The sequence below is a fragment of the Lepidochelys olivacea genome (assembly GCF_965140295.1).
Source record: "Lepidochelys olivacea isolate rLepOli2 genome assembly, chromosome: 1".
In the NCBI taxonomy this organism is placed as follows: Eukaryota; Metazoa; Chordata; order Testudines; family Cheloniidae; genus Lepidochelys; species Lepidochelys olivacea.
Genome location: NC_140411.1, coordinates 158,667,673 through 158,956,030, shown reverse-complemented (window position 1 = coordinate 158,956,030; position 288,358 = coordinate 158,667,673). Strand labels below are relative to the sequence as shown.

General features: G+C 43.4%; 4 protein-coding genes across 5 annotated transcripts; 2 read left to right on the top strand and 2 right to left on the bottom strand.

Annotated features, from left to right (window-relative positions):
* Positions 1-28,250: 28,250 nt before the first annotated feature.
* HSF2BP (heat shock transcription factor 2 binding protein) lies at positions 28,251-88,200 on the bottom strand. 2 transcript variants are annotated; one of them, XM_084640981.1, is made up of 8 exons: positions 88,018-88,200; positions 83,492-83,642; positions 75,057-75,160; positions 65,171-65,320; positions 63,149-63,287; positions 56,731-56,848; positions 47,646-47,749; positions 28,251-32,014 (listed from the first exon to the last, which is right to left on the bottom strand). In XM_084640981.1, exons 1-8 carry the CDS (start codon positions 88,051-88,053, stop codon positions 31,806-31,808), a joined length of 1,011 nt encoding a protein of 336 aa, XP_084497107.1. In that variant the 5' UTR covers positions 88,054-88,200; the 3' UTR covers positions 28,251-31,805. The 2 variants fall into 2 exon arrangements, with proteins under 2 accessions (XP_084497107.1, XP_084497108.1); XM_084640982.1 differs by lacking the exon at positions 28,251-32,014 and adding an exon at positions 45,512-45,642.
* Positions 88,201-92,151: 3,951 nt separating this feature from the next.
* On the top strand, positions 92,152-124,999 carry RRP1B (ribosomal RNA processing 1B). The gene is made up of 16 exons (XM_084640967.1): positions 92,152-92,539; positions 98,081-98,163; positions 99,687-99,744; positions 100,581-100,666; positions 102,401-102,462; positions 105,309-105,438; positions 107,039-107,103; positions 107,658-107,821; positions 110,089-110,180; positions 111,479-111,576; positions 112,315-112,334; positions 112,830-112,958; positions 113,996-114,735; positions 117,787-117,933; positions 119,294-119,360; positions 121,612-124,999. Exons 1-16 carry the CDS (start codon positions 92,314-92,316, stop codon positions 121,797-121,799), a joined length of 2,355 nt encoding a protein of 784 aa, XP_084497093.1. The 5' UTR covers positions 92,152-92,313; the 3' UTR covers positions 121,800-124,999.
* Positions 125,000-148,483: 23,484 nt separating this feature from the next.
* On the bottom strand, positions 148,484-153,959 carry LOC311518582 (uncharacterized protein; the record flags this gene model as incomplete). The annotated part of the gene is made up of 3 exons (XM_084624505.1): positions 153,492-153,959; positions 152,237-152,336; positions 148,484-148,573 (listed from the first exon to the last, which is right to left on the bottom strand). Exons 1-3 carry the CDS (start codon positions 153,941-153,943, stop codon positions 148,484-148,486), a joined length of 642 nt encoding a protein of 213 aa, XP_084480631.1. The 5' UTR covers positions 153,944-153,959.
* Positions 153,960-165,307: 11,348 nt separating this feature from the next.
* PDXK (pyridoxal kinase) lies at positions 165,308-264,953 on the top strand. The gene is made up of 11 exons (XM_084616657.1): positions 165,308-165,601; positions 205,972-206,026; positions 235,233-235,337; positions 239,904-239,987; positions 243,884-243,930; positions 246,303-246,388; positions 247,245-247,290; positions 251,357-251,468; positions 252,497-252,633; positions 253,382-253,448; positions 254,281-264,953. The coding sequence occupies exons 1-11, from the start codon at positions 165,506-165,508 to the stop codon at positions 254,391-254,393; spliced, it is 948 nt and encodes a 315-aa protein (XP_084472783.1). The 5' UTR covers positions 165,308-165,505; the 3' UTR covers positions 254,394-264,953.
* Positions 264,954-288,358: the final 23,405 nt, after the last annotated feature.

The following is a 288,358-nucleotide window of genomic DNA, read 5'->3' as shown; positions in this document are numbered from 1 at the left end:
CAGTATTCTTGCCAGTAAGTTAAAGAAGTATGGGCTGGATGAATGGATGATAAGGTGGATAGAAAGTTGACTAGATTGTTGGGCTCAACAGGTAGTGATCAATGGCTCCATGTCTAGTTGGCAGCTGGTATCAAGTGGAGTGCCCCAAGGGTCAGTCCTCATGCCAGTTTTGTTCAATACCTTCATTAATGATCTGGAGGATGGTGTGGATTGCACCCTCAGGAAGTTTGCAGATGACACGAAACTGGGAGGAGAGGTAGGTAGGCTGGAGGGTAGGGATAGGATACAGAGGGTCCTAGACAAATTAGAGGATTGGGCCAAAAGAAATCTGATGAGGTTCAACAAGCACAAATGCAGAGTCCTGCACTTAGGACAGAAGAATCCCATGCACCGCTACAGACTAGGGACCGAATGGCTCGGCAGCAGTTCTGCAGAAAAGCACCAAGGGATTACAGTGGATGAAAAGCTGGATATGAGTCAACAGTGTGCCATTGTTGCCAAGAAGGCCAATGGCATTTTGGGCTGTATATGTAGGGGCATTGCCAGCAGATCGAGGGATGTGATCGTTCCCCTCTATTTGTCATTGGTGAGGTCTCATCTGGAGTACTGTGTCCAGTTTTGGGTACCACACTACAAGAAGGATGTGGAAAAATTGGAAATTGTCCAGCGGAGGGCAACAAAAATGATTAGGGGACTGGAACACATGACTTATGAGGAGAGGCTGAGGGAATTGTTTAGTCTGCGGAAGAGAAGAATGAGGGGGGATTTGATAGCTGCTTTCAACTACCTGAAAGGGGGTTCCAAAGAGGATGGATCTAGACTGTTCTCAGTGGTACCAGATGACAGAACGAGGAGTAATGGTGTCAAGTTGCTGTGGGGAAGGTTTAGGTTGGATATTAGGAAAAACTTTTTCACTAGGAGGGTGTTGAAACACTGGAATGCGTTACCTCGGGAGGTGGTGGAATCTCCTTCCTTAGAAGTTTTTAAGGTCAGGCTTGACAAAGCCCTGGCTGGGATGATTTAGTTGGGGATTGGTCCTGCTTTGAGCAGGGGGTTGGACTAGACGATCTCCTGCGGTCCCTTCCAGCCCTGATATTCTATGATTCTAAGGTGAGCTATTACCAGCAGGAGAGCAGGGGGCGAGGGGGGACCTTTTGTAGTGATAATCAAGGTGGGCCATTTCCAGGCAGTCTGAGGAACAGTGGGGGGAGGGGAGGGAAATAAACATGGGGAAATAGTTTTACATTGCAGCTGAGATAGCACCAGTGTGGGCATGGGTCAAAATTGCAACTTCAGAATGCAACTCGACATGATTAGCAGGGGCACACAGATCCATTTGGCCTTAACCCGGTTCTCCCCACCAGTTCAATTAGGAATGGTTCAATTCTCTAATATGTGCCTGGCTTAATAGTGCCCAGGGCTTTGCTTTCCTTGCTCATTTTAAACTTGGCAACCCCATGCCAGGAGCTCCAAATATCTACAAAATAATAATCATAGTTTCTGGTAATTGCATCCTTAAATGGCAGAAAAGCAAGTGATTCTTTTCTTAAAGCTAACATAATATCCCCCATTGAAAATTCAAAGAGGCAGACCCAAACAACTCCAAACGCAAGTGGGGGCCAGAAGAGGAGATCATTTCACTGAAATGGTGAAAACACATTTAACAAACCAGCCTAGTGCTAGGTTTCAGAGTAGCAGCCATGTTAGTCTGTATTCGCAAAAAGAAAAGGAGTACTTGTGGCACCTTAGAGACTAACCAATTTATTTGAGCATGAGCTTTCGTGAGCTACAGCTCACTTCATCGGATGCATGCAGTGGAGTATACAGTGGGGATGTTTTTATACACACAGACCATGAAAAAATGGGTGTTTATCACTACAAAAGGTTTTCTCTCCCCCCACCCCACTCTCCTGCTGGTAACAGCTTATCTAAAGCCATCACTCTCCTTACAATGTGCTGGCACTTTGACTCCAGGCTGACCCCAACAAGGAGGCTGCTGCAGCTTTTGTGGCTGCTTTCAGCTCTACTTTAGTGCTGACCAAAAAAAATCTGTTATAAGTCATGCAATGAGCTGAGCAGAAGCATGGGGTCTGAAGAAGAATTTTAAAGACAGGAAGCAGCATTTATATGGTAGAAAAGCATCTAATAATAAGCACTCATTGCCCCTGCATGCATAGAAATACCAAGGGCAAACTATGACTCTATGCATTTTGAAGTGACTCATTTTCCCTCAAAGTTGAAGAGAGTGTTGAAGATCTATATTTTTCAGAGTGATTCACCCAGAATGGCCACTGGGTTACTGGCTGAGATGAACTACTAAGCTGAGGGATGAAAGCTAATGTAAGGGCCAAGGGACTTGGAATGTACCAGCTATTTGCAGGATAGCTATTGCAGACATTAGCACTCAGTTGTCACTAGTAAATCTTAAATTGCTTTGACAGGTGGCAGATTGGGAGCTGTGAATGGCTATGTCTTTCAGGGAAGAGTTTCATTTCTTGGCAAGTGGGACAGAGTCTAGGGAACAGGCCATATTTTATTGATTTTTAATTTTTTTTTAAATCAAGCATACTTTTTATGGATGAGTTAACTGACTTTGAACTCTTGCGCGGGTGAGTTAGCCCAATTCAGTAGGAACCTGGATTTGTGCTGGAAATGGCCCAACTTGATTATCATACACATTGTAAGGAGAGTGATTACTTTAGATAAGCTATTACCAGAAGGAGAGTGGGGTGGGAGGAGGTATTGTTTCATGGTCTCTGTGTATATAATGTCTTCTGCAGTTTCCACAGTATGCATCCGATGAAGTGAGCTGTTGCTCACGACAGCTTATGCTCAAATAAATTGGTTAGTCTCTAAGGTGCCACAAGTACTCCTTTCCTATTGTCAGGATTCTGTCTCCAGACTAAGAAAAGAAGTTCCAGATACTTACCCACACACTTTAACAACACAGGAGAACTTGATAGCTCAAGACATGGGTGATAGAATGTGGAATCTCCCCTTTCTCAGCTCAAATCACTCCCAGAACAATTTGTAACCAAATGTTGACGCATAAACTGGCTATTTGATGACCCCTATAAACTGAGTTGTTGGCTTCAACATAGTTCCCAGCAGACAGGTGTCCACATCATAACTGGCACAGAATTGCACTCTCAGCAGAAAGCACAAAGACTGGGTGCAAATGGTGTCTAAGCTCGCTTTAGAAGTAGTCAACCACACAAGCACAGCGCTTGGGACAGTGCGGGGAAGCTTTCATTTCCAGTACCTGTGCTGCATCTAGAAGGTGAGGGAGGCAGTGACAGTAAGGTGGGGTTGCATAAGTGATCACCTGGAGTCAAAGTGCCGGCACATTGTAAGGAGAGTGATCACTATAGGATGGTTCTGAATCATTTAAAAGGTCCCTCTCTCCCACTCCCCATTATAGAAATAAATACCAGCATCATGTCAGAAGCGAGTATGGAGGAGGGATTTGAAAGAGAAGAGAACAGATTAACTCTCTAGTTTCAGTCTCCCATAAAAATTGTTTTAAAGCAGTTTGACTAATGAGGGCCCATTTCTCTGGCTCTGTTTCTGAATCTTCATTCAGGATGGGGTTCAGTTTAGTTGATGTCACCAGGGAGAGCTTGTCTTCAAGAGGAACCTACTCCCTGGCTTCCATAAAGGGCACACTTAGAGTCATAGTTTACAACTGTGAATACCAGCAATGCAACATATAACTGGTAAAATCAGCGTACAAAGCAATCCTTTGGTAACTTGGAAATTATTTCCCATTTAGGCTCAGATCCTACAATCAGCTGCCTGCAGCTGAACCCCTGAACCACGCACGAGCACCAGTGAAGTTAGTGGAGCTCTCTGAAGGTGTGTGTGTCCACCTGAAAGGATCCAATTGCAGGAGGGGGAGCCTCATTTCTTCGGCATGAAGAAAATTCTGCCAGTGAATTGGCTGATATAATTATTACTAATTTGTGTACATTCCTGCCAGAGGTAGCCACAGCAACTTTCTGTACATTTTACAGAGATGTTCATCATGGGTGTCCCATTGTGGTATAGCTCTTGCTGTGTAGTCATACGAAGAAATGAAAATTAAGACAAACCAATTTAAATCTAACTTTTTATAAAGAAGTGCGTGCTCCCCTGACTGAGCTCTTGTAACATCGGAAGGCCAGCAGAAAACTGTTCTTTAACAAACAACCCCCTCACCCACCACCCTGGATGAAATCTTGTGGCTAAAGTGGAGGGATGGGAGTTAGGAGACCTGGAGTCTAGTCCCAGTCCTGCCAAAGATATTCTGTGTGACCTTAGATAAATGATTTAACCGTTCCTTTGAGCCATATCCTCTCACTTCACCACAGAGGCTGAGAAGCCACAGGAATCCCTGTGGTTTCTCCATCTCTAGAAAAGGAATAATAATTCTAACCTGACAGCTAGCAGTGGATGAATTATTTGCAGCAATGTTTTTCTGCTTGCAAACTATTCACAAGAATACCTAGATAGTTACAAATCTATTCATTATCAATCATTATTTGATACATGCCTTACATGAACGTATTTCATCCTATGGATTGTTGGCAAACTATTCACTATGACAACTGCTTGAAGCATTTACACTGTACAAGTAGTCAATTAAGTCACGATACTGTTTCTGCTCCCTGACAAGACGATGTCTAAGTCCACAAAGAACTTTCAAGATGACCACATCAACATAGCTGACACAATTTCATATTTGCACAACTGTTCACAATACTTTCCTTTTAGCAAACTAATAAGCAAAATTTTGCTCACATAAATGGTTGTGAAAAGTAACCAAAGGAGCTGTGTTTATCTAAATAAATGTTCATGGATGCTTTTGTGCGGCATTCAAGCACCCGGGGGGTTGGTCTGGTGGTAAAGACGTTGGTTGGGGACTCAGGCAAACTAGGTTCAATTCCTGTTGTAACACAGCCTTCCTCTGTGACCTCAGACAGGTCATTTAACTTTTCTGTGCCTTGATTCCCCATTTGTAAAATGGAAATAACACCGACCTACCTCACAGAGGTACTGAGAGGATCAATATATTAATGATTGTGAAGGGCTCAGATACTACAATGAAGGAAAACCAGTATCTAGATAAGGTAAGGCTGGAGACTTTACCACATCTGTTTCTAAAAGAACTTGGCATGCCCTGTTACATAATGCAGAGGTACAGTTTCTCTGCTGAAACAGTAATAGCTGATACCCGAAGAAGATAAATTCCTGCAAGGGCAATTTTGATCAGTAAAATGCATTTTAACTTTATTTTAAAGATACTTTTTTAAATTATTGCATAACAGGCATGGTTCTCTATAACAAGAATAACTAAGAACATTTATATGAAATGGCAAACATATATATTGAAAATATAGGTGAAATAAAAACTGAAGGCAAATTGTCTAAAACCAGCATGGTCTGGCTCTGAGAACTGTTACAGCTGTATCTGAGAACTTTCATTTGTTACTTGCAATAAATAGCCTTTCCTTCTAAAACACCTCTTTGTGGGAGAGATTAGCAGTACAAGTGCAGCATATTTTTGCTGTGTAGAAGTTGCTTATTTTAGAATAACAGACGTCACACATTGGCCCTACGTAGAGCACTCCTTGGAAGAGGACCACGGATCCACTTAACACAAAAGTGCAATCATGAAGCCCATTGAAACTGAAGTCTCTTTACAGTGCAAAGACTGAAGGCGTTTCTCATTTGTGTAAAGCTAGACAATTGCTCCACTCACACACACACACAAAATGATTACATGTTGGCTATGCATGAGGAAAAGCTCATTAATCACACCATAGAGCATAAAGAAAAGGAGTACTTGTGGCACCTTAGAGACTAACCAATTTATCTGAGCATAAGCTTTCGTGAACTACAGCTCACTTCATCAGATGCATGCAGTGGAAAATACAGTCGGGAGATTTTATATACACAGAGAACATGAAACAATGGGTGTTACCGTACACACTGTAACAAGAGTGATCAGGTAAGGTGAGCTATTACCAGCAGGAGATAATCAAGGTGGGCCATTTCCAGCAATTCACAAGAACGTCTGAGGAACAGCGGGGGCGGGGAATAAACATGGGGAAATAGATTTACTTTGTGTAATGACACATCCACTCTCAGTCTTTATTCAAGCCTAAATTAATTGTATCCAATTTGCAAATTAATTCCAATTCAGCAGTCTCTCGTTGGAGTCTGTTTTTGAAGTTTTTTTGTTGCAGAATTGCCACTTTTAGGTCTGTAATCGAGTGACCAGAGAGATTGAAGTGTTCTCCAACTGGTTTTTGAATGTTATAATTCTTGACGTCTGATTTGTGTCCATTTATTCTTTTATGTAGAGACTGTCCAATTTGGCTAATGTACATGGCAGAGGGGCATTGCTGGCACATGATGGCATATATCACATTGGTAGATGTGCAGGTGAACGAGCCTCTGATAGTGTGGCTGATGTGATTAGGCCCTATGATGGTGTTCCCTGAATAGATATGTGGACACAGTTGGCCACGGGCTTTGCTGCAAGGATAGGTTCCTGGGTTAGTGTTTTTGGTGTGTGGTGTGTGGTTGCTGGCGAGTATTTGCTTCAGGTTGGGGGGCTGTCTGTAAGCAAGGACTGGCCTGTTTCCCAAGATCTGTGAGAGCGATGGGTCGTCCTTCAGGATAGGTTGTAGATCCTTGATGATGCGTTGGAGAGGTTTTAGTTGGGGGCTGAAGGGGATGGCTAGTGGCGTTCTGTTATTTTCTTTTTTGGGCCTGTCCTGTAGTAGGTAACTTCTGGGTACTCTTCTGGTTCTGTCAATCTGTTTCTTCACTTCAGCAGGTGGGTACCGTAGTTGTAAGAAGCTTGACAGAGATCTTGTAGGTGTTTATCTCTGTCTGAGGGGTTGGAGCAAATGCAGTTGTATCATAGAATCATAGAATATCAGGGTTGGAAGGGACCCCAGAAGGTCATCTAGTCCAACCCCCTGCTCGAAGCAGGACCAATTCCCAGTATCGTAGAGCTTGGCTGTAGACAATGGATCCTGTGGTGTGGTCCTTGGATGAAAGATGGAGGCATGTAGGTAAGCATAGCGGTCAGTAGGTTTCCGATATAGGGTGGTGTTTATGTGACCGTCGCTTATTATCTTATGGTCAAATAGATTTGTTAGTCTCTACGGTGCCACAAGTACTCCTTTTCTTTTTGTGGATACAGACTAACACGGCTGCTACTCTGAAACTTATCATAGAGCATGAACATTTCAAGGTGAAATACCGGTGCTGGGAAGAACTTCAGTGTTTTATGAAGTAAAGTAGTCTGAGTGAATAGGAATTACCTGCAAACCCCTAGAGGCATACATTGGGAGGTTAAATACAAATGTAGGCCATATTTTTCTCTTTAGAAAAGTGGAGTCCTGATAACAAATTTAGACACATTGGCACTGAGTCTCCTCTCCTTAAACCAATTTTATGGCTGTGTAATGCCAGTGAAATCAGTGAAGTGACACCAGTTTTACATGATATGAGGAACCAGGTCCAGATTCTACAAATGGATATTCACACTGACATTTCCTGAAACTCTCTTTAATGCCATTTTTATAGCATTTATATATTAGAAGACTATAGAGAAATGTAGTATCAGGAAAAGGCTATGATCTGACCAAACCAGCCCAGCTTTGTTTGTTTGGTTTATGGTATTTATTCCCACCTTTTGGTCTTTGCACTGTAAGTCTTCTGTTCTTCTCTAGGAAAACAAAATCTTTAGGCCTCAGAGTCAGACATAGGGAGTCAAATACTTCCTCCGATTATTTCTTCAATATATTGACAATGAAACAGTTGTGCCTAAGATCACTACTGACTTGTCATTTGCTAGGGGCCAGATCCTCAGCTGGTGTCCATCAGTGAAGTCCTGTTGAAGTCAATGGTGCTATGCTGATGTACACCAGCTGAGGATCTGGCCCCTAAGGTTTAATGTTCATCATTTCATTTCTAAAATGCTCACTGGTATAAACATTTCTCTATCAAGCTCACTGAGTCCTTTAATAATTTTGAGAAAACTTTTAGGTCTTCTTTGCCAGTGAAAACATGGCCAAGGACACACCCTCAATCTGTCCTTATCATTTATTTACAACCTTCAGACCGGTTACTCACTTTTCTATTGTCTTTCCAAGGATGTGGCAGCAGTACTTTGTACTTTTACAGAATCTCCCACATCTGAGGAGCTCAGAATGGTTTGCAAACATGTGCTCAACCTCACTGCAACACCCTGGGAGGTTCCATTCTAAAGCATGTATATTTAGGATTCCTTTCAGTCATCATAACCAAAGAATGGACTTGTGGTTACAGCACTAGCTGGGAACACCCAAGGTATGGATGTGATTTCCAATTCTGCCACAGACTCTCTGTGCTGTGTTGGGCATGTCACTTAACTTCTCTGTGACTCCTTTCTCCATCTGCGAAATTTGACATAACACTTGCTGTCTTCCACCCTTTGTCTTGTCTATGTAGGCTGTGAACTCTTCAGGGCAGGGTCTATTCTTTACTATAGATACAGGCAGTACCTAAGACGATGGGACCCCAACTATGGTTACAGAAGGGAACAACTGCTTAATTGTACAGCAACATTACATGACACCTACACATACCTACCTCCTCTGGTACAGAAACCACAGAGCACAAACCAATGTTCCTCTGAGCCCCATGACATTCTGCTGTGCTTATTATCATGAAATATGTTTGCTATGGTGGCCAATGCACAGTTCCACACTTCCCTTCAGTCAGGCATGCCTCCTGATTTCCCATGGAGCCCTCAATGCTCATTGTTTGTGTGGAGGGGCTGTCAGCAGCCGCAGGTGGGTAAGTGTTGGGGGGAGGGGATGGGGGCAGGGGCTTGGGTTCAGTAGCTGCTTCTCTTCTGCATAGCCTCATCATTCTCCACTGCTTGACCCTTGTTGAGTCATTTCTGCTGTTCCAAGTGAGGGGAAAATGCTACCAGTGGTGTGAGTGGAGAATTTTGAGTCGGTGGCATTTTATACTCACTATTCACAGATATAAATCACTACCCAAAAAACAAGGCAATGGAGAATCAGGCCCTAGATGCACTTCTATTTTAAGCATGCATTTGCTGCCACCTATGACATACAGTGGAGGGAAGCACAGGGCCACAGGTTTGTTTGCAGATTCATTTGTTTTATTCACCACTCTAACTGGATTATACTAGAGAAAGGCCCAGGTCTTGTATCTGACTTGCCTGCCACAAAATGCCCTTACTGTCATTCCCTGGCCCAGAAACTGCACTGCCATTGCCAAAGGTCAGTGGGAGCTGAGGGAGTTCAAGACCCTCCCATGAGGCATTCAACACCTCACAGGATCAGGTCCTATGTGCAGCAACAACTGCAACAGTAAATGGATTGAGAACCAACGTACAAGGCCACTTCTGTAGCTGGTGTAAATCAGGGTGCTCCACTCACATCAACGGAGATACACTGATTCGCTCCAGCTGAGAATCTGGACGACAGGCTCTAAGGCTGGGAGTTGTATAAATACCGGAAATAACTATGCAAAGCATTTGGGCAATTCATATGCGCTCAGTAGGGGTGTGTTTTGCGAAGCCTCCTGTTACATCAAAGATCAATTCCAGGATAGCTGTGACGTGTACATATTGCTGGTGGTTCTAAATCATCCTGCTTTAGGTCAGCAGCTGAGTCAAATGTCAGGCAGCTGTCACATAATTAGATGTCTCTTCTGGATGAAGATGTTTTAATTTTAGCAATCTCACATACTTTGGGCATGCTTGCTCTTGGATCTGTGCTGCCAAGGTTAGAAATGGGTGTTTTCTGGCTGAACAGCTGTGGGTATCCAATCTGGTGAGGGCTCCTTTGCTTTGGATATAACCATAACTCGCTCAACTTCACCTTCAGGACAGTGGCAGATACACCCTCACACAGGGTGACAGTGAGTCACCTGCCTCGTTTGTTTTGCCTTGGCTTGAATGAACTGCCTGGTTCTCTATAAAACAGCCAAGAAGGGAGATTAACCGCAATTACGATGCTCCCCTGTTCAGCTCAATGGCAATGCAATGAGCGAGAGAGTACACGGTGCATGGAGTGTTCAGCTGTTAACCTAAACCAGGAAGATTTAGATCTGCTGATAACATGTACACAGTCAGTCTGCCACACAATGCGGCTGACTTCTATATTCTGCAGTGAACAGCAATGGAGAAAATGTGACTCTGGCATCACAGGATTACAGGGCCAGAAAAGGAAAGAGGGAGACAAGCAGAGACATGTTGGAAACAAAACAAGGAAAAAGTTGGCTGAGTATATTTACTTATTTAAACAGCTAACAGTAGGCGCCTAATCTGGGATGCTTCACAGGGCACCCAGGGCTCCGAGTCACCTTGTGCCACCTGCCTCCAGTGTAGGGCGTCTTCCCTATGCCAGCTGGATATTAGCTCCCTAACACAGCCAGCCTGTCAGCCACTCAAGCACTCTTCTCTGGGCTCTACCAGGCTTGCCCTTGCCTCGCAGGTTGGCAATGGATGCGCCCCAACCCCCAAGTCCTGGCAAAGTAGGGATGCCCTGGGCCTGACCACTGGATGTCCACAGAAAATCTAGAGCCTCGGTTCCCAGAGGAACAGCGTACCCCAGTTTACCAGCTTTCCCTTAGCCCACCACTCCTATATCACACACAGCATTTGAGTTCAATTCTAATAAAACAAAAGGATAATTTATTTAAAAAGAAATAGAGATTAAAATAGAAACAAGCATGAGTGACGAAACAAGTGGTTACACACAAAAGAAAATCATAAAATGTGAACTGGGGCCTACACTCATTAATAGTGACCTTTCCTAGCTAATAAAGCAGATTCTCAACCCACAGTTCAGACTTTTGCTGGCCTCAAGGAGCTAGGACCCAGTCTTTCATGAAGTACCCCTCCCCCCCATCAAGGTACCTCCTCAGTGAGTGGATTCAGAGTGTCTTTCTCCACCCTGTGATGTCCTGAATTAGTCTTTTGTCTTTATTCACAGACAGGGTGCTCCCCTCACTGTCCCATCACTCCTTTACAGTTTGTCTTTGATGGTTGTCCATTGACTTTTCTGGATTGGTGCAAAAGGGAGGGGTGGGGGTCAACTGAGAAATACATTACATAGTCAGTTAGCCAGGGAAGGGTGACAACTCCCTCCTGCTTGGATGGGTCATCACCAAAACATATGATTCCCTGATTACTCAAATTCACTCCAAGACCATAAGAACGTAATTTTCAATATAGTTACATTATTCCTTAAATACCAACCTTGCACACATCTCACAATGATTATGAGTATCAACAAGCTACAAGATTTCATTAGAGCCTTCACATACTACCCTTTATGGATAAGTACCATCAAAGCAGTCTATTAGGTGTAGTGAGTTTGTCAGGTCCGGGACAGGAGTTGCTTGTAAAGAAGAGTGAAACCTTTGCCAGTTGGCCCCAGTGGTCCTCTGTGTCACACCTTCTTGTTTGTTTTATTAATAGTTTGCACCTATGGCACTTTTCAAGGATCTCAAAGCACTGTACAAACATCCCAATATGCGTGTTAAGTAGGGAAGTATTATCCCTCGGCACCAGGGAGCTAAGCACACGTAGCTCCAGATGAAATCAATGGGAGCGCCAAATGCTCAGCAACTCTGCAAATCAGACCCCCACATGTTTTGAACTGGGCTCCCACAAACTGAGGGACCCAGAACTAACAGACACTTATTAGAACTTTGGCCTAAATGACTTTCCCATGGTCACACAGTGAGTCAGTGGCAGAGTTGGGGAACAGAATCCAGGAGTTCAAGTGCTCCACCACTTTCCCCAACCACTAGACAACAGCCCTGTCTGCACAGAGCATGACATTACCCTTAAACTTGATAATGCAAGTGATAACATACAGCTCACTATTACATCAAGGTATTTTGGCTCATTTGCCTGGAGATGTATACATGCTGTACATTTTTAACATTGTACTGGAAACATTTGCCATGAAATGCAATAAAATACAACAAGTGCTTAGCACTGATGCCCAAAGAGATTCAAATGGGTTTTGCAGACAAGTAAGAGGGAGAGCATCTCTCTTTGCCCTCACAATAAGCCTTAGGTTCACTAGAATTCTATCGTATAGATCGCAGAACTAAGCAGGATGTCCTGTTCATAAATCAAATCCCAGCAGGGGTTTCCCTCAACAGGAGTTTTCCCTTCCTGAACTAGACTTTCGGGAAATTAGCATCTTAGGCCCCAACCCTGCAAACCCTTACATACATGCTTCACTTTACTCACATGAATAGTCCCACCATTAAAGCTAAGTCTTTGTGAAAAAGTTGGCAGGATCAGGGCCTATGGCTAGAAAAATACACTGTAAAACAGAACGTAATATTTCTTTCTAGAGCTACATAGTTCTAACCAAATATCTGTATTTTTCCCTAGGATCTCATAATGGTACACACCCACCAATTGACATTTTGATCAGCTGTTCTGGCAGCCTAACTCTGTACAAGTTATGGGATGCACGTTATGGAGTACATCACATAACACTTAGGAGTGTCACATTTCCCTCCCACACTATTATTCAAGCAGAAAATAGCTGATGGGGAGGGTATTTCCTGGCAACCATCCGGAGAAATTGAGGTCTTTGCTTTAGGCCCATCATTCAGCCAGACATTTTTGCCAGGAAATGACCTCCCCTCCTTTTTGGTATATTGCTGTTATAAATCCTGAAACTGACTGACTTATTTTATTTCTTTTGGTTTATAAAATACTTTAGGCCTAAATTTATATTCTCTCCTTGTATCAGTTTCTAAATGTTCAAAAGTGATGAGTGATTTTAGGGGCTCAGGTTGAGATACCGTAAGCAGCCTGATTTCCAAAGGGCAGATATTCTGCAATTCTGGAATATCAGGTCCCTTTAAGATGGGTGCCATCAAATTGTCAATATTTCTACAGCTAAAAATCAAATTTGTATTTCCCCCTCCCGCAAGACTGGCTAAAACCATGGGTGGGCAAATTAATTTAAATTGATTAAATGGACATGACCAAAGCTACTGGACATCATCCCAAAGGAAATAAAAAGTATGTATCACTTCTTAAAGTCTTGTGCTGGTTAGCTGAGCTATAGGACTAATTATGAAAATGTCTGACATTATAATGAATGAAAGAGACAACCAAAAACCACTTTGTAAATATGCAATCACCCCAGTCAAAAACAAGACCTCTCCATCAGATCCGAAATATACTGTAGTTAAAAATTCTCTCTAAAATAAAGATTCTCTCTTTAGCCAAAGGGAACAAACATCTTTTAAACAAATAAATAGAGCTGTACTAATAACAACTGTTTTGATTTGCTGGCTGTCATAAATATAAAGGGAAGGGTAAACCCCTTTAAAATCCCTCCTGGCCAGAGGAAAAATCCTCTCACCTGTAAAGAAGCTAAAGGTAACCTCATTGGCACCTGACCAAAATGACCAATGAGGAGACAAGATACTTTCAAAAGCTGGGAGGAAGGAGAAAAACAAAGGGTCTGGTCTGTCTGTATGCTGCTTTTGCCGGGGATAGAACAGGAATGGAGTCTTAGAACTTTTAGCAAGTAATCTAGCTAGGTATGTGTTAGATTATGATTTCTTTAAATGGCTGAGAAAAGAGTTGTGCTGAATAGAATGACTATTCCTGTCTATGTGTCTTTTTTGTAACTTAAGGTTTTGCCTAGAGGGATTCTCTATGTTTTGAATCTAATTACCCTGTAAGGTATCTACTATCCTGATTTTACAGAGGTGATCCCTTTACTTCTATTAAAAGTCTTCTTGTAAGAAAACTGAATGCTTTTTCATTGTTCTAAGATCAAAGGGTTTGGGTCTGTGGTCACCTATGCAAATTGGTGAGGATTTTTACCAAACCTTCCCCAGGAAGTGGGGTGCAAGGGTTGGGAGGATTTTGGGGGAAAGATGTGTCCAAACTACGTTTCCCAGTAAACCCAGTTAAAGTTTGGTGCTGGCAGTGGAAATCCAGGGGCAAAGGATAAAATTAATTTGTACCTTGGGGAAGTTTTAACCTAAACTGGTGAAAGTAAGCTTAGGAGGTTTTCATGAAGGTCCCCACATCTGTACCCTAGAGTTCAGAGTGGGGAAGGAACCTTGACACTGGCCATTCCAAAAAAAAAATTGCTTCGGGTCAAAACAGAAGCAAACATTTCTGGCAAATCAAAAAGTTGAAAAAAAAATTGTCAAAATGAAAATGGTCAAATTAAATGTTTTGTTTAGATCTTCAACATGTTTTCAATTTATTCAATAATGTTAAAGGAAATTTTGAACTGAAAATTTGAAATGTTTTGGTTAGAAATGTCAAATCAAAGTATTTCTGAGTTTTTAGGAATTTTTTTCCTACACAACAATTTGGCAAAACTGAAAATTCATGAAATGTTTTAGCATCGCTGAATCTGCATTTTTGACAAAAAGGGTTTTGGTCCAAAAAAATTTGCTCAGCTTTATAAATAAACTTAGAAGTAAAAGAAATGCTCATACTTTCTGGGAGCATCATCATCTCACGTTTGGCAAATTCAAGATGCAGTGATTGGGGCTTCTCAATGCTGGAATACATCAAGCTCCTAAGGTGCCAGAAGCATGCCAGCTGTACCACGACTATGTGGCAAGCACTGTAGGTGTTTCAGCAGATAGGCCTTGTAGTCATTAGCCCTGGTGGATCCTATTAATCACTCGAACACATGGCTAAGGGAAAGGGTATTTTACTAGACCTGGCAGGAGAAGGGAAAGATTGCACATACCCAAGGTACAGTGGCTTAAAAGTTACAGTTCAAAGTAACAGCAGTTCTTGTTTGGGTCGCTGGGGCAGTCCTGTCAAGAGTAATGGCTCTCCAGGCCTAGTGCCTGGGGTGCCATCTTCATTCCAGCCTCTAGTCACACAAATAGGAATTTGCAGGTTTCCAGGCTGAGCTCAGTTAGTGCCTCATTGGGGCCCCTCTGTCCTGGTTCCCTGTCCAGCCACTGCTGCTCCCTGTCTCACACAGCCCTGCACCCATCTGTAATGTCCAGCATTCACAGCCTGTTCCACACGCAGCTCTGTGTACAGTTTCTGGGGGTTCCTCTCTGCATCCAGCTTCTCTACAACTCCTGGCTAGCCATGCAGCCACTGCTTCCTAACAGAGCCTGCCTGGCCACTTCCTGAATCAGGACCCTTCTCATTATGACCTGGCATTACCCATTACCTGGTGTGGGGAGAGGGGCTTAGCAGATCCATCACACTTGTAACCTAAGTATGACAAAAGTGCTTGTGCAGTGTTTGTGGATCTGTCACTAGCCTGGTGTTTCTGTACCATATGATAGAATGGAATGGCTATTTCAGCCAAGAGGTCTATCTGGGTAGAGGAGCATACCTGCCTAGAAAAGAAGGAGGTGGTCTTTTTTTAATAGTTGGCTAAATGGTGTTTTTTCCACACCCCTGACCAATGTAGCTATGCTGCTATAACCTTTCAGTGTGGACCAGGCCTAAAGTGTGAATTAAACTGAATAATTAAATGGGTATAGTCCCCCCATGTGGGTATTCCTGTTCCAGTCAAGGGTAGCTTTTTCCGGTTTAGCTTAAACTGCTTCTAACACGACATCGCCTAAAGGACTTATCCAGAATAAGAATGTGGTATTCCTCACAATAGCAGAGTTCTGATTGTAACCTTTTTAAGCTTTAATACAAATATAACAATGAATTTTGTTTTGAAACAAAAAATTCAAAGACATTTCATTCAGAAAATATTGAAACGGGATGTTTCAGCATCATCAAATGGTTTCATTTTGGTTTTTTTATTAAATGAAATAGCATTGAAATCAACATATTTTTCAAAAACTTTTTCATTTTGACCAAAGTAATTTTTTTGTCAAAAAATATTTTCACAAAAATTTCTGACTCACTCACTGCTCCCTTTGCTTTTGAAGACCTTGCCTCAAGTCTGGTTATACTGGTGGGGCTGCCTCTGCTCACTGATACTGGGAGATGAATAACTATCCCACTCACCCAAGCTTTTGCTGTTGCATTTGGGAGCTACGGGCAAACTCCCATTTGTCCTAAAAGTGAAATCACTATTATCGGAGCTCAGCAGCAGGAGAACCTGAAGTCTTTAGTTCTGCCTTATCTATGTCTGCAGTCAGTGTGTTTAAGGACGTTTGGGAATAAGTCAAGCAGAAGCGTGTGTAGAGCAGGGGAGTGGAAAGGAAGCGAAGCAGTGAAGATAAACAGCAGTGTTTTACTTTCTTCATTTCCAACAGAACGACATTTTCAAGCTGGAGAATGCAGGTAAACAAATATGACATTTACAGATTGTTTTCTCTCATTAGTTGTTTGTTATGGTCCAAGTTAATGTCCTTAAAATCACTTCCTCTGATGGCACTAGTACAATATAACTTCTGAAAGTACAAATTTGTAATGAACTATCAAGCTTGGACAGGTGCATTAGAGATTAAGAGACTAACCATAGTCCCATTAAGATCAATGGCAGCGGTTCTCAAACTGTGGGTTGGGACCCCAAAGTGGATCGCAACCCCATTTTAATGGGGTCTCCAGGCTGGCGTTAGACTGGCTGGGGCCCGGGGCCAAAGCGGAAGCCTGAGTCCCGCCGCCCGAGACCCAAGCCCCACTGCCAAGGGTGGCGGGACTTAGGCTATAGGCCCCCTGCCTAGGGAAGAAGCCCTGGGGCTTTGGCCCCCCTGCCAAGGGTGGTGAGGCTTGGGCTTTGGCCCCCACCCAGGGCAGCGGGGCTCGGGCAGGCTCAGGCTTCCGTTCCCCTTCTTGGGGCCGAGTAGCAATTTTAGTTGTCAGAAGGGGGTTGCGGTGCAATAAAGTTTGAGAACCCCTGATCTATGGCAAAGCTCCCAGTAGGAGCCAAGATCAGACTTTTACAGTGTTTTTGCAAGCATCAGTATTACTGAAGAGACTCCTTGCCTGGGAGTCTCAAGAATTCTAGGCTTAATGTTGAATCGCAACTGCTACTTTCTGCAGTAGTGCTGTGAGATGGCAGTTACTGGGATTTCCCATTCATCAGCAAATACATGGAGCCAATACTAATTCTGTAGGAGCAAAGATCAGGGGCAAGTATGCACTGATGTACTGGAGGGTAGTACTGAAGCTTTACAATTCTATATGACCTACAGGAAAGGAGCATCTTTCCCCACAAGCATCCCCAACCCATTTCATGGGGATGTGTTTTTGTCCAGAGGAGGAAATGTTAAACAAACATATACAGTACCTTGTAAAATATTACCACAGTCATAAAGCCTTGTTCCAAGATCAACAAGGTTTTAGATTATTTGTAAGAAGTTTGCCAGTCACATTAACTTGAAAATGTGCAAGTCAAGTTTACTTTGTGCCCTCTGTTGGAGAACTATCCTTTCTACCCTTCTGCGTGTTCATAAGTACACCACATGGCATTCTGCGATCATGATTCCTAGGTCAGTGAGGGAAATGGAAAAAGCACTAGTTTCAGAAAAATTAAAGAAAGCAATCCAGTTTGCTCCAATTTTACACACAAATTGGACTTACTAAGGGGGGTCTTAGTTCCTAGAACCCATTACATGTCATAGAGCATTATATTCTGAAATTAACTATGCTCAGCTAGCTCGCTTTAATATTTAAAAATAATAGAAGAGTCAAACGGAAGTAGTGACGTGACTGGCTCCGAGGGAGCAAGCACATGCAGCCCCAGGGTGACATCTGTATCCAGTTGGCTGGGTACCTTTCATAGCATTTGTTGATTAAGTTTGCTCTGCACAATTTGGCCTTGCCCAGAAAAGCTGGTTAAACCCCAGTATATCATAGCACACAATGGGTCAAATCACCATTGTTATTGAGTTTCCTCATAGAATGGGGTGTTCACTTAAAAACCTTCAGGTCAATAAATAACTGACACTGACTGCATCTCCTGCATAGGCATTTTTGGTTAACAGAGCTTAAAATTCGAACAGATACTGCTCTTGACCACAGAAAGAAGCGTTTTAGGTCATATATGACTTAACTTGATACTGTAATGTCACCGTTAAACAGAGACATTTAAACGGTCATATCTCCCTGTGCCCAATGGATAATCTGGTTCTGGTTTATTCCATTTTGTTCTCTATGCAGTTATTTGCTCCTGTTCCACATTAACATTTCATGGACATAGTAGTTAAGCAATACACATCAACAACCAGTCAGCATTTCTGATTGTAGGACTTACCATACTGGATCAGACGTATGGTCAAGCTAGTATAGTATCCTGTCGCCAACAGTGGCCAGTACCAGTGGCTACAAGAAACGCTGAAATAAGCAACTAAGAAATAAGCTACAATTAATGGAAGTTTCTTCCAACCCCTGTTCCCCAGGTATGGGGCAGTTTACACGTTCTGGGGAAGGAGGGTTTATATCCTTCCCAAATTTTGTGGATTTTTAAAAATCCTATCTTATATAACTGTTAATTTCTATTTATCCATATCTAGAGTGACCATATTTCCTTATGCTGAACACAGGACACCTGGTAAAATTACTCATATTCAATCAAGTTCAATGGCAATCAGTCAGAACTATGCAATACAAACGTTCAAATTACCATCAAGTTAACTGAGCCTGTTAAAAAGAAATACTGCATAGTTGGATTCTTTTTATTTACCTTCTTATCTTTAAGGTTCCACAGGGAGGGGTGACACCCCTACTACCCCCCCTCCATTCCCGTACACGTCTCTCACACAGTGCAGGTGACCGACTGACCTGACCCTCCCTACCCAGTGCTCTCCGCCCTCCGGGCCTGGCTGGGCCCCCGGGACGGACCCGCCTCTTTTGGTACCTGGCACCACAGCTTCCCAAGGCAACAGGTGGAGGGGGAGGGGGCACATAGGGACACTTGCCCCTCCTCCCCAGATTTCTGCCAGGGTTCACACCAGAATGTGGCCAGCAGCAGCCTTGCAGCACTGTGTGGGAGGGAAAGGAGCTGCTTCCAGCCACAGGGGAAGAGGTGGGGAAGGGATGACCTGGCCCATGTCTCTGCTGCTGGCCACCAACATCATCCAGCCGCCTCCGGCTACAGCACGGGCAGGAAGGGGTTAAGCCCTAAGGATGCACTGTGCACCAGGGCCCAAGGAACTTGACTGCAGGGGCTTCAGCAAACCCAGCTAGAGAGCTGGCTCAGCAGGGGAGAATACCTAGGGGACAGAGCAGCCCCGGGGTCCCTGGGGGCAGGACCGGGGGGGGGGGCAGGTGAAGAAGGTGCTAAACCCCTGCCCCAGGGGCTGCTGTGGAGCCTGCAGGTTGAGGTGTGAACAGGCTGGAACTTGCTTTCCTCCCCTCCCGCACCATTCCAGAGCTTAGCTGAGGGGCGGAGAGGCTTCCCCATGCCAGCGCTGTGCGGGGCTTTGGCACACACAGGGCTTGGCTCCTCCTGGCCAGCGGCCTGGTCCGGAGGGTCTTGGGCTTTCCTGGGTTGCCAGCCCAGCTAGAAGCAGTGGGGGAAGGAAGGAGCCTGCCAGCCATACTGTTGGTGAGCTGAGCGCTCTGACCAGGGGCTGATTCTCCACACAGCACTGGGAGCGGGACATGCTCCACTGGGGGGATATCAAGGAGCAGCAGGGCTGGGGAGGGGGGCAGCAAAGGGGCAAAGCAGAGAGAGGACAGCGAGAGGGGGCGCACGTAAAGGGCCGATGGCTGGGCAGCAGAGGCGACGTAACCAGCCGCTGCCTGCCTGCGCTCACCAGCCACAGTAGCACGCAACCAGTGCTGGCCAGAAATGGGATGTGAGGGGCGCCCTGCTGGCTGAGAGCTGGCACATGGTTGGGGCTGCACTGGTGGACCAGCAGGGGGGAGCACCTGGCCCCGTGCACTGTATCTTTGCCCCACCACCAGCCTTGCACACCAACCCCCATTGTTGGCTACTGGACCCCCCTACTCACTGCTGGTGGACGGGTGGCTGGCGAGCAGGGATCCAGCCAGGAGCAGGACATGCCAGTACTGATAGGGGTGGAGGGCAAGGACAGAAAATACAGGACAATTTGCCTGTTTTTAAGAAAAAGCCAGGACACCTGCAGGATGGCTTAAAAACAGGACATCTGGTCACCCTCGACATATCAATGTCCAATCTTTTTTGAGGTCTGCTACACTCTTGGCCTCAATCATATCTTGTGGCAGTGAGTTCCACAGACCAACGGTACATTTTCTGTGTTTTAAAAAAATGCCTATAATGGTTTTAAATGTAATCTCTTACGATACCTATTTTCTAAAAACTTCCACAAGTTAGTTGACAACAAAAACTCCATTAATATTAACATGGGTGGCTTTGTGCTCTACTCATTAGTGCACGGGCCTGGGAGTCTGAATTCATGCATTCTAGTCCCCTCTGTGCCAGTGATTGTTGGACAACCTATGTGCTTCCGTTTACCATCTGTAAAATGGGAATAAATAATTATAGGGTTGGTCACCACCTGTCAGATTCGAAAAACTACAGCAACATTGGCTTCTCTAGATCATGACTGTTAAATGTCATGTGGCATATCCAGCTCACTTCACTAGAAGAAGAGTTTTTAAGCAGACTGTAACAGGGCATAGCAGTGCCCCCTTTGCTCCGGCCTCTGCTCTAAAAACCACTCAGAGACCTCCTGACTCAGCGATCACCAGTGCAGTTTATTTACAGCGTGTAATCTCACCATACACAGCATGGGGGTTTCCATCTGAAGAACTTCCCAGCCTCTACAGCCAGGAGAGACCACCACCTACTCTCCCTCCACTCCCTGGTTTTCCCCCTTTCTCTCTGTCCCCTTGGCTTCCTTCCCCTGAAGCTTTTATGCAGCCCAGGCTAATCAAGCTGGCAGCTGTTTCCCCTTTTGCCAGTCAGGCACAGGTTTCTCTAGGCAGCTCCAATCTACCTCCCTTCATTGGACCTGGTGTGACAGGGGGCTGGCTCAGATGTTCCGGCCCACCACCCTGTCACACACACAACTAGTAAAATTTGGCCCCAAATTTAGTTCTTCTATTTTAAAAAAAACTATAAACCCTAAGACCAACAGAAACATTTCAATGAAGATTTTGGGCTGATCAGCTGGCAAGGAAGACCTTTACATCAGATTTTTTGTGGAGGAAGAAGACGCAAGACTTGGTAGCAGCCTGGAGATATAGGGAAAAGGAGAGAGAAAATCATAGAATCGTAGGACTGGAAGGGACCTTGAAAGGTCTTCTAGTCCAGTCCCCTGCACTCATGGCCGGACTAAGTATTATCTAGACCATCCCTGACAGGTGTTTGTCTAACCTGCTTTTAAAAACCTCCAACAATGGCAACACCACAAGCTCCTTAGGCAATTTCATGCCAGTGCTTAACTACCCTGAGTAGGATTGAAATTAGGCAGAACAAGTTTGCCCATCACTTTTTTCATTCGCTTTTCTATACTGTGGTGAAGGCAGTGTCTACTGAGCTGAAAAGCATCAACATTTATATCGGGGTAGCGACTGCCCCATTTGGCACTGTCAATAGCTTTCATTATTTCTCATTTGCATTGCACTCGGTCCCAACTAAGCTCAGGGCCCCGTTGAGCGAGGCACTGTGGAAGAATGACTCTGCCCTGACAAGACAGACAGGGTTGCAGAAAGGAAGTATTATTATCCACATTATATAAACAGAGAACTGAGGAACAGAGACTAAGTGACTTGCCCATGGTCACATAGGAAGTCTGTGGCAGAGCAGGGAACTGAATACCACTCCAGCACCGCAACGATAAAACTATATTTCTTCTCTAGGTGGATGGGCTTCAGGAGTAGTCCCCAATTCAGTGTTTCCACTAATTTTTCCCATGTATGTGTGGAATGAATTTTGTTATGTGCACCAATATGAAGGTGATGTGTGGCAGGGGTGGGGCTGAGGGGTTTGGAGTGTGGGAGGGGACTCAGGGTTGGGGCAGAGGGTTGGGATGGGGGGATGGAAATGAGGGCTCCAGCTGTGGGGGCAGGCTCTGGGCTAGGGATGAGGGGTTTGGGGTGCAGGCTGCCCTGGGGCCGCAGTGGGGAGAGAGGACTGCCCCCCAGCCCTCTCTCACCTCAGCAGCACCTTGGCTGAGGGGGGAGAGGTGCCCTTCCCTGGCTGCAGCAGCTCTGGAGCTGGGGGAAGAGCGTTCTCCCTGCCTCTCTCCGGCTGCAGCAGGTCCAGGGCTGGGGCTGTGGGAGAGGCACCTTCGCATCTCCCCTCCACAGCCCTGAGCGCAGCCATGCAGCTTAGACAGAACTTAGGTCCCCATTCAATTCTTGGCCAGAAGGCTCAGAAGCTGCAACACCAGACCTTGAGTAGGGTGGAGGAACAGATGATCTATTAGTAGGGAAGCTGAGAACCCTCTCATCTCCTCCAAAAAAAAAATCAAATACTGGATTTAAAAAAAACACTTCAATGGTTAAAACACAAATCTTACAGTTCGTTTAGTAAAGTTAAATTTTCTGATTGTTAATGCAGAGCTGATAATTGTTTTACAGCCTCTTACTTTGGCCCTTTATAATGAATGACAACATAAAAAATGAGATCAGTTTTCAGCAATGGCCACCACCAGCAGCAGCCTCCTGCTCTAAAATATCCATTAACAATTGAAAATGCCTGTTACAATTAAAAAGCCATTATAAATCCATTTTAAAGCATTTTCTCCCTTTCCACATCCTGAAAAACATTTATCACCATGTGGCATTTCAGTGAGCAAAAGGCTCACAATCTGCTCCAAGTCAGAGGGGCTTTGCTGTACAGGACCTGTGAAGTAAAACTATTCATTAATTGGCTCCTCCTGGTGGGTAATTTTAATGTGGGTTTCATTATGCTCTCATGTTCTTAGTCTAACCTTGAATGCTTCCCCCTCCCTAAACCAGTTACAGTAGATCTATTGTTTTTAGCAGCTCAGCTTTCCAGCTGACTTTAAGATTTCTGATCCCTAGATGAGGCCTCATATTTGATTGCATTCAGGCTTGCTGTTGCTGCTTATATAACTACTCTTGCACCTTTTGGTCTCCTGCCATTCAGAGCCACTGCATCAAGGCTGCTGAGAGGGAACCTCCTTTCCTCCTGCTTCCTTAACCAAGATCTGTCTGCTGCTAGATTAGATGCCTGGGCACTGGAGACACTGGCTGTGTCAGACATGCAATCTCTTAAGGTTTCCGGGGCAGTCTTACATATTGTCAGCATTGTTAGAGTTGAATAGCTTGACGGCTGATCAGGGCAGCACAGGACATAATTTCTAGAGAGACTTCCTGTGAAGGCTTCCTTACTGGAATGGGAACGTCTCACTTTTCCTCTGCTGTTCTTATTTCAGAAAGATTAAATTTCTGCTGTGGCAGAGCAGTAATCGTGTTCATGATTATTACTCTGCCAGAATAAACGTTACTGCTGGAATGAAGGAATGGAAGCAGTATATACAGGATGAGTAGCAATCATTACTGGTAATTTCTTATTAGATTAATAACATACGTGGATAGAGATTTTGTGATTCTTTGTGGTGTACACAGTATGGAGTGTCCAATGTGTTTTCCCAAATGCCAGCTGTGGCCAATCAGATCTTGAAATGCTGTGCACAGTTACAAGAACAAGTAAATATTAGGACTGTAAGGGGGTTTACTGCTATTTCAAAATGTCTACACATCTATATGCAAATGAAATTCAGCCTTGGGCTCTTTGCCAGTTGTCAATATGCCACGCTGGTGTTGCAATGTGTTCATGTGCCTGTGATAGGATGAGGAAAATTTACAGGGCTAGTTATCCTAAGGTTTCACATTTTCCATCAAACTATGAATTGCATTTCACTCTGTGGTTCATGACACTCAGGAGTTATCCCAATGGACTCATCCTTATTTACTGGTCTCTGTCAATCTCCACTGGCTCACATTTGTCTATTTAGCACAACCTTGTAGCCAATCAGCACTCAGCTATTGTCTGCACCAGAAAGTGTCACAGGTTTAACTTAAAACCTGTTTTTACAGCTGACACAAACCCATCTGCGGACACTTTTTTCAGTTTAAAATTGGCTGATTAGCTTAAACCAGTTCCTAGTCAACTAAAGCTGAACCAAAATAAAACCTATCTGAAGGAAACATGTTCACCAACTCTTTTGCCCAGTTTAAAAATCACACCTTAAGTTATACCGGTGCAATCTACTGGCAGTGAAGCCCTGAGTAATCTTTGAGTTCTCATTCTCTATATTAATCTTCATATTGTTTTATTACTGGTGCTGCTTATACAACTTGTCAGTGGGCATTGCCCTGTAAAGCACACTTCGTCCATTGCAGGGACAATTGTAAGGAGCATTTACTTACATTTTGGCCAGGTCTGATTTCACTCTTGTTGTTGTTCTGTTATACACACAGTCTCTGCTGTTTCCTTGTGTGTGATCAGAGAACTCATGTCATTTTATCATTCACTTTACACTCAACTTTCTAACAGCAGGCTCTAGCCTAGCATTTGTATCAGTGCATGAATACTCCCTCTCTTACAGCTTTGTTGTATGAGCTTTGATAACCATTAACGTACTATAGGTGAGCAATGCTTGGCTTTAAAAGCTTCAGTCATTCAGGTCACAGTTTAAAGGACTTCTTCATCGAATAACTTCCCTGATGCTTCCTGCAAGCTCTGTCTGCACTGGAGCTTAGAGGAAGATTCATGTCATGGCTCCACTGAAGTTAATTTACATCAGCAGGGGAGCTGCCGCTAGAGTCAAGTTTTAAATGAGCTGGGAATGCAGATACCAACATAGTTAGAACTTGGTTTGTGGCAACTTGCAACAGAGGCCTTAATAATTCTGTTACAATCATATTCTAACCCTTCTGGGGACCTGGGGCACCAACACATCTACATTCTATAGCCTTGTCTGCATCAGATAGTTTTCAGAGTAGCAGCCGTGTTGGTCTGTATCCGCAAAAAGAAAAGGAGTACTTGTGGCACCTTAGAGACTAACGAATTTTTTAGAGCATAAGCTTTCGTGAGCTACAGCTCGCTTCTGTAATGGTATCTTTTTGGTTTTTTTCCAGCAGAAACTGCCTTGACTCCACCAACATTTTGTCTCTTTTTGGTTTGTCTCACACTTTAAATCAGAATAATTACAACTCTTTGGAAGTGACTTAGCTCTGTTTCAGCAGGACTTCTATAGGTAAAAGGTATAGGTAAAGGTAACTATCTCCATGTTGGCATAACTAGACCGCTATAGTTAGTTCTTCCACTGGTATCATACAGTGCATACAGTGCATTGCTTCACACCTGGAATGGCTTGTCTGGTTACCTATGTGCATTCTAGGGTCTACTGGACTGGATAGCAGAGACGTTGGGCACAGGCACCATCTCCAGCTGTTCATAACACTCTGACAGTCCCTCCATCTCTGCCTGCCATGCATCAGTGAGGTCCTCGCCCTTGGTTTTAACAAATGTTTTGCAAAACTCAGCAAGCTACCTCGGGGATGCCTCAAGTTATGTCATCAGACACGTCCACCTTCCTAACAGTCTTCCAGATGTACACTCCACAGATTTTACTATAGTTAAACAGCACCTTCAAAGGCTTCCTAAGCCCTGGAAGCACAGGGTAAGCTGGGTCTCCCAGGATGACAGTTAGCATTTTAACACCGTTAATGCCCATGGTGACTACCAGGAGCAAAAATTTAACTTTTCATTGCATTAAATAAGAGTGAGTTTCAAAAGATTCTGGCTTAATGGACATTTCCAGGCCACTCCACACTGACAGTGATCTTGCCATGGTGATCAGACCTTCCAAGACCATGCACAAATATCCTTTTCTCTTGAACCCTGAGACCTGGTTTAGGGTGCAAAAAATAGGTCCCATCACTGGTCCTTGTATAATTTGGGAACCCCAAACATTCAAAGGCATCAGTTGTTCTCTGTGCATTGCCAAGCTTTTTGACCCAGGGCAGCAGCTCATGTACCTTCATCACAACTGAATGGTAGTACTGAGGGGTGGTGAGCTTTGCTACAAACCTCTTCATAAGGAGGGGAGCGCTCATGTAGGGCCCAGCACTGCAGCTCTGCACAGAGTTCCAGGAAGATGGCCTTCTGCATCCAGATTTTCCAGCCACTGCTGGTCATCCCAGGTGTGCAACGCTATCCTTTCCTACCATTCGGTGCTGATCAGGCCCAGGAGCATAACTCCACCCAGTGCAGCTGGTCAAGGAATTTGTCAAGGAGTGCCTACCTGGGTCCTTCTACTTCCTCCTCTAAAAGTAGCTGTGTGGAATCACACTGGTGATGTGATCTGCAAATCTTCCCCGGCTGCATGACTGCCAGTAAGTTACTCACCCGTTTTGTGTTAATAAACAGGATCACTGTGCTTCCTCCATGCTGCATGACAGCAGTTTGAAAATGGCTCTTGTTAATGAAAACAAGATGAAGCATAGAATATTGCAGGAGGGATCACAGGAGCTTGACCCCTGAGTCCCACAATTCTGATACATATCCCACAGTCTACTACAAAAGCCAACTGTAATGCATAATGCTTAGTGACATTACTTTGCACCTTGGGATACTCACCCAGAGTACTGCCTGCTTATATCAAAATAGTGCCAAATTGTGTGGACATAATGCTTCACAAATGAAGTAGTTTAAAGCAGTGTAGAGAAAGTACTGTGTATTCCTACTTCAGTTTAATTATATCAGTATAATTATACAGACATAAGTTATGCCAGTACAATTTTTTCATGTAGACAAGGCTTAAGGCCCTGTCTACACTATGGGCGTTTTCCAAATATTTCCCACTGCTGCTGAATCTGCCATAAGCATGTTCACGACACTTGCTCTAAACAGGCTTCTATGGCATAGTGTCGAATGCCAGCAGCCCATAGAGATTAGGGCTCCTGGGTAAAATTTTCAAAAGCCTCTGAGGAGTAAGAGCCTAAATCCCATTCACCTTCACTTTTGAAAATGGTACTTGGGTTCCTAAGTCACATAAGGCTGTTTTGAAAATTTTATCCCCCAGTATTGCTAAAACCAGTGCAGCCAAATTGGTACTGGCAATCATAGGATATTTTTACAAAATTTCCTAACTCCAGACAGGCGCTAACAGGGCTTTGTGTCCGTGTAGATGGAATTCATTCTCTCAACGGCTGATCTAGGTAAGCTGATCCTCCTACCTTCCAATCTTCCTGGTGGCAAATGATTAGCTAGTGCTCTACACCATGTCTTCCCAGTACTCTTCTCTATCTGCATCAGCGGTCCCAGAGCCCGCTGCTGCCTGTGTAACATCAAGTACCCAAGTCCTGGCTACGAACTAGTCAGTAGCACATGCCCATTGTCTAGACTCTTCTCCTGTGAGTTAGCTCTTTTGCTGTTATTTCATGAAGTGGAGAGATCATCCACATGGTGAAAGTCCAAGATGAACACTCTCATCAGCAGGGTCCATGAATCAACAGCAGTTCTCTTGTCCACAGAGCTTGCAGCTTGCTCTTCCCTCTGACTTCAGCCTTCCCCTGCTTCTATGGAAGCTCTCCAGTTCTTCAGCCCCAGTTGTATGCCAGAATGAATAAAAACATATAATCCTTAAAGATCAGGTGGGAGAATGCCTTATACAATCCAATTACTGGAAACATGCTTTGGTGAACCTGTCTTTTCCACAGAGTTCTGTGTGAACTTCGATTTTATTCCTGTCAATTTGGAAAATAAAAAAATAGAGACTTTTCCACAGAAGTGTCTGAGGGTTGACAAGACTTCAGTTGCCACGTGCATGGTACACACCTCTTCAAGGAAGCAAAGTTCAATTTTAATTGCACACTGTGATCTGTGAGGTAAATAGGGATTTTATAGAGGGATTTTTATAACAGATTTTTTACTTTTTGGCTCATGTTAAGCGTAAGGACCAAATTCTGCTTTCATTTACACTGGTGTAAATCCAGTCACTCCATCACTTTCCTCAATGCAAATACCATACTAGTTCTCCTCTTGATGGTAACTCTGATTAACACTGATGGGAGTTGACAGTATGCAACAAGAGAAGTGGCTTCAATGGTGTTGTTCTGGATTTACATGAGTGTTAGTGAAAGCATACTTAGGCCCTATGTAAATTAATGTTTTGGAGGAGAAAAGGTAAAGTGAGTGATCATTTGCCATTAGAAAAAAACCCCAACTTTTCAAACTGTTACACAAAGCACAACATACATTTCCAAAACATTTATTTAACTTTGCTTTTAAACAACTAAAATCTCCAACAGCCTGAAGTTTCAGAATAGAGGAAAGGTTTACAAGAAAATAAAACCAGAGATTTATAATGCATAACTTGACAGATCTTTAATTACAGTAGCACTAAAAGATGTTGCTATTATATAATATGAACTATATTATCATCTATGTTCCTCTTTTTAAATTAAGAAAAAAATGGCACACACTTCAAAGTCCTTTGAGTAACATCCATTTATTTCAATAAAGCCAGCTTCTTTCCCTTATTTATAAACTCCCTAAAATGTATAATTTTTTGGGGGGGTGGGGGAGGCACAATAATCTAACTACTTAATTTCCAGTACTGGTCACATGGAGATGAATCAAGGCACTAAATAAAGGCTATTCACTACAAAAACATTCAATTCAGTGCAGGTGTAGCTGACACAGTGCTTCAAATGATGAGCTCCCATCTTTAGTAACACTAGATAAGATAAACTGTTTGCCCTATTTTATTACTAGTGAAATGGACATCAAAACCGAAAACAACTAGAACTAGGGTGTGTCAGATGATCTGTGTTTGGAAGTCATCAGACTTTACTCCCACTACAAAAGGTTCTATTAAATGTAACCAGTAACAGATTGCTTCCAGGTCTCAGCAATCTGGAGAAGGAGGTTGACTCCTGGGCCTACTGAATCTGGGATACAGGAAGAAAAAGACAGCAACAAGATATAAAGCTATTGATAAGCACTACAGCTAGTAAGGTGCTATTTATTGCACCACAATATTTACAGAGTGAAGGCTTCCATGAAAAACAAATTTTAAAACCGGTTCCTCTGACTTCAAAATAGTTCAGTCCTTTTGACTCTTTGAAACTTTTTTGTGTGAACTGAAAAAAGCAATATACTGAACTATCATTTCCTTTGCACCAACAAAACCCAAACAAAATACCTTTTCTTTTGCATAAAACCAAGTAATGAACAACAACTTCACTAAGAACTGTAATAAACAGGTTGAACGCTTCAATAAAAACAACTTGTTTAAAAACGTAATAGCGATCTTAAAACGTTATCTGTTTTATCACTGTTTCTGGAGTTTTTCATAATTCAAGTGTTTCAGAAGATTCAGTGAGTTTTACAGAGCCAGCTATACTTTTACTTATTTATTAAAATAGCATAATTAAACTTTTAAAACTAAACGGGTATTTCCTCAAAGTTGGTGGCTCCATAGCATTACGTCTGACTATGAGGGACCATAGCCCCAGCAAGTTAAATCTTGGAGAAAAGGAGCTGGGAGATGTACTGATGCTCACTATCAGATTAACTGCTTAATTTCCAGTACTGGTCACATGGAGATGAATCAAGGCACTAAATGAAGACTGTTCACTACAAAAACATTCAATTCAGTGCAGGTGTAACTGACACAGTGCTTCAAATGGTGAGCTCCCAGCTTTAGTAACACTAGGTACCATAAGATAAAGATAAAGTTGTAAGGTTTTTACCAAAGCCTCCAATGTGGATGGAAGTGCTGTGCGTGCCTATGTGCACACACTCACACACACTTTTTTTTTCTGTTGCTTACTGGCTTCCAATGGTTTGATTAAAAACGTTAATGGGAGAACACCCCTCAGTTGATAAGTACAGTATCTGATTAGACTTTGTTTTTTGCCTTTTACTATACTTTAAAATGAAACACTTTCTTGAGTTGATAGTCCAGGAAATTACAGGCTATCACCATTTTGATTTCATCATGGGATGGGGTTTGGTCAAGGTAAGAAAACAAATCCAAAGAAAATGTATTTTAATACTTATGAGATTTTACTCTAACATCTACACATAGTGAGTATTGTATATTCTTGGATCAGAAATAGTATGACTCCCACTAAGTGCTCCTGGCATCTCTTTCTTTTACCCACCCCTATCTAACCTCATTTGTGGTATCAGTCTCATATTTTGTGATAACCCTTTGATTTATGGCCTGTATTCTGGGAAGTTTATATATTGTATTTTTTTCATTCAGTGCTAATTAGGATCAATTGAATTTTTTAGTATATTGGCAAATTTCTGCAATGAGGAGCTTTACATCCATTTCTACTAAATTTTCTAGCATTGAATATTTGTAGCATTGTGCGAAACCCCTTTTCACGGCAGCTCGTGCAACTGTGTCTTTATCTAATGCATTTTACAGTTCCTCAGCTGTAAAACGACCCATTAGCCATAATAGCTAAGTAAGGGACAAAATGCATTTATTCTAACGACTCCACCCTAAGCAGAACAACTTTGTATATATATTAAAAAGTAGCTGCTACCGGATTCTTTTTATGTATTTGACTGGACTTGCACTTGATTTCATGTAACCAATTATGTGGCAATGTGTCATCAATGAGTTCAGTGGCACTGAGGCCCCACTTTAGCAAATCACTTAAATGTGTGCTTAACTTTTAGCCTGTGCTTAAATCCCAAATCAAAGTTAAGCCTATGTTGAGTGCTTTGCTGAACAGGGATGGAACTTCTAAGCTTGTCATTGGTTTTTGTCTTGTGCTATTTGAATAACAAAAAAATGCTGCCGCATGATGCAGATGCAAGACACAACAACAAAACTGGCTAAAATTGATTTCAGAAGATTGTGTTCTGAGTCTTCTGCACAGACAATGGGCTTCACTGGTGAAGAACCATAACACCAGTGGGTAAAAGGAAGTTGTTGTTTCTATAAAAGTATATCTTCTCTGTCACTGTCTCCAACATTGTCACATTGCAAGCTATGTTACAAACACAAGAAAACTGGAAATGACAGCGTTATTACAGACATAAATCACAGCATTACAAAGTATATAATATAGCTGGTTTGGGGGTTTTTTAATTGAGGAAAGCAAGCTTAGCCCTAATAAATAATGAGAATTTCAAATAAATACACCAGTGCTCATGACAGAGCAGTAATTAATTTTAGCCTCTTTGGCTATGGAACTAGGTATACTGAGACCACAGCAATCTTTTCCCTTCTGCAGGGCCTATGGGAAGCTCAGTGGCTATTATTCACGGCAGCTGCAAACTCAGTTCTCTAGCACCTCCACTGAATTTGAATGAAAAATTCTAAAGCAGAATCTAATACACTCCACACAACTCCAATTGTCGTTGATTAGAAAGGACAGAGAAAAGAAATAGTAATAAAAATGAAATTTCTTATGTCTTCTGAAACACTAGAGTTATAAAAAGCATCAAAGTTTACTTTTAGCATACTAATTATTAGAGATGGGCTGAACGGGACCAGAAAGGTTGGGGCTATCCTTGAAAATAAAGATATAGTTCAGATGATTATTTTATTCCCGATGTATCACCAACGGGTCAGATGGTTTGGATCACTTTTGAAACACGTTACCAACAAAACCCTATGAAATAAATTAAACCTGTCATTCTTCTGGGAGCTCTTCTAGGATTATGTTCAGGCACCTAACAAACACCACATGCTTTTTTTCCAAATATTATTTGGATTGGGTTATCTGGCTTCAGGCAGGGATTCTGATACAAGTAACTAGACAGATTGAAATGATTCAATCCAAGTCCATCTCTCCTAATTACTCAATATGTATATTTTTAATCTGCAATAATATTTTGCATACCCTTGCAGCATAAAAATATGGGGAAAAAGTAAACAATTGATGTCATAATACTCCAGTGACTATGTCTCTACACTTCACACTCCAGGATTTTGAGGTCTTCAAGCAGTTCTTGCGCCAGTGTTTGCAGCTCTGCGTTGCGGCTCTTTGACAGTGCTATGATACGTTGAAATGGCAAGGTGTCACGCATCTCAGGTGCTGACTTTGCTAAAACTTCTGGCTCTAGAATCACAGACTGGAGAAGCCGTAGAACATGCAGACACACTTCTGTATCTGGGTCTAGAAGTGAGGAAGAAAAGATTCCAGCTACTTGGTACATGCACCCTTATATGCCAGGACTAACATTATAGCTCTACATCACCATCCCTCATGGACCCTGGGTAAAGAGAGAGTGGCTAAAGTTCTGCTATTCTCAGCTGCTGAAATGGCTCTTTGGGGCTGGCTGGCCCCAGAATCTGAGAAGATATATAAGTGGCTTAAAACCACCACTGCTCTCCTCCTCAGTTTCCTGTGCTAAGCACTTGTTGCAGGGACCTGGTAATCAGGAATATGTTGTTCCCTTCTTCTTTACTCCAAATGTAGCAAATCCCACAGATATGTGGATTTATCAACAACTTTGTCAGTAGCCAAGATTTACAGTTTGCTGCAGTTTCACTTAGAACAGGATAAACTATGTCCCATTACTGTTTAGTCTGTTTTAAAACATTCATTCTGCAATTCTTATAAGGCTTTTCTTTATCTATATAAGGTTCAGATTCCATTTAAGCTCAATAAAACCTCAACTTTAATCAAATACACTTGGTAATAATATGCCAGTCCTCCAAATGCTAAAAATGCAGTTGACACAAACTGAAGTATTGGGTACATTTGATTTTATGGTAGTGGGACAAAACTGGTTTAACTGCTTAGGAACATGTCAGAAAAACATGCCTAGGAAGAGGTACAATTAATTTTGATTTCCATTGTTAAAGGAACAGGATGCACTTATTAATATTGAAATATTAGGAGTGATTCTATTTTAATTATACCCAACAGTCTGTTGGGGGGCTGTTTGTGCCTTTGCTAGATACATCCAGTAGGCGACTCCTTTTATGTTTATATTCTCTAGTTTGCATATTCCAAACTTGTATTTCTAACGTATTTGGTAGCTAAAATATCTATTTATTTGTATCATATGCTGTGCACTTCTACGGTGTCTGTCACTGTCATACCTAGATTTCAGTAAAGCCTTTGACAGAGTGTTGTACGAAAATGTTGAAAAAATTAACTGAAATTAGTTTGCATACCAGCATTGCCATGGGGACTGAAGTCTTGCAGTAGGACCACAAATCAAGTGCGGTGATAAATCACAATGCCCTGAGCTGGAAGGAGGTGTCAAGTGGGCTAAAGCAAGGTTCTCTTATTAGTCAGCTTACTTAACACATTTATTAATGATCTGAAATCACGGTAAGCAGAACGCTAATTAAATTCACATACATTAAATTGGGAGGTGTTGAAAACACCCAACAGGATAAGGAAACAGAACAGGGCCTAGAAAGGTGAGAAATATAGTCAAGAAATGACAAAAGATTTGTCCAGATGGGGAATTGTATGAAACAGTTCAGCAGAGCAGGCATTAAGCACTGGTGACTTCTTCCAATTTTACCAATATGTTAGTTCAGGGGTCGGCAACCTATGGCACGCATGCCAAAGACGGTACGCAAGCCGATTTTTAATGGCACGCTGCTGCCTGCCAGGTTCCAGGCGCTGGCTCCGCTCAGCCTGCTGCTGAACCCAGGCCGGCAGCGGGCTGAGGGGGGCCGGTGGCCAGGACTCCGGCAGGCAGCAGCATGCCATTAAAAATCCTGCCCGCCCCGGCCCGCTCTTCTCCCCACCACCCGCGGGGCAGGGTGAAGAAGCTTGGTCCTGCCGGCTACTGCTGCAAGGCAGGCAAGGTCCCCGCTCCCCCGCCTCTTCCCCCAGGGTGCTGGGTTCCTGCCCCTCCTCCTCTCTCTCCCTGCCACCGATCAGCTGATGGCCCTTGCGAGGGAGGGGGAGAAGCCCAGCCGCAGTGCACTCCCTGCTCTGGGGAGGAGGCGGAGAAGAGGTGGGGATGGGGCTGTGATGACGGGGGATGGAATCAGGGCATATCCCCCTCCAGCTCCCTGCCGTGAGCTGCTCTGGGCAGGGGACTGGGAGCACCCCCACGACCCTAGTCCATGCCCCCAGCCCTCTGTCCTGACCCCTGCACCCCCCCACACACTCCCAGCCTTCTGCCTGGACCCCTGCACCCCCCACACAAACTCCCAGCCCTCTGCCTGGACCCCTGCACCTCCCACACACCCCAGCCTCCTGCACTGACCCCTGCACCCCCCCACAACCCCAGCCCCGACTCCAGCCCTTCCTCCACATACCCAGCCCCGCCATGCCCTGACTTTTGCACCCCCCACATTCCCACCCCCACCCTGAGCACCAAACAGGAGCCCCTGCACCCTCCTGCCCACATTTCCACCTGCACCCCTCGCACCAAATGGGAGCTGCCCAGGTAAGCACTCCACACCCAAACCTCCTGCCCCAACCCTGAGCCCCCTCCCTCATTCTCGCTCCTGGCCAGACCCTACACTCCAACCCCCAGCCTGCTCCTTCACCCCCAGCCCTGTGCTCAGTGCACTCCCACCCTCAGCTCAGTGCAGAGAGAGAGAGGAAGAGAATGGGCTAGAACCAGGGAGAAGGTAGGTACCCACTCTATGTGGGCAGGGCCAGGATCCCAGACCGGCAGCAGGCCGAGTGGCAGCGGGCTGAGGCGCTCAGCCCACTGCTGGTCTGGGGTCCCGGCCGCCGGCCCTGCTCAGCCCACTGCCGGTCTGGGGTTCTGGTTGCCAGCCCCTTGCCAGCTGGGGTCCTGGCCACAGGCCCCGCTTAGCCTGCTGCCGGCCTAAGTGAACAGAACCCCAGGCCGGCAACGGGCTGAGTTGGCTGGTGGCGTAAGATCAGCATTTTAATTTAATTTTAAATGAAGCTTCTTAAACATTTTGAAAACCTTGTTTACTTTACATACGACAATAGTTTAGTTATATGATGTATAGACTTATAGAAAGAGACCTTCTAAAAAATGTTAAAATGTATTACTGGCACGCAAAACCTTAAATTCAAGTGAATAAATGAAGACTCGGCACACCACTGTTCATCACACGTTCTTGTCAACTGCTGGAAATGGCCCACCTTGATTATCACTACAAAAGGTTTTTTTTCTCTCCTGCTGGTAATAGCTCACCTTACCCGATCACTCGTGCTACAGTGTGTATGGTAACACCCACTGTTTCATGCTCTCTGTGTATATAAAATCTCCCCACTGTATTTTCCACTGCATGCATCCGATGAAATGAGCTGTAGCCCACGAAAGCTTATGCTTAAATAAATTTGTTAGTCTCTAAGGTGCCACAAGTCCTCCTTTTCTTATTAATTGCATTGGGGCTGTCATGGAGAAAGGTCCTGTGCACTGAGAGTAAGGATAGCAAAATATGGTCCAGTGAGGAGGAAAAGAAGCTTACTGAAATGAACTGGATATAGTTAGTCACACCCCTCTTGTGTTTCATCTATAAAACAAGTCTACTACTTTTAGTACCTCACAGAAGAGTTGTGAGGCTTAGTATATATAAGTTGCTTTTAAATCCTTGATAAAAGGTGCTATGTTAGCAATACTATATGTATTTACATTAGTATTATCTGCAAACATTAGAAGTGTGTAAATACTAAGGAAGAGAGGAATTGCCTGAGGGGGTATAACACTATGCAGCAAAGGTAAGGGAAATTATATTTAGCTGCACAATAGGAAAATTTTCCAGTGAAATCTACTGGATTCTGGGAAGAGTCTCCAATGGCAGTCAGACTCCCTATTGGTTGAATCACTTGAATGAAGACTATATTAGGCACTTGGTAAATATAATGCTGCATCACAAGAGGTATGGATAAGATGAACTCCTCTCTGATTTCTATTGTTCTACATGTATTCCAAGATACTTAGAATTACACAAATGGATACATGTTAAAACACATACACCTTATCATGACTGTGTATGGTTTTGGAAATCTGTTTGTTAGGGACAATTATATTTTTGTAATTTTCTACTTGGATTTTAAATCATACTCAAACAGCCCTTTTTTGATCTCCCCAGTTTCATTAAGGATTTCTCTTTTAAAAGAAAATAAATTTTAGCAGCGAACAGACAAAAGGAAAAGTAAGTATGGCAGGAATCTTCATTACTCAGCATTATCTTTATTACAATAGCTTCCAGATTTAAAGGAGTACTTGTGGCACCTTAGAGTCTAACCAATTTATCTGAGCATAAGCTTTCGTGAGCTACAGCTCACTTCATCGGATGCATACTGTGGAAAGTGTAGAAGATCTTTTTATATACACACAAAGCATGAAAAAATATATAAAAAGATATTCTACACTTTCCACAGTATGCATCCGATGAAGTGAGCTGTAGCTCACGAAAGCTTATGCTCAAATAAATTGGTTAGTCTCTAAGGTGCCACAAGTACTCCTTTTCTTTTTGCGAATACAGACTAACACGGCTGTTACTCTGAAACCTTCCAGATGTAGTCATTTCTATACTAGTTGAGTGATTTTATTTACACAAAGCCAAAAAAAGCCTTAGCTGTAATCATATCACTGCATCACATCCTCCCAACAACTGGCGCATACATTTCTTAGCTAACATATTCAAGTCTAATCATTAAAAATGTGAAAAAATGTGGCTGCTTGTCTTGGTCTTGAACAGTATGTGTAATATAAGCCTACCACAATTATAACATACTGATGCGATTTTAACAAGGTACTGAAACTGTTTAACTTTGCTGACGTTTTGTTAACTGCTAACGAGGTACTGTCTGTTGTCACTGGCACTCAGTCACTGACAAAAACAGCTGATAAAGCAGGCAGATTTTACAGTCACATCTGTCATTAGGAGTGTGCTCTCAGATGAACTATTCCCTACAGCAGGGTTTAAGTAATTGCATTACATCAATGCGAAACAGCTTATCTACAATTGGCTCTGTGCATGGTGTGAATCTGATGTACATGTGCCTATGACATTTCCTGGCCAACCTGGATGCAATATTTATTGCTAGCAAATGATTTGCAATAGAGTTTAAGGCTCTGCCTACACCAGGACAATATTACAAAAGTTTCACACCTTGGCTAACACTACTTCAGCACCACCAGAGTTAGCAATCCTGGGAGATCTAGTGTGGAGGGGCCACCAGCTGCTGCCCCCATTTTAAGCACTCTCTCACTACCCATGCTCACACTAGGTCTAACTGATGGTGAGGCAAGCTGATAGCAATATAAGGAGCTTTTGTACAGGTGGGCTAATGCCTGTAGACCTGAACCAGTGTCAGCAATAGCAGAGAGATTTTGAAAAATTTCCCTACTGTTGATAGGGCCAAAGACATAAGAGGTGACATAATAAACAAAGTATCTGCGGTGGGGAAAATGCTAACAAAGAAAGCATTTACAAAGAATGAGCTCTGCTGCAGCAAGTCCTAATATTGAAAGTCTGCTTTTTCTGCATACCATACCCTTTTATATTCTCTTTTTTTCACACCAGTTCCTGTATAACTGGTGTCAGTTCAATCTTCCCTTTTGTCAGGGGACTGTTCTCATTGCTATCTGAGGAGATCAGCCAGTCAGCAATCCCATCTGTTAGGGCCAAAACTAGTTTCCACATGTGTAAATCCATTAAAGCCAACAGTGCTACTCTAGATTCACATCAGAGCTGAGAATTTGGCCCATCTCCTCCACAACATGCCTGATTACTCACTGGACATGGAAGTGAGGGTCCAGAGGTCTTTCACACGGCAAAGTGATGCACTGTGCATGTACCTCTTAGCTGCACAAATAGCTAATTATTTCTTATACTGATGGTCCACTGAAACACTAAAATATATTTATCAGATTAAGTTTAGAACCTTTAAGATTTCTTACAAATAAAGACAAATATAAATTTTCTGTGCTATTCATGAGAGACTTGATTTGGAGGAATTTGTTTTTAGGCAAGAAGATGAAGACTCAGGCATTAAATGAGTGCTGAGATGAATATGGTCCTGAAGTGGTTAAGGGCACTCTTCTGAAAACTGATTTCAAAGTCTGAAGAATTTGAACTGTTTGAGAGTTGGCTAGTGTGAGAATTAGAGAATCTAAGAATTAGAGGATTTGATTAATAAGACATTGGGCTAATAGAAAGCCAAGATGACTTCTAAAAGAGGTGCTACCATGAGAAGGACCTGGATCTTCAAAAAATTCTGAGACACACAGACAATCCAAACAGAAAAACTATATACTGGAAATGTTTAGGATCAGTCATGAAAAGCAAATATTGAAGGTGGCAGGGAGTATTAGGAAAGTGAAGGTATGTTTCACTGAGAAATACAGAGTAGAGATAGTCATTTGCTGAAACTTCTTGGATCAACAATAAGAGTTTTCAAATAGAACTATGACAGTTTCAGGAGAAAAACTGAGAGACGAGCGATCTAAGAACACTCGAGCTTCCTGCCCTCCTTTGTTTTATGAAATACCTGAGTAATTTCCCTAGAACTGAGGGGAATATGGCACAGTGATAATCCCTCCAATTTCTGTAACACCTCTGAGTTCAAATTCAACAGCACCAATCTTTTGGCAGGTTTCAGAGTAGCAGCCGTGTTAGTCTGTTAAAGCTTATGCTCTAATAAATTGGTTAGTCTCTAAGGTGCCACAAGTCCTCCTCTTTTCTTTTTGCGAATCTTTTGGCAGTGATCAAAAAAAAAAAAAAAAGAAAAGTTGCCATAAAGTAAGAGATAATAATGAAGGGGAATACCAGAGTGTGATGGAGAAGTTGCCCCTCTCTGGTATGTAAAGGGTTTTAAAGCAAACCTAGGGAGGCTGTGCAGGAGGCAGCCAATAAGAAAAAGGCTTTAGTGCCAGCCAATTAGGGGAAGGTTTATTGGAGGAGCCAATCACAGCCAGGCTGGCCCATATAACAAGGGGCTGCTGAGCAGAGGAGGAGGCAATCACTCCGGGGGGGGGGGGGGAGGAGGACGAGGGCCGCCGCCGCCACCACCGACAGACAGACAGACAGACAGACAGACCAGTGCTGGGCAGGGTCAGTAGAGTATGAGAAAGCTCCAGGCTGACAGCTGCCAAACTGAGGCCCTGATACAAGGGCAGAGGAGGTGCTGGGGCTGTGGGGAAGTAGCCCAGGGAAGGAGACGGCACAGTTGGAGGAGGGGTAGTACCTGGCTGTTGGCTATAGGGTCCCTGGGTTGGAGCCTGGAGTAGGGGGTGGGCCTGGACTCCCCTCTCCTTTGCCCCCACTGGCCACTGAGGGAAGTGGCCCATGCACTGACTGCAGTCTGCCACTGAGATGAGTGGCTAGAACCTGGACTGCAGATTGCCACTGAGGCAAGTGGTTAGACTGAGGATTGTTGGTCCCCCAGAAGAAGGGAAAGAACCAAGTGAGGCACAGCCAGAGGGCTGTGTCCAGAAGAGGACCTGGGTCCTGGGCAAGGAAACAGGAGTGACAACGGGAGAGACACCTCCTGAGGAGGGCGCACTGGCAACCACGAGCTAATTGCCAGGACAGCCAGCAGGAGGCACCGCAATGGTGAGTCGTGCCCTGTCACACAGAGAATAGCCCAATGAATTCCCTATATGCTCCTTTTTCTTGTAATTGATTTAGCCCAGGAGAAGTGGCAAATCTGAGCCCACTCCAAATCAGTAACACTTGGGCCAACTGCTTCTCCTTGATGCTTAATGCTTGGTGATTAACAGAGAAAGGTGTTCTTGGTCTAGCACTTTGTAAGAGAGAAGATGAGACATATTGTATTTGGAGGAATGAAGCACTAAGAAATCAGAAGTCTCAAAAGGCTTTGTATCAGAAAGAAAATTTATGTTGCTGAGAAAGATGGAGCTTCTTTATATCTGCAGATAATATAATAGCATTAGCCAGGACCAACCACAGAGACACTGGCCTTTGAAAAGCGCTCATATCACACAGGTCCTCAAGAAGGTGTCAGCGTCCTGTGATTGTAGACAAATTGCGCTTCTTGAGATGGGAGAACATGAGAAGAGACCCTACCTTCACCTCAAATTGCACCACAAACAAAGAAACTTGAGCTACTTCATTAATTCATTTAGGCTTGGGGCTGGCCTTTCTACCCCCTAGAGATTTGTGAGTGATGCCCATGTGACCACAGAAGCTTTCAAAGCTATAGTTAAGGATTTGTTCATTTTTCAGATTATAATCAATACTGCTTATCCACTGGATCCTTTAGGACTGCACCATTCCACAGGGATTACTTTTGTACAAAAACAAGCTAAGAAGGAGAAGCATTAACTTCAGCAGGTGTGTCAAATGTTAGCTTTTATTCTCTTGTAATTTATACAGTCTATTACAGACACAGCTACTACAATCTATTTCTGCTGTGAGAGAGGCCATTTGGCATCATCAACATTTTCTAGACATTGGGATAGGGAAACCCAGCTCTTCCTAAAGATTTTTCATCTATTTGGGATCTCTTCTTAATATCCAAGGATTTAATGACAACAGGAATCAGTTCATCAGCTTTGCTATCTTGAAAAAGTCTCCTAGGGTATGTCTACACGACGGAATAAGGTCGAATTTATAGAAGTCGGTTTTTTAGAAATCGGTTTTATATATTCGAGTGTGTGTGTCCCCACAGAAAATGCTCTAAGTGCATTAACTCGGCAGAGCGCTTCCACAGTACCGAGGCTAGAGTCGACTTCCGGAGCGTTGCACTGTGGGTAGCTATCCCACAGTCTCCGCTGCCCATTGGAATTCTGGGTTGAGATCCCAATGCCTGATGGGGCTAAAACATTGTCGCAGGTGGTTCTGGGTACATATCGTCAGGCCCCCGTTCCCTCCCTCCCTCCGTGAAAGCAAGGGCAGACAATCATTTCGCGCCTTTTTTCCTGAGTTACCTGTGCAGACGCCATACCACTGCAAGCATGGAGCCCGCTCAGGTAACCGTCACCCTATGTCTCCTGGGTGCTGGCAGACGCGGTACGGCATTGCTACACAGTAGCAGCAACCCCTTGCCTTGTGGCAGCAGACGGTACAGTACGACTGGTAGCCGTCATCGTCATGTCCGAGGTGCTCCTGGTCGCCTCTGTGAGGTCGATCAGGAGCGCCTGGGCAGACATGGGCTCAGGGACTAAATTTGGAGTGACTTGACCAGGTCATTCTCTTTAGTCCTGCAGTCAGTCCTATTGAACCGTCTTATGGTGAGCGGGCAGGCGATACGGACTGCTAGCAGTCGTACTGTACCATCTTCTGCCAGGCAGGCAAGAGATGAGGATGGCTAGCAGTCGTACTGTACCATCTTCTGCCGAGCAGCCATGAGATGTGGATGGCATGCAGTCCTTCTGCACCGTCTGCTGCCAGCCAAAGATGTAAAAGATAGAGGGAGTGGATCAAAACAAGAAATAGACCAGATTTGTTTTGTACTCATTTGCTTCCCCCCCTCCCCTGTCTAGGGGACTCATTCTTCTAGATCACACTGCAGTCACTTACAGAGAAGGTGCAGCGAGGTAAATCTAGCCATGTATCAATCAGAGGCCAGGCTAACCTTCTTGTTCCAATAAGAACAATAACTTAGGTGCACCATTTCTTATTGGAACCCTCCGTGAACTCCTGCCTGAAATACTCCTTGATGTAAAGACACCCACTTTGTTGATTTTAGCTCCCTGAAGCCAACCCTGTAAGCCGTGTCGTCAGTCGCCCCTCCCTCTGTCAGAGCAACGGCAGACAATCGTTCTGCGCCTTTTTTCTGTGCGGACGCCATACCAAGGCAAGCATGGAGGCCGCTCAGCTCACTTTGGCAATTAGGAGCACATTAAACACCACATGCATTATCCAGCAGTATATGCAGTACCAGAACCTGGCAAAGCGATACCGGGCGAGGAGGCGACGTCAGCGCGGTCACGTGAGTGATCAGGACATGGACACAGATTTCTCTGAAAGCATGGGCCCTGCCAATGCATGCATCATGGTGCTAATGGGGCAGGTTCATGCTATGGAATGCCGATTCTGGGCTCGGGAAACAAGCACAGACTGGTGGGACTGCATAGTGTTGCAGGTCTGGGACGATTCCCAGTGGCTGCGAAACTTTCGCATGCGTAAGGGCACTTTCATGGAACTTTGTGACTTGCTTTCCCCTGCCCTGAGGCGCATGAATACCAAGATGAGAGCAGCCCTCACAGTTGAGAAGCGAGTGGCGATAGCCCTGTGGAAGCTTGCAACACCAGACAGCTACCGGTCAGTTGGGAATCAATTTGGAGTGGGCAAATCTACTGTGGGGGCTACTGTGATGCAAGTAGCCCACGCAATCAAAGATGTGCTGATATCAAGGGTAGTGACCCTGGGAAATGTGCAGGTCATAGTGAATGGCTTTGCTGCAATGGGATTCCCTAACTGTGGTGGGGCTATAGACGGAACCCATATCCCTATCTTGGCACCGGAGCACCAAGCCGCCGAGTACATAAACCGCAAGGGGTACTTTTCGATAGTGCTGCAAGCTCTGGTGGATCACAAGGGACGTTTCACCAACATCAACGTGGGATGGCCGGGAAAGGTGCATGATGCTCGCATCTTCAGGAACTCTGGTCTGTTTCAAAAACAGCAGGAAGGGACTTTATTCCCAGACCAGAAAATAACTGTTGGGGATGTTGAAATGCCTATATGTATCCTTGGGGACCCAGCCTACCCCTTAATGCCATGGCTCATGAAGCCGTACACAGGCAGCCTGGACAGTAGTCAGGAGCTGTTCAACTACAGGCTGAGCAAGTGCAGAATGGTGGTAGAATGTGCATTTGGACGTTTAAAGGCGCGCTGGCGCAGTTTACTGACTCGCTTAGACCTCAGCGAAACCAATATTCCCACTGTTATTACTGCTTGCTGTGTGCTCCACAATATCTGTGAGAGTAAGGGGGAGACGTTTATGGCGGGGTGGGAGGTTGAGGCAAATCGCCTGGCTGCTGGTTACGCGCAGCCAGACACCAGGGCGGTTAGAAGAGCACAGGAGGGCGCGGTACGCATCAGAGAAGCTTTGAAAACCAGTTTCATGACTGGCCAGGCTACGGTGTGAAAGTTCTGTTTGTTTCTCCTTGATGAAACCCCCCGCCCCTTGATTCACTCTACTTCCCTGTAAGCTAACCACCCGCCCCTCCTCCCTTCAATCACTGCTTGCAGAGGCAATAAAGTCATTGTTGCTTCACATTCATGCATTCTTTATTCATTCATCACACAAATAGGGGGATGACTACCAAGGTAGCCCAGGAGGGGTGGTGGAGGAGGGAAGGAAAATGCCACACAGCACTTTAAAAGTTTACAACTTTAAAACTTATTGAATGACAGCCTTCTTTTTTTTGGGCAATCCTCTGTGGTGGAGTGGCTGGTTGGCCGGAGGCCCCCGCACCGCGTTCTTGGGCGTCTGGGTGTGGAGGCTATGGAACTTGGGGAGGAGGGCGGTTGGTTACAGAGGGGCAGCAGTGGCAGTCTGTGCTCCAGCTGCCTTTGCTGCAGCTCAACCATACACTGGAGCATACTGGTTTGGTCCTGCAGCAGCCTCAGCATTGAATCCTGCCTCCTCTCATCACGCTGCCGCCACATTTGAGCTTCAGCCCTGTCTTCAGCCCGCCACTTACTCTCTTCAGCCCGCCACCTCTCCTCCCGGTCATTTTGTGCTTTCCTGCACTCTGACATTATTTGCCTCCATGCATTCGTCTGTGCTCTGTCAGTGTGGGAGGACAGCATGAGCTCGGAGAACATTTCATCGCAAGTGCGTTTTTTTTTCTTTCTAAGCTTCACTAGCCTCTGGGAAGGAGAAGATCCTGTGATCATTGAAACACATGCAGCTGGTGGAGAAAAAAAAAAAGGGACAGCGGTATTTAAAAAGACATATTTTATAAAACAGTGGTTACACTCTTTCAGGGTAAACCTTGCTGTTAACATTACATACATAGCACATGTGCTTTCGTTACAAGGTCGTATTTTGCCTCCTCCCACCGCGTGACTACCCCCTCAACCTTCCCCCCTCCCTGTGGCTAACAGCGGGGAACATTTCTGTTTAGCCACAGGCAAACAGCCCAGCAGGAATGGGCTCCTCTGAGTGTCCCCTGAAGAAAAGCACTCTATTTCAACCAGGTGACCATGAATTATATCTCACTCTCCTGAGGATAACACAGAGAGATAAAGAACGGATGTTGTTTGAATGCCAGCAAACATACACTGCAATGCTTTGTTCTACAATGATTCCCGAGTACGTGTTACTGGCCTGGAGTGGTAAAGTGTCCTACCATGAAGGATGCAATAAGGCTGCCCTCCCCAGAAACCTTTTGCAAAGGCTTTAGGACTACATCTAGGAGAACCGCAAATGCCAGGGCAAAGTAATCCTTTCACATGCTTGCTTTTAAACCATGTATAGTATTTTAAAAGGTACACTCACCAGAGGTCCCTTCTCCGCCTGCTGGGTCCAGGAGGCAGCCTTGGGTGGGTTCGGGGGGTACTGGCTCCAGGTCTAGGGTGAGAAACAGTTCCTGGCTGTTGGGAAAACCGGTTTCTCCGCTTGCTTGCTGTGAGCTATCTACAACCTCCTCCTCCTCCTCATCTTCTTCGTCCCCAAAACCTGCTTCCGTATTGCCTCCATCTCCATTGAAGGAGTCAAACAACACGGCTGGGGTAGTGGTGGCTGAACCCCCTAAAATGGCATGCAGCTCATCATAGAAGCGGCATGTTTGGGGCTCTGACCCAGAGCGGCTGTTCGCCCCTCTGGTTTTCTGGTAGGCTTGCCTCAGCTCCTTCAGTTTCACACGGCACTGCTTCGGGTCCCTGTTATGGCCTCTGTCCTTCATGCCCTGGGAGATTTTCACAAAGGTTTTGGCATTTCGAAAACTGGAACGGAGTTCTGATAGCACGGATTCCTCTCCCCAAACAGCGATCAGATCCCGTACCTCCCGTTCGGTCCATGCTGGAGCTCTTTTGCGATTCTGGGACTCCATCATGGTCACCTGTGCTGATGAGCTCTGCATGGTCACCTGCAGCTTGCCACGCTGGCCAAACAGGAAATGAGATTCAAAAGTTCGCGGTTCTTTTCCTGTCTACCTGGCCAGTGCATCTGAGTTGAGAGTGCTGTCCAGAGCGGTCAGAATGGAGCACTCTGGGATAGCTCCCGGAGGCCAATACCATCGAATTGTGTCCACAGTACCCCAAATTCGAGCCGGCAACGTCGATTTAAGCGCTAATCCACTTGTCAGGGGTGGAGTAAGGAAATCGATTTTAAGAGCCCTTTAAGTCGAAATAAAGGGCTTCATTGTGTGGACAGGTGCAGGTTTACATCGATTTAACGCTGCTAAATTCGACCTAACGTCCTAATGTAGACCAGGGACTAGAGTCAGATAGGAAAGAAGAAATCTCTCCTTCCTTCAAATGAAAAAATAGTGGCGGGAGGAAAAAAATGAGCCTTCTTTGAATTAAACTGAATATTTTTTGCTTACTTCTCTTTCTTGGAAGGAATATTCTTGTTTAGATTTCCTCCGAAGGGGATTGGCTCTCGACTGACAAGTTCAGGGAGGGCTGGTAAGGAGTGTAATTAGGCATGCCACAGGAAGGGAAACCAGAGAAAGGCTCCTGGGATATAAATCCATAAACACTTTGAAATTTCAGGTCATAGGCACTTGCAGGGTAGAGAGGGTGAAGAGTATCAGAAGGGCCTGTAATGGCAGTGGTAGAAGTCAGAGGATGACTCTGAGGGCTCCTTGAGTGGGAACTTTGAAGGCCTTGAGAGAAAGCTTGAGGAGCTATGGAAAGTCCAGGCATCACAGGGGCGATACCACCTTTACCCAGTCTGCTCTTTGCAGGAGTCCCCTCCTTTACTGAAACACAAGCAGAGTAACCCTGAGACTATATAAACTAGTGCTCCAGCCACTTTCTAAGAAGTGTGTGGAAAATGGAAGCAGGCAGGGCTGGGGTGCCTGATGTCTCTGAAATCATGGGTCCTGGCCTGGGAGGCTGGGCCCTGCAAGCAGTGGAAGGAAGGAACAAGAAGGGAAAAGAGAGAAATGAAAAAACAAAACTGCTAAGGCAATTTGAAAAGGTGAAGAAAGCCCTGAGCGCAGCGAAAACTGCCTGGACCTCCTGCTAAAGAAGATAATGGGAGTGAGGGTAGATCCTGGGCTCATCCTTTGTTCAGTACTGTGGGTCCAGTTGCGCAAACTACTCAGCCATCTCTGTCAACTGGAAGCAGGCCTTCTCAGCACTCAGGAATCGGAACTGGCAGGTGCACACTGCCTGGGAATCCTTGTCCTTTCTCAGAATTTAAGAACTTCAGAGAGTGAAGGTATTATATAAGCCTGTCTTTTTCTCTCACTCCAGACACAGATGAGTGATACCTTTAGAATGCAGAACAGCCTTTCAACCTCTTTTTCATCAACAATTGCAAATTAAATACTATCAATTGTATATCATACTTTGTCTGCTTATGTGACCATAGGAGCTTTAATTAAAAAATAAAATCAGATCAGATATCTAGCTCCAAGCAAGATTAATTTATTCTATCAACGTCTTTTGAATGGGACATTTGGGAGCTTCAGTCACCTCAGTTTTGTTAGAATAATGCCCGAAATATTAGCTTGACAAAGAAGGAAATGTGGAGCAATGTGTATAAGGTTTCTATGTACTGCAGGGCAAAAAACCATATAATCAAGTTCTTCCACTTAGCAATTCATCTCCCCCAGCTATGTATAAATCTATAAAATGGGTATGATATTTTACAGTGGTGTTGTGAGGTTTAATTAACTGTGATCCTTTGAAGAAAAAGTTATTTGATGATGAGCCTGAGTACATAATTTTCATATAAAAATATATGTGAGAGCCCTGTGGCATATAGGAAATCCCTAAGTTTATTGAAATACTATAGATCAAACAACTCCAAGTGTCAAATTCAATCCTTGCATCAGCAGGTGCAACTCCCATTAATTTCTATTATTATTTGTACTACAATAGCCCCGCTGCACTAGGCACTGTACAAACACAGACAAACCCAGTGCTGAAGAGCTTAAAAGACACGTGCGAAGAGAAACCATCACAGAGAGGAAAATTTACTTACATGGGGCCACACAAGTGGCAGAGCTGGGAATACAACCTATGTCTCCTGACTTTCAATCCAATGCCCCATTCACTAGACCAGTAGTTCTCAAACTTTTGTACTGGTGACCCCTTTCATATAGCAGACCTCTGAGTGTGACCCCCCCCTTATAAATTAAACACTTTTAAATATATTTAACACCATTATAAATGCTGGATGCAAAGTGGGGTTTGGGGTGGAGGCTGACAGCTCACAACCCACCCCCATGTAATAACCTCACAACCCCCGAGGGGTACTGACCCCCAGTTTGAGAACCCCTGCACTAGACCATGATGGATCTCATCAATGAGAGCTGGCCTCACACCAGGGATGTGTTTAGTTGCAAAGGTTAATTTGTTTCAAGATCAAAGACAGACTGACCTTGCCCTACATAGTTTTCAGCAATTACATTTTTATAGTGTCTCATAGATCAAAGATACCTATTTTAAAGTTCATAGATGCAAGTACAGGTGGCTGTCTTCCATTTGCTTTATCAGATTCCTCCCCTCTCCACACTGGGATACTGCCATCAATAACTCTTACATGAATTGAATGTTATACACTAGAATCATTGATAGAAATACTTATATTCATTCCTTCAGTTATTTCCCTCTCTTTGGATCTTTATCATCTCATAAAATTTAAATAGAACAAGGTCACAGATCCGAATTTCTACTCGGCTATTATCTGTATGTATTAACAGCTATTATCAAAAAGTCCACAATTTGAACTGTTGTAACAATCTTACCGTTCAATAGCCACCAAAGTAATGGAATAAAACCTGGACTTTCACTAATGTACTTCAAGCCTTTCACGTTGATGCTCACATTGTACAGTGACATCAGAATTAGCCTAAAATAAAATTAAAAAGGTGATTAAATTGCTTCTTTAACTGCATCGCATTACAATAACTGCATCCAATACTTACGATAAGCATCTACAGCTGGCTAGATACAGATACATATTTCAACCTCTATAAGATACAAAGATATGTACTTATGTCATATTATACACATACAGCTACATGAATGCAACAGTGTGTGAGACTTTATTTAAATTTATAAAATCAAAATATTTTTAAAATATGTAAAAGTCAGTCAATTTAGCAGCATTTAAATTTCTCTGAACTGAATGGGACTATTAACATGAGTAGGGCAAGCAGGATTTGGCCTTACATGATCACTCACCATATGCAACAGAATCCTCTTAACTGGGACTCCCCAGAAGGAAGCCTATCATCCTGATTAAGCTGCTTGTCTCAACAAATGAAAGGGCCACTTAAGAAAAAAAAAGGCTGCAAAGATTTTATAACAATTACTATAATGAATCAAAAGAACTAAATGAAATTTGCTGCATTTCATTCATGGTTCTTTTGATCTTTGACAAATTCTGTATTTTTTTAAAAAAAAAACCACAGCAGCTTAGAATTTCACATCTTAAATACCTAGCTATGCATCTCTTAATCGTCTGACACTGGCCACTCGTGTCCCTGTCAAACAAAGTTTATGCTAATTCTATACCAATTAAAGCAGCAGTCAGTCATTCTATATTATGAGGTTAAACCTGTTCTCTGGAAGACATTCTGATAAAGCAGCTGTCCCGAATCTAAGAGGTGCTGAGCACCCTGACTTCAGTGGGAGCTGAGGTCACTCAACACTTTAAGGGATCAGGCTACAGGTAAAGCACACTCTAAAACAAAATCCAACAGAGAGGTTATTAAAAGAGAAAAGGTGAGACTCCATTGTAGTACACTCTCTTTGCCAAGCAATGTGTCTTAATAGCCAGTGGGACGATGAAATTATCCCAGGCAGGCACAACGCCTCCTGGAGTGCCACCCTTAAAGAAGGCACAGTAGTATCTTCTGCCACCAAACAGAGCCAACTCCACTGGCTGTTGTGGACAGGGTAGGGGCCACACCCATCTTTTTTTCATCCCACACTGTTAAGTCTAGGGCTAGCAGAAGCACTGGACTCTAGTAGTCTTTGCTGAAGGGACTCATAAGGACTGTATGTCTGGCTTCTGTGCAGAAGGCAAGGGGGTATTATGGGAGAAGAGACACTTCTTGTTTCCCTGCTCACGCTTGCTTAGGCATGAAGCAGCCAGGCAAAATTCAGGGCCAACATATATAAGCCACTAAGAGTAACTGTTGCAGCCACAGAAAAGCAACATGCCTGGAGTGTACTGTTTTCTCAGCTGACTGCCAATCCAAATGTCAAGAGTGAAGGGGATGATTCTGGCCCCAGCTCTGGCAACATATAAGACTTGCAAGAGGTTGGAGAAGTCCCCTGAAATAGGAGCAGCATAGGACTTAGGCAGCCTCCCTCATCAGCCCTAGCATAGGGCCTGCACCAAAGCAGATACAGAGGGAGGGGACATATCCACAGCGCATAGTACTCCAAGGGATTCTGGACTGCTGCAGGGCTGCTCTAATTTATGCCAAGGGCTGAAATGAGGATGCAACAGTGATGTAAAGCCACCACTGCCCCCTGGGCTGCACCTCCCAGAAAGTACAGCACAGAATCTGCCCCTGGCATCATAGAAATTACTTAAACCATCCTTCTTCAAGCATCTACCCAGGGCCCCTCCAAGTACAACTTAACACGACTCCGATAATGTGACAGGATGGGAACTTATCCATTCCTGCATAGGGGAACTGAGAAGGAAGCCACTGTTCTGCCACCCTCTGAAATGTGTTTAGGAGTCCTTTACCAGGTCAGAGAGGATGGTCCCTGGCAGTTCCAGCCTAGATCAGTACTTGCACCCACCAGCCATATAGTACAGTCCTTGTCAATGTCTCTATGTGCTCCCCCAAATGCCTTCACATTCACACAGGGCCAGACAATTTGGTCCTTAAACCGTGGCTATACTGTGAAAAATGTATTTTTGACTCTTAAAATGTCATCATGGGTTTATTGTGCCTCATGGATTCCACATCAAATTTGCTCAGTCTACAAGTAAAAAGATTTTCTTTTAATTGCCAGCCCTGCAAATTCAATCTGCATCTGAGTCAAAACACACTCTTGCCTTTGCACACATCACTAGCAGTCACAAAGATGATGCAAGCCAAATGATGCTCTCAGTTATACCTGCATAACTTCACTGCCTCCGATTACCTTAACACCTGTGCAACCCCACAAGCCTTCAGTGGGTTTTCAGAGGATGTAACTGAAGGCTTTTGTTGGCCTTTTTATTTTTGGTGTTGATGTCTGAAAAGGAAAGAACCCAGCTTAGCTTTCAGATCACAGGTTGAGTCTCTGGGACTAGCAGTTAGAAAAAACATTTTATTTATAAATCAAACAAATTTGACATGGCATCACAAACATTTTTAAAGTCAAACTACATTTAATGTTTATGCAGCAGAATGAAAATGCAAACACTCAGTAAGTGCTATGCTCAGTCATATATTTTCAAAGCCTCAAAAACTGTATTTTATAATTTGTCTTCCTAACATAGCAACATCCCTAGTCAACTTTTAGGACGACATCCATGACAAATTTAAATCTTAAAACAAACCAAAAATTTTCAACTTTTCCTCATAGACGAAAAACATATTCCCCGATCCACCCATGTTCACGTAAAGTGAATGCTTACTGTATCTGACCAAGCCATCGAATTTCTCCCAGAAAGGTCTACTTTCAGAAGAGATAAGCAGGAAAAATTTCAGTAAATTGAAAATGCTGAAAGCCACTGAAAAAGGGATTAGTAAATAGGTGTCATCTCAGCTTTAACTGTAAGACTGCTAATGCAATGTTATAAGATAAAATAAAATTCATGCTGGATAGTTTTATATACAGAAATGTGATGCCTGTATTATACAAGTTATTCAGAAATAAGACCAAATATGGAAGTTATTTGAAGTAGTTCTAGACCTTTTGGGGAACCCAGGACACAGGCAAGATCTTCTTTCTTCAAAGCTATCAAACTACTGATAATACTCGATGTAGAGACTGTATTGCCACTAAACTTTTGTTGCACTCTTTGCTGAGCTAAATAGAATATCTGATGTGTGTTATTACATTGCCTTCCACACTTGCCACATGATTTTATTTTTTTATATTCTAAGATGAAAAGTTTTATGAACCTTTTTGCTTAACGAGCAACACTCTGAAGAGCTTAATGTCCATTTATTCTGATTTTGTTTCTCTTTTCTTCAATTATTTCCAACAGGTTTATGACCTAAATATTCAAAGGTGTTGAGCACACACAAAATCACTGAAGTCAATGAGAGAGAGTGTTCAGCGCTCTAGGCCACTAGTGTGCTGCAAACTCCTAGCCAGGAGAATCTGAAGTGATTGAAAAAATAGTGTACTCTAATGCTGATAGTTGTTTTATAAGTCCACTCCCTTTTTAGTTTGTCTTTCCACTCTCTCTTTTCTATATATCTTCTCTAGGACCTGGTCTACACTATGAGTTTAGGTTGGATTTAGCAGCATTAGATTGGTTTAGCCCTGCACCCGTCCACACTACAAAGCTATTTTTTCCAACTTTAAGGGCTCTTAAAACCAGGTTGCAGTACGTTTGCATTTTACTGTGCAACTTCTACACAGAGAGCTAGGGTAAAAAAACTGTAAAGCTCCTACGTGACTTAGGAGTCTATGTCTCATTTTCAGAACTCGCTTAGGAGCCTAACTCTCATGTACTTTCAATGAGACTTAGGCTCCTAAATGACTTTAAAAATGGGACTTAGGCTCCTAAATTGCTTAGCCACTTTTTAAAATTTTACCCTTAGACCAGTGAATCTATTGTGGTCATGGCCCACAGCAAGCTCTGGACGCTGCTCTGGAGCTGTGCTCTGCAGCATTCATGACCCATGTGCACCTCACTCCTCATACAGCTTCCACAGCCCTTACTTGGGCAGCAGAATTTAGCCTTTAGTAATGAAATGTCAATACCTCTAACTATGCATGATCAGCCAATATAAAAACAATAAATAAAATAACCATTTACAACAGAAAAGGTTAATATCTTTGGACATGGTCTTTCAATCTGTTCCTCAATGGAAATCTCACACAGATTAAAAATGATGTAGAAGGACACTGCTAGTTTGTATTTTTCTTTCGCTTGTTTGTTTTGTGTGGAGCTGAGGGGACTGGTTGTGGTGAACTAAAAATGTTGGAATGTTGGGGGAAGAAGAAGAAAGTTCCTGAGATTTAAACCCATTTTGCTAGCCACTCAGAAGATCTAAGCCCAAAGTAATAGTATATTATTACCACCACCACAATGTGGAAAATCTCCTTGGCTCTTTACGCCACTTTCAGCTCTACTGCTCCCTTATATTCTTGCTATATAAACACACTGTTTTTCCTTTGCCCTTCTCATTATTATTATAACCCACTCACTCTTTTTATTATTTCCCCCCACCCCTCAAGTAACAAAAATTGGAAATGCATAACTTAGTCACCACACCTCTGAACTAGCTACACTTATTTATAAAGTAATTAGTTGAAAACAAACGAACAGCATTTCCTTTAGTCCGTAGAAAAGATGCCATTTGATTACGGAGTCTTGACTCACACTTGTTTCTACATCTTTTACTTGTACTGATCTCTCAAAAATAAATCATGTGTCAGCCTGGTAGCCATGCAGGCCTTACAAGTTTGACTATCAAACCTAGTCTCTCTAACCCTATGCCTGCAAGAGCCAGGTTTCAAGGTACAAGTGGGAAGAGAATATTTTTTGTCACTTAAAACAGGTTTGTGATGAATCTTTGGTTTGAATCCAAATCATACATGGATCCAGCCACCTTGATTGGCAAACAAGCATAAATATCAGTCATATAATCTTTCATTAATATGGTATTTACGCCAGGACTGTGATAAATCCTCTTTTTTGGCATTTGATCCAACACCAAATATTAGGCAGTAGTCTTCATCGAATGCAGAATATAAACAGGATCAAAGATGATCGTTGTGTAAGATACTGTAAAATTTATTGTAGCACCGCTGTAAAATTAATTTGGAATTAAAATTTCTGATCCACATGAGATTTTGTGAAGTGCCTCTTCTAGGCTGTATGCTAACCCAGTTTGATGGACATTATATATTGATATTCTACAAACTAAATGTCCCCTGTTGAGTCTTTGGTTTGTCTGTAGGCTTGACTTGCACATGTTTTAAAATCGCTGTTGCAAGGTAGCTGGAGATTACACTACCATGAGAAACTGTTTTGCAATCAGCTTTAGTTGTTTTTACAATAAAGAACTTATTTTTTAAACTTATTTCCAAAAAGAAGCCCCTCAAACACTGCATGATTACAATATTGCTAAGTGTTCAAAAATCAAGAGCCAGCCGCGCAAAACTCTTAAGATTGGCTTAACGATCAAGGGATTTGTAGAAGTCTGGGCTCTTTTTATTTGCCTTATGGATTTTGAGCCCTTAGAGGTCACATTTTCAAACTTTTCTCTGCAATCATGAGGCCTAGAAACTTGCATTTTAAAAAAATGAAAGTTGTAATTCTCACGTAATCATATAACGCCAGAAATCGGGGCTTTCTGAAAAATACCACATAATATGAAAGTTGGCTATCCTATTTTGAATGCTGACTTCTAAACCCTACGCTTGGGAAACAGCATTATTTAATGTCTATCATGCTAAGAGACTCTGTAATGATATACATAAAACACCAAATCATTAGCAACATGGTTATTCAATATTTATGCTTTTTCACAGATCAACATTCAAATATCTACTAAAATAAAATACTGCACACATGAATCAATCAAAAATATTTATCTACACAAGCACCATATTAAGGTTCCCAATCCCTGTAGTGTCCAAGCGCCATATACATATGTCTAAGACAAGCTGAATTTCATACCTCCCAGGTACAACTTGTTTCAATTAATTAGTAATATTGCTGAGAAAATGGCAAAGAATGTTAATGTTTTATTTCTTCATTTACTGGAAAGTCTGACTTTTTCCGTTTTTGGATTATGTATCATGGTCTTTTCTTTACAATATTTCATAGGATCATGTGTCTCACAGGGCTTCTTTACAGACATCCCTTTACCAATGTTGATGATAGCAGCTTGTGAGTAATAAGGTGGCAGGAGGTCATTTACACTTTGCTGGCCTAAGACAAATGCACTTTTGGTACATATGTAAACTACTTATTTAACTAACCAAGCATAGTATTTTAACAGATTATTTTTCATTTTGGACGGTGATACAGGGGGAGTCCTACATTTCTCTCAGTTCTTTTCCCTACTTTAATACTTGAGCCTCCCTTAAATACCATTCATTCCAGCAACTCTACCTCTTACAAAGGCAGGGATGGGCACATCTCCACATTACCTATTATTCTGGTGCTTGATAGACCTTGCACAGACACTGATGTGCCTGCAATATTGGTTGAGGAGAATTGGTATGCAGTCACCAGCCTTGCAACCACATCTCGCATATTTATGAGGAATGGATGCTGTGAATATTATTTCCAATGGACATATTTCCTCTCCAGTAAAGTAAATAATGAATGAATTTGTGATGGGGTGTGTAAACCCCACACCAGCATGGAAGGAGTTAGGGAGGTGCTTGGGGCTGGAGTAGCCCCATCCTGCAACACCTGCAAGAAGCCTCAAAGGAGGAAGTTCCATTCAATAGTGGACAGCCCTGGAAGGATACAGGGTGCTATGCTTCCCAGCTCCCAGGAAGGCCTGATGTCTAGTGCAACCTCTGCCCTCACAAAAAGGAAACACAGATCTCCTGTGCTAAAAGGAAGAAGAAACTCATCCTATAACTTGTTCTGGAGACTCAGAGGACTCTAAGGTGGACCATAACCCATCCAGGGCCTCTCTGAAGAAAGAGGTCAATATCCTGGTCAGAACTACCTATGTTTTCTTTTTTTCTTTGCCCCTTTCTTTAACGTCTTTTGCTGCCTTCGGATTTTTTGTTTCACCTGTGACTCTGAAAAGGGGAGAAATTGCCAGAAGGGCTGAGAGCCCACCTCCACTAGACTGTCACTGAACGTTCCTGCTAAAAGGTCTGGATTTGTGTGACTGCTACTTTCCAAGTAGTATCCAAAGGAGGTATACAGTAGTAAAAGAATCACTCTGTGAATGGAGGAGTATTGTGCTAGTGCCAAAACCTGATGGCATGACATGTTTCTGCGCTGATTTTCGAAAGGTCAATGTGGTTTCAAAATTCAATGCACAGCCAATGCCAACAGTGGATGAACTATTACAATGGCTGAGAACTGCCAGATATATATCCACTTTAGAGCTCATGAAAGGGTACTGGAAAATAACTTTGATGCCAGAAACTGGGGGGAAAACAGCTTTTTCCGCATCCTTTGGTCTATATCAGTGATGGGCAACCTGCACCACACCACTGTTCTATATCAAGTCCAAGAAATGTTTTTGGTCACTCTGAGGCAGCCAAAACTTTCCAGAAGCTAACGGACCGAATCTTTTGGCTGCATAGGCAGTATGCAGCGGCCTACTTAGATGATACAGTTCTCTCCTGCCAGGACTGGGACAGTCGCTTAAGAACGGTCACAGCAGCACTCCAGTTCCTCACAGATGCAGTAAGGCAGGGAACTGCAATGTCATGTACTTAGGCTACACTGTGACAGAAAGCCAACTACAACCCCTACTGAACAAGGTCCAAGTCTTGATGGATTGTCCTGTTCCCACGACAAAAAAGCCCAACCAATTATGGCACTTCTTGTGAGCTGCAGGCTGTTATCGATGTTTTGTGCTGGGATTCCCCACTACTGTGACCCTCCTCACAGATCTCATAAAGGACAGATGCCCAGAAAGAGTCCAGTGGTTGAAAAGCCTGTGATAAGGCATTTAGGACACCGAAGGAGCATTTATGTAAGGAGCCAGTCCTTTTTAATCCACACTTTTCATAGAGATTTATTCTGCAAATAAATGCCTCACATATAGGACTAATGTTGATCCTTTTGCAAAAAACTGAGGGGGAAGGACATCTGATATTGTACATCAACCAAAAGTTGTTCCCCAGAGAGAACATATACTCCGTGATCAAGAAGGAAGCACTGGCAGCAAAATGGGCTGTGGATTCAGTGGATGCTAACTGCTGGGAAATCCTTTTTTTAAAAAATCACAGACCACACTCCACTTTGGCGGCTGAACACCATGAAAGACACCAATCCAAGGATAATCCGCTACAACCCTATGCCTTACCAGGTCAGTTGAGTACCTGGAAGCTACATCAAAATGCTGACTTTTTTTCACAAAACGACAGCAATTCCAGCACAGGGGATGGCAACCCTGCCCCTGTCTTGAGAGGGAGGGTACGTAAACTCTACCCCAGTATGGAGGCTAAGGCGCTGCTTTGGGCTGGAGAAGCCTCATCACACCACACCTGCAAGTCATGCCAGAAACAGAGGAGTTTGAAAGGGGAAAGCTCCACTCAGTAGTGGGCAGCCCTGAAGAAGAGCACAGTTAAGCGTCCCAACTCCAGGAAGAAGCCTGATAGCAAGCAGAGTCTCTGTCCTCACAAAAAGGGAACACAGACCTCGTGTGCCAAAAGCGGGAAGGGACTATATCAGATAACCTGTACTGGAGACCTATAGGTTTTCCTTTTTATTTTTCCCTTTTGTCACCTTTGGATTGTTTGTTTCACCTGTGACTCTGGAAAAGGGGAGATATAGCCAAAACAAGAGCGGAGAGCCCACCACCGCTAGACTGTCACCAAATGCTCCTGCTAAAAGGACTGGATCTGTATGAATGCTACTTTCCAAGTAGTATCCAAAGGGGGTGCTCTGATGGGGACAGTTCCTTGACAGGATCATTAGGTAAAGAGCTTCAGTAATAACGGTCCACATTGTAAGATAACATGCTTCATTTAAAAAATATCTGGCCTTCATACACTTTCAGTTTGGTACAGAGTCCTGGCTTCATGTCTCCCAGAAGCTGCATCATTGTGTCCAACAACACCCGACTTGAATTAACCAGGAATTCACGGCCACATGCCAATGCAGCAACATCTACAACAGAACACAAAATAAAATAATAAAAATCACATTCCAAAAAAAACAGGAAAATGAGTTCATATCTAATACAATCTAATATTAACTACCTGTAAGAACTGTGAAGACTGAGCTATGACATCTATAAACCTTTCCCTAAATGTAGCGACACAGCAAAAATGGAACTGTATAAAATGCTACCGAAGCAGCAAACAATACCTAGCAGTCAAAAATCTGTTTATAATTATACATTGTTAATTAAAATATGTATTCAGGGTGGCTCAGCAGCAAAATTTGTAATGCAATGAGTTTATGAAACAGGTATGATTCAAGACGCTCTGAACTGTCAGCATCTAGAACTATTGTGGAAATAATGCAAAGTTGACCCTAATAGTCTCAGTTCTAAAAGAAGGAAGATGTAAATCAGTGGTGGGCAATCTGCGGCCCATCAGGGTAAGCTGATTGTGGTCTGCGAAACATTTTGCAGACGCTCAACATCCGCAGGCACAGCCCCCCTGCAGCTCCCAGTGGCTGTGGTCTGCCATTCCCGGTGAATGGGAGCTGCAGGAAGTGGCAGCCAGCACATCCCTATGGCCCGCTGCTTCCTGCAGCTCCCATTGGCCGGGAACAGTGAACCACAGCCACTGGGTGCTGCGGGGGTCTGTGCCTGCGGATGCTCAACATCCGCAAAATGTCTCGCAGACTGCAATCAGATTACCCTGATGGGCTGCATGCAGCCCGTGGGCTTCAGGTTGCCCACCACTGATGTAGATTATTTTATATTTGTTCCCCCTACGTTCCTGGCTAGAGTATACATCTAAAACAGCAACAGAGGTCAACTTACAAGATCTTCCCTGCTCTTGTAGGAGTGCTTCCTTATGCAGTGGACAACACAATAAGCAAAAAAATGCAGAAAGACTATTACTCTGCTAAGGATACAGTTTGCCCTTGAATAAATGTATTGGACTATAGGAAGCAAAACAAGTTCAAATGTTAAGCAGTGAGGAATAAAACAACATTACAGCAGCTTGCATTTAAAAAAAATGAGCCTGACTCTCCTCAGACAGATGTAAATCAGGAATAACTTGACTGAAACCTACAGAGCCATGGCAGGTATTAAAACTGGAGTAAGTGAGGTGAGGATCAGGCCCATTACATTGTATTCTGACACACTGAACCCTTAAAGAGAAAATATATTGTAATTCTTACATTAACATGACAAAACTATGAGTATATATACATGCAGTCTTCCTTTATCATCAATCACAAAATGGTTAAAAAAGGGAGAATATATATTCACCAACAGGAGGAAAGAAAGAGAAATAAAAGTGCAAAAACATGTGACGTTTTAGAAATTACAACCCTTGTCTGGAATGGATTTACTGTCAGAAAATCTGGCAGGTGGTGTTAGGCATTTTTTTTTTCCTATTTGCTCTTTTTACTGCTGTTTTTTTAACATTTGCAGGGTTCTTTTAAGTAATGACTGTGACACTGACAGAGCACTTCAGTGTGATGCTGAGAGACCAGCTTAAATCAAAACCATAGGCCAATTCACTTGTATTTGAATATCAAAGATATGTTAATGTTATTGTCTTCACTTCCCTATAATCTGTACTATCGCATTACATTACGTATACCCGGTACTTAATTAACCCTAGATCAAAAGTGTATGTTAGTGAGAATTTAATTTATGTATAAACTTCATGAAAACTAATGAAAGACTGTTTGGATTGCTGTAACTAAATGCATTGTGTATATCTCTGTAATTGGATTGACCATCAAATGGAATTGGAGCCTTGAAACTATAAATGAAGCATGCTAACTTCAAAGCATGGGTAATTGTGTTCGACAATGGGAAATCCACGGACCCAGTCTGCGTTTAGTCAACAGAGGAAAAGCCCATTCTGTAATGCAGTGGTTCCCAAACTTGTTCCGCCGCTTGCGCAGGAAAAGCCCCTGCCGGGCCAGGCCGGTTTGTTTACCTGCCGCATCTGCAGGTTCGGCCGATAGCAGCTCCCACTGGCCACGGTTTGCTGCTCCAGGCCAATGGGAGCTGCTGGAAGCAGCGGCCAGTATGTCCCTTGGCCCACGCCGCTTCCAGCAGCTCCTATTGGCCTGGAGCAGCAAACTGCGGCCACTGGGAGCCACGATCGGCCAAACCTGCAGACGCGGTAGTGTAAACAAACCGGCCTGGCAGGGGCTTTCCCTGCACAAACGGCGGAACAAGTTTGGGAACCACTGCTATAATGGAAACATTTGCCAAACTGCTTTCCGGGGAAGACAGCTGTAAGACAGCGGTTTTGTTCAATATCTTCATAAATGATCTGGAGGATGGTGTGGATTGCACTCTCAGCAAATTTGCGGATGATACTAAACTAGGAGGAGTGGTAGATACGCTGGAGGGCAGGGATAGGATACAGAGGGACCTAGACAAATTGGAGGATTGGACCAAAAGAAATCTGATGAGGTTCAATAAGGATAAGTGCAGGGTCCTGCACTTAGGACGGAAGAACCCAATGCACTGCTACAGACTAGGGACCGAATGGCTAGGCAGCAGTTCTGCGGAAAAGGACCTAGGGGTGACAGTGGACGAGAAGCTGGATATGAGTCAGCAGTGTGCCCTTGTTGCCAAGAAGGCCAATGGCATTTTGGGATGTATAAGTAGGGGCATTGCCAGCAGATTGAGGGACGTGATCATTCCCCTCTATTTGGCATTGGTGAGGCCTCATCTGGAGTACTGTGTCCAGTTTTGTGTCCCACACTACAAGAAGGATGTGGAAAAATTGGGAAGAGTCCAGCGGAGGGCAACAAAAATGATTAGGGGACTGGAACACATGAGTTATGAGGAGAGGCTGAGGGAACTGGGGATGTTTAAGTCTTCAGAAGAGAAGACTGAGGGGGGATTTGATAGCTGCTTTCAACTACCTGAAAGGGGGTTCCAAAGAGGATGGCTCTAGACTGTTCTCCGTGGTAGCAGATGACAGAACAAGGAGTAATGGTCTGAAGTTGCAGTGGGGGAGGTTTAGGTTGGATATTAGGAAAATCTTTTTCACTATGAGGGTGGTGAAACACTGGAATGTGTTACCTAGGGAGGTGGTGGAATCTCCTTCCCTAGAAGTTTTTAAGGTCAGGCTTGACAAAGCCCTGGCTGGGATGATTTAGTCAGGGATCGGTCCTGCTCTGAGCAGGGGGTTGGACTAGGTGACCTCCTGAGATCCCTTCCAACCCTGATATTCTAAGAATGGATCCAGGGAATGATCCTGAATCTCTGAACTGTTTGGATTCTAACAGGGTTGAATACTGAGCAAGTAGACAGAGATCCCCAGAATTATTTTAATAAACCCTGAGAGACTTAGGGAAAACTAGCAGATTACTACATCTCTGCTATCAATTTGGATGTACTTACTTGGACTCACCTGTTAATGTGTTTTACCTGCTTTAACTTCTCAGTAACTCATTTATTTTTCTTAGCTAATAAACCTTTAGTTAGATTACTTAAGAAACTGGGCGTCAGTGTTGTTTTTGGTGTAAGATTGAGAGTATCCATTGACTAGGGAAAAGTGACCGATCCTTTGGAATTGGGAGTACGAATGTGAGGTGATTTGTGGTTTTAATAACCTTTCATCACAACGTCTAGTTTGTCTAGGCAGCAAGATGTGCTGGAGAGCCGAAGGGGACTGTTTGTGACTCCATGGTAAGACTAATATAGTGATCCAGGAGTGCACACGTGCTACTGGTGTGGTGAAATCTAATTATACAATATACCACCAGTTTGGGGGGTCTGCCCTGTTTTCTGACAGTCTGACCTGAGATTGCAAAATCATTGCTCACAACTGAGAGTGCCAATCAACTGATGGTTTAGGTTATTTGGAAGAGTAAATCACTGCTGGACTGATTTACTGTTATTAAAAATAATTAACAAACTTACTACATCATCCACTCTGAACCAATTTCAAGAGACAATTTTATATCTAAAATCTTGATACAAAAATCACAGATGGCCACTTGACATTTTTATACATTCAGGTGATGAAGTGTTACATGGAAAAAAAAAAAAGACAAATGTCAGAAAGTATGAGTATCATTGTATGTGCTAATATTTTAAGGGATGGAGACGATGAGAGCGCAAAAACATTTTAAATAGGTTCAGGACCTGTACTAATGCTAATATGTTGGTTGGGTTCAAAGTCCTGCTCACCACTCTGTATCTTCGGGCGGCTAGCCCCAAATTTATGTTAGACACTTCAATAACAATAAATATCGCTCTCGCATGAATACACTTCGGATGCTGAACCCAACGAACCCATTAAAGACAGAGAACACCAGTTGAAGTAACAACATACGTCATAAAAATGTACCTTAAAAGACACAGAAACATAGGAATTCCCATACTAGCTCAGACTTATACATCTAGTTCAGTATCCTATCTCCAACAATGGCCTGCACCAGAAGAGTCAGAGGAAGGTGCAAGAAACCCTACAGCAGGCAAATATAGAATGATCTTCACCCCATGAAGATCTCACTCTAATCCCTAATGGATAAAAACTGGTTTAAACCCTGAAGCATAAAATATTGTCTCCCTTCCACAACTCTTTTTTGCAGTAACTATAACTACTATAACACCCATTGTTCCATGTTCTCTGTGTATATAAAATCTCTCCACTGTATTTTCCACTGCATGCATCCAATGAAGTGAGCTGTAGCTCACAAAAGCTTATGCTCAAATAAATTTTTTGGTCTCTATGGTGCCACAAGTACTCCTTTTCTTATAACAACTCTGGATAATCTTCTTAGCTATATAAATATCCAGTCCCTCTTTCAATCTTACTAAATTGTTGGCCTCAACAGCAGCCAGTGGCAATGAGTTTCACAATCTAATTACATGTTGAATTAAAAAGTATTTCCTTTAATCAGTTTTTAATTTGCTACCTTTCAATTTTATTGAATGCCCTCATGTTCTTGTGTTGGGAGGCAAGGAGAAGAGAATCTCCCAATTTAGAGCAGACCTAATCTAATCTAGAAGACCCAAATTGCAGGCCAATCTGGTTACACATGATGGAAATTCTGATTTTTTTTTCATTTTTTAATTAAGAAATTATATCCAAAAAACCTACCTTAAAAATATTAAGGTTGCAAAACCAGGATTAAGGTTCAATCATTCATTACAGTGTATCCTTTACCATATTTGTCCTTAAACATTCTCCTTTCCAAATTAAATAGACATATGAGGTGAAATCTTGGCAGCACTGAAGTCACTGGCAATATTCTTTTTATTTTTTCCTCCCACTGAAGCCTTCCTCATTCCACAAACCTCTAAACATTGTCATTGTCACTCTCTGGACCTTTATTTCTGTTATGCTTTTATAAATGAAGTGATCTGAGGCAGAATCAAATTACACCTTTAATTTGTGGAAGGGCATAATGTTTTCTATATTATTCTTAAAACAGTTTTTCATCTTACTCACATTTACTAGACATCTTAATGAACTAGCCACAATGACACCTAGATCACCACCATCCCACTCCAAAAACAGGTTATTAAATTCAGAACCCACTACTGTGTATGAATAATTTATGTTGTTGTTCTTATTTTGAAGATCTTGTACTTGCCAATGTTGAATTTCATCTGCCATAATTTTGGCCAGTTATCCTAGTTTTATTAGGACTTTCTGTAGTTCTTCACAATGCTCTAGTTTTGACTAACCTAAATAATTTTGTGTCTTCACCAAATGCTTCCATCTCAATAGTTTGGCCCTCTTCAACAATGTTGATTCCAGGGGCACACAGTTTTTAACATTTTTTCCATGCCTAGAGTAAACAGTTAGTTCTTTGGCTTCCTTATCTTTTACTTCTCACCCTAGGATATCAGGCTTCCTTAATAGCCATTTGTGAAGCATATATTCCTCCTGGAAGTTGAGATAATTAGCTTATGTCTTCTACTAATATTATATTAAACGTGAAAGCCTTGTCTAAACTTCTGATTTCAAAGTGAGATTACAGTGAGAGAGAATCTAAACGGCAGAGTTTTCTTTTCAACAGATCTACTCCCAGGATGAATTCAGAATCTTATTTACCAACTTAAATAATTAAGTAAGTTTTATCATGTTTTACTCTTCTTAGCACGGCAGAACCAACACAGCTAGAAGACAATGAAGTTTTCTAGAACTTGAAGAGAATGGTGATTCATACATGATACCAACATTTTAAAAAATCAGTTATTTAGTCAAACAGCTAGATATACATCATCACACATTTACAGCAATATATGCTCCTTACAGTACATGTGGAATATAGTCCTGACATACAAAATTGACTTACTTGTCACAATGCCTGCCAAAGCTAATACAAACTGATTTTCATCAGAATCCAGATCTTGGTGTTTGGTATCTTCACCTAATGACCTCACAAAGCTCTCCATAGTTTGTCCCGTAATTGTGAAAAACTTTACTGCTTTGCTCTGCAAGTGCGGAGGGAAAACAATCACTTTTACAGGTTGCACTAAGTAATACTGAAAGGAACACAGGATAGGATACAGGTGTTACCTCTACCCACTGTACGTCATATTTCTTTACATGCTATAATTTACTGTCTCTTGCAGAACTCCTCCCTTATGAGAGACATCCTTCAGTGACTAGAACTCAGCTGCCAAATTCAGCAGTTACATTAATGGCAGAAGTTGTTAAATGCGGAGTTACATAAATGGTAAAGTAGTGCAACTTGGGCTCATCTAAGTGGCATTTAGTGTGATAGTAAAGTGAGCAACTTAAATATGTCTAGGGACAGAAGCAGTATTGCAGAAAAAGCAACTGATAACAGAGTGTAAGATAAAGCTGTGTAAGTTATACTCATTTGCACACCCACTGAATGACAAATTAAGATCAATTTATACCTAAAATGTATCTTCTATGGTATGCTCCCAATTATCTGAATAGCATGGTGGACATGAATTTTGTTCAGATAATCAGGAGTTTGGATAATCAAGAGGACAGGAGTGATACTGCAAGAAACCCTCTGCAAGGTGCTGGGGAGGAGACTGTACTGTTTGGGCAGAGCAGACCAGGACTCTACTCTGACCCACCAGGACTGCAACATTCCTTGCACCTTGTATCTGCAGGGACTGGGTGTCACCAGCCATAGGGCAGTGCAGGGAGCCCTCTGAAGCTGTGCTGTCATGGCCCTGCTCACTCGCTCCTGTGACAGCAGGGCTCTGGAGGGCTCCCTGCACTGCCCCAGGAGCCATTCACCAGCAGGGTTACCTCTCCCATGGCTGGAAATTTCTGCTCTATTGTCCGAACCTTTCCATTATCCAAATCCCAGGGAACAAGGAAGGGATTTGGATAATGCAGAGGTTCAGATGATAAGGTTTGGGAAAATTGGGAGTATACAGTATTTCAATTTGTCACCCAGAGAATTCCAGAGCAGTTGCATCCATTTACACTTGGCACGCTTTTAACTTTTTTTTTTTTTTTTTTACACAAACGATTCCTGGACACTGATAAATAAGTAGCCAATTCCTCCTCAGTATAATGACTAACGCGGTGCACGGACAGTACATTTGTATATTTCACATAAACCAACCACACATCCTATGTGCCTATTACTATCAATGCGCACGAAGTGCAGCTATTTTAAAATCATGATCCATGGAATATTCCTCTTAGAAAGTGACATAATTGATGTTTTGAATGAAATATGTTAGTATGGCTAAGTAGTTCCAAACACACACTTCCTTCACCACAACAGCAGGGGTTTGGATCTTAGTCGGTCATAGTACTCTATCACTCTTCTCCATTTTAAATTGGTTGTAAAACTATCACTTTTAATTTTGTGGGCTAGAACAGAGGAAGAAACATCCCATAATTCCTTTGTTTCATGGCATGAGAGGTAGACTGTGCGTATTTTCTGATGAGCACTGCGGTGGGGAGGACTGGTTGGTAGGTACGTACTTTGGAGAATAAGTGGGCAAGGGAATTGCTGAAGTAATGTCAGGGATTTTTTTCCTCTGGTGGTGGGTTTACAAAATTATTTATACTGTGATGGCAGTAATCTGCATTTTCAGTCTGATGATAGCGGATGAGAAAAGAAAATGTCCCTCTTATCTGTGCCTTGTAACATCAAATATTAAATTACTGTTTGTTCCCTGCTTGCTCTACATTAAACTATTTATAGACTATAAAAATTGGAGACCAAAAAGAATAAACAATTCAGAGACTTATTTTGCTATATGTTCAATTACTGAAATACACCTATGTGTTAAGATATGTTATTTAAAGCATGTTACCTATCTATAATATAATACTTAAACATTCCCACTAAAATGTATACACCTGCAGTACTCACCCCTCCTAGAATGTTTTTAACTGCTTCCTCATTGCTAGAGACACCCCATAACAAAGTACAGACTGCAGCTCCCATTTCTGTACAATATTCTGCCTGTTGCAGTAGTTGCTGTCTTGCCTCATTCAGCTGCTGTCGAAGGGCTAATTTCTCCTGAAATTAATTTAAGTAAATTTTGGGAGATTAATACTGAAGGGCATTTCATCTGATTTCAAAGTATCCCAACTACGTTTCTACCACAAGACAGAGAAAGGGAGACAATATTACGGCCATATATATATAAAATGCGGCAATTCACAGTACTTCCACAGAGCTAAATTCTCTCTCCAGAGCAGTCTGAGTAACCATGCTGTGTGCTGGGGAAGTCAACAGGAGTTAGGAGTCTGCCACCTGCAATTTATGGAGCAGTGCTAGAGTTGAACAATGACAGCTACAATAGCCTCAGTGGTTCAAGTTAAAGTAGAATTAGCTCCTACTACACAAAGAATTGCATCTCTCATTGAGAGACAAGAGCTTTTAGCAAGACAGGTGAGTCTTAGGGTAGCAGTCCTGTGAAAAACTGCTAAGTATCTCAGCCATGTGAGATAAAGTTGTTTGTGAGCTAGAATAAATGCTCCAGAAAAAAATTGTGGCCTATCTCAGAGAAGCTAGAGGCTATACTTAATCTGCCACTGCATGTCAGGGAAGACAGGATCCCTGGAGCAGTAAGCTCTAGGCCCGATGTTTGGGATGGCCTTCAAACTTAGGACCACAGATCACTGGGCTCCAAAGATCTGTCATCCATGGTGTAGGAGCAGCAGTCCCATCCCAGGTCTGTCTGCTTCAGTGCTGGGTGAACTGGTTTTGTGCTTGGCTCACTCCGCCATAGATCAGCACAGAGAACACAGCACTTGATTGGTAAATTCAACAAGACCTGGAAGTATTTTGGAGCAGTAAATGTTTCTCACAGCCATATGGAAGGTTGGCAGAAAGAGGGACATGAACTGAAGATACTACCAGGTCGCATTCAGTCTTAAATTAATCCTTACTTCCTCATCAGACAGAATTGCCTGACCAGACAAGAAAGAAGTAAGTCATGAGCAGACCACAAAGAAAACCAAGAGGTATCAATATCCTAAAAAATACTTCCAAATTGATGCCTAAAATAGATTAAATATAAACCTACCAAAAATCACACTAAATAATGAACAATGGTTCAAGGAAAGAGAGAGCAGAGCTACTAACACTTGTGAAGATACTCTGAGCATTGTGATTTGGGGGCAGTTTTTGCAGCTGCTTGTAAATAAACAGCCATATGCACCTCAGAATTTCATACTTGCAGCCTGCAGCTTTTGCTTTGGCAGCCTGTGGTACAGACAGCAGAACAGCTGCTCCAGGCAATTCCTGAGCACACCTGGCCACTCAATGGGGAACAGAACATATGCAACACTGAGGGGAATGTCTGCATTGCAATTATACAGATGATTTGGGTTTGGGCTAAGGGGCTGTTTAATTGTGGTACAGATGTTCAGGCTCAAGTTGGAGCCCAGGCTCTAGGACCCTGTGAGGTTGGAGGGTCCCAGAGCTCAGGCTGCCCAAGCCCAACATCTACACCACACTTAAACAGCCCCTTGGCCAGAGTCAGCTAGCACGGGCCAGCCGCGGGTTTTTAATTGTAGTGTAGACATACCCAGAGAAGACCTCTCCCTCTGAAGTAGGGAGCAACCGTCTCACATCCCCCATTACCACTACACTGGGGTAGCAAAGTTAATTTAGATGGGGGGATCCCTGCAGGACAGCCCTACTCCCAGAATAGGAGCTTTTCATGCAGGCTGGGATGGGGGGCACTTGCTGAAGCCTAAAAGGGAGGAGGGAGCTAGGGCACTGCTAGGAGTATAGGATGGGAGTTGGAGGGGCACTGCTGGAGTCTGATGAGGAGTGACGGGTATGGGCTTCTGGGCCACTCAGACTATCCCAACGTGTGCAGTGCTAGACAGGCTGGGGAAGTGACATCAGGACTGGGGTGCCAGGAACTGGGAACAGGGAGATGGAGGTGGGGGCTGTACCACACCTCTTGGAGAGTGCCTTGGGCAGAGGGAGTAGGGACCAGTAAAGAAAAGGATACCAACTGAAGAGTAAAAAAAGGGGGAAAGCACAGTCCATGTCAGAAGGAAGCATCCTATTTGTGTGGGTGCCCTGTGTGTTTCGCATCCTGACACCAGCACACATATAAGGGCTGGGGGAGGGGGAGTATGTTTTCTTAACAAGTTTTGAGTATAGAAAAAAAACAGAGCCAAACATATGATTTAAAAAAAAAACAAAAAACACCACACTCAGGATTTCAAAGCTAAGGATCTCAATTTTGGGGGGCTGTCTCAATTTTTGAAGTTGTGGGGTTGAAAATACCGAAACAGTTAAAGTTCACCTAAAGATAAGATGCTATAACATGGAAGGATGCTATAACATCCATGGATGCTATAACATCCATCCACAATGCTTTGCAGATTCATACGTTCTTGTTAGAAGTGATTACTTTAATTAGATCTCTCAGGTCACATAATTGGTCATCTAAAAATCTACTTTGTTGATATTTTCCTATGTCCACATCTAGCTGCCTACATCACATCTTATAGCCACCTTTGTGTTGATTAAATTTACTGTCAGTGGGAAATGCAACATATGATTCACTGTTTTGCAAATGAAATGTATTGATATTTACAGCATCAATCCACAATATAATCTTCTGTTACTGTAGTCTACTCAATAGACTTACACTAATTACGGATACCAAAGAATCTGGGACTTCTCTTGCTGGTAAATAAATAGTTTTTCGAAATTTTTCTGTGTGTACTACAAGCAGTCGGTTATTCAAACCAGTCGTTAAAATCTTGTTAACTTAAAAATGAGTTTGTTGAATTTACTTTCTTTACTCTAAACTCATCAGATCCATCAGCTTCTTTGACACCAGCTTGCAGCAAATCTTCTGCTCAAATACACTGAACCTTCTTCCTATCTTTCTTCTTTTCTGTATTGCATTTATTCAGTGTTTGCATTTTGCACTTAGGAAGGGAAATGCTGATGTTGATTAATAAGACATAACTTTGGTAATGTTATAACTGGATAAGCCTGTCAGGATGCAAAGCCACAGCAAAAAAATCAAACAGTGTTCATAAACATCATCATAGCAAATGAATGAAAACCAGAAATAATATTTACAAGACCAGAGGAATAAACAGACCCCGCAAAAAACACACTAACAACCCTCCAAGAAGCAATTCTACTATGGGTGCATGCACACCGACTACTTATTGTGCTATGCAACATCTTCCAAGAAGGGTCAAACTTCATGACTACAACAGTGATAAACTACGTAACTAGAAAGTGATTAGTTAAGAAGACAGTAGTGAACCAAAGATTAGATGTATGCTTCCAATTTTGCTCAGGTTCAGAGGGTGTTTTAATTTCCTAAAGAAGTTATTGTTAGGGACCGAGATGTAGGCAGTTTGGCCTAGTAATCAGAGCAGGAGTCAGGTCTAGTGGGCAAAGCAGGTATCCAGCTTGGGGAACGAAGCCAAGGTCAGCACCAGAGTCAACTGCCAGTTACTAGAGCCAGAGGTCAAGCCAGAGTCAGAACCAGTAATCAAAGCTGAGGTCAGATGCCAAATGCCAGCGCCAAGGGTCAAGCCGGAGACAGGGTCAGAGCCAGGACTCATCACTGAGGATTGGAGGTGAGGCACAAAGGCAGAAGGAGAGGCAAGGATCAAGCATGGAGCAGGAGCAAAAGAGGGAACAGGAGCCAAGGCAGGGATAAGGCAGGAACCAGGAGCAGAGCAGGAACAGGGTTGGGTGCAGTAAGCAGGCACAAGCAGGGTGCAACGCAGCCACAACTACCTTGCAACCACAAGGACACCACCTTATTATCAGACAAACTTCCTGTTCCTCCTCCTGATGGAGGTGGGCGATCCTCCAACCAGAGCTCCCATAGGTGGTGCCTTGGCTGAGGCTACAGCCCTAGTAGCTTCTCAGCACACCAGGTTTCAGTAGCCATTGGGTGGAGGTCAGAATGGTGCAGCTGTCTAGAGATTCCCAGGGCCTGGGTTCAATACCTGGGATGTCACAGTTACCTAGGTTTGTGAAGAAACAATGGAATACAAAATGATTATTCATTCTTGACCAAGAAAAGAGTATTACTATTATCAACAAGGAGGAAGGAATGCAAGCCAAAATAGGGAAAAAAACAGGTTAAAGAATATTTAGAAAAGCAGGATGTATTCAAGTCAGTAGGACCTGATGAAATTCATCCTAGGGTGCTTATGGAACTAGTTGAAGCAATCTCGGAACCACTGGCAATTATCTTTGAGAGGCTGAGGTCCCAGAAGACTATGGTACCTTTCTTTAAAAAAGGGAACAAAGAGGACCCAGGGAATTACAGACCAATCAACCTAATCTGACACTTGGAAAGATACTGGAACAAATTATTAAATGATCAGTTGATACGCATCTGGAGGAGAACAGGATTATCCAAGGAATAGCCAACACGGATTTGTCAAAAACAAATGATGCCAAACCAACCTCATTTCCTTCTTTGACAGGGTTACTGGTCTACTGAATAGGGGGAAGCTCTAGATGTGATATATCTTGATTTTAGTAAGGCTTTTGACACAATCCCCCATGACATTTTCATAAGCAAACAGGGAAATGTAGTCTAGACGAAATTACTATAAGGCATAGCCAAAATGCACCTCACAAGCCGCACGTGGCTCTTTACGAGTTTGAGTGTGGCTCACAGAGCTCGGAGTTGCAGCACCACTGGAGGAGCCAAGGCTTAGGGCTGCAGCCCCACCAGGCAGAGCCAGTGCACGGGTCTGCAGCCCCGCTGGTAAGAGCCGGTGCGTGGGAGTCCAGCCCTGCAGGAGGCGCCCAGGCTCGGGGTTTCAGCTGCACATGTCCATTATAACAGAATATTGCTTCAAGTAATGCTGTGTGGACCTCCTTGCTTGGGTTCTTCCCACATTCTGCACAACACATACAGTGTTTACTGTTCGTAAGTCAGATTTCAATTGTTTCAGATCTAAGTGTTAACCCTCCTTTACTTTCGTGGATGATGATGACGACATCTTCAAATTGTAAGAAACGCAAGTATGAAGAAAACTGAAGTTTTAAGTCAGAATGGGGGGGGGAAATTTTGCATTCATTGTTAAAGGTGACAAACCCCTGTGCCTTACCTGCACAGTGAGCAACTTGAAACCTCGCTACAAACTAATCATAGTAACTTTTTATCTAAATACCCTCCTGAATCAGAATTAAGGAAGAACAAGCTAACCGCACTAAAATCACGCCTAAACAGTCAACAGACACTACTTTCTGTGTTCAGTAAGGAAGCTGACACAATGACCATAGCTAGTTTTGTTAGGTCCTGGAATATCGCTTGTGCTAAATGTCCACTGTGATAGAGAATTTGTTAAGAAGAATACTGCCCAAGTGGTTGCAATTTTAGATCCAAGTAACACAAAACCTGAACAACGAATAAAGCAAATTCCAATTTCGCACGACCCTATGGAGAGGCAGATCTCCCAGATCAGTGCTAATGTTCCAAGCAAGATCATAGATGCAAAATGATCCAAAGAATTCTGTAGCATTCCACCTGTCAATTAATCCACGATATACAAGGTAGACCACAACGAGCTGTATTTGTTTGCTATGTTTCTGTGGATGTAATTGTGAAAGAAGGAATGTTGGAATTAGTGGCGCTAAAGAAACAACCCATGGTGTTGACATAAAGAACGCACTTGACAAAGCATTTATAAATGCCAATGTACCACTGGATAAACTTGTCAGTGTAGCAATGGATGGAGCACCTGCAATGGTGGGGAAAAAAGTAGGCCTTATCAGACTCTTGAAAAGCAATCCCAAATTTCCAGAGTTTCTCCCTGTTCATTTTATCATCCATTGTGAACATCCCACAGGTAGATACTTCAAGTACAAAAATATTACAAAAACGGTCCTAGAATTTGTGAATTTCACCTGCTCGAATGGGAAGACTCATCAACAGTTCAAAAATTTCATTGAAGAGCTGGATCTTGAAGACAAACCTAACGAGTCTCTTTCTACTGTATTGTGAGGTGGTTATCAACCAGCAATGTCTTAAATAGGTTTATGGAACTGCTGGAGCCTTTCAGTGCTTTCCTTGAAGAAAAGGAAAAGTCCTGTCCACCACTGAAAGATGAGCAATGGATGCAGAATCTGGTGTTTTTCGCTGATATTATGTGGCATCTGCAAACTCTCAATGTGGCACTCCAAGGGGAGGAAGATTATTTCTGACCTAACTCAGACAGTATTCAGCTGCCAGAACAAGTTAAAGCTTCTGCAAAGCGACATAGTGTCAAGAGACTTCAACCACTTTCCCCATCTCAAGAGTAAGGTAAAAATATTCCCTGTAACTGAAGCAGAAGATCACAAACATGAGGAATACAGAGGTAAATTACAAGCACTGCTTGATACTTTCAGGCCAGGTTTGAAGACTTGGAGAAGCTGAGATCCTGCTTTGCTTTTCTTGTAAACCCTGTCATGGTTGATGTGATCAACTATGGCTCTCCAATTCCCAAAACCGTGGTTACAGAAACATCTGCTGTAGAAATGGAACTACTGGAAATTCAGGAGGACTAAGCTCTAAAGATAATGAAAAAATCACAGTCTACAATCGAGTTCCAGAAGCAAGTGCCAGGAATGAAGTATCCTCAACTCAAGAAGACTAGTGTGCGGCTCATTTCAATGTTCGGCACAACATACTGCTGTAAATTGCTGTACTCCATGATGAAGTTCGTAAAATTGAAACGTCATGCAGTCCTTACTAATCAACATCTGATTGAGCTCCTCCGTACTGCCTTGACAACATATTAACCACTTTCCAAAGACTTACGACCAGGATGGAGACCCACAAGTCCTGTAGCTCGAACAGTAATTAGCCGTGACACATTAAGTAGGATGTTACTATTTTAGAAAATTTATGTGTAAAGGTTGTGCATGTCTAGCGGCTCTCGAACTTCTGAAAATTATCGGATGTGGCTCAGAGGGTCCGTAAGTTTGGCCACCCTGGTCGAGATTTACTTGGTCCTGCCACAATACAGAGGGCTGGACTTGATGACTTCTTGAGATTCCTTCCAGCCCCACATTTCTATGATTACCTATCCATAAATTCCAGGTGATTTGTTTTTCTCTTACATCCATACCAATGAATCACCAGTCTGTTTTCAGATAGCTTGATGAACCTGCAGAAAACAATTCAGTACATTCACAAACACGACTACATCTTTTAACTTGTTCCCAGACTGACACCACCACCATTGCTACTAAATAGCTGTCAACTGAAAGAGTATTCTGGATAATGACATGCAAATAAGTAGACAATTATAATACGATACATATATCCATCAGGATCCCAAAGACTTTCACAACCTATACATATACACACCACTGAAAGACACATCGTTTTTGACTGGGAGGCAACCAGCACATACTGCACAACAATGAAGATGAGAGGGAAAGCTTTGGCCAAGAACACCAGGGGAACTCCTACTCTTATTAAATGTGCCATAATTTATTTTAAGGTCTTATCCAAAAGAGAGCACACACAGTGAACAGGACGGCACTCAGTTTATAAAGTTTGTAAGAGTGGAGGGTTGAATCCATTAGGTCAGGATTTGAGTCAGTGGCAATAAGATGTGTAGGTATTTCAAATCTGATGCTTAGACCACTGAGGAATGGACCAGAATAGCTACAGCAGAATAAGCTACAGTAACTCCTCACTTAACGTTGTAGTTATGTTCCTGAAAAATGCAACTTTAAGTGAAACGATGTTAAACAAATCCAATTTTCCCGTAAGATTTAATGTAAATGTGGGGGGTTAGGTTCCAAGGAAATTTTGAGGGGGCAGACAAAAGGCATTATATACTGTACAGTACTGTACTGTGATTGGGAAGTTCCCCTGGCTTACCCCACACAGGCACAGCCCACTGCAGGCAAGGCCGCTAGGAAGCACCTTTGCGGTAGCAGTGGCAGCTTACCTGGAGAAGAACAGGCGCTGACTTTGCTGGGGGATGCTCCAAGCCCGCCTCTTCCCGTCCCCGCTCCACTCCAGGCCCAACTCTTCCCACCCCCACTCCACCTCCTCTCTGGAGCATGCCACATCCCCGCTCCCAGAAAGTCCTAAGCGCCACCAAACACCTGTTAGGCAGCGCTTAGGACTTTCTGGAACGGAGGGGAAGGAGTGGAGATGCAGCGCTTCCCTGCTCCTCCTCCTCCCTCCCAGAAAGTCCTAAGCGCCGCCAAACAGTTTGGCGGTGGGGGAAGCGCTGGGAGGGAAGGGGAGGAGGCAGAGAAGAGGAACTTGTGCAATGCTCCCTTGTAAAGTTGCTGCTCTTCCACAAAATCTTACATGCAGTGTACAGAGCAGGCAGCCAAACGATGTTATAAGGGAGCACTGCACAACTTTAAACAAGCATGTTCCCTAACTGAGCAGCGACGTAACTTTGAAACAAAGTGATGCGGGAGGACATTAAGTGAGGAGTTACTGTATTCTGCAATTACTCCCCCTGTGGACATTCTTATTCTGGAGTAAGAATGCCTTTTTCTGATTTAGCTTAATCCACTTTGGAAGCAGATCAAAATAAGCTGGAAAAAGGCACTCTTTTTGTGGAACAAGAGTATCCACACCAAGAGCTATTCTGGAATAGCTACTGCACTTTAAATTCACGCCCTACATTATTGTAGAGCATCTTCCCTATGTAGTCAATCCCTAGGTCACTTTCTGGAGTCAAGCATTCCACTTTGCTTGACAATGTCTCTATGCAGTATTGCAACTATAGTTAGATCTAGAGTTTTACTCAGGTACAGCTAGTGGTACATGACATGACAGCAGGAGAAATGAGAACAGGGGCCAAAAAGAAATACTGTATTAAAAACAAAAAATGAACACAGCTTAAGTCAGCCCAGATGGGAGAAGGTTTCATTTTGTGCACAGCAATGCCTGTGTTATATTCCATGTATTTTTCCTTTTGAAACAGACACATTATAGAAATGTTATATTAAATTCAAGGGACTAATTCCTCCAAACAGCTCTTGATGTCAACTATCTGAAAAGATCTTGCAACAAGCTTTGCGAACACCCAAGCAGTGTGTTTTTCAATCTTGATACAAAGAGCACATTTATGTAGATTTCCAGTGCTGTGTTAAACCAGATTCAAAAAGAGTCAAACAATCTAAAAAAAAATTAAGGAAATTCATATTTAAGGATAAAACTGTCCTAAATTCATCCTGTGACATATAACAATTGCGGCACATACAATATAAAAAAATCAAATTATTTTTAACCCATGTAGACTATGCAATACATACATATGTAACAGAGACAATCCCTTTATTATACCAATTCAGGTGTAATTTTATGTTTGAAAAAAAGGAGAGATCTCTGAACACAATTATCAAACATATTTAGTTTTCCCCCAACTCTATTTGGGAATAATACGTAATTAGTTATTTTAGAGACATTTATAACAAGAGGTAAATAAATTCTGACAGAAATGTGAATTTGTTTCCCTTTAAGATTTCAGCTTCAAATAATTATTAGTTCTGCAGTCATGTTTCATTTTACTACTTTTATCATATGGATCATTCTGTTCCAGAACAATCTTTCATACAAAAAGTATTAAGGCTAGAACTTTTAGGTGCACAATTTACATATTACTTGGTTATATGAACTCAGTGCCCAACAGTTTTCCAGGTTACCCAGAAGCCATATACTGAAGAGATATTATATCTTGCACGGTTCAAGTGCTGAACTAGTATTTCCCTGCACTTCTTACTAAAATTCAAGCATACAGATCATAGCTTACTTTTTTGTGAACAAATGTACCTTTTTCTCCCTCATGCAATCTGATTGGGCTGTTTCCAGACGGGCTTTGAAATGTTCACAATCCATTCTCACCTGCTCTAGTTCTTGTTCTCTTTTCTCCATGTCTGCAAAATATAATTTGAACAAATTAAACAATAAGAAGTTACAAGCAACTACCTTACACTAAGCATGAAGATTCTGCCAAATGCAATATGAAGAGTCTGCTTTAATATTTGGTTGTGTCAGGCCTCCTCCTTGTGGCCAACTGGGACTATAACTATGTGTCACATTATTAAACAATTATTACAAAAAATCTATTAAATTAACATGAAGTTTTTGATTTAAACCAGGAAATACATGAGAATTCACCATGAAGGATCAAATCTCTCATACTTGACCACAACAGGGCACAGTAAGCTATGTTGAAATTGAACTCCCTTTTGCCCAGAACATTATCTTTATTTTTAATGTCATTCATTTTCTATTTTTTATTAGTTTTCATAATCTACAGATTATCTGAAATCTTTGCCCTCACTTTTAGTGGTGAAGATGAGGAAAATACCAACACCAACTAGAAGTAAATGTTGATTTAATCTATGGGGTATGAAGTATGTGAACAATTAAAAAATGTAGTACAAGCACTCCAAATGTATTAATGTTTGTAGAACACTAGATAAATGCTAAGCATATCTTTACAGTGCTGTCTAAAACTGATCCATGATTGCTTTAAAAAAAAAAACAGTTAAATAAGAGAAACTGATCTCCAGATTTATTAGAAATATGGTTTTATTTGAAGTGCTTTGCTGTAATAAATAGAAATCAAGTGCAATTATAATACTAATAAATCAGGAGATTAGCCCCATGCCCCTTCAAACTAGCCTGCAACACTAGGTGGGCTGTCTTCATAGGACAGTTACACCCACTGCAATCTGCAGAATGAGAGACCAGGATTCCTCTCTGAACATACAGTACCACTTAGTCAACTTAGTAATCACTTTAAATATTAATTTCTCTTATATTTGAATAACAAACAAATTCTGAAGGGAAAAAATTCATTTTAAAAACTTCATCCAGTGCCTTTTCACAATTTCCCCCATGTGCTCAGAAGGACAGACTAGTTCTCCCACAATTCACTGGGAAAGAACAAAGTGGCTCCAGAGGTGAGGCCAGCAAACTGGTTGAAACTATAGTAAAGAACAAAATTGTCAGACACATAGATGAACATAATTTGTTGGGGAATAGTCAAGATGTCTCACCAATCTACTAGAATTCTTTTAAGGGGTCAACAAGCATGTGGACAAGGGGGGATCCAATGAATATAGTGTACTTAGATTTTCAGAAAGCCTTTGACAAGGACACATTTGGAGGCAGGAACGTCTGTGAGGGGAGGGCTCCTGCCTCATACTGAGAATGAGGGGCGATCAGCAGGTTATCTCAAGTGCTTATATACAAATGCACAAAGCCTTGGAAACAAGCAGGGAGAACTGGAGGTCCTGGTGATGTCAAGGAATTATGACGTGATTGGAATAACAGAGACTTGGTGGGATAACTCACATGACTGGAGTACTGTCATGGATGGTTATAAACTGTTCAGGAAGGACAGGCAGGGCTGAAAAGGTGGGGGAGTAGCACTGTATGTAAGGGAGCAGTATGACTGCTCAGAGCTCCGGTACGAAACTGCAGAAAAACCTGAGTGTCTCTGGATTAAGTTTAGAAGTGTGAGCAACAAGAGTGATGTAGTGGTGGGAGTCTGCTATAGACCACCGGACCAAGGGGATGAGGTGGATGAGGCTTTCTTCCGGCAACTCGCAGAAGCTACTAGATCGCACGCCCTGGTTCTCATGGGTGACTTTAATTTTCCTGATATCTGCTGGGAGAGCAATACAGCGGTGCATAGACAATCCAGGAAGTTTTTGGAAAATGTAGGGGACAATTTCCTGGTGCAAGTGCTAGAGGAGCCAACTGGGGGGGAGCATTTCTTGACCTGCTGCTCACAAACCGGGAAGGATTAGTGGGGGAAGCAAAAGTGGATGGGAATTTGGGAGGCAGTGACCATGAGTTGGTTGAGTTCAGGATCCTGACACAGGGAAGAAAGGTAAGCAGCAGGATACCGACCCTGGACTTCAAGAAAGCAGACTTCGACTCCCTCAGGGAACGGATGGGTAGGATCCCCTGGGGGACTAACATGAAGGGGAAAGGAGTCCAGGAGATCTGGCTGTATTTCAAGGAATCCCTGTTGAGGTTACAGGGACAAACCATCCCGATGAGTCGAAAGAATAGTAAATATGGCAAGCGACCAGCTTGGCTTAACGGTGAAATCCTAGCAGATCTTAAACATAAAAAAGAAGCTTACAAGAAGTGGAAGGTTGGACATATGACCAGGGAAGAGTATAAAAATATTGCTCGGGCATGTAGGAATGAAGTCAGGAGGGCCAAATCGCAGCTGGAGCTGCAGCTAGCAAGAGATGTCAAGAGTAACAAGAAGGGTTTCTTCAGGTATGTTGGCAACAAGAAGAAAGCCAAGGAAAGTGTGGGCCCCTTACTGAATGAGGGAGGCAACCTAGTGACAGAGGATGTGGAAAAAGCTAATGTACTTAGTGCTTTTTTTGCCTCTGTCTTCACGAACAAGGTCAGCTCCCAGACTGCTGCGCTGGGCATCACAGCATGGGGAGTAGATGGCCAGCCCTCTGTGGAGAAAGAGGTGGTTAGGGACTATTTAGAAAAGCTGGACGTGCACAAGTCCATGGGGCCGGACAAGTTGCATCCGAGAGTGCTAAAGGAATTGGCGGCTGTGATTGCAGAGCCATTGGCCATTATCTTTGAAAACTCGTGGTGAACGGGGGAAGTCCCAGACGACTGGAAAAAGGCTAATGTAGTGCCAATCTTTAAAAAAGGGAAGAAGGAGGATCCTGGGAACTACAGGCCAGTCAGCCTCACCTCAGTCCCTGGAAAAATCATGGAGCAGGTCCTCAAAGAATCAATCCCGAAGCACTTACATGAGAGGAAAGTGATCAGGAACAGTCAGCATGGATTCACCAAGGGAAGGTCATGCCTGACTAATCTAATCGCCTTCTGTGATGAGATTACTGGTTCTGTGGATGAAGGGAAAGCAGTGGATGTATTGTTTCTTGACTTTAGCAAAGCTTTTGACATGGTCTCCCACAGTATTCTTGTCAACAAGTTAAAGAAGTATGGGCTGGATGAATGCACTATAAGGTGGGTAGAAAGTTGGCTAGACTGTCGGGCTCAACAGGTAGTAATCAATGGCTCCATGCCTAGTTGGCAGCCGGTGTCAAGTGGAGTGCCCCAGGGGTCAGTCCTGGGGCCGGTTTTGTTCAATATCTTCATAAATGATCTGAAGGATGGTGTGGATTGCACTCTCAGCAAATTTGCGGATGATACTAAACTAGGAGGAGTGGTAGATACGCTGGAGGGCAGGGATAGGATACAGAGGGACCTAGACAAATTGGAGGATTGGGCCAAAAGAAATCTGATGAGGTTCAATAAGGATAAGTGCAGGACCCTGCACTTAGGACGGAAGAACCCAATGCACCGCTACAGACTAGGGACCGAATGGCTAGGCAGCAGTTCTGCGGAAAAAGACCTAAGGGTGACAGTGGACGAGAAGCTGGATATGAGTCAGCAGTGTGCCCTTGTTGCCAAGAAGGCCAATGGCATTTTGGGATGTATATGTAGGGGCACTGCCAGCAGATCGAGGGACGTGATCGTTCCCCTCTATTCGACATTGGTGAGGCCTCATCTGGAGTACTGTGTCCAGTTTTGGGCCCCACACTACAAGAAGGATATGGATAAATTGGAGAGAGTCCAGCGAAGGGCAACAAAAATGATTAGGGGACTGGAACACATGACTTATGAGGAGAGGCTGAGGGAACTGGGTTTGTTTAGTCTGCAGAAGAGAAGAATGAGGGGGGGATTTGATAGCTGCTTTCAACTACCTGAGAGGTGGTTCAGAGAGGATGGTTCTAGACTATTCTCAGTGGTAGAAGAGGACAGGACAAGGAGTAATGGTCTCAAGTTGCAGTGGGGGAGGTTTAGGTTGGATATTAGGAAAAACTTTTTCACTAGGAGGGTGGTGAAACACTGGAATGTGTTACCTAGGGAGGTGGTAGAATCTCCTTCCTTAGAAGTTTTTAAGGTCAGGCTTGACAAAGCCCTGGCTGGGATGATTTAATTGGGGATTGGTCCTGCTTTGAGCAGGGGGTTGGACTAGATGACCTCCCGAGGTCCCTTCCAACCCTGATATTCTATGATTCCCTCTATGTCCCTCACCAAAGGCTCTTAAGCAAAGTAAGCAATCATGGGATAAGAGGGAAGGTTCTCTCATGGATTGGTAACTGGTTAAAAGATAGAAAACAAAGGGTAGGAATAAATGGTCCATTCTCAGAATGAAGAGAGGTAAATAGTGGTGTCCCCCAGGGGTCTGTACTGAGCCCAGTCCTATTTAACATATTCATAGATGATCTGGAAAAAGGGGTAAAACAGTGAGGTGGCAAAATTTGCAGATGATAAAAAACTACTCAAGATAGTGACGTCCCACGCAGACTGCGAAGAGCTACAAAAGGATTTCTCAAAACTGGGTGACTGGGCAATAAAATCGCAGATGAAATTCAATGTTGATAAATGCAAAGTAATGCACATTGGAAAACATAATCCCAACTACACATATAAAATGATGGAGTCTAAATTAACTGTTACCACTCAAGAACAAGATCTTGGAGTCGTGGATAATTCTCTGAAAACATCCACTCAATATGCAGCAGCAGACAAAAAAGTAAACAGAATGTTGGGCATCATTAAAAAAGGGATAGATAATAAGACAGAAAATGTCATATTGCCTCTATATAAATCCATGGTTCGCCCACATCTTGAATACTGCATGCAGATGTGGTCACCCCATCTCAAAAAATATATATTAGAATGGGAAAAGGAAAAGATTCAAAAAAGGGCAACAAAAATGATTGGGGGTATGGAACAGCTGCCATATGAGGAGAGATTAATAAGACTGGGACTTTTCAGCTTGGAAAAGAGACGACTAAGGGGGGATATGATAGAGGTCTATAAAATCATGACTGATGTGGAGAAAGTAAATAAGGAAGTGTTATTTACTCCTTCTCGTAACACAAGAACTAGGTGCCACCAAGTGAAATTAATAGGCAGGAGGTTTAAAACAAACAAAGGAAGTATTTTTTCACACAACGCACAGTCAACCTGTGGAACTCTTGCTAGAGGATGTTGTGAAGGCCAAGACTACAACAGGGCTCAAAAAAGAACTAGATACATTCATGGAGGATAGGTCCATCAATGGCTATTAGCCAGGATGGGCAGGGATAGCGTCATTCCCTCTGGGGCACCTGGCATTGGCCACTGTCGGAAGACAGGATGCTGGGCTAGATGGATCTTTGGTCTGACCCAGTATGGCTGTTCTTATGTTCTTAAAGTGGCTCTATATACTGCCACACAAAGAAAGAATTTCTCTTAGGAGCGGGGTAACTGCCCTGTTACAGTATGTAACCATGGTACTTACCCTACAGTAACTGTGATTCTTCGAAATGTTGCAGTCAGTATGGATCCTATTGTAAGTGCACATGCCCCTCCTGCACACAAGCTCGGAATGTTTTCTGAACAGCAGTGACTGTTAGGGCTACAGATGCCCTTGTGCCTCCTTATGCTCAAGCACGAGGGCATAAAGGGCAGACTGGGTGCAATCCTCCCTCAGTTCCCTAGCAACTCAAAGCCTGTGCTGCTGACGACTCTGACAAGCAGGGAAGGAGGGCAGATTATGGCATCATCTCAAGAAACCAGTTTCTGTAGGGTAAATATCTATTCTTTCTTCTACGAGTGTGTGCCAGCGTGGATCTTACTGTACGTGGCTGGCAAACAGTATCTTCTCCAGATGGTATGAATGAGGAATATCAGCTGTGTCAGTCAAATCAAAATTGGAGTACTGCTCTCCCAAATTTGGAATAATGCTTGACAAATAAGGCAATTGCTCTCTGTAGCTGTCTTGCAGATTTCTGATACTGGCACATTTCAGAAGCAGGCAGAAGATGTTGTTTGAGTTCTGATGGAGTGAGCCTTGATATTTGGTGGGGGAGGTACACCAGCCAACTGGCAACACATCAAGACACTTTGTGTTATCCAGTTTGACAAACTTTCCGATGAAACAACCAGCTGTAACCAAAACTGATTAGAGGACATTTTGAAAATTTTATTCCTGTCAATATAATTTCAAAGAGCTCTGGATACATCCAGACTGTGTAGTTTCTTCTCCCCTTGTCTTGAGTGTTGTTTTGGAAAGAACACAGGTAAGTTAAAGGATTGACTTAACTGGAATTCAGAAATTATTTTGGGTACGAATCTTCCTAAGATCCCAGTACCACATTGACTGCGCGAAACAATGTGTATGGGGGTTCAGCCATGCGAGCCTGAAGCTCACTCACTCTGCTGGCTAAGGTGATGGCCACCAAAAAAGATTGTTTTGAGAGATGGTGGATGGAGCACAGTAGGAAAGAGGCTCAAAAGCGGGGGTGCACTCTGTAAGTTTTAGGAGAATAACATTGAGGTCCCATGCTGAAATAAGTTCTCTGGCCAGTAAGTTTACATTAGGCTAGTGGTGGACAACCTGCAGCCCATCAGGGTAATCTGACGGGCCACGAGACATTTTGCTGATGTTGACCGTCTGCAGGCATGGCCCCCCTCAGCTCCCAGTGGCCACTGTTTGCAGTTCCAAGCTAATGGGAGCTGTGGGAGGTGGCAGGCCACAGGGACATTTTCCGGAAGTACAGCTAGGAAAAGGGACAGAGGACATAACTGAAACTTGTCAATGTCTCTTGTTGTGAGCTGCCTCCGATGAACACTATCTGGCCATAGATAGATGTGGATGACCCTCTTTCTCAGGTGCACTGCTGCCATCACCACAGTTAGGCATTTTCTGAAGTCTCTTGGTGACGTGAAGAGCCGGAATAACAATACCTTATACTGTTGGTGAGTAGGCCCCACTGTAAATCTCAGGTACTTCCTGAGGGCCAGATGGATGGTGGCTATGTGGAAGTCTGTCTTGTGAGTTGAGAGCAAAGAACCGATCTTGAGCCTGAAGAGATGAAATAATGGAGGCAACCATTACAATCCTAAATCTGAGGCAGTGTACATATTTGTTTGGTCTCCTCAGGTGTAGGATAGGACGAAGACCACATTTTTTCTTCATAATAAGGAAGTATTACAAGCAGATGCCTCTACCTCCGTACTCTTGCAGAACCTTCTCTGTGGCTTCTGAGAGACTTCTTTCTGTAACAGGCACTCGCAGGAAGGGTCCCTGAAGAGGGACAGTAAAAGGAAGTAGGCAAGAGGCAAAAAATGAAAGTGGATGGGGTAGCAGTGGGCAATGATGTTGAACACCCATTTGTCAGCAGTAATCTCTGGCCACACCCCTAGGAAGGGGGTAAAGCATTTTCTGAAGATCAACTCTGGATTGCTCTTGATGAGGCTCCCGACACTCCCATCAAACCTGCTGCCCCTGAGAGGGATTCGGGTGCATGATGGAGGATGACGGGTCTCTTCTGGAATAAGAAGCTGTTTCCTGGATGGTTATTCTGCTTGGCAGTTGTGTGGGAAGGGTAGCATTCTTTGTCGTGTTGGAGCTGGTATTTGAACAGCTTTTAGTATGGTACCGGAGAATAGTTTACTACTGACCTCAGCAGAGCTCTGGAATCTCTGAAGGGGTGGAGCACTTCATCCGTCTAGTTACTGACGTACTTCATCTCCTTGAAGCTTTTTATAGAAGTTTGTACTTCTTTCGGAATACTAGGTGTCTGCAACCAAGAGGCATGTAGGTGTAATGGCCATGACCATGGATCCGGCAGCCATGTACGATGCATCCACAGAAACTGGCAGCACCATCTTTACTACTATTTGGCCCTCTTTGATGGTCTCCTTCAGTTCTTCTCCACAGCTGTTGGAGCTTGGATAGGAAAGGGGTTACCCTCTGCCATCTCAAAAAACTGTATTTTGCAAACAAAGCCTAGTAGTTTGTGATATAAAGTTGAAGGAAAGCAGATAGATATGCCTTATGTTCAAAAAGGTCCAATTTCTTTGGAGCCTCATCTTCCGTTGCACTTCTCTCATGGTTTTCAATGCAGAATGAGTTTCTTCCTGTCCCAATCTCTCTTCCTTTCTGTCTTTTAATAGGAAAATAGCAGCTTGCGTGAGTAAATAAAGATTTTGTCTTCAGTTAACTAATTAAAACATTTTTAAAAATTTAATTGATTGACATGTCTAGTTAATTCTGAAATTTTGAAAAACACCAGGGTTATCCTTTAACAAAATATTTAAGCAGAATGTGTCAACAAAAATCTATAGCCATTTGTACAAACCGGGCTGTGTTTGCTCTAAACAGTGTTGGAAGTATTTATGATTGCTGCTAATGTGGTGCAACTCACTTGTTTCAATAACATCCAATTTCCGGAAGCTCTCCAAGACATCTCCATTCAGTATTCGAGGCAGGAAGTCTCGTAACTGCATCACTTCAGTTGTCAGTCTCTCCAAATCTCTCTTCCTGACTTTAACAAATTCCTCTTTGGTCTCAGCCTTCTGAAACACGGAACAGACCACATATCTTTGTTACTCTACAATATTCTCTGATTTGTATTCTGGTTACACATCCTTCCTTCTCTGCCACAAATGCATCTCCCTGCATTCAATATATCTTCAGAAATATAGAATTTTATTTTGAAAGAAAATGTCATCTAGTGGTCTTTTTAAGCATGGGACTTTGACAATAGCAAGTGTCGTGCACATGCTGAACTACTGTCTTTAGAATGACCTAAGGCTTATGCTGTACCTTTCAAATTTTTTAATGAACTCAAAAGTTTTCTGAACCCCCCAACCATGTTGCTAAATTATAATAGTTCTTCTACTGGAAATATTTCTATTCACCACAAAAGATCAATTAAATTTTAAAAATTCTTAAATTAACATTCATGATGAACCAAAAACACACAGAAGCAATTAAATTCCAAGTTAAGACCAGTAAGAGTCATGTAATTCCTCTTCTTGTATCTAACTATTGCTATAGCATCCATTTCAACTCTGCATCTGAGAAAATTAGCTCTGGTTTTAAAAAACCCATGATTAAAAAAAAAATAAATCTCAATGCCAAAATAAAGTGAGGACTCAGCTCTAATCTCAGAGGTAAAGGTGCACATTGCACTGTCTTGAAAACTCTGCTGTACATTCACGAGTTATCACTAAGAGCTTCGGTTTTCTTTGTCTTCAATATCTGTTCTCCAACATGCTTTCAAAAGGCGGGATTGCAAAATTTCAAAAGATATTTTGCTTATTTCAACCTCCAATCCAATTATAATGTTTATGTTACATCCAGCAACTAAACTGGGTGCTGAACAAACCCCACAAAAACAATTTTTCACCCTAGAATGAAGCAACATATTTCTTACTCTCTTCTACTTTGATCACTTTGTATTATATGTGTCTATTTTTTTTCTTACAATCCTATTTCCACAAGTCTCTCTTGTGGTGTCTCTCTCTCTCCTCTTATTTCCCCTTTTTATTTAAATTCTGCTCCTTTTAGGGGGGACAGAAGGGAACATCGTCCCAGGAAACTTAATTTCCCCCCTTCTCCCTCTCCAAGAACCTTGCATTATGGGGACTACCTCACCTACCAAAAAGGACACAAAATTAGACATATGTTGAAATCCCCAATCTTTATTTGATGTGTACACTATTAGAACCCCCCCAAAACTAGTCAGAAATGTTCATATAGTAACCCTGAAAAATGTGCAAACAGATAGGCAACTGATTATCACCTCTTGCCTTGCAAATCCACCTGTCCTAATAGATGCGTGCCCACAGTGGTCAGTTAATTTTTAAAATAAGCCAGTAACTACCATGCTGGCAAGAAACCTCTAGTGAAAACAGCTCCCCCTCAAACCTGTTAAACTTCCTTCTGAAAAAGAGCTCTGTTTAAGCTCGAAAATGTCTCTCTCTCATCAACAGAAGTTGTTGCAACAAAAGATATTACCTCACTCAACTTGTCTCTAATATCCTGGGACCAGCATGACTGCAACACTGCATACAAACTTCCTTCAGTCAGCCACAAGGGGTTGCTAAAGAACTATACATGTAGCCTTTTCCCTAAAGGGCTGAGCTGTATATGCAACTTTCCCACCTCTAGGTGGATGGGGGAGTGAGGGTCATTCCAAGTATGCATTGCCACTAAACTATCAGGACAACACCTATGGCATTTGTATTTCTCCCACACCTTTTCTATTATTTCCTCTCCCTTATTGGTTGCTTGCTTCCTCCTCTCTCTCATCTCTTTGTATGCTTCCCTTAATTTTTACTTCTCGTTTTGCTTTTCTCTTTTGCAGTTCCCCACCACCAGCACTTCAAAAACACACCTGTGCTGTCTTAACAAAATCCCAGCTGTTCTGGTTCAGGCAACAGAGTGAAAATTAAAATATTAAAGTAAGATTCTTTACATAGATTGTAACGTTTTCAGGGCAGAGAGCATCTCTTTGTCATATGTTTGTAAAATGCCCAACAACATTGGGGTCTCTAAGTACTACCATATTACAAATAATAAATAACATTAAAATGAATTAAATCCCAAGGGGCTCAGAGGAAGGGAAGATAAATGGGGCAGCAAGACTTTAGATGAACAGTGTGACCAACCAGGGAACCGGGTAGATAAGTGGTCAAACAGGAAGGATAAAGCAGAAAATCAGTAGTTTTGAGAAAAATGGAAATCAATTTGGAATTGGCATCAAAGATGGATATATTCAGCACTGAACACTAAATTAAAAAAACCTGTTACTGGAACGTTTGGACTGAGATGTTAAATTTACAAAATTGAGAAAGTTCTAATTTACGGTTCTCTCAGTAAATATAGTTCATCTCATGCAACATTACAGTTACAACAGCCAAGTTTAATTTTCTTTCCTCCACTCAGAAATGAGTATTTTCAAACCTCCCACATGCTGGAATATTTTTTAAAAAGAAAGGAACTAGATACAGACTATTTAACAGAGGAAAGGATCGTTTTGTGATTAAGGCCCCAGACTAAACTCAAAAAACCTATTAGGATCAATTCCTGACACTGCCACAAACTTCCCGTGCAACACCGGGCAGATCATTTAACTGTGTCTTGGTTCCACATCTGTAAAATGTGGTTACTACTTCTCTAATGCACAAAGGTGCCATGCAGTGCTCAAATACTATGTGGCAATAGCTGCTTCATAAGTAACTAGAGAGACACGGTGGATGAGGTAATATCTTTTATTGGACCAACTTCTTTTGGTGAGAAAGACAAGGTTTTGAGCTCTTCTTCAGGTCGATGTAAGCTCAAAAACTCATCTCTCTCACCAAAAGAAGTTGGTCCAATAAAAGATATTACCTCACCCACCTTGTTTCTCTAATATCCTGGGACCAATACAGCTACCACACCACTGCACATAATAAGTAAGTCAGACATAACCCAGTTCTATCTATTCCCAGTTCTTCCAAAAGTTATGTGACATTGAACAGATCACTTGAATTCAGTGACCAAGTTTCCTCAACTGTGTTTAAAATAAAATAAAAAAGTAGAGAGAATAATACTCTCCAGTATAGTGCTTTTATAGTGCATTAAGTTTCACACAAACACATACTACAGATTGCAAACTGAAGTTTTATTTCTTTGTATCTATCAGCACAAGTCATCCCAAGCTCATGTCTCACAGCAGAAGTCACTGTGACAGCATTTAATGTATTTAACATGCCCTGGTTTTCTAAGGGTACATCCACACAGCAAGCCTGATCAACACAGGTGTTCTGCAAAAACCCAAACAAAAAAAAACCCAAACAAAACAAAATTATTCTAGAATGTATTAGCAGGAGTGTTGTAAGCAAGACCTAAGTAATTATTCCACTCTACTCCACGCTGATTAGGCCTCAAGTGGAGTCTTGTGTTCAGTTCTGGGCACCATATTTCAGCAAAGATGTGGACAAATTGGAGAAAATCCAGAGAAGAGCAACAAAAATGATTAAAGGTCTAGAAAACATAACCTATGAGGGAGGATTGAAAAAACTGGGTTTGTTTAGTCTGAATAAAAGACTGAGAGGGGATATGATAACTGTTTTCAACTACATAAAAGGTTGTTACAAGAAGGAGGAAGAAAAATTGTTCTTCTTAACCTCTGAGGATACGACAAAAAGCAATAGGCTTAAATTGCAGCGCGGGCACTCTAGGGTGGACATCAGGAAAAACTTCCTGTCAGGGTGGTTAAGCACTGGAATAAGTTGCCTAGGGAGGTTGTGGAATCTCCATCGTTGTAGATTTGTAAGACCAGGTTAGACAAACACCTGTCAGGGATGGTCTAGATAATACTTAGTCCGGCCATGAGTGCAGAGGACTAAACCAGATGATCTCTTGAGGTCCCTTCCAGTTCTACGATCTTTAGCGCCACAGCAGGAGCCTGAGCCTTTAGACCTGGGCTCTGAGTCTCGCTGCCAGGGGATCCGGCTTGCTGTATAGTTGTACCCAAGGGTACCCATAGCCTGCATGGATTGCAAGCAGAGCAGCGTGAACTGGCCAATCCTGCAAATCTGACCCTCAGCCTTTAAACAAGCTGTAGGCAACTCCCGTGCAGGAACTGCCCTGCAACATTTCTCTCCACCTTTTAAATTCACTTCCACCCCCTGGGCAGCCAGGCCACCCCTCGCTGGGCAGACTGTTTATCCAGCCTCTCTCTCTCAACGCCCAGGGGCCTGCACAGCCTGGAGCAGGGCGCTGCTCCCCGGCCTGCACCTGGGGACACGCCCCGATCCCGGCCCCGCCGCTGTGTGGGCGGGAGGCCTAGGCCGGGCCCCGCGCTGCCACCTCCCCGGCGGGAGGGGGGGGGGCGGATGCCCAGGGGGCCGCTGACGCGAGGGGCCGCGCGGGAAGGCGGGTGGCGCCACCCGCTGCTACCTGCCCGTCCCCTGCGGGGCGCGCGCTCCGCTTCATAGCGCCAGCCTCAGCGCGAGGAACTCAGCAGCAGCAGCGCCGCCGCCCACCACGCGTCTCCGCGCCACGTGACTCCCCCTCAACGCCCCGCCAGTCCCGGCGAGGGGCGGAGCCTAGCGGGTTGCGGGCTGAGTTAGAACCGCGGCCGCGTAGCGGGCGGGCTCTCTGGGGGCGGGGCTTTCGTTGCTCGTCCTGGCCCCGCAGCCTCTTTGTCGTTCAGGGGCGGGGCAGATAGGGCGCCCCCTCCCTGGGCTGCTCCTAAGCGGGGGGGCCCCGCCCCCATCGGTGCCTGGGCTAGCCCAGTAGCTGCGGGGGGCGAGCACGTGTTTGGGGAGCGGACGGTGCGCAACGCGGGCCAATCCAGGGGCAGCGTTTGAAGCGGGGTTAGTATAAGGCCCTGCCCTGTGGCTAGTGCCCGAGCCGTGGTGCCTGGGCTGGGAGCAGACGCTGCTGCTGCGTGGGCGGGGATTGCTGTGGGGCTGTTTTTTGGTTTTTAAGGGGCTACTAATGCCCATGAAGGTTTCAGCTCCAAAGGAACAAACAGGCGAGCGGGAGTTTTTAAAACTGGCAGTTCAGCTAGTAACAATAGGTGAAGTCAATCGGAAGAGGAGTGTAATCAGGCAACTTGGATTTTCTGCAAAGTGCAAGTGTTACACAGGGAGTGCCAATGCCATACTGAATCAGGTCTCTGGCCCTGCTAGTCCGGTATCGTCTCTGGGCGGCACAAGATACTTCAGAGCAAAGTGGAAGAGCGCTTGCAGTAGGGAGACGTGGGATGACCTGCCCTGTCCCACGTTACTAGAGACTAGGATGAGCACTAGCTAAAAAATTGGTTTAAACATCAGCTTTAATATTCTTTCAAAAAATTAATATTCTTGATATAATTGTCTATCAATCTCTTTTTTTTTTATTTTACTAAGTTCTTGATCTCAAAGACATCCTGTAGCAATGAGATCCAGAGTCTAATTACATACTCTGTGGAAAACCTTTATTGGATTTTGAATTTCCCACTTCTAAACTTCATTGGATGTTCCTTTGTACTTGTGTTAGGAGACAGGCAAAACAGATGGGTCTTGTCTAGCTTCTCTATTTTATATACTTTTGTTATGTCTCCTCTTGTCTCCTTTTTTAAAATAAAAAAATTGCAATCTTTTAAATCTCTCTTCACGTGAGAATTTTCCCATGTCTCCAGCTATTCTCCTTATCCTTTTCTGAACACCGCTCTAATTCTACAATATCCTTTTTGAGATGGGGTAACTAATACTGCATACGATATTCTAGATGAGGCCACACTACTTTGATTGATATGAAGGCATTACAATATTCTATTAGTCACTGTCCCATTCCTTGTGCATCCTAACATTTAGATTTTTTAAAAATGCTGCAGCACATTGAGCCAAGGGCTTCATTGCACTGTTCAGAGCGATGCCCAGGTCCTTGTCCTGGGTTGAGAGAGTTAATCTAGAGCGCTATAAGATAATTTTTCCCTTCAGTATATATTACTTGCATTTATCAATACTGAATTTTATTCACCATCATGTTTGCCTAGCTTGTTGATGTCTTTCTGAAGTTCCTCACAGTCCTCTCTGTTCCTGACTAACCTAAATAACTTTGTCATTGCAACTTTTATACTTCTCACCACTATTTCCAGACCATTGTTTAATACTACAGGACCTACTCTGGAATTTTGAGGCACCCTGTTAACTTTTTACAGTAAGGAAAACCAAGTAATCCTACTCTTTGCTTAATTTCTCCTAGCCAATTTTTGTTCCATAACAGCGCTTTGCCTCTTATCCCGTGTCTGCTTAGCTTCTTATAGTCTTTTGTGTGGGACTTTGTCAAAGGCCTGTCTGGTTCTTCTTTATCCACTACTTTACTGATGTATTCAAAGAACTGTAAGAAATTAGTGAGATGTTATTTTCCTGTGTAGAAACCATGCTGGTTAGACCCAATCATCATACCATGACCTTCCAAGTGTTGTGTTTTGTTTTTTAATCGTTTCAAATAATCTGTCCGGGTATAGATGTAAGTCTTACTGGTCTGTAATTCCCCAGATCACCATTACAGCCTTTTTAAAATATAGTTACAACACTGGGCTTAATGGAGGAATCGCAGAAACTGTTAAGATGTTTTAAGCATAAAGTTTAAGCATGAAAGAGGTCACACAGACACTGTCAATTTGCAATTTGGTCAGTTTTACAGAAATTAAATGTTGTTTAATTAATACACTTACCCCGAATACTGCTTCTACTCTTTGTGATTTTTACTATCATAGTTTCCTATCCCTTAAAAATACTTTTCTCTTTCTTGTTGTTTGTGAAAAATTTACACAGACAACAGGGAAACAAGACTCTTATCCTGTTAGCATTTTACATAGCTGGCCTCTTGTGCCTGCATGGAGTTCCACTGGTCTCTATGGGAACCACATGGGCACAGGGAGCTGACCCTGTGGAACAGCCTGTAGGATGGAACCTAAAGTGTTGTCAAATCCACAAAGTAAGCAAGCTGAAAAAAAAATGTTTATTCCTCTGTCATTTCTAGTAATCTTAGATATTACTTCTAAACTAGAATAGATATAAATAGTTTCAAACAGAAGTGTGAATTTAAAATTGATTGTGTGCCTTAAAGTAGAAGGTAGTCACAAGGTCTGGATAAAAGTCAGAATTCACTCTTTTGTTACAAGCATTTAGTACTACAACTTTAGCTGGGCCCCAATCCTGTAGCTAGGTCCAGCCACACAGAATTTATTGCAGGATGAAGTCCCTGAATGAATAAATAAACTCATTATTGGCTTTAACTTGGCAAGAGTCATTTTTGAGCAAAGTAACTTCCAAAACTGATCTATCACCCCCAAATAAATTAACTAATTAAGGTAAATATTCAAAGCATTTTGCAGACATTTTCTTTTTCATGTACTTGCACAGCGTGTATGACAGGATATCTGGAAGGTTAGAAAAAATAAGTAATCTGAAAGAGAAAATCAGAGGTATGTGCTGTTGAAAGAATGTAGAAAGAATTAGCATGTCAAGTGTGGCTTCCCTGTTTTTGCAGGCAAAAGTCTGCATTGTAACAAATTATGAACTGTTGTCCAGATCCTCAGAGGTATTTAGGTGCCTAACTGCCTTTGAGCCTGAGCCTGTGTGTTTTGGATTCTGTGCGCTGACAATATATTGCAGTATTTTATGAGAATAGAAGAACAGATCCAGGCAGTCGCTCCTTGATTTGGCATTATAACTGCATACACAGACTCTGTTTTCCATATAACGTTTTGAAGTTAAAAAACACTGTATAATTGCAAAGTAGGAAGCACGGTCTTGTGGTTAAGGCACTGCACTGGTATTTAGGGGTTCTAAATTCAGTTTGAGTCCCTTCCACAAACTTTTTACATGATTTTGCATAATTCAAGGCCCCCCGACCATGAAAATTTTTCTGTGGGGGTGATGCCCACTCCAATAGTTGGATCCAGGAAGGCATGACTCACCTGTATTGATCCATTTGTAGCAATGGCCTTGCTGCCTCACATCCCCATTTGTAAAATGGAAATAATAATACTTGTGCACCTTAATGGGAGTTGGCAGTGCTGGTCAGAGCAGCTGATACAAAGCAAAGAGATGACTAGTAGGTTTAAAATAAACATTAGAATTGTAGGGGAACGCTTTTTGTTAAAGAGGGGCTTTCCGATTTCTGTCAAAAACCTAAAAGCATTCACTTCTCACCTGTGGGGTTTGTTTGCCTGGATTTTTCAGTCCATGTTTACTAATCCCTGAAGCTGTTTTTCCTAATCTAGGGTTTCAAGCAATGCAGTACCCAGTGGGCCGGGATGGGGGGCGGAGCGAGATAGTGCTTTATATACTGAAAAGCATCTGTGTCCAGCAAAAGTGCAGGGGGACTTTGGGCACCGCTTCTACGGAAGCCATGGGAGGGGGGTCGTTAAAATGTACAGAGTGCCTTGTTACCAGCTACAGTTTGCGGCGGGTGGGCCAGGGAACGCTCAGTGTTGCAACAGGGGCCTGGCAGGGCCTAAACTCAGGTGCTCTTCCTGCACCGTGGAGCAGCAGAGCCTACCAGCGCAGAGCAGCCTCTGGGCTCCCCACAGCAAACCAAGCCGCTGTAGTGGCACAAGCTGCAACCGGCACATTTTCCCAGCAGGCGGAAGCACCTGTCCAAGAGACTACTGGCCCTTTAAGAGCAGAACCCTCCCCGGAGAGACCGGCAACTTTTGCGACAGAGAGCGAGTGTGACGCAATCAGCGGGCGTTCGATGGAACGCGTCGGCCGGTTCCAGCGGGCCGGCGGGGGGGACGCCTTTCACCCAGCAGCGGGGGCGAAGGGGGATGGTGGAGCAGGGACCATGGCTCCCGCCGCCGCCGTGCAGCCGCCCGAGATCCAGTTCGCGCAGAGACTGGCCGCCAACGAGAAGCGGAGCCGGGACCGGGCGGTGAAGAAGCTGCGCGGCTACATCAGCCTCCGGACCCAGAGCCCGGCGGGTAACGACTGGGAGAGGCGCGCGGTGGGCCGGGCACGTGGCGCTGGGGCGGGCCGCCGAGGATGGGGGGCAGTGGCAACTCTGCGGAGACGCCGTGGGCGTAGGCGGCGCACGTGCCCCGGGCCCAAGGGTCGGGGCGGCTGAGGCAAGCGCATGGTGCTCCGGGAGGCATCGACGTTCGTGAAGGAGGAGGGTGGGTAGCGCAGGCACGTGGGGTTGGCCCTGGCGGCAGACTGCTGAGGGGCAGGGGCGTTAGGGAAAGGAAGTGGAGTCGCAGAATGTGTGAGAGGCAGGTGGAGTTGTTGGGAGCCTCTGAGAATGGAGATGTGGGGATGGCACGTGGTGTGTGGTGCAGCAGGGCCAGAGTAGGAGGGAGTAAGGGATGCTGCTGCTCAGATGGGAGTGGAGTGTCTTGTACTCGCCCATCTTTTCTAAGGAGAATTAGTATGCCCAGTGTCCCTATTTTATATTATTTTTGATTGACTTTTACCACAGGAAGCATTTTTCCTGAAATATAGTTCTACAAATGTGATGAGGATGATTAGCAGCTCTTAAGAGCACAGAGACTTCAAGTACTTGAACATGGACAATTAAATTTCCTTGGTGGACCATTTGTACAGTGGGTACACTTAAGTTTCTTGTGGCTTTAGAAATATTACAGGTTTCTTAGAGACTCCCCATTTTAAACACAGAATATCACTGGAACCAGAATGATTTATTCTTTTTAAGCTTGCTCATCGAACTTACATTTTGAAACTGCATGTAACCCAGTTATGATTGCCAGAGGAGTACACGCATTTGAGCTCACAAATGAAGCACCCTAGTTGGATGACTGAGGAAATGTTAAGTGACAACATGCTTTAGAGTTGACAGCTGACTGAGGCCTAATCTACATTGAAAAATTAGATCAATGTGGCTAGGTCAGCTCTGGAAAACCTTTGTCTCCTGAGTGCTATGGGTATGCTGACCTAATCCCCAGTGTAAATGCGGCTAGGTGAGCGAAATAATTCCTCTGTCAACCTGACTGCTGCCTTGCGGAGAGATGGATTAACTACGTCAATAGAAAAACTCCTTCCGTCGATGCCACAAGCATCTGCGGTGTGACACTACAGCCGCGCAGGTGCAGCTCGTTAGCTGTACCACTGCAGTATAGACCTACCCCGAGATGAATGGGTGTAATTCATAGCTGTTCCATGTTTTCCGCCTGACAATTCAACACTTCAGTTGTTTATGGGAGCACCCATTTACAATATGACTGTGTACCAAACTTGTTAGAAAATGTCTTGGTGTAGCTAATGTGGGCAGAATCCAGCCCCATCGATGTTAGCAATACCAGGCCATATTCTAGCAAGATTGGTGCACAACCATATTGCATGCCTTAATATACGGCTGCAATTACAGTGGAAAGAGGGATTTTAGGTCCTCTTTTCACCTCACTACGCATGTTGCTGCCTGGTTTGACCTCTTAGTGTAGACTAAGCATATTTTTACTCTGTTCAGGATTTCGCCACAATCCAAGGAGAGGGTTATGGGCCTGCATACACTTCAAGAATAAACACTATACGGTAACTCCTCACTTAACATTGTAGTTATGTTCCTGAAAATGCAACTTTAAGCGAAATGATGTTAAGCGAATCCAATTTCCCGATAAGAATTAATGTAGATTACCGGGATTGGGGGGGGGGGTAGGTTCTGGGGAAATTTTTTTCACCAGATAAAAGACTATATTATATTCAATTGTTTGTTTAAAACTTATACTGAGTGTGTGTATATATATATATATATATATATATATACATATATACACACACACACACAGACAGTATATGTTTTAAAACAAACAATTTAATAGTGGTACACAGTGATGATGATTGTGAAGCTTGGTTGAGGTGGTGAAGTCAGAGGGTGGGCTATTTCCCAGGGGATGCCATACTGCTAAATGATGACCTACCAATTGGCTGAACCCTCAAGGGTTAATTCATTGTTGTTAAGGTACCCTCACACACTACAAGGCAGCAAAAATGGAGGGAGGGGAGACAGCATGGCAGACAGGGACACACACCGTGTGTGAGAGAGAAGCGCATTGCTCCTTTACATACGCTGGCCCCACTTTTACGTTAATCAGCAAGCTGAGACAGCTGCTGCCAGGAAGCTCCCTTCGTCCTGAGCCCTGTCGTGTGTCCCCCGTGCTCTATGGAATATGGGGAAGTGGGGTGCAGGTGATAGCCTGCTGGGCGGCTACCACACAGGGAACTTAGGGAAGGGGGAGCTGTTATCGGGGCTGCCGGTCCACCCTGGTTCCAAGCCCCCACCAGCTAGCTCCAACAGGCAGCTTCCTGCAAGCAGTGGACAAAGCAGGCGGCTGCCAAACAACGTTATAAGGGAGCACTGCACAACTTTTAAACGAGCATGTTCCCTAATTGATCAGCAATGAAACAACGTTAACCGGGACGACTTTAAGTGAGGAGTTACTGTATTGGGTGACAACTATGGTATGTCCCCTAACAAGGTGGCTATGTAGATGAGCATTTAACACTCCATTGGGTCACATTTGAAAGGATTTCGTTGCAACTGGAAGAGCTAAAATCTTTTTTATTGTTTTAAAAGAAATTAAATTCTGCAGAAACCTGAAATGCAAGACACTGAATCCATTGTATGCATGGAAATTTAGTGTGTGCGGAGTACCAGGGCTCTTGCTAATATAATTACAAAATACTTGGATAAATATCAGCACCTCGTTTCTTAATTTGGATTCTTCATGGTTTTTTCACACTTTCTTTTTAAACCTTACCACTCAGTAATTGGGTGACTGAAGGGCTGAAAAGGGAATAAAAGGAGCCTTCTGTGGCTTCCCATCCTAGAGATCTACAATCTGTTAGAGCCTATCTAGTTTAGGAAAACTTGCACCGGTATAGTTGTAGTGCTCTTATACCAGCACAAGCCCCAAGCGCAGAGATGCTTCACCAGTGTGACTTACGTTGGTGACTTGCTGAAGGCAAGTTGCACAGATGCATTCTGTCTACACTGCAGGTTTGCAGATACCCCAGGGCAACCTCCCCCCACACCGTAGAAGGGCTATTTCTGAGCTGTAGCTAACAATATATTTGTACCTGCACTAACTGAAACACTGCCCCTTCATGACACGATACCTATAACTTAATGCAGGCCTGCTATTATGCTCACTATGATCACTAATATAGGGAGTTCAGTTTTAATATACACATGCAATGATTATATTTTAATAATCCACCTGTGGGAAAAGAGCATAAGGAATTGATAGTGTTGCATTCTAAATGTTATCCTTGTGAAATAAAAATGTTTTAAAAGTCTGTCTCCTTACCCATGGAAAAGTTCCCCTTGATCTTTTCAAAATTTAACAACTGACATAATCTGTGACAGGCCTTATTATGGAGGCAGGAGTCATGACTCTATAGTTAAGGTTGTGCATACCCTCGGACCTTCTTTCTGTTACATTGTTGTAAGTTGTTGACTATAGTGTACTTAAAATGGTGTAAAGCAGAGCAGACCCAGGTTCAGTATCCATATGAAAAAACATCTGTCAAGCAGCAAAGCCCGTGTTTCAGAGAAGCTGCCAAAAACCTGAAACTATTATTTTGTAATCCACACATAACCTATAACAGGATATCTATGTAAAAGTCCAAAGAACAGTTTTTAATTTATATATGGCCATTTTTTATCTTCAGAAGGTTGGTCTAGCTTGAATTGTACTGAAGATACATTGGCTTGATAGTCACATCTCATTTACAATTGCTAGGGAGCTATTTAAGTTTGTGGAGATTTTGGAGGAGCGGATCCTGCTGAGATATTCCCATAACTTGCTCATGTATCTATATACCAGCTAAAAGGCAGTCTTATTGTCACAAAACACCACCTTTTCTGAACATTTGCTTGGATGGCTGAAGCTGGCACAGTTTTTAAAATGTTGATGTTGAGTATAGTCTCCTTTGGTTACAACTTACGATCTGAGCCTGATGGTTTTTCAAGGCTCACATGTAGCACTTCGCATGTTTCTGTCACCCACTTCTATTTCTTGTATTTGGAAATGTTGGTGGATCAGGCTGAAATGTGTGTTTTGATGTATGTTTGATATGGTACAGAAGTGATAGGGACTCTCAACTAGCACTCAAAGTCTTGCGGTGATAAATCCTATCTTAAACCTCAGTATCACTTTGCTATAATAGGCTCTGAGCACTATTTTTAGCATCACTAATATTGGAGAACCTAAAATATGTAGATGTTCAACTGGCTCTACTGATACTAGTTACTTTTCTTAGAAGTCCACATGCCATAGCTTGGAATTGAGTGTAAGACCACTGCACAAATTCTAGTCAAAATTAGAGACTCTTGAATTTTTAGTACTATGAGAAAGACTGAACAATTAAAATAAAGAGGTAATAATGTACCTCAAGTTTAATTTGTGACTAAAATGTTTTCATTGTATTTGTTTGTACAGCTTGATTTAGTAAAAAAGGGAATATGCCATATTTTGCTGATCACTAGAGGCTCACCTCCTATAGAGCACCTATATGTATCTCTTGACCTGTGCTACATGAAAAGTGAAACTTTTATTAAAAACATGGTCAAGGGAAATTTAGAAATATGTGGACATAGAAATGGTAAGATACAATGGGAAGGAGAATACTGAACAGGAAGGGAATGCTACTTCAGTGTATCAAATTAAAAGGAAAACACAGTGCAGTGTGTTAAACCAGAAAAAAAGGAGCTGTGCAAGCTCAGAAAAAGAAACACTTTATTCTAAATATAAACGTAACTTTTGCAATGCGGTGCATGGGGTTTCTACTGGTAAGCGTTCAACTCTCAGTACAATCAAAAGAACTTAATTACTATCTAGGTTTAGGACTGAGTCATGCTCAAAAATATTAAATGCGATTCAGTGATCTGCGTTCTAACACCGTTTTATCCCATCCACGACTGCTGACCACTGAGAAATCAGTTCAATGTTTGGACCACTTTAAAATAAGATTCCAAAACACAGACCCATTCTGAATGTATAGATTGGGCGTTCGTGTTTCTTAGTGCAGTGACAGCCACTTACTCTCCCTGGTTTGTACTTCCCCTCTCATCCTTTCCATGCAAAATTAAATATGATGCCCTCACTAAAAATAACACTGGGACTTTGTTCCCTATAGTATGTTTTCTTGTAGTGCAATGCTGTGCTGGCAGGGGGATCGATCAGTATGACCTAACAGGTATTTCCCATCTGTGACTTCAAAATCCTTGTTAGTGTGCTATATACTTTGTATGAGACAAGTTGGAGGCTTAAAGGCACTGTATCACTGTATTAACCACATTTTTCCAAAAGCAAAACCGTCTTATTCGCTTCAGTTCCATTCAAAATAGGAGAAAAAATGTTTGCTGAAAAGGAACTGAAAGGGGTGGAAGAGGGTGAGGGGGAAATGAGAAATCTACTTGTAAGCATTTGGTGGCAGTGTCTTTTTTTTTTTTTCTCTCTCCCCCCCCCCCCCCCCCCGCATAATTTTTGTTGTTGTTTGCACTCTAGGTGGCTTCAGCCAAGAAGAATTATTAAAAATATGGAAAGGACTATTTTATTGTATGTGGATGCAGGATAAACCTCTGCTACAGGTACGTCATCCCATGGTTTTTTGTGTATATAATGGATATCCTTCTGAATTGCACCATGAAGATGTAGTGCCCTTTCATTTTGGGTAGCAACACTGACCCAATTTAACACTCTTGCCACATTTCATTCATAAGGGTAAGTTGGAATTAAGCGCATGTGGGAGAGTTAATTGTAACTGGTAGTCCTTCACTAAAAGGAGGTACCTGTAGATTTACTTGAGTGGGAGTGTAATTGGGTTTGGAATTTTCAGCAGCCTGTTCCAGGGAAATGTAAAACCTTTTCCTTCAAATTTTATTTTGTTTATGTACCCTCAGGAATTGTATTGGTTTGCGTATGACCTACCACAGTTGCCTCTATAAACAAAGTAGGAATCCTTTAACTACAGCATATCCTGGCCTTTGATTTAACCCAGTTTGAAAGTTTTGCTTGCCTTTTTTTTTGTGTCAGGCTACAGAAGAGAACCCTTTTCTTTGTCACGAGGGATTCAAATAATCTTTCTTTCTCTTGCCATTTGGCTTCAACAATAATTTTCTTCAACTTCTTCAATCTGTATTGGTACAGTTTCTATCCTGGGGGAGCAGGGAACTTTAGAGTTTGTCATCCACTTTTGGAAGACTCTAGCGTTGCTCCTTGTCCCCCCCCTCCCCCCCCTTTTTTTAAGGTAGTTGGGGATGGGGAGGAAACTAAAGGTTAATAATTCTATTGAGGTAACTGATCTTTGGTGATATAGTCTTTCATTGTTCTCTCATAGGTCTCTGAAGCTGATCCCTCATGTAGTCCTAATTGTCCAAATCTAATTTTTTAGTGTAACAACTTTGGCCAGGAAGTTTGGATAACTTTCTCCCTTACCTTCAGTTCTAAGTGGGCTGTGTTGTACTCCGTCCGGTGCCAGCTTACTTCCCTTCCATTGTCTGCAGATTCTTTGAAACTTGAGTGCCTCTTTGTATTCAACACTATGTAAGCATAGGGGAAGATGTTGATTCTTAACCTTAAAATCACTCCAAATCCCAGTAACTTCATTCCTTGCAACCGTTTAAATCGCCGTTTGCATAGCCAGTATTCATTATGTAAAGAATACAGCGTGTGCTGCATATAATTGAGGACTTCATATTATCAGTGCTCATAAGGTTTTATACGGATTTGTAAACTCAAAGGTGTGCGTTTATTCTCCTGATGATCTAGTTTGGTCTGCTGCTGGAAAGAAGTTCTTTTGTAGACTTGTCAAGATGAACAGATCCTTGGTATCCTTGAGTCTTCTCTTATGTGTAATCCATACTAACAAAAGTGCAGCCACAGCATGGCAATGTAGGTTTAAAAAAACATTTTCAAGCTCGGGGTTGCTTTGTCATATTCACAACTACGTGAGAGTCTGTGTGTGTGGAAACATGAACTCTTATTCCTGCTACCTCAACACTTTTTTAGTATAAAGTTAATTTAAAAGTTTAGATTAACCAATGTTGTTTTGCCGCAGATCGGAAGGAGGCTAAACCCTGAAACAAGGTACTAACTTTATTTTATTTTTAAGGAGGAACTAGCAAGTACTATCTCCCAACTTATCCATGTCGTTCAGAATATAGAGGCTCGTAAGTTTACCATTTCATTTTGTTTTCTCTAATTTTTCTCCAAAGTGCCTTTGTATTTTGGGACTTTTAGCCAGTTGTCAGAGTCCAGAAGAGAGACAGGTGGGGTGGTTATTTATTTTGTTGTCTTTCTTTTCCAGCTGTCATCCAAGATTTGTTTGTGATTGCAGTGTATGAGGCAGGTCTCTGTCACATATTCAGAATCCAATCAGTTCTTCTTGTCTTGCTGAAGTTTGTTTGCAGTATAACAACAAGTGTGCTTATTACCAGTCTGACATAAAAAGTGCTCATATACAATGATGGGTAGTAATACAAAACCATAAGATTGCCTTTCTACTTCACTTTTATTCAGCTGCTGATTTGTTTTTATGTCTTTCACCTCAATTAAAAACAAAAATGGTTTTTGAACTGTAAGGCCCTGATTCAGTATTAAGGATGTGCCTAACTGCTTTGCTGAATCAGGGCCTAAATGGGTATAGGTACAACGTAGTGCAAAATCAACGCTTCCTTGTCCCTGGCATTTTGATGTAGATGTGCATTTTGCATTTAATGTTTTACAAAGATCAGTCACTGTAACTGTTTGCCACACCTATCTATGTAAAGTACTTGTTTGCTTCCTATTACTGTAGTATCTGAGCACCTTACAGTCTCTATTGTATCTATCCTCACAACAGTCTTGAGTATGTATTTCTAGGCTGGTGCTGAAACTGTTGGACCAGTATGTAGAGAAGTGTGGAAGAAAAATTAAGTTGGAAAAGTAGTCTCTCTCGGCTGCTTTCAGTAACAGAAAATAGTATTGGTGTTGAACGTGCACATTCACCCTTTTTGTTCTGTTGCAGAGCACCTGTTCATTCAGACCTTTTGGCAAACCATGAACCGTGAATGGAATGGGATAGACATACTGCGCCTTGATAAATACTACATGGTAATATTAACTTTTTTCAGGTGGTGGGGTGGTGGTTGTTTTTCTTTTTGGAGTGTGTGTGTGTGTGTGTGTGTGTGTGTATTTTGAATACTTTTTAAAATCTCGTGATTAATCACGATTAATGCTTTTTAGTCATTTGACAGCCCTATTTTAAATGTAACCATTTGTTTCCAATACTACTCACTATGACTTGAATCTTGATTCTTTGTTAAATAAAAGTATACGGTGCTTGTTTTCAATATAAAAATAGCTAAGTGCCTTGTGTCAAGCAGCACAGTGACCTGAAGTGTAATTGATAAACTGGTGTGCACTGTTTCTTTAGGTTTCAGAGTAACAGCCGTGTTAGTCTGTATTTGCAAAAAGAAAAGGAGTACTTGTGGCACCTTAGAGACTAACCAATTTATTTGAGCATAAGCTTTCGTGAGCTACAGCTCTCTTCATCGGATGCATACTGTGGAAAGTACAGAAGATCTTTTTATACACACAAACCATGAAAAAAGGGGTGTTTACCACTACAAAAGGTTTTCTCTCCCTCCCCCATCCCACTCTCCTGCTGGTAATAGCTTATCTAAAGTGATCGCTCTCCTTACAATATATATGATAATCAACTTGGGCCATTTCCATCATACACATTGTAAGGAGAGTGATCACTTTAGATAAGCTATTACCAGCAGGAGAGTGGGGGAGGGGGGGAGAGAAAACCTTTTGTAGTGGTAAACACCCCTTTTTTCATGGTTTGTGTGTATAAAAAGATCTTCTGTACTTTCCACAGTATGCATCCGATGAAGTGAGCTGTAGCTCACGAAAGCTTATGCTCAAATAAATTGGTTAGTCTCTAAGGTGCCACAAGTACTCCTTTTCTTTTTGCTCATCAACATTAATATTTAAATAAAAGTAAGTCTACTTTAAGATTTTTCTGGAAGGTGCCATTTAAAAACAAAAAAAGGTACCATCTGTAGTAGTTAAACTTACCACAGTGTATTAGATTCCTAATTTTAATACAATATTTCCTATACTTAAGTATTGAAGTGAGGTAAATTAATTTTTAAAGGCATATTCTAAGCTTAAAATATCTATTAATGGAAATACACAGTAAAATCGGATTAGTATTTTAGTCTTCCAATTTTTATTTTTATTTCTTTTAAAAAAAGGAAGCTAAATTCAAAAACTTGCATTATTGTAGTGTTATGGTTGAGAAGTTAACTACTCCAAATTGAGAACATCAAAAATGTAAAGTTCCTAGAGGTTAATTTATTATGGCTGTTACATATGTAGTGTTCCTGTCTCTTAATTAAATGTATATACAACAGGACAAACTAATGTTAATATGAAGTTGTTAACATTTTCAATTGGTTTGAATTTATTAAATTGGAATTTCTGTAAATGGGAAAGTGGGGAATGCACCTTCACTGCTTTGGAGGATTTTTGGGGTGGGGAGCAGCATAGAACAGTGCGGAGGGATGTACTATGGTCACTGTATTTTGTTTGGCTTGCAATGTAATGACAGCAAATAGTGATGCTGTTGGAACTTTAGATCACACGCTGCCTGTACCCCATCTCCCAGTAGTGGAGAGACTTCTCGTGTATTCATGAAAGAACCTTTCCAGCAAACTTTGTGGGCCATAAAAAGCTCAACTAAAGAGTCTGCCTATGTGACTGTCAGAGTAGCTATTTTATTGACTCTCACATAGTTAGAAAACTGTAGTGTCATATAACAAATCTTCTGCTTTATAGCTAATCCGCATGGTTTTGAGGCAGTCCTTCGAGGTACTGAAAAGAAATGGATGGGATGAAAGGTAAATAAACTGTTAGATGTATAATAAAGAAGTTACATGGTTTGCCCATATCAAAAATATTTTAATTTAACATGCCTTCTTCCTCTCAGGATGGCTCTTTTTAGTCGTTGGCTTTCTTTGTTCTGTACACTGATTTTATGCAACAAAAACCATCCCAGACTTGCTAAATTTTACAATATTTTCACCCTTGCTCAAGTATTCCTTCAAAGACATTGCCTTCACTTACCCCTCACTCTGCCCTGGTGACTGCCACATAGGGCACCAGGCTGCTGACCATCTTGGTAGCAAGATCTTTCTGCACTTCTGCTGATACAGTCCTCAAAACTCAGTGCTGAATTGAGAAATGTTTGATCCTTCAAGGGACATATGCATCTTTTCTCATATCACAATCACAGCTTTCCCAAGCTGCTCCGAGTAATCCCTCTACTATTTGGTACAGCTACACATAACACAGGGAACATGGCTGGAGTGCATGCAGATAAATGCTGGATATTCAAATCTGTGAAGCACAGCACCAACAATGCTGCGTTCTTTTAGTTCTCCTTATCTATTTATTGTGGCACCATGCTACTGAATCCTTCATAATAATATTTCTAGCTCCACGGTACAGAGTTACGGTTGCATTGTGGGTATGTTGTGTACTGTAAGTTCATATTTCCTGGTTTCCAGAGAAATAAGTATAAGTGCACTTGACGTTCTGGAAGAGCATGAGGTAACTTTAACTCCATTTTAACAGAAGTGTCTGGGCACTCAGTTTCCAGTGGGGTTGGTTTTTTTATTTGTTTGTTTCAGTACCCCTATGAACCACAACACAGCTCTCCCCCCTCCACTGCCTTGTTGGTAATGATCAACTCAACAACAACATCCACTGGCCATGTTAGTCCCTTCTCTGCCCCTGTATCCTTTTCTCATCTTGCCTATTTTCCTGCGCAGCACAGCCATGCTCTCTCTCCTCCCCATGTAGAGCCAAGTGTTGGCATGAGACCTGAAGGTTGAAGAGCCAGGGAGAGGATGCAGAAACAGTTCAGGGGCTAGCCTGGAGTCAGTGGGGATGTGTTTTTTGTTTTGTTTGTTTTTAAAGGGAGGGACAGATGAATATGGATGTGGCCAGGTGTAGCGGGACAGAGCTAAGTCCCTTGTACATCCCCAGTGTACAGCTCTCACCCCAAAACTCTTCTGCTCTGACCTCCCCTTCTCCTATAGGAGCAGAGGGAAGGGTGAGCCTGGAACCCCTTCCCCACTGCTTGGGGGAGCTGGGGATTTCTGGATTCTTTCTCCAGTCAGGGAGCAGTGGAGGGAAGGAGAAGGGAGCCCCCTTTGGGCCAGTGAAGCTGCCAGAGGGAGGAATGGTGGGCAATGGGAGCTATTTGTGGGGGAGGCCAGAGATGACTCCACTTGCCTTCCACTCACCCTCAGGTATGTCAGTAGAGGGAAGGTGCCCAACTTCCCCTCTTACCTCCCTTGTGGTTAAAGTACTTTTTTGGAAAGCCAGTACTTTGTCAACTTCCAGTCATCAAACTGGGTTTTCAAAAACATAGTATTGGAATGATCCCCATTGGATTGTTGTTCCCTCTGTGGGCTGTGCCCTGGCACAGCGAAAGCGGCAGAGCCTTTATCCTGCACCCTCCCCAAACCCCACAATCCCTGCACTGCTCCAGTACCCCCTCTCACTGCTACAACACCTCCCCCTCCCCTTTTAGCCCTTACCACTGCATCAAACAAGATACAAGAATCTGGAAATGTTAGGATCAGTTCACGTTAGGTGTGCTGTGTATCAGGAACTAAATGACCGAGGGACTTGTTTTCCTTCGTTCATACTCATTGTTCAGGATGTTTGCAGTATCCCAATTGCTTCCTAGAGTCTGTCATCTTCCTTTTGATTAATTAATGCTAATTTCTTTGATTTGATTTTATAAGTACCATCAATCTGTATGTGGCTTTCAGAGCACTTCAAAATCTCTTAAACTAGAAATGTTGGTCTCAGATGGGAAGAAACTTCTAGGCTTAGAGCAAGGAGCATGCACAACATATATGCTTTGACAGCTGCCAAGGACAGAGCTCAAACACCCAGTGCCTGAGTGTTGCCAAGATTCAGTGATCACGTCATATCTCCCTGAGCCACTCAATTATCCTGACAGCAGGCTGACTGGAAACCCTTTTGCTTTTAACAGGCCCTAGTTTTGCAGGGCATGTGTATTTCTCTTTGCCTTGAGCTACTGATGATCCGATCCCAAATTCCGAAACTAATTCTAAAGAACTTCAATATAACGCACCCAAAGGGGCAATGGGAGCCAGACACTATGTAAGATAAATTCTGAACAGCTGAGATCAGTTTGGAGAGGACTAGAGCTATAGCCTGAGCCCCAGGTGTGCACACAAAGAAAATTAGAAGAGCTAGCTTATTTTGTAAAATGCTGGGGGGGGGTTAGGAGGAGTTGTATCATGGGAACCCCTGGCTCAGATGACCCCAAATCTGGACCCTCTCACCACCACAAGACACAGTAAGTTTAAAGGCATTCTGAGTCAGCATATGGATTCTCGAGCACTTAGAATAGTCTTTTAAACGATAAAAGAGACTAAACCTTAACTAAAACAGAGTTGCCACTCCACTAGATTCACTTGTGTTGCGTGGATTTCCTTACTGCCGGCAAACAATATTCTGACCCCAGGAAACTCTGACAATAACAATTTTTTTAAGCAGTAAAATTATGACTGGACTTCTCTGAATATTTTCTTTAGTTCTGACAAGTGTCAAAAAGCCACCTTTTAGCAGTTGGTGAAAAAGCAAACTAAACCCAGACTTTTAAATTTATGTATCCTGCTTGCCTTTTTTTTTTCTTTTTCAGTCTGATTGAGCCATTTCTGCATCTGTTAATGAAGGAAGTTATACACCCAGAGAGTAATGCTCCCAGTGGGATAAAATTCCATTTTATTGACATTTATCTGGAAGAACTGGCTAAAGCTGGAGCCAAGGAGGTAGAAAACACATTATAATTGTCTTTGTGATTGCTATATTATATAACTGTCTTTTATCAGTGTTTTTAAATTCTAGTTTATTTATATTCAATTGTTTTAAATATAACTCATTAACACTGAAGAAATTTCTAAAATCCTGTTTCCTTATCGCTATTTATGCTGCTAAGTTTTGCATTTTTCTGAGCTTGGACAAGGAACATAAATTGGTCACTTTCCAAATCTCATGCTCTGGTACAAATGCTCCAATTTTAGATTGTAAATATAATGAGGGAATCTTTTTGATTTTGACTCCCTTCCCCCCCCCCCACTTTTGGAGAGAGAAAAGAATAAAAGAAAGAAAACCCAATTGTTTCTGTTGGGATTTTAAAATTTTTCATCACTCCTTCCTTTTATAAAAATTCACGTTGAGCCCATACTTGACCTGACCCTTTAACCACATACATTGTAGAGATTCAAAATCTAATTTTACAACTGTCTTCAATTACTTGGGCACTACTGGCTTCAGACATGTGCATTTTGATAGACTGCCCCATAAAGAAGAAGTTACACAATTTGCCAGATACCAACAATATCTTTAATTTAGTTTGCCTGTTATCTCTTTCAGTATAGACCTTCCTCTGTCTTTGCAATAGCCAATAAGACTTAAGAAAGCAGCAGAATTTTGCAGCAGTCTAAAGTCTGATTCTACAGCAGCTACTGTGGAATTCTGCTGCAGGAATCTGAATTCTGCAGATCATTTAATTATTACTTGAAATCCCTCCCCACAATGTCACTCTTCTTAGCCTGGTATGGAGGCTGCAGGGACTCCTCCCTATACTAACTTGTAGCCTTCGCTTTGCTAGTCCATATGTGGTGCTGCTGGCAGATGCCCTCCTGGTAACTCTTTTCTCTTTAACAGGCAAGATGTTAGCAGTTTTGTAGCAGTGCTCTCTAAAGAAGAGACAGCAGAATGCAAAGGGTGACCCGGCAGGTGTAGGCAGTGGGGGGCAGGAGAGGGAAAGCTTCTGTAGTAGGGGACAGTGTCTACAATCAGGGCTCTAATTCAGCAACAGTTTCTCCAGCCCTAGAATTGCATAGAGTTCATAAGGCCTATGACTGAGACTTTCAAAACAGTCTAAGGGATTTAGATTAATTGTAATGAAAGATGTGTGTAAATCCCCTAGATTGCTTTGAAAGTCTCAGCCTATATTCCTATGTTGACCTTAGTAAAGGGATCAGATCTTACTGTTCATTACTATTTTGTTTGATGGTCTTTAGGGTGAGGTCTGCCAGTCAGAAGACGCCCAGGATTTAGTGTGCTGCAGACTTCCTTTGTGACCTTGGGCTGTCTAATTTCGCCATTTGTGAATTGAGGATCAAGGACATATTGTGCAGTTTAATAAATCGACGTGTGCAGAGCACTCTGTTTCTATAGTGCGTCTATCAAGTATCTCAGTGGTGGTGCTCAAGTGTAACTCTTGTCAATTTTAGTGGAGAAAAAACATAATGAAAAGTGCCTGTGTGTAGCCTCTCAGAAAGATCTCCTACCTCACAATCTACAATGAGTTACTCGACCCGCCTGCTCTACTATACTAAGTCTTTCTGTCTCCTAATCTCACAGCTCACAGCAGACCAGAATCTCAAGTTTATTGAACCATTCTGCAAAATTGCTGCCAAATCTAAGGAGTAAGTTTGATGGATGAATATTGGATTTTCCATTTTATTTATTTAGTCTAAGATCTACGAAGTTCTTGAAATGCTATTTCAAAAGGTAATGAACAAATGGACTGAAGCAAAGCAAAGAACGTAACGAAGTTCAGGTCGTAGAGAAACAACCGCTGGGGCAGGCCTTTGTGGCTAGCTTCACTCACCATTATGTTTCTCAAAACCCTAAGTGAAGTGGGTGTGTAAATATTAGGAACCACCTATACCTCTGTTTATAGAGTACCCCTCACAGCAGAGCCCTGACTCTGATCTGATACTACCGGAATATAAAATATTAATAAGCCAACAAAATCTCCAAGCTATAACATTGGAAGAACCAAATACAAAACTGGAAAATGTGTTTGGAGTTAAGCGAGTTGTTTAAGTAATTGGTGACTTTTTTCCCCAAAGTTAGTTGCATCTCTCTCCCTCTCTTTCACCATCTTCAAAGTGTTTTAAATGTAAATGGGAAGGAAAGGGGGCTTTTAATGCTCTGCGTGTGTTCCCTCCCACTCATACTGTTTTATATAATGCAGTCGTCACCTGATGCAAGCAGTAGCCCGGGGTATCTTTGAAGCCATTGTGGATCAGTCCCCTTTTGCCATTGAAGATCTAATGAAAGAATTGAAGACAAGCGGTGATGACGATGTTGAGCTGTCCGAGGGAGATGAAGCGGAAAACGAGTCACTAATGACCAAAGGTAAGGAGGAAGTAATAAAAATTTAGCCCAGACTTTAAAGAAATACAGTAACCACTGACAGGATCCAAAAATGTATCCTACCTCTTAAAAATACCATTCCTATTCTCAGCCAACCATGGGCATGCAGGTGGATACACTAACAACAAATCTTGCTTCTGTTCTCTTCAGATGATCTAATAGACAAAGTAACCATAGACTAGTAAATTACAAACATCTTAGTGCTCCTTTTATATAGCAGATCATATGGTTCCCCATTTCAGTCTGCTTACAGCAACAGCTATAGATAACCTAGCGCTGTCCAAAAACTAGTACAGGTGAGTCACATCATATGCGCATTTAACTTACGCGAATTCAACTATATGCGCTCGGCAAAAAAAAAGAAAATAACAAGATACCTGTAAATAGAGTGGGTGATTCCGCGTACCATTCCACTCAATGAGCGTATGCCCCAGAGTGAGCGTGAGATGGGAGATGTGAATCTGCTGTTCTCTCAGTCGATCTCAGTTCCCGTGTGCCTCTCACAGCGTGAGCATCTTGCCACGCTGAGTGTGATTCTAGTGTTTTAAAGGTACTGTACGTATTTTTCGTACAACATGGCCCCTAAACGCAAGCTAACTACTTCATCTGGTGCTCAGCCGAAGAAACATTGATCTGATCCAACTCTGGAGGAAAAACTGGCTGTGTTGGACTTACTAAGAGACGGTCTGTCGGTCTCCAACGCGGCGCGTAAATATGGCCACAACGAATCTAGCATCTGTGCCTTTGAGAGAGAGAAATTCATCAAGCCGTGGCATCAAGTGCTCCAATAACTGCTAAGGTGATGAGCCAGGTGTGTGATAAGACTTTTTAGTGAAGACTGAAAAGGCATTAAACTTATGGCTGGAAGACATGAACCGTAAACGTGTGCCTATTGATGGCAACACTTTGCGAGAAAAGGCTCTTAACCTCTACGCGCTGTTCAAACCTCCCGCCAAAGAGGGACAGCGTTCTGATGAGGAGGAATTCAAAGCCAGCCAAGGTTGGCTTAGCAGTTTTAGGAACCGCTTCAACCTCAAAAACACGCAGCCTTCTGGTGAAGGTGCATCTCCCAATGAAGAGGCAGCAAAAGCCTACCCTGAACAATTAAAGAAAATCACAGGAGAAAAGGGCTATCTTCCGGAACAAGTTTTTAATGCTGATGAGACTGGGCTTTTCTGGAAAAAATGCCCAACCGCACTTACACTTGGAAATCAGAAAGACAAGCCTCTGGCTTCAAAGCAGCTGAAGACCGTGTGACTGTGTTGTTTTGTGGCAATGCGGCTGGGCATTTAATAAAGCCGGGCTTGCTCTACAGGGCTGCAAATCCCATGCCCTAAAAGGCAAGAGCAAAAATCTCCTGCCTGTGTTCTGGCAATCAAATAAAAAGGCTTGGGTGATGGCAGCATTATTTCCGGATTGGTTCCACAAGTGTTTCATTCTGGAGGTCAAGCGGTACCTCGAAGAGCAAGGACTTGACTTTAAAGTGTCGCTGATCGTAGGCAATGCTCCTGGCCACCCTGTGGCACTCCGGTTTGCACATAACGATGTTGAAGTCATGTTTCTCTCTCTCCTTCCCCAGCAATACCACCTCCAACCTCTTGACCAAGGTGTGATTCGCTGTTTCAAGGCCATGTACATGAGGCTTATGTTCTCACAGATACGTAGCGCGATGGATGCTGATCTCAATCTTAATGTGATGGAGTGTATACTGTACTTTATGGGCGATTTAAGGGATTTTCAAGGGTAACTTTGACTATACGCGATTTTCGCCTTACACGCTGACTTTAGAACCTAACCCCCATGTAAGATGCGACTCCACTGTATTTTGTGGCAATGCTCTGGGAGGAAATTGCTCCAAGCTATTTCTTCTACTATGGGGATGGTCATCTCAAAGACCCAGAAATAATACTGCGGTTCTGAATTGTATCATGTTTTTCATCCTTAGAGCTAAAACACTTGGATATAGATGGGTATGTATCATCCCCGATATAAAGAGCAGGTAACTGAGGTGTAGAGCATCTCCATTAGTTTCTGAAGGTAACACAGCATGTCGGTGCTAGAGCAAGGAAGAATATCCAGGTCTTCTGACTCTCAGCCCTATGATCAGATGCTAAATGATACTTGCATCCCACCTCCCTGCCTGGGAAGATAGTTTCATGGCTGAAGCACTCCTCTTATTCCTCTATGCTGGATGGAACTTTCCCCATTCTTTCCGACTGATCTTTAAAATCCTTTTTGTTTAATAACAGACAAACGTTTATCAAAAAAATCTGCACTGGGCATTGAAGAACAAGAGGACCTTTCTGAAAATGCTGATGAAAACATTGGTCCTGTTCTCCAGGTTTGTGCCTTGCTTTCCTCATGTTAATATGACGTCCCCATGAATAATCCTAGGCTTTTTATTATTTGTCACTTAGTGGATAGTGGAGACCTCACCAATCGAATAATAAGGTAAACATCTCTTGCATCTCATAGGGTATGTCTACACAGCAAATAAAATCTTGTGGCTGGCCCATGCCAGCTGAGTCATGCTGCAGGGCTGTTTAATTGCAGTGTAGACATCTGGGCCTGGGCTGGAGCCTGGGCCCTAGGACCTCTGAGGCGGGAGGGTCCTAGGGCTCAGGGTACAGCCCGAGCTGGAACGTCTGCACCACAATTAAATAGCCCCACGAGTCCCTGTCAGCTGGCATGAGCCAGCTGTGGGTTTTTAATTGCAGGGTAGACGTACCCTAAATGTCATATTAATAACATATTCCGTGTGAGTAGGTTACAAAACAAATGACAAAAGAGAAGTACATGTGCCAAATTCTGTTTCTTCTCTCTCCCCCTGCCCTCCTCCCTTTTTCCCCCCTTCCACTTCAAGAGGTACCAAAAAAGTTGCTAAAACCATATTGTGTTCTGGCTGTCCCAGGAGTCAGCGCACCCCTTACTGATGTTGAGAGCACAAGTGCTAGCGTGGGAGGGTACACAAGAGATGGGGCTAGGCACTAAAACACGTCCCAGATCTTATGAACTCGTTGGAACGAACTGCTGGGATCCGGGATTATGCTACAACAGAGATGCCTCGTGTTCCTGTGTTGGGCTATGGCTTTTAAGCAGGGACTAGAATGTTGCACATTTAAATCTTGGCATTGAACTGAAAGGTTTTTTAAAAATAAGTTAATTTATTTGCTTTTTTCCTTCTGAATGAGAATCCAGGTTAGAAGTGTTCTGAAAAAATATTATTTGAATGCTTCATTGTAATGTAGTGTTGTTGTAGCCATGTTTTATCCCAGGGTCCGAGAAAGACCAGGTGGGTAAGGTAGTATCTTTTATTGGACCAACTTCTCTTAGTGGAAGATACAAATGTTCAAGCTACACAGAGTTCTTGGGTTGTCTCTTCCACCAACAGAAGTTGGTCCAGTAAGATATTACCTCACCCACCTCGTCTCTCCATTGTTATGTAGTCAGATAAAACGCATTCATAAAGCTAGCATGTGCATTCGGGGGCGTGAATCTTGGCAGATCAAGTGTAGTGGAAGGAATTGGAAGTAGTAAAAAGCATATGTTGCTTGAAGTATTCATAACATCAGCTATACTTGGCTGTTCAGTATGATAGCCTAACAAAGATACTGTATTGTGCTTTCTTTCTTTTGGCAGTTTAACTACAAAGCTGTTGCTGACAGACTTTTTGAATTGGCCAGCAGAAAAAATACACCTGCCTTTAACAGAAAACGTCTGTACAAATTGGTCAAAAAGTGAGTTCTCCTGAAACAGCTCTGTATGATGATTTGTCTAAGTAGATTTGACATCCTGTTTCCCCAACCCCCTCTACTGCTAGCGTTCACATAAGAGATTTCCGTCCTTTTAATGAAAGTGTTTCTGCAATGAATTTACTGTCCACTACATTCCTACTTGGCCCAGATATCTTAGAAAGAGGATGCTGCTTACAGTATGTGCTAATATGAGTACAAAATCTTTGTCAGACATGGATATATGTATGGGTCTGAGACAGATTTTGGTTTTGCTTTTGTGATTTTTTTAACATATTCCTAGACACTAGAGTTGGAAGGGACTTGAGTTGTCTTGTCTGTACTTTGTACCAGTTTAGGATTGTTCCCTGTGTTTGCATTGTCAAACGCTTCGTCTTGTATAGCTCTAAGTATTTCAAGTGATCAGGCTTCCACGCCTTCACTTCGCAGATTACTCCACGCTCACTTAAATCATGCAATGTTTTGAACAATACTGTGCTCAAACTGCAGGGGGTGGGTGTCGGCTGTGTTAAATCGCACTCTTGCCAAGACTTCTTCAGTAGTTTGGCTTGGAGTTGCTGGAGTTCTGAGGCAGATCTCTTGGAGAGCTAGCATTTTCTAGCCCTCGGATGTAGTATGCTTTCCTCAAAAGTGGGAAGTGTGCATCATACATGCAGTAACTTGGTGACATTTCAGTCAAATATTGTAACTACAATAAGTCTTTGTATTTTTTAACTTTTTCAGGTTCCAGGACCTAGCAGAAGGTGAGAATTGAGCATCAAAAAAGCACTTTCATTCTGCTAAATTATTCATCCTGTTCTCAATGTAGATTTGCAGTGAATGTTATGTCGTCTTGTGCTGTTTTACATATGTTTGAAGGATATTCGTTTCAGAGGTTATTGCTGTGATGTGGTTTTCTCATTAGGAAGTATAACTTCCTCACTTTCACAAAGGAGGTCAGGTCCCCATATCTAATACCTCACAACTTGGGAAGCATTGTAATTTTATAAGCTGAGGTCTTGCCCGCTTATTCAGATTCTTTATTTCTTCAGTGAGAAACATGGTCAGCTTGATTCAAAATAATGAAGAAACTGCACACTTCGGTGCACATTTCTTTGCAGTGCTTTAAATGTGCTGATAGCCAAGTGGAGTGGGGAATCAGTGTTTGTGCCCCGTGTGCTGTATGTGAACACCGAAACTACTTGGTGGGGGGGAAAAGGGGTATTTTCCGACAGCTCATCAGACTTTTTGCTCGACAGGAATCTTCCCACAAGATGATTTCCCTGAAGATGTTTCTACAGATGAAGATGACGATACATTCAGCAGGGGCAGGCGAAAGAAAAAAGTTGTCAAATCCTTGGAGAAAGCCAAGCTGGAAAAAGAAAAAGGTAGGAGGCAAAGCTAGGGAAGTGAGACTACTCTCACCAGTCTGTAGGTGTGTCTACACTGCAGCAGTGAGTGAGCCTCCCAGTCTGCATAGATAGACTCAGGCTAGCAAGGCTCAAGCTAGCATGCTAAAAATAGATGTGTGGTACACTGAGATTCAGGTTCTCAAGCCTAGTGGGTCCGGTGGGCTTGAGAGACTGAGCCGCAGTGCGCATGCTGCTCTTTTTAGCATGCTAGCTCAAGCCCTGCTAGTACAAGTCTGTCTACCCAGGCCGGGAGGCTTGCTCCCAGCTGCAGGGCAGACATACCTAGTGTGGCTTGGCAGTGTAACAGGAAGAGATCATTTAAGTCCATGATCAGTTGCTTGGGATTCACCGGTTTCTGAGTCTCATTGCAGTGAAGGGTAACGGGTGAAACCGTGACATCATTGAAGTCCATGGGAATTTGGCCACTGATGTCAGTAGGGCTAGGATTCCACCCAATATGCCGCAGATTGGGAAGAAGCTGTGCTTTGCCTTTACTCAATCAAGTACTATTGGTATTTACTGTGAAAGCAAGAACATATCTGTCCTCTTGAAAGAGGAATGCCATTAGAACATTTAGCAATTAGGGGGAATGTCTGGAAGAGAGGAATGGAAATAAGCTATCTAGGAGACATTACAGCTGTTTCTACCATCAGGGTTTGCATTTACATTGCTACAAGCTTAATGTTCCTCAAGAAAATCTCCCAGAGTCAGTTGACACATAAGCTGCCTTTTAATGGGTTTACCAGCAGGAAGGCCTCCAAGAGAGAGCACCTTGATGGGGTGGAGATATTACTACATTAGAACTATTCATGGGCAACTGCTGGCAACCAGGCAGTAACATGAAAAAAGGCAAGAAAAGCATTAATAGGCCTGGAAAAAATGTTATAGACTCTCAGTGGCCCTATGTGCAGTAAAGATTTAGAGATGTAAGGAAAGCAACTTCTCTATTGCAGTTGTCTTTTCATTTTATATTTGGGTTAAATGTTACTGCTTCTGATTTTGCCTCCTTGCAGAGAAGGATGGAAAAGAGGCATCAAGTACGGAGGAAGATGATGCATCAGGACTCCAGAAGAAGAGGAAGAGGCGGAAGAAGAGGGACTGTCAAATTGCAGACTCGGGCACAGCTGATGGGACAAGTGAGGAGGGGGTACCTGATGCATTTGAACCCGAAGAACCCAACAAGGGCAGAGCACCAGAAACTAGTAAAAGAAAAAATAAATCTCTAGACCAAGAAGCAACTGAGACTGGAATTGGAGTAATCAGCAGTGGAGGAGATGGCGACAGCTGTGCACAGGATGCTCTGACGGACGTGATGCAGAATAAAAGGAGACAACTCAAGAAAAAGAATACAAAACTGCAGAAGGTTCATGTAAAACCTGTATCTCAAAATGGACCAGCTAATGCCAGTGCCCTGTGGGATGGCAGTGACTCTGCCACTGTAACTACTACCAAGATGGTAAAAAAGAAACAGAAAATGGGGACTGTCTTACTCAATGGCTTATCTGAACAGGCTGCTCTTCAGTCAGAACAGGAAAGCTTGCAGAATAGCCTTACAGGAGAAGGGGACTTTGAATCCACACTGCCCCAAAAAGTCAAATTGAAGAAAAAACCTAAGTTGGGCAGTTTAGACGGGTTCAGGTTCTCAAACCAGAAACCACCATCCCTGAAAAAGAAGAGGAAGATCAAGGAAGTGATAAACTCTGTGGAAGTGAAGGGATTTCTTGAGGCTGCATGCAAGAAAAGCAAAAAGAGTGTAAGCAGAGGGCTCTAATTCTCTTTTGCCTGTGAGGCTTGTTTGAATTCAGTTTGAGCTGAGTGGTCTATAGGATGGTTTTTTTACATGCATTAAATTCCCCTTGTCAAGGAATAACAATATCAATTGGGAATTAAGGGAGTGGGAGGGTCCTATGTGTATATTTACCCTCTTTCAACACCCAGGAATGTCATGTATCTGAATCTAAGGTCATGACTTTCATTGCTCATAGTGCTTCCATGACTACTTGTGTGAATGAGCCAAATTCTTGGAAGAAGGGCATTGCATCCAATACTGTGCTCAACTTGTTCTTGGCCAGGAGGCCATCTCTGATGCAACAATAATAGTTCCTTGCAACAAATTATGATCATTTTGATTTTTGTCCCTTACACCCTCCCTGGGGGGGGTAAGTGGAGGCAGTCTGAATTTACAAAGCATTTAGAGTCCACAAATATTTTTGCAGGTTATGACTTTGCCAGGATTCCTGCAGTGTTTGTCTGTTTTTGTTTTGTTTTTCTTTTGAAATATTCTGAGTTTTCCTTAATGAAAATTATTGAATATTTACAAGTTATATATTTTCATTTTGTTTCCTGATGTATTTCAGACATTTTAGTCCCAGTTTTTCACCTCACACCATTCATTTTGTCTTTTCCATGGTTCAAAGGAAACTATTCTGGAAACATTTATGCATCATGTTTGTTCCTCTTCCTTAAAAACCAGGTTACTTAAGTACTGTGTATGCCTTGGTTACACACCAATTTAAACAAGTTTTAAAACGTAGACAAATTGGAGGATTGGGCCAAAAGAAATCTGATGAGGTTCAACAAGGACAAGTGCAGAGTCCTGCACTTAGGAAGGAAGAATCCCTTCTACAGACTGCTACAGACTAGGGACCGGGTGGCTAGGCAGCAGTTGTGCAGAAAAGGACCCTAGGGGTTACAGTGGACAAGAAGCTGGATATGAGTCAACAGTGTGCCCTTGTTGCCAAGAAGGCTAACGGCATTTTGAGCTGTACAAGTAGGAGCATTGCCAGCAGATCGAGGGACGTGATCATTCCCCTCTATTTGGCATTGGTGAGACGTCATCTGGAGTACTGTGTCCAGTTTTTTGTCCCATACTACAAGAAGGATGTGGAAAAATTGGAAAGAGTCCAGCGGAGGGCAACAAAAATGATTCAGGGGCTGAAGCACATGACTTATGAGGAGAGGCTGAGGGAACTGGGATTGCTTAGTCTGCAGAAGAGAAGACTGAGCGGGAATTTGATAGCTGCTTTCAACTACCTGAAAGGGGGTTCCAAAGAGGATGGATCTAGACTGTTGTCAGTGGTAGCAGATGACAGAACAAGGAGTAATGGTCTCAAGTTGCAGTGGGGGAGGTTTAGGTTGGATATTAGGAAAACCTTTCTCACGAGGAGGGTGGTGAAGCACTGGAATGGATTACCTAGGGAGGTGGTGGAATCTTCTTCCTTTGAGGTTTTTAAGGTCAGGCTTGAGAAAGCCCTGGCTGGGATGATTTAGTTGAGGATTGGTCCTGCTTTGAGCAGAGGGTTGGACTAGATGACCTCCTGAGGTCCCTTCCAACCCTGATGTGTTTTAGAATAAAAAAAATCTTTAGTTAAACCTGTGCGAATTTGTGTATAGACGAGGCCTAATGGTATGGTCCTTGGAGGGCTAATAACTCATACATATGATACTGTTAGAAAGTTTCCAGAGCTTTTTATACGTAATACTGTGATCATTTTTTTTAAAGGGCTATGTGTTCAGAGAATGAGTGATTCATGATAGTATTGGAAATTGGCATTTCCAAATTGCAAATCTCACATTTCTGCCATTGGAGAGTTTGCAAGATATTGAATCTTTAAACCTGTCTCTGGTGCAGAACTAAATACTGCTTCACTCCTTTATGATGTATAAAGATGGATTCCTCTTTTTTTAAATCTTTTGTTTTAAATTGTGTAATCTCAGGTTCTCACTTCTCTGTCTTTGATGGAGGGGCTTAGCTACACCTGAAGAATGATGTCCCACAAAGCTGTATTCTGAACTGCAAATTGCCCTGCCTCCAGCAGAGAGGAGTTGGAGATGTTTTGATTCTTGGTTTCCCAAGCATGAAAAATTTTGAGAATGGGAAGAAGCAACTCTATACATCATAAAAGAATAGAAAAGGGCAAAACCAGAAATGTTCAGAATTGCTTCCCAGTTTGCCTGTTGAAATTGGGAAGCTAAGACTTCTTCTTGTTTAAAGTGGAGCATAATTTTAATAGTTCTGGTCCCATCGGTGGTCATGAGATTCAGATTGTGTTGAAAAGGGACCCCTCTGATCTCCCCCTCCTTTTATTTATTTATATATATTTTTAAATAGACAAACTGAAAAATGCTAGTTTAGATTATGAGGAGAGGGCAGCCACTCAGTGGCCAGTGCTCTACAAGAGACTTTGGTTTCGTTCCGGGTAGCTTTCTGGGTCCCCAGGCTAAGATGTTAGCATATTCAGTCCCTAGAGAGGAAAGCATGCTTTGTATCTCTCAGTAGCATCCTGTCCACTCCTCTGTCCATCCAGCTAAAGGAGTAGAGTTAAATGGACCCAAAAGCAATCCTTGACCCTAGTGGGGCGGAGGGAAAGGGGAAAGCTTCGGAGCTCCCAGATGGACATAGATGGGAGTAGGGGAACCTTGTGCTCCTGAAAATGATGCCACTATCTGGACCCTGACAGAGCAGGCACGTGTCTTACAAATTCCCTTCACCTTCCAGAACTCCATCAATGCACCTCCTTTTCCCATTCAGCAGTCTTGCTATTCCAGCACGGGCCTTTCTTGAACAGAGATTTCCAATCATGCAAACTTGTGAGGCATTTTTGTAATGGGGGCAAATGTTAACCAGGGGGCTATCAGGTGACTGCAAACTAACATTCATTCATGACGAGTTACCATTGTTTAGCTGTGGCCACCACTGGCAAATGGCTAGCATTAACCCTAGCATCCTCTATTTCTCAGTTAGCTGCTGCTCTTTTTCTCACACTGAGTAAACTTTTTTGTTTTATTTTTCCCCTCCTCTTAGGAGATTGGTGGCACTCTCGCTCCATTAAAGAAAAAGAAGGCAAAGACAGGGAATGACTTCATGAAATTTGAAAAAACAACTTTACCAAAGCCAGTGTTCTTCAGGAAAGCCAAAGGCAGCCTCTCTTCAACCAGAGCCTCCATGCAGGTAAAATGACCCTGATTAGGTCTGCCAAAATTGGGGGGTTGCCTTAAGTATGGCTCATGGAACTCCAAGATGTGGCTCACAGCCACCTGCATCTACAAAAACAGAGGGCAGCTTGCCCAGATGTGGGTCCCAGCCTGTGATACTCCATCTGGATCACACCAGTGTCTCAATCTAGTTTTGCTGGGACCTATCGTCTCCATGGGCAACATCTGTGACTGTGGAAGGGCAGCTGTTGTCTGCTCCATCCTGTGCAAACTAGATGCAGCCCTGAGGCTCCTGGCAAATTCTCAGCACTGTTCATACTTGGTAAAAGTTTGGGAACCCTAACCTCGATGAAAACTGGCCTGGAGCTCCTCAGCAGATAGAGTTGTGATTGCCGTGGGGTTTTTAATTGTCCATTCAAAAAGTTTTATACACGCGTGCACACACACACACTTTTTACACACACAAGCAAAGCTGTCAGTGTGAGCAGTTTAAACTCTTCAAAAGTAATTTTATTTAACTTGTTGCTTGTACATGGCTGGATTATCTGCCATCTGAGTTGATCACAATGATCATCCCCACAGTTGCAACATCTTCTGTCTGGGTTGCTCTTGCGGGCGGTTGTCTTCCTCTTCAGGGAGTAAGGTGGAAAGTGAAGCCTCTGTCTATGTCTAACCAAGCTCTGCCACCACTTCAGTCTCCCCTAATAAACTGCACTAATCTTCTCAACACCTGTAAAATAGGCAGTTTTAAAATAATAATAAAAATATTACCTAACAAACCACTTGAGTAGTGTAAACTGATTCAGGCATATTTTCTAAGGCTGACAAACTGGGATGGTGACATCTTTAATTGTTTAAAAGAAATCCCTCTTGTGGAAAGAACAGTTTTGAGTGTTTACATTATTTTGAGAATAATAAAAGAACAAATAATTACAGATGGGCTCTAAGCTTTGCAGTTCTTTCTTTTAATGGAGGCTTGTAACAGAAGAGGCCTTCTGAAACAGCCTACTTGTTTCCATATAAGCCTCTTAAACTTTCTCTCACTCTTTCTAAACCCTGTTCAAATTATGCTTTGTAACACCCTCATAACTCAGTGGGCTAAGAGTGCTGTGAGGCCAGTGTACTTAACACCTGGGAGGAAAGACAATCTTCTCAATTGTTGGCAGGCTATCTAGTCAGCTTTAAGAAATATCATTCGTTCTTGTCCATTACGATGGTAGCTGCTAAGCAAACACTGCTGTGCCTAGGCCTTTAAGGTGGGGAGGGTATCTACAACAGGGGAAGAAACTGGGACTCCTCAAGAGTTTCAGCAGGGAAACGGAACGTAATGTTGCCTCAAATCAACCTTTATTTGCCATCTTCTTTCTATTCTGTAGTTAAACATGCTGCAGTGTTCCAGCTCCAAAAAAGTCACCTTTGGATTGAATAAGAACATGACTGCAGGTGAGTTTAATGTGTCTGCATACCTTCACCAGGTCTTTTGAGGTGCAGTGGGGCAAGGATGAAAGCGGGGGAGGTGAGATCTACACAAACAGTATGTAGAGGTGGATGTGGAACCTGTCGGATGCTGCTTCTGGAGTTTGTCTTTTTGTCACAATTTTGGTATTGTTTTTGATGCTGTATATGATCTCATAAATTAAGGAAATATATACACGAACCTATTATAAGATGGGTGGACAACTGGTTGGAAAACCATTCTTAAAGAATAGTTATCAATGGTTCACAGTCAAGCTGGACGGGCATATCAAGTGGGGTCCCGCATGGATCTGTCCTGTGTCCGGTTCTATTCAATATCCTTATAAATTATTTGGATAATAGCATAGAGAGCACACGTATAAAGTTTGCAGACTGGGAGAAGTTGCAAGTGCTTTGGAGGGCAGGGTTAGAATTCAAATTGATAAACTTGAGAAGAAGGATGAAATTCAAAAAGGATCAAATGCAAAGTACTCCACTTAGGGAGGAGTAATCAATTGCACAAATACAAAATGGGAAATTGCTTAGGAGAGAGTATTGCAGAAAGGGATCTGGGGGTTATATTGGATCACAAACTAAATATAGGTCATCACTGTAACACTGTTGCAGAAAAAATAAAGATCATTCTGGGATGTATTAGCAGGAGTGTTGTAAGCAAGACATGACAAGTAATTCTTCTACTCTACTCAGCACTGAGAAGACCTCAACTGGAGTACTGTGTCCAGTTTTGGACTCCACAGTTCAGGAAAGATGTGGACAAATTGGAGAAAGTCCAGAGAAGAGCAACAAAAAATGATGAAAGGTCTAGAAAACATGAGCTATGAGGAAAGATTGAAAAAATTGGGTCTGTTTAGTTTGGAGTAGAGAAGACGGGGGGATATGATAAGTGTTCAAGTTCATAAAAGGTTGTTTTAAAGAGAAGGGTGATAAATTGTTCTCCTGATCCACTGAGGTCAGGACAAGAAGTAATGGGCTTACATTGCAGCAGGAGAGATTTAGGTTAAACATTAGGAACCATTTCTTAACAGTAAGGGTAGTTTAAGCACTGGAACAAATTACCTAGGGAGGTTGTGAAATCTGTCAAACCTGTTCTTAAAAACCTCCAATGACGAACACCTGTCAGGGATGGTCTAGGTAATACTTAATCCCCTGCATTGAGGAAGGATTGGACTAGATGACCTACTGAAGTCCTGTCCAGTCTTAGTTTCTGTGATTCTGTGAAACTCCTCTTCAAATTCCCCACTGCTTCATTCTGCCTCCCAGCAGAAACATCTGTGAAACACTGATGGCCCATGCTCCATGGGATGGGAATCACCATTGTTACGGCAAAATTGCAGTTTTACTTTGGCTGCCTCTGCTGACTATGATATTAACAAATAAGTATCCCCACACACAGACTGTTACATGTCCATGCTTTTCTTGGGGACATATTGATGAGTATAAAATTGAAATTGATTTCTAATGTAATGAGGCAAGGTATCCATTTTCTTACCTTTTCGTCCCTCTCTAAGATGCAGATCACATCTTATTTCAGCACTGGAGTAACAGACTGTATATTTTCCCGTGGGTGTGTGTGTGTGTGTTTTTGTGCTCATAAACCATCTTTGTGAGGAGAATTAAGATGCTTAAACCCTGCTGCCAGCAATGGTCATCAAACGCTAGGACCATGGGATTTAAACAGTATGAATAGTGACCTTGTTCCTTTCCTTCCTTTCAATGGGAAGATGTAAATTTTGTTAGGAAACCTAAATCAAGGGCTTTGTCTGAATTGCCTCTTTACAAAGAGAGTGTTTTTGGGTACCTTGCCTCTCACTTACGATCATGGAATAACTGGCAGCTGCAGGAATAGGAGGGAAGTATTTAGCTGGCTTTTAACACGATAGAGGATCTGGTAACAAGGAGAGCTGCACCACATGGCCAGCCAGTTCTCTCTGGGTACCACCAGTCAGTCCGTGGGTTACAGCTGGAGGTGGTAGCACAACCTAAAGAGAGAGTGATAAGGCACCATCAGGAGCTGGATATTTAGGCTGACCTCTTCCGTACCCCCTCCCCGCAAATCTTTAGGTTTTTGATTTTTGCTAACAGCCTGGATCTCGTGCATTAATGGCAGATTTCCTTGATACCCATTTGGGTGCCAGAGCAATCAGGGAACTAGGGAGCTGCCTAAATCTCTCAATGTCTGGCTCTCTAATAGCTTTGTCCTTTAACTTTTATTTGACAGAATTTAAAAAGACAGACAAAAGTATCTTAGTGAGCCCAGAAGGAGCCTCCCGGGTGGCTTTCAACCCTGAACAAAAGCCTCCCCATGGGGTGCTGAAGTCACCTGGTACACCCACAGGAGAGCCCCAGATGAAGAAATCATTTGTAACACCAGCTAAGAAGAGACCAACTGCTATGGACTTCTTTTAAGCCAACTTGGAGTGGCCTACTTTTGTACATGACATTTCAGGAAACTAGAACTTTCTCTGGAGGTATTTTGGACTTCTCTATTTTTTTAAATTGCTCTGAAGTGTATATAAAAGGTTCTGATTATGACCTGGGATACGGCTGATTTTACCACATTTTCAGCTGTACCTTGTTTAGTATCTTGTTCCACCTGTTACAGAAAAGGGATTAAAATGAAACTCTGCCCAGGTTTCCAAAAGGTGTGGTCTCTCCCCATGACATTCTCAAGAGATTTGCTAGTTAAAGAATGTTAGGGTCAATACTTCGAGACTGATTTAAGAAAACTTGCTCTTCAAGCTGCTTGACTGTCTTCAGCAGGTCAGGATGTTAAAGAGAAAATGTGGATGTTTAAACCTACTAGTCAGCTGTCAGTGTATTTACAGATTTGCTCCTGACTATTGCCTCGTATGTCATTCTGATCACTGGCATTCTGGTTTAGCCTTTTTCTACTAATGAGCTGTTTAATCGACTTCTGACGATTGAAACCTAGTGTCTCTGTTTTAATGGACCACTTCACTTTCAGTAGCCTTCCTCATGGCAGCAAAACTTTTTTCCATGGATTAGAAATAAAGTAGCTGTTCAGATGATCATTTCATCTACAAACCCCTGACATTGATTGGCCAGTCAGCTGCTTATATGCAAACCACCTGAATATCTGTAAAACAAGTGCCAAATATGACTTGTACTTCACTATCACTTGTGGTGGCAGAGTTGGCTTTTCCACATTCTTCCTTCTACCTACTACAACTGCAATAATGCTATCATATTTGAGAAGTCTCTTGTATTTTAATGTTCAGTTCTGTCTTCTTTCCCAAAGAGATTGCAAAAGTTTCAAAACAATCTTTGTTTCCTCCTCTATCAATTGGCGTCACTACATTTTGAGCAGAGGTCAGACTTTCATTCACTGAATGAAGTTATACCATATTAAAGCAAGTGAGATCAGAATAGTGCATCTTTGTTTAGAATACGCATCTCTCTGAAAACCTTGGTGCCTTTAAATACAAGGTAGAGCTTTATAGCCCAAGCAGCTCATAGCTTTTTCTTTAAGGTAGAACCAGAAGCATTATTTCTACAGGATTTTTTTTTTTTGGTATGTTTTATTCTGCATGGAATATTCAGGTATTCTATGATTATCCTATGATTTGACTTTTGTTTTAATTTTGTTTCTTACTCTTATGACTTCAGTCAAGAATGAGAGAAACTTCTGTAACAGACCATTAATTTATTCTGACAAATTATGATGGGGCGGGGGGAACTATTCTATAATCTGGTGCAGTAGGTCTTTTCTGAAAGACCTGCTTATAGAAAAAGATTTGAACCAGACCTTTGCTTTGGACTTCAGTCTTAAAGCACAGTGGAGTGTCAGGACACAACTATTCATTTAATTTCCCTCTGTTACTTCTGGGAATCCATAGGCACAGAAAGCCTATATCATTATCTTGTCATATCAAAACTCAGATGTTTACTTCAGCCAATGGAGTAAATATGTAACATCTATCTAGAAAGATAGATAGATCCATATCTTTTGACCAGTATTTGGTACCTGCTGTCCTCTGCCAAATAGTTCCAACAGCTACTAGAATGAAACTGTACCTTCTGAGAAACCAGTTCATTTACAATTTTTCCAAAATATTGTATAATTGTAAATTGATGGTGCTCAGTGTTAAATGGCTCTTGCTATTACGCTAAATTAATGCCAGTCCATGGCTTGTGGTACTGACATGAGAGTTTTAGAAAATCATTTAGTCCTGCTGTTTGAATATTACTACTCAGTCAAAATGAAGGACTGAATTTCAGTGTATTTTTTGTTATTGATCTGGCTGCTCAATAAAGAACTAAGGAGCATACATCTGACAACAATATTAATATTTGCTGTTTGGTACATTATTAATTTATAAATATGAGAAATTCTCATTGTATCAAAGAAAATGACTTATTCTGAGAAGACAGTGGTGAGTAGGAGTTAACAAGGACTAATCAATAATATGTTGTGCTGTTTACCTTGTACTGTGGGTAAGAAGTCTCTTGTGGAATATGCATAATAGCATTTGTATGTGCATGGACTTCAATGCATTATGTTTGAGATTCAGTATTCCTCCAAGGATGCAGATGCAACACAATCAGTGGGTTGAACCTGGTGTATGTAGAGACACCGGTGATCAGAAGTTCAAACAAAATGTTGATTTTTTTTTTTTTTTTTAAATCTTTCTGCAAGCATCTTTAAATTATCTCATCCCTCTTTACTGGTTCTGGATCCTGTGACCCAGTGCTTGTCCAAATGTACTACTGCCCACAGATGCTAAATGGTGTGGGTAAAAATGGCGGTCACCGTTTAATGAATATTGTAGTGATATGATTGTTCATTGGGGTTCATGGATTTATGCATACTGTGTCTGTACCATTATATTGGTGGAATGTCTTGTAAATATGCATGTGTAGTATGTATTTCATTTTCTTCAGTGGTGCCTGGAATTTCATTAAGGACAAGCTTTTAAGAAAACCCAAAAAACTGTCATTGCAATTTCTAGATTAAATTGATTAAATTACCCAGAACATTTCAGTAATGGAAATTCCAGTAAACATTTGAAGATAAATAAAAGGAGAAATTAATGCAACATCTGGGATACCCACTGTACAAACACAATTGTAGTACAAAGAAATGGATTTTTTTTAAAAGTGGGTTCTAATCAGGTTAATATCACTTAATAATTTTATTCCAAATCTGCAGCTGCCAACCATATTCAGCATTGAAATAAACAGAAGGGTGGAGTTAATGAGGTTAGGATTAAAAAGACAATATTTCGTAATGGGGATCTCTCTCCATTTTTTTATAAATCTGGTCAACTTTGTACTTGTCAAATTTTTCTGATGGTTTGTAATTCTTTATAGTTTTAGATGAACTCAAAAGCACAGAACGAATCCTCGAGGAAAACCTGTTTAAAATTGTATTTAAAATATCTGTCTGTAAAAGCTGTTATTTTTTATCAAAGCTTAAAGCTTTGTGCACTCTCGTTCCTTTTATTCTCTTGTTTCCTGAACATAACTTTTATTGCAGGCAGGAAATATGTTTGTTGCATTACTTTGTGTACATCTGCAACTGCACTGTTAATATAAATATGGATGGTTAAACATTGGATCTTTTAGTCAAGTCCAATAAAATTGTCTTTTCTGTGGATTTTGTATCTTGCAGTGATTTCTTTTTTAGTTTTTTTTTTTTTTTTTTTGGTCTGTTTCCTTTTTTTTTTTTGGTAATACCCAGAACTGAGGAGGTATCGTGCATATTGGAAGTAAAGAGGTTAGTGGCTGAACATGTGTGTCCACATGGCCATTGTAATAGGAACCACTGAGTAGATGTCAACCGAAGAATAAAGACTCCTTAAAAGAAACAAAATAAGATAAATACCATAACTACTTGGCAATTTAGCCCTGGTCTACACTACGAGGTTAGGTTGAATTTAGCTGCATTAGGTCGACTTTATAAGCGATGCGGCTAAACAACCAATCCCGTTCCATCGACCTAAAGGGTTGTTAAAATCGACTGCTGTACTCCTCCACCATCACAAGGGGAGTAGCGCTAAAATTGACCACCTTAAGTCGAATTTGGGGTAGTGCACATGCAGCATTGTGCAATTCGACAGTATTGGCCTCTGGGAGCTATCCTAGAGTACTCCAATGTGACCACTCTGGACAGCACTTTCAATTCCAATGCACTAGCCAGGTACACTGGAAAAGCCCTGGGAACTTTTTGAATTTTTTGAATTTCATTTCCTGTTTGGTCAGCATGGCAAGCTCAGCAGCACAGGTGACCAGGCAGCTCCAGCATGGAGCCAACGGGAGACACTGGATCTGATTGCTATATGGGGAGAAGAATCTGTGCAGGCAGAACTCTGATCAAAAAGAAGAAATGCTAATATGTATGCCAAAATCACACAGGGCATGGTGGAGAGAAGCTACACCAGGGACACACAGCAGTGCCGCATCAAAGTCAAGGAGCTCAGGCAAGCCTACCAAAAGACAAAGGAGGCAAATGGTTGCTCTGGGTCAGAGCCCCATACATGCCGCTTTTATGATCAACTGCATGCCATTCTAGGGGGGGGATCCTACCACTACCCCACCACTGTCCATGGACACCTGCAAGTGGGGAGTCTCGCGCAACACGAAGGAGGATTTTGTGGATGATGAGGAGGAGGATGCGCAGCAGGCAAGTGGAGATTCCATTCTCCCCAGCAGCCAGGACCTTTTCATCACTCTGGAGCCAATACCCTCCCACGGCGGGTTCCCGGACCCTGAAGGCAGAGAAGGCACCTCTGGTGAGTGCACATTTGTAACTACACTACAGGGGTTAAAAACAATAGTGTTTAATGTTTGATTTGCCCTGAAGAATTGGGATGCATTAGTGGCCAGTACAGCTACTGGAAAAGTCTGTTAACGTGTTTGGGGATGGAGCGGGAATCCTCCAGGGACATCTCTGTGAAGCTCTCCTGGAGGTACTCTGAAAACCTTTGCAGAAGGTTTCTGGGGAGGGCTGCCTTATTTCGTCCTCCATGGTAGGACATTTTACCACACCAAGCCAGTAGCAAGTAGTCCAGAATCATTGCAGCACAAAGCATGGCAGCGAATGGTCCTGGGTTTTGGTTGCATTCAAGCAACATTCAGTCTTTATCTTTCTGTGTCTGCCTCAGGAGAGTGATATCATTCATAGTCACCTGATTGAAACGGGAATTTTTGTAAGGGAACAGTAAAACGACCCCGTTCATGCTGGGCTGTTTGCACTTTGTTAAAAGGGATCATCCCAGAGAATAGCCATGTGGTGGAGGAAGGGTGCACTGCACATCCACTCCAAAACCGCAGCCCTTCCTTTTAAATGGCAAATCCAACCGGCATTGCTTGCTACGGGAAAGGAGGGCACTGCAGTTTGAAACCATTCCCACATGTTATGAAGGCGGAAGAAGCTAACCCCATGTATCCTTTGGCTTACCATGGCTGCCTGGAAACCGAATTCTGTTGTCCAGCCATGTGTGATGTCACCATACCGGCAGGCACTCAATATAAAAGGCAAACTGTGACCTTGTACCTAAAGCACATGTGCTGTCTGCTGTGAATTGCTTGATTCACTGTGAAAGAGTCTCCCTTTTGTTCTCAGAAATGTATCTTAAAATTTACTCTCCCTTTTTAACCCCCTGCAGGTGAAAATGTTTCTATGCTTCCCGTATCAACTCCGTCCCTGAGGTTATCGCAGATTAGAAGGTGAAAAAAACACACTTGCAATGACATGTTTTCCGAGCTCTTGCAGTCCTCCCGCACTGATAGGGCACAGCTGAATGCATGGAGACATTTGGTGGCAGAGGCCAGGAAAGCATTCAGTGAGCGTGATCAGAACACGCAGGAGGAGATGCTGAGGTTAATGCGGGAGCAAAGGGACATGATCAGGCATTTGGTGGAGCTGCAGGAAAGGCAACGAGCACAGACTGCTGCTGCATCCATTGTATAACCGCCGGCCCTCCTTGCCAAGTTCCATATCCTCCTCACCCAGACGCCCAACAACATGGGGGGAGGCTCTGGGCACCCAGCCACTCCACTCCAGAGGATGACCCAAGCAACAGAAGGCTGTAATTCAAACCGCTTTGATTTGTAGTATGGCTACAATAAGCAATGTGACCTTGTCCTTCCCTCCCCTCACCCAACCTGGGCTACCTTGTCAGTGATCTTCCTTTTTAAAAAATAAAGAATGCATGGATTCAAAACAATAGGGCTTTGCCAGCTGTGGTCAGAGGAGGGAGGTGGATTAGCTTACAGGGAAGTAAATTCAACAAAGGGGGTGGTTTTGCATCAAGGAGAAAAAAACACAACTGTCACACCCTAGCCTGGCCAGTCATGAAACTGTTTTTCAAAGCCTCTCTGATGTGCAGCATGCCTCGCTGTGCTCTTCTCATCCCCCTGGTGTCTGGCTGTTCAAAACTGGCCACCAGGCGATTTGCCTCAACCTCCCACCCTGCCATAAATGTCTCCCCTTTACTCTCTCAGATATTATGGAGCACACAGCAAGCAGCAATAACAATGGAAATATTGGTTACACTGAGGTCTAACCTAGTCAGCAAACAGCGCCAGCGAGCTTTTAAACATCCAAAGGCACATGCTACCACCATTCTGCACTTGCTCAGCCTATAGTTGAACTGTTCCTTACTACTGTCCAGGTTGCCTGTGTATAGCTTCATGAGCCATGGGAGCAAGGGGTAGGCTGGGTCCCCAAGGATAACTTGGCATTTCAACATCTCCAACGGTAATTTTCTGGTCTGGGAAGAAAGTCCCTTCTTGCAGCTGTTCGAACAGCCCAGAGTTCCTAAAGATGCGAGTGTCATGCACCTTTCCCAGCCATCCCACACTGATGTCGGTGAAACATCCCTTGTGATCCACCAGTGTTTGCAGCACCATTGAGAAGTACCTCTTGCGGTTTACATACTGCTTGGCAAGGTGGTCTGGTGCCAAGATAGGGATATGCGTTCCATCTATCGCCCCACCACAGTTAGGGAACCCCATTGCAGTAAAGCCATCCACTATGACCTGCACATTTCCCAGAGTCAATACCCTTAATAGTAGAAGGTCACTGATTGCCTTGGCTACTTGGATCACAGCAGCCCCATGGTAGATTTGACCACTCCAAATTGATTCCCGACTGACCAGTAGCAGTCAGGTGTTGCAAGCTTCCACAGGGCTATCTCCACTCACTTCTCAACTGTCAGGGCAAGTCTCATCTTGGTATTCCTGTGCTTCAGGGAGGGGGAAAACAACTCTCAGAGTTCCAGGAAAGTGGCCTTACGCATTCGAAAGTTTTGCAGCCACTGGGAATCATCCCATACCCGTAACACTATGGGATGGGATAGTCTGCGCCACCAGTCTGTGCTTGTTTGCCGGGCCCAGAATCGGCGTTTCAGTGTATCAGCTTGCCCCACTGCCGCCATGATGTCCCAATTGCCACATCCTCTGCTTTCAGGAACATGTGTCCATGTCTTCCTCACAGTCGTCCTCATGCTGGCATCTTCTAGCCAGGTTCTGTACATACTGCAGGATAATGCACAAGGTGTTTACAATGCTCACAACAGCAGCGCTGACCTGAGCAGGCTCCATGCTTGCCGTGCTATGGCGTCTGCACAGGTACCCCAGGAAAAAAGGTGAAACGATTGTTTGCCATTGCTTTCAAGGAGGGAGGGAGGTGAGACTGACATGTCCCCAAAATCACCCACGACAATGTTTTTGCCCCATTAAGCAATGGGATCTTAACCCAGAATTCCAATGGGTAACGGAGACTGTTGGATAGCTACCCAAAGTGTACCACTCCATGAGTCAATGCTAGCCATGGTATTGAGGATGCACTCCGCCAACCAACTGCACTTAGTGGGGACATACACAATCGACTGTATAAAATTGCTTTCTAAAGATCGACTTCTATAAAATCAACCTAATTTTGTAGTGTAGATAAACCCTAAAATTCCAAGCTGAGGAAGTGTTGGGGGAGGAGGTATACCTCAAAGCTATAATCCCTATGCCTCACTCAGGTGCCTAAGTGGGTAGAGTTGCGCACTGTGACGGCTCTCTGTATATTCTCCAGCAGTAAAACATAATGTATTCAATTACAATGATCACATAAGTACTAAGAATTCCAAGAACTATGCTATATGCATGCATCTAAAACAGTCAGGTCACATTTTCCTGACTGAAGAACTAAACCTTCAGTATCTAAAAGATACTGAAAATCTAATTATTCAGTCATGAAAATATGATCTGTCCGCAGCAACAGGCTCTGGGAGGAATGTAAAATAAATATCCTAAAGAACCCAGAAAGAGTGATTTCTTTCCAAATAAAATCTCTTACAGGCACTGGACCTCTTGTAATGTGAAAGATTAAAAAATACATTTCTTCAGACTTTAATAAGTGTCTTGGGCGGGATCTATTTTGGCAATGTTTGAATAAGATTCCATTTGAGTAACAGTAATTATGAGCATGCAGTGAGAAGATAAAATCACATATAATCTTCTATGCTTGTGGGTTTGGTTTGTTAATCCTCCGCAGAGGACCAGCAGAGACGAAGGCATGACTTGGTTTAGAACTTGAACTATCTTTTTGCTGTTGGGTCTCTCCTGCTCAGGCTTCCGGCTCTGCCGTGCAGAGAAGCTTGCCATGACTGGTGAACATGTTCAGTGGTTATCAGACTTTGTTGTTGATCCCAGCCCCTTTCTTAAATCCCACTACTGAATCCACTCAAGTGGACTGCAGCCTAAATAGCTAGCTAGATTGGTACTCCTATAGCCCCTAACAATGAGGTTTCTGAGTGTGTGACATTTATCTTCACAATACCTGATGATGGTAGGCAAGTGTATTATCCCCACTGGGGATCTGAGGCATTGATAAATTTGCTGACTTGCCCAAGGTCAAACAGGTAATCTGTGGCAGCGCTGGAATTTGAACCACAGGACCCACATTCCTTCCCTGTAGAAAATATAGAAAGCTTCTCAAAAGTGCACATAAATGATGCCCACTCTAATCTGACCATCACAAGGGGAAAATCATGTAAAGATGACTAAAGGAAAAACACTTAAAACAATACATACATGAATGAGAGCTGAATTCCTGGATTTCCATGGGTCTTAATATAGAAGTCTTCCCTAACTTTGGGTTTAGCTAACTCCCATTTACCGTTGCCTTGGATGGAAGTTGGAACACACCTTTGGTGGACAAGTCCAAGTCCCAAACTATTTGTCTTTAATGTAAACTTCCATTATTAAGCCAAACACTCAGTGTAGTTTTCCTCTTTAAAATGTAAATATATTTTTCAAGTGATAGCGTAACTATTTTTAATATTTTTGCAGTTAAGATTGGAATCTTATGACAGCTGTCCTGGATTTCATTACTTAATAATGAGGCTGCGAGTTTGTCACGGAGGTCCCGAATTCTCTGACTTTCCATGACTTCTGCAGTGACCCATGCCCCTGCCCCAGTCGCACCAGCCACTGCTGAGACAGTCTCAGGCCACCTGCGGCACCCCTGGGCAGTCCATCCTGCCCCCTTCCGCCCTCCCCCACAGTTTTAATCAGGGGTATATGGTAAAAGTCATGGACAGGTCACAGGCCGTGAATTTTTGTTTACTGTCCATGACTTTTACTAAAAATACCCATGACTAAAATGTAGCCTTACTTAAAAATAATGCTAAAATAACTCTGACATCTGCTATTTTGAACAGAGGATGCAAATGGTAACTGAGAGTTCTGTTCCCAGAATTGCGGTGCCCTTGTTATCTGTCCCTAGAGCATATTTATTTGATAATAGTGTACTGGTATCAGGCCTACATAGCCACTGCACTGACTGAAGACTTGGGGTTCATGGAATTCAGGTAACAGAACTTGAAAGATTCCTGGACGTTCCGGTAACCAGCACGGATATTTCAGAGGAGCCTGTTCTCCTTTGTAGGAATTAACATCAAACATTTGACACATGAAAGTTAAAAGGATGCCAACTCTAAAAATAACTTGTTTGAAAACTTTTTAACTTACTGTTGTTGCAAGTAACCCCTAAGATTAGTAAAACTGAAGGAAGTTAGTGGTGGAGAAAAAGGGAAAGAAGTTTGTTTACTTTGTGCATTTGACAGCACTTTGTGCATAGTAATTTTCATTGTTTCCCTATATAGTCCGTTAACTTGCAGAACAGACCCTATTTCTTATAAGTAGAAGAGTGGAAAAAGATTCTTTAAGACATTTTTTTTTAAATTTCAGGACATACTAGTTACAGGATTTTTATATCAGGAAAATAGAAAATTTAGTTTTCAAAAAATTGAGGTTGACTATGTCCCTTTTAAAGAACCGATATGGATCTCTAGTTGTACTAAACAGCTGCATACATCCTTCTTGCAGTCGTCTCCCCTAAGTGTCATTGTTTTAGGCACCTGGAATAGATTGTACAGTATTTGGCAAAAACAAAAGAACACCGTTAGGTTTTCAATCTGCACTTCCGACAGCCACCACCTAGTGTAAGACTTCTTCACTGGCACACACTGAGCTATACTTATATCTTTGACCAAGAAAAAATAAGAATATGGGACTAAAGTATACAGGCTCACTTCTAATGTACATTGTTGCAAATTGTCCAATACGCTATTAAGAATTTATCTTTATTTCCTATTCATTTCTTTATATCTTGACTATGGGCTTTTTCTCTCTTTGTTGTCTCATCTCTGGAAGAAGAATGCAGCAAACACCAGTAGCCAGGAATGGGAGGTGGCTATCTGACGAAGATCTTCCTATAGAATAGTTCTTCTACAAAGCAACTCATCAGTCAAGGAAACGTTACTAAGCTAGAGACAACTTAAAAATCATGCTGCTTCCATCCAAGTGCTCACCAAGTGTGAAGCTGGTTATCTTCCAAGACAGATGAGATAGGGTACATTATAAGGTTAGGTTTCAGAGTAACAGCCGTGTTAGTCAGTATTCACAAAAAGAAAAGGAGTACATGTGGCATCTTAGAGACTAACCAATTTATTTGAGCATAAGCTTTTGTGAGCTACAGCTCACTTCATCGGATGCATACTGTGGAAACTCCAGAAGACATTATATACACAGAGACCATGAAACAATACCTCCTCCCACCCCACTCTCCTGCTGGTAATAGCTTATCTAAAGTGATCACTCTCCTTACAATGTGTATGATAATCAAGGTGGGCCATTTCCAGCACAAATTCAGGTTTTCTCACCCCCCCCCCTTTTTTCCAAAAACCACACACACAAACTCACTCTCCTGCTGGTAATAGCCCATCCAAAGTGACCACTCTCTTTACAATGTGTATGGTAATCAAGGTGGGCCATTTCCAGCACAAATCCAGGTTTTCTCACCCCCCCCTTCCCCCCCCACACAAAATCACTCTCCTGCTGGTAATAGCTCATCCAAACTGACCACTCTCCTTACAATGTGTATGATAATCAAGGTGGGCCATTTCCAGCATAAATCCAAGTTTAACCAGAACGTCTGGGGGGGGAGGAAAAAACAAGGGGAAATAGGCTACCTTGCATAATGACTTAGCCACTCCCAGTCTCTATTTAAGCCTAAATTAATAGTATCCAATTTGCAAATGAATTCCAATTCAGCAGTTTCTCGCTGGAGTCTGGATTTGAAGTTTTTTTGTTTTAAGATAGCGACCTTCATGTCTGTAATTGCATGACCAGAGAGATTGAAGTGTTCTCCGACTGGTTTATGAATGTTATAATTCTTGACATCTGATTTGTGTCCATTTATTCTTTTACGTAGAGACTGTCCAGTTTGACCAATGTACATGGCAGAGGGGCATTGCTGGCACATGATGGCATATATCACATTGGTGGATGTGCAGGTGAACGAGCCTGATAGTGTGGCTGATGTTATTAGGCCCTGTGATGGTGTCCCCTGAATAGATATGTGGGCACAGTTGGCAACAGGCTTTGTTGCAAGGATAGGTTCCTGGGTTAGTGGTTCTGTTGTGTGGTATGTGGTTGTTGGTGAGTATTTGCTTCAGGTTGGGGGGCTGCTGAAACTGCTGAACTGCTGAAACTGCTGAACTGCTGAACTGGAGAGTGAGTTTGTGTGTGTGGAAAGGGGGGGGTGAGAAAACCTGGATTTTGTGCTGGAAATGGCCCACCTTGATGATCATGCACATTGTAGGGAGAGTGGTCACTTTGGATAAGCTATTACCAGCAGGACAGTGAGTTTGGGGGGGGGGGGCGGAGGGTGAGAAAACCTGGATTTGTGCTGGAAATGGCCCACCTTGATTACCATACACATTGTAAAGAGAGTGGTCACTTTGGATGGGCTATTACCAGCAGGAGAGTGAGTTTGGGGGGGGGGGGGGCGGAGGGTGAGAAAACCTGGATTTGTGCTGGAAATGGCCCAACTTGATTATCATACACATTGTAAGGAGAGTGATCACTTTAGATAAGCTATTACCATCAGGAGAGTGGGGTGGGAGGAGGTATTGTTTCATGGTCTCTGTGTATATAATGTCTTCTGCAGTTTCCACGGTATGCATCCGATGAAGTGAGCTGTAGCTCACGAAAGCTTATGCTCAAATAAATTGGTTAGTCTCTAAGGTACCACAAGTACTCCTTTTCTTTTTGCATTATAAGGTTAGTTTGGCCACAGACTAACATTTACAGTTCATTAAGTGCTGAACTAAACTTAATAGCTGTGTTTGCATAGAGATCTGGCAAAGAGATTTCTATGCTGATAACACTAATAAGCTTAGCATTTGGTTTTCAGGTATGTGTAAAAAGTCTTTTTCTAAATTAGAGGATTACTTAATATCAAATTATTTTTCTCTTACCTCACTCTAAACAGATGATATAGGGCAGGCTTTTCCATCCATTACTTAGATAGGAGAGATTGTGAACAATTGAGCTCCTGAATCATATTTGGTTGAATTCTCCAAAAAAAGAGAGAGGTTTGTTTTTCTGGAGAAACATTGCAATTTAATTTTAAATGAAACTCTTTGTATTTAGCTTTGTTAGGTGTTGACAAGTACTCCTCCATCTTTGCCAAGGTGGGTGTTAGCTGCTAGGATTGCCATTGCTATGACCTGGGGGAAAATGTTTAATACACGATTGCTTGGCAGGTGATTTTATGAAAATCTGGTGGGGATGAGGCATAGAAAAAGTCACTAGCTTTAAAAGCAAATTCATGGGTCCGATTTTGGAATGCAAAGCTACCTTAATCACATGCGATAAAGCTTAAATTGGATTAAGAAATTAGCATTCTTTAAGGACACTCTCTTCCTAATTAAGAATACACAAACTTCCACTTGTTTTTATGCTGTATCTACATTGTACCTTCTGTTTACCATGTGTGACCTTTTTTATTCTTTAATATTTTCTTTTGGATTAAAAACTCAGCACGTCTGTCTGAATTTTTTTTATTTCAAGATGACTAAAACTGAAAGATTAGAGAAGGAATGTGTCTGTCTTCAGTTGGTATATTTGACAGCACTTGGTGTATAGTCATGGGTGGCCCAGATTTTTAAAAGTAATTTTTAGGTGCCCAACTTGTGACACCTTAAAGGAATCTGATTTTGAGAAAGTGCTGAGATCACATCCTCTGAAAATCAGCTCCCTTTATAAGGGGCCTGAATTTGGGCCCCCAAAAATGAAAACACCCGAAATCTCTAGTGACTTTAGAAAATTTAGGGTGTAGTTTCCCACATACAATTAGTTTATTTTGTTTTTTGAGGGTCTTTCACATAGTAGCAAGGGAGAAAAGTACTTTAAATGTGATTGTAAAAACACATAACTTGGCAGGGGAGTTTTGAGGGGTATATTACCTGAAACTATTTTTACCTGGATTTCAAGATGACATTGTCTCTGTATAGTAAATACCATCTGTCCTCCAAAAAAGCCAGCAGATATAACATTAAATTGGAAGGGTGGAATTTTCAAGTGCCCAGTGTTGGCCTAACTCTGCTTCCTCTGAAGTCTGGCAAAACGGATCCTTCCTCCAAAAGTGGCTAGTACTGGCTGTTTCAGAGGAAAATGTAAAAATCCCACAGTAGGCAGATGTGGAATAATCTGTCCCCCACATTAAGTCTCACCCATTAGTCAGAGAGTGGCTTAAGACTTGAAATATGAGGTTTATATCTCTTCCAAAGTTTTTGTTATTACTCTATTTATTCTTGTTGTCCATAGAAGTTCCATGACTTTTTGAATCTTGCAACGTTCTTGGTCTCAACTACTTCCTGTGGCAGTGAGTTCCAGAGTCTAGTTCAGTGTTGTGTGAAAAAATGTTCCCACTTACTCCAGTGGCAGCAGAGTTAAGCCAAGGCTGAGCACTTGAAAATGCCACCCAAAACACAGCCTGGTATAATTATGCAGTTCATGAGCTGAATGGTCAGTTTAGTAAGATGTTTTTTCAGATGTGCATATCGAATAATAAAAATAAGATTTGCCTGAAGTTAGTATTTTGTAACTGCGTGAAAGAATTTCCTGCGTGGCTTCCTTTCTGAACTTTTTTTGCAGAGCTGGACAAAAATTTTCTGAGGGGAACAGTTCTCCATCAGACAATGCTGATTCAGCCAAATTGAAACATTCCATGGAAACTACACAGCCACTGCCGCCTCCTCCTCAAATCTTTTCTTCCCCTCTGGCAGAGAGGGGAGAATTGAACCCAGGTCTCCCAAATTCCGGGCAAGTGCTCCAACCACTGGGCTTAAAGTCATAAGGTAGGCACCTCCTCCTCCATCTGCCAGATTTTGAATTGGACCCAATACAGTAAGCGGCCTCTGAGCACGCCTAACTGATTGTTCCCTGCAGGTGACTTAAGCAGCCGAATGCCTGTCTTCCCCAGTTCATGGATCACCCTGGGGCTTAGGTAAGAGCGAGGCATCTGGACACGCAGAGTGAGGCTGCAGTGCACATGCACATAGTCAGGAATGTAGTCAGGGAACCTTTACAGCAAAAAGCAGGCACTTATAGGGTCAGCAGAAGTTTTGTGGATCATAGTTGAGCCAAAACTGGGAATTAGATGCCTGAAACAGGGACTTGGGCATCTAAGTCTAGGGTTTAGGTGCCTACGTACTTTTGTAGATCCCACCCGAAATGTTTATTCTTTTTTAAGGAACACAAATCATTCTGTGATTTCCTGTGAAATCCCTCCCTTTGCTGAGCCTTGCATTAGAACAGGGGTCAGCAGCCTTTCAGAAGTGGTGTGCCTAGTCTTCATTTATTCACTCTAATTTAAGGTTTTGTGTGCCAGGAATACATTTTAACATTCTCTTTCTATAAGTCTATAATATATAACTAAACTATTGTTGTATGTAAAGTAAATACAGTTTTTAAAATGTTTAAGAAGCTTAATTTAAAATTAAATTAAAATGCAGAGCCCCCCCCCCGACCGGTGGCCAGGACCCGGGCAGTGTGAGTGCCACTGAAAATCACCTCACATGCTGCCTTTGGCACGCATGCCGTAGGTTGCCTACCCCTGCATCAGAAAAATCAGTAGATTGCTCCACTTTCTCTGTAAAAAGAGCCAAACAGGTGGTCCATGGCAAAAAGATTAGGCAACTCTGAGATTTCACAAGGGCAACCAATTGTTATCTCAATGCTCAATGTTTATCATTCAACAAGCTAAATGAATACAAAAGCTACATGGAGAAGGATATACTGTATGAATGATGCCAAACAACCTCCTCCTCCACTGAAAAGGAATTGTCAATACTAGATAAATGCTCCTTCACGTATATATCGCTTCCATCAAACATGCTTCTTGGCAGACCAATAGCATTGCCTGAGGCTATGTGGACACTTAAAACACTATAGCGTTACAGCTGCAGCACTTCAATGTAGATACTCACCTTAGCAATGGGAGGGGTTTTCCTGTGGCTGTAGTTAATCGACCTCCCTGAGAGCCAGTAGCCAGGTCAACAGAAGAATTTTCCATCAACCTAGTGCTGTCTATACCAGGGATTAGGTCGGCCCAGCTTCTTCTTACAGCAGGGTGGATTTTTCACACCCCCGAGGGAGTGAGCTGTGCCCATGTAAGTTCCCAGTGTAGACCAGCCCGCAGACTTTTTAGGGTGTGACTATGATGCAGGTGTCATTCCTAAACATGCCTTAGGACAGTTGCAAAACTCATTAACAAAATCTGTGCCTGGTATTCACAGTACTGTCCCTAGAATTCTACTGCATCTGCTTAGTTAGAATAAAATCCAACCTTTCTTCACACACAATCCCATTACTTGGCCTTTGTATGTGTGTTTGTGGGAGGGGGATGGAATTTACTCCTCCCAAATCACAGGCCAGCCACAGGGCTGGAAGACCATGGCTCCACAGCCACTATTCACAAGCATTAGCACCAGCTGCCCCTCTGTGCCTCTTGCATAAGGGTTCTTGGTGACTGGATCTGTAAGCAAAATCATAGGGCATTTTCCCTTATGGCCTCTCTGTGTCACCCAATTTGGATCTAACACTGAGACCTCCTCTGTGGATCCTGCCCCTCCTGTCATGAGGTTTCAGGGATGTAGAAGGGCTTGTTATGGGCTCATTCACATGGGTGAAATTTGCTCATAGTAAAAAGTAAACAAAAATTACTATAAGCACTTGCATCTCAAATCTGCATTCTACAATGAACATTTCCCAATGGCTGTGCTATGGAACCATGAATAAGGCAGCGAAAGCCACAGAAAATGGATACAGAGCTGAATTAGCCAGACCCCATTAATATACTTGGACAATGAAGTAGAGAGTATGCAGATGACACCAATCTGAGGGGGTTGCAAGCATGTTAGAGGAGAGGATTAAAATTCAAAATGACCTTGATAAATTGAAGAATTGGTCTGAAATCATCAAGATGAAATTCAGTAATAATAAGTGCAAAGTACTTCACTTGGGAAGGAAAAAATCAAACACACAACTACAAAATGGGGAATAACTGGAGAGCTGGAAGAACTGCTGAACAGGATCTGGAGGTTATAGTGGATCACAAATTGAATGAGAGTTGTCAAAGTGATGCAATTGCAAAAAAGGCTACTGTCATTCTGGGTTGTATTAACAGGAGTACCCTATGTAAGACACAATTGGTAATTGTCCCATTTTACTTGACACTGGTGAGGCCTCTTCTAAGAGTATTGTGTCCAGTCCTGGATGCCACACATTAGGAAAGATAGTGACAAATTGCAGAGTCCAGAGGACAGCACCAAAAATGACAAATTTAGAAAACCTGACCTATGAGGAAAGGTTAAAAAAAACTAGGCATGTTTAGTCTTGAGAAAAGGCTGAGGGGAGACTGGATAACAGTCTTCAAATACGTTAAAGGTTGTTACAAAGGGGACTGTGATCAGTTGTTCTCCATGTTCACTGAAGTTAGGACAAGAAGTAATGGGATTAATCTACAGCAAGGGAGATTTAGGTTAGATAATCTGGGAGGCAGTGACCATGAGTTGGTTGAGTTCAGGATCCTGACACAGGAAAGAAACGTAAGCAGCAGGATACGGACCCTGGACTTCAAGAAAGCAGACTTCGACTCCCTCAGGGAACGGATGGGTAGGATCCCCTGGGGGACTAACATGAAGGGGAAAGGAGTCCAGGAGATCTGGCTGTATTTCAAGGAATCCCTGTTGAGGTTACAGGGACAAACCATCCCGATGAGTCGAAAGAATAGTAAATATGGCAGGCGACCAGCTTGGCTTAACGGTGAAATCCTAGCAGATCTTAAACATAAAAAAGAAGCTTACAAGAAGTGGAAGGTTGGACATATGACCAGGGAAGAGTATAAAAATATTGCTCGGGCATGTAGGAATGAAATCAGGAGGGCCAAATCGCACCTGGAGCTGCAGCTAGCAAGAGATGTCAAGAGTAACAAGAAGGGTTTCTTCAGGTGTGTTGGCAACAAGAAGAAAGCCAAGGAAAGTGTGGGCCCCTTACTGAATGAGGGAGGCAACCTAGTGACAGAGGATGTGGAAAAAGCTAATGTACTTAGTGCTTTTTTTGCCTCTGTCTTCACGAACAAGGTCAGCTCCCAGACTGCTGCGCTGGGCATCACAGCATGGGGAGTAGATGGCCAGCCCTCTGTGGAGAAAGAGGTGGTTAGGGACTATTTAGAAAAGCTGGACGTGCACAAGTCCATGGGGCCGGACGAGTTGCATCCGAGAGTGCTAAAGGAATTGGCGGCTGTGATTGCAGAGCCATTGGCCATTATCTTTGAAAACTCGTTGCGAACGGGGGAAGTCCCAGATGACTGGAAAAAGGCTAATGTAGTGCCAATCTTTAAAAAAGGGAAGAAGGAGGATCCTGGGAACTACAGGCCAGTCAGCCTCACCTCAGTCCCTGGAAAAATCATGGAGCAGGTCCTCAAAGAATCAATCCTGAAGCACTAACATGAGAGGAAAGTGATCAGGAACAGTCAGCATGGATTCACCAAGGGAAGGTCATGCCTGACTAATCTAATCACCTTCTATGATGAGATTATTGGTTCTGTGGATGAAGGGAAAGCAGTGGATGTATTGTTTCTTGACTTTAGCAAAGATTTTAACACAGTCTCCCACAGTATTCTTGTCAGCAAGTTAAAGAAGTATGGGCTGGATGAATGCACTGTAAGATGGGTAGAAAGTTGGCTAGATTGTCGGGCTCAACGGGTAGTGATCAATGGCTCCATTTCTAGTTGGCAGCCGGTGTCAAGTGGAGTGCCCCAGGGGTCGGTCCTGGGGCCGGTTTTGTTCAATATCTTCATAAATGATCTGGAGGATGGTGTGGATTGCACTCTCAGCAAATTTGCGGATGATACTAAACTAGGAGGAGTGGTAGATACGCTGGAGGGCAGGGATAGGATACAGAGGGACCTAGACAAATTGGAGGATTGGACCAAAAGAAATATGATGAGGTTCAATAAGGATAAGTGCAGGGTCCTGCACTTAGGACGGAAGAACCCAATGCACTGCTACAGACTAGGGACCGAATGGCTAGGCAGCAGTTCTGCGGAAAAGGACCTAGGGGTGACAGTGGACGAGAAGCTGGATATGAGTCAGCAGTGTGCCCTTGTTGCCAAGAAGGCCAATGGCATTTTGGGCTGTATAGGTAGGGGCATAGCGAGCAGATCGAGGGATGTGATCGTTCCCCTCTATTCGACATTGGTGAGGCCTCATCTGGAGTACTGTGTCCAGTTTTGGGCCCCACACTACAAGAAGGATGTGGATAAATTGGAGAGAGTCCAGCGAAGGGCAACAAAATGATTAGGGGTCTGGAACACATGACTTATGAGGAGAGGCTGAGGGAACTGGGATTGTTTAGTCTGCGGAAGAGAAGAATGAGGAGGGATTTGATAGCTGCTTTCAACTACCTGAGAGGTGGTTCCAGAGAGGATGGTTCTAGACTATTCTCATTGGTAGAAGAGGACAGAACAAGGAGTAATGGTCTCAAGTTACAGTGGGGGAGGTTTAGGTTGGATATTAGGAAAAACTTTTTCACTAGGAGGGTGGTGAAACACTGGAATGCGTTACCTAGGGAGGTGGTAGAATCTCCTTCCTTAGAAGTTTTTAAGGTCAGGCTTTACAAAGCCCTGGCTGGGATGATTTAATTGGGGATTGGTCCTGCTTTGAGCAGGGGGTTGGACTAGATGACCTCCTGAGGTCCCTTCCAACCCTGATATTCTATGATTCTATGATATTAGGAAAACCTTTCTAACTACAGGGATTGTTAAACTCTAGAATAGGCTTCCAAGGGAGGCTCTGAAATCCCATCACTGAAGGTTTTTAAGAACAGGTTGGACAAACACCTGTCAGGGATGGTCTGGAGGTTTACTTGGTCCTGCCTCAGGGCAGGGGGCTTTACTTGATGACCTCTCAAGGTCCCTTCTAGCCCCATATTTCTATGATTCAAACATATCACTCTTCTAAACATTTCCTGCCCTCCCAGTTGCAGATACTGAGATCCTTCCCCTGTGGAATCCTACTGGTACCTCCTCATTTTTTTTTTTAATATGTTGTCAAAGAAGTGCTGCCCAATCTAGGATTTTTCAGAATACTAATGGCTGAGGGTGCAGTTCGACCAATTTCCATTGGATCAGACAAAATTTGGAAAAAATGTCTGAGCCTTCCCAAGCCCTGAATACGCTCCAGTCTCCACTAGTGGAGTTACACCCCATGGAAAATGTTGTGCCCCAAAATCCTAGTGTAGCTGCAGCTTGGGATGAGCTGTCTCTGATTATGCACTAACTGGATCTTGAACTCCAGCCATCATGGGATTTTTCAGTTTTAGTCCCTTAGTCCTCTGACCGTGTGTGTGCACATTTGGGCTGGATATCGCTTTCCCCAGCTGGACAGCATTCTAGCTGCTGCCTAAGATCAGCCAAGGGAGATGTTATGTGTTGGCTGTAACTCCTCAGTACAGCTGTGATGTTCAAGGAATGCAAACAAGAGGCAGTTTTCAAGATTATGGAGATCTTACCCTTTCCAGCAGTGCATGATGAGCAAAACTCCACCTCCCACGGCCTAATTTTAACATCTTTTTTTCATTAACATATAGCAGGTAATGGGGGCTATGTAAGCTATGTAAGAAACTAATTAGAGCTTTGGTGGCCGTACTGCTCCTTCAGCCATTTTGTGTGGAGCAAGGCTGGTGCCAAACTCCCTCCCTCCAGAAGCACCTTCAGCACCTAAGCTGCCTGACTCCAGGCAGCAGGTTCCCATTTGTGGATCGCTAAACAAAGATTCACATGTCCCTGCAGCCTGGCCTTAGGCTCCGAGAGGGGTACAGGGTACACTCAGCCCTCGGTCAAAATCTCCCATTATCTGGCTTAGGGAGCTCCCTGCCTAGAGTGCTGGCTTCTGTGGATCCCATTCTTAGGCACCTATGTCTCCCTATTCATTGTATATGGATCTTAGACACCTAACTCAGCTTGGTGGATCTCAGTGTTGTTCTTGTGATTTTTGAAAAGTTAGGCACCACGACGCTGAGTGTTGCACTCTGATCCCACCTTTGATAATAAAATTTGTCAAAATCATGATTTCTCTCTTTAGATTATCCAAATCCAGATTCTGTTGCTCTCAAACAAGTTATAATTCTATTCTATTTTATTTTAATGTCCACATTTCTCTGGTTTTTCATTCCACCCCTTTCATTGCTACTAGAACTTCTTGGGGCTGCCTCTGAATTTTTCAGGTTGTTTACTGATATCAGAGAGCAAATACTTTTTCAGGGAAAAAGAAAATGGAACTGCAATTTTTGCATCTCTGACTTTCGAGGGTATGACCATGAGATGTCATTACCTGTTCCTCTAAATCCCCAGAACAGAATCATTTTAAGTCACTTGACTGCCTCTATTGCCTTTCAGAGAGACAAGGTGAGCAAGGTAATATCTTTTATTGGACCATCTTTTGTGGGTGAGCGACCCAAGCTTTTGAGCTACACAGAGCTCTTCTTCAGGCCCAAGGAGCTCTGTGTTGCTTGAAAGCGTGTCTCTCTCACCAACAGCAGTTGTGCAATAAAAGATATTACCTCACTCCCCCTGCCCCCTTGTCTCTCTAATATCCTGGGACCGACATGACTACAACAACACTGCATCCATCTATTCCCTTTTGGCAGTTTGGATTTTCTAATTAAACTAGGGGCAGTACTAACAGGATCTCCTTCCATCTTCTTACAGTTTGTCACCTTGCACAAGTAGGAATAATAATGGAAACATGGTATAGATTATTTTGGGGCTTTATATACAGCTTATGGCACCCACTGAACTTCTGGGCTCCCCAAATGCTTGCAGTTAGCTCCCCAGAGTGGGATTTGGTACAGCATGACTTCAGAATGGAAAGACATATACTTATGATGATCTGGGCCTGGATTTGACAGTTCATGTGAATTTGCAATTTACTTGAAGGGGCAGTGGGAGGGGTTGTCTGAGGATGCTAGCAGATATCAAAGCGATAGTTTACTTTTCCACCAACCTTATCTTCCCAAATAAATCTGTTAGTTTATTCAAGCCTAGGATCCTTCTGAAACCGTTCACAGCTCTGACTGTTACATTTGGGACCAAAACAAGATAGTAGGGGTGAAATCGTGGCCTCATTTAAATCAATTGATTTCACCCTAGAAATATTGAATCGGTTCTCTAGCCCTGGGCAGCGCCAGCCCCAGCAGCCCCGGGCTGCACAAGCTGGCCAGCCCCGCTACGCTCCAGGCTGCACTAGGTGCTTTGTGGGCGGTGGCCAATTGGGAAGGGGGAACACGTTTAGGCCAGGGGGGCATGGGCAGGGGCTGTGGGTCCTGTCGGGGGATAAAGTAGTCCCTGGCCTCCCCCTGTACCTCTAGAAGGGGTTCAGTTGCGGAGGCGGACAGCACGCTGGTCAGTGAAGGGAAACTACTGTTGCTGGGGTGGCACGGTGTGTCTGCGGAGGTCACATTGGGACAAAGTAGGTACCCGGGGCCCCTCTCCCTTTAATCGGATAACCGGTTAAATGATATAATTTTAATAGTTTATACAGTTATCTTTTTAAAAGACATTTACATCCCTAGTTAGAGGAAGAGCAATGTGAGACATAACAGTCATCCTTGTAACTCCAAGATTTTATCTTATATTGGATATTTGGCATTTTGCTAATCAGTTATATTGTACACAGTTATATTAAAATTTTGGGGAAGCTACTGAATTTTTAAAAATCTAAATTCCATTCACTTCAAGTAGAGGGGATATTTTCTCCAGCACTGTAGGAAAAGAACAACAAAACAATTACTATCACCCAGGTAACAAGACTGAAAATAGATGCAATATTACTCAGCTTACCATCCACCCCCTGGAGTTCTAACTCAAATGCAAATCTGTTCCGTTTAAATCACAGCAGTGGCCTGAGTTTCTACTGCTTTGTGTGCACATTTCCTCCGGGAATAAAATAAGTAGAGACATGGCTTCACCAAGCTTATATCCCAGAGCAATGGGAACTGAAGTAAGTGACTCGTGACTGCAAGACGATAGCATGTGACGCAAGACACACATACAGGGCAAACTGCTGAGAGATACAGTTTATGACTAGGAGTTCTATTCTTACTGCCAGCAAAGGGGCTTGCTCTTTTCCAGCTCATAGCATGCATGAGAATACAAATGTATTTAGTACAGTATCTCTCATATAAACTCTCTCCCAACTCTTTTCAGGGTTAAGTAATACAAGTTATGTAGCAAGATGTATATGGATGTAAACTACAGAAAACAACAGGATTAAAAAAAAAAAAAAACCCAGCAAAGTGCCTAAAAAACCCCCAGCCCACTGAAAACACAGCTTTCTCATGAAACTATCATTACCACACGCCACACTGTATTGCATTGTATTACACTGCACTGTCGCTGGTTGTGGCTCTGAACAGCAGGGATTTTGTTCACTGTTAGGCTATGTCTACACTATGCAGCTTTTAGCAACACGGCTGTGCCTTTACAGCCATGCCGCTAAAAGGCGTGCAGTGTAGCTGCTGTTTGTCGGCAGGAGAGAGTTCTCTTGCCGACAAAAAACTTCCATCCCCAAAGAGCGGTGTTAGTGTTGTCGGCAGGAGACAAAGTGCTGTTCACACCAGCACTTGTGTCGACAAAACTTTTGTCTTTCAGGGGAAGGAGTGGTCGTGTTTCTTTAACACCTCTGAAGGACAAAAGTTTTGTCTTTTACTTGCCAATGTAAACAAAGCCTTAGAAAAATGTACCTGTCAGTTAATGGCCACGTACAGTTACCATTTTACATAAATAACAATGGCAAGGCATTGTACAGTGAATAAACTAAAAGCAATTCGTTAAAAAAATAATAGGGAAAAAGAAAAGGAGTACTTGTGGCACCTTAGAGACTAACCAATTTATTTGAGCATAAGCTTTCGTGAGCTACAGCTCACTTCATCGGATGTGATTGCATCCGATGAAGTGAGCTGTAGCTCACGAAAGCTCATGCTCAAATAAATTGGTTAGTCTCTAAGGTGCCACAAGTACTCCTTTTCTTTTTGCAAAGACAGACTAACACGGCTGTTACTCTGAAACCTGTCAATAGAAAAAGTTATTTTTCCACAGTTTTGATAGTAGATCTAAGCACAATAGGATTCAATCCTTAATTCAGCTAATATAAAAAACTTGGAGCCAGATTCTTAGCAGATGTAAAAGAGTGTAGGTCTGTTGGTTTCCATGTAGTCATGCAGATTTACCCTAATAGAATATCTGGGTCTACATTTCTGCTTTCTGTTCACTTTAACTTTTTAGTTCAATATCGGCTGGGGACAAAAACATGTAGAAGGCAGGAGCAATTGGAATACTATGGCTTATGGTAACAGGGAAAGTGATATTACATGAGTAAGGAATGTACATCTTAGAATACACAGAGTGAAACATTCTGTGGTTTTCTTTGGATGGAAGGGTATTTCTAGCCTCATTTCTCGAGGAGGTCAGTGTCAGGCTAAGGGTCAGGGATCTGTAGAACATCAAAACTCTGGACTGTCTTCAGTCTGCATTTCAGGTATTTTAACCTAATACCATCATTGCCCTGGCTCTCTTCATGGCATTCAGCCTTCTGGGCCCAAAATTCTTGAATATATTACTCATGGGAGTCATCCCATTTACTTCTAGTGGATGACTCATATAAAGGTTGCAAGATCAGGTCCTACATTTGAAGATTATGATACATTGCATGATCTTGTCCCTCAGGCCATTGTAAAGTCTGCTATGCAAAATGATAAGGTGGGCTGCCAAAGAGGAATAAAATTGTTAACTATATAACTAATGAGTAGAAATCCTGCATTGTGGCTAATCTCCTAAAGTAGCATGCAGCTGAACATAAAATATTAGCCTTTGGATTTTAATTGAATGCTGAACACACATGACCAATGATCTTGTGATCAGTATATTTTTCCAGCTGGATACACTGCTACTTCTACCAGTAAATAGATTAATGTGGCACAAACTGGCTGATTTTCACTTACAAAACTTAATTTTTATGTGTACAAAACCTATGCCACCTAAAATTGCCTCCCTAAAACATCAACACTTGTATACTCTTGAGACCCATCCACAGTAAAAACAGTCAGATTGGTGGAACTGGTTACAATTCCCTGATGACAACTAAAACCCTGTTCACATTTGTAATGCAAATGTGTTTTAATGATCTCCCTGAGCTGTACTATGTACACCAGTCCTGTTTGACTAGTTGTACAGATCTGTAGCGGGTTAGTGACATCACACACACTGGACAGTAGCAATGTGTGGCAGGGTTCTTCCCATTGCCTCCCGTGTGTGCCCCAACTTGGACCTGGGTAAAAGGGGAATTTAGATTCCAAACCATTCAGTCCTTGGCCTGTCTCTTGAGAATTCCAACTAGAAAACTAGTTGGTACCATTCGGGGCTGGGTCATCCAAAGGAACATCAAATGGTAACTTTTGATCACGAATGAACTTAGGTTCATTTTGAACTGGAGGCATAAAAGCACTGAGAAGTTCTGTAGCCCATTATTAACCCCCTGAGCCATACGCGCTCTTAAAAATATAAAAAATAACTTATCAGTGTTCTTTTAAAGTGGACTTCAAAACTGAGGCTAGTGTTTAAAAATACATCCTGAGGAGCTGACATTGCAGAGTACTGAAGTCAATAGGAGGCGGGGGCACTCAGCACTTTGCAGGATCAGGTCCTGGGGGTAGTAATGATAGGCTTTTTCTTTTTCCATCATTCACCCATCTGTTCCAGGTACCTGTTCTCTGATCTAAAGAAAGTTAAGACACCTATAAATGCTATTCAGTGCACTATAATCACTATTGTAGTCAATATGGATTTAAGTCCGGCAGTCATTCTTCAGACCAGTTCTGTTCCATCGATGCAGAAAACATGCCAGTCCTGCTAGTTTGCCGTTCTATTTTATTTAAAACTTTCTGAGAAATAGAATTGATTGCTGCCTCTTTTGCACAAAAGCCATCAGCCCAAGCCTCTCTGTCAAATCATTTAGAATGTCCATAATAACTCTCCAGCACAGAGTGTGCTCTGTGACAATATCCATTTTCAATAATCTACTTCCTGTTAGCAGGAGAAGAGCATTTTTTCCCTCTTCATTGACAGTTCCTGACAACATTATTTCTTTTAATACTGGTCCTATGGAACTTCTATTTGAACAGAAGACGTAAGGACTAATAAATAAAACAGTGCTAGGACTTTTACATAGTAAATCTTCATTTTGTACAATCAATCTTAAGCAACCACTCAAATGACCAACAAAATTAATGTCTTAGCAGAGATGGACTTCTGATTAAGGGGGTGCAGAACTGTGCTGACTTAGGTCCCAATTCTGCCACCTTAAGGGGTTGTCTAGACTAGAAAGAGTGATTAGGGCAGGGGTGGCCAACTTGCGCCTGAGAAGGAGCTAGAATTTACCAATGTACATCGCCAAAGAGACACAGTAATATGTCAGCAGCCCCCCTCAGCACCCCCCTGCACCTGCCAGCAGCCCCACTGATCAGCCCTCCTTGGGCCTCCCTCGCTCCCTGTGCCTCCCACAGTGTGCAGGAGACTCTGAGGGGGAGTGGGAGTAGAAAGGGCATGGCAGGCTCAAGGGAGGGGGTCGGGGCAGGAAGGGACAGGGCTTTGGGGGAAGGGGTGAAGTGGAGGCAGGGCATGTGGCAGAGCCAGGGGTTGAGCAGTGAGCGCCCCCCACCCCCAGCACACTGGAAGGTTGGTGCCTGTAGCTCCAGCCCCGGAGTCGGTGCTACAGCAGGAGCCGCATATTAACTTCTGAAGAGCCGCATGTGGCTCTGGAGCCACGGCTTGGCCACTCCTGGATTAGGGTTAACTAATGCATTTTAGTGCACCAGGCTGCGTGTAAAGGTGCAGAGCTTGGGTAGCAGTTACTAGAAGTATTTTGCCTTTGGACCTCTAGGTGCATGGAGAAGTGAGGCGAGGGTGCTTAGGACTGCTTTCTACATGTCCCTTTTGGAGATGCAGCATGTGCTCCCTCCAACAAATAACCTTAGCCTGCTAGCTAGTGCACCGAGATGGGCAGAGCCCTGCATACATGTGCTCGCTCCCTTAGCAGGGGCTTGGGCACATCTAATGATGCTGTAACTCCCCTCGCTCACCAGGAATGCAAGCAGTGCTTTGTTAGTTGCACCTGAACAGGTGTGTGAGGGCTCTCTGAGCCTGATCTCTGTCTGGCACACCTGTGCTAGAGGTTGCCAGAACTGGGCACAAAACCTGAAGGACAGACGTTACACGTGTGATAGGTGCTTTGCTCTTCTGGGGAGAGGAACTGGGTCTACGAGAACACAAGACTCACATTGGCAGTTGTTGAAAGGGCAATCAGAAATGCCAGAACCTCTTACTGACTGCTTCTTTGGATTGCCCATGAAGAGGAAATAATTACTGGGAGAGAGGAGAGGCATCATGCAGCAGGCGCTTGAGGCACGTAGAGAGAAAATGTTAATGTCAATGCACAACTATGTTAGTAGACACTCAGGGGCTCCTACACGTATTGCTTCCCTACAGGAGGTATTTTCTTGACTTCCTTCAAAAAAGGGGTATGTGCCCACACACCTCCCCACACCTATGTGGCTAGAACAATGCACACAGCCCCCTCACGTTCTGGGAGTGAAGAAGTGCAACAGAATCCTATCACAATCCAGGCACTAGGATGGCAGAAGAAATGTTATTTTCCAGAATCTAAGGGCTTTGAAAACAATGGCCAGTAATCATATCTTAACATTAAACAAACTCAAAAGAAACTATCAGTATGTCTTTAAATAATTACCCATGAGACTTGCTTCTAAATTGACAGGAGCCAGAGAAAAGCAACATAGAATCAGATGACATGAAGTGATATTTAATTAACCCAGTATTTCAGAGCAGTCATATGCTGGCGGTAAACTCTTTAGTTGTGATTTGTTTGATCCCATATCAAAATGTACTATCTCAATGAGATATATTCCAGCAGTGATTTATGTGCATATTCTCTCCCTGAGTGCAAGTCATTTTCATTTCAGTTTATGGAGTTTTGCATGTGCATGTAGAGGAGAATATGCCCTTTATGGCAGAGCTTTGGACTCACAGAAATATTCCACATTATGTTGCAGTTACCTGAAACACTAATGCTAGCATTTTCTAGCTCTTCCTTCTCCTCCGTATTTTGCCATACATGTTTAAGGTTGGTTGGGGTTTGGCTATAAAGCTGTCTGAGAGAAGTTTGAAGCAGACTTCAGAATAGCAAAGACTACAAAGCTGCTCTGTGCTGTTCCCTTCCGTTCTAAGGAACATCACTGTAAACCCAAAACCTCAGCCACTGCCTGCTGAAGTTCAGGAAACACATGTTTCCTGAACTTAGGAGGGGGAGGGATAGCTCAGTGGTTTGAGCATTGGCCTGCCAAACCCAGGGTTGTGAGCTCAAGCCTTGAGGGGGCCATTTAGAGATCTGGGGCAAAAATTGGGGATTGGTCCTTGTCAAGGTTCCTCCCCCACTCTGAACTCTAGGGTACAGATGTGGGGACCTGCATGAAAAACCTCCTAAGCTTATCTTTACCAGCTTAGGTCAAAACTTCCCCAAGGTACAAAATATTACATCCGTTATCCTTGGACTGGCCGCTACCACCACCAAACTAATACTGGTTACTGGGGAAGAGCTGTTTGGATGCGTCCTTCCCCCCAAAATACTTCCCAAAACCTTGCACCCCACTTCCTGGACAAGGTTTGGTAAAAAGCCTCACCAATTTGCCTAGGTGACTACAGACCCAGACCCTTGGATCTTAAGAACAATGAACAATCCTCCCAACACTTGCACCCCCCCTTTCCTGGGAAATGTTGGATAAAAAGCCTCACCAATTTGCATAGGTGACCACAGACCCAAACCCTTGGATCTGAGAACAATGAAAAAGCATTCAGTTTTACAAGAAGACTTTTAATAAAAAATAGAAGTAAATAGAAATAAAGAAATCCCCCCTGTAAAATCAGGATGGTAGATATCTTACAGGGTAATTAGATTCAAAAACATAGAGAACCCCTCTAGGCAAAACCTTAAGTTACAAAAAAGATACACAGACAGAAATAGTTATTCTATTCAGCACAAATTCTTTTCTCAGCCATTTAAAGAAATCATAATCTAACACATACCTAGCTAGATTACTTACTAAAAGTTCTAAGACTCCATTCCTGTTCTGTCCCTGGCCAAGATGACTACAGACAGACACAGACCCTTTGTTTCTCTCCCTCCTCCCAGCTTTTGAAAGTATCTCGTCTCCTCATTGGTCATTTTGGTCAGGTGCCAGCGAGGTTACCTTTAGCTTCTTAACCCTTTACAGGTGAGAGGAGCTTTCCCCTGGCCAGGAGGGATTTCAAAGGGGTTTACCCTTCCCTTTATATTTATGACACGCCCCCCAAATCTCAGCTAGGGTGAAACACTGGCTGGGATTTCTTCCTGGAGCTCTAGGAAAAACAGAGTTAAGACACATGCATCTCTAAATATACTACCAAGTACATAAAGACTAACAATATTTTCCACATCTCAAAGACGATTTTAACCAGTTGATTCTGGGAAACTTTCACGGGAGAGTGCATCAGCCACTTTGTTAGAAGCTCCTGAGATGTGTTGGATGTCGAAATCAAAATCTTGGAGAGCTAAACTCCACCGAAGAAGTTTTTTGTTAGTTTCTTTGACGGTGTGAAGCCACTTCAGTGCAGCACGGTCGGTTTGCAGGTGGAAACGCCGTCCCCAAACATATGGGCGTAGCTTTTCCAGAGCATAGACAATGGCATAACATTCTTTTTCAGTGACTGACCAGTTGCTTTCCCTCTCAGACAGTTTTTTGCTGAGAAACACTACAGGGTGGAATTCTTGATCAGGTCCCTTCTGCATTAAAACTGCTCCCACACCACGCTCGGATGCATCTGTGGTTACTAGGAATGGTTTGTCAAAGTCTGGGGCCCTTAGTACAGGGTCAGACATGAGTGTCGCTTTAAGCTTGTTAAAGGCCTTCTGACACTTTTCGGTCCACTGAACAGCATTTGGCTGTTTCTTTTTGGTTAGGTCTGTCAGTGGGGCAGCGATTTGGCTGTAGTGCAGTACAAATCATCTGTAATAACCGGCCAAGCCTAAGAAGGATTGAACCTGTTTCTTTGACTTTGGGACAGGCCACTTTTGGATAGCATCCACTTTGGCCTGTAGGGGGCTGATAGTTCCTTGACCCACCTGGTGTCCAAGGTAAGTCACTCTGTTTAGGCCTATTTGACACTTCTTAGCCTTAACAGTTAGTCCTGCCTCCCTTATGCGCTCAAGGACTTTTTGTAGATGTTCCAGGTGGTCTGCCCAGGAATCCGAAAATATGGCCACGTCGTCAAGGTAGGCGACTGCATATTCTCCTAATCCCGCTAGGAGACCATCTACAAGTCTTTGGAAAGTGGCGGGTGCATTTCGCAGCCCGAAAGGGAGTACATTAAATTCATACAGCCCGAGATGTGTGATGAAGGCTGACCTTTCCTTGGCAGATTCATCTAGCGGTACCTGCCAGTACCCCTTGGTTAAGTCCGAGGTAGAGATGAACTGGGCCCGTCCCAGTTTCTCTAATAGTTCATCTGTGCGTGGCATTGGATAGTTGTCTGGGCGAGTTACAGCATTTAGCTTACGGTAGTCCACGCAAAAACGTATTTCCCCATCTGGTTTGGGAACTAGAACCACTGGAGATGCCCATGCACTTTCAGAGGGGCGGATTACACCCATCTGTAACATATCCTGGATCTCCCGTTCTATAGCAGTTTTAGCTTGAGGAGATACCTGGTAAGGTTGAACCCTAATTGGGTGAGCATTACCTGTGTCAATGGAGTGGTATGCCCGTTCAGTCAGTCCTGGGGTGGCTGAGAATGTTGGCGCGTAGCTAGTGCACAGCTCCTGGATCTGCTGTCGCTGCATACACCCAAGGGTCATGGAGAGGTTCACCTCTTCCACACCACCACCACATTTCCCTTCGTAGTAGACACCTTTGGGCCACTCAGCGTCGTCTCCTCCCTGGGCTGTAAACTGACAAACCTTTAATTCTCTGGAATAAAAGGGCTTTAGAGAATTAATATGGTACACCTTAGGCTTCCGGTTGGAGGTGGGGAATGCTATGAGATAATTAACAGCTCCCAGGCGCTCCTGGACCGTGAATGGCCCTTCCCACGATGCTTCCATTTTATGGGCCTGGAGCGCCCTTAAGACCATGACCTGGTCTCCTACTTTGAAGGAACGCTCTTTGGCATGTTTATCATACCAGGCTTTTTGCTCTTTTTGAGCATCCTGTAAGTTTTCTCTAGCAAGGGCTAAAGAGGTTCGGAGGGTGTTTTGTAGGTTGGTTACAAAGTCCAGAATGTTAGTTCCTGGAGAAGGTGTAAATCCCTCCCATTGCTGCTTCACCAACTGCAATGGCCCCTTAACCTCACGGCCATATACAAGTTCAAATGGGGAAAACCCTAAACTGGGATGTGGTACAGCTCTGTAGGCAAAGAGCAACTGCTGCAACACTAGGTCCCAATCATTGGAGTGCTCATTTACGAATTTACGTACCATGGCCCCCAAAGTTCCATTAAACTTCTCCACCATGCCATTTGTTTGATGATGGTAAGGAGTGGCAACCAAGTGATTTACCCCATGAGCTTCCCAAAGGTTTTTCATAGTTCCTGCCAGGAAATTAGTCCCTGCATCTGTGAGGATGTCAGAGGGCCAACCTACCCTGGCAAAAATGTCTGCTAGTGCCTGGCACACACTTTTAGCCCTGGTGTTGCTTAGAGCTACTGCTTCCGGCCATCGGGTGGCAAAATCCATGAAAGTCAGTATGTACTGCTTTCCTCTGGGTGTCTTTTTCGGAAAAGGACCCAGAATATCCACAGCTACTCGCTGAAATGGAACTTCAATGATGGGGAGTGGCTGGAGAGGGGCTTTGACCTGGTCTTGGGGTTTTCCCACTCTTTGGCACACCTCACAAGACTGGACATAGGTAGAAACATCCTTGCCCATTCCCTCCCAGTGGAATGACCCCCCCAAATGGTCTTTGGTCCTGTTCATCCCAGCATGGCCACTAGGGTGATCATGGGCTAAGCTCAAGAGCTTGGCCCAGTATTTAGTTGGAACTACCAACTGTCTCTGAGGATGCCAGTCTTCCTGGTGTCCCCCAGAAAGAGTTTCCTTGTATAAAAGTCCTCTTTCTACAACAAACCTGGATCGATTAGAAGAGCTGAGAGGCGGTGGGTTGCTCCGTGCCGCCGTCCAAGCTCTCTGGAGGCTTTCATCTGCTTCCTGTTCGGTCTGGAACTGTTCCCTTGATGCTGGAGACATCAGTTCCTCATGGGATTGTGGACCTAGGCTTGGTCCCTCTGGAAGCGATATAGGGGATGGAGCTGTTTCTGTTGACTGTGAACCGCTCTCCGCTGGTGCACTATGTTGGGATTCAGGCTCCGGCTGAGCCTCTTGTGTAGGGTTATCGGCTGCTGCCAGTTCAGGTTCGGTGGGGCCCTCTGGTGTTGAGGTTGCAAGTACTGGATTCAGTGCTGACACGGGGTCTGGTGTTGGTTGTTTGGCTGGTTCCGGTTCTGGGACTGGTTCCGTCTGGGTCTCTGGGACTGGATCCACTACTGCTGTTGCAGACATTGGCCTGGGGTCCAGGTCCATCACCTCTGACTGGGTCCTGAGAAGTTTCCGGAACAGAGCTAGGCCTCACGGCTTGTTTAGCCTGGCTGCGGGTGACCATTCCCACCCTCTTGGCCTGCTTCACATGATTGGCCAAGTCTTCCCCCAACAGCATGGGGATGGGATAATCATCATAGACTGCAAAGGTCCACATTCCTGACCAGCCCTTGTACTGGACAGGCAACTTGGCTGTAGGCAAATTGAAAGAGTTGGACTTGAAGGGTTGAATCGTCACTTGGATCTCTGGGTTGATTAAATTGGGGTCCACTAAGGAAGCATGGATAGCTGACACCTGTGCTCCGGTGTCCCTCCACGCGGTGACCTTCTTCCCGCCCACACTCACAGTTTCCCTCCGCTCCAAGGGTATCTGGGCCTGTGGACCTCTGGTGTGATTCCGGTGCAATGAACTGTAATCTGTTGGGGTTCTTGGGCAGTTGGCCTTTACATGCCCCAGCTCGTTACACTTAAAACATCGTCCAGCTGACGGGTCACTGGGGCGAGGAGGGTTGCTGGAGAACGGGGTGGTGGGACGATAAGGGGTCTGGAGGGTTCTTTGGGAGGTAGGTGGGGCTTTGGGTGGCCCCCGGTAATAGGGTGTGGTCTGGGGTGGTCCCTTCTGGTCTCCGCTCCAACTGCGACCAGTTTTCTTCTTCTCTGCCACCTCCACCCATCTGGCTCCAATCTCTCCTGTCTCAATTACAGTTTTGGGTTTCCCATCTAGGATGTATCTTTCTATTTCCTCAGGAACACCCTCTAAGAATTGTTCCATTTGCATTAGGAAGGGCAAATTTACTGGAGATTCAACACTTGCTCCTGATATCCAGGCATCCCAATGTTTCACAATGTGGTAGGCATGTCGGGTAAATGACATGTCTGGTTTCCACCTTAGGGCTCTGAACCTCCAACGAGACTGCTCGGGTGTTATCCCCATTCTGACTCTCGCCTTGGATTTAAACAGTTCATACTTGTTCATGTGTTCTTTAGGCATTTCAGCTGCCACCTCAGCTAAGGGTCCACTGAGCTGCGGCCTCAGCTCTACCATGTATGGGTCAGTAGAGATGTTGTACCCAAGGCAGGCCCTTTCGAAGTTTTCTAGGAAGGCCTCAGTATCACCGCCTGCCTTGTAGGTGGGGAACTTTCTGGGATGGGAAGTGGTACTTGGAGAAGGATTACTAGGGTTTGTTGGGATATTCTGCTGAGCCTTTATCTTCTCCATCTCCTCCACATACTTCCTCTCTTTTTCCTTCTCCTCCAGTTCTTTGTCCCTCGCTTCCATAGCTCTCCTGTGAGCAGCCGCTTGGTGTTGTTCTGCCTCCCTTTCTTGTTCCTTCTTCAGCCGCATGAGTTCTATCTGTCTTTCATGTTCCCTTTGTCTTTCCTCAGCCTGAAATTTGGCTAATTCGAGCTGTAGTCGAGCCGCGGATTTTGCCATTCTAACCTCTCTGTTTTTAACTAACTTTACACCCGAGGTTTAGAAATAAACAAACAAAACTTGGCTGTAAAATTTTGCTGTGCTGGAATAGAATACCTATTCTCTGACAGTGATTGTCAGCCTACAGAAAAAGACAATTCCCTTGTCTCTGCTCTGGGCCCAAATTAAAGCAAAAACCCTCCAACTACTTGGAAACCTGCTTACCCAGCCCAAAGAAAAAAAAAATTCCTTTTCAAACCTGTGCTCCTTGTAAAATAAAAAAATCAAAATCCTAAAAAAAAAAAAAAAAAAAACCCTGCCACTTTTGTCTCCAGGCAAATGGGTAGAGCACACACCCCCTATTTACTTTTAGGAAGAAAAGAAAAAAAAAAACTCTGGGTTGGAAGACTGTGAATTTCCCTGCAGGAGTTAAGTACCCTGCCTCCAGGCAAAGAAAACCTGCAATTCACAAAGATATTCCCCTTTTGTCTCTGCTTGGCCACAAAGCAGAGAAAAAACAATCTGCTTTCAGTTTCAACTGCTTTCTGAACTTCCTTTCCAAAGGGAAAAAAAATTTCTTTTTAAAATTTGTATTTCTAGTTCAAAAAATCTCAACTGGATCTCAAAATGATTTCAGGTTAATCCCACCACAGTACCACCATGTCAAGGTTCCTCCCCCACTCTGAACTCTAGGGTACAGATGTGGGGACCTGCATGAAAACCTCCTAAGCTTATCTTTACCAGCTTAGGTCAAAACTTCCCCAAGGTACAAAATATTACATCCGTTATCCTTGGACTGGCCGCTACCACCACCAAACTAATACTGGTTACTGGGGAAGAGCTGTTTGGACGCATCCTTCCCCCCAAAATACTTCCCAAAACCTTGCACCCCACTTCCTGGACAAGGTTTGGTAAAAAGCCTCACCAATTTGCCTAGGTGACTACAGACCCAGACCCTTGGATCTTAAGAACAATGAACAATCCTCCCAACACTTGCACCCCCCCTTTCCTGGGAAATGTTGGATAAAAAGCCTCACCAATTTGCATAGGTGACCACAGACCCAAACCCTTGGATCTGAGAACAATGAAAAAGCATTCAGTGTTTTACAAGAAGACTTTTAATAAAAAATAGAAGTAAATAGAAATAAAGAAATCCCCCCTGTAAAATCAGGATGGTAGATATCTTACAGGGTAATTAGATTCAAAAACATAGAGAACCCCTCTAGGCAAAACCTTAAGTTACAAAAAAGATACACAGACAGAAATAGTTATTCTATTCAGCACAATTCTTTTCTCAGCCATTTAAAGAAATCATAATCTAACACATACCTAGCTAGATTACTTACTAAAAGTTCTAAGACTCCATTCCTGTTCTGTCCCTGGCCAAGACGACTGCAGACAGACACAGACCCTTTGTTTCTCTCCCTCCTCCCAGCTTTTGAAAGTATCTCGTCTCCTCATTGGTCATTTTGGTCAGGTGCCAGCGAGGTTACCTTTAGCTTCTTAACCCTTTACAGGTGAGAGGAGCTTTCCCCTGGCCAGGAGGGATTTCAAAGGGGTTTACCCTTCCCTTTATATTTATGACAGTCCTGCATTGAGCAAGGTGTTGGACTAGATGATCTCCTGAGGTCCCTTCCAACCCTGATATTCTATGATGATTCTATGTACAACTGGAGACCTCTGATTGTGAAACGAAAAGCAACAGTCAAACTTCCTTCATGCTGTGTGTTTGGTGTGCAAATTGTGTGTGGGTTTCATGCTGTTGTTTTATACAATATGCATGTTTACAGAGTGCACTATATGTTGTTTTGGTGGGCATATAACACATGGGGTGCATATCGTGCAATGTGGTATTACACAATTGCATGTTTCTATTCAGGGTTACCGTGTGTGCACAAGCATGTAGCAAATTGTGTTTGTGTTTGTATATATATCTAGGGTGAGTGTATGTTATGTGTAGATGTGCATGTTCTAATGAAACTATTACTTTCTGTGGATACATTTAGGTGGGGCTGGTAACGTCTCTTATTATAGTTCCCCGACACTTCCCATTATAGAACCCTGTTTTCAGTAACTTATAACTTTCCCAAACTTTAACAGTTTAGGCTGAAATTTTCCATGCTAGTTGTTGGCCTCAAACTGAATGCTTTGTGGAAAATTTCAGCAAAAATGTTTAAGGTGATTCCAAGAATGAGACTAGGGGAAAATATGTTATTTTGCTCATGTAAAAAAATTCTGATGACCTTTTTATTTAATCAAAATGGCCCACCTTGATAATCATGCACATTGTAGGGAGAGTGGTCACTTTGGATAAGCTATTACCAGCAGGAGAGTGAGTTTGTGTGTGTGGTTTTTGGAGGGGGGTGAGGGAGTGAGAGAACCTGGATTTATGCAGGAAATGGCCCACCTTGATTATCATACACATTGTGAAGAGAGTGGTCACTTTGGATGGGCTATTACCAGCAGGAGAGTGAGTTTGTGGGGGGGGGGGGAGGCGGAGTGTGAGAAAACCTGGATTTGTGCTGGAAATGGCCCAACTTGATGATCACTTTAGATAAGCTATTACCAGCAGGACAGTGGGGTGGGAGGAGGTATTGTTTCATGGTCTCTGTGTGTATATAATGTCTTCTGCAGTTTCCACGGTATGCATCTGATGAAGTGAGCTGTAGCTCACGAAAGCTCATGCTCAAATAAATTGGTTAGTCTCTAAGGTGCCACAAGTACTCCTTTTCTTTCTACTGCTTTCAGTTACTCTGTTAGCACAAGTGACAGAGGTCTGTGTGGTGGATCAGAAGGTTCTAAGGGTGTCAATATGATGCTTCATGATGAAATTTCTGGTTTTTTCAGTTTGCTTTCTTAAAAAAACCTGTGAAATTACACACACATTCACACACATAGGAGGCCTAGAACTAGCCAACGCTGTTCCATCAGTCCCAGGTGTGCTGCTAATTAACTGCATTTTAGCCAAAAGGGCAAGGATTAAGATCAGGTGATCGCCTGAGCCAGCTGGGCTTTATAAAAGGGCAGAAAAGTCAGTTTGGAGGAGGAACCACAGGGAACAAGGTGGGTTTCTGTGGCAGGTTATGAAAGTGGGGTTGGAAGAAACAGGTAAAATAGCTTGGGAGTCAGTGCTCTAGTCCTAAGCCTGGAAGATTGAAATAGCTAAGCCTGGAGAGGGCTGAGGTGATGAAGGATTCCAGGGAAGCCCTTTGAGAAATCAGGGCAAGGCCAAAAGTACAGTTTGCCTGCTGACTTCTTAGAGCCAGAGAGTTGGATAAGGAATGCAGAGTCCTGTAGCAATCTAGAAAGGACGGGGAGGGGCTTATTTTGAGATTTATACTTTGATTGTTTTTGTTAATAAATGCAGACACTCCTCCTTCTCCCCCCCCCCCCCAAAAAAAAAAGAAGAAGAAGAAGAAAGGGAGCTATTGGACAGAAAGCCTTTGTGGTGTATTTCTGAGAAGCTGGTGAGAAGAAACTGAGGCAGGCACACCCTCTGACATGCACATGTTAAAAGTACATTAAGATTGCAAAGCCAAGCACTCAAGTTAGGAAATGCTAAAATGAAGGTTACTTGTGCACAGAACTGCTAACTTCCATTCTAGCTGGGGAGTGCTCAACTTCTCTTCCTGTCCCTGCTCTGCCCAAGGCCCTGCCCCCCATTCCACCTCTTTCCCCCAAAGCCCCACCCCTGCCCCCTCCCTGCCTGTGCCCCATCCCCTCCCCTCCCAGTGCCTCCTGCATGCTGTTGAACAGCTGTTCTGTGGTGTGCATGAGGAGGAGGAGTTGATCAGCAGGCTGGCCAGTGGGTTGGAGGCACTGCAGGGAGGAGAAGGAGTTGATTGGAGGGGAAAGGGGGTGGGGGGAGCTTGGCTGCTGGTGTGGGGCTCAGCACCCTCTAATTATTTTTTCCTGGATGCTTTAGCTATGGTATTTTTTTTTCAAAGGCCCTCTGCCTCATTTGCTGCACGGGATAGACCTGCTCTGGAGATGAATCAGGGTTGTGTAATGAAGGGGAATGTTGTCTGTAAGATCCCTGTTTCATTTGTTTCAGAATGCGGAAGGGCTGTGGTGAGTGAAGCAGGGAGGGAAAGGAAGGTCTCATGGGTAAGGCAGTGGAACATGGTCCTGGAGAACTCGATTCTATCCTCTTCCTGTCCTATCAAGTTCCGATGTGATGCTGGTCGAGACATTTAAATCAAACTTGTCATAGGTGGTTGCTAATTGTGTTCCTCATGTTTTGGGTGCCTGACTTGAGAGCATGTGGTCTGATTTGCATAAAAGCTGAGCACTCACAGATGTGAATGAACTCCATGTAAGCTGTGCTTTGAACACACAAAATACAATATAATGCTAAGTAATCTGAAATATCAGGTTGTAGATATCTCAAATGGGGCACCCAAAATTAGTGGATATTTTTGACCTTCCTCTCTGTTTCCTGTCTGTAAAATGGTGACTATAATGCTAGTTCACGGCACAGGAGAGTTGTGAAAATAAACTGTTTGAAGCACTTAGATACTATTATGAGAAACGCCACAAGAAAGCTCTAGAGGAAATCAATAATTCTGTTTCCATAGCAGTGTTTGTTCAGGCCTTATTTACTGCACTCTGCTCAATGAGGATAAAACAAAATAGTAGCTTCGTGCACTAAATGAGGTAAGGGTCCCTCTGATAGAATGTATCCCTATATTCACACTGTACACACTACTGTAGAAATTTTTGTACAAAATATGCCTTGTGAGGTATTATTTGAAAACTCAAACATGCTGATGACTATTGTCCTGATAAAATGTGTGGCAACACTATGTGAAGCTATAAGATTCCATTGTATGGTGGTATTAACATGTTCCAAACTGAGGTTGACAAACAGGTCTGTCTCAAACAAAAGAATGTGTGCTCTGCTTAAATTGCATTTAGGCAGTAAATAGAGTCCTCAAGCAGCAAGGGAAACAAGGAAACTCAAACAGGTGAGAGAGAATGCAGCAGAGAACATCCTTCCCCATAGACTTTGTTTCCTAATACCCAGCTGGAAATGTTTTTCAAGAGGGGGACAAACACTGTAAGATACTCCCCTCCCCATTGATTTACTGCACTTGAAGGGCCAAAGTAAGCAGCTGATGGATGAGGGGAGGGGTCCTGACTTAAAAAGTTTGGTCACTAAGACTGCTGAAAGCATGTGGTGGGAGAACTGTGCCTTGAATTGAACATTGTTTAAGTAGGCACCAGTAGCATTTTATCTTTTTCTTGTAATTATTTCTGATGCTCATGCTTCATTACTTGAACTTCCTTAAAATCTATCTCTTTGTAGCGAATATACTTGTTTTTGTTTTATCTAATCCAGTGTGCATGAATTGAAGTATCTGGGAAACTCCATTTGAGGTGGCAAGCTGTGTGTATATTATTTATATAACAGAAAAAATGGACTTGTATTGTCCAGGAGAAGGTTAGATTGTACAGGACGTGCATCTGTGGGGGGAAATCTAAGACTGGAGGTGTGTTAGGGTCACGATGCAATATAACCAAGGCTGGTGATTTATATGCTGGAGGCTTTGTGAGCAGTCCAGGCTGGAGACTATATCAGCAAAGGATTGTAGGTTAGAGGGCAGGGGTGAAACAGCTACTCATTAGTTTGGATTGTACCCTGATATGTCCTGGTCCCATGGGGAAAAAACCGCATGATCATATAATTAGACTGTAGTATAATGAATACGCATAAAGGGCTGAATTAAGGGCGCATGGGCAATCTTAATTCTATTTCCTAACTTTTGAGTGTTTGATTTTGCAACTTTAAAGTGTTAATGTGTTGTTTTGTGTGTAATATGTAACTATATGTTGTGCAGGCTATGTAATTGGGTATCACTTGTGAGTAGTGTATGGAGTTTGTGTGTAGTGTCAATAGGTGCATTTTTTACATGCTGTGAGTGTGTGTAATTTCACTGTGTGCATAAATACAACCTTCTGACTAAAACTCTACGACAATACAATTCAATTCCATCTACTAGATAGGAGTGAAGTCTCAAGCCTAAAGCCTGCTTAAATAGCCATCTGAGACAAAATTTCATTAAAACCCTATACCTACAGCTATGCAAATAAATTTGGGTATTGAGAAACTCCATAACCAATGGCTGCAGAGCAGATCTGGAACAATTCTCTTCCTAATTAGTATTCTTTTTCTGTAAGTACCGGCAGTTTAACAATCTCAAGCAAAGCAGCAGTCACTCCCTCTATCACAAAGCACTAGAGAATCAAATGATAAATCCAAACAAGAACATAATCCACTCCTATATGATGTTATCCAAGGCCTCAGCACCATTAACCTCCTGACCTGAGGAGCAAACCTCTCCAAAACTGAACGTATCCAAGACACTGAACCAAAAGCTAAAACGTCAAAGTATGGTGCGTTGGGCAGAAAAAGTCAGAATATGCTAAACGGTATACAGCTCCCTACACAAATCACCATAGCAAAAGGTGAAAAACTCTATGGTAGGCTCTTACCAAACACAGAATATGAGACCATAAACTACAGGTGGAAAATGAAGGCAATAAAGTGAAGTACAAATACAGAGAGAAACAACTCTGCAACTGACGTGGCAGGAAAGGGAGTGAAAGAGAGGCATTTTCTACTTGATTGTTCAAAGTATGAAGTAGTATAAGGAACATAGTGCCTCAAATTACCAGAAATAAGACCACTATTTAAAACGTTGACTAAAACCTGCACATTAGTAGGAGAAAGATGAGACCGCTGAGAGGACTTCATGCTATGAGTCAATCTTTGACTGAATCAGGAATGGTCAATAGTGACAAATGGACAGGAGGATTAAATCCACAAACATGCTGTGAAGTCCTATCCTGGGCTGCAGCTTAACGTATTGTATCTCTGACAGACACAAGATTTCTATCTTTACTCTTGTAGGTGGTTATGCCAAAATACCATTGAACTCAATTAAAAATTGCTTTGTGTATGCCATGTATGGGCAGTGTCAGTGTGTGTGGTGTGTGCTCTTGTGGTACCAGAGGGTGTATTGTACATTCTTTGCCTATGTATGATATCAGTGGTTGAATTGCCCATAGCGTGTGGGTTCACTGCATGTTCCATATGTATAGGGAGAGGTGGCTAAGTATGTGTGTGAGAGTGTGATGGCTGTATGATGTAATTCTGGTGTGTTCTCTCTCTCTGGGACTGTACATATATGATGGTTTTCAGTGGGCAGCTCTGCATTGATGTCCATCAGAAGTGTCAGTGGGTGCACTGAATGGCACTGTGTAGCTCAGTGCCTAGCTCTCAAAGTTGCCATGTCTAGGCAGTCAATAATGGACTGTGTGGTATGTATGTTTGAGTAGCTGCCACAGTGAGTGGGTAACAGAGGTGGCAGTAGGGAGTGGGCATGGGGTAGATGGTGGTTGGGGGCTGTCAGATGCACTGTGTGTGGGAGAGTGTTTAGGGTGGCTGCAGTGGGTGGGTATAGCAAGAGCTAATGGTAGGTGTACAGTCTAGTATTTGGATGTGAGTGCACTGGGTGCTGGGGAGTTTCATGGATGTGGGGGGTGGCATTGTTTGCATTATGTGGTGAGAGGATGGGAAGGTGGTGACATCTGAGTGTGTGGGGTATAGTAGGAGGTGATGTGTACAGGGATGAGCAATGGGTACACTGATGTATAAGGGTGTGTGTGTGTGGAGGTGGTAATGTGGGGAGGGGGAGGAGTGTGTGTGACAGATACAGCAATTGCCTTATGAGTGGAAGACTTTATTTAATTAAGAATTCTTTGAGGGGGTCAACAAGCATGTGGACAAAGGGGGATCCAGTGGATATAGTGGGCTTAGATTTTCAGAAAGCCTTTGACAAGATCCTTCACTAAAGGCTCTTAAGCAAAGTAAGCAATCATGGGATAAGAGGGAAGGTCCTCTCATGGATTGGTAACTGGATAAAAGAAGGAAACACAGGGTAGGAATAAATGGTCCGTTTTCAGAATGAAGAGAGGTAAATAGTGGTGTCCCCCAGGGGTCTGTACTGGGACCAGTCCTATTCAACAAATAAATGCTCTGGAAAAGGGGGTAAACAGTGAGGTGGCAAAATTTGCAGATGATACAAAACTACTCAAGATAGCGAAGTCCCAGGCAGACTGTGAAGAGCTACAAAAGAATCTCCCAAAACTGGGTGACTGGGCAACAAAATGGCAGATTAAATTCAATGTTGATAAATGCAAAGTAATGCACATGGGAAAACATAATCCCAACTATGCATATAAAATGATGGGGTCTAAATTAGTTACCACCGCTCAAGAAAGATCTTGGAGTCATTGTGGATAGTTTTCTGAAAATATCCAGTCAATGTGCAGTGGCAGTCAAAAAAACAAAGCTGGGAATCTTTAAGAAAGGGACCGAGAATAAGACAGAGGATATCTCAGTGCTTCTCTCTAAAACTATGGTACACCCACATCTTGAATACTGCATGCAGATGTAGTTGCCCCATCTCCAAAAAGGTATACTGGAATTTGAAAAGGTTCAGAAAAGGGCAACAAAAATTATTAGGGGTATGGAACAGCTTCTGTATGAGAAGCAACTAATAAGATTGGGACTTTTCAGCTTGAAAAGAGATGACTAAACAAGGATATGATAGAGATCTATAAAATCATGACTGGTGTGGAGAAAGTAAATAAGGAAGTGTTATTTACTCATTGTCATAACTCACAAACTAGGGGGTCACCAAATGAAATTAATAGGCAGCAGGCTTAAAACAAAAAGAAGCACTTTTTCACACAACACACATTTAACCAATGGAACTCTTTGCCAGAGGATGTTGTGAAAGCCAAGACTATAACAGTGTTAAAAAAAAAAAACTAGATAAGTTCATGGTGGATAGGTCCATCAATGGCTATTAGCCAGGATGGGCAGGGATGGTGTCCCTAGCCTCTATTTGCCAGAAGCTGGGAGCGGATGATGGGGGATGGATCACTTAATTACCTGTTCTGTTCATTCCCTCTGGGGTACCTGGCATTGGCCGCTGTCGGAGGACAGGATACTGGGCTAGATGGACCTTTGGTCTGACCCAATATGACTGTTCTTAGCTTCACAGTCTCTTGTATTAAATTAATGGTTTATATATGATTGTGGGCCAGGGATGGGATGTAACAGTCTGACACTAAGTGTGTGGGAGTATGGGGCAGTGGGAGTGGCACTGGATGTGCAGTGGGAGTGTGGGTGGCAGTGGATGTGCAATAGGACTGGGGGCAGGGCGTGGCACTAGGTATGTGGGGGTATGGGACGGGGAGTGAGGGTGGCACTAGGTGTGGAGGGGTGGGGGCAGTGGGAGTGTGGGCGGCACTGGATGTGCAGTGGGACTGTGGGGGTGCAAGGGGGTGGCACTTGGTGCGGGGGGTGAGGAGCAGTGGGAGTGTGGGTGGCACTGGATGGGCAGGGGGGCAGCACTTCATGTGAGGGGCAGTGGGGGTGCCGGCAGCAGTAGGTGTGGGGGCAGGGGGGTTGCACTTGGTGGGGCGGGTGAGGGGCAGTGGGATTGTGGGTGGCACTAGGTGTGGGGGCGCAAGGGGGTGGCACTTGGTGGGGCGGGTGAGGAGCAGTGGGAGTGTGGGCGGCACTAGATGCGTAATGGGACTGTGGGGGCACGGGGGGTGTCACTTGGTGTGGGGGGCAGTGGGAGTGTGGGCGGCACTAGGTGTTGGGGCAGGGGGTGGCACTTGGTGTGGGGGGGAGGGGCAGGGGGCGGCACTTTGTGTGAGGGGCAGTGGGAGCGTGGGCGGCACTAGGTGGGTGGGGGGGTGAGGAGCCGGGGGGGTGTGGGCGGCACTGGATGTGCAATGGGACTGTGGGGGCAGGGGGGCGGCCCTAGGTGTGGGGCAGGGGGACTGTGGTGTGGGTGCCGCGGGGCGGGGGGGGCGGCGGCGGTGCCTTTAAATGGCGCTGGCGGGCGCTGGCGGCTCACTCCGGCGCTGGGCTGGCGGATGTAAGCCGGGGCTTAGGTGTCTGCGCCGATCGCCTGACTCCGCCGCCTGGGCTGGCCGGCCCCGCTCTCCCCTGTGCGCCCGGCGGCGGCGGCGGCGGCTCGGCAGCTCCGCGCTGCCCGGGGAGGCTCCGGCCCCGGCCGCGTGCAGCGGGGGCAGGGCGCGCGGGCGGCATGGAGGAGGCGGAGGCGCGGTGCCGGGTGCTCTCCATCCAGAGCCATGTCGTGCGCGGCTACGTGGGCAACAAGGCGGCGAGCTTCCCGCTGCAGGTGAGCCGGGCCGGGCGCCTGGGGAGGGGAGGGGAGGGTGCCCGGGCGCGGTGCTTTCCCGCTGCCAGGCGGGCGCGACGCCGGTGCCCGGGCAGGGAAGGCTCCGGAGTGTGTGTGTGTGTGGGTGAGAGAGACACGTCCTTGATCGGCGCTGTTCTCGGTTAATACAGACTGGCCAAGATTCACAAAACAGGTACATGTCGGTAGCCAGCTATTCCTTACGCTTGTGCGGAGGGGTTTAAAGCAGGATGCTTCTTTATTTGATAGCTATACAATCATCCGTAGTATACTGAGTGCTATACCAATTTTTCATCTTGTAAATGGGGTTTGGCTTTTAAAAAAAAAATGCATGGAGTTGAATACTGTGGTAGGTGGGTTTAAAGAGCGACTGGAAATGCTTGTGACTGTTCGTTTTTTAAATGATAATGCCTAGTGCTTTAAATTCTCAAAGCCTATTACAAACACTGACTACCCTATTTTAGAAAGCATACTTAATCAGATATCATGTTTCATGCTCTCATCTCATTACTGCTGGTTCAGGGAGCTATGGTCACCCTATGTAGAGCACTACACAGTCATAAGCATTGTGGGTGTTCTCACCTTGGTCAGGTTTCAGAGGTACAGAAACCTTGCATCCGGTGAAGTGAGCTGTAGCTCACGAAAGCTTATGCTCAAATAAATTGGTTAGTCTCTAAGGTGCCACAAGTACTCCTTTTCTTTTCACCTTGGTCAGTATCCTGTATTGTCCGCTGATGGAGGCAGGAAGCCAGATTTGATTAACCAATAATCTGATGTGCTAAATGGCAAATTCTATGTACTTGTGTAACTATAATCCACAATAAAACAAATGTAAGTGTAATGAAGTCATAAGGACATTGTAACCAGGAGAATGAACATAGTCCAGAGTTTGACAAGAATAAGATAAGGAATAATCTTTCTTTAATTATAGATATGGGGGGAGGTGGGCCTAAGGTTGTCTGGTGATAACTTTTGCCTTGTGGCTTAAGTGCAGGCTTGGGATTTGAATACCTGGGTTCTAGCCCCACTGTATCAGACTTCCTTTATGTCTTGGTCAAGTCACTTAACCTCTGTGTATCCCAGTTTTCTCATCAGTAAAATGGAAATATAACCCATAATCTCATGACCCACTTGAGGCAAACTTTAATGCTTGCAAAGTGCTTTTGGATGGAAGGCACTGAAGTATTTTTCATTTTAAAAATACCTACTGAAGTAGCAGTGGATGCTATTTACAGAAGTCATACAATATAAGTTTTTAAAGTTCCTCAGTGCCATGGCATATGATAAAAGCTAGTGCTGGAAGGAGTTATTACACCTGTGGGCTACCTCCCAGAACCATAAGAATTGTTTATAGCAAACTGCTAATAAATATGCCTATCATTATATTTGAAGGTTGTGCAAAGCTGGGCTGATGAAACATGAAGGGAAGGAAGTAAATTGCTCTAGTGACATTTGGGTATCTTATTAGTCATCAGAACTGTGAGATGGAATTATAAGAATCCTTTATTTAAATAGGGGACAGTGTCAGGCTTGGGGATTTGTTCTGTACCCTTTATGCTCCCTTCAAATGTGCCCCCTTCAAATCTCCCCACCCCCCAATTTTTTCCCCCCTCTTGTCTCATATCAGCTGAATCAAAGAGGGTTAAATGTGGCTCCTTACAGCAGAGTTGATAGTTCTGGAGTGTGGTTAAATGAGATGTCTGCAGATTGAGGAAGTTTTTTTTTTAACTTAGTAAAGGACAAAGTACTGGCAGCCCAGTGACAGAAGTCAAACTTGGATGGATTTTTGTATTGGAAGGGTGAAATACTATTAATCTGCTAGGCAGGCCATGTATGGCTATTTTTAGACTACCTCCATTTTTGGTATATAGTGTATATCTCTTTGTCTTCAGTGAAAATATTACATCTAGTTATATTTTTACATTTTTATTGAAAACTTGTCAGTGGATCCACTGAAAACCTGGTCCAAGTGCTGATAGTAACTTGGATCTACACATAACCATTCTTCACCACAGTTTGTTTTTCAGATCTCCTTTGTTAAACTGTTTTCTTACTCCACTGACTCTTACATAAGGTACTTGTAATGAGGTTTCCAGCTTATGTACTCTTCTAGCTTCAGAAAAGTATGCACAAAGACTACAAAACAATTGCTGTTAGACTATTCCAGGCTTTCATGTATAAAAGGTCATTACAATTGGAGATGGCTGTCAAGAAGTCTTGAGATTGTGGTCAGAAATGGATCTTATTTCTCCTTAGGTTCTGTAGGATGCTAATAGTAATAAGTTAGTATAACAAAGCTGTTAACTTTTGGCTAAAAGAGAGAAACTGAGAGCTTTGGTACATGGAAACTAAAGAAAGCTCCTGAAAGACCATTAGTCATCACACTTTCAAAAGTTTGAGGGAAGATAATGCTACTTTTGAAAAAAGAAATGCAGAAAGTTGATTTTACCAGCATTTAGGCCTAGCTTTACTAATGATACCACCACAAAGGAATTTACCATTTTGTAATAATGATGTACAACTTTGAAGTTCTAACTAGCTATAGATTTTTCTATTAAATGCTACCCTACTTTTCTTTCCTCTTCTGAATGAAGGACAATAGCAAAAACAGTCTCTACGTTTTGGTCAGTCAGTCATAAGAGAAAAACAGCGAGATTCAGACAATAGTTTTTGGTGAGCAGTATATAAAGTCAAACCACAAAGAAATATACCCAATTCTAATAAACTCTTTAACACTCAGCAAAATAAACTTGTCCTAGCCAAGGTGAGGAGGAGAAGGGAAAAAACACTGAACATTGCCTTTGTGAGACTGCCCAGCAATTCATTTCTCAGACACTGCAAGGACTCTGATCTCTGAACTATAAACCATGGTTGCCAAATGAAAGTACTGGGTTTTTTAAAAAAAATTATGATTTGATTTTGCTCACCCTGCTGCAAGTATGTCATCTTTACTGCAGATTAGTTTTGATTTTTGAATAGCTTTCATATCCTGTTATCAGAGTTGAAATGTCAGTGAGTCAGAACGTTGGAGCACTATTCAGTTCCGATTCAGACTAATGTAGCTTGGAGAGGTTCCACTGTTCAGGAAGACCACTTACTTCTGCCTTCAAACAGCTACCATGACAGACCAGAAGTTACCTCCACAGCTTCTAAACCCCTTCAGAGGAGACAGGCATTTTCTGACATCTGTTCCGACAGTGGCGTGCAAAAATTATCCTCTGATAAGAAATTTTTTTTTTTTTTTTTTTTTTGCTTTCCCCAACAGGGAGAGGTCACATCCTCAAGGGATCTGGAGTCTTTCAGTTTTCCTATTTTTAAGAACAGCCCTCCAAACATGATGGATTTCAGTGCACCATTTAGGATGCTAGCAAATAGAATATCTATACCTTCTACGCCTCCTTTTACTCTATTCGCAATTGCTCCAAATGGCAAGGAAGTCACAGTTGAATTCACATCAACATTCAAGGTTGAATTAAAACTTGCAGGACATCACCTAGAGCAGTATAAGAATTTCACAAAAAGAAAAGGAGTACTTGTCGCACCTTAGAGACTAACCAATTTATTTGAGCATGAGAATTTCAGTTTAATTTAATATTTATATTGATATGACAAACTATACCAGTGTTGCCAAAATGTAAAGGCTCCTCTGGTAGTGGTCAGAGGTAAGAACAGTCTGCCAAGACAGGGCTTTCACAGTGTTTGATGTTTTACCATACTTATCAATAGGTATCCATTCTTGATCCGTTTATGTAGGTTGCTACATTGCATCACGTCTCTCTCTCCTGGAGGTGGACACCTTTTGTTTACCAGATCTCATGTTTCCCCAAAATTAACCTTGCTCCATCAGCCTCAAATCTGCTCTTCATATGGCAGAACAAACTAGAGCAGGCCTTTCTGCCATGCCTCTTTAGTTGAAGGATTCCAAAGAACATGAGTGAAGTGTGTTTATAAAGCGATGCAAAAAATCTCCACTGACTCCAATCTCCCAATTCTCTCTGGTTAAGTGAAACAGCTCAAGGTGAAGATCTGCCCTATTTTTCTTTGAAGTCAGTGAAGCTATGCCAATTTACACTAGCTGAGGCTCTGGGCTCAGTCATCACCTGACTGAATGAAAAGTAGAGGAATGTGATCACAAATTCTTCATAGAATTCAAAGCAAGATATTAGCCTGCAAACACTTGCCATGGGTGTTAAAGGCAGCAAAGTTTTTTCCTCGGAGACCCAACATCCTAGATAAAGTAACTATATGTTGCACCCCTTTTCCCAGCCCTTTCTCTGTCATTTTAGGTGGTAAGAACAAGACAAGTTCTGTGCCTTTCTATACACCTGTACAGCACCTAGCCTATTTTGACTATACTGCAACAGGTCAGAACAAAAGCAAACCCCGCAACTGTTTTGCCCAGCACAAAGATTAGCATTAGAGATTGGTTCAGACCAAAACTTCAGATCTGAACACGCACAAACTTGAGTATAGGATCATACCTATACTCGAAGACTGTGGCTTGGGCCCATTTCTAAATAACACAGAAATGTCCTTTTTTGAGAGTTCAATATTTTTACCTCTTTCAGACTTCCAGGGGGACTGGAAATATACCCCCCCCCCTTTTTTTTTTTTTTTTAGTATATGGAAAAGAATCCCTGAAAGAGCTAAGAAGAATGAGCATCACCTGTCTTCTTTATTGCTTGAGCAGACAGCTCATTCCATTCAGCGGAGAAGCCTACGCTGAACAGATTTCAAAAGGCCTTTTGTTCCACAATAGGGAGGTTTGTCTCTAAATTATAACCCACCATGAACAATCTCATTATCTAGATCAAAGTGTTGGTATTTTTGTCAGTGCTTTTAGCTCCCTCATACAGATAGCTGCTCTAATAGAGTCAAGACGTGAAAACACAGAGGAGATTCCCCCATATTTCAGGAGAGCAAGGATGGGAGGGAATCATCATGTGAACTCAACGTTATCAAAAGTGAAGTAAGGATGGAAAATTCAGCTTAATACCGTGTTTGAAATATTGTCCAACACTAACTTACAGGTGACTAGGTGGCTCTTCGGTAATGAAATATAAAGTCGGTCACACTTCTAGGTTGTAGGTCTGAATGCAGACCAATCTGGCAGGTACCAAATGTACTCTGATGGCTTATGTGAAGATAGCTTGTACTTTTCTAGCCTATTCCTAGAAGGGACTTGTCCACTGTTTTTTCAGGTGTTCAGATACCAGAGTGATGGGCACAGTATAGGAACCCTAGATATAATTCAAACCCTAGAGACAGTCTCTTAGATCAAGGTTAGGATACTTCAGAGCAGATGCAGCAGGGCAACTGCTTTGCTGTGGTTAAAGGACTTCAGTCTCCAGAGCTATCAGTACTACACATTTCAGTAGCACTAGCTTTGTTTTAACTTTTAGAAATGAGGGGATGCTTCAAAGGAAGAGCAGACATACAGTAAAAAGTTAAATTATGGTGGGAAAATAGCTTGTGGAAACTTAGGTTATCAGCTGAATGTAGTATTGCATGAGCCATGACAGCTCACTGTAAAGCGTGAATAACCTTTACTGCATGAAAACATACGTGTACAATGGAGACTCTGCAGGTCAATGTCCTTCCCATATTACAAATCTGGCAGCATTGGTGTTTTTTGGGGGTGTTTTTTTTTTTTACTAGCACAGTTGTGCAGCCAAATTAGCTCTAAGACCACTTTTAGAAAGCATTCAAGGCTATCTTGAGAACAGCTTTTTAAAAAGCCAGTTCAGCAAAATTACTCCCCCTCCACTTCCCTCCCCGCACACTACCAGCACAACTGTGTCAGCGGAAACTGTTTAAAAAAGTTTAATAAGGAATAATGCAGATGTTGAGAGGGATGACTCCCATGAGATCCTCATTTCTACGTGGCGGGAGAGATCAAGACAGGAGACCTTTCACCTGTGGTTTGTTAGCAAATCTGCCATGTCTCAAAGTACATACGTTCAAAGAACAAACAAGTGTAATTTTATCTCTGGATGGGTCTAAAGGTTATGAGCATCTTTCCCAGCTGTAATTACTTCAGAACAGTAGAAGCCAATTGCAGATACAACCTTGCTACACAAAATGCTGTTTTTTTTTTTAAACAGGTCTGATCCTTTAATATTTGTAAACTATGCTTCCATAGATAGCAAGTGAATCGTGTACAATTAACAGAAGTAGTCTGTTTCAAGAAGCCAACCTTCCTTTTCTCTACCAAATACCTACTGCATCAAAAGGTAAAACATTCAGGACCTGTGAAAAGAACAGATCTTAATTTAAAAGATTTGTTTTTGTTGCAGATCTTGTTTAAGTGAACAGCAAAGTCTTAACAATTATTAGTTTCAGTAGGCTCCACCTAAAGCAAGCAAGCTGTAAGTATATAGGCCTGTTTTTTGCAGCATTTTCTGAACTTTATGGTTTCCTCTTAGGACACAGTCTTTTTTTTTAATCTGGATTAGTACAGAGTGATGCACATTCTTCACACACAAATTTAAAATATAGTAGCCCGGTGGTTTCTCTTGTCAAAGTCAGATTCAGGACTCACAATCTGTCAGACCACTCTGTTTGTTAGCAAAGCGCCTTGCTAATGCACCCAGATGTGAGCCCTTCTCTGAGGTTCAAGATAACTTTTTTTATACAGCTAAGCCAAGGCCAATTTAACATAAGAGACAAAAGAAAGCAGAAACTGACAAATATACGTACATATCTTATTTGCATACTAAGGTTTACCAATCTCCTAGCTCAGTAGGAGCTCTAAGTTAATTAGTCTGAGGACCCATTGTCTCACACGCCTTAATGTTTCTCTTCCTGACAACTATATTTCAACAAACCCTTCAAGTAGCAATTCATTAAAGAAATATAATTTCAATATAATTCATTCTACTTTCACAATCCCTCCTTTTGGTCAAGCTACACAATGACCAACAATGACTGGGTTCCACATATCAAGCGTTCTTTATCTCTTTGTTCATCAGTGATATTTAAAATAATCAAATTAGCACTCTGGTTTGGGGCAGCTATCTGTGTAGCATGCCTGACACAATTTTGGATACAACAGGAAAGTAACTGAAAACATACAAAAATTATTAGGATTCCAAACAGGAGAGTTAGGGCTCCCTGAAACAACCAGTTTCCTATGCCAGAGAAATTGAAAAGGTTACTTAGCCACTTCCATAAAGAACTTGGCTCTTCGTGGGGAAGATATGTGATTTGTTCTAAGTGGCTAGCACGATCTATTACCTCATTGGTGTTGTCTGGTATATACACACAGCAGTCTTTTCCAATGAGAGCACAAGTCCCTCCTTTTGCTGCCAGCACTATGTCCAATGCCTGACGGTTTTGGAGGGCCATCTGTCGGATTGCCCCTGTTTCTTTGACCAGGGCTCTTAAACTTTCTCCGGTTTCATTTGCCATTATTTCAACTACTGCTTGTAACCTTAGGAGCCTTTTTGCATGGTGTATTACTCCCCCAATGGTATGAAGGAACCGCCAATGGCCTCTTCCCAGGTTAAGGGGCTTATGTTATTTACATACCATTGGGCATCTTTTAAGTCCCTTCTTTTTCGCCTGAAATTGCGGAGGCGTTCGAGGGAAGGTTCCTAGCACTCAGAATTGTGGGAAGAGTCGGGCGTGATAACAGATTCCTGACCAATTAGCTGGTAGTGCGGTATAAGCTCTGGTCCCACACACCCAGTGATGGCCTATTAAGGCCAGGAAGGGTCGGTTGCACCCATTTGTCATATAGGTGTTTGCAAAGGAGGAGTAGTATCCCCCAAAGGGTACAGGGTAATTCTCCTTACTAGGAGTGGTATTATTTGCATGACATTGAAAGATTGTATTGTTTTCACTAAGGTTACTGTAGGGGGAACATGAGATTGATGATTTCTCTGTTTGATCCCAGGTTGAGAAAAATTCATATCTCTATACCCGGCCCGCCACTTTTTAGTTTTGTTTGAATAATCCCATACATCATTGGCCACAATATGCTGAAGGCAACGGCTTTTCCCCTGATCCAGCCCTGTCCCATTACACACCCAACACCAATGACCTTTTCCCTCCACCACACTTATCCATTTAGTTGCATTTATTCCCACCACTTCCCAAGTGTAATTGCTGATCCGTATTTTGTTAAACAGACGAGATCCTCCAGTGAGGTCTGGGGACTTGAGTGGGATAGCCAGGACAGGAACACCAGTTTGAGAGTGGGCTGGGATGTGGCTGCAGACCCAGCAATGAGAAATATTAAGGGTCTGAGCTATCCACACCTGCTGCTGGATAAAAGAATTGTCATCATGGTCTCCCCAGACCGTACGATACCAGCAGCTGAGGAACAGGCCGAGGCGCATGTTAGAGGCAAGGCTCTTCTGGTTCTGACTACCTCAACTGAGGGAACCGCAGTCACGGTTTTACGCTCACCAGGCAGTAGGCGCTAGGCTCGCTACTGCTTTTTTGTTTTGTTCGTCGTCTGCTTCTGGCAACCCTTACGAGAGCGTAGATTGTAAGGTATTGCAGACTGTTCCTCTACGTCATCTTCTGGAGTCAAAATTGACTCTGCGTTGTCCTGAGGTGACTATTGGTTCTCTGGGGATGGTGCCTTCTTACACTGTGAAGCATGTATCCATGCTGCGATACCAGATAGTTTAACAGCAGTCTGTGTAGTAAGCAGTACCTGATGAGGACCCTTCCACCGGGGCTTCAAGGTGTGCTTTCGATGATGGCGCCGTATGTAGACCCAGTCACCTGGCTCGAGGTTGTGGCAAGCATCGGAGGTGGGTTCCATGGGCCAGGCGACTCGAACCTGTGAATGGAAGTGACTTACAGCTTGTATTAGTCCCTTGCAATACTGAAGGAGCGCACTTTGAGTCAAGTTCAAATCTGGAACAGGAGTAATAGTAGTCATAGCTCGCATAGGGCGTCCCATAACAATTTCAAAGGGACTTAATTTATGCCTTTGGGATGGAGTGGATCTCATGTCCATAAGGGCTAATGGTAAGGCTACTGGCCAGCTTAATCCTGTAGAGTCACAAATTTTAGCAAGCTTATTCTTAAGTACACCATTTCGTCTTTCAACTGCACCTGCGCTCTGTGGGTGGTAGGGACAGTGCAACAGGTGTTTGATATGCAATATATGGTCCAGGTGTTGAACAAGTTGTCCAGTAAAATGTGTACCCCGATCACTGGACAGAGTAGCAGGAATTCCCTTGGCAGGCATAATATGATTTAACGAACATTTGGCAACAGACAGTGAGTCAGCCTTGCAACAAGGGAAGGCTTCACTCCAACCAGAGAATAAACATACCATAACCAATATAAAGTCATATTGTTGACGCTTAGGCATTTGTGCAAGAACGGTGCTTGAGGCAGGCCCCGGAACCCCTGGGCCACTTTTGCAGGTTTACCAATATTATGGCTTTGGCAAATGGTACAGGCTGCTCAGTGGCAGGCTGCAAAAGAGCCAAAATGGGGGGCCCACCATCCTGTCTTAGTTACAGCAGAGACCATCCCCTCCTTTTCGACATGTGAAACACCGTGTAGCAGGGCGGCCAGAGACGGGTAGAGTGAAAAGGGGGCTACAAAGGCACCAGTAGGCGAGCGCCAAAGAGAATCTGGATGTAGAGAGCAACCTTGGGCAACCCAGGATTCTTTCTCGGTTTCTGGGGCAGAGTCTTGGAGCAGGGTGAGGTCAGTGAGGGACCAGGAGGGTAAGAAGAGAGCGGAGAGCAAGGGAATCAGACATTTCGACTAGGCACGCTGCAGCAGCCACAGCACGCAGGCAGGGGGGTAAGCCTTGGGCAACAGGGTCTAAAGTGGCAGAGAAATAAGCCACTGGGCGGTTCTTTTCTCCATGCATCTGAGTGAGAACTCCAAGCGCACACCCAGATTTTTTGTGGCAGAAAAGGGTAAAAGGCTTAGAATAGTCAGGCAGCCCTAAGGCAGGGACAGAAGCTAAACCCTGTTTGAGGGAAACAAAGGCAGAATTGGCCTCAGGGGGCCACGGCATGGGGTCAGGCACAGAAAATTGAGTGAGTTCCTGGAGAGGTTTTGCAAGGGAGGCATATTGGGGAATCCATTGTCTGCAAAATCCAGCCATGCCTAAAAACTTCCAGACCTCGCGTGGGGAGCGGGGTCGGGGAAAGCTAAGGATAGCTTGGATGCGGGTGAGAGAAAGTGCACGGGAACCCTGGGAGAGGAGAAAGCCAAGGTATGTGACAGAAGCGTGACAGAGTTCTAGTTTTAGAGCGAGAAGCTTTGTGACCCGTATTTGCTAGGGCAGTAAGGAGCACTAAAGAGTCAGTTTCAGAGGCAGACAATGAAGGGGAACAGAGGAGTAGATCATCTACATATTGGACTAGTGTGGACCTGGACAGGAAAACAAGGTCAGCAAGGTCTCTGGCTAATGCCTGGGAAAAATATGACGGGCTTTCAGTATACCCCTGGGGCAGTGTGGTCCATATGTACTGTTGCCCCTTGTAAGAAAAGGCAAACAGAAACTGGGAGTCAGGGTGAACCAGGACAGAAAAGAAAGCAGAGCACAAATCAACAACAGTAAAATGAGTTGTATCTGGTGGGATAGAAGCCAGAATCTTTGAGAGAGGCAAGTTTTGATTCTGTCCACCTATGATTTGCCTCTTCCCACCACTGCATGAAACAATCAACCTATCCTTTTGCCAATTTAGTTTTAGGTTGGCTGAGTTTGTCTTTTAAGACGTCTACTCGGTCTTTGTCCCAAGATCCTAACAGTGGCCACTGAATTTTGGGATTCTCCTGAGTTAGCCTTTTGCATTCCCGTACACATCTTCCCTCCCTCCCTCCCTCCCCGCAAGGTCAGCCTTTTGAAGCCATCCCCCACCCATGCCATGAGGTTTTCTGTTCATTAAAACACAACAATGCTAGCAACAAGACAAACACCACAGACAAACAACACAAAACATAGATCCATGGTATTCTGAATTACTCTTCCGCTGGCGCCAGCTTGCTTGTAGAGTCTAAAAACAAAAGAAACAATTTCCACCCCCCTGGTGGGGACAAATTATTGCTTAATAATAATACCACTTTCTTTTACAAATTTCCTTGCTAATTGCAGGAAAAACAGAGGAATTGCACCCACATTTTCCTGTTTTTGTTCTATAGGCAGGCCAGGTTTCAATGGCTTTTATCTTTTAAGGGGTATGGGAAAATTATCCCACTGTTTTAGCCATTAAATCCCTGAGTTTTCCTTCTTATACAGCAGACCAAGTTTATAATGTTTTTCCTGCTGTGTTAAGCTTTAAGTTTTATTTACAGGTAATAACTGAGAAGCATCATTACCATACGACCTTAAAGGGTTTTTCCAAAAATCATACACACTATATGTTGTTACAGGGATACTTATTATCATTAAATTTATTAAAATTATCTTGTTATACCATGCCTTTTATTTAGACAATTTGTTTGCTGACCAGGTATGTCCTTTATCTGCTCCTTTGTGCTGCTAGTTCTTTCCTTCCTTTATCATTTAGGTAATTTGCATTTTCACAGGCACTTCCTGCTTTTGGATTTAAAATCAGCAGCTCAGAGACTCTATCTTAAAAGGAACACAATCAACTTTCACCAGAGTTTTGATTACTTTTAACTTCTGCTTCCAAAACACATAGCAATCTGAAAAAGAAAACCCAACCTATTGTGGCTCCCTTTGGAGCCCTAATAGCATTTTAATTAAGTAGCATGGTATGTTTGCATTTCTTTTGCTCCTTCTACAATATACCCTGCACATGTTCTGGGGCAAATGCACATTCCTTCCATAGTTTAACTTCTATAACATTACCCAGATCCATTTTTACATAAGGTGTAACTATTTCTTTTTTTGCTTACAGAGTTTTCATGTACCTTTATCAAAGTGACAGTCTGATTACTCAGAGCCATTTTAAGACTCAGTGTTTCTAACATTGTTTGTTTTTTGTTTTGTGCACTTCACCCCTGCTGTTGCTTCAGAAGGGCACTGTCTTTTTTATTTATTTATTTTTTTTACTACAGCTCTCATCTGCTATTTTGTTACAAAAACAAACATAAAACAAACAAAAAGAATCCAGAATTTTTTTTATATATTCTCCTGATTTTACTGCCCTGCTGCAGCCACAACTTAAAAACATTTTTAATTTTGTAAAGCATTGAGTTACCTTTTAAGGGTTAAATGCCAAATCCCAAAGCCAAACAACACTAATTACCTGTGTCTAGCAAAAAGGTCTGTCAGTTTTGCAACTTTGAATTAAAGAGTCAAATGGATTTTTAGTGGCATTATTTAAAACAAAAACAACCAACTGGTCCTTAGAACTTTACATATTTACACACACACACAGATACATACACATTTTCTTTCCCTTAACATCCCTTCCACACTGCTCTGTTTTTTTTACATCTTACATTCCCTTTATACATTTGAGGCAGTTAAGTTCCAATAGAACACCCTTGCATCCTTTAGTGATTTTGATTACATTACCCAATAGTCAGACAATTTTGATCAGATTCTCTCTCTGCCTGCTGCCTGCAGCAGTCCCTTATAGATCATTTCTGTGGGAAAAGGGCCCATTTTCCCTCAGAATAGCTGTAAAGGCTTCTGGGGACAGTAGCGTAGTGCTGGTAGTAGTCACTCTACCTGACTCCCTTAGCCCAGACCATTCTTCCAGAAATTTACAGGAGTCCAGACTCTTCCTAAAATACATAACCTGAGCCGACGTTCCTTTAGGGAACTGTCCCGACTTAGATGTCTGGTTACCCATACAGGAGGACTTTACACACCAATCACACAAGAAGGAAAGTTGGGTTCGTCAGAGCGATGCCCGGTGCAACACACAAAAGGAGCCCACAGGCTACTGCCTCAATCGCCCTTGCTTTCACACAAGGGTTTTACCCAAGGCGCGGTGCGGCTGCAATTGTGCAGATTTCACTAACTCAGACCGTGGGGACAGGAACCCTTTGGTCAGCCGATCCCCAGACGGAGACAGCGCCCAGACTCAAACACACCACAGGGAGGATGGATAGACATAGAGACAAGCCAGGCCTCAGTCTGGACAAAACATAGAAATAAATACCTGACCAGATTCCTGATGTCAGATCCCGGGATCCCTACCAGAACAGAGTGGGAACCAACAGGTTCGATGGCGTAGACTTCACTGTGGTCATGCACCCTTCCATCCTGGTGGAGGACCGCTCGGGCCAAATGCCCAGGTGCCAGCTTGCCACGGCCGTCCTAAGAACAGTCAGGAGTCACACGGCCCCAGTGAAGACAGGGTGGAACCTCCAAATTGTCAAAGTCAGATTCAGGACTCACATAATTTGTCAGAAAGAAAAGGAGTACTTGTGGCACCTTAGAGACTAACCAATTTATTTGAGCATAAGCTTTTGTGAGCTACAGCTCACTTCATCGGATGCAAACAGACCACTCTGTTTATTAGTAAAGCCCCTTGCTAATGCACCCAGATGTGAGCCCTTCTCTGAGGTTCAAGATAACTTATTTATACAGCTAAGCCAAAGCCAATTTAACATAAGAGACAAAAAAAGCAGAAACTGACAAATATACATACATATCTTATTTGCATACTAACGTTTACCAATCTCCTAGCTCAGTAGGCGCTCTAAGTTAATTAGTTTGAGGACCCATTGTCTCACACGCCTTAATGTTTCTCTTCCTGACAACTATATTTCAACAAACCCTTCAAGTAGCATTTCTTTAATGAATTATAATTTCAATATAATTCATTCTACTTTCACACTCTCCAGATAAAAAACACCCCCTGCAATCATGGGGAGGTGAACAGAAGAGATTGAAAAACCAGAGAAATCAGTGAGTATGCGCTGTTGCTTTTAACGTAACTCTGTTTGGCATATGGTGTTAGATGCCTTTGGTGTGGTTTACAGTGTTGCACTACCAGAGTGGTGGTAACAATGGAGGGTGTGCTAGTGTAGACAAGGCAAAGACATTATCACAACGTTGTCTAATCTGTCACAGTGATGAAAACACTACATTGGTCCGTCTGCATTAGTGCTACCACTAGTGAGGCTGCACTGGTGGTGAAGAAAAACTCCATAACCAAACACCACACACTTTCCAAATCCAAAGGATTCCGTTCCTCTATTTGTAAATCCCATTGTCTGCAGCACTCCTGTATTGTGCCCTTTCATATTCCAGACATCTAAAGATCTAGCATTATCCTTCATACTACTTCATCCTTCTCTACTTCATGCTTTAAATCTGAGCTTTTGATTTTCCAAAGAACAAAGGAACACTCAACTTAAAAAATCTTCAGACAAAGGTGTGACTTTTATCTGCTAATGCCTAAGATGACTAAAACAGAGTTGGAGGGGAGGGGACTTTTTTCAGTTTAAACTTGTCTCTGCCAGGTGTATAGTAAGTTTCATGGCTTCACCTGTATTGGTGGTAATTTCCCCCTCCCCCCTGTTTGTGTGGGGAAAAGACAGCATGGAGGGTCGGGAGGGGGGGTAGTAATTATTTTAAAATGGGAAAATGTGATTATAAACTCAAATGGACAGGAGAGCTCAGGGATAGGTGTGGAGCCTGAGATGACTTTCCTTGATTAGACCTCAAGTTCAGTATCCTTTGGTTGAAGCCATATAACACCTCAGTGAGAGAGGTGCGTATTTCACTCCTTTTATGCTTGAGTGAGCTGTGGGTTGCTTAAAGTCACAAGAAGGTTGGTGTTAGAGCTGGGAATAGAACTTGGAAGTCCTGACTCTTGCTGCTCAGCCAGTCCCTGTAGACTACTCCCTTCATAATTTGGTAGTCAAGTGCACTGAGGTATATAATATATTAGAATAACCAACTCTCACTTGTGGCTTGTTCCAGCTTCCATTGTAGTCACTGGAAACAGAATCAGGCCTTTGGTCATTCACACAGTAGTTACCAAACACAGCTGAGTAGCTGTCTATCTTAAAGTTTTGCATTGGCATCCATCACCTTTAGTATCTGAGCACCTCCCATTGGCAAAGCAAGGTCTCTGCCTACTGGCCTCCATGAAGTATTTGGCTGTTCTTTTTCTGGTCTTAGGAGTCTCCCTCCTTGATGTAGGTTTATACTGTTCTCTTTTTAGAGATCTGAAATCTCAGAAACTATAATGGGTTAGAGTGTGATCCATTTATCACCCCTCTGCCTGGGAGAAGATTGACTATTCTCAATAGGACAGTCTCTTTCTTAAAGAACAGACCCACCCAGAGCACTCTGACTTGTGCAAAAGAACAGTGCTAAGGACCATACCAATGGTAAGACATACAGACAGCTACATACCCAAACATCTATAAGAGCAGTATGCTTTTGAAAAGAACCCAGAGCTTTATAATTTGTATGGATGTTTTTATACATAACTTGATAATTGTTTGTTAATACTTTTTCCTTCCTATGCTATCTGATACATAGAAATAGGCCAGAGCCATGATGTTTGGATCTAGAGCTGAACATTCAGATCTGATGCTCTGGTGAAGGCCCATCTCTGCTAATATGTACTTGTAAACTTAGTTGCACAGTGTTGCGCATGACTCTACTTAGCTATAGTTATGGATCAGTTTGTGGAATTCCTTGATGTGGGTGGAAGCAGCAAGAACACCTCAAATCTGTGGACTGAGGCAAACAGCATGTCCTATCTAGCAGCTTATAATGCATATCACAAAATACATAAGCTGAGTCTGCTCCCTGCAGAGTTAACAGCAAAACTCCTATTTGCTATGCCTGGAGCAGAGTCCAATCCCTCACTTGTAGAGGAAGGGAAAATACATTCCCTGGCTAGGAAGCTTACATTTCGAGATGTACCTTTAGAGATGAAGAACAGGGCGGCTTTTGTTTGCTTTGAATAAGAGTGAAGGGGGAAGTAGATGCTGAGATTTCCTTGTCTTCCCATTCCCCTAATAAATCAATGCCTATACAATTCCATCATTTAATACCATGCCAAATGTATGCTCAGAGATTAGCGAAGAAGCTATGCTAAAAACTTCTGTCATTGTTCATTGGATTGATACAGAACTGAACTGTATGACGCAGGGAGAGAAGCTGATTGCTGTGTGCGTCATCCAGACACAGGAGGATGTTTTTTGGTAAAAATGTACATGGCACAGGATGAGAGAAGTTAGTGTGCTGAAAGAAATGGCTTTCAGGGAAATCTGATAAGAGGCTTGCACTGCGTGTTCTTAGTGTCTTGAATTGAATAATATTAGTCTGTCAGAGGAGAAATATAAAATGGAATGATTTGATCATATTTGTGCTGTGGCTTGAAGGTTGATTTGAAGGAACATCTTTAAAAATGCATTAGCCTTCCCTTGAATTTGGCTTCTTATTAGAGACGTTTGCTTATGTGTGAGCTTTCTCAGAGGAAAGCAGAGAATTAGAAACCGACATGAGAGCAAGTTCTCTGTGCTTCAAAGGAAGCTGCTGTAGTCTTTCTTTCCTTTGACAGCCATTATATTACAGTCAGGTCAGCCAATCCACAGCAAGCTGAAAAAAACTGCAGTTCTCTGTCAGGAGAGAGGCTTTGTTCTTACAACATTAGCCTTCTTGTGCAATGTAAAATAGAGAGAGCTGTTTGTGAAACCTGAAAATGGGTGTGCCTGTACACGATCACAAATATTTTAGTTTTGTTTTTATACCCGGTGACTACAGTCATGTGATTGGAGCAGAGTGACTTGGACTCTACTCCTGGGACCAGTTCTTGGCTTGGCCACTGATTTATTTGGTACCCTCCAGCTAATTAATCTTTCCCCATGTGTGGGTGGCTTTAGCTACCCTTTCTGTGGAACCATTTGGGGACAGATAGTCTAGTATGCTCCATGCCAGAGCCCTTGTAACTACAGCAATTATCACTGCTTCTTAGTCTCCCTTAAGATACCATATTACTTTGTGACCGCTAGCAATTGCTCCGGAACAGTGCAGATAGCTCATATAGATTGTTTTAATCAAAATAACTTTGCTTGGCAGTGTTCCAGAGAGAGCAAATATGTGTGGGGTTTTTTTTGTTTTTAACTAATGCTATAGATTTTGTTAAATGGGTGCAAAAGTCTGTGTGGATTTTCTTATTTCAGTTTAAACCAGGTTTATTTCAGTAAGTCAATTAGGAATTGGTATAAGCTAAACTGAAATAAGCTGCTCTTAAATTGTAAGTTTTAAGTTAAAATGGTACAGTATTCTCCTGTCAAACATTCTCAGGTAGGCTTAAGTAAGAGTTCAGATAGCATTAAAATTGGGCAGGCTGATCTTGTGACACTGGCAAGCTGCTTAATCTGTTTGCCTGCTCTAGTTTAACCATATATTTTATAGAACATGGGTTATGTACTAAATGGCACAGAGTAGTGTGAAGTTCATGTAATACTGTACTTACAAAGCACTCTGCTACAGCTTGCCAGAAAATGGAAATCCCTTCCTGTGAAATTTTTTTTACTGTTAAACAATTTTTTCCCTAATTGGGACAAGTCCAAACTATGAAACTTTCCTGGGAAGGGATTCCTGAGAAAACTAAAATGGATTTTTTAATTTTTTTTATTTTTTGGTCTTGCTGGCTGCCTACCTGGAAGGTGGTCAATTTCACTTTGTCATTGACAAGAGCCTTCCAGCTGGGCTTCTAGGAAGGCTGTGAGCCCAACTCTCAGCCTCCCCGCAAACCCTGCTGCTGTAGAGAAGAGAGCTGGGGTGCTTAGTCTTTCCCTCTGTCCCCGCAATGGCTGCTGGGGAACTATCATTTCAGTGGTTCCTGATGGAATATTAAAAATTTTAGACAAATTCTGCAAAAAGGGAATTTTTCGTTGAAAAACCATTCCAGTAAAAAATTCTGATGAGTCTACTTTGCACTTCTATATTACTTTATTCCAGGGATCACAAAGTACTGTTATGTAATAAATCTCTCTGATCTTCTTTAAATACTTTGCTCCTCAGTTTCCTACTTATTTACAAACTCTTAAAGGAATGGAAATCAGTTTTAAAAGACTGTAGCTGAGGCTTGTGTGAAGTGTGCTATACTAGTCTGCTCACAGCTTATAGTCTGCAGTAACACATTTCTAACTGTAGCAATGCCACATTTGGCATTAGAGCTTTTTAAAAAAAAAACCCAAGAAGTTGCCTTTGTTTGGTGTGAGCACATGCCAACTCTCTTAGGGTTTCAAAATGTGTTCAGATCATGGCTTTAAGCAACGTTGTAGCACGAATGCACTCGCTGACTCTGTTCAACTATTTTTACAATGCTTCTCAATACTTACAAAGTTCAAAGTTATGCAATAATGCACATAGATAAACTTGTCATAGGAATGTTGCTGGCAAATGTACACCATCTATATTGTACTTCCTGGTATAAAATATAATCCTTTTCTGCACACTATTAACTAAAATTAGCCATTAACTAGGGTTGGGCATTTGGGCTTCCAGTCAAATATTGAACAGTTGACCACTGTTGACATTTTAAAGCACTAATTTATTAGAATAGTAAAGGTAACAAAGAATAAAACTACCAGCCAGCTGACATTACTTGGCCAGTCAATTGACTGGCTTCCCGAGCCTAGCTTTCTCTAACACCAGAACAAGTGAACTGCCCAAGGAATTGAAGCGCTACTGTTCTAATTCTCCATTGCGCTACATACGTTCGCTATTCTGCTTCTCTTCAAGGCCAATAGATCATGACGCTAGTGCCACAGCAAGCAAACACAACTACATTTCAGATCGCTGGCAAAGTTGGCAAAATAGGCTCTGCTCCCACAGATTAGTGGCTTTCTACAGATTTTTGGCACCCCCTGAGCGACGTAGTTATGCCAACTTAATTTTCTAGTGTCAACCAGGCCTTAGTAGTCACAGCAGCAGCCTGTAAGAACAGTGTGTGACCAGGGCCGCTGGAACGGTTTTTATAGTGGGGTTGTTGCGAGCCATTGAACCAAACTGTAAACCCTGTATATAATAACCACTTCAAGTTAGAGGGTGCAGCAGCACCCCTACTTCCACCACCTGTGTGTATGACCCTAGAAAAAGCTAGGGAGTGTGTGTGTTTGGGTTTGGTGTTGGCTAAAGAAGCTAGGGGCAGCAAGCAAAAAAACACCTGTCCTTTTTGTTTTGGTTCCTCCTGCATTCAGAGAAGCAGGACTTTGTATGTTCCTTGTAATCACAGAGACTTCCTCGGGGAGCAGGGCGGGGATGGGACATGTGGGGTCATGTGCCCTCCTAGTTTTCTGAGAGTGCTGAGCTGCCATTGCAGAACTTGCTCTGCTTGGCCTGTCAACAAGGGAGGGGTTCTCTGTCTTTTTCCTGCTGAGCTCTTCCTAGATCACTTCCAGATTGCTCAGCCCCTCTCCCCAGCAGCCAGGCCCGGGTGGGGAGCTGAGGGGGTGATGCTTCTCACACTGGCTGACTCCGCTCAGGGTCGCAGTCTGCAAGAGAGCCTGGCTGGGGGATACGGTGGTGGCCTGCTCCCTCCACTCCCTGCCTAGGCCTGGCTGCCAGGGCAGAGGCCGAGCAAGCTGGAAATGTGCCGGGGGGAGGTGCAGCAGGAGAAGGACAGAGCGTCCCACCTCACCCCCTTGCAGGGACAGTGCAGCGGTCCCGGACCAGACACAGAGTGGAATGTTGCTGGGGAAGGTGCTGAAAGCAAGCTCCCCCTGCTCAGCTGGATGTAGGGGAACTGTCCGCACCCCTCCCCCTGCTGAGGTGTCCATGAGGGCACGGGAGCTCTGGGGAGACACTTGTGCTGTGAGACTCCACAGGCTGGAGCTGGCCCCGGCCCGGTCCAGAGGCACATGCTTCCTGCTCCTATGGCCTCAGCCCCCCAGGTGCCAGCAGGATTGGCTGCCGTGGCCCAGGGAGGTGGGGCTGGAAATTTCCTCCCAGAGGCGACACATGGGGCAGTCATGTGGCTTCCCCCTTTGCATTGTGCCCCCCCGATTATTGGCAGGCATGGGTTGTCTGCTTGTAAACAATCAAGAGTACATCAAAGAAAATACCAGACTCCATTGTTAATTTCTGCCCCCAACTGGAACATCCTCAGGACTCTGAACTTTAACTAGCTGCTCAGGTCAAAAAAGGGGCAAATGGACACAGAAGTCCCAGCTGGCTGCCTCAGATGTGGCAAACTTTACAGTGACTTTATCTGACCAATACAGCAACACACAAACTTTCAATGGCAAGGAGAGATGCATTAAATCTTTAGACTGTTTTCTTGAAGAAAACATTCCCATCCTAATGTAAAAACCATCCTAGACCATATTGATGTTAACAGACAATCCACATACACGAGTCTAAGTAAACAGTTATTTTTCAGCAGTGAAACATTGGAGGATGTAATGGCTAGGTGAGAAACTCACGACAAAGACACAAATAGTAAATAACTGGGATTGCACAGATGCCACTGAACTGAATTTGCTCCAGTATATCCAAGATCTTATGATGCAGAAATAAGCCCCTTTCCCATCACCTCCAAACACCTGATCAAACTCTGCCTCATCAAAAGCCAGCACAAATGGGTATACAAGATTGGCTTATGGAATTGTCACAGCTGTCCCAGTAAACATCATGAAAGCAATTATGTTGGATTCAAAACAAACATCCATCAAAAAGGCGAACGTCCATATCTGCTGAACATGGGCAGAGGAGGAAGGGAAGTGATTTTATATAAGCAATTTCCTGAGTCATGTCTGTATTGCCTTAAATATGATCATGCCTTTTGGTGTTTGCAGACAAGTTTATATCTTGCACCCATCTTTTGCTTTGTTTGATCCTGCAGCAGCAATAATAATAATCTTGGATTTAGAACACTAGCCTGTTGCCACAAATTAGGCACCATGGCTTTCTTGCAGGATCACATGGGAATAGAATATAAATACGGACTTCTTCCTTTACAGGTTAACAGTCTTCAAATTAAAAATGTGAAAGATAAAAGAAATTGCATCTAAATGTGTAAATATCTTGTGGTAGGTCAAATCCCTAAGTCAGATCTCTCAGCGGTGGATGTCATGTTTTCCTGTGACCGTGGAGCCAAAATTCTGTCCTCAGTTACACCCTTGTTTGAGTCAGAGGCTTCACAGGTTTAACTGAGGACAGAGCTTGGCCCTCTGGGTCTTCTGTATAAATAGCAATTGTATATTAACCCCAAGATACTAAAATTCAGTTTAGAAAGGCAAGAGCTCATTACGTCACTCAACATAACTTATTGTAAATGTAGTGTTAATTTTACTATTGACCTTTATCACTTGATGTAGGAACAAATCTAACTAGGGACAGCTGACATACAGCAACATCCAAGAGCTAAATGTTGCATACTAAACGTGCATTTTTTTTAAAGTTATGTCTTGAAAGATTCTTAAGTTAGGCATGCCCCTTTCAAAAATTAACAGGAGACCTACATTTCACAGGGTCTGTTCTTCACTCAGTACACATCCCTCTCCTTTCTTTAACTTGAATAGAAATTTTTATGATCAGCGAGAAATTAGATCCCAGCCCTCTCCAAGATTAACACAACTGTGTCACTTTGAGGTCCTTACTCAAGAAGAACTTCCATTGATATCAGTGGAAATTATGCCTCAGTGAGAACTGACAGATTAGGCCCCTCCCTACTCCTTAGCTTTGCAGCTCTTAGGACAAACTCTTAATAGGTCTTGCATTTTGCTTTTCTGGGACTAGATCTTTCCAAGTGAGAGGCAGCACCCTATTGAGTGACATTTTAAAAGGTCTAGCTACGTTTAAGTAAGAAAAGTGTCTCCCAACAGTAGGGTGACCAGATAACAAGTATGAAAAATCGGGACAGAGTGTGAGGGTTAATAATCACCTATATAAGAAAAATCCCCAAATAGCGGGACTGTCCCTATAAAATCAGGACGTCTGGTCACCCTACCTGACAATGGTTCGGGAGCTGTATGAAGTGAGTTTATGGTCTCGGGGACAAATTTTTAAAGGCATCTAGGTGCATAAAGATGCATATGGGAGCCCAGTGGGATTTTCAAAGCTATCCAAGCAGGCTATTTGCCTAACAGCCATTGGTTTCAGTGGTAATTAGGCACTCAGTCCATTTGGCCTTCAGTCCATTTATTGCTGGACAGGGGCCCTCATGAAGGGGATGAGGGGGATAGGGGACACCACAAACTGACACCTGGTGGAGAGGCTAAGGAGACTGAGCTATCCTTTCACTAACAGAGGAGATCCTTCTAGGTCAAGTTGAGACACACTGATAGGGCAAAGGTGTTTGCCCTGAATACAGCAAGAGCAACAACAATCTCATAAACAGAAAGCTTCATTCTCCAAGGATATCAAATCCAGCACAAGTACCATATTCACAATAAGGCATGAACACACAAACCCTAAAAATGTAGTCTCCTGGAGCAGACAGGATCTTGAATGTAGAGTATAGTGGAACCTGTAACAATAACCGTGTTTGACAAAACTGAAATCTGTAGAGTGGCTGTGGATTGGTGGAAGGGTAATTTGGTTCAGTAAGGTAAAAGAACCACCCATCATATCACTACTTATACAGTAGTAAATTACTTTAGAAGATCAGATGGGGCAACGAGCAAAGAATTGCATAATTGCCAGCATGGGTCAATAAAGTGAGTTGAAGCTGTTCCCAACTAGCCCAGTCTCTGTCTTGTTCTGGATTTTTAATGCTAGCACCCCAAGTGGATAATGATAATGCAGTAGACCTAATATAGTTTAGTAAAGCATTTGACAATGTACTGCACTGCACAGAAAACTATTCACTGTATCTCCAATATCTTAACAAAACTTGGAAATAGAAAACTAAGAGTTATCAGTAATGCATCAGACTGGAAGGATGTCAAGTGGACCGGTTCAGGAGAGGGAATAGCACTATTCAACATACTGTATTTGTGACCTTGAGGAAAAAGTTGACAGATACACAACTCTGAAGTATAGTAAATACAGATGCTTATACCTAGGCTTGGAAGGATTCAATTTTTAGCAGTAAATGTTGGTAAACATTGACTTCACTGTGTGTGTGTACAGACACACACACACACAGATGAAAAAATATTTCCATTGATGAGGATATTTACAGATTAGCAAAAGAAGAACAAAAGTGCTGCTTGAGACCATTAGAGTTTAATTTAAGGATATGTACATTGTGTATATTGATACGTTATGTTGACAGTTTTGTTGTAATAGTTATAAAAAATTTTAATTTCAGCATCTACTGTTTCATAGTCTGACCCTATCCCTAATTTCCCACAACTGTGAACATTTTATTGATACAAGTAAAAAAGCTTAAATATTATCCATTACAATTATATTAAACATTTGAATTCTGCCAAGCCTAGTTATACAATAGATATAAAAGGCAGTATCTAGATCAGGGGTGGGCAAACTTTTTGACCCGAGGGCCACATCTGGGTATGGAAATTGTATGGCGGGCCATGAATGCTCATGAAATTGGGGTTGGGGTATAAGAGAGGGTGAGGACTCTGGCTGGGGGTGCAGGCTCTGGGGTGGGGCTGGGGATGAGTGGTTTGACATGTAGGAGGGTGCTCTGGGCTGGGATTGAGGTGTTTGGAGGGTGGGAGGGGGGGATCAGGGCCAGGGCAGGGGGTTGGGGCATGGGAGAAGCTTACCTCAAGAAGCTCCTGGAAGCAGCGGCATGTCCTGCCTCTGGCTCCTATGCAGAGGCACAGCCAGGCGGGTCTGCACGCTGCCCCATCCTCAGGTGCTGCCCCTGCAGCTCCCATTGGCCGCAGTTTCCCACCAATGGGAGCTGCAGAGCTGGTGCTTGGGGTATGGGCACCGCACGGAGCCCCCTGGCTGCGCCTAAACCTAGGACCCGGAGTGGGGACATGCCACTGCTTCCGGGAGCCACGAAGAGCCACAGTGCACACATGAGGAGTGGCCCCTGATTAAAGGAGGGGCCGGATTAAATCAGTTGGCGGGCTGGATGTGGCCTGCTGGCCATAGTTTGCCCACCCCTGATCTAGATAGTATGAGAGGCTTGTTAAAAGAGGAGCTTTTAATATAAGAACAAAATAGCACACCTGGGAAGAATAGTTCTCCGCACAGATCAAGACCATGCAAAGGAATTAGTTTAGTGGGCCAGACATTCTTCCAAGTGATTTCCTAGGGTCATGGCTGGATGGTACAAAAAGAACCACTCCCTGCCACCCCATCTTAAACTTCTTGCACTTTCAAATCAATATCTGCCTATCCATTATTAAGTGCTCTTTTCGACACTTCAGCTAGTTTTATTTCCAGAGTAGCACAGAAACAGTGTGTGAAAGACATAGAAGCTGTCTTTAGAATGGATTTATCCATTTGATTGTTACTGTGTTTTTATTATACAATTAAACAGGGTTAATTCTAGCAAGGAGCTAACTGCGACAAGCAGGAAAGTGGACAGTCAGTTCAGATGTCCTTTGACAATGCAGCTGTCATTCCCTTTGAAGTTACTTCTGATCATGCTAAGTTCTATACTCTGGCTTGGTGCAGACAAGGGGTCAAATGTGCAGCTAGCCATAAACAGTAATGCAGGGGCTTTGGTTATGCGTAAAACACTACAGTGGCACGGCTGTACTTTAGTAGTGCTTCAGTGTAGACCCTCACTACATCAACAGGAGGGGTTCTCTTGTTACTGTAGTTAATCAACTTCCCTGAGAGGCAGTAGCTAGGTTGATGGAAGAATTCTTCTGTCATTGACCTAGCGCTGTCTACACTGGGGTTAGGTCAGCCCAGCTACATCTCAGGGGCGTGGAGTTTTCACACCCTTGAAAGACATAGCTATGGAGCTGTATGTTTTTCAGTGTAGACCAGCCCTCTGTCCTTCCAGCCAGTTAACATAGCCTATCTCTTCATTGATCCTTCTGCTTCTGTGGTACTTTTTGTGAGGGCCAGGTCAGGAAGCTACAGTAATGTTTTTGTAGTAATCTTCCCCCACACTCTCCTCTGAAGCATCATGTATTGAGCTAGCTGGAGAGCAGGAAGTCTGGCTAAAAGGATGAATAGTCTTATTTGCATGAAATTCCTGTACTTGATGTAGCCTAATCTGAATCCTTCCCTCACCATTAGATGTCACTTAGAGCATGAACAAAGGTTCACCATCCCTGACTATCATGCTGTTTGCTTTGCTATAATTTTTTTAAAGATGAGCATAGGTTGCTTAACCCCATTCGGAAGGGCTAATGAACTGCGTCTTGTCCAGTCCCGATCCTTTGACCTGTCCAGTGTGGGTGACCCTGTCAGGAGTTAAAACTCCTGCTGGCATAGCTCTTGGGGGTCTTGACACACATGAGCCTTCCTTCCCTGTAAAGGTGCAGTCCCCAGGGAAGGACTTGCTGTATTACTCTTTGGTTAAAGGGAAAATATGGAAATCTTCTGGTGTCCAAAATAGATACCACTACCTTTTATATTAAAAAATAAAAATAAGCCAGTAGTGTATGTAGTCTTGGATAAAGTTCAGACTGTATTTTAAATAAAGTCTGGTTTATATCCCTTGGTCCCATCAGTGCAGTTAGACTGTTCTGATCTTTTCTCTAAAGGGAAAAGAGATGGCAGTAGCAACACCTGATTTGCAATACTTTGTTCAGATGTCAAAGAAGCCAACTTGCAAAAAGAATAGTTCATTTATAGATAGTGCCACATCAGGAAAGGCTTTGCTGGCAGAAAATGCTTCATCATTCCAATGTGAGCTCCTGCTACTGATATGTCTAGTAAGACTTTGTTTTATTTAAGATCTGGGTAATAACATATTGTTATCACTATAAGCACACCATTTTTACAGAGGGACATATGTAGCAGCACACAGCAGTAGGGGGAGGGACAGCTGAACTGCCCAGCAATTGATAGCCTACTGGGCAGCTGCTGCACAGGGAACTTAGGGGAGCTGATCGGGGGGCTTCCAGTCCACCCAGGTTCCAAGCCCCCACCAGCTAGCTCCAACAGACTGCTCTTTCTGCAAGCAGTGGACAAAGCAGGTGGCTGCCAAACAAGGTTATAAGGGAGCATTGCGCAACTTTAAAGGAGCATGTTCCCTAATTGATCAGCAATGAAACAATGTTAATGGGTACAACTTTAAGTGAGGAGTTACTGTATTTTTGTAATGCTCTAAGATGTAGAAAACGAAGTTGCAGAAAGCAATCAGAGGCAGCTTCTGCCTTGAAATCCACTGTAAGGCTGTGTGCAGAATGACATACAGCTTCAGTGAAGGTTTTCCCTCAACTGCTCCTTGTCAAATTGATAATACAGCTATTGGACAGTACTGTATTGGGAAACTTGCAATGCTTTGGCAATTAGACTGGCTTTCTTCCAGTAGGATCCCAAAGCAGTTTAAAACTTGAATATCCGTCAAGAGTTCAGCCACTTGAGTAAAGACATGTGAGACAGCAGGAGCAGTTAGTTGTTGTGAAATTGGCTTGGTCTCACCAGCCAAGCCAGTATGGCAAGCATGCAGCAAGGAGTTTGGAAGGAGACCCTGGGCATAAGAAACTGACTTGGAAGCTGGCTAAACCGCATACTCTTAATTTTCACTTTAAATTGAAAGCAGAGGGTGCTGATGCCTGATTCTGAACTAGGGGAGAGAAGCAGAAGAGACCAGGGGGCTGTTTTCAAACATAAGTGCTACAGTAGTGATACTCAGACCTCAGTGGTTCAGGAGCCAAATTAGCGATAAACATTACTCAAAAGAGCCACAATAGTGTGAATTCATTGTTTCATTTTCTATTTCTATATATCTAGAATTATTCTCACAGCAAAATGACTGACCAAGTATTCTTCAATTGGCTAATAACATAGTAAAAGCATCCTGATTGGTTAATAACTTAGATTGCTTAATAATTAAAATCACACATTGCTTTAATATCATGTTCTGCAAAGAGCTGTGGGAGACACATTAAAGAGCCACTTGCAGCCCTCAGTCTGAATAATTCTGTACTATAGTTAGGGAGCCCCTGGTATTCGGACAGGTAATTAAATGAACAGAGGGGGTATTTAGATGCCTTATTGCCAGTAGTAAGTGCCTGGATGCTGGATTGGGTTGCCATGCTTTGCCTCTTTTTCCATTTCTTTGCTTAGCAGTATATTTCACTTCCACGTACAGGGGCTAGTTGTAGGGCTTGGAAATTTTGACACTGTCTCTCAAGTGCTAAATTTACTAGCCCTGTGTGAAAATATAATTTGCTTCCCCCCAGTCCATGCATGTTTAAATCAGTCCTGTCCCCTATGAGTGGTATAAGATTACCTACCTCCCAAAAAATTCTGCTCTATCAACTGACTTTGGAACAAGCAGAATTAGTTAACTCCCACTCTGCTGGGCTCAACTGTGGCTGTCCTTGCTCCTCTTCTAGGTATACAAGAAGTCTTCAGGCACTCGGGCTCTTCCTCCCACACCTGGGCTGATCTATTCCCTCTCCCTCTCCCTCCCCTTCCCCCAAATCATGTTAACTGTAGTGGCCCAGCCATGCTGCTCCCTCACTTAAACAAATCAAAACAAAACAAAACCAAGTGGCACTTGGGCTGTTCTGCATCCCTCTCCCTCCTATTAAGGATTCTTTCTTCACTGCTGAGGTGATTCTGGTGATCAGCAGCCTGGTTAACCTTGCCTCCGTGTGAGCAGCCATATTCAAATTACTGGGGTCTCACTTGTGTTTTACTCACCCCTGTGAGGCACTAGCACTTTTGGGAAGTGTATCCCATGATTTTTTCTGCTGCAATAAACTAAACCACTCTATTTTCCAGTGAATTGTGGGAGAACCTGTCTATCCTTCTGGGCACATGGGCAGGGGGGATTGTGGGAAGGCACTGGAGGACTGTCTGAGCCTGCAGCCTGACTGCAAAGTGGGCAGGTTACCAGCCAAGTGACAGCAGCACCAGGGCTATCGGCCACACTCGGTAGCCTGGATTTAAAGCACTGCCAAATTCAGGTGAGAGGGATTGTGGGTAGACAGGAACCGGATTAGGGGCAACACCTGTGTTACTTCTGCAGTGAAGATAAGCCTGACCATTGGCTCAAAGTGAAGGTGATAGGAGCTATGTGCGTGCAGTCTTTTTGCAAATCAGCCCAAGGTGTCCTAAATTAGGCATCTGAAATTAAGGCCACCCAAATTATTTAAACTTTGGCTGAAGTGACTTGCTTAAGATCATAAAACAAATCCATGGTAGAGAGGAGATTTAAATCCTTGGCTTACTCTTCAATCCACTAAACCACAGTGCCTTCTAGGCCAGTGGTTCTCAAACAGGGGCCTGGGACCCACTGTGGGGCTGCCAAGCATGGAGGGCATTAGACTCTCTAGGGGCCAGGGTAGAAAGCCAAAGCCGCACAGCAAGGGACTGCAGCCCAGGACCCTGAGCTCCACCACCCAAAACTGAAGCCTGAACAACTTAACTTTGCAGTGCCCCCTGTGATGTGGGGGCCCAAGCAACTGCCCTGCTTCCTACTCCTTAATGTTGGCCCTGGCTTTTATAGGTAGAAAAACAGTTGTTGTGACACAGCTGGGCTGTGGAGTTTTTATTGCATGTTGGGGGCGGAGGTGTCTCAGAAACAAAAAGCTTGAAAACCCCTGTTCTAGGCTGTTCATGGATATCTTTGGCCTAATGAGAAGGTCCATGTTAACCCACTGTCCCTTTGCTCTTAGGGAAAAGTAGCAGTAAATGTTGTGTTGTCAATCTGTAACCCTCTTCCAGTCTGAATGACAGTACCTGATGGTTTGTTCCCCCTTAAATATAACGATGTCATCGCAGCTTTGTAAACTGTTCTAAAATGAGAATTTTGTTATACAGTAGAAAAAGTTAAAAATGAAAAATTTAATAAAATAACATGCTGCACTTATTTCTGGGGAAAGAGAAAGCAAAGTAGCCAAAATATTAGAGAGATTCATTTCAAAACTAGAATCTAAAAGTTTATCGTCTTCTAGAGCTGGGGTGGGCAAACCTTTTGGCCCGAGGGCCACATCAGTGTTGAGAGACTGTGTGGAGGGCCAGGTAGGGAAGGCTGTGCCTCTCCAAACAGCCTGGCCCCTGCCCCCTATCCACCCCCTCCCACTTCCTGCCCCTCTCAGAACCCCTGATCCCTCCAACCCCCCCTGCTCCTTGTCCCCTGACTGCCCCCCTCAGAACCCCTGACCCATCCAACCACTCCCTACTCCTTGTCCCCTGACCGCCCCAACCCCCCCCCGGCCCCCACCCCTATCCAATCCTCCCTGTTCCCCATCCCCTAACTGCCCCCCAACCCCTATCTACACTCCCATCCCCTGAATACCCTCCCCAGAACCTCCACCCCATCTGACAGCTCCCTGCCCCTTAGCCAATCTCCCCTCTCCCCCTTACTCTGCTGCTCAGAGCAGTAGGAGCTTGCAGCCCCCCTGGAGCCAACCACGCCACCCGTGCTGCCTGGCAGGAGCGGCGGGCCAGAGTGCTGGCAGCACAGTGCGCTGAGGCTGTGGGGGAGAGGGGACAGCGGGGGAGGGGCCAGGGGCTAGCCTCCCCAGCTGGGAGGCTCAGAGGCTAGTCCTGCAGGCTGTAGTTTGCCCACCTCTGTTCTAGAGGTAGCAGTAACTTTCTTTCTCCTTAGCATCTCCTCATACGGTGGCTGCCTTCAGGACAAATCTTTTGAAAGAGATGAACGCACAAGTTACAGAGCCAGATTTTCAAAGCGTGTGCCCCAATCTAGGGTCAAATCTAAGTGTGAAGTTAGAAGTGTGGTTGCAGTGGTTAGGTACCTTTCAACTTCAAAGCGCTCTCTGCAGTCTTTAGGCTAACCCACACCTCTTCTTTACTAGGCCTTCAGGGAATTTCCTAGGAGTGAATTTTTTTAAGGCAATAGAATGGCAACACTCAAGAAGAATCTTCTATAAAGCCAAATTAGGATAATTACCCATTCTGTATTCCAAAGGATGTCCTTTATTTTGTGTCTAATGTCCTGTAGCACATATTCAACAGGGAGCTTTTAAAGACTTCTGGATCCCTTAAAGTATTTTTTTCGAGTCACCTTGCAGAGGATTATACATTATGACTCAGATGAATAACTTCATACCAGGAAGAACATAATGGAGTGATATCCTTTCAAAATAAGCTTTGTTCTCTTATTTGTCATGGAATGGTCCTCTTTTGTTCCTAGGAATGTAAGTAGTCACCCAAGGCTGAATCCTGCATTCATTACTCAGGTAAAACACCCACTGACATCCACAAACTGGAACAAAGTAAAGAGTGCAAGATTTGGTCCGTAATTCTCAAGTTACTCCCACTTGTTGAGTTCATTTAAACACTTTCATTAAATCTCATTAACGTGCAAATAAGAAGTTCACATTAGTCTCATGATTACAGGAAGTTCTAAACCGTATTGTAGGTAAACTGAAAACATCTATATAGAAGCATATCACACCTCTCCCTTGCAAATATCAATAAAGTTTCATGTCCCAGGCCGAAATACAGGAATGTAGCAGCATGATGACTCACTCCTGTGGCACCTCCTGCTAGTCGTCAGGGAATTAGCTCTTTCCAGCAGAGAACGCCCTCTGCCGGCTGGCGTCTTGCTGTCCCCTGGCCCTGTGTCCCTCCCAGACCCTGGTGCCCTTTTATCTGGGGTGCTGCCCCCTGGCAATACCCCCACACTCCACCTCTGGGGAACCCCCAACCCTCTAATCCTCACCTTGTCTCAGTCTGGGCTATTGCCAGTCATCATCAAGCCCCCACTCCCTGGGGCAGACTGCAGTGTAAAAGCCACTCCTCATAGGCAAGAGGGGGTTTGGACCAGCTGGCTTCCTCTACTACCCAGTACCTCTGTGGGCCTAGGACCAGGCCCTGCAGCCTGGGAAGTTGCCAGCCTGGAGCTCCCCTGGCCTTTCCCCAGCCCTGCTTCACTCCCAGTACCCTTTCTGCAGACAGCCAGGCCCTGCTCCTTCCAAGACTGGAGAGAACCTCCTTGGGCTGCTGGCTCACAGCCTTTTTATACAGGCCAGCTGGGGCCTATTTGGGGTGTGGCCTAGCTGCAGCTGCTTCCCAGTCAGCCATCCCCAGCCATAGCCCTCTCCAGGGCTGCTTTTAACCCCTTCTATTTTAGGAACAGGGTAGCCACCCCGCCACAAGGAATAACAATAAATATTCAGTCTTCATTCAGAGAGAAGGAAAAATCCTGTATCCAATTTACCTTCTTTTTTCCAAGATCATTTTTCTTTTCTTCCTCAACTCTACCTTCCTGCTCCTCTGCTCTCCTTCCTCCTCGTTTCATCTCATTGCTTCAGATCTTTTTGCCTCAGCCTTACAATGGCTTGGGTTGCATTACTGCATATCTGCACAGCATTTATATTTATCTGAACCACACATTAAAATGCCAGCTGGCTTCAGGAACACAAGACCCACAGAGAGGGCAAGATGCTGCATTGTCCTAGCTACAGAAGACAAAAGGGCATCTGAAAAGAAAACTGTATTTAACTGAATTTCACTCTAACAAAACTAGATCCTTTTTTCCATAAGATTCTATCAATATACCTGTTTAACTGTCATGGCAGGTTTTATAGTTAAATTTGTGCAAGCATATTATCTCTTCGAGCAAAATGAATGAAGTTAGTAGGTATTAAAAGTAGGTTGGCCACACCCGTAATTTTTGTTGTGGTGTTCAGAAATCTTTTGAATTGGAGGCAAATACAGATATATTATGTAACTTTATACTTGCAGTTTTACAACCACTAAAAGCCATGGTTTTCTTGTCTGGCAATCTATATCTATTAGACATTACAAATAGTTCACTCGACTTGTTTCTAGTGATGAAGCACAGCATGCTGTCTTTTAAACACACCATCTTTTCGTTCTGTGCTTATACAGCGCCTAGCACAGTGGCGTCCTGGTCCATGAGGTGCATATATAGGTGCATCTCAGTGCTATGGTAATACAAATAAGAAGTAGCAGGCAAAACTAGTTCATTTAGGGTTGTCAGACCTCCAGGATTGTCCTGGAGTCTCCAGGAATTAAAGATTAATCTTAAATTAAAGATTCTCATGTGATGAAACCTCCAGGAAATACGTCCAACCAAAATTGGCAGCCCTAAGTTCAGTGCAGTTTAGAACCTAATGCAATTGCCAGTGCTTCTTTTTTCTAAACTGGATGGAGTTTGAGTTTAACAGATTTGTTGCTTGATGAACACCTCTTTAGAGTGGAAATTAAATGTTGCTTCCATGCCCTGTAGCAAGCTAACTTTACACTTTTATTTTTAGAGGAACAACAGTAAAAAAAAAAAAAAAAAAAAAAAAGAAATAATTGTTTTACACAAAAGCAAGTACAGGAATAGCTTTCAGCATTCCTTAGAATAAACATATACTTTATCCTAAACAGTACATTACAGAACTATTAATGGGAACTTACTTTTCATGCAGAACTAATCTTCAGAGCTAAAGGTTTTTTGTCTCAAACTGTTAACTTTCAACTAGGAAATATTAGTATTAGGGGTTTAAAATTTTGCATCCCTTATCTGTCTCAGGAGCATGGTGTAATGTTGCATACAGTGATATCAACTCAAAGTATATGCAACTTCAAAAAAATGAGTAAATTTCAGGTATTACATCTGCCTCTAAGTCCCCTGCTAATTTCGGGAGTGTTAGTTACATTTTCCTGTATTTGAAAATGTGTCTCTCTCCCCTTTTGTTGTGTATACACCACCCAAACGGGCAAAGTGAAATTGCCTAATGTAACACTCTGCTGGGGATACTGAGAGCTGTGAGCCACTGTCAGCAAGAGTGAACTTTGCTGGAGGTTAAACTGTGCGTCAGCTCTTTGCCACCGCAGTCTGTCTTCCTCACTGGCAAACTCCTCAAGGCTCTCCCAGCCCGAAACTTGCGTAGCAGGTAACAATCATTGAACTCCAGCCCCTGAGCTCTTCAGAGCTCTGTCTCTGCAATGCACAGCCCATATCACTGTGCATTCACAGAAGGCATTAAGTTTCCTGCTCTGTTAAAGATTCAATACATGACAGCTTATTAATTTAACTGGGGTAAACACATCCTTCCCTCAAACACAGCACTGAGTTGATTGATAATAAGAATAAAACAAGTTTGTTAACACAAGGACATGGGTTAAGTAAGGGATGGCCGACCTGTGGCTCCGGAGCCACATGTGGCTCTTCAGAAGTTAATATGCGGCTCCTTGTCTAGGCACCAACTCTGGGGCTGGAGCTACAGGCGCCAACTTTCCAATGTGCCAGGGGGCGCTCACTGCTCAACCCCTGGCTCTGCCGTGGGCCCTGCCCCCAGTCCACCCCTTCCTGTCCTCTCCCCTGAGCCTGCAGTGCCCTCGCTCCTCACCCCTTCCCCCCACCCCCCAGAGCCTCCTGCATGCCATGAACAGCTGATTGGGAGGGAAGGGGAGGCGCTGGGAGTGGGGTGGGGGAGCTGATTGGGGGCTGACAACGTATTACTATGGCTCTTTGGCAATGTTCATCTCTAAATTCTGGCTCCTTCTCAGGCTCAGGTTGGCCACCCCTGGGTTAAGTGATACTGTGTGGAAGAAATAAAGATGGAAATGGTTACACACAAACAAAAGGACAAATATACTTTCTAATGGCTAAGAATTAACTTAGCAAGATTCAGTTTTTGTTCAAGGTAGTTTCCTCACCAGTCTTCCTTTCCCAGCAAGAGCTGGCTGACTATCCCCACATAGTCCAAGCTACTGGTTTTCCTTGACTCCTCAGATGAAGGATAATTCAGACTCTTTCTGTGTGTCCTTATATCTCAAGATCTGCCTTTGTTTCAATGGTCAGTTTGGTCTCCTGTCTCTCTTCGGAGGCTAACTCTATTTTGATTAAGGTGTCTCCTGGTGTGTTCCAATGTTGTGCTTTCTGCTGCCATTTTACAAGCTAAATGTTCTTCCTGCAACCTCAAAACAAATGAATAACCATTGAACTTTGCCACACTGGGTTGGAGGTTTTGGTCTCTTTTCTTTGTCTTCAGAGAACTTGCTTATCAGTTCCTGCTGACATGCCTAGTTTAAAGACCTTTTAGTCACAGACTTTAAAGTATAATATCAGTGAGTATCCCTAATTCCATACACAGTATTGCCCCATGCATTTCACAGTGATATTCACCAATGTGGTGGTATTTTTCAAAAGATGCCTCACAAGGCATATTTTGTACATATTCCATAGCAGTTGTGTGTAGGGTATGAATACAGGGGTGCCTAGGGTCACAACAACAACACAAATTAAACTGAACATGATAAAAATATTTTTTCTAAATCTTCCATTTCTACTAAGCATAGGTGCTAATCTTAACAACAACTGGGCAAACTTTCTCAAACAAGGGGTGATTTTAAGCTGGTTGTTCTCCACTGGGAATGGTGGAGCTGGGGTGAAGAAATATCCTGCATCAATAACAGAAATATATAACTTGAATACCTTCTGGGGGGAGAGGAAAAAGCAAATTTTAAACAAAATGATAATTATCCCAAGAACACTTAAACACCATAGACAAAAACAATAAATTTTCATTTAGACATGAGCCAGAGCTGTGCAGTACAGATCTGGATATCAAACCTCAGAGGTATTATTGGATGTAGAGTTTTAGACTGGTTCACTATAGATACTAGGATCCTGATCTAGGGTCATAGTCTAACCTGAAGTTTTGGAGGATGGTTGCATCTGAAGTTCAGTTAAGCTTCTGCTTTCCTGTTTGTGGTCAGGAAAGATAGGCTATCAGTCTCTTTTTTTTAAAAAAAAAAGGCAAACTTTGTTAGTAAAAGTCCTTCAAGTATCTTTTAAATGTCCATTTCTCCATGGGTGACTCACATTCCCACCCCCAGTCCAGGATAGTGACCTCTGCATTGCAGGCAGAGCAGGACAGTGTCAGTCTCTTTCCCTTCTGTCTTTGTGGGGGAAGGTTTAAAGCTAAGTTGAACTCATTTGTAAAGTTGTATCCCATGTTTCATAGTTGGTCATATTTTTATTGTATCCTGATCCAATGAGCGTGAAGGTTTTTATTTAGTTTTTCAAAAGTTAGCTGAAGGAGATAGTAGGGATCCGCCAGTCATGTCTTCTGCTTATCAGACTCATCTGTCTATGGTAGCATTCGACTCTTCAGAGATTTGTTTTAATAAACACCTCTAGTTCCTCTGACCAAGATTTCTGTAGCGGTCAGTTATATTGTATGAGATGAATGTGAGCAGCCTTCATTTCGCTCTTCAGAAGAACTCTGCTTGAATTGAGCCTAGTCTGAGGACACCTTGCAGTCTCTATTTTGGGATTAACTGAATTATCTCCCACCCCCAAACACAAACTGGGTTTGGCTTAGATTCACCCAGGATCTATGATTCTATTGGTGGAGTATGTCCAAGGCAGAGAGGTAGCTAGGGGTGGGGAGAGGAGGCAGAATCCATGAACTTCCCCCTGCCAAAGGGGGTGTAGAGGGCCACTGCAGTCCAAAGGGCAGATGATGCTAACCTGGAAGAGGGTAGGGCCAGGGCAACTGGGAGATAAAATGATTCTGTGCATTCCTCCAACAGTCTTTGCAGGACCTGCTCCTGTGGAGCCCCAGCGATAAGCCACGTTCCAAACTAAGGGCAGCAATCTCGCCGGAGGAAATGGGGCAGGGTCATGTGCATGTAACACCCCTACCCCAAGCAGAGGTTGGCATAGGAAAGTAGTAACCTAAAATTCACTGTGCCTTTAGTAGTGAATCTAGCCCCAGGTTGGAAAGTGTTTCAGGACTTATTAGATCTAATGTGGGCAACATTCCAAGCTGGCTCACTGTATTCTATTTAAATTATTTGTTTATACATAGATCAAAAGGTGCATTGTAGAACAAATACAAAGACATGGTCTTAAGATCTAAACTTGGGTCCCATGTGAATGTTCCCCAACCTCCACGTTTCCAATTGGATACAGTAGTCTTCTTAACTGGTTTCTGAAGAAATCGCTGTGTATTGTTGCTGCATTCAGCAGTGAGCTGCATTCAGCAGTGAGTCTGGCAGTGTATAATTTGTGTTATATAAATAGTGTATGGTTTATTAATATCTACTTTTTTTGGTGCTGCTTGTAGCAAAGTGATGTCTAGCAAAGTTCAGGAGGCAATGGAAAAAGCCATTTGTGTCACAGGTAAAATATTCAGGGCATTTATCACACTGCAGGAACCCCACTAGGCAATTGACAGGGTGGCACTTGAGTGGCCTGTGCCATATTTGTCAAGCAGAGTCTTTTAGTTTCTGTCTGCTTCAGTGAACCATAACAAAGTTACCAGCTTGAATACTTTCTTCCTTGATTAAACTGTGTGAAACTGCCATATGGATCCAATTTCATAAGTCTCATGTTCAAACTTTAAGCTGAATTTGTGTTCAGAGTAGTAGCGAGACGTTTTCTTGAGCCTCATTTTCTGCTCCGATCTAGGAGTAACATCTTTAGTACCGGTGGGAGTCTCTATAAAAAGAACTTGTTCTAAACAGAGTAGCAATGTTTTATTGTTTCAGATGAATCATTGCTACATAGTTCTGTGCTCTCTGAATGCGTACATAGGAACATAACGCTATAGGAACATAATATTAGTTAAGTCCTAGTACTCATCTTGGCCTTGTCTAGAGTAGGGTTTAAAGGCGTAATGTTAGCCTGCATTAGCTAATGCAGGCTAACACCATTCTTTAAATAATAGTTTGGACAAAGCCCTGAAAGACAAGTTAGAAGTCATGACAAACTAGGTTGAACTTCATTATATGTTGTCGGGGGTGGGGACAATACTATTTATCCTGCCTGACAGTAATGACCATACTGAAACTAACCAGCTTCTGGCTCTGTCTGAATTGCAGCTCCGTCACTGAAAAGCCGTTGCTCTGTTTCCCCAGGAGAGCTAGTGCCTTCTCTTTCTCTCTCTAAAACACTAGTTGCTGATGCCTTTTGTTGTTAACACAGAGCAGGTTCTGATGAGAAGTGCTGAACCCAGAAGCGTGAGAGTATGCCTAGGCTGGCGCTGGAGAGTGTCATTTCCAGCTGGCAGAGACATACCTGCACTACATCTGATCGAGCTAGCATGCTAAAAACGGTAGCGTAGCCACAGCGGTGTGTGCAGCAGGTGGGGCTCGACACCCAAGTATGTACCTAGGATCTCAGATGGGATTGTGCTTGGACAGCTAGCCCCTCCTGCACCTTTCACCGGTATAGTTACACTTCCATTTTTAGCATGCTAGCACAGCGCTAGCATGGATATGTCTTCTTAAGATTGAAATAATACCTCCAGCTCCAGTGAGAGACAGGCTGTGATGCTGTTCAGGGGTGTCCGAGGTGAATTGGTACCACCGGCTTACAACGGGAGGGAGCCCTCTCTGTGCCCACCAGGGGAAATGCTCCTCACCCACTGGCTGCTGGTAACGCAGGTGCTCCATTCCGGGCTCCATGAGCCCTGCTCTTTCCTCCTGCAGACTAGCAGTTTTCACCCTGCTTAGGGCGCAGGACATGAGTGTAACAATCTTCTGGACATCCTGGGGTTCATTTTTTCTCTGTAAATTTCGGCCCTGTATCTAGTCTAGACAGTAAACATAGGCTTTCTCCACAGATGTTCATTGTTCTCACGTTGATTGGGTCAGCGCCCAGATTTCCCCTTCTAAGGTGGTAGGTTTCACTCCCAACAGATCTGGAGCATACTAGTGCACATGTTACACTAAACTCAAAAATTGTTTTCTGTGCAAACATCTCGCAGTAACCATGACAATCAGCTAGTTCTTCTCTTTCAGCAGAGACCACAGCTGACCCCCGCTGGGGAAATATGGAGAAGATGGTCAGGCGCAGAGGTATTAATACCTGCCTTGGCCTATCTGTGTTACACAGGTCCTCTCTTAAATCTTGCATTCCTGTACAATATTTATCTGCTGTTACCTTGGGTGGTCCAAATAATGATATCTGACAGAAATTAGGGAACTTTCTGTATCTATTTTTAGTTTGTTTACTCTGTACATTTGATAACACTTTGTTTTATAGTCCGTTTCCTGTGTTGTGTGTTGATGTGTGAGAGATGCACACATTGGAGACAAAAATACATAGCTAAAAAACCACAAACTGACTCTGGGGCAGGTGTAGTACCTGACACTACTTTTAATCAAACCAGTGTACAGTAACCCACCTTTCTGTCTAGCATTATTATTGGATTCTTTTTTTCCTGTAGTTGCTAACTGACACCTGCCTTTTTGTACGAGACCAATTCTGAGAACCCATGTGAAGTCTAACATGGTCTGTAAAACTATAGCTGCACAGTATCTGAGGGGAGGAGGGAACATCATCTGCAGCAGATTCCGCCAGCCTCTTGTTGCTCCAGGCCTGCTGCCAGTTTTGTGTGTGTGTGTGTGTATGGGTTTAAGATAGTCTTATTGCTGGCACGACTTGCTCACATGGTCTTGATTTGCATGAGGGTATTACGCTGTTGATGACAAAGAAACAATGTGTCTCCCCGTGAAGAGTGTGACTGGCAAAAGCTTCAGTTAACCCTCTAGCAAACTGCCTGAAAATGGATCATGCACGATTATTTCTGCATCATTACTGTTGTCTCCCATGACTCACAGAGCCATATATAGCAGCTCTTCTTCTGAGGAGAAATTTTATCCATAGCAAAGAGGATGTGAAAACAAATACTAAATGTCAATGTGTTGTCAGATTTGTATTAGATTTTTTTTTAGTGGTGGATCAAACTGTAGCATGACTTGAACACCAGATTAAAAAATATAGTTATTGCTATCTCTTTCTAGTAAATGGACAGTGCAAAGTTAAAAATCTTCACTGATTCCCCCCCCCCCCCACCTCCCCAGCCTTGTCTTTTTAAGTAATAACACAATAGATTATTTTTAACTGGGAGGTGGGGGAGGAAATAAATGTTTACTTTGCGCTTCCCTCCCCTCCCCCCCCCACCTTAGGCAGTCAGAACATATTTGAATTGCAAATATTGCAAAGGAAATTTATTTGTTTGGGGGTTTTTTTTATTAAGATGCCTCCATTGAATTAACACTTTGCCACCAAAATAAAATCTCAAAAATAATAATTTCTCATGGTCTTGAGTTTCATAAAAGCTTGTGAAATCTAAATCTGGGGGCAAACAGTGTTTGTTCACCCACCTGCCTGAAAAGACCCTGGAAAAGATTTGGGGATCATGGTGGATAATCAGCTGAATGTGAGCTCCCAGAGCAATGCTATGGCCAAAAGGACTAATGTGATCCTTGGATATAGATAGGTGATATAAATAGGGGAATTTGTGATCCTTGGATATAAATAGGGAAATCTTGAGTAAAAGTAAACAGGTTATTCAATCTCTGTATTTGGCACTGGTGCGACTGCTGCTGGAATACTGTGTCCAGTTCTGATGCCCACAATTCAAGAAGAGCATTGATAAATTGGAGAGGGTTCAGAGAAGAGCCGTGAGAATGATTAGAGGCTTAGAAAACATGCCTTATAGTGATAGACTCAAGGAGCTCAATCTGCTTAGAAAGAGAACGTTAAGAGGTCTATTGATTACAATCTAGGTACCTGTATGAGGAACAAATATTTCAGTCTAGCCCCCTTGGGGTCTGCCCAACGACCTACTTTGTCACTGTGGTCTCTGTCAGTCCATGGTGCTTGCTATCGACAAATCTCAACTGACTAGATTTCATGGTGGCCTTCGGGCCCTTCATTGTGCTGATGAAACTGCTGTTGGGTGGGTCAGCAAGCACTGCAAACGCCAGAAGAAGCAGAATCTAGCCCTTCAGTCTAACAAAATCCAATGGCTGGAAATTGAGGGTAGACCCATTCAGACTGGAAATAAGGTATAGATTTTTAATAGAGAGGGTAACTGACCATTGGAACATTTTACCAAGGTTTGTGGTGATTCTCCGTCACTTGATTTAAAAATTGCCAGATTGGACTTATTTATTTTTTAAAGATTTGCTCTAGTACAAACCAGAAACTATTTGGGGGAAGTTCTATGGCCTGTGCTATACAGTAGATCAGACTAGATGATCACAGAAGTCCTGTCTGCCCTTGAAATCTGTGAAAAGGTTTTTGGGTTTTTTTTCAGAACCATGAGAACTGCCCCCCCCCCCGCCCCCACACACCCTCCATTACCCCCCTCTGATTTTATGTTCATTTGGCCCCTTGAATTGTAGAAGTGGCATTGCCTGGACAAGACCTTACTTCAGACCCTACGAGTGCTGCTCTACTAGCTTCTGCCTGCTGGCCTCCAGGCAGATCTTCTCTTTCAGATATGGAGCTCCACTCTTCTGGTGGGTCCACTGTGTGTGTGTGTCTCCATGCCCCTTCCTCTACTAAAGTACTGTATGTTTACCACTGGTTACTCAGCTCTTACTGTAAATCACACTCGAAGCTTCTAAATGTGTAACAGACCATGGTAACCCTTTGCCTTCCATTTTATGATCTGAGTGGCATTCTGAGGAAAGTTCTGTTTTAATAATAATAATAGTGTTCCTTTATTCTGTGTTGCAGGTTCTGGGATTTGAAGTTGATCCTGTGAATTCTGTCCAGTTTTCAAACCACACAGGTAAATACGCACGCATACTCTTGAAGTACTATTGTGCATCCACTGTGGTGACTTTAGGCCTACCAAACACTCATTCAGCCTGATTGCATGTTATTGGAAAGAAGATCAGTCATTCAGTGATCTCCTCCTTTTGGATTCAAGACAGGACAACAGCGTTCAAGGCTTGAGCCAAAGCCCGTTGAATTCAATAGGCTTTGAATAAAGGCCTAAATCTAAAGGCTGCTCTCAAGTGAAAAGTTACGTCTGCAGAGCTATGTCTCTGAGGTGTGAAAAGCCTGCACCCCTGAGCCACGTAGTTAAGCGGACCTAAATCCCTGTGTAAACAGTGCTAGGTTGACAGAAGAATTCATCCATTGACCTAGCTACTGCCTCTCAGGGAGGTGGATTTGCAAGGGCGACGGGAGAACCCGACTTGTTGCTGCAGCAAATGGCTACACGGAAGCGCTACAACTGCAGGTTTTTAAATGTAGACATAGCTTAAATGTAATGCGTTCCATTCTGCTGCTTCATGGAGGGTGGATTTTTTTTTCTTAGCCAATTTAGAAGAAATAAAACCGCATAAGGAGAGATATCATGTCAATATAAGACATTAGGCAGTGAAATAGAGCACATATACTGCTTCGCCATCCCAGGGTGTCTGAGAGTGGAGGCAGTGACACTTGTACAGTGAGTCACTTGCCTCTTTTGTCAATACTCCATTATTGCTAACTTCAAACTTCGAATACCCTGAGTCTGACCCCCCAAAATACGTGTGGCTTAAAGTCGTGTATTATTTTTTAAAGTACTACAGTTTGGGTTCATATTTGCTTTCTGGTTGGTGAGCCTTTTGGTTGCATTTTTGTCACATTTTCAAGCTTTTCTGTGCATCCATGAGGGCTAGAAACTTTTTAAACATGAAAGTTTAGATTCTTGCATAATCTAATGATTCCAGTCACTGGGGCTTGAAGAGAGACACCAGTATTGTGAGACTTGCTATAACAATTGTGAGAGCTGGCAACACTGGCTCTTTAGGTTTCCCTTTCTTTATGCTTTGTCGTGCATAATTTAGTAGAAAAATCCCTACCGACTGCAGGTGGTATCAGAGCATTTAAGAGCGTATAAAGTATGGACAAAGAGAATTCTTAGCTTTTTTTTTGCACTGTAAAAAACCAAAGAAATAGTATTTTTCAATTCACCTAATACAAGTACCGTAGTGCAATCTCTTTATCGTGGAAGTTGAACTTACAAATATAGAATTATGTACAAAAAATAACTGCATTCAAAAATAAAACAATGTAAAACTTTAGAGCCTCCAGTCCACTCAGTCCTACTTCAGTCAATCACTCACACAAACAAGTTTGGTTACAATTTGCAGGAGATAATGCTGCCCACTTCTTGTTTACAATGTCACCTGAAAGTGAGAACAGGCGTATGAATGGCACTGTTGTAGTCAGTATCACGAGATATTTATGTGCCAGATGCGCAAAAGATTCATATGTCCCTTCATGCTTCAGCCACCGTTCCCGAGGTCATGCGTCCATGCTGATGACGGGTTATGCTCAATAACGATCCAAAGCAGTGTGGACCGACACATGTTCATTTGAATCAGATGCCACCAGTAGAAGGTTGATTTTCTTTTTTGGTGGTTCGGGTTCTGTAGTTTTCGCATCGGAGTGTCGCTCTTTTAAGACTTCTGAAAGCATGCTCCACACCTCGTCCCTCTCAGATTTTGGAAAGCACTTCAGATTCTTAAAACTCGGGGCGAGTGTTGTAGCTATTTTTAGAAATCTCACATTTCTTTGTGTTTTGTCAAATCTGCTGTGAAAGTGTTCTTAAAACAAACATGTACTGCGTCATCATCCGAGACGGCTATCACATGAAACATATGGTAGAATGCAGGTAAAACAGAGCAGGAGACATACAATTTCCCCCAAAGGAGTTCAGTCACAAATGTAATTAACGCATTATTTTTTTAACGAGCATGGAAGCATGTCCTCTGGAATGGTGGCCGAAGCACGAAGGGGCATGCGAATGTTTAGCATATCTGGCATGTAAATACCTTACAATGACGGCTACAAAAGTGCCATGCGAATGCCTGTTCTCACTTTCAGGTGACATTGTAAATAAGAAGCAGGCAGCATTATCTCCCGTCAATGTAAACAAACTTGTTTGTGTTAACGATTGGCTGAACAAGAAGTAGGATTGAGTGGACTTGTAGGCTCTGAAGTTTTACATTGTTTTATTTTTGCATCCAGTTATTTAACAAAAAAATCTACATTTGTAAATTACACTTTCACGATAAAGAGATTGCACTACAGTACTTGTATGAGGTGAACTGAAAAATACGGTTTCTTTTGTTTATCATTTTTACAGTGAAAATATTTGTAATAAAAATAATAATATAAAGTGAACACTGTACACTTCGTATTCTGCGTTGTAATAGAAATCAATATGTTTGAAAATGTAGAAAAACATCCAAAATATTTAATAAATTTCAATTGGGATTCTATGTTTAACAGTGCAATTAATTGCTATTAATTTTTTTTAGTTAATTGCATGAGTTAACTGCTGTCATAAATATAAAGGGAAGGGTAACCACCTTTCTGTATACAGTGTTATAAAATCCCTCCTGGCCAGAGGCAAAACCCTTTCATCTGTAAAGGGTTAAGAAGCTAAGATAACCTCGCTGGCACCTGACCCAGAATGACCAATGAGGGGACAAGATGCTTTCAAATCTGGAGGGGCGGTGGGGGGGACGGGGGACAAAGGGTTTGTCTGTCTGTGTGATGCTTTTGCCAGGAACAGATCAGGAATGCAGCCTTACAACTCCTGTTAAATTAGTAAGTAATCTAGCTAGAAAGGCGTTAGATTTCCTTTTGTTTAACGGCTGGTAGAATAAGCTGTGCTGGATGGAATGTATATTCCTGGTTTTGTGTCTTTTTGTAACTTAAGGTTTTGCCTAGAGGGATTCTCTATGTTTTGAATCTGATTACCCTGTAAGGTATTTATCATCCTGATTTTATGGTGATTCTTTTACCTTTTCTTTAATTAAAATTCTGATAGATTTTTCATTGCTCCTAAGATCCAAGGGTTTGAGTCTGTGTTCACCTATGCAAATTGGTGAGGATTCTTATCAAGCCTTCCCCAGGAAAGGGGGTGTAGGGCTTGGGGGGATATTTTGGGGGAAGACATCTTCAAGTGGGCTCTTTCCCTGTTCTTTGTTTAAAACGCTTGGTGGCAGCAGCATACGGTTCAAGGACAAGGCAAAGTTTGTACCTTGGGGAAGTTTTTAACCTAAACTGGTGAGAATAAGCTTAGGGGGTCTTCCATGCAGGTCCCCACATCTGTACCCTAGAGTTCAGAGTGGGGAAGGAACCTTGACAACTGCGATTAATCGACAGCCCTAGTTTTAACATCTTTCAAAAGATTGCATGAGTTGGGATATTTTTAACACTGCTAGAAGCAATGTGCAGAAGGCTTCTAGAGCAACAAGAATTAGTGCTCTCAACTAACTGCCAATGAAATTCCAAGAGGAAGCACTGAAACATGTCTCTCTCATTAAATCTTGACCCTGGTCCAAATTCTGCTCTCTTACCTTGTGTAATCCATTGATTTCGGGAAGGATAAGTCAAGTTGCTAGGAAGCATTGAGTGAAATCCTGGCCTCGTTAAGTCCTGCGGAGTTTTGCCATAGACTTCAGTGGAGCCAAGAGTTCACTCTTTGGCGCAAGGTCAGGATGATGAAAGAATGTCCCAAGGACATTTAGGAAGCCAAAGTATGCCGGTCATCTGGGGAAGCCGTGGAGAGAGTAATAATTAAACATAGAGAACATTTCTTTGACATACACTTGGCCCTGACTAAAAGCTGCTTAGTTGGCTGGTTGCCTTTGACCAGTACAAGAGTGCTCTCACATTGCTAGAGTCCAAAAGCCGTAGAGCTGATTTAAATTCCTTTCACGCTTTTGGTGCAATAATGTTTTTCAGTATTTTGATAACTTGATAAAATTGTTGTAAGTTCCAGAAATGTAGGTGGTCACAGATTTGCTTGCAATAGGTACCTAAATGTTTATAATTGATGGGGATTTCATCTAGGTTTTTTTTTACTGCTTTTGTTTCAAGAATAAATTAATTTTATGCAGTGTTAAGAGAGTCAGAGATTTTAATTAGCCCATAAAGTTAAAGGGAAGCTGTTCTGAGGGCCACCATATTAAATTATCAATAGGATGATCAGATTCTTGAAATGGACACAGGGATATTAGTTTTTTTAACCGTGTCACCAAGGGATTTGGAAAGGTTTGCCAGCGGAGTGGGGGTTGGCCACGTGGGAGGTTTGGCAGCTACTGGTGATGGTGGGAGGAGCAACAAATTAGTGATTCTTTTTTCTAAAAGGGCAAAGTACTGACAATCCCAAGAGCTCAAAATGATGAAACTGCCTTTAGAATCATGAGATTATTAAAAAAATAAATGTTGAGTTCTTTTAATATGCCTTCTGGTGTTGGAGCCATGCATCTATATATGTGCTAGGGTGACCAGATGTCCTGATTTTATACGGACAGTCCCGATTTTGGGGTCTTTTTCTTATATAGGCTCCTGTTACCCCCCACCCCCTGTCCTGATTTTTCACATTTGCTGTCTGGTCAACTAATATGTGCACACAGACAAATGCAAATAACCAAGTGCACACAGCCTTTGTTGTTGTTGTGGGGAAAGCAGCGCTGATTGCCAAATTAGATTACTATTTTTATATTGTAGCAATTTTCCAGAGTCAAATGTTGCACTGAATGAAGTGAGGAAGATCAGCGTTGCCTTTTCTTAAAGGCAAAGATCTTACGAGAGTCCATTCAGTTGCACTGTTGTGAGAAAGGCAAATGGCTGAACTTCTGTTGAAGAGCTGACATTCAGCTGCTTTTTTGTAAAGTTATAAGGGAATGCTACATCCCAGAGGGGAGAGAGAGAGATTTATATATGTAAAAGGGGGGAAAGTCCACTGTGACATTTTGGATCCTGTGTTCTTTCAGTCCCTCTCACTCTTTTTTCTCCCACCCTTTCCTTTCCTTTTCTTTTAAGACTTGGTCTTGTTAGCTCTCTTTGTATTTTGTCTTTTGTTATCAACTAATGGGTCTGATCTTCTAAATCATCCTTGCCATTTTTGTTCTTGTTTTCAATCACTACAACAAAAGATGATCATTGCCGACTACGGCTCAGAAAATGCAGCTTTCTATAGTCTCTGGCGATCCTGAAATGCAAGGCAGTGTTTTTAATCAAAAACCCCAGGAAGCAGTTTGCCATGTTGCCTGGTGAGGAGTAGTTACTGTATGGTTACAGGAAGTGACTCACCTCCAAACGACATTGTGCTTCATACACGCATAAAAGAAACTGTCACACGGCTTACAAAGATACTCTCTCTTTTTTCTTTTCTTTTTTAATTGTTTGGTCCAACAACCCCCGCCCCGTGTAAGAGTGCAAATCTAGTTTGGAGGGCTTTATTTAGCATTTTCAAAAAAAATCCTTGTATGCTGCTTTCCTTTCTAGAAGTGATTGGCAGATTAGTTGGCAGAATATACGGAATGTGTTTTTTTTTGTCATTCTGAATCCCATGCCTGAAACTGTTCCAGAGAAATGGCCTGTATTTTAAAAGCAAGGAACTTTTGACTTCCATAGTGTAACCCTTCTGCCAGGCCAAGTTGATAGCAGTAAGGGCCGGGTTCAATACACAGGGGTTCCCTCTCATTAAAGCAAATGCAAAACTGGCTCGAGCCCCCACCCAGTGACCTGGGAAAATCTTACACACCCCCTGGGCGCCTCAAGGAGGCAATACTTCCCCTCTCGCAAGCACAGAGTCTTGGTGTAGTAGAGAATCTTTAATAACATGAGGCAAACAACATCAGCATTAAATTGGGGAAACACCACAACTAGTGTTCATTAACCAAACCATGAACACTGACCCACCCCAGAAAATTTGGGCCACATCCTTTCCCTCAGGCTCTTGAGTCCCAGAACCCAAACGTGTCTTGAGTCCAGCAATCCACTAATCGCCCAAAGTCCAAAAAAAGTCCAGCCCCGGAGTTCAAAAGTTCACCTGCAGAGTGTTACTCCCCAATCTGGCTAAAATGTGCCTGGGTGTGGGGGAAAGAGGTAAGGGGCACCTTACGTGTCCTGAAGCTGACTGCCCCACAGGGCTCTGCTCCGCTCCACCACGACCAGCTCCGCTCTGCACAGCTCACCGTCTCACGACCGGCTCCGCTCAGCTCGCCGTCTCACGAACACACCGCTGTCTCACGACCGGCTCCAGACAGCTCGCCGTCTCACGAACACACCGCTGTCTCACGACCGGCTCCGCTCAGCTCGCCGTCTCACGAACACACCGCTGTCTCACGACCGGCTCCGCTCAGCTCGCCGTCTCACAAACACACTGCTGTCTCACGACCGGCTCCGCTCAGCTCGCCGTCTCACGAACACACTGCTGTCTCACGACCGGCTCCACTGCACACTAGAACTTCCGGCTCCCCCCTACTTGACACAGTGCTCAGTGATTTCAGCTCTCAGTGATTTCAGCTCATAGTAGTGGGAGCCTTAGTGCTGGTGCACTATAAGGCTGAAGTGAATTCAGCACAATACCTGTAACAAAACTCTTAATAGACCCAAAATTAGCTCTGACATTCCACAGTGGAGAGAGACAGAGGTGCAATTGGTGCTTCAGGCCCTCACAAAAGGGGCCTACACCACCAGGCACTAATACCTGTCTCAAGTCTCTCTCAATTCACAGAGTTTTGGAACCCATGTCCCTTGCCTAGTGAGTGCTACTCAGTTGATGGTGAGTCCTCCATCATAACAAAAAGGCCAAGTACAGTTCCAAGCACAGTTCCCATAATCAGGGTACTAACAATTTATTCTTCCCGCCCCAATAACAGAGACACTGGGGATCCCACAGCAGCCAAAGTGACGATTTGGGCAGTTATGGCCTCATTCTAGGCAGGGTGGGTGTGCCTATGCAAATGAGATCAGCCCCTGAAGTTCTTTTCCACAACTTGCCACACCTCACCACCAGATGTCAGGGTGGAGCCCACCCTGTCTCTGCTTACATCCTCCCCCCAGCCGAGAATTTGGCGTCCCGACAAATCATACTCCCTTTATACCAACTCATTGATTTCCTCCAAAAGGCCTCAGAAAGCCCACTTTGGCTTCCACAATCCTGTGTGCTAAATGTATTGGCTCCTCACTAGTCACCCCAGGTGCATCATAAGTTAACCGTTTTACTGGTCTTATCACCCTGTCTCGTCTATTGAGAATCTCTGTTGCTGAGGTAAGGGGAACGTCCTCTTGATTGATGGATGGAGAGGCTTCCTTTGAGGGTCTCTTGGCTACTGGCGTAGGCCCCTGCACTCCTAGTTCTAACGCGGGAGGGTCCAAGGTGCCCAGGACATCCTCTACCTGAGTGTCTCCACTGGCCAATAACCTGTGTGTGTCATCACACGGGGGTCTCATCAGCGGCACAGGGGTGTCAGAAAGGGGCCTAAATAATTCCGCCATAGGGTTTAGGGTGGAAAAGGGAGAACTCTCATTCGGTTCAGCTGGTCGAGACTGAAATCTTGTCTCCATCCCAGGATACACCAGGGTTGTGTCTTCCTCCTCAGACTCACTCTCAGATGTGCAGAATAGGGGTAAGTTAGCTGCAGGAGGCTCACTGTCTGTGTTGGATGGCAGCTTTGGTCTAGCACTTCTGTTCTGCCCGGCTGCCCTGTCATGGCCCATCTCATAAGGGGTGCTTACCAATTCCCCCACAGGGAGCAAAAGGTTTCTATGCACCGTCTTTATTTGCCCTGGACTGTCTTCAGGTTTGATCTTGTAGACCGGCAGATCTCCCAGCTTTTCCATCACCAGGTAAGGTATTGCCTTCCATCTGTCAGCTATCTTGTGTTTGCCAGCGATACCCAAATTTCGCAGCAGGACTCTGTCCCCCGGCTGGAGCTCCTGCGAACGCACTCTAGCATCATATCGATGTTTGTTGCGGTCTGCGTTCTTCCGAGCCGCAGCGGTAGCCAAGCGATAAGCATCCTGCAGCCTCTCTCTTAGTCGGGATACGTATTGCTGATGAGTTTCATAGCTATCTCCATCCTCTGATACACCAAAGCACAAGTCTATGGGTAATCTTGGTTCTCGCCCAAACATCAAAAGATATGGGGTGACTCCCGTAGCATCGTTCTTTGTGGCATTGTAGGCATGCACCAGAAATGCGACATGCTGGCTCCAGGTTGCCTTCTGCTCTGGTCGCAAAGTTCCCAACATATCTAATAGGGTTCGGTTGAACCTCTCTGGCTGGGGATCACCTTGGGGGTGATAAGGCGTTGTCCTAGACTTTTTAATTCCTGCTATCTTCAGCACCTCCTTCAGAAGGTGACTCTCAAAATCCCGCCCCTGATCAGAGTGTATCCGAGCCGGGAATCCATAGACTGAGAAATATTTGTCCCACAATACTCGAGCGACGGTGGTGGCCCTCTGATCACGTGTGGGATATGCCTGTGCATACCGTGTAAAATGGTCAGTCACTACTAGAATGTTCCCAACATTCCTCTTGTCTACCTCTACAGACAAGAAATCAATGCATACCAACTCCAAAGGTTTGTTGCTGGTGATGTTCTTCAGATATGCAGCCCTCGTGGGCAGGGTTTTCCTTTGAACACATCGAGCACAAGTCTCACATTTCCTGCGAACATCTTCAGCCATTCGGGGCCAATAGAACCTACTACGAATAAGTTCCAGAGTCCTCTCCATCCCTAAATGCCCAAAGTCATCATGCAGGGCCCTCATGGCCAGGGCTCTGTACCTTTTTGGCAGTACTAGTTGTGCTCGTTGCTTTTGTAAAGAGTCGGTGGTCATTCGGTGTAGCACTCCCTGAATCAGTTTTAATTTGGTCCATTCTCTCAATAGTAGTTTACCCTCCGGGTTAGGTGGGACAACTGCAGCTGGGCTTCGCCCCTCCCTTTTGGCAAGTAGTGTATCACGAATGTCAATATCTTGCCGCTGGGCTTCTTGCCAGTCAGCCGCATTGAGCATGGGCAAAGGAGATTGGTCCAATGCAATATAGTTCACTGAGGCAGAAGGCATGCATTCAGGGGGCAGGCCCAAAGCTTCTGCAATACATCCCTGAAGGCTCTCACAGGCCTCTGGCTCTCGACGACTCACACTGCAAATAGCTCTCACTCCATCTGTAGGTATCACAGCAACTTCTGGAGCCTGCGGACGCCTGGACAATGCATCTGCATCTACATTGCTTCTCCCTGATCGGTACTGAATGCTAAACTCATAGCTAACCAAGGCGGCCACCCATCTCTGCCCTGTAGCATCCAGCTTAGCACTTGTTAACACATAGGTCAGTGGATTGTTGTCTGTCCACACCTGGAACTGAGCACCATACAAGTAGTCTCGAAATTTCTCAGTGATGGCCCATTTCAAGGCCAAGAATTCCAGCTTGTGGGTGGGATAACGAGTTTCACTATCAGACAATCCTCGGCTGGCAAAGGCTACAGGTTTATGTTTGCCTTCCACTTCCTGGTACAGGACTGCTCCCAGACCCTCCAAACTGGCATCAGTATGCAGGATAAATGGTTTGCTTGGGTCAGCAAAAACTAGGACTGGAGCATGAGTTAGGCAAGTAATGATTTCTCGAAAAGCCCTTTCACATCTCTCATCCCACCGTGGCCCAAATGGTGCAAAGGGGCCATTGTGTCTCTGCACAGGAGGCTTTGGGAACCTCCCCTTATTCCTGGTCTTAGATTTGTTCTTGCTGGACTGATGTCCCCTGGTAAGATCATTCAGAGGCTTTACAATCGTAGCATAGTTTTTCACAAACCTGCGGTAGTAGCCACTAAATCCAAGAAAGGTCTTGAGTTCTCTATAGTTACTTGGACGTGGCCATGTAGTGAGTGCTTCTATTTTATCAGGATCAGTACTCACACCCTCTTGGGATACGATGTGACCCACATACTTCACTGAGGTTCTGCAGAACTGGCATTTGTCAATTGAAAGCTTCAGACCATAATCCTCCAACCTATCAAGCACTTTAAGAAGTCTTTCTTCATGCTCCTCTAAGGTTCTTCCAAACACAATCAGGTCATCCAAATAAACTAACACTTGCAGTAAATTCATGTCTCCCACAACTCTCTCCATGAGACGTTGAAAGGTGGCAGGTGCTCCAGAAATCCCTTGGGGCATGCGTTCGAACTGATAAAACCCTAATGGGCAGATGAAGGCGGTCTTCTCCTTATCTTCTTCTCCCAGAGGGATCTGGTAGTACCCACTTCGAAGATCCAACACAGAGAACCACTGGCTTCCCAGCAGACAGTCTAAGGCATCTTGCACTCGAGGCATAGTGTACTGGTCGACCACAGTACGGCTGTTTAGGGTGCGGTAGTCAATACACATCCGGATTTTCCCATTCTTTTTACGAACTACCACAATGGGCGAGGCGTATGGGCTGCGGGACTCTGTAATGATGCCATTCGCAGCCAGCTCCTGAAGATGATGTCGCACATCTTCCATCTCAGAGAGAGCAATCTTCCTAGATCTCTCCCTAAAAGGTCGAGAGTCATGTAGTCTGATATTGTGTTCTACTCCTTTTGCACATCCCACATCCCACTCATGCAGTGAGAACACCTTGGATCTTTCACAAAGTTTCTTCCTCAGGCGATCTTTCCACTCCTCGGACACTGGTGAATCTCCAAAGTCAAACTTTGCTGGGTCTATCGTCGGAACTTGCGTTTCACACTGGGGGGTTACAATTGACTCGGGTTCAAAGAGGTCTGCTATCTTTTGTCCTCGCCTCACAAAAATATCACGACTTGTCCCATTAGCAATCAGTATAGTCACCTCTTCCTGGGCTTCAGCAGGTAGGGTTATGACTCCACTAAGAACCAGCACTCCTTCAGGGAGCCCTCCCTCAGTTGGCTGCTCCACCACTGCTAATGTTCTCTTATTGCCTTTCAGGCAGGTACTCATGACAATCACCTCCTTTTCTGTCATTGCAGACACCACTAAGGGGACCGGGCCTGCGTACCTCAGTGCTCCCACCGGCAAATCAGGCATCACTCTTTTTGCGTCCTCAATTTTTCTGTAGGCTGCAGCACAATGTGTGTGTATCACCAAGGTATTCAGGTATTGGTCCCCTGCTCGCTGTCTGCAGTAATCTGCAAGTACCTTAAAGAGGCTGGAGTTGGTCCCTATCAGCACGGACACATCAGAGACACCTTTAGGGTCAGGGCATATTAAAGCTGCAGTGTCCACCTCCTGTCTTACCCCAGCGATCTCTTCTGGGAATTCCAGGTGTACAATGACATACCCCTGATACGGGTATTCATCCATGCTGAGACCACACAGGCCAAGCCCTGTCAAGGGCTGTATAGGCAGATGCATAAGCATCTGCTGGTAGAAAGACTGGAATATGATAGTCACTTGGGATCCCGTGTCAAGCACTGCTCTACATTCTGTCCCTTCAACCTTTACAGTGACCTCAGCTCGAGGTCCTATCAATCCTGGTGGGATTCGGGTGGCATGGTTCTTCGCAGGGGAGCCTCCAAACCCTGCAGGCCTAGGCGGCTCCCTTCCCAGGCCCTGGGGCCGTTTCCCGACTTTCCCCAGGTGGTCCTCAGCTTTTGGTATACTAGCGGGGGATTCTCTGCATTCTGACACCTGGCAGCAATGTGCCCATCCTGGCCACACCGGTAGCAGAAGAAGGATTGCCCTTTCCCGTGTTGCCGGGGTGGGGCAGAGGTTCTAAATGTAGTCTTCTGGACCGTGGTAACAGGGGGTTCCTTGTACGCTGAAGTCTTTGCTGAATCGATGGTATTCTCTAGTTCAGCCACTTTCTGTGTCAGGACCTGCACTCGTTGGGTAAGTTCCTCTTGAGGATTCACCATCAGCGCCTTGGGCGCTCGTATGGATGTTGTGGCAGTTGCCTGGGGTGGCTGAACCTCCCAAACCTCACCAGCTGCCTGCCTCTCTTCCTCCTCTCGGACCTCTTTTATCAGTCGAGAGTAACCCGGTGGATTGTCTTGGCGCTCCCTTAATCGAAGGTGGAGAAGGATTGGGTTCTGATATTGAATTCCCCTCACAATCTGAGCCAATCTAGTCCGGTCCATTTGCTCAACCGCTACTGCTCCCCTCATGATGGCTCTCTGTAATAATTTCTCCAACCTCTGTATGTAGGCAGAAACTTTCTCTCCCTTTTGTTGCCTGGCATTGAGGAACTTGCAATAAACATCCTCTGAGCCCTCGGTTCTCCCGAAGGCATGATCAAGGGCCTCTAGGCAGTCCTTTACCTTGACCCCAGGGTTACTGAGCTTCAGGGTGCGAATCACATCTAGGGCTGGCCCCCTGAGGCACTCTACTAGTCGCCTTCTCTTTTCAGCATCAGGTACTGCCCACTCCTGCAGCATTTCAGTGGTGTGTTCCAGCCAGGGTTCAAATGCTTCCTCCCCGGGTATTGGGGTGGGACCCCCAGAAAACAGCCTCAGTTTACGATAGGGGCTTGACTCAGGGTGGGGTGGCACGACCTTCTCTAATGCTTGTCCCAAAGCCTTCACCCACTCATCAGGTGATGGAGCAGCCTCCCGGGTTGGGACTCCTGGGTCAAGGCCCAACAGACCCGGCATATCAGCCAAGGTCTTCCCCTCTCTCCCCAAAAAGGCTGACATTTTCTTTAAAAACTCCACTTCAGATGCAGGAGCCGGTGAGGGCTGGCTCCCAGTAGTTATTACCTTCCACTCACCATCTTCCACTGCTATCGTGCCTGGAACCTGTAGAGGGTCCACAGCCGACGGCAGCTCACACAGTACAGCAAAATCTCCATCCTCCCTCACAAATATGCGCCCACGCATTTTACACTTACTCAGGTACTCAGTGGATGCCCTTAAGGTAGGCTCTATTGAGCCTTCATCGAATGCCTCCGGCACCCCGGTCACCAGGACACAGTTCCTAGGGTTAATATTCATCCCTTTGCACCAATCCTCTAGCAAATGTAGGGCCATTATACAAACTGTAATTTCTTTCCCAAATATAACAGATCAAAACAACAACAACCAGATTCTGGGTTCTCCCAATTTAATGACTCACCTAAGATGTGCTTGCGAGGGGTACTGACCCAGTCTCGATCCCGGACGAGCCCCCACAAATGTAACCCTTCTGCCAGGCCAAGTTGATAGCAGCAAGGGCCGGGTTCAATACACAGGGGTTCCCTCTCATTAAAGCAAATGCAAAACTGGCTCGAGCCCCCACCCAGTGACCTGGGAAAATCTTACACACCCCCTGGGCGCCTCAAGGAGGCAATACTTCCCCTCTCGCAAGCACAGAGTCTTGGTGTAGTAGAGAATCTTTAATAACATGAGGCAAACAACATCAGCATTAAATTGGGGAAACACCACAACTAGTGTTCATTAACCAAACCATGAACACTGACCCACCCCAGAAAATTTGGGCCACATCCTTTCCCTCAGGCTCTTGAGTCCCAGAACCCAAACGTGTCTTGAGTCCAGCAATCCACTAATCGCCCAAAGTCCAAAAAAAGTCCAGCCCCGGAGTTCAAAAGTTCACCTGCAGAGTGTTACTCCCCAATCTGGCTAAAATGTGCCTGGGTGTGGGGGAAAGAGGTAAGGGGCACCTTACGTGTCCTGAAGCTGACTGCCCCACAGGGCTCTGCTCCGCTCCACCACGACCAGCTCCGCTCTGCACAGCTCACCGTCTCACGACCGGCTCCGCTCAGCTCGCCGTCTCACGAACACACCGCTGTCTCACGACCGGCTCCAGACAGCTCGCCGTCTCACGAACACACCGCTGTCTCACGACCGGCTCCGCTCAGCTCGCCGTCTCACGAACACACCGCTGTCTCACGACCGGCTCCGCTCAGCTCGCCGTCTCACAAACACACTGCTGTCTCACGACCGGCTCCGCTCAGCTCGCCGTCTCACGAACACACTGCTGTCTCACGACCGGCTCCACTGCACACTAGAACTTCCGGCTCCCCCCTACTTGACACAGTGCTCAGTGATTTCAGCTCTCAGTGATTTCAGCTCATAGTAGTGGGAGCCTTAGTGCTGGTGCACTATAAGGCTGAAGTGAATTCAGCACAATACCTGTAACAAAACTCTTAATAGACCCAAAATTAGCTCTGACATTCCACAGTGGAGAGAGACAGAGGTGCAATTGGTGCTTCAGGCCCTCACAAAAGGGGCCTACACCACCAGGCACTAATACCTGTCTCAAGTCTCTCTCAATTCACAGAGTTTTGGAACCCATGTCCCTTGCCTAGTGAGTGCTACTCAGTTGATGGTGAGTCCTCCATCATAACAAAAAGGCCAAGTACAGTTCCAAGCACAGTTCCCATAATCAGGGTACTAACAATTTATTCTTCCCGCCCCAATAACAGAGACACTGGGGATCCCACAGCAGCCAAAGTGACGATTTGGGCAGTTATGGCCTCATTCTAGGCAGGGTGGGTGTGCCTATGCAAATGAGATCAGCCCCTGAAGTTCTTTTCCACAACTTGCCACACCTCACCACCAGATGTCAGGGTGGAGCCCACCCTGTCTCTGCTTACATCCTCCCCCCAGCCGAGAATTTGGCGTCCCGACAAATCATACTCCCTTTATACCAACTCATTGATTTCCTCCAAAAGGCCTCAGAAAGCCCACTTTGGCTTCCACAATCCTGTGTGCTAAATGTATTGGCTCCTCACTAGTCACCCCAGGTGCATCATAAGTTAACCGTTTTACTGGTCTTATCACCCTGTCTCGTCTATTGAGAATCTCTGTTGCTGAGGTAAGGGGAACGTCCTCTTGATTGATGGATGGAGAGGCTTCCTTTGAGGGTCTCTTGGCTACTGGCGTAGGCCCCTGCACTCCTAGTTCTAACGCGGGAGGGTCCAAGGTGCCCAGGACATCCTCTACCTGAGTGTCTCCACTGGCCAATAACCTGTGTGTGTCATCACACGGGGGTCTCATCAGCGGCACAGGGGTGTCAGAAAGGGGCCTAAATAATTCCGCCATAGGGTTTAGGGTGGAAAAGGGAGAACTCTCATTCGGTTCAGCTGGTCGAGACTGAAATCTTGTCTCCATCCCAGGATACACCAGGGTTGTGTCTTCCTCCTCAGACTCACTCTCAGATGTGCAGAATAGGGGTAAGTTAGCTGCAGGAGGCTCACTGTCTGTGTTGGATGGCAGCTTTGGTCTAGCACTTCTGTTCTGCCCGGCTGCCCTGTCATGGCCCATCTCATAAGGGGTGCTTACCAATTCCCCCACAGGGAGCAAAAGGTTTCTATGCACCGTCTTTATTTGCCCTGGACTGTCTTCAGGTTTGATCTTGTAGACCGGCAGATCTCCCAGCTTTTCCATCACCAGGTAAGGTATTGCCTTCCATCTGTCAGCTATCTTGTGTTTGCCAGCGATACCCAAATTTCGCAGCAGGACTCTGTCCCCCGGCTGGAGCTCCTGCGAACGCACTCTAGCATCATATCGATGTTTGTTGCGGTCTGCGTTCTTCCGAGCCGCAGCGGTAGCCAAGCGATAAGCATCCTGCAGCCTCTCTCTTAGTCGGGATACGTATTGCTGATGAGTTTCATAGCTATCTCCATCCTCTGATACACCAAAGCACAAGTCTATGGGTAATCTTGGTTCTCGCCCAAACATCAAAAGATATGGGGTGACTCCCGTAGCATCGTTCTTTGTGGCATTGTAGGCATGCACCAGAAATGCGACATGCTGGCTCCAGGTTGCCTTCTGCTCTGGTCGCAAAGTTCCCAACATATCTAATAGGGTTCGGTTGAACCTCTCTGGCTGGGGATCACCTTGGGGGTGATAAGGCGTTGTCCTAGACTTTTTAATTCCTGCTATCTTCAGCACCTCCTTCAGAAGGTGACTCTCAAAATCCCGCCCCTGATCAGAGTGTATCCGAGCCGGGAATCCATAGACTGAGAAATATTTGTCCCACAATACTCGAGCGACGGTGGTGGCCCTCTGATCACGTGTGGGATATGCCTGTGCATACCGTGTAAAATGGTCAGTCACTACTAGAATGTTCCCAACATTCCTCTTGTCTACCTCTACAGACAAGAAATCAATGCATACCAACTCCAAAGGTTTGTTGCTGGTGATGTTCTTCAGATATGCAGCCCTCGTGGGCAGGGTTTTCCTTTGAACACATCGAGCACAAGTCTCACATTTCCTGCGAACATCTTCAGCCATTCGGGGCCAATAGAACCTACTACGAATAAGTTCCAGAGTCCTCTCCATCCCTAAATGCCCAAAGTCATCATGCAGGGCCCTCATGGCCAGGGCTCTGTACCTTTTTGGCAGTACTAGTTGTGCTCGTTGCTTTTGTAAAGAGTCGGTGGTCATTCGGTGTAGCACTCCCTGAATCAGTTTTAATTTGGTCCATTCTCTCAATAGTAGTTTACCCTCCGGGTTAGGTGGGACAACTGCAGCTGGGCTTCGCCCCTCCCTTTTGGCAAGTAGTGTATCACGAATGTCAATATCTTGCCGCTGGGCTTCTTGCCAGTCAGCCGCATTGAGCATGGGCAAAGGAGATTGGTCCAATGCAATATAGTTCACTGAGGCAGAAGGCATGCATTCAGGGGGCAGGCCCAAAGCTTCTGCAATACATCCCTGAAGGCTCTCACAGGCCTCTGGCTCTCGACGACTCACACTGCAAATAGCTCTCACTCCATCTGTAGGTATCACAGCAACTTCTGGAGCCTGCGGACGCCTGGACAATGCATCTGCATCTACATTGCTTCTCCCTGATCGGTACTGAATGCTAAACTCATAGCTAGCCAAGGCGGCCACCCATCTCTGCCCTGTAGCATCCAGCTTAGCACTTGTTAACACATAGGTCAGTGGATTGTTGTCTGTCCACACCTGGAACTGAGCACCATACAAGTAGTCTCGAAATTTCTCAGTGATGGCCCATTTCAAGGCCAAGAATTCCAGCTTGTGGGTGGGATAACGAGTTTCACTATCAGACAATCCTCGGCTGGCAAAGGCTACAGGTTTATGTTTGCCTTCCACTTCCTGGTACAGGACTGCTCCCAGACCCTCCAAACTGGCATCAGTATGCAGGATAAATGGTTTGCTTGGGTCAGCAAAAACTAGGACTGGAGCATGAGTTAGGCAAGTAATGATTTCTCGAAAAGCCCTTTCACATCTCTCATCCCACCGTGGCCCAAATGGTGCAAAGGGGCCATTGTGTCTCTGCACAGGAGGCTTTGGGAACCTCCCCTTATTCCTGGTCTTAGATTTGTTCTTGCTGGACTGATGTCCCCTGGTAAGATCATTCAGAGGCTTTACAATCGTAGCATAGTTTTTCACAAACCTGCGGTAGTAGCCACTAAATCCAAGAAAGGTCTTGAGTTCTCTATAGTTACTTGGACGTGGCCATGTAGTGAGTGCTTCTATTTTATCAGGATCAGTACTCACACCCTCTTGGGATACGATGTGACCCACATACTTCACTGAGGTTCTGCAGAACTGGCATTTGTCAATTGAAAGCTTCAGACCATAATCCTCCAACCTATCAAGCACTTTAAGAAGTCTTTCTTCATGCTCCTCTAAGGTTCTTCCAAACACAATCAGGTCATCCAAATAAACTAACACTTGCAGTAAATTCATGTCTCCCACAACTCTCTCCATGAGACGTTGAAAGGTGGCAGGTGCTCCAGAAATCCCTTGGGGCATGCGTTCGAACTGATAAAACCCTAATGGGCAGATGAAGGCGGTCTTCTCCTTATCTTCTTCTCCCAGAGGGATCTGGTAGTACCCACTTCGAAGATCCAACACAGAGAACCACTGGCTTCCCAGCAGACAGTCTAAGGCATCTTGCACTCGAGGCATAGTGTACTGGTCGACCACAGTACGGCTGTTTAGGGTGCGGTAGTCAATACACATCCGGATTTTCCCATTCTTTTTACGAACTACCACAATGGGCGAGGCGTATGGGCTGCGGGACTCTGTAATGATGCCATTCGCAGCCAGCTCCTGAAGATGATGTCGCACATCTTCCATCTCAGAGAGAGCAATCTTCCTAGATCTCTCCCTAAAAGGTCGAGAGTCATGTAGTCTGATATTGTGTTCTACTCCTTTTGCACATCCCACATCCCACTCATGCAGTGAGAACACCTTGGATCTTTCACAAAGTTTCTTCCTCAGGCGATCTTTCCACTCCTCGGACACTGGTGAATCTCCAAAGTCAAACTTTGCTGGGTCTATCGTCGGAACTTGCGTTTCACACTGGGGGGTTACAATTGACTCGGGTTCAAAGAGGTCTGCTATCTTTTGTCCTCGCCTCACAAAAATATCACGACTTGTCCCATTAGCAATCAGTATAGTCACCTCTTCCTGGGCTTCAGCAGGTAGGGTTATGACTCCACTAAGAACCAGCACTCCTTCAGGGAGCCCTCCCTCAGTTGGCTGCTCCACCACTGCTAATGTTCTCTTATTGCCTTTCAGGCAGGTACTCATGACAATCACCTCCTTTTCTGTCATTGCAGACACCACTAAGGGGACCGGGCCTGCGTACCTCAGTGCTCCCACCGGCAAATCAGGCATCACTCTTTTTGCGTCCTCAATTTTTCTGTAGGCTGCAGCACAATGTGTGTGTATCACCAAGGTATTCAGGTATTGGTCCCCTGCTCGCTGTCTGCAGTAATCTGCAAGTACCTTAAAGAGGCTGGAGTTGGTCCCTATCAGCACGGACACATCAGAGACACCTTTAGGGTCAGGGCATATTAAAGCTGCAGTGTCCACCTCCTGTCTTACCCCAGCGATCTCTTCTGGGAATTCCAGGTGTACAATGACATACCCCTGATACGGGTATTCATCCATGCTGAGACCACACAGGCCAAGCCCTGTCAAGGGCTGTATAGGCAGATGCATAAGCATCTGCTGGTAGAAAGACTGGAATATGATAGTCACTTGGGATCCCGTGTCAAGCACTGCTCTACATTCTGTCCCTTCAACCTTTACAGTGACCTCAGCTCGAGGTCCTATCAATCCTGGTGGGATTCGGGTGGCATGGTTCTTCGCAGGGGAGCCTCCAAACCCTGCAGGCCTAGGCGGCTCCCTTCCCAGGCCCTGGGGCCGTTTCCCGACTTTCCCCAGGTGGTCCTCAGCTTTTGGTATACTAGCGGGGGATTCTCTGCATTCTGACACCTGGCAGCAATGTGCCCATCCTGGCCACACCGGTAGCAGAAGAAGGATTGCCCTTTCCCGTGTTGCCGGGGTGGGGCAGAGGTTCTAAATGTAGTCTTCTGGACCGTGGTAACAGGGGGTTCCTTGTACGCTGAAGTCTTTGCTGAATCGATGGTATTCTCTAGTTCAGCCACTTTCTGTGTCAGGACCTGCACTCGTTGGGTAAGTTCCTCTTGAGGATTCACCATCAGCGCCTTGGGCGCTCGTATGGATGTTGTGGCAGTTGCCTGGGGTGGCTGAACCTCCCAAACCTCACCAGCTGCCTGCCTCTCTTCCTCCTCTCGGACCTCTTTTATCAGTCGAGAGTAACCCGGTGGATTGTCTTGGCGCTCCCTTAATCGAAGGTGGAGAAGGATTGGGTTCTGATATTGAATTCCCCTCACAATCTGAGCCAATCTAGTCCGGTCCATTTGCTCAACCGCTACTGCTCCCCTCATGATGGCTCTCTGTAATAATTTCTCCAACCTCTGTATGTAGGCAGAAACTTTCTCTCCCTTTTGTTGCCTGGCATTGAGGAACTTGCAATAAACATCCTCTGAGCCCTCGGTTCTCCCGAAGGCATGATCAAGGGCCTCTAGGCAGTCCTTTACCTTGACCCCAGGGTTACTGAGCTTCAGGGTGCGAATCACATCTAGGGCTGGCCCCCTGAGGCACTCTACTAGTCGCCTTCTCTTTTCAGCATCAGGTACTGCCCACTCCTGCAGCATTTCAGTGGTGTGTTCCAGCCAGGGTTCAAATGCTTCCTCCCCGGGTATTGGGGTGGGACCCCCAGAAAACAGCCTCAGTTTACGATAGGGGCTTGACTCAGGGTGGGGTGGCACGACCTTCTCTAATGCTTGTCCCAAAGCCTTCACCCACTCATCAGGTGATGGAGCAGCCTCCCGGGTTGGGACTCCTGGGTCAAGGCCCAACAGACCCGGCATATCAGCCAAGGTCTTCCCCTCTCTCCCCAAAAAGGCTGACATTTTCTTTAAAAACTCCACTTCAGATGCAGGAGCCGGTGAGGGCTGGCTCCCAGTAGTTATTACCTTCCACTCACCATCTTCCACTGCTATCGTGCCTGGAACCTGTAGAGGGTCCACAGCCGACGGCAGCTCACACAGTACAGCAAAATCTCCATCCTCCCTCACAAATATGCGCCCACGCATTTTACACTTACTCAGGTACTCAGTGGATGCCCTTAAGGTAGGCTCTATTGAGCCTTCATCGAATGCCTCCGGCACCCCGGTCACCAGGACACAGTTCCTAGGGTTAATATTCATCCCTTTGCACCAATCCTCTAGCAAATGTAGGGCCATTATACAAACTGTAATTTCTTTCCCAAATATAACAGATCAAAACAACAACAACCAGATTCTGGGTTCTCCCAATTTAATGACTCACCTAAGATGTGCTTGCGAGGGGTACTGACCCAGTCTCGATCCCGGACGAGCCCCCACAAATGTAACCCTTCTGCCAGGCCAAGTTGATAGCAGCAAGGGCCGGGTTCAATACACAGGGGTTCCCTCTCATTAAAGCAAATGCAAAACTGGCTCGAGCCCCCACCCAGTGACCTGGGAAAATCTTACACACCCCCTGGGCGCCTCAAGGAGGCAATACTTCCCCTCTCGCAAGCACAGAGTCTTGGTGTAGTAGAGAATCTTTAATAACATGAGGCAAACAACATCAGCATTAAATTGGGGAAACACCACAACTAGTGTTCATTAACCAAACCATGAACACTGACCCACCCCAGAAAATTTGGGCCACATCCTTTCCCTCAGGCTCTTGAGTCCCAGAACCCAAACGTGTCTTGAGTCCAGCAATCCACTAATCGCCCAAAGTCCAAAAAAAGTCCAGCCCCGGAGTTCAAAAGTTCACCTGCAGAGTGTTACTCCCCAATCTGGCTAAAATGTGCCTGGGTGTGGGGGAAAGAGGTAAGGGGCACCTTATGTGTCCTGAAGCTGACTGCCCCACAGGGCTCTGCTCCGCTCCACCACGACCAGCTCCGCTCTGCACAGCTCACCGTCTCACGACCGGCTCCGCTCAGCTCGCCGTCTCACGAACACACCGCTGTCTCACGACCGGCTCCAGACAGCTCGCCGTCTCACGAACACACCGCTGTCTCACGACCGGCTCCGCTCAGCTCGCCGTCTCACGAACACACCGCTGTCTCACGACCGGCTCCGCTCAGCTCGCCGTCTCACAAACACACTGCTGTCTCACGACCGGCTCCGCTCAGCTCGCCGTCTCACGAACACACTGCTGTCTCACGACCGGCTCCACTGCACACTAGAACTTCCGGCTCCCCCCTACTTGACACAGTGCTCAGTGATTTCAGCTCTCAGTGATTTCAGCTCATAGTAGTGGGAGCCTTAGTGCTGGTGCACTATAAGGCTGAAGTGAATTCAGCACAATACCTGTAACAAAACTCTTAATAGACCCAAAATTAGCTCTGACATTCCACAGTGGAGAGAGACAGAGGTGCAATTGGTGCTTCAGGCCCTCACAAAAGGGGCCTACACCACCAGGCACTAATACCTGTCTCAAGTCTCTCTCAATTCACAGAGTTTTGGAACCCATGTCCCTTGCCTAGTGAGTGCTACTCAGTTGATGGTGAGTCCTCCATCATAACAAAAAGGCCAAGTACAGTTCCAAGCACAGTTCCCATAATCAGGGTACTAACAATTTATTCTTCCCGCCCCAATAACAGAGACACTGGGGATCCCACAGCAGCCAAAGTGACGATTTGGGCAGTTATGGCCTCATTCTAGGCAGGGTGGGTGTGCCTATGCAAATGAGATCAGCCCCTGAAGTTCTTTTCCACAACTTGCCACACCTCACCACCAGATGTCAGGGTGGAGCCCACCCTGTCTCTGCTTACATCAGTAAGGGAGTTAGGCTCTGTGGTTTTCTTGGTAGCTGGGGGGGTCTGTGAGACATTATGATAGTGCCTTGCCCATCTTTTTCTCCCCTGTGTCACAGCATCCCTCCACGTATGCAGCTACAGACTGAGAAACTCTGTGCTAGAGTTTTGGGCCGGGTGTACACTGTGAATTATAGTGTGGCAAGCCAGGGTGTGAAACTGCTGCACGTCTGCTTGCCGCGCAGTAGTGTCCAACAGCATACTGAAAACCCCAGAGTGTGGCTTTGCGTGCTGGTGTTTGAAAGCATAGTCACTAAACCACGCTCCGGGACTTTCGCTGCGCTGTAGCAGTGTCCACACGGGATGTTATTGTGTGGCTAACAGGTGTGCTGAACATTCACAGCCTGGCTTGCTGCGCAATAACTCGCTGTGTAGATGAGCCCTAAGTGACTCAACAGAATTCCCTGATGAATTATGTGTCAGAGCTGGGAATAAACTCAGACCTCCTGCCTGCCATGTGTCATAAACACAAGATCTTCTTTCCTCCTTAGAGGCTTTTTAAAGATTCTTGCTTTCACTCAAGCCACTCAGTACAATTTTGGGGAGCATTAGAGGAGAAACTCAGGCTTCAGAATAATGTGTGTTGAGTGGGATGGGGTGGAAAGAAGGGGAAAAACGTCAGAGACTCACATGTCTCTTTGCAAGACATATATATTTATAACTGTCTTTTCCCTGAAAAAACTGTGTTCTCCCCGAAGGGTGTGGGGTGTGGTATGGTTTGGTTTTGAGTTATAATGCAATTCCCAAGTTTATAAATAAGTTTTTAAAGAAGAAAAAGAGTGGTGGAGGGGAAAAGACCAGAAGAAAAAATGTTCGAAAGCTTCACAGGCACAGTCCCTTTTTAATCCAGATGGGTTAACCTGGTCCCTTCCTTGGAGAGGCATGACTTTACACATCATGATAGGGGACTGAACGTCAAGAGATGTCACACACCAAGATACCTCTATGCCTTAAAAATAAATCTGGAATATAAGGAGTTTCAAAAAGAAATCACATCCAGATGAAAGGAAAGGCTATAAAAGCACTTTGCTTTTACATTTAAGAAAACCCCTAAAACTTGAAAGTGAATGTAGTGTTCATGAATGAGAGAGACTTATACCATTGGCTTGAGCTGGATACCATTTGGAGAAGTGTACTGCAAACTTCCCCAAACAGCTCTGCAAATGTTCTGCTGTTCCAGTCCTGGGTTTGACTTGAGCAGAGACTTCTAATTAAGCAAAATTGTGTGGTGGTTTTGTAACATTAACAACAGGAAAATAGGATGAAAGGGCTCATGTTTTCCTTTCTGGAGAATGTAAGCCAGGTATTGAACTTGGCTTACAAAGATAAAAGGTTAGTACACTGACCCAGTCACTGCTGACCCAGCACCCCCCGATGTTCTCAGTGTAGTGCATTCTGCCCTAGTGTTGTGCAGTCATTTTTCTAAGTACAAATTGTTTATTATCTAAGCTTCCTTGGCTCCCTTTTATATAAAGTGCATAAATAGTCAAGTAATGTGCAATCTTGAACTTTCTTATTGCTAAGTGCCAAAATATAAATATTATGTCATGGTAGGGCTATGGCATGTGTGTGGATGAACTACAGCATGTACACAAATAAATGGTTTTGCTTTCTTTTACAGTTCACCACATATTCAATATAGTTAATGAAACAATAATAGGGGTAATGATTGCCATGAGTTGATTATCCCAACCTTATGAGGCATGAAATCTAATTCTAAATCTGTGCCTTCAGTTGCCCTAGCGTGAAATGGCCTTCTGGCTGGTCAAGGGAGACCCTGATTGCCATGATGAAATACATGGACAGAAAAAAATTCCTTTTCCCTGAGGTAGCAGATCAGAAAGCCACAGAGTAATTTTGCTTAGCTCTGCAACTCTTCATCACTTTACCTGCTCGAAGCACCAGGTCTGTCCAAAGCATGTGTTATACCAATAACATAAAAACCAGCAGGATCTTATTAAAGGGAAAAATACCACATTTATTGTGAATACGGAAAGAATCATAGTAAGCACTTAGTTATAGCTATAACATTCCATTCAATCTCATATTTATTCACACATTCATTCATACAAACACACACACACAGGTTCTGCAAGGTTGTTATCATAGTTACCAGCCTTAGAGTTGCTCATGCCAAGCCACTGGCCAGGTGGCCTGGACATGAGGAGGGAGCAGGGCCTTGTCAGATGCTCATCTGATGCTCCTGGAAGTTGGTTTGCAGAATCAGACCCCCAAAGTTCTCACTTTTTAGAGTCTATTTTTAGAGGAATTTCTTCCTATGGCAGTCTATGGGAATTGCTTCATCATGCTATTGCTGAATCAATCAGCAGATAGCACGTTCCTGACGGCTCCGTGCTGCTAGATGTTATCTTGTTCTTTGGTTCTCCCATTCTTGAGGCTGTTGGGTGGATTCCAGTCTGCCCTCCGGGGGTCCTCTGGTTATTTCCACTTGACGCCTTCTTCAGCCGATGGACACTGGATTCTTAGGCTGGCACCTCCCTGATCATTCAGTTATTATCCACACCAAGCATCCATCCACATGCATCCTCTGTCTCTATTTTAATCACAATTGTTAATACAACAAAAGGGCGGGGAGTCTCTGGGTGCTGTTTCTGTTGTTAGAGTATTGCTTTGAGTCTCTCTCTCTGTGAATTGCTTTGAGAACAGACTCTGTCTTAGAATGTACTAACACAATTAGCAGCTTGCAAGTTTCACACATAGAGGGAGAGAAACAGTACCAAAAACCAAGAGACCTCTTAATTAGTAATACCCTGGAATTTAAACTATGAGGAATCAAACTCATTTGTGATTTTAATACAGAAGTTCTTTAATATGATCCAACACATGCATATAGTGCAAATTATCTCTGCCACAAGGACCAAGCAGATATGACAGTATCTGCTCCATGGACTATAGGAGTTAGCAACCAATCCTGAATGAGACTGACGAGACACATTGTTTTAATCAGTTTTCTTGTAGCAACTTGTTTCAGATAGGCCCTTAATTTTGAATGTACCATACACAAATTCTTATGCCCATTTGACAGTTTCCTTTTGAATTGGCATATTAAAAGGTCACTATTTTGCACCCTGAGCTTTGGGTCACAATGTCACTTTTATCAAATTTTGTGGTCAGGGTGATATCAGCACAACTTCCTCAGCCAGGACTCTGAGTTTTCCAAACGGATACGATATGCAGTGCACTGAATACAGGGTTGATTGAAGAATTGCACTAAGGGCATCTTTAGACTAGATTGGGGAATATAGTCCTGTTTAAAAATGTAACTAGTGTGTGCAGGGTTTGGTAACTTTAAAATGTGTTAGCTGGTTGTGGGCAAACCTAGGTTTCCCTGTCCCCTGCCTCCCATGAGCAGCTAATCCATTCTTAGAGATGTTGAAACCCTGTTGTAATAGGGCATCTTGCCTCATGAGCTGGAGAGCCAGGGACTGTGCTGGCCCTGATTACAGGATGAGCCACTCCTGGGTTGAATCAGTTGTTTTAATATAAAAGGCAACAGGAAACGGCGGGATGTGGCTGATGGAGAAAGTAATTGGGGGTGCAAGGAAGCCTGACAAAAGCAGGAGAAAGCACCCCAGGCAGGGAGGCTTAGGAGAGACCCTGCCCAAGAAGCAGGAGAGAGACTGACAGACACTCAGAAAAGGGGGGGGCTGTGCCCTGTTGACACTATGTAAGTTTGTGTTTAGTGTCTCAAAGATGCTGTTATTTTGGACTGTCGGGTGAGAGACTGGAGGACCAATATGTAACCAGAAGAGTAAATAAATAGGACCACTTGTTGGGTCTGTCTTGAGTTTCTTTTGGACTGGATGAGTCCTTAAAGGGGCCTTGCTGAGGGGGAGAAAGAAGCAAGAATCAGCCGTAGCCTTACACCTGTCAGTACTGGTGTTTAAAAATATTAGTTAAGATACGTTAAGTCTGTGTTTTTAAAAAGCATTAGCTAGCTTCTTGGTCCAAACCTGGCTAGGTGGATGGTGGTGGTAGCCCCTCTGTGGTTTGTCTTGCACGTGGTTCTAGTCTTTTTACTCTTGTCCCTGCAGGTGCTGCCTCTTCAGACCAAATTCTCAGTTCACATGGCTATTTAACAGCTTATTATTTTATTTCATTGAGGGAGTTGGCTTTTTTTCCTAGATTCTCTTTCTTCAGAGGAAAAGCTTGTGTCTCTTTCCAGGATTGCTCCTAAGGCGTGAGTGCTTTTTTTTTTTTTTTTTTAAATGTCATGCTCTGCTAAAAAAGGCTGAGGCCAGTAGCCTCCCTTCAGTCACATCCCAGATGAGCAGCACTTTGTCTCCTGACCCTTCTGCAGACCAGAGTCTATGGGCTTGTGCACAAGCTCAGTAGTAGCGTAGCAGCTGTTGCCAAAACTGGACATCACAACAGCATCCTGTATCTTTTTGGCTGCACATACAGAATTCTATTTTGTTCCCTTTTATAACTCTACTAATATCAGACCCCTTCAGTATATAGTGTTTCAGTCCATAGATCAAATCCTCACCTGAAGCATAGGATCATGTGGCATGAGAGGAGCTCAGGAGGCATAATCCCTAAATCATGGGATGGCTGTACAAAGCTGGTCCCTAGATGTAAACTAAAGCAGCCTGATTTCTCTTCTGACTTATGGTGGCAACCAGTGGCCCCCAAGGGCCAAAACTGCAATCTGAGATCCAGGTGGTAGAGGGGAACCTTGGCCAAGATCCTCCTGCTCGAGCTATACCCTCTGCACAGGCAGCAGGGAGAGGGCTAGTGTAGGTACCTCTGTGCTAACTGAGGATTGTGTTACAATAGTGTTACAATCCTCCCAGGGTTAGATAAGCCAGCTCTACAGCTGCACTTCACTGGAGGCTCTACCCCCATATATACAGCTTTCAGTTGTGCTCCATTGTGGCAGGAGCTGCAGCCTGAATTCTGTCCTGAAAAGTAACTGTACAAATGGCATAATGTCTGTCTTTTGGGTGATTGATTTTTTTTTTTGTTGTATAGGATGTACTCAGTTTACAAGTAAAAAGATGTTTGTTCTTTCTCTGGCCGCCAGCCCTGCAAACTCAGCCTGGGCTGTAAGGGTCATAGTGGGTTCTTTCAACTTTGGCCATCACTGCCAGTAACCAAGGTTTTGCTGACCAAATTAGACTCTTGGTGACAGCTGTGCTACCCTGGTGCTATCTGGGTTTACACAGGTGTACCTGATTAGAACTTGGTAAACAGTTCTGTTGATATGCAAAATGAAACACACTGCACAGCTCATTCTTACATACCTGGGTTGGCTCTGCAGAGCTAACTGGAGTAAAAAAGCAGAATATTCTTGAATCACTAAAGCCATCATCCGATATGACTCCCAACAAACACAAGGAGCTGATTTGTTGAGTAAGGCCCTGATTGTGCAAGGTATTTGAGGTACTTGACTTCAGTGTACGACTCCTGCTTAAAGTTAGGCATGTGCTTAGGCACTTTGCTTAATTAGGGCATCTGACTTTGCTGTTTTTATTTAGTCACTACTTAGAGCAGAACCACACCCTCATTTTGTTCACTTCTGCCCAAACCCAACATTTAACTGAGAGAGTGCCAGGGGATCGAGTGACTGTCCTTCAGCCAGCTGGCTGGAAGTAATATTTTTTGAGGTTGGAATGTGTAAGAGGAGGAGACAAACAGAATGCAGCTGTTCACCCGCTGAGTGTATTTGGGTTTATAGAAGCAAAAACACAAAAAGGTACCTATGTCACGCAGTGACCACCCTTGGTGACTATCCTGGTAACAGAAATTGGAATAAAAAAGAAAAGCCAGAGCAAATTTAATTAACCCCTACAGCAAAATTTTTTTAAAAAATCCTTTCTCCTTTGAGGGCAGGGCAGGGGAAGGTGCCTCAAGTAGTATTCTGCACTCCGTAGTCCCAATAAGATGATGAGCTTGGTAGGTCTGCAGGTTCGGACTAAGGCAGGAGGAAGTGTGCAAGCGGTGGGACCCTCACAGAATTCTCTGGAGGCCGCACCATCTCTTGTATGAAAGTGGGGCTGCAGCTTGGGAGGGAGGGCTCTGTGACAGTACAGAGAGGCAGCTTCTTCTGTAGACAGGTTCCAGGCCATATAGACATTGTATACTGGGTACAGGCTGCCTTAAAGATCCCAAAGGCCTGAATCGGTGTCCACTGAAGTCAACTGAACTCTTTCCATTGACGGATATGGGTGCTGAGCCAAGCCTCAAATACATACTTATAACTCTTAGACCTTTCTGGAGATAAGAGTGCATGGAAAGTTATTTCTTTGCTCATAATAGTTGTTCCTGAAGCCCTACTGAACCCACTGGGTCATTCCATAATACAGACGCACTGTCACTGAGAAGAGCATCCTACTACTTGAAATAAAGTGACTTGTAATGGAACACTGTCATAGCTGAAATCCTACGGTGAAGGAATATCCTAACACGTACCAAACGAAGGGTATTTTATCTGATGTGGGGTGGAGTGGAGTAGTTGCTCACTGTATGACTTTCGTATAGCTGTGATCTGATAGACTAAAGCACATAAGCCTGTTTGCTAAACTATATGGAGAACCTCTTATCCTCACTGCATTATAGTGGAAAGGGGGCCTAGCACATATTGTGTGTGTGTGCCCACGCGCATGCTAAATTCTGAGTGGCTGCAATGTGCGGCGTTTATTCTCCACTAATACGTCTGTTATCAAGCAGTCTGGGTGCTGTCAGGTTGCATTGGTATAATATGAAATAAAATAAGTTATATTCATAATCTAAGAAAACTAAAACTAACCTCTGACCTCCAGGTCAGGGCTGGTTGGTGAAGGCTATAGAGGGGAAAGCTTGCATTCTCTGCTTGTGCATTACCTGCTTTGCTGATTCATGTGGGACTTGAGTCTCTAGAGTGGTCAGGATGGCCCCTGTAACAAACAGTTCCTTTTCAGAAAGTTAAGAGACTGCTGAGAATGTAATTGTTCTGTTAACAACTCACCTGTCTAATTTTTGACCGCAACACTATTTTTGGAGGTGAAAGGGGAGCCAATTCCTGCACGTATAATATGTGATCCTAAATATAAAATGGGGCTTTGATAAACCAGTTGGCTTTCCTTTTCCAGGTTATGCTCACTGGAAGGGCCAGGTGTTAAATTCAGATGAGCTCCATGAACTGTACGAAGGGCTTAAACTGAACAATGTCAACCACTATGACTACGTACTCACAGGTAAGTGCTCATGTTTCTTTCAGGGTGCATTATTAATGGCATTCCACTTCACTGACTGCCATGCATCTATTTTAAATTTCATTATCTGTATTTCTTATAGCAGTGAGCTGTTGCTTCTAAAACTCAAGCAGAAATTGATTGCCAGATTGATTGATTGATTACATGACGTCCACATGTAGGGAGGTGTTTTTAAAGCCAGAGATAACAGGAGACTTTAATTGTTTGGATCTGAGATTATGACCCATAACGACCACTCGAGCATGAAGGGTACTGCATGTCTGCTGAATTATTTCCCCTCCTGTTTCTATGGAGCTCTCCAAGGTAAAGGAGATATTAAATAGGACACAGAATGAGGTGACACTAATGTGGTAATGAATATCAGCGTAAATGGGTTCCATTTGGTTGGGAGGCACATGTATGTATTATTTTTTCCTGAGTGAAGGGTTAGTCTGCAGCCATGTAGAACAATTTCCCAGAAAAACAGAAGGTTCTGAAGGATTTTCCAGAAGATTATTCTTTGTACATTTTACTGCACATGAAACAATCTGGAGGCATGTCCTTATTACAGGAGTGTCTTCAGCATGTAAAACACTTTTTTAAAAAAATTGGTAACAGTGCCTCTTGTATTCCAGACAGCACTTTACAGAGTGATGAGGTAGGATACTTGGGGCCGAATTCAGAGTAAGTGGGGTGCAACTCTGTTGAAGTGAATGGGATTGCACCTGCTTACATCAAGTCCATTTGGCCCTGTCAGTGCTGACTGTATATATGCAAAAATGGCAGCAGTTGTATATTTAGCTTATATATTCATTCCCAGCCGTGGACAGCAGAGCCTGTTTTTTCTGAGAGTGGAATGTTGGCCAGGTCACTGGAGGCTTATACAACTCCACAACTTCCCAAACGTTGGTACATGGTGCTCTGCAGTGTGTTTGCTCATGGTCAGGCGAGAGCTTGTTGATTGGACAATGCTAACTTTCCCATGTGCTAAATCACCTTAAAAGGCAGCTATAAAAATATATTGCTCATTTGTATTATTTTTTTTTGCTGTAAGCAAGTCTATTTTTGCAATTGTGAATTAGAAATGAGGTCTATGTGGCTGTCCTCTGTCTAATAAGGTATGGACCACACTATGGACAAGTTTGAGAATCTCTGCCTTGCTCTTTGCGAACAGTATCTTGTGATTAGAGCTAGTTAAAAATTCTCAAATGAAAAATATTTTAATAAAAAATTGACCTTTTTTTAAAAAACCAATTTCAAAAAGGTTGGGGTGTTTGGTTTTTTTGAAATTTTCAAAAATGCTCAAGGTTTTTTTTTTTGTTTGTTTTTGTTTTCAACAAAACTTGAAAAGTTTAGTGTTCCTTCTCCCTCTCCCCCTTTTCGGTGGCATAAGGTATGGGTGGAGGGAGGAAGAAGAAAAATCATATTTTCAACGCTAAAACATTTCATTCAAATATTGGAAAAAATTTCTAAACTAGAAATTTTAGTCATTTTTCTGGAAACTACTTCAAATGTTTTATCTGTGGCTTTGGTCTGTGGGTTTTTTTCTTTTGCCAGCTCTGCATGGGAGCCTCAATTCCCATTTAGAAAAATAAAAGAAATGGACAGAAGAGAGACACTAGTTTAATGTCTTCCTAAATAAAGAACCCCTATTTCAACACTAGGTTCTCACTCTACTCCTGGCTGGGCTTGGAATTCAGCCTTTTATCTTCCAGGGCCATAAGTGAGGCTGCTACCCCCAAAGAAGGGAGTTGGATGTTACTAGGTTATCTAGTGTAGCGGTGCTTTGTTATCTTTAGCAGTAACCTGCTGTGACACTTCCTGAGATTCCCAGGGTTGTGAGGCACCTCCCTACCACCAACCTTTAACATGAAGAAGCCTTGTCTATGTCTGCTGGGGGTCAGCTCCCCATCTCCATTGGCCATGGGCGACACAAGCAGTACCTTGCAGGCCTGTGCAGGGCCTCACACTCTCTCTCCAGATTAGCTAGAGGCACACTCCAACCTCTGAGTGCACCCCCAGAGCGGTCAAGCCCTGGCTCACTGAACACTCGTAGCATTTTCAGATTTGCTGCTCCCAAAGAAACAGTACACCACCGCTTACCAGGTCCACGTCAGATCACTGATTTGCTTCACACACACACAGCACTTAGATATGATTATAGTGAAATCAGATAAAAGTTTAATGGACTTGCTACTTCTTGAATCTCTATAGTTTAAGTACTGGAAACACGTGGTTACAAGTAAAATGAGATTATAACTTGTAGTCTAAAGCCGAGACTTAACTAACAAGGTACTTTCTTGTCTAATGAAGTTTAGTTCACTGAAAGTCTTTGCAGCATTTTCCAACCAGGTTGGCTGTGACCCTCCTTTCATAAGGCAGGACACAATGATAGTTCCTCTCCTCAGTGAAAGAGCCAGGCCATATCTCAGTTATACCCCTACAATCTGTGTCTTTACTTGTAAACATGATCCTCCCTGTTATGTTTTTTCCCCACCCCCCTGCAGCTTTTATTTCTGGTGATTTCACAATCTCTCTATTAGCACCAGGATCAGTAATGCAAATAGTCCTCCATTGTGAAGCAGACAATACGCTATGCACACATTACCGGAGAAAGATAAGCATCTCTTTCCTCATAGCTGACAGGTGCATGTTTATCCCTAAGGATACAATTCTGTCATGGAGGTCAAGAATTCTGTGACTCGGGGACGGGTCACGGGCTTCCATGAATTTTTGTTTATTGCCCGCAACCTATCCCTGACTTTTACTAAAAATACCTGTGACAGAATCTTAACCTTATTTATCACCTTCTGGTGCCCTACTTTAACACATAGACCTTAATAACAGAATTTTCAGTACAGATACATAATTTCTTAAACATTATCCATCCATACATTTTGCAATGATGGTGATGACCAGTGGGCAGTTGGCTCTTGGTAGAAAGGACCTCGCATGCCACTCTTTGGTAAACTTAATGTGCATATTCTTGAGCAAGGGAATCCCTGTTAAAACTCTGTGCCTTGCTCTGCTATTTGAGCTTCCTGGATCACACCTGCTATTAAACCAAACAGTGAAATGAAGTCAATTTGGGGGCAGATGGATCTGACTGTCACTTGGATCCCTCGTTTTGCTGGCTTACCTGGAGAAGAACTAGTGTTATGTTTGCTGTGTGAACCTAAATTGTGTTACATTTGCTTCTGTGAAAGGTTGCTCCCAGATCTTTTCACAGTTACCTTACTTTGACAAGACATACCTTAGGGGAAAAATTAGCCCAAGTTCTGTGGAATGCTTGAGATATTTGTGTCAATAATTTACTAACACACTCTCTCTGAGAAGGTGAATAGTTGTTAGCATAATCTACAGAGATCAGCTTATGATGGCTGCTCATTATAAATCCACTTCTCCCATCTGACACCAGTGCCTCCTTGCTGAAGTAAACCGGATTTCATGGATGTGGAAACTGCACTCATTTTTCTCTGCTTCTAAGAAAGAAGCATTTCTAGGAATTAATGAAAACTCTGAAACGTGCTTAAGTATTTAGTTACTGTTGGCATTTCTGAGCCAAAAGCTGGGGGAGACCATTTTGCTACAGAGCACTATCACTTGTGATGCTAGTAGTATGAGAGCCCAGTGGGATGAAATGAAATCAGCTTCCAACTTGCTTTAGTATTAAACATCTGAAGAAAACTTAAGGTACAATATATTAAAAATGAGTTCTATGGTTAAACCTTTATCCAAACAGGCTAGAGACAGGGTGCATGTGACGTCTATACTGCAGTCACGAGGTATGATTGCATCTTGTGTAAACACACACAAACTAGCTTGCGTACTGGAGCAGTGAAGCTATGGCAGCATGTCATAGCTGAATAATTATTTGCATGTCATTGTGAGCCATCCATGCAAGTAATTACTCAAGGTTCCAGGTCGGCCTGTACAGCCAGCACTGCCTAGACTTCACTGCTCCCATCATCCCCAAACTAGTTGGATTAAAGCTTGGGTATGTGTACACAATCTGCAATCCTACCCTGTCATTGCCGTGTAGACATACCCAGGTTTACGTTTTCTTCTGTTAGGTTAGGACGTTGGCAGCCTCACAGATAACACTGGTTTTCAACAAGAAGGCTGCCTCCAGCACAAGTCTCAGAAATGCTAATGAAATTTAAAACTTTATATTTCCCTTTCTCATTTGCTGCATCCTGAACAATGCTGTTTATACTATGAACTTTCAAACTGGTGTTTTGAACAAAAGGGGAGTGTTTTCTTTTTTTAATTTTTTTTTTTATTTCCGAGCATTTAGACCACGTATTGGGCAATTCCTATGAAAGACTCATTTACTAAGACTTATTTTCTTTTAGAGGTTTAATTGGGTGAGTTAGCAAGTGTTGATCTTGCCTTTGTTCTGTATCCGCTTATCCCTAAATAAAATATTAAGAAGTCTTCTGTTCTAAACACTTCTTTTTCCAGGAATGGGAGGAAATGACCAGCATTCCTTTCTGCATAGAGATGTGTCTGATGTAAACAAAATGTTGCTCTCTGAAATTAACTTAAAAATTATTTTTCTGCCTAAAGGTTACACGAGGGATGCATCATTCCTTGCAATGGTGGTTGATATCGTTCAGGAGTTGAAGCAACAGAACTCTGATCTAGTGTACGGTAAGGACTTGATGGCTTTTAAGTTTTTCAGTCTCATTATTTTCTGTGCACATGTTGAAATCCCTTCAGGTGAAGTCAGTCCTCTGACATTATTCTGAATTTCACAACAATGCCCTGTTTTGATCTTGCTGAGACTCCATTGGAATGTCAGTTTAGTGTTGCTAAAGTGATTTATTTTTTTTCTTTCTACTTTTGTGCCTTCTGCTGCTTTTCTTGCATCATGCCGGCCAAAGAAAGATATGCCTTAAGGAGTGATCCTCTCTATCTAGCAAAGTCCTGTGAAATCCTATCTAGTTGCTGCTGTTTGTTGCTTAGCAATGAGGGCATGAGACATACTGATAATACTGGAAACTGATGTCTTCGCTTGATCCTCAGATACAGACTTCTCCACGTTGTCCTGTGAAGGTGTGTCAGTCACATCCTGGAGGTGGCACCCTGGCCTTTTTATTTCTGAAAGGCCAGTTCAGACTCCAGGACCATTTAGTACTGGACCTGTCTCTGAGATTACTCATGAGGGCTGGCAGATGACAGTAATGTTCTGCTGCCCATAGCTGGCCAGGCTCAAACCAGCAATAAAGGGATGAAAACCTGCATTTCCCATTACTAGTCCCCTGAGTTATCCAGTTCCTTGATCACTGTAGGTACTTTGAATGGCCATGGTCAAACCCTACAGACCCTAATCAGGCAGAACTCCTATTTAAGTTGCACAGTCAAGTCAGTGGGAGCTTTCCATGAATAGGGACTGCAAATGATGGCCTGACCCAATGGTCTTCAGATTCTGTAGAGTTGCATGGTCAGAACACTCCCCAAATGATTCACAAGCAATTATCAGTTGAAATAGATGACTCAGATCCTGGATTTATTAAACTGTTCCTCTAGCTAACAGAATTCTTATTGGTTTTGGCGTACATCTCATTTGAGCCAGCAGCACTTAGATTTCAGTCACTGACTTTGGCCTGCAGAGCTGAAGAATTGTAACCACCCTATGTTGGCCAATCTCAGGTGTCCACCGGGTGCCAAATTGCAGAGAAGAAGGGGGTTCCTGTTCGCCCCATTCTAAAGCATAGCAGTGATGTCAACAACTTCTAGGTGAAAAATACTCAGATTCACTTTGATGTTTTGTGTAGAGTAGCCCATAAATAAGTGCCTCATTCAGTCATGATTTGTAGGCATTACAAATGTATTATAAGTAGCAGACAGTTCCTGTTGAAATAAATAAAAGCATCAGCGGTACAGTTTTAAAATCAACAACCTTCTATGAACACCACGAAATACATAATAATTCTGCTGACATTAAAAGACTGTCTATCCTGGAGTTCCAATTAAACCATATTTAAATAGTTCATGATGGAAACAACATGCCTATATAGTATCAAATCTCCGCATAAATGTCTAATTGTGTTACAGTGGTTTTTGTGAACTGGTTTATATAGCCTAGAAGAGGGCCAGGCAGTACCATGGCTTTATAAAACCATTTTGTAACCTGATTAGTACTGTATATACCAGGATTTGGAGCAGTCTACATAGCAGCTTCTACCATTTCAAGGCAACATGTTATAACACGGTTGGGAAGACTGTCATTCTAACACTGTATTGACATGGTAAAAATTATTGTGTAAGCTGGCCTAAAGCCAGCACTATACAGCAAAGAACAATGTTTAAACATGGCTCTGGCTAATGTGATTTGAATCTGTCTTTTGTTAGACACCACAACTTAAATTTAGGCCCAGGATATATGCTTTACTTTTTTTTAAAAGCAAACTGGCTTTTTTATGTTTTTTAAAAAAAACGTATGAAACCTATATGAAGAGAAATATTTTTCATGAGCGATGGTGGTTTTTTTTGTTTAAACCTTCATTGAAAATATTTCTCTGATATGTTATGAAGCTCCCAAGAGCTTTGTACTAGAGCATGAAATCAGAAAATAGACTATAAACAGAAACTGAAACCACCCAGTTCAGTTTTATAGAATTATAGGGTTAAAAGGGACCGCAAGGGTCATCTAGCCTAACTGCCAAGATGCAGCATTTCTTGTGTCTAAACCATTCAAGACAGATGGCTATCCAGCCTTCTTTTGAAAACCTCCAAAGACCTCCCTAGGCAGTCTGTTACATTGTCCTGCTGTTCTTACAGTTAGGAAGCTTTTCATGAGATTTAATCTACATCTGCTATGCTGTAATTTGAACCCATTGTCTCTTGTCCTGCCCTCCATAAGAGAGGGCGAGAATAACTTTTCTCCATCTTTTTTATGGCAGCCTTTCAAGTATTTGAAGACCACTATCATGTGTCCTCCCCCCCCCCCCATTCTCCTCTTTTCCAAACTAAACATACCCAGTTCCTTTAGCCTTTGCTCACATGGCTTGCATTCCATCCCTTTGATCATCTTTGTCATTCACCTCTGGATCCTTTCCAGTTTCTCCACATCCTTTCTATACCCAATTTGGGTCACCGGACTCCAGCTGAGGCCTAACCAGAGCCAAGAAGAGCAATACTATCACCTTCTGGGACTTGCATGCTATGCCTCTATTAAAGGAACCAAAAATTGCATTTGCATTTCTGACTCATGTTGAGGTTGTGATCCACCACAGCTCCCAGATCCTTCTCAGCAGTGCTGCTGCCAAGCCAGTTATTCCCCATTCTGTATTTGTGCTTTTGTTTTTTCCTCCCTAAGTGTAGCACTTCACATTTGTCTTTGTTGAATTTCATTTTGTTGTCTATAACCCACTTCTCCAATTTATCAAGACCCCATTGAATTTTAGCTCTATCCTCCACAATGTTTGCAACCCCTCCCTAGCTTTGTGTCATCTGCAAATTTGATCAGTATGCTTTCTATACCTACATCCAGATAATTAACAATGTTAAATAACAGTGGACCCAGAACAGATCCTTGTGGAACCCCACTTGAGACCTCCTTCCAATTTGACATTATTCCATCAATAGTTATTAGTTACTCATCATTTGCTGTTGTTTAACCAATTATGTATCCACTTAATGGTAGTTCATTGACCATCTGAAAGAAATATAAAAAGTGGGCAGCAAAATAGCAGGAAATAAACTTAATTTGTAGAATTCTTTCAGATTAATGAGTGACACTGGTGCTGGTAAGAGAGGTTAAGAACTTTATGTGGTGCCAAATGCCGAGGTTGTTTCTCTGAGATGTTCCCTTTGTCACCAATAGAAATTTGCCTGAGCAAGGACTGACTGAACATTGAATAAGAACCTTGGGATTTGTCCCATGATTTGTATCTTGACAGTGACTCTCTTAATACTGTGGACAGCATTGCTGTTCCAGAACACATCACCAGTTGCTGGACTATTGCCACTCTTATTTTGAAATTTAAGGTCACTCTGAATAGGCTATTAATGTGATTGATGATCCTGAGACTGCACCATAAATGTCTGTCTTAATCCTAATTTTATCATGATTGGTATGTGTCTACAAAATCTGCTCTGGAAGAAGAGTTTTCCTTCTTAATTAAAATAAAATAAGGCTTTTGTGTGACACAATCTATAAATATAAGCTCCTCCCCTTTTCTTCCCAGATTTCACTAATTTTTATTGCTCTGAACTGAGGCAGGGGTTCTCAGCATTTTCCATCTCACAACACTCCCTCCTCCACCTCTAACCAGGACATCCGGCCCCCAAAATTTAACAATATGGAGAGGGCAGAGTGGTCACAACCCTCTGATACCTGTTTTTGACATCCTCCTCCCACCCTTTCCCTTCGTGGATCACAAACTCCTGCTCCGATGTACTGCAAGAGTGGGTCAAATGACACAAGTTTATAAAATGACAGTATTGTACCATGTCTCCTACTATTGGGTAAAAGTATATCTCCTCACAGGGACTACGCAGGGGTCCTCTGTTTCTAAGGTTGGTTTTATTTTCTGTTGCAGTGTGTGATCCAGTGATGGGTGACAAATGGAATGGAGAAGGCTCTATGGTTGGTAATTGTCTGCTTGAACCATATTTAGATTGACAAGCTGCTTATACCAGAACAAAGCTACCTTGTTCAAACTTGAGTCTGAATTCCAGTGTCGCATTTATAGAGCTCTTACTTTATTTCAATGAACTTAGTGTTTCTGAAGTGTGCTAGATGGATAGCCTTGGGAACGGTGGTCCCCTATCAACCCACAGAACAACTAGCATACGGACTGTCAGGGAAAAATTTCCTCCATGCCACTCAAAGTGCATTAGCCATCTATCATTGCGAAGGCCTCTCCGTTGACAATGCCAGCAAAACTGCCAGTTGTGATTTGAACACCTGCCCACTAGCAACTAGTCTGGGGTGACTCATTTCACATAGATTTCCCAACAGCCATTAGCCAGAACTTTCCCCTCGGGGGGGACACATGGCTCTGCACGCTGTCCCTCTCTGTGGGCACCACCCCCTCAGCTCCCATTGGCCACAGTTCGCCATTCCTAGCCAATGGGAGTTGCAAGGGTGGTGCACGCAGGCAGGAGCAGTGTGCGGAGACCCTTGCCCCCCCTCCCTGGGGCTGCAGGGGTGTACTGGCCACTTCTGGGAGCAGTGTGGGGCCAGGTCAGGCAGGGAGTCTGCCTTAACAGGAGCCCCGCTGCACCACTGCAGATCACGATCGACTGGGAAAGTCTCCAGGATTGACCAGTCGATCGCGATTGACCGGTTGGTGACCACTTGTTTAGGCTTTGTATAAATATGTAGTTTTAGCGTTTCCTTTGATTTTCTCCCTGCAGGGATAACTTCTGTTTGTCTTGCTCCTGGGGTTGTACTCTGGTACTAGCTTTACATGTCCCCAGGTTTTAAATACTGCCCTTCATGGGAAGCTGTTATGAATGTAAACGATGGACATACTTGCTGCTTCATTCAACATGATGAACAGCATATCAGACAAGTGCAGCATCTGCAACTCCTTGACTAGGAGAACACACTAGTCTGTTTAGGTACAAAGTACCTCAAGGATAAACATGCTCCCAGCCTATGAGCCAGGCCCCTCTGGGACTGAGAAAGCTGAGTATTCCTCCTCCAGACAGCTTTGGCTCTTCCATCTTCATCCAGTTCTCACGGGGGGGGACCTGTAGACCCCCAGAGAGAAAAGTCATTCTCCTTTCCCAGGCCATACTACAAGGCTGCTATAACTCCCAGCCTTCTGAAAGTAAAGACTGCATCAAGATGGAAGAAGGGCTCCTTGAGCTCACACAGGAACTCCAGCTGCAGCATTTCATCTGGTACAGGTTTGCACTAGCTGTCTGGCACCAAGTGAAGAGTGAGTGCCCTCACGGGCCGCTCCGTAGTACTGTCTGAACTGACACACTCAACACCCGCTCCATTGACTGATGCCGACCTCATACCGTCAGTAATTCCAGTGCTGACCGTGGCACTGATGCTGTTTGACCGCTTAACCTGAGGGGCTGGCGGGCTTTCCTCCCAATATCCCAATTGTGGACTTCTGTGGAACAGCAATGTGGTCATCTGCCGACACGTTTGCTAAGCACTATGCCGTCTGAATAGCTTCCGTTCTACAGTCCATTATTCAAGTAGACGCCAAACTCCCACCACCTGAAGGAGCAGTGCTTGGGAATCACCTGAAGCGCACAGCCACTCGGAGGGAAAAAAGGTTACGTCTCTGTCCAGTAACTATTGGAGATATGCACATACATATCCCATGACTCACCCTTCTTCCTTGCTCCTTCGGAGGCTAACGTTGCCAAGCTACCAGTGAGAAGGAACTGAAGGGAGGCTGGAGTTCCCTCACCCTTTATACCCTTGGTTGGCGGCACAAGGACACATGAGCTGGCATGAGCACTACCCCAACAGGACCGCTGACTAAAAGTCTCAGTGCCAAGCGTAGTGGGTGCACAAACAGCTACGGTGGAAGGTATATGTGCACAACACGTCTCAACGATAAATAGTCACTGTACAAAATAAAATGTAACAGTTGTAACTTTTTTTTGTGGGGGCGGGGGAAGTAGTTTTGAGCCAGGAATCTTTGGTGTCCCCTCCCAGCCCACATTAATGAAGTTATTCTTACAACAACCATGCCAGCTGGAGAACAATTCCTCATTTAACAGAGGTGAGAAAGTGAGACACGGAGAGGTTAAAGGACTCTTCCAAAGTCACAAAACAAGTCAGTTGCAAAGCTAGGAAGAGAAGCCAGGAGTTATGACTCCATTTATTGCTCTAAGTACTCCTGCAGGTTGGAAACTGAGTAGTCCACTAGGTTACAGAATGTATGTTAATGTATGGAAATCAAATTTCAATGAAGGAAAATTGCCAGTAATTACTGTGGTAGTTACAGTGGTAGAGTTCATTATCATTTTCCTATTGTTTTTCAGTATGTGCCAAAGGATCTTCTCCCAGTCTACAGGGACAAAGTTGTACCCATTGCAGATATAATAACTCCTAATCAGTTTGAGGCTGAGTAAGTACGCTTGGTAAATCTGGGGCTAAAAGAGGAACAAATGAACTCCGTTCCTCCCATTATATTCAGTAAATTGGCTTTTGTTTGTGTTTATGGGTTTTGTTACTGGTGGTTTTTTTTTTCTTTAATTGTTTTTAAATGGAGCTCCTTAGTAAATCTTGAAGATTGCTTGTTTAAAAAAATATTATTTGAATTTCACCTTTTTAAATAACTCCCAAAAATATCCCATTTTCTTAAACATCTCAATTTTATAGTTACTTTTAATAGACTGTGTCCAAAGGTCATTTCTGGAGCTTGCTGGAAAATATTTGTCCCCCGCCACCTTCCCAGTGCAAAAAAATAATTCTTTTTTTCAGTTTTTTATTTTTGTTTTGTTTTCCCCACAAATAGTCTGGCTGAAAACTGAAATAGTTGGCTTTGGAAATACCATAGCAATACCTCATGATTCCCTTCTCCCCCCTAGGCTGGGTTCCCTGATCAGTTTAAATCTCCCATGATGCATCATGGTCTTTCCTCTTTTACTGAGGGAGTCCCATGTCTTTGGTTCATCATGGGGGATGGAAATGTTTGTGATGCAGACAATTCACTGCAACATAACTTAGACCACCCATTGATTTCATGTACAGAGCTTTTTAAATTTTAGTCAGTTGCCAATAAGATAAGAAATTTCTATCTGTTGTATTCAAAGACACTAAAAGACAGTCTTGTACCACATGCTATTTAATATAGCCAATGGTTTGCTCAGGCCCTCTTGTAAACAAGATAACATATATTCAGAGAGATAATCCTGGTGAGCAAAGCAAACAGTGATTGTCCATAGTATATATGCTTTTTAATCTTCTTTCTTGACTGCTAGGTTGCTCACTGGCAGAAAGATTCACACAGAAAAAGAAGCTTTAGAGGTACGTAGGTGTGTGTGTCCAGAGGTTTGCCTGCAATTTTGCAGTTTATAATTTGTGTCCTTAATGCTTGCATATTGCCTCCCGTGTCACCTTCTCTGTAATGTCTCTGCAAAGCTGTAGTGATTCAGGTCACACTTCATGCACAGAAAACTTCTTATGGTTAGTGTTGGACTGTTGAAGGAAAGTCTTTTTAAAAGACTTAAATAAAACCAAAACAATGATATTAAATAGAGCACTGTGGACTTAATGCCACTGAGATGTAAGGATGGGGTGGGGGGTGAAGGAGCCCCCATATATTATAAATGATCACACTGCCAGTCATGGAGAAATGCACTAATTAGGATGAAAACCATACTCTTCATTCAGATGACTGTTGTGGTGTGCTAGCTGCTCCCCCTGCTGCCAGGATGAGACTACTGTGATAGCAACACTGCAGGGCTAGCACAGCCAGCTTTCACTCTGCCACAGGGCTTGCTAGAGAGGAAAAAGTTACCAGCAAGCTCTGCGGTGCAGCAGGAAACAGCACTGAGGAAAGTGTGTGCAGGAAGGGTTGGGCTCAGGGTCCTATTCTGCTGTAGGTAGCTGCAGCTGGAAGGTTCTTAACTTTAGCTTTTAGAGGGGCTGGGTGTCTTACTATCCAGAGAGCTGGTCAGCAGGATGGGACTTGTGGTGCTCACCCCAGAAGTGCAGAGGACTAGCAGCCAGGCTGCAACTATGGTCTTCAGGCACTTCCAAATAGTAGGCACAGAGGAGCCTGAACCTTGTCCTGTGAAAACTAGCATCATGATCTGACAATGCCAGAAGCTGCAGGTTTCACAAACATCCTGTTCTACAGTAAGGATTTGTCCTTGTAGGGTTAAATCCTCTCGTTCTTACGCAAGCTGAACATATGCTGAAGTCTGCAGGGTTGGAACGTAAAGTGTAAAACTAGGGATTTGATGTAATGTTGACTTGAGGGGCTCAGTTCTATGTTCTAACACACACTTCCTTTTGGTGAATACAATTGACTCCTTCAGTAAAGGACTCTGGAATTATTTCTCCTGATTTGATTTTTCACCTGTTTTTAATGTTTTATCTGAAAATTGTATTCCAATGGTCATGCTAACACCCAGGATAGTAGTGAACCTACAGCAGCCATGATCTTTGCAGTTTTTCCTCCTGCAAAGCCATCTGAATGTCGCTTGCTGATTGTTTTCTTTTTTTCCCCAGTGGAAAGCAGCTCAAAAAATCTCAGCCATTTTTATTCCTGTTTTGCATCCCCCGGTGTGCCCTATCCAGGGAATACCCCTCATGTGACTCACCACTAATTATAACAGTGTCTTTGCTATTCTCATCAATGGAATCAAGAGCCTAAGTAGAGTGGAGTGGTTATGCTGCTAGTCATGCTTACAAGCCATTAGCTTTCAGTTTGTACGTTCCAGTCCCACACAAGAATGGTGATAATATGCTACTGAGTAACTGTTTTACAAATGAATTCTCTACCAAGCAGTGTGATTGCTGGATGTTAACCCTTATTTACTGATAAAAATCTTGTCTCCTCCAGGGAGGAGACAATGTGGTAATAAATGTACCTTACCCATTTGAAGACTAGTTTCTTGTAGGATTTTCTTTTCCTTCTGGCCATGTTTTTCCTCAGCTGCCTGCAGCATACAGGGTCTGTTCGACATGATCTCATCTGCACAGCAAAGGCCAAGGCTGGAATCCTGGCCCCACTCAAGTCAATGGGAATAAAGTCAAGAGCAGGGCCAGGGTTTTACCTCAAGTGCAGAGCAAGTAGAGCTGGTTGGGAATTTTTTGACAAATGTTTTGTTTTTTCATTAGAAAATGCCAATTAATCAAAAGAAACATTTTTGTGAAAAGTGTATTTTCATGAAAATTGAGTTGGAAAGGTTTCTCAGGTCGGTGGGGAGGGAAGAGAGTGACCCCCAAATACCTTGTGGTTAGGGCACCCTGTTTCAAATCAGGTAGAGTAGGGACTTGAACCTGGGTCTCCCACATGCTAAGTGAGTGCCTTAACCACATGGCAATTTGCTATTCTGGAAAACGGAGCGGGAGTCTTATGTCTTTCCCCCAAGGCTCAAAGGCAGAATGAAAACAGGTTGTTTTTGTTTTTGTTTTTTTGTTTTTTTTTGAAATCTTGAAACTTTTTCCAAAATGGAATTAATGTTATCTAGCTAGCTCTAATAGCAAGATCAATTGCAGCACTGTATAATCCCCTAACACAATTATACATGGTCTGGTGTTATTGTAGAGGTGAATAAATCATGCTAGAGTCTTAGATAAGCCTGCCTTGGCATGGCCATGCTACAGTCTTGTATTCACTTGTATTTGGAGGCTGGGCGATGGCTTAGGAACAGAATTCTCTCTTCTGCTCTAGAACACCAACCTGAATGTTTAACTGTGCTGGGTCTGCATAGTTGAGACTTCCTTTGTTGTGAAGATCTGGCCCTAAGCCAGGTCGTTTATTCTTCAAAGACAGAAAAATCTTTGTTCTATTACTCTGCTACATCAATCAGATAAAGAGTTGCCCAAGTAGGGTGGAAACGGGACACCCATGCAGCTAGCAACGGTGTACTAACGATTGTTAGAAAACCATGGAGTGAACCATGTTATAACCTTGAATGAAAGCATTGCACAACGGATGCCTCATGGAAAATTATGAAGAGGGTTTCTATTAGAAACGGCTCTGCCACAGATACCATCCACTTGCTTTTCCTCTTTTAAAAGACCATTTATAAACCAGTTCTCAGAATTACTATTCCATGGTGTCTGAATTGTTGAGCACAGTGAGAGATCACAGTATGTACTGGTCTGGTAACATCAGTAATGCCATTGACTGGTTCCTGAGCAGGGGCATCTATTCATAGGCTACAGCCAAGTCTCTGTTTGAGAGGCTTTTCAGGTTTTTTCACAATTTTTTAAGTTTTGATTGAGATAGTACAAGAATATTAGAAACCTTGGTGAAACATTTAATATGGAATGAAAATGGACTTGCCATTACCTCATAGATTCATTGCACTGGCAACAGTGGGTGGAGTTACTGATTTTGACCAACTCTGTGTGTGTTAGGAAGTTTGACAGTTGAGAAATAACTTTGAATAACTCAGACAAGAAAGGAAGGCGATACAGAATAATAATAGGAGAAGTAAGCCCTTATTATTCAGCTGTTCATGAGTCATAGCTAGGCTGAGAGGATTTCTTCTAGGGGAATTTATTTTTGTATCTGCTTTTTATGCTAAATCCAGTACTGAAGTCATCCTTTCTTTGTGTAAAAATCAAAATCACTTCCACACCAGCCAATTGTAGAGTCACAAATAGGGATTTGACTTCTTGTGAGAAATGGTAGAGGGGGGAATATACCTATAATGTTAGACATGTACACGTCCTCTGCAGATACACACATGCCTTTGAAACATACAGTACCTAGGTTCCAAAAGGAGAAGGAGATTGAGAAACATTTACATGATAAGCTCAGATAAATTCCCTTTATTTGAGGCTTATTAAATTTATTATTATTATTTATTATTATTCACTTTCTCTTAGGATGCTGGCTATATAAGCCATTCTATCCTTATAGTTCAGTGTTAATACCTCAGTTGCTGGAGAAGTTATCAGAATCCTATTAACTATTACAAGACACTAGCGCTCACACACGTATATGTGGATTCACTCTCCCCCGTCTAATAAGATCTTAAATCACGGAACTTTTTGTGTGAGGGGAGCCCCACACCCCACATCATTAGACATTTCTTATTACTTATGGTTTCACTCTCCTCTTTGGAGGCCTGTACAGTTGAACTCATGGTATTGGACTGTATAGGAAGAGGATCTGAAAATAACACAGAGACACTTAATATATTGTAATAAGTGCTTTAATGTTGTAGATCTCTAAATCTAATGCTAATATTTTAAATTAGTTGTTTGAGGGGAAATTATTTAATCTTTATGAGGGTTGCAATGAAGTTAAAACTGTTCTTCAGCATTATTAATGGAGCTGTGCTCAGTGACTGCTACCATTTATCAGTAACACATAATGACCAGTTCTTGTTGTTTTGTGCATGGGAAGGTAATGGATATGCTTCATGCTATGGGACCAGAGACAGTGGTGATCACAAGCTCAGACCTACAGGGTTCTCTAGGAAGTGACTTCCTAATTGCGCTAGGGAGCCAAAGGAAAAGTAAGTCATGGTCTTGTTTTATCGAACAGCTCACTCCATTTGTTTCTGTTGCTGTAAAAATAAATCACTCCATGAAAACCGCCTGGAGTACATGGGAACAGCTCAATCATATGGATTCGGACACCTGCAGTGATGGTGGGGTGGGAAGATGGAAACTTAAGATGCTTGTCAGTGAAGAAGAAAAATTGCACTGTCTTCTTGACAAAATAGATTGTAAACAACTTGGACAGGAACAATTTGTTTCTTTCCTAAGCCTTTTTTCTCTCCACGTCTCCCCCACCTTCTGATAGCACCAAGCACTGTGTGTACGCTTGGTAAATTGGTGTTGAATGCTCTCATATTAAAGGAGTGCTGTTGAGCAGGATGGCGAATAATCCCACTTTCTTCTTTACCAGTGAGATGTAAGTGTAGAGATTACATGCTGGGCTGCCAAAAAAAACAGTTGGATTACTAATTAAGAAATACAAACCTGATCTAGAACCAATTGGTGTTCCTTGGCACCACCTAAAAATTCTAGTGTACTAAATGGACCATAAGCTGTTTTTTCGTTATTGTTGTAATCATGGGTCAGGTACAGACTGTGTTCTCCATTGTGGCCTATGGCTGCCCTTGCATTTAAAACCGAGGTGCAACCTAGAGATACTAAGTGTTCCAGCACATGATGCTTATCTTGGTGTGAGCAGCTTCCAGATTCACCATACTTACTGAACCAGCTGCCAATAGGTCAAGATGGAGAAATACATGCTGGGACCTGTGCATGCTGTGGCTTGGACTCCTTTATGGAAGATGATGGTGTTAGCTATCTCTTCCAAATCTCTTCACACTGCAGATGTGGCTCCCAAATGGGCAAAGTTTGGAGAAAAATAGTTTGAAAGAGCTTGTATATAGTTGCAAATTTTTAAAGATCTGCCTAAGGAACTACTGACTTAAAGTGTCAAGCACTACAGTAACTGCCTTTTAAATTTTAGTAAGTATTGTATTAATTGCAGGGAGAGGTTCTATTTCTTAACTGTATGTCTGCCTTCCAGCTAGAGCAGATGGCACTAAGGTGACCCAGAGAATTCGAATGGAGTCTCCTAAAGTGGATGCTGATTTCGTTGGAACTGGAGACTTGTTTGCTGCGATGCTCTTGGCCTGGACACACAAACATCCAAATAATCTTAAGGTGTGTGAGAGAGGTGGTTTCTGGCAGGAAACTGCTTTAATAAATGACTTCTTTCATTTTATTATTGTTAGTCCTCAGAATATAGTTACAGAATGCTGGAGAGACAATATCCGGAATACAGAATAACATTTAGTCTCTAAGGTACCACAAGTCCTCCTTTTGTTTTTACTTCTTGCAAGAGTGTGAGCTATTCCCCTGACCAAATTTCAGCTCTGGGACACTTAACATTATACAAACTTAAAAATGTCCCCTATAGATATAGTTCCCTCCCCACAAAAAATCCACTCATTTTTGGTGATTGCATTTCAGTGATGGCTGATGAGGTCTTTCTCTGAACAGTCTGTAAAAGTATTTGGGGATTCTACCAAATCAGAGATACTCTATACATTAAAAATATTTGTTTTTTGTCCTTGGTTCATAACTGATTTTTACAGTAGTGGCGCTTGTTATCAGAATAAGTGTTTTGCACGCTGATTCTTTCTTACTTATTAATTTTGGAGACTGTGTCCTTAATTTGGATCCTTTTGCTCCTAGTTATTGCAAGATTCTACAGCTTTTTACACTATGCATTAAATTCAGCTGCCAACTTGTATGTGCCTTATAGAGTGGAGAAAAAACAACTCATTGACTCTTGTTACCCTTCGGGTCAATCAAGTTGGCCTCTGAACATTCTGGTCAAAAGCACTGCGACTAACTTGGGCGATTGGAATGTTGGTAAGCCTAAACATATATGTATATTTAATTTCAGGTGGCATGTGAAAAGACGGTATCTGCTATGCAGCATGTTCTGCAAAGGACCATCAAGTGTGCAAAGGGTAATCATTTTACACCCTGTTCCTGAATTTACTCTGTTCACATCCTCATTAGAACAAACATTCTGGAAAGTTGTTTTCAGCACTAAATGTGGCCTATTATTAGACTACACCCACAAAACAGAATTTAGGGAATTCTAGCACCAGCGTGTTCACTGCTGTGTCCTCTAACTCTGTTCTAGATGACAGTGGTAAAAATGCGCTGGTGAGTCGACAGGTGCTGCATTTGTGGTGGGACTGCATTACTATTAGAATAAGAGTGAGAGAATTTGAGGAAAATGCTGAATGTAATGGACAAGGGAGCCTCACCTTTTTCCGATTTTGGATGCACCAGCTGCCTCAGTTACCCTTTTCTGTGTATGTTAGGCCTGGGATGGATTCCTCAACTATTAATGAGTGGTGAATTTCTGTCTTGTGATAGCTGAATAAATTATTCTTCAAACTGTCTTCTCTTGGGAAGGGGAATTAAAAACACCAGCTGGAAGCACATAAGTAATCTAGTTTGACTGTACTGCCATGCAGCCTGGTCCCTGTCACCTAGAATACAAGTTGCTAAACTCCCTCGAGTCCCAGTAAGATCCAAAGAGGAGTTGAGGGCCCTCAGAACTGCTCAGGAGCAGTCTCTAAATAATGGTGGAGCTGCAGAAGTACCTGAGCTGGCGGATAGGGAAAACAATGTGCTGTATACCCTCTGGTGGAGGCAATGGGCAGTGGTAGCACAGTGGATGAGAAGAGGGGAAAAAAGTAATGATGGGGACAGGACAGAAACATATTCATTCTTTTTTTTTTTCCTTGGGTGTTTGTTTATTATTGACACTTCAATATCTTCTTTTAGCACACGCTGGAAAAGGAAACAAACCTAGCCCAGCCCAGCTGGAACTGAGAATGGTCCAAAGCAAAAAGGACATAGAAAACCCGGAGATAATAATAAAAGCTACTGAGTTATAAAGGCTGTATGTCTCCCAATAACGCACAATGTATTGATGTCCTCTTTTTCTTTCCTGTAAATTGTAATGTTTGCCTTAGATCTGTGACAGAAATCTGACTTCCATGAAATAGTGCCCTGTGTAGGCAGATATCCACAATCAAACATATGTGCTGGCCTTGCTTGGTTTAAGAAAAAAAAAAAAAAAGTGAGTACTAAAACTTACTCACAGGTATCAAAATGGCTGTCACATTCACTCAGTCTGTGTACCATATGCAAGAGAATACACGGGTTCCTGCCTCTCCAAAGACTTTGGGTATGAATTTGCTAGTGGAATGACTGACTGACTGGCATATATACTGTAGCAAAGCATCTAGTGCCAATTTCACTAACTACCTACTCCCTTAACTGAAGGCATTTGGGAGCTTATTGTGGTATTCACTATCTCAACTGCCATGAAATTCAGTAGGGTTGAAACTGCACACAACTTCAGGCTGCATATAGGGAGCAGTTTGGAGATATTGAGCATTAGGTGCTCTGCAGAGGTCTTGAAGTATCATTTCATGTTAATAACTTTTCCTGTTTCTGGCCTATGAATGAATATGTGATTCCAATTTCTATAGGTGCTAATCCCTTTATTTCCTGTGACTACAAGTATCCACATCACTTTGTCCCCATATTCCACTCCAGAAAAGACCAATGTTACTAGTCTAATTAGCCAGCCAGTAGCACCAAATAGAAATTTATAATTCTACCTCTGGAACCAGATTTAATTCCCTTTTTTATTAAGACTTCAAGACAAAGCCTCTTTAAGAAAGGGAGATAAAATGGCTACCTTTTGTAAAAGTAACCCTCTTAGTATTCCAACGGATAGCAAGCCATTGGGATACTGACAACATTCATTATTTGTTGAGGGCATTTTACCCTTTATGGATGGTTCTATTTAGAAACCTTAGAGGATGTACCTGCTTAATAAAAATGAGCACTGTACAACAGGTTCATCAGTAAAGCACTAAATAGTGAACAGTTGCCTACCTTGCCTGCAGACATAAGTAGAGAGATTCGTTTGTTTATAATGCCACTCTTTAGACAGTTTCATGATCTGAATTTTACTGAATTATTTTATGCTTCCTCTCCAAAACAAATAGCGATTTTTTTTTTAATGTGTGTTGCAAGATGTTAGAGTGTATCTAAGGAGCTATACTACTGCTTATTATCCTCCATAGTACCAAAGCACTTCAGTATAAAGTTCCTCCTGATCTATTTTTTTTCCCCCCTCCCTTCCATGGAGGCAGCTGGGGAATTTTTATTGGTTAACCCTTTTTGTATCAGAATCCTGTTCCCTGAAGTGTTCTCAGAATGGGTTTCTTGACAATTTCTGTACTCTGGGTGCTGATTAGGCACTGGGGATATTCCTGAGAGATGTTGACCACCTGCAACTCCTCTTGACTTCAACAGGCACTGCAAGTTCTCTGCACCTCTGAGAATGAGTCTTAGTGTGTTCTATGTGCCCAAACCTGAAAACAGCCTGTGAACTTGATTTGTTCATCCTGGCACACAGAGATACAAATTGCACCCTCTTGCAGTAGCAGGAAGCAGTTGTGCACCGAGGGAGATGCTAAAAGGAGGGCAGTTTCAGTTCCATCCACGGTCTGAAGCTGCCAGAAAAAGCACTTGATCTGTGTGTTTCCTGGGTGCCTTCCCAGAAACTTCTTCCTGGCCAGCCCTGCCCAGTTACTAAGCTGGGTCAACTGGCTAGGTCTAGGTCCCTCAGCAGTGCCCGGGTTGTAGGTAGATTGTGCCACTGCAGTCTTTGTTCATCCACTATCCGAGTGGACTTTCTGCCATTGGAGCCCCTATTTTGTTTCGACTTGCAGAACCCAGGGAGAGAATTTACCCAGGTATCACTAATTTTAGGCCAAACAGATTTAATTTTTGTCTTTTTAATAGAGTGGAAGTTTTCCAACTAATAGACTTCTTAAATCTCTCTCTTTCAGCATCTCTGAAGCAAATAACCCATAAGACACTAATGCATTTTGCAATAAGTTTAAGAGAAGAACTCTCAGCTTTTGCTCTAAGTGGCTAATCCTTTATCATCGCCAATGCACTCAGCAATTAAAATTTAAAAATTTGCTCTGCTGACATAGGAAACACAAAAAAGAATCTGGAAATTACTTAGTAAACTTGACTGTACTGCCACAATTTACAATAACCTCCACCATGAAATAACTTCCTAGCAATAATAATTCTGGTAATATGAATAAAGCATAGCAATCTCCTTTGGCGCATGAGCTTATGGCTGATGTCCAACATTCATAGTGTTAGCAAAGTCCTCAGCACTGTATTTTTAAACAGTTTAAAGCTGTTTTCCTTCTAGATAATTGCTAATTCCCATATGTTTAAAAACTGATCTTTATTACTTTAAAAACTGCCCTCTTTAACATACAATGTTTGCTGTGGAAGCTGCATGGGAAACATAATCAACTTTCAAATTAGAGATAGTAGCTTTTAAACAAAAATGATATTTCAGTAATACAACTCCAAGGGCTTTCTACTTATTTTTCAACACAAATACATTTTTACCACTGCCAAGTGCTAATCACTTAGTGGCCATGTATCCCACCCCAGAGATAACTATAAGCATAAGCCTTTTTTGTTTCACTTTTTTAAACTCATAACATTTCATGTTGACATTTGCAGTGCTTCCCATAGACTTGGGAAGCTCTGATCAACAGACTATTGCTCCATCTCTTCACGCAATGATTCTTTAAATATCCTCGCAGTGTTAAACTTCTAGCACTAACCCATCCAGAATTTTCAACTTTTCCATAGCTTAGTGAGAAATTCCTGTTCTTCATGTCAGGGGGTCAAAGAGAGAGGTTCATAATCCTCTTCTTTTTTGAAAAGCAGCAGTAACCATACAGATCCAAGCTTCTTGCCATCAAGAGAGCATAGTGATGGCAAGCTTGCAATAAGATGCTACAAAAGGAGTCTCTTTTGGTACGTAGGAGCAAATACATTGGTTTGTGCTTCTAGGAAAAGGGAGGGGTTAATATGGAAAATGGAATAATAGATTCCATGAAAGTGGTTAATAAATTAAATGACAATAATTCAGTACAGAATTTTTATCTGTAAAACTTAGCCAAAATGAATTTTCCTATGAAGCAGAACAGAGGCAAGCTAATAAGAGGCGCCTATGACTTGCCATAGCAGCTTGGACCTGTGGTCTAAATCAGATATTCAGACCTCAGGAATGGCCTGTGCCTGATGCTTCAGAGGAAGGGAGACCCGCCTCTTCCCCCATCTCCTGCATTAATGCCCTTCTAGTTTTAGTATCTGTGATGAATTGACACAATACCCACAAAAAAGCAGAGGGAAAATAAAGACATGAAAATGCAGAACTGAACTTGGAGAAGTTCAGTTATGAACTGGCCACAATTTGCAGCCACTGCATTCTACCATCTTCTGTTGAAGGCAGTGGGAGATGCTCGTATGATATCTGAATGAACTCCCATTGAAGTCAATTATATTATTTCTGTGACTTTAATTAGATCAGGCCATGCATCAGCTGCAGAATCAGGCTCAGTGTCTAATAATTGAAGAAGCATGGAGAAACTGACTGTAAGTGCACATTGTAGTTACCTTGTAACAATGTACATTCTGGTCACAACATATGAACAAAGGTATTTTTAAACGTTAAAGCAATGCATGTAACTTGCAGTGAAATGTTATGTAGCACTTTTTCCTAGTGTTTTTAGAACAAACTCTGTGCGCCACACTGCACAAACTCAAAACAATCCCATCCAATCATTCTTTTATTCCTCCTTCTCTTCTCTTCTCTTGGATATAACATCCATGAAGGTTCCTACTGATACAGAAATTCCATGTACTTCCAGAGCAGCTAGGAAACGTTTCAGTATTCACTCTGGCCTTTAGCACAGTTGCTCATTATCTCTTTAAAGGAAATGAGTCTATCACAGAGGTCAAGTCTTATCCACTGGCAGATCCTCCTACAAAGAAAAGCTGTCAAACTAAAATGAATGTCTCTAATGACTGCAGAGCTACAAGCAATTTGGCAGAGAGCAGCAGTTTCAATCATTCTGTTCAGTGATTTTCATCGGTCAACAAAATGGAAGGTTGGTGTTACTTGAGCTAATTCATTTGTGTTTGACCCCATGTTCTGTGATGAACTTCTTTGTGGGCAGCCATTTTGATTATTATAGTTTCACTTATTTGTGGAGCCCTTGTGCAGAATGGACCAAAACTCTCTTTAAAATGAATTATCTCGTCTCGTCTGGGCCAGAACCCAACCTTTTTGTGCGTAAAATTTCTGCTGACTTCCTTGGAAGATATACACATCACAACACTTTGCAGTTTAAAAAAAAAAGTGTTGTGGAAGTTTATTCATGCTTGGCGTACGTACACTTTTTTTAAAAAAATCTGCATTAAAATTGGTAATGGAGATGTTCATTTGCTGATTTATATTTAAAATGCAAAAACTCTATAACCAACATACTATACAAAAGAATTGGCGGACCAAGGTTTCTAGCTAAAACCCTTGTTAAGAGTATCCCATACCTACCTGGATTGGTCGATGTTCATTCGTTGTCTGATACTGTTACAGTGATTGTGATAGTCTATTTTATTTTACAACATGTGGCAAGAAAGATTGTAATAAAAATGTCTACATTAATATATTGTGCATAAAAATTGTTAGCTCTTAGTTTTGAATATGTTGACCATTTCAGAATTAAACAAAACAAGAACAGTTCGGTAGTGTTCCTGAGTATGTGGATTTGATTAAGATTTTATTAGTAGCTGATATAAAGATTGTGTGGATAAGGGGAAAGCCCACATTTGGACACCTAAATTATCCCAATATAAAACCACAGGATTGGGAGCGGGAGGGGCAATACTAGGCTTATCTTCTGCGCATTTCTTTGAATAAACTTTCATAGCAGCAGAAACTTGCTGGAAGGTTAAGAGTTAAAGCTCACTAATGGAGAGGAGATGGAGTTAGTGATTTGAGGTTGCTAGACTGATTTATACACGATGTTTAGCTCCATAACTGCCTATGAGAGACCTACATGTTGCAATTGAAAAGTGACTCTGGCATTCTGCATCTCCATTCCCATATACATGTTACTGAAGGCGTAGGGTGAGAGAGTATTTTGCCCTCATTGGGGATCAGGGGCTCCAGAGCAAGAACCACAGTTCATTCCTTGGTCTGCTTCTTGAGCAGTGAAATCGAAGGGAGTGCAGTGCCAGGTCAGGTCCCCTGGCCTGTATCCACATGGCATAATTTACACATTCCGGCTGTTCTGTGAGTGGAAGAAGGCAGACATCCAGTTTAGTGAGAAACATGGGAGTTCCTTTATTAAAGAAGTCACTTCTGCAAAATGCCTGTGCCAGTCAGAGAGGCTGTTTTGGTCACTTAGCCAAATGAAATTGGTGCCCCCTAATTAAATGAAACAATGGCTCCCCTATACCCCTTTAAAAAGTTGAGTTATACGCTGGTATAAAACTAACACATAGTCCAGCTACTTGGAAACCAAAATGTTTCTTTACTAAAGCTTAAACATTAAACAAATAATTTCTCTTAAATCAGATTGCAGCTTTTCATTGTTGGAGTACCTTTCAATGCCTATTTGAGTCAATGGAACAGATTTAATTAATTAAATATTTAGAGTAGAATATTTTCAAAAGAAAAATGGCTTTTGAAAATACCTTTCTCCTCTCCTCTTGGTGTTAACTATTGACAAATGAGACCCTTCATTCAAGGACAGTTTCTATTCCATAGCATTCTGAAATACATTATGCTATGCACAGCAACTTAAACATTCAAGTCTGCAATAGTTGTTAAGCTTTGAAACTATAAATCTCTTACTTTTAAATATTTGGGTAAATCAATGAGTTTATGCACATTTATAGTAGAAGATTTAAGGTAAACAGGATGCCCCGATGCTTATCAGAAATGTGAAACGTGTGTGCTTATTTTACCAAAGAAGAGCCTTGAACACAGATCTCATAGGGAATCTGTTGTTTTTAATATGTTTTCTTCAGAATGAGATCCCAAGCTAGTTGCTCATCATTTAAATTGAGTCAAAAAGAAACTATCCAGGAGAGAAGAACATATAAGCAGTATAGCAGCCCCACAACTTCCATACAGTTAACCAGGAAACCAATCCCAAGCCTCGATAGTGACACCAAAAACAGCGTCTATGAATTGGCACTTGTTGCTCCAGCTACCAAGCTCCCTCTGGCCTTGATTCAGGAAAGCACTTACATGCTTAACTTCAGTGAGTCTTTAAGTAAATGGAACGTAAGCATACGTGTACAGTTAAGCATGTGTCTGAAATACTTTCCTGAATAAGGATGCATAGTCCTCAATTGGTGCCTCCGGGACCAGCCGCAGGTCTTGAGGCAAAAAACCATGAATTTGTAGAGAATAAGGTAGCACATTGAAGAAAATACCAACAATATTTGAAGGCTGTGCCATATGTTATCACTGAAATTACCTGTATAAATTACATATTGCCTTTGTTGTTGCATTGCTATTTAGAAAAATCTGTGTCTAGAAGAATGTAGCATATGTACTGTGTATATGTGTTAACGTTTTAGTTGCAGTGGCGGGAAAATGCAGAATTTGGGGGCTGGCTGTGCAGGCCTTCAGAATGGGAGCAGAAAGTCTTACGAATTATATTTTTATAGACAGCACTGTGGCTTCAGGTCCCAGTCACATCATATCTGCCTCTTCCAGGAGCGTAACATTGTGAGGGAGGAGAGCAGAAAGTGGCTACGACATGGTAGGGATAGTACAACCCCACCAGCCCTGGACAGATTACAAATAAATAAAATATGCCTTTGAAGTAATATTTTTTTAGTTCTAAATTGTTAAACAGAGAAATATTTACAAGTAAACTTTCTATGTACTTGACATTTGTGTGGTGTTTCGTATTGAATAGATGACCCTATTGTATGTTTGGATCTCTTAAAGATCATCCTTGAGGCATATAAAATAAGTAAACGAATTCTATGCCAGACAAACAGAGTGCTATGTAATGGTTTTAATTTCTGGTGAAAATGTCGGCTTTGATAGTGTTTGTGTATATTCTGGTTGGCTCTCGTGCATTTTGTTCTTTCTACAGAAAGGCTTTTATGCTTAATTGTGGAGGGGAGCAGTAGTACAGTAGATAAAGGGCTAAATATCGCTGCCCTACCCACTGTAATTTGTGCATTGATTTTTTTTAAACATCTGTAGTCCCAAATTTCAGTTTTGAGTTGCATTAACAATAACGATAAAAAAAAGCTGGGGTAAGTTAGAAACTTATGGATTTTGAATTAAGCATGTCTCGGAGGTGCTGAGGAGATGAGTCAAGAGAATCAAAGTTAACATGACTAAACTAAAACTGAATGTGAAGCTGACTGGCTTTGTTTAGCTGCCCATGCTGAGTGGAGTGCAAAAATAGACAAACAGTACGGATGGAGAAAAGTGAAGGGGTTTTTTTTGGTCAGCAAGTTGTTGTAATCTGAAGTGTTATGAACGTTTTTTTAATATGTGGCCTGACTTTAAGAAGAGCTGAGTTACCAATAAATCTCATTCAGTTGGAGTTGTGGGTTTCCAGCACCTTTGAAGATCAGACCAATTATTTCTTACCTTGATGTACTTTTTTTATGTTTAATTTTCAGGGTGGGAGAATAGGAGAAAAGCAAATCACTTCTAAGTATCAAGAAACTGGTTTGGGGTTTTTTTACATTTATTTTACAGGGCCTCCATGCAAGGGCGAGGGGCTGCCTGCACAGATAAACTGGGTTAGTGTCCAATGTTGGATGCTGTATCCATATCCCAGCCATGTATACACACGGGTTGGAGAAATTATTTGACAATAGTAAACAATAATGTCTTTTTTCCCTTCTCTTATTTTTCTAAAGAAAGAGTCCAGTCTCCTAAAAACACTTATAAATTCCTCACTTTTTGCAATAGCTGGGGAAGAACTTATCAGCTGTGTTCTCTTGGGAGCTTTTTCGTATCCAGGCCTGACAAAGTGCTACTCGGCTTTGTAGAGATAGCAAAGAACTAAAAAAACCTGATGGAGCATCTAATCATGTGACACGGGACAGAGGAGGGTATGCTTTATTCTGTGCTTTACTGTGCACATACCTGACTCCCATTGGAATCTGTGGGCACAATTTATGTGTGATGAGTCTTGAGGAAAGAATAGAGCCCCTGAGGCAGAATCAAAATACTTCTCTACCTGCACTGACCTTCAGGAGGAGATGCAGCAGTTCTTGGAAGCTAGCAAGGAGTATAGGTACATGGCTATGCTTTTCACTTAGTGACAACATCCTTTAAGGCAGGGAGTGCCAAGTTTGTTTGGTTTTATTGTCAAATACAGCCCCCAGGGCCTGATTAAGCATATCATGCATTTGATATTAAAGCACATACTTATGTGCTTTGCTGTATTGGGGCCCTCATGGGTCACTTGCTGTCTTTCTAGCCACATGAGACTTCTAACGATGACATAGTCTTCATGGGCCCTTAGATTCACATAGGGGAAATAAATGGAAGGTGCTTGCATACAGCAATCATTTGCACTTCTTTTTGTATATTTCTAAAGTGAAATCAATAACACAATTAGGGGCAGGATTTTGCCCAGCTTTCCTAAGAGCAACAAAAACTTTTAGGCCCTGATCCTGCAAATAGTCATGCGCATGTTCAACCTTTAACATGCACAAGTAGGTCCTATTGATGTCAATGGGGCTATCCACATGCATTAAAAGTTAAGAATGCATTTGCAAGATGTAATGTAATGTATTAAATTCTATTCCTTAACTTTTACAATAGTAAGTATGAGGCCAATAGAACACTCTAAGATACAATTAGCATCATCTGCTCTTCCACACCCAAATGCTATCTCATTTTGAAAGAATTGATACTCTTGATATTGAATTGCCAGCTGGTGTGGTGGGCCCCACTTATTTCATGAAGAACTTTGGTATTTAAACGCTAACTACTTCAAACAAATATTGAAATCTCAGTGCTCTCAAGTGAATTCAGTTTGATTGTTTCAACCGAGTACCTCTCTCCCACTGCAAAACCACTACACAGTTGCACAATTTGTAGTACAGTGATTGTCGTTATCATTGGAAGATCCACTAGAACTGGATACGGGTTGCCTTTTACAACTACAGTTATGTGGGTAAAGTAATGTGAAGTAGCTTTCACAGTGCCTGTTTTCACAGTACTTGTACATTGTCAGTGTTATCCAGGTCTGACAAGAATTGTTTAAAAATTAGGCTGTTTCTGTAGAACAAATTATTGTAGTTCTTGCAGCAAACCTGCCACGCTATCTGAACTCATAGTTTTTGCACAAGAAAAATTTAAGGCACCCAATAAACCCTGCTGTTCACTGTAGAAAACGCTGGATTTGAATTGTTCTGCACTTTTCAGCATCTAATGGGTTACTTTTTTTAAGTCTCCCAGTCTAAGGGGCATTAATATGTATTTTTATTGTTGTTTATTTACAGATTAAAAAAAAAAAAAAACTTCCTGAACCAAAATAATACTAGTATCCCTATGAGGAAGGGTGTTCCAGAAGACCTAGTTTTATAGGCAGTATAATACTAGTTGTGATTGTGAGCTGTCAGCCGAATACGACTTTGTCTGAAGAACCTATTAATAAATGATCCATTGTAAAAGAGCACTTGTACATGTATATACATCATAGTCTAGCAGAGCCCTTAAGTATAAGCTTAACTTTAAGCATGTGAGTCGTTCCATTGACTTCAGTGATACTACTCATGTGCTTAAAGTTAAGCATGTGCTTAAGCACTTCGTTAGATTGAAGCCTTTGTCCATAAGTGCCAAGTGGCTCCATCAGAATTGATATTTATACAAGAAATGTTCAATACTGATTGAACAATATTTTCTTCTGACTTATTAGTATATTGGGAAACTGTAGTATGGTTTGTCATTAGAGGAGAGAGATGATGTGATAGAAGGGTTTAAGTTCTGGATATTCTAATGCCATTGAATCGTGACTTTACAATTTGCTGTGGGCGCCATTTTAAATGTAGCCTTTTTATGTCACTTTCACTTTGGAAAATGAAGAAACATTATTTTCTAAATGCCATTTTACTGTGCTTTTCACTTATTCAATCACTGGAGAAAAGGGAGTTTGGAATTGTTTTCCATTGGCGTTTTCTCCAGGCTGTTGATTTCTGAAAAGGAGAACTAAAGTTTGGCCTTACTTAAAATACATAAAATGAACCTTAAATATTGACCCAGTTGGTGATTTTTTTTTTCTTCTTAACAAAAGGTGGTAGCATCTGGAAGAGGCCAATGTGTAGGACTTTTGTTTGTAGCACATTTAGTCCCGCTGTACTGTTGTCCCATGTAAATGAACAGGGCAGAGGTCACCAGAATCTGTTATCAAATAGAGTAATGCTGTAATACAGAGTGTACATTTTTGTGAAAGTCTTAACCTCTTCTTATGAAGATTAAACACAAATTATTATTTTCATGGTGTATACGTGAAATGTAATTTTTTTTCAATAAAATGTTTCTTTTGCTAAACGTCTTACCTGGAGTTTTTTAATGACCTATTTATCTCTGGAGTCCTTTGTATGCAAATCTCACTAGGAGGAAAATAGAATGAGGGGCCAATGCTCACCTCACATGCATGTTAAAGAAGGTCTGGGGCTTAGTATATTAGAATATAATAATATGATATATTATAAATTGTAATAATATAATAAATTATTATAAATTATAGTAATGTAATAACTGAAGTCAGCTCTGTGTGAGAGGACTCCCCCAGCCCTCATGTGCACACCCCTTTTTGGGTGACAAACCCAAAATAATAATGTCTTGCTCTGTATAGAAATAACTGAGGAAGAGGGCGAATTTTATGAGCTATACAATGTGAAGAGAGAGATGCACAACTTCTTGTCCCCCTCCCCCCCATTATGAATTGCACAAACTGGGTTATATTATAAACAAGAAATAAGTTTATTAAGTACAAAAGGTGGATTTAAAGTGGTTAAAGAGATAGTAAACAGAACAAAGCAGATTACTAAGCAAATAAAACCAAGCACACAAACTAAGCTTGTTTCACTAAAGAAATTTGGTAACTAATAGTAATTTCTCACCCTAGATATTGTTTCAGGGAGATTACAGAAAGTCTTGAAAGGCAGATGCACTAGTCTGCAGCTTGAAACCTCAATTATTGTTACTCACAAGCTGAACCCCCTTCCAGCTTGCCAAGCTCAACTCTTCTTCCCCCAGTTCAGTTCTTGCTTCCAGGTGTTTTTCAGTGTCTCTTTGGGTGGGAAGGCAGAGGAAAGAACCATGATGATGTCACTCCTCTGCTTCTACAGCTCTTGTATAAGGCAGGAGCCCTTTGTCTTCCAGTGGAAAACCACTGGCATTCCAAAAGGGGAGCCAGTACAAGGTGACTCAGACCCATGTCTCTGCATTGCCCGTAGGCTATCTCCAGCGTCCACAGGAAAACTAAGCTCTTTTACAGTCCATTGTCTCGGCAAATGGGCCATTAGCACTGCCTGGCGTTTCCATTGTTGTACCTGAAGGGCTGGTTGTGGGTGACACCCAAAGTAATACATTTGAAATACAGATGCATGGTCAATATTCCTACTTCAGACACAGAAATGATACAGGCATACAAATTGGATAATCACATTCAGTAAATCATTACCTTTCCAATCATATCTCACATGAGCCATCTTGCTTAAAGTATATCTCCGTGATGTCAGGTCCATATTATAAGCTGGGACCTAGGATCTTTTAAAAATTTTATCCACTGTTTTGACTGAGGCCCCTTTTAACTTTCAAGCTAGTAGTCAGCTCATAAGTGCCAGATGTGTCTGGGCTATCTTATTTTCAAATGCAAGAACCACCATTTATTCATGGAGAGATGAGAGTCTCAGTTCTAGGTCCATTTGGACTGCTCTCCTACCAGGGCTGAATGGGTACAGCTCAGAGAGCGCGTGTTGGGTTTAAGTACTTCTGTGTGCCTTTGTAGTGTGGCGGCTGCCCCACTCCATTGAGAAAAAGGGCTGAAACAGGCCAGAGAGGCTGCTCAGACCAGCAGCCAATCAACAAAGGCCTGTGGAGAACCAATCACGGCAGGAAGAGGCAGCCAATCAGGGCTGGGCTGGGTCCTATATAAAGGCTGCCTAGCAAAAGAGAGGGCAGTCTCTCTCTGACTAGTGATGGAGAAGGACTGGCTCCTGAGGTAAGGAGGTAGCACCTTGGACAGAGTAGCGCTGGGCATGCTTGGGGGGAGCAGAGGAGAGCTCTGGCCTAGTTACCTGCCAGGCTGTGGCCCCTGCTAAAAAGGGTTGAGAAGGTGCACAGGGCCAAAGGGGAAGTGGTCCAGGGAAGATAGGCAGAGAGAGAGAGGCTACCGCTAGAGGGTCCCTGAGTCGGGACCGAGAGTAGTGGGTGGGCCTGTGTTCCTCCTTTCCCCACTTGCACTGCACCTGGCCACAGAGGAGTGTGACTGAGACAGACTGCAACTTGCCCTTAGGTGAGGGGCTAGACTTTGGGGTTGTGGTTGGCCACTGTGGCAGGTGCAAGCTGAAGGACTGTCATTACCCTCCCCACCCTGGAAGGGGGTGAGAATGGAGTAGTGGGTGCTGCCAGAGGGCAGTGTCTGAAGCAGACACCACTGAGCAGAAAGCAAGGCGGTTTCCAAATCAGCAGAGCAGACAATGGATGAGACACCACACACAGAGGGCGTGCCACAGCTGATGAGCTAATTCCCAGAGCAACCACAAGGAGGCGCCAGCGGTGGTGAGTCCTGACCCCATTGCAGCCCTGTTTAGCATTTGATTGCATGCCTGGTTTAAATTAACTTCCTATTATGCGGAATAAAGCACAAAATATGGAATAGCTAATTATGAGGCGCTCTTGCCCTGGACTGGTGACTATCCATAGTTATTCAAAGGGGCAATATGTAGTCATTCATGATGACAATGAATAGTCATTTGACCAGGGAAAGTGAGCCAGAAAGACTATAGAGTCTGACAGGGTCCTTAACCTGGAGATAGGAGACCCAAGTTCAAATAACTGTTCCAATGACTAGTCAAGCAGAACACCTTGAAGAAGAGAGATTGAGCTGTCCCATACTAGTACAGCCCAGTGGCTCCGCCCCTTTCCTGCAATATGGTAGACCCAAATTAAAAGCACTTCTCTGCATCAGGCAGGCAGAGGAAGTGAAACCAGGTCTCCCACATCCCATGGGATGTGGATTAATGGCTGGGCAAAAGCTCCCAAGTGGAGCACTGGCACCCGCACTTCTGGCCATTTTGTGAACCCTTTGCTTTGGTCAAAATGTCTGACCAGGCAAAAACAGATCAGGAATGAAGGGGGGCTTACGTGACATTGAAGGAGTGAACAGACAAGCACTCGTGTCCCTTAAAGGCACGAGAGCCTTACGAAAAACCCAGCACCTGCAGCTAGATCTGCAGTTCGCACACAGTGATGGCAGCTTCCTGACATACTACCAATTCAGTGTGGTGCTGAGCAAAACCTTGAGCTGCTGTGGTCTTGATCCAGGAAAATTTGGTACTCATTTTTTTCAGGATTGGGATAGCAATGGGGGTTTTGGCCCATGACAGGTGCAGGCAATAGGATGCTGGAAATCAAGGTGTTTACAGGACTTACATCTGCAGCAAGGAAAAGATGGCAGGGAACTTTAAAACATAACTAACCCGATACACTTGTTTGTTTCAGAGGGTGCCGACAGCGTATGTGAGAGTTGGATTTGTGGGCACTCTATCGTGTATAGGCTTCACAAGAGGGTGGCCAGGATGTAGTGCTTACTTTGTAATGAAAGAGGTGCTGGGGCTCAAACACTTTTTTTTTTTCTTCTTTTCATTCATAACTGATGCAGCAAGCCCAGAGGTGCCTGGGCTATGAACTGCCAAACCCAGAGGTGCCAGGGCTCAGCCCTGGCACAAATTAATCACTGCCAGGATGGCAGCTGGATCTCAGATGGGCATCAGGGCCACAGCTGTTTGCATCCAATGGGCCTGCAGAAGAGGCATACAGTTGGATCAGCTTATATCACTTCTGCAATCTCTGATGAATGACACAGACCCACCTCATGTCCTGGTTATTTCCCTTGGGGAGAATGATCTTGGAGGCTGGAGAGGACTCAATTTAGGGGACAGAATCCAGAGGGATGTTAGCTTGATCAGGTAATCATGGCTACAGGTGAGGCTTAGTATGATCAGAAATCTCCACAAGGCTGGTTTGGCAGGGAGCCACAGACCCAGCTCAGGTGGACAAGGCTAGAAAGGAAGTTTTACCAAGACACCCCTGGAGACAGGGTTCAGTATGCAGCATAGGGACATCCATTACAATTGGCCTGAATTTTTCGGGGAGGATAGCGTATATTTGTCAGGTGAAGGTGTTGACACGTGGCTACAGAATGTGAGGGAATTGACTGGGCAGGAGTTGTGACACCAGGATGTGTGGCTTGGGGAAGAGCAACCAAGCTAGTCACTGGTCCTCCCTGTGGCTGGTTTCCAGTGCAGTTAAGAGGATAAAAGGAACAGTTTCCAGAGGTCAAAGACCTGGGATTTTGGTGATGGGCCTTGGGCTCATGGGCTAGAGTGAGACCTTGTGACCCTCATGGACAGAGGTCCCCACCCTGCTGCACCCTCTGTCCCCCTCAAAGGGGATGGGGGAGGGTGCTAGGACTCATAAAGTGTTGAGTCCTGGGCGGCAGGTAGGCTAAGGAGAGCCACCCCAAGTTACGGGTTGTATGGTAAGGAGCCCTCTAACCCCTGCAGTGGAACCAATTAAATGCCAGGTAGGGGAGAGCGCAGATGTTGTGCGGGTACTGCCCCTCCCCCGGGTTAAAGTTTAATAATAATGTTGCAGCCTGCCGCTTAATTCCCTGCATGCGTCTGTCCTTTCACTGCTGTGTCTGCATCAGTGTTTTTCTTTGACATTACCAAAATGTTTTGACATTTTTGGTTCAGTCAAAACAATTTGGTGAACTCAGCGTAACTTTGTGAATAGTTTATTTGCTGAAAAATGCAGGACAGCTTTAGTTGCAATATATCCTTCAGCCACTAGTTCCAGTCAGACATGACAATAAGGGTATGTAGGAGCCCTGGCTTACATTGCAGTGTAGAGTCAGACTTGAGTCTAAACCCCACCTACTTCTGTCCACACAAATCTGACTCGGGTCAGTAAGCCCTCTGGATGCTGGCCCTACAACCCAGCAAGGGACCACTGGAACAGTGTCTCTAGCCTTTCTATCCCAAGTCTACCCAACCAACTTCCAGGAAACAGAAACAATCCCCCTGGTTCAAGTGCAGCTGCTCAGCGTTTAACCCTTCCATTTGATTCTGATCACTGAGATGCAAACAGAGTGAACCGTCTCCTGCATTAGCTATGGCCACCAACAAGAAGTCCTCTGCCATGAGCACTGCTACCTGGTCACAGGACCCAGTCAGATTCTGGTAAATCTCTGGTGCGAGGTGAGCAAGATGTTTAACTTCAGCAAAAGTACCAGGAATGACAATGTGTCCCAAGAAATAGTGGATGAGCTGATGGCATTGGGGATTCAATAGACCAGTGACCAGTGCAGGGAGCAGATTACATGGCTCAAGAGCAACTACTGGAAAGCCAGGGATGAGAACTGCTCTGAGATCTCCCTATCATCCTGCCTCTTTTACAAATACTGACTGGGTGCTGGGCACTGCGCCACGCACTGTGCCCTCAGTGGTTCACGATAGCCTGGTCAGCTGGGATGGTGACCTTCTAGTATACAACTGGAGGGGAGCCAGCAGCCACTGGATCAGGCTAGCGCTCAGACAGCTCTGAGGAGGCTTTGCTGCCAGAGCAGCTGCAGCATGTCCTGTGTCTATACTTAGAGGAGCTGTTTGATGACACCCCCCGCAGAAGCAGCCCACAAGGGCCTGGCCCCAGAAACAGACAGAAATAGCCCCAGAGCCTGGTGGTAAGTGGTGGTGTTAATGTATGAATGGGGGGGAAATCTTCTTTAGCCTGCCTCGGTTGTTCACCCTGAAGCAGATGAATACTGCACCACCCAGCAGAGTCAGAGGGAAGTGTTGAGAGGGAGTCTGTGGGGAGCAATGGTTAATAGTTGCTATATTTTAGTTGTTTAGCTGATGATGAAGAGAGTTCAGCTCCCAGTTCTGAAATCTGAGTAGCCTTTTACTATTTTTAATGCCACAAGGTTACTGGGATTGTTCGTCGCTAACTAAAATGACCCTTTATGGACTGTTCTATTTACAGACACTAGAGGGCATCCCTGTCAACAAAAATAGACTCTTCATTGTGTAGCAATGCTACTCAAGCACTGTGTGGATGTTACTTACGCACACATTCCGGCACTTAGATAGGGACACTACTTTTTTTATATATATAAGTGTGTGTGTCCATTATGCCTCCGACTGTCTTCAAGATGAATCAATATATATAACCTATATACACATTTAATAATGCAGCACCAAAAAAAGCTTTTGTGTGAGAGCTGAAAGCACAGACTCGCTTTCAGACTTTATGGCCTGCAATCCCAACCATCTCCATGTAACTCCTGAACTGCTGCAATCGGCCAGTACAAGCATCTTAGGTGCTGAAGCAGCCAACAGGGCTACTGCCTAAGTCCCTGCAAAAACAAAAAAACAAAACAAAAAACCCCTAAAGAAAATCTCAAATCAAAATATTTTCCCCAAAATTCCATTTTTCAGAAATGTCCAAATTTCATTTTCAAAAAATAAAATGTTCCCCCTCTCTGTAATTTCTTTAAGGGCTTTTGATGATAAAGGATGTAGGAGAAGAGTAAGTACTTTTAAGCCAAGTGATTTCCCCTGGATGTAGTTGTAGCATTGTAAGTGTATATGAACTGGGAATTCTCATCCATATTTCTCTCACTACCATGAACAAGATATTTTCACTTTGGACACTTGGCGGCAGTGCTGTTTGGTTTTTCAACACCTCTAGGGCACATTCCTCTTTGTTAGATGTGCATAAGGTAATAGCCATTTCCTTCTCTCCCTCCCTCTCTCCACCCTTACCCTCCCATTGCAGAAATGGCTTTCTTAAACCCCAGTCCTGCAATCTTTAAACACATGAGTAGTCTCATTGATGTAAGTGGGTTTCATAGGTGCTGGGGGTGCTGCCACACCCCCTGGTTTGAAGTGGTTTCCATTATACAGGCTTTATAGTTCTGTACATGTCTGCAGGATCTAAGCTGTAGCCGGACGCACTGATTTTTCAAGCTTCTGTCAGAGCGGCAGAGATCTTGGTCCCTTCCCATGAGAGGAATTTCTTAAAGTTACTGCCATTGAACTGGGATTCTATGAATAGTACCCAGTTCTGTCAGTGGTTCCCAGCCTTCTTTTGCTAGTACCACAGCCTGACACAACTGGCACCATCTTTCTTTTTTGCCATCTAATTTCTGCCCCTCTTTTCTGTTTTTGTTCTGGTAGTCTTCATTTCTTTTTTCCTCTTCTTCTTCCCTTGCTCCACCCCATCCTCTCTATCAGGTCAGTGCCTGCCTCCCAACCCCCACTCACTAGAAGGCTAAATGCTGCTGGGTGGAGAGGACATACATTGGTCAACACAAGGCTGAGCTCTGTGGCACCATAACACAGAAAAGTCGATTGGGCTGGCAGGCAGCTGCTGCTGTCTGCTGGCCTATACGTTATGAGCTGTTCCCACAGCCAGCTACAGAAAGGGACAGACAGGGAGCAAGGAGCAGGAGTGGCTGTCCAGGACCCCCCTGCCACTTTTCCTGATAGGAAGAATAGCCTTGTGGTCAAAGCACTGGACTGGGACTTGGGAGATCAGGGCTCAGTTGCTGGGTCTGCTCATGAAGACAATTCCTGTGGGACCATAGGCAAATTACTTAAAACTGTCCATGCCAAAGTTCTCCCCCTGTAAAACAGGCATGATGATACTCTCTACCTTGTAGACGTGTTTGTGAAGATAAATTCGTTAATGCTTGGGAGGTCCTCAGCTTTGCTGGTGATGGGGACCTTTATAAATAGGTAAAGAGATGTGGCAGCATGGGGAGGAGAACATTGGGATGGATTTGGGGTCCTGTGGATTCCCCACCCTCACTCATCCTCTCCTCTGCCCCATGAACTCATCCGATTCATCTCAGGTTGGGAAACACTGGCCTAATCTTTTTTAAAGTGATCTCATAATATAAACTTACCAACAATCCAGCTATGAATGAAAAACCTTGGTCTTAGTGTGGCAGTTTAATCTGCCACTGGTGATTTAGGACTTAATTGATCACTTTATATTACATCCATAGTGATAGGAATTAGTCATGGCTAATGTCATTACAGAGAAAGCTTCTATAACAATTTATCAATTAGACTTTGTCAAGCTGTGAGCACATAGCACTATCAGCAGTGGCAGCTCCTCAAGACAGGCTTTTCTTAGGCTGTTATACAGTATGATCTTTCTTTGTCTGCTAAGATGGCTCTGAATACTGTACACCATTCCATGTCTGTTTTATCTATCCTTGTTCAGATGTCACTAGCCTCCACTGATTGTCAAAACACTGTCTTACAATATTCCTGGAAAAACATAAGTTCCTTTAATCATTTCCCATTGTTTTGTTTTTTTTCCCCAATACCCGACAGCTGTAAAAAGAAAGTGGTAAAATTAGAGCATATTAGTGAAACTCTGAAGGAGGAGAAGGAAAAAGTGGGGAGAAATTTTCCATCTCTGCTGGTGATGTCAGGATAGAACCTAAAGCTAATTTGCATGCTGAATTTATATTGCTTTGACTGATGCTCAAATGCCAGGGTGATTGGTATGGGATAGATTGGGCCTGTCTACACAGCACTTTACAGCGCTGCAACTTTCTTGCTTAGGGGTGTGAAAAAACACCTCCCCGAGTTCTGAAAGGTCCAGCGCTATAAAGGGCCAGTGCAGATCATGCACCAGCACTGGGAGTCGCACACCCAGTGCGGGTAGCTATTCCCCTCGTGGAGGTGGGTTTTTTTAGAGCACTGGGGGAGAGCTCCCCCAGCACTGGTGCCGCGACTACACAAGCCACATTAAAGCGTTGCCGTGGCAGCGCTTTAACGTTGCCAGTGAAGATGTGACCTTAAGACAGAGTTGGAAAGTCACATGTTTGCGGCAAGGCAAAAATAAGCTGCCAATGAAACTTCATTCTGTATAGTGTTCCCCTCTTGGGCCAAGTTCTTTAGTAATAACTTAAGTTTTCCTTCATTTCCTACAAAGGCAAATTCCCCTTGACTTCAACTGGGCACTCAACAGGCATGATCCACCTCCAAATGAAATCCATGGGTGTCTTTGCATTGAGAGAAAGGAGGGTCCAGTGGTTAGGTTGCTAGCTTGGGACTTGGTTCAGATCCCTGCTCTGTTCCAGATTCCCTGTGAGACTTTGGGCAAGCCACTTAGCCTCTTTGTGCCTCAGTTCCCCATCTGCAATGTGAAGTTAATAGCACATGAGGATGTTGGTATGATAAATTAAAGATTGAGATGCTCAGATACTTCAGTATAGAGAGAAGGAGCTTGGGCTCCTTAGTGCAATGTGAAGTAAAAACCTTAGAGGTTGTATGTGGAAGGTTGTTATTGGAAGATGCTTTATTTAGTCTTGAAACTGTTGTGGACTGAGCTAGACACTATTTCATCCATTTGGTTATTCCATAACTGTTCATTTAATTAGCTCACTGAAGTTCCACTTGGCTGCTCTTCACAAAACACAACCCTCCACAGAAGATGCAGTATTTACATATTTTGCAGGGCTAAATTGAGTAATAAAAGCATTTTAAAATGAATCTGTTTTCTAGTTATGCTGGAAATTTGTCCAAAATCTCAAATATTCTCACAGGAGAAAACAAATTACCGTTTCTCTTTAAGAATAACAGATTTTTCTTGGCCCCCGGGAGATCTGCTGTCAGTCCTAAAAGCCAGAGATAGAAATCTCAGAAGATACAAAACACCTGACTCTAGAGATTGTCCAAGATTCTGACAAACATGGCTAAAAATAGCAAAATGTCATTGTTATCTGGGGGGGAGAGGTGAGGAAGGGTGGAAATAAATGACAAATTAGAACAAGATAAAAAGCTTCCTTTCCTTTGTAAGAGATGCACAGGAGTAAGCTTTGTTTCGACAAAGATTTTATATATATATATATAATGATTGTCTTGATGCTTAAAATATACACTTAACTGTTTATGCTGTAAGGCCCCAATCCAGCAACGCATTCAGCATCTGTTATCTCCAGTATGTGAGATGTCCCATTATCGGACGGGGACCTATTGTGGTACTCTGAGAATGCACACATTTCAGTAGTAATGCTACACAGCCAAGATATTTACAGTACATTCATTCCCATGCTGTAGCTTGTCTCAAAGCTCTGTGAAGGGAAGCTGATCTTGAGGGTACTGTACAGGCCTGCCTCCTTGTCCAAACACAATTTGGTTTGTAGACATAAGAATATTTGGCAGAGAGACAAAACTTTCCTCTTAAAGGCCCTTTTGATCCTCTTTACACCTCAGGAGTGCAGCTTTAATTGTTTAATTGTGATATGTTGTGTGGGCATGTAAAAGGACAAGGAAGAACAGTGGGGTGGGGCCCTTTTCAGGGTGAATTGACTCATAATTCAAGATGTTAACACATGATCTCAAGCAGTACAAACTAATTTTGTCCTAAGGCTTTGTTAAATTGCTGCTTTCTCTCCCTTCTTCCACCCTGCCCCTTCTCTGTTGAATCTTATTCCACTTCAGGAATTTGGAATCAGCCTGAAGTCTCTTTATAAGCCAGTAGGTAGGAAGATAAAGTAGATAGAAATTGTGTGGGCATGTATCATCAGTCTAATGCACAGATCTCTGTATATGTGTGCAAAACACAGTGTTGCTACTGAAGTGCTATAGATAGGGCCCTACCAAATTCATGGCCATGAAAAACACATCAGTCCAGTTCTAATTGGCAAGTATCCACATCACAAGCCACACCCAAGACAGCTGGCATTAACTGATGCCCTTGTGGGGAGTCCTAGTGGAGAGACCAAGAATTAAATGGGCTTGGACACCGAACTGCTCTCTCATCTTCAGAGGTGCTCTCTCCAGGTCAGGGACAAGGCACGTTGGTGGGGCGGTGTGTGGGGAAACTTGCCTTGCAGCTGAGCCTGTTCTGGCTCAGGGGCTATCCATCTAATTTCTTTAAATAAGTACTAAGCATTTCATAAAGCGGGGGGGGGGGGGGGTTTAAAAAAGCAGCCTGCCAGCAGTACAGGCAAGGAGACTTTAAAACAGGAGCCTGGACAGGAAGTACAACATTTTTATCTTTTGATAGAAAAGGTTTAGTCTAAAGAATGGAACAGAACACCGTTCAACTACTTTCCTGTTATGTCAAGGGTGCCCAACTCCTTTTCTGGGTAGAGGTATTGTCAAACCTGAACCCCCACTCTGGCACTTTGAGTACAGAAGGTGGGGGCCTGCAACGATTTTAAAAATTGATACTTGCCACTCCAGGCTTGTGTTAAACTCCCAAGGTTACAGCTTTTCTCTGACCTTGGCTTGGTAAACGCTGCCACCACCCAAATGCAAAAAGCCCCTTGGACCCTGAATAATTACCCAAGGCAATATAGTTACATAACTGAAAATTGTAGAGACTTTGATCATTACTTTAAAGTTCTAGGGAGTTAAGGTTGAGAGTACATATTGTACTTTAAGTAAAATATATTATAGGGCTTGTCACGGTTCCTCCCCCACTCTGAACTCTAGGGTACAGATGTGGGGACCTGCATGAAAACCTCCTAAGCTTATCTTTACCAGCTTAGGTCAAAACTTCCCCAAGGTACAAAATATTACACCTTGGACTGGCCGCTACCACCACCAAACTAATACTGGTTACTGGGGAAGAGCTGTTTGGACACGTCCTTCCCCCCAAAATACTTCCCAAAACCTTGCACCCCACTTCCTGGACAAGGTTTGGTAAAAAGCCTCACCAATTTGCCTAGGTGACTACAGATCCAGACCCTTGGATCTTAAGAACAATGAACAATCCTCCCAACACTTGCACCCCCCCTTTCCTGGGAAATGTTGGATAAAAAGCCTCACCAATTTGCATAGGTGACCACAGACCCAAACCCTTGGATCTGAGAACAATGAAAAAGCATTCAGTGTTTTACAAGAAGACTTTTAATAAAAAATAGAAGTAAATAGAAATAAAGAAATCCCCCCTGTAAAATCAGGATGGTAGATATCTTACAGGGTAATTAGATTCAAAAACATAGAGAACTCCTCTAGGCAAAACCTTAAGTTACAAAAAAGATACACAGACAGAAATAGTTATTCTATTCAGCACAATTCTTTTCTCAGCCATTTAAAGAAATCATAATCTAACACATACCTAGCTAGATTACTTACTAAAAGTTCTAAGACTCCATTCCTGGTCTATCCCCGACAAAGACAGACTATAGACCCTTTGTTTCTCTCCCTCCTCCCAGCTTTTGAAAGTATCTTGTCTCCTCATTGGTCATTTTGGTCAGGTGCCAGCGAGGTTACCTTTAGCTTCTTAACCCTTTACAGGTGAGAGGAGCTTTCCCCTGGCCAGGAGGGATTTCAAAGGGGTTTACCCTTCCCTTTATATTTATGACAGGGCTGTTTGTAATTATTCCTAAACCAAACATTACAAACCCAGGACATTCAGAGATAAATGTAACCTTGGGGAAAAAAAAAAAAACATTTTCAGTATGATAATGCACAGTTAACACCACCTGGTAGCAACAGCATAAAATAACATTGTTATGACTGTGTGCCTGTTCCCTAAATACTTATAGGACCCCCATTATCACAGTATCTGAATACCCCCACGATCTTTAGTGTGTTTATCCTCATAACACCCCTGTGAGGTACAGCAATGCTATTATCCCCACTTTACAGATGAGGAACTGAAGCACAGAGAGACTCAGTGACTTGCCCAAGATGACACAGACCTCCTGTGTCAGGACAGGGAATTGAACCCAGGAGGAAGGACGATAATGCAACATCCCTGTAATTTTTTACCCTAAATTACTAATATGTACTCTCAGTTTGGACTCCATCTTAATTTTTTAAAATTTTTATACATGAACACTAAATAAGACACTCAGAGAATGTTACCATAAGATTTCTACTGAATTGAAAATATGAAATGTCAAACAATTTTTTGAAGTTTTTTACTTTTAGAGTCAGATTTGCCACTACACCCTGGATGCTTTACCTCACTCTGAAGTAGCACAAAGCAGCCAGACCATACTGGCCAGTTTCTCCAGTTCCTGACCTCCACATTTCTCTGCCCACACACAAAAACACGCCTTAAGAGCATAGAGGCCACTGTCTTCCCTGAGGGAAACTGCTTGGCTTCTCTCCCATTGCTCCCAAGGGGAGGCGGTCCTTTTTTCAAAGTAGCCACTACTATCTTCCCACAGGGAAGCCTGAGGCTTCTGTCCCATTAAAAGCAATAAAAGATGGCAGCCATTTTGCAAAAAGGACAATGCTTGTAGAGGTCTCTGAAGAACATCATTATTCATCAGCTTCTACTGAAGAAGATCCTTTCAGCTAGAAAGGATAACACAGCAGAACATGACCATTAATCCTAACAATATTCTCCAAGTGTAGCCAGTGCAATGGATTCAGAGTTTCAGTGGTGAGTGTGATACATCTGTTAGTGAGATAATTCAGGACAATAAAATACACAAATTTCTTGAAATAGAGGTTCCCAAACTTTTTTGCTGTGCTCAGGGGTGAATCTAAGTTAGAGGACTTACCGGTATGCCGAATCCTGAGCAGGGTGCGTGGCCTCAACCGGAAGAGGCAGGGCCTTAAATCCCCGGGCCTTTTAAATCTTGATTTAAAGGGCCAGGGCTCCAGTTGCAGTAGTGGCAGCTGGGAGCCTGGGGTCCTTTAAATCACCCCCGAGTTCCCAGCTGCAGAGGCGGCTGGGAGCTCGGGGGCCATGTAAAGGGCCCAGGGCTCCAGTTACCGCTACCACAGCGGAGCCCGGCCCTTTAAATCACTGAGGAGCCCTGGGGGCTCCTGGCTGCCACTGCTACCCCGAGGCTCAGGGCTCTGGAAGAGCTTTAAAGGTCCTGGGGCTCCGCTGTGGTAGCAGCTGCTGGAGCCCCGAGCCCTTAATCCCCAGCAGCTGCCTGCTGCCCAAGCCCTGGGGTAGCAGTGGCTGGGCTCCAATGGGGATTTAAAGGGCCCCGGGGCTCCAGCTGCCGCTACCACCCCGGCCCTTTAAATGCCTGCTGGAGCCCCACCGCCACTACCCCAGGGCTTCGGCAGCAGGGCTCCGGCGGGGATTTAAAGGGCCAGGGCAGTAGCTGCGGCTGGAGCTCTGGGGCCCTTTAAATCCCTGCCAGAGCCCTGCCACCGCTACCCCAGGGCTCAGGCAGCAGGGCTCAGGCTGGGATTTAAAGGGGTCCGGGGGCGGGGGGAGTTAGCAGTGGCTGAAGCTGTGGGGCCCTTTAAATCCCCGTCACAGCCCTGCCGCCGCTACCCCAGGGCTTTAAATTGCCCTCTTGGAAAGCTGGTCCTGATACAGCGCACTGGCTCTTACCGGAGTGGCGTACCAGGGCAGACTGGCTTATTTTCATCTCTGGCTGTGCTCTTTGGAGTGTCATGTCCCACACACGCCCCTCTTGGCACAGGGGGAAGGGGGGAACCAGATAGTGCCAAGTTCAGAACACTTGAGGGGGTGGAGAAGGAAATCCCCATATCACCAGAGAGATCCAGGGTCCCTCCCCTATGGAGAAGGCTCAGTCACTAGGGCAGAAAGAGAGAGGAGCCTGTGTGTGTGGGTCCCATGGGCTCACTCTAGGTGAGGGGTCATTCTTAGCACAAGAGCCGCTTCTGAACTCCCTAGGAAGCATGGGAGGCCAGAGCCACTGGGGGAGGTGAATCCAGTGCCTGACCCTTCAACAGGCAGCCAGATGCAACCCCCTGCCTAGGCTCCCTCTCTGTGGCAGGAGCCCTCAGCCTGGGTCCCACTGGCAGCAGCAGAAGTCCACTGCCTCTCTGTCAGCCCTCACTCCTCCCCAGCAGTGCTACCATGTGCCAACCTCCCCTTCTTCCTACCCAGGCCCTGTTCCCCCAGCTCCCCCTGGCTGGCCTATATTTTCCATACACAGATCCCCATTCTCCCACTCTTTGCGGTGCCTGGCCTCAAAGCTGGGGGTGCCCAGGATGCCCTCTTGGAAGATGGTCACTTCTGGCAGCCTGACCCACAGGAAGATGCTGAGTCAGTGTCTACCTGGTTGAAAACTATCTGGTGAGTGCCCGGTGTGAGCAGCGCACAGCTGGGGGGTGGGGGAAAAACTGGTGCCCACAGACAGAAGGGTGGCAACACAGTGAGGGGCAATGGAGGCTCCAGAGGAGGCAGGGACCCTGGGACCAGCCTCTTCTCACCCATCCTGGCCTAGGGCACATACACCGCGGATAACCTCATTGTGCTTTCCCCCCCACCCGCCTGAGAGGCATACCCCACAGTTTGAAGACTGATGTCTTAAGAGTTTAACTCAAACTGCCATTTATTTGTAGGGTTTTTTTCCAGAAAATTCATTGTGCACTCAAAACACTATAATTTTTGGAGAGAGATGCTATTTTTTTAAATAATGATTGAATTTCCACTTTAAATGGAAACCAATGCCATCTTGACTATAGAACTGTGACTGGTGTTTCCATAGCAGTATGTGAAGTGTACTCTGCACTTCACAGAACATAGATAAGATATGGGCCACACCTTGAGGAGCTTACAGTCTACATTTAGATATAGCATCAAGTGATAACAGACAAAGGAAGGGTAGTGTAAAGGATAAAAACCAAAACTGCTCTCTAGTTGAGAGTGTAGTCCATGATTTTTCAGGTAAAGAAAGAAGAACATCTGAATAGATATTGTATTGTGAAAGTCTCTCACCTAAACTTAAGAGCATGTAACACAGTCCATGTCATAAACGGCATCTGTAACACCAACTTTATCTCCCCCTTCCATTTAAATGTGCTCGTAGTAGTAAGTGAAAGTTTGTAAGGGTAAGATGACCGCTTTGTGTCATAATAAATAGTATATCCCTCCCATGATGCAAATGTGTATCTGTGATGTATTTAGACATAATACATACTTTACTGACATACTTTAATGTCATTCTAATGATCACTTAGCTCAAGATTTAATTTAGCACAGAACCTTCCTTCAATGCACCATTATGGAGGGAAAGGAATCACTTTTAATCAGTAAATAGTGATCAACATGGAAGGAAGCACAGGTCTGTTCTTCCTTTGCATGTGTATCAGTTTCATTAGAGGACAAGTATTGAAGGGAGCACCTAGCATTTTTCTTTAGAGTATGAAAATGTATTCTTTCCAGTGCCTCTTCTGCTTAAAAGACACAAGTGAGTTAGACCTGCCTGAAGATCTAATGGGAACCGTGTACACAGCCATCTGATTCCAATCCAACCCTTCCCTCTGTTGCAGAATAGGATCCAGGGGTGATATAGTAGCAATGCTGTTCACTCTTAGGCATAGGTGCTGGAACTGGGGTTGCTGGGGGTGCTGTTGCACCCCCTGGCTTGAAGGAGTAATAACAACCCAAACCCATGGTTTCTGCCTTTAGTATCCCCATTATAAAAATTGTTCCAGCCCCACTGCTCTTAGGAGGAAATAATAGTCCTACATCTCTCAGTAGTAGCATCTCTAGCCTGTTGAAGACAAGCGCTAACAGGTGCCATTATCATAACCAGTCTTTGAGCAGTCCACCCTCAGCACAGCTGACCAACGTTTTCCACAGTTTCAAATGTCAATGAAATTTGTCTAACCTTTCCCACCAGAACAAAAAAAATTGGGGGGGGGGGAATTGTATGTTCAGATGACTTTACAGCTTAGCCACCAGAGGAAGGCTGGGGCTTAGAGTAAGAGGGGAAACCAGAGGAATTATAGGGTCACTGGAAATCTCCTCAGATTGTAAGGAATTTATTGGACCTAGATGTCCAAGGCAAATTCCATAAAATCTGTTTCAACAAACTTTACTAGCAAGAGTAACTTCTCTATCAGCTTGAAATGAAGTGATCAAATGGAAATATTTTTTTGCTGCTCTCCATATAAAATGCCAAGCACCTTTGTAAGTTGCTCCAACCAAATTCAGCTAGTTTTTAGGGCTTTTGTAGATTTTTAAATTCCAATAATACCCTCATTCATCTTGTTCTAGCTCCACAGAAACTGTTCATGGTGGTAGGCTGACACCTCCGGAGAAGTCAACCCACTCCTATTAGCTTTCCTTAGAATTATAGCCAGACTCCTATTTTTCCGTATCCTGACATTCTCGGGATACTCTTAAGCAGCTTTTCCATACCTCAGAGCTAGTGGGAATTGGTCTACAAATGCAGTACTGTTTTCTTGGCTGATCTGAAAACAGTGAGGTTTTTTTTTTAAAGCACTTACTTTCACAGCCCTGATAGAGGGCTGCCAACTGCAAGAGTTTTGTTTACCTACCAGAAACCACAAATTACTGCCAAGTTACGAACAATAAGCTTTAGAGACTCTGCCTTTCAGCTGTATCTTGATCACAGAGACAGAGCTACAAATCTTCAGAGGCCTTATGATAGGACACAATTTATCTTTAGACCTGCCATTCCTTGATCAAGGACAATCTTTAATAAGGAAATCTCATGGGCACCATGCTCAAAACCAGTTCCAGACATCTTGCTTTAAAAAGACCACTCAGCATGTTAGCTGTTTAAAAAAAAAAAAATCCTGTTCTACAGAGTATGAGGTAAACAGCAGAAAGCAATAGGATAATAACCAGACAAGGAAAAGTCTTGGTAGCTCATTCAGTATGTCCCCCTGCCACTACAGATTGTTACCTATGCATATTTGCCATTCATTTGTCCACTTCTGTTTTGCATACCTCCTACACAATGGAGCTGCTAAGAACTTCCCTAGGGAGAGTGTTACGGGACTTCCCTGTTACTGTAAGTTTTCCACTGGTCAATTTAATCTGTACTATGCCTAATTATACACCTTTGACGCAAAACCAATAATTTCCCCTCTTTCAGTGGTGCTTACACATTAAGTGTTTGTGGGGTTTCATATTTTCCTGAGTCTTCAGTTAGCCAAGCTACATGTACTTATTTTTTTTTAATATTTCCTCACCATTCACTCCTTCCAGCTGCTGATCCTTTTTTGTTGCTTTCTTTACATTCCCTCCCATTTGACAATATCTTCCTGATATCAAAGGGCTCATAACTGTGCACCATATGTTAGGTGCAGCCATCATTTTCTTGTTTAGTAACAAGATTCCTTTCTATGGAGCTTGATCCTGTGCTCGCTGAAGTTACTGGTGAACCTCCCACTGATTTTAGTGGTACAGCAAAATCAGGCCTCAAATGCAGTCCACATATGATACTGACTGTTCACTGCCATGTTACACTGCAAATAACTAACTAGTAGGGCATTATTGCTCTGAGGTCTTTTTCATTACATATGCACAATGGGGTCCTGGCCCATGACTAGGCTCCTAGGTGCTACAGTAATACAAATAATAAATATGAGTTTTCAAGTACTGAATCTCCAACTAAAATATAGTTCTGTTTAGCTTTTTGCAGGTTGGACAGTCTGTGGATGAAATGCTGGCCCCATTAAAGTTGATAGGAGTTTTGCCATTGAACTCAGTGGGACCACAATGTCGTCTTACATTTCTATCCTCTCTAGGTCCCATAGTGGAAAACTCCTATTTAACATAAGGGAGAAATAATTTAGTAGACAGTGATAATCTTTCTATAGGTTTTTAAGCATCCTATAAAATTTAATCAAGAATTACATCCCTGTTATATTAGGATGCTGAAAAGAAACTTACACAAAGAATATCATTATCTTTTAAATTCTGTCAGATTTTTGGGTAACTTCTATCGAACCCTATTACATTTACGTAAAAGTCTATATATTTGTTAGGTCTCCATATTTTTTTCAGAATCATGCAATTGCTAAGGTTAGTTGCAATAATGTTTTGAGTTTTTACATTTAGTATTTATACATTCCTATAAATGAACTTCTAACTCAAAACGTTTAGAGGGGAAAGTGTTGGCATCTTTTTTTTATATAACGAGGGCAAAATTATTCCCATGAAACCCCAACCAAGCCCATACCCAAACTGTGGATGGGGAAGCATGCTCAGTGGAAAAATGTTACTTGGAGCCCCCTCCTAGTGGCCAGTCAGCTTTTCAGCTGAAAACTGGTTAATCACCCTTGTGACTTAAGTTCATGCAAAGCACATCAGGGATCTGTGCAGACTGTAATGTTTTGATTAAAACATATGTGATTTTTTGCATACATTTTCAGATATAAAATTATCAAGTTTTATATGGGTAGAGTGGGAAATTCAATCTAGTGCAGAGGATCTGCACAAGGCTGGCTGCTCCAATTTAAGCCTTGTGGCTCAGCTGTTCTGCAAGAAGAGAGCCTGTGGGCAGAGCACCCATGCACAGGGACGTCCACACACCTGTGTGGCAATATAACTATAGAGTAGTTCTCCTTGGCATGTCTTCATCTAGAAGTATATAAAAGGGGGGTTGACGGTGCTTTGAATTATACTGGTGATGTCATAACTTTAAACTACCTTATAAATGCACTGATGCAATGGGATACAAAGCTTTTCAAAACTTTGGTGTGGATTCAAATCCAGCCCAGGGATGTGCTATGTTCAAAAGCAAAGGTGACCCTATTTTCCAAATCAAAGACCAGGATGTTTTTCAGGGAGGCAAAGTATTCATATAAAGGAGTAAATGACTGTGTTTCTAAGAAAGAAAAGGAGTATTTGTAGCACCTTAGAGACTAACCAATTTATTTGAGCATAAGCTTTCGTGAGCTATAGCTCACTTCATCGGCTGTAGCTCACGAAAGCTTATGCTCAAATAAATTGGTTAGTCTCTAAGGTGCCACAAATACTCCTTTTCTTTTTGCGAATACAGACTAACATGGCTGTTACTCTGAAACCTGTGTTTCTAAGATATGTGCTAATACCCTTACTGACAGCTTTTGACTCAACAGCAACAAACACTCATTTCTTGGAGTGGAGGGTAGTTTGTGGTAACTTAGTGTTCTGAATAAGCTGATCATGAAACAGTGTTCAAGTGTTACTAATTGTCACTCCAAGCAGGAGACTAGGTTTGGTGGTGTCTAGGTTCATTCAATTTTTAATTCTCCTCTTTAAGCATTGTTTATCACATTGAATACTCTGTCCCACTAGCTGGGTTGTTCCAGGTAAAGGCAGCACTGATTCTATTTGCCATAGCAACGTGTCTTGAACAAACATTTTGTAGTTATTTTTTTAGGAGCCAAATGGTTAATGGATGAAATGAAAAACTGGAGCATTTCAAGTGTCCCAAAATACATTCCAAGGACATCCTATGAAAATAATCAGGACGTACAGTAATTTTACCAAAAGTTGCTATCATCCATAGCTGTTTGGTAGCGCCTGAAGTGTCTGGAGATGGCCAAAGTTTTTTTTTGTTTGTTTTTCCATTTAAACCTTCTTTTTTAAAGTTGGTTCTCAGGTTTTTGACAGTAACCTGAACATTTTAAATTTTTTTTCTATTTTTCACAGGAATAATAATCACTTCATGATTCAGCTTTGACATACATCACAGTCACAGCTTTCCGAGTCTCTACGTGAGTGGTCATGAATCTCCCCCAGAGACCTATCAAGGTCCACATCATAAAGAAGTGAAACAGGACAGCTGCCTCCTGAGCACTCACTTACGGCCAGATGTGACTTTGTAGCCTCCCAGCTGTATCCTACTATCCAGGTCCCCTTAAGAACTGCACAAGCCACAGTATTTGACACATTCCCCTTCTTAGGGTCTAATTTATTCAGTCCTTAGGTAAACACACTAATGATCAGTGGTCCCAGGCCCTCCAGCAACCCTGTTTCAGGGAGTAATAGCCCTTTCTGTTGATGTACTGACTTGGACCCAGAGGAAAGAGGGCAGATCATAAGCACAGGCGTGCCAGCTAAGGCTCTGACACAGTTTGGGAAACCCGGCTGCTCGCATTTCTCTCTGGTACATTGGCCATCTTCACAACACATGATTGCAGCCCAGCAATTATTGCCTTGCAAACTCAGCAGAGCACCAGCAGTGGACCTACCAGCATCAAACTGGTTCCCAATAGAACTGCAACCCTTAGGGGTTGCCAGCTTCCACAGGATGATAGGCACATGATTCTGGACTAGTACTGTACTAGTACTTTTTGTCATGGCTCTCCAAGGTCAACATGAGCTCCTCACATCTTCCTCACCCAGTGGTTCTGGGCTCACTGCAGATCATCCCACATCTCCATGACCACATAATCCCACCACTCTGGGCTTGTGATCTAGAACCACTGCTAAAATGACACTTTCATTCACCATGAGGTGCTGCATCCGTTCAGTCCACAGGCTTCTCGTGTAGTTCCACATGCGGCCGGTGTATTCTCCCCTCTACATCACACCAACATTCTCCAAGCGACTGTCAGAACACCTACCACAGTCTTTCGGCCAACTCTTGCCAAAACACCATGATTTCCATGGAAGTTACCGCTAATAGCAGCATATTAGTGCCCAGTGCAGACTTCATGGATGGACACAGGCTGGGAGGTGGAGTGAAAAATGAAATATGGAATATGGCTTCGAGCAACAGCCTACATGCATTCCTTGTGGGAGTTCTTCCAAGGTTCGGATAATTCTTCCAGCATTCCCATCATAGTCATACCCAGAGTGCTGCAGGTTGCAGCAGTGCATAGGACCTTGAGATAGATGCCCAGAAGACATTGTGAGAGACAAGACAGGTGAGGTAAGGTCCTATCTTTTATTGGACCAACTTCTGTTGGTGGAAGGTACAAGATTTTGAACTACACAGAGTTCTTCAGGTCTGGGGAAGGGAAGGAAATCAGAGTATCTGATTTAAATACAAGTTGGGACAGATTGTTAAGCATAAGGGCTAATGTCTGTTGTAGGGGGCCACTTGAAAGGGAGTGGGCAATAAGGGTTAGATTATTATGCAAAAGGGGGTTGAAGCTGCCATTAAGCTTAATAGGCAGGTGTCTGTTACAAATTGTTAAGGAGCCATGAAAGCAGTGTCCCTGTTAAATCCATGGTTTTTAGTCTCTAAAAGTTTTATGAATTGAATCTCCCAGGCTTGCCTTTTGAAGGTGGTGAGAAGGTTTCCTTTGCGGACAAGTATTGAAAGATCAGCTGTTGAGGGAGTACAACACTAGCATGGCTGCAAGATGTCACAGCAACTGTGCCGCACAGGATTGTGAATTGAATGTGGATACACTGCCTCCTATTAGCTTGCATTAAGATAAATAAATCAAGATAAGTTCAACTGATGTCTGGCTGTAGTATAGATATAACCAGACATAGGCAGTGTCAGCCAAGATAATGGCTCAGGAGTTTTCCTACTGTGTATAGCTTGTACTGTGTAACTATTGTAGCCAATGGTACAGATTTCCACAAAATTTCCCTCTCATCAATGTGTTAGCACAAGCCTCAAAGACAACATCCTTCAATAATTCCCATAAGTGATTTCTGAAATAAATGAATGTCCTTTCTCATGTTCATGGACCCTAACCTGGTATTTGGCGTGTTCTAGTTAAAAGGGCCCCGGGGAAGATATTTTTATGTCTTTTCTCTGTTTTTAACAGCCACTTGAAAGCACACACCATCTGCTATGTGACCCAGCTTATCAAGGGAGGGAGACTATGACTCATTCATCCTTTCACAAATGGCAGAAAAATTGTTTGAATGAGAGAATAGTGTGTTCCACTGACAACAGAATTGGACTACAATGAAATGTGGTGCTTCCTTTTAATGTATGAGTCCATACAGGAATGGCAAGTGCTTGTGTGTATATTGAGTGCTGTTTGCATTTCATACTGAGGTATTATTGCTGGCAAGGGCTGAGGGAACATTCATTCTCTCCCTCTTCACTCCTTTGTGGTTTCCTCTTTTTCAATCTTTTATTGGCTCTCCACTGAGAGAGAAACAGTCAGGTTTTTTCCCCTTTTCTATATAGCTGCTATTATTATTTGTATTATTAAATGTAGGAGCTCCAGTCATGGAACAGGGTCACTCTATTGTGCTGGGCATTGTACCAACAGGCTTGTGTGGCCCCATCACTGGCAAGTTGAGTGCCCCGTAATCACTAATGGATTTGTCCTCACAATACCCCTCTGGGATAGAGAATTATTTATTATTGTTATCCCCATTTTAAACAGAGGGATCTGAAGCAAAGAGAGATTAAAGGCAACATTTTCCAAGGCTTGGGCAGGCACAAATATTTGAGTGCCCGTGTTCTGCCAGGGGCTGGAGCATGGCGTGTAGGAGAGGTGTCCAAATTGTAGTTGAAAGAGCCACTGCCAGTATGTACAATACAATATTATTCTGAATGGAGAGAAGGAAGGAAGATGGTCTGGGGTTAAGGGAACAGACCGGAACTCAGGAGATGTGGATTCAATTCCCAGTTCCGCCACACACTTTGTGACCTTGGGCGAATCAATCACTCTCTCTTTGACTCAGTTTCCAGCTTGTGTGTTGTGTCCCTTTCTCTGACCATTTTGTCGTCTTGTCAATTTAGACTATAGGCTTTTCTGTGCAGGGACAGTCTCTTATAACTATTATTTGTACAGCCCATACCACAATGGGGCTCCAATAAAGGTTGGACCCTCTAGGCACTACTGTAATGCAAATAATAATAATCAATCATGTAATTTCATTTGCTTTGGTCAGAGGAAAAAGTGGCAGTGGATGGCTTCCTTTTCTCACTTACATCAGACTTACACCCCACACACCAGCCAAGGGGGCATGTGTGTAAGTCAGTGACGCATTTATTGCTTGATCCCTTTTACTTTTTCCTCACTTCACTTTTTATCTGCCTCTCCATTTAGATTATCAAGTTTTTTCTTTAATTTGCAGCTTTTTTCA

Coding starts and splice junctions, on each gene's coding strand:
- PDXK (XM_084616657.1), top strand. CDS start 165,506: ATGGAGGAGGCGGAGGCGCGGTGCCGGGTGCTCTCCATCCAGAGCCAT. Junction 165,602..205,971: donor CGGCGAGCTTCCCGCTGCAG/GTGAGCCGGGCC, acceptor TCTGTGTTGCAG/GTTCTGGGATTTGAAGTTGA. Junction 206,027..235,232: donor CCAGTTTTCAAACCACACAG/GTAAATACGCAC, acceptor TTCCTTTTCCAG/GTTATGCTCACTGGAAGGGC.
- RRP1B (XM_084640967.1), top strand. CDS start 92,314: ATGGAACGCGTCGGCCGGTTCCAGCGGGCCGGCGGGGGGGACGCCTTT. Junction 105,439..107,038: donor CTAAAGCTGGAGCCAAGGAG/GTAGAAAACACA, acceptor CTAATCTCACAG/CTCACAGCAGACCAGAATCT. Junction 110,181..111,478: donor ACATTGGTCCTGTTCTCCAG/GTTTGTGCCTTG, acceptor TTCTTTTGGCAG/TTTAACTACAAAGCTGTTGC.
- HSF2BP (XM_084640981.1), bottom strand. CDS start 88,053: ATGAAGCGGAGCGCGCGCCCCGCAGGGGACGGGCAG. Junction 83,643..88,017: donor GCCCCGCAGGGGACGGGCAG/GTAGCAGCGGGT, acceptor TCCGTGTTTCAG/AAGGCTGAGACCAAAGAGGA. Junction 63,288..65,170: donor TTAAAAACATTCTAGGAGGG/GTGAGTACTGCA, acceptor CCGCACTTGCAG/AGCAAAGCAGTAAAGTTTTT.